The 282,378-nt window shown below is 44.1% G+C and overlaps 3 protein-coding genes across 6 annotated transcripts; 1 reads left to right on the top strand and 2 right to left on the bottom strand.

The window, feature by feature from the left end:
- Positions 1–51,612: 51,612 nt before the first annotated feature.
- On the bottom strand, positions 51,613–70,487 carry CD276 (CD276 molecule). 3 transcript variants are annotated; one of them, XM_069956358.1, is made up of 8 exons: positions 70,425–70,487; positions 61,294–61,355; positions 56,260–56,607; positions 55,874–56,170; positions 54,465–54,605; positions 53,482–53,523; positions 53,317–53,349; positions 51,613–52,287 (listed from the first exon to the last, which is right to left on the bottom strand). In XM_069956358.1, the coding sequence occupies exons 1-8, from the start codon at positions 70,457–70,459 to the stop codon at positions 52,262–52,264; spliced, it is 984 nt and encodes a 327-aa protein (XP_069812459.1). In that variant the 5' UTR covers positions 70,460–70,487; the 3' UTR covers positions 51,613–52,261. The 3 variants fall into 3 exon arrangements, with proteins under 3 accessions (XP_069812459.1, XP_069812460.1, XP_069812461.1); XM_069956359.1 differs by having other exon boundaries at positions 53,482–53,520; XM_069956360.1 differs by lacking the exon at positions 70,425–70,487 and adding an exon at positions 64,641–65,004.
- A 25,361-nt stretch (positions 70,488–95,848) lies between these two features.
- On the top strand, positions 95,849–159,821 carry NPTN (neuroplastin). Its single transcript, XM_069981108.1, has 8 exons — positions 95,849–96,214; positions 129,449–129,629; positions 131,407–131,501; positions 133,367–133,500; positions 137,164–137,437; positions 150,524–150,545; positions 155,785–155,854; positions 158,485–159,821. The coding sequence occupies exons 1-7, from the start codon at positions 96,112–96,114 to the stop codon at positions 155,843–155,845; spliced, it is 870 nt and encodes a 289-aa protein (XP_069837209.1). The 5' UTR covers positions 95,849–96,111; the 3' UTR covers positions 155,846–155,854; positions 158,485–159,821.
- Positions 159,758–268,838, bottom strand: REC114 (REC114 meiotic recombination protein). 2 transcript variants are annotated; one of them, XM_069981119.1, is made up of 6 exons: positions 268,523–268,831; positions 259,457–259,546; positions 202,813–202,896; positions 165,792–165,899; positions 164,666–164,734; positions 159,763–160,018 (listed from the first exon to the last, which is right to left on the bottom strand). In XM_069981119.1, the coding sequence occupies exons 1-6, from the start codon at positions 268,661–268,663 to the stop codon at positions 159,854–159,856; spliced, it is 657 nt and encodes a 218-aa protein (XP_069837220.1). In that variant the 5' UTR covers positions 268,664–268,831; the 3' UTR covers positions 159,763–159,853. The 2 variants fall into 2 exon arrangements, with proteins under 2 accessions (XP_069837230.1, XP_069837220.1); XM_069981129.1 differs by lacking the exon at positions 164,666–164,734 and having other exon boundaries at positions 159,758–160,018; positions 268,523–268,838.
- Between the last annotated feature and the right edge of the window lie 13,540 nt (positions 268,839–282,378).

The following is a 282,378-nucleotide window of genomic DNA, read 5'->3' as shown; positions in this document are numbered from 1 at the left end:
ACACTGGTTTCAACATACAATGGTCGTCCTGGAACTAATTAATATCGTATGTTGAGGGACCACTGTATTGCTAAGGTAAATAGTGTATAATATATTTTCCAGAACACCGCAATTTTGCTCAGATACAATGCTGTTGGCCTTGTGCTAAAATGAATGAATTTACCCATCATTCTGCACTGAATACTCTATAATGACAAAGTGATAACAGAATGTTAGAAATCTTTTCTAATTTATTGAAAATTAAAAACTAAAATATTGCATTGATACAAGTATTCAGACTCTTTACTCCAGTGGTAAGGAACCTGTGTCCCTTGAGTTGCACCACTACAATTCCCATCATATATGGCTGACTTGACTGACCAGGGATAATGGGAATTGTAGTTTTTCATATTAAATACAAAGCCAGGAATGCATTTGAGAAGAGGAGAAATCTTTCCTTTATTTGTGTCCCCCTCCTGTGCTCCATTCCTGGCCTTGTATCTAATAATTGTAATCAGAAACCTGAACATGTGAATACATATTTGAAGCACCTTTGGCCGCAGTTACAGTCCTCAGTTTTCTTAGGTGTGATGCCACAAGCACATTAGGATTTGGGGAATAACTGCTATTCTTCTCTGCAGATTCTCTCAAGCTATGTCAGGTCTTGGAATATGGAATCAAAATAGAGAAGCAAGTTGTGTGTCACAGAAAGCTCTGCGCCAAAATCATTGTAATAAAAACTAATTTTTATTGTGACAGCAGAGTGAAAAAGTAAGCCAACATACTATACAAAAAAGCCATACAAGGTAATATAAAAAAACACTTAAAAACGGCACAAGCAGTAACACATGTTAATAGCTTGTATACCAGGCATCTACCACACTCGCTGGGTAAGAAAGTACCTACTTCCCATTTATACAGGCTCTCAATAACCTTTGTGTCCATACACATGTGTACTGGCAGAAAACCCGTAAGAGGTCATGAGAAAGTACAGTCAGCCTCACAAGCCCTCTGTATAAAAATAAATAAATACTGTGCACTGAACTGTGCACAGAACGTTGGAATAAGGCCTTACTGTAAGACTACTTGATAAATCTCCCCATAGACTACACCTTGTTTTAAATACTTGTCCAGAGACCTGACTTCCATCCTAAAGGGGGCATAATCCTTATAGGTATGCTCAAATAAACTCTGCGCAAACACTTCATTTTAGAGCCAAAATACTAGCATCTACAACCCAAAGTCTGCCATCACAGAACAACCACCACTTACATGACCTCCATTTCTGTGCAAGAGTGATTCTGCCCTCTGCTGGCATGTTATACACTCGCTGGGATCCCTAGCGGCACCGTGAGAAACTGACATGTCAGTTTTCTGCACCCGCTATTCATTGAATAGCGGACGCAGAAAACCCTGTCAGTGCACACTATGGAGCGAGTAGCTCCGGACGCATACTCCATAGTGTGCAGTAGGGAGTTCTGATGCGCCCGCATCAGAACTCAGTGGCGCAAAAGATCATCAGGCCGGTACTCCAGTACCAGCCGGGATGATCTTTTCTGGGACCGGCTGATCCGTGACCCTTTTCAGACCCCGGCCGGGTCACGGAACGGCTGGTCTCATACTACGTGTGACCATAGCCTTATATGTGTTAAAAAGTGGTTGGAAAAAACTAACTCAATGAGAGGCACTCGGGTAGGGCGCAGAAGACTGGCACTTAGGCTGTTTGCCCAAAATCAGATGGAGGGTACATAGTTTTGCATTATGTTGCAAGGTTCATGTTGCAAGGGAGCAGTCCTAAGAACACAATGATTACCTAAAGATTATGTCTGGTTTCTGACCAACAAATGATTGTGTACAAATGTTTTATACATAGCTATAAAATACACACAAGAGTTAAGCATCTTTCTACACACACTGATCCAAAGACACAATGGGGGACATTTACTAACAAGTCTAATTTGTGGGACTTTTCTAATAAGAGATTGGTGTGTATTTTGGTCCAATATTTTGTGACTAAATTATAAAAATGTAGCACTGCCTAAGTAAAAAGTCGCAGAAAATCCACAAAAATGCAAAAATTGTGCAAGCATATTCACCTGGTACTGACCAGACGTAAGCCTGCACCTGTTTGTGCGACTTTTTAAAAAGTCACAAAAAATAAATTGGGCGCTAATCCCAGATTAACTGAACGTTTGGGTGAATAGAGGTAGATTAAAAAAAAAAAGTCACATCTAAAAAATATTTGAATACTGGTTCATAAATAGACCTTAGACCAAAAATGGGTGAAAAATCCAAATATTACCTAAAAATAGGCGCAAAGTCCAATGTGTAATATAGTGCACATATTTTTTTTATATCTGTACATTGGTGTAAAGACTGCACTAACCAGTATGCAAATCACTTAAGTAGGCTCTGCAGAGACAAAGAGTTGACAATAAATGCTGGGAGATGTCAGCCCTGAAACCGGCCTCACTTCTACTGTAAATTTGCTCATCTCTAAAAGTGACCTTTTAATCTCATATCACTATCTTATAAAATTATTAGTCAGAGCAGAGGTGTAGCCAGGCTCTCCTGCACCCAGGGCAAAGATTCAATTTGCCCTCCCCCTAAATGAAGTTTAGATAAGCCATTGTTCAGATGAGCGATTCGCTCATCTCTACTGGCAGAACTAGAGTGATGTTCACAATATGGGATACATAGCGTCATATTTACTGTGTACCTGGAATGTTTTTATGAAGAATGATTATCAGGCAGCTCTGGGCTCAATTAGCATTTTTTAAAGTGCTTCCATTCTTCCCATTTAAAATTTGGTCCCCAAGTACCTTAACGGAGGCGCCGTTGTCTCCACTCCCTGCCTGTACCTGAGGAGGCGCCGTTCTCTCCGCTCCCTGCTGTCTGTACCTGGGAATTAAGAGGCGAAGCTTCCTGATCCATCTTCAGGGTGACACTCAGTGTAATGTGATTCTATGGTGCCATCTCCTAATGCTGATACGCTCAGCAGTAGAGTTGATTGAACCTCGGGAAATCCTAGGTTCGATTGAACTCGAACATTCACAAACCTGCCGCATTTGATTGCTGATGCCTTCCCGCTCCGTGGGGAAGGAGGAGAGTGCCCGCAGTTATTAAGGGGTTAAGTAAATAATAATGTACAACCAGACCCCTAAATAGACACTGGACACTCTCTTGTGTGTTTCCCCCAATCCGAGACTAGTCTCACCCTGTACCCCCCTGTCCTCCTCCCCACACCACAATGGGCACCCTTCACCCCACTCCGCAGACTGTGCACCCCTGATTGTCCTCCCCTTTCTACACGGTACCTGTATTTTCTTTCTTCCTTTCTCCATAGTGCAGTGTACATACAGGACCTGCGGTGACATCATACTCACATGTCAAGGTCCTTCATCATCTACACAGTAACTTTGCTGTACTGTCTTCTGGCTGCTGTTTAGCCCTGATTTGCGCAAAATCCTGGTAAAAACGCAGCAATTTTGCGCAAATTATAGCTAAACAGCAGCCAGGAGACAGAACAGTATGGAAAATACCTCTTTTGATGAAGTTAAAATCATCTCCTGTCTCCCCACAATGACAGAGAGCAGGACGCTTCCAGGCTGCCTCATACACTGTGATCCTTCTCTCTCTGCTCCCTGTGATGGCGCCCCCCCCCCCCTTCCCCTGGTCTCTGCGCCCTGAGCCAGAGAGATTTTTTAATTCTCTTCACGAATCGAATCATAACGAATTGTAATAAAGCAGCTAAACCATTGTAGCGGGACTGTTACAAAGTATAGGTTCACCCAACAGCTGGTGCTCTGACAGTGCCAAAATGTAGAAAATCTGATCTTCAGCCAGTCAATTTTTTTTCTCTCAGGACAGCAGTGGACGTTGGTGGTTGCATTCACCCAGGCTGCGCAAGTCAAAGACAGCCCAACAGCACTGGACTTGGCAGTGTTGGTCCGCCACAGGGACAGGGTGTGTTCTGGCATGATGAGAGGACAAAGTGGCGGAGGCAGAAGATGAGATGTCTGCTAAATACCACGAAGAAACCTAGAAGGCGAGGGTGGTGTGACCTCCATTTGTTGTTGCTGCCACTGCGCCTCTGCCCTGGAAACCCCTAAAATCTCAATGCTGCCTTCCAAATGCTGACTCTCCTCACATTCCTCAAAAATATCTTCAGAGTGCAGCGGCTGAGACCCAGTGGGGAGTGTTAGGCTTGCAAGATGGTCCTTCAAAGCCAAGTTGCGGGGGTAGACGGGCTAAGTAAATGCCCTGCCCTTGCCATGGAATGGTGGTGGTACTACTCTGCAGAAGGGTTGTCACTGCACAGTGAGGTCCGAGGGGAGGGGGAGGTACGACGCTCATCATTGCACAGTGAGGTGCCCTGATGCTCCCATAGGTTTTTAGGTTGGCGTCTGTGCCAGAATCCTGGACAAAAATATGACAGGATCTAAGGAATGCTGACCTATTATCAAGAACAGACACCCTTCAGGAAAAATCCTGAAGGGTGCTCGTGCCGAATGTGGCCCCTATGGGTCCAGAAATCCATCCATTTTTACTGATAAGAAATCTGTACAGATTTTTTGTATGTGTGAAGGAGGCCTAAAAGCTACAATACACACAAAACAGCTGGTTTAAGTCCAGATGACTCCAAGAAAATCCACATTTATCTCTTTCAAAAATAGAGGGGGGGGGGATCAACTGCCCTAAACCTAAAGTTTCCCTGGAAATAGAAAAAAGTAGATTAGCTGAGAAAATGGACTAGTCTCTGCCAATGTCTATACACATTGTTGTCAGGATGTGGTAAGAGAACTCTAGTATGTGTGGGCAGCTTCAGACACTAAGAAGTCTTAAAATAACAAGATCCAACATATTTGGAAAATTTAGCTAAGTTCCTTTTTGTTTTGTATCACAAACTGGGAAAGGTCTCCTGAATCTGGGTTGTACTGAAAAAAAATGTCATGTGGCTAATTCTATACATTGTGGTCACTCAGAGAGAGAGAATTCAAACAGCTGCTACTGAATAACTAAAGCCTATAGCATATACTCACTTATCTGTCACATAAGAACAATTTTGCAACGTATGTAGTCCAAGAGAAGATGTTTTACCTCTAGTGATGAGCAAGTACTAAAATGCTCGGGTGCTCGATACTCGAGTCGAATATTTCCCGATGCTGAGGTGCTCGTTTGGAGTAACGAACCCCATTAAAGTCAATAGGGGGCTCAAGCATTTTTGCAGGTGACCCAAGCTTGGTCCAAGGAAGGTTGTGTGAAAACCTGTCAACCTCAGAAAATGATGGAAACACCACGGAAGTGGACAGGAAACTGAAGACAGGATGTATAGATGCCTCTGAGGCTGCCTAATCGCACCATTATGCCAATTTCTGGGCAACAGCCTGGTGGTCAACCTCAAGACAATAGTGCTGACCCAGACCAAGATGGGCAAGGCACATGTGACCAAGGTCAAAGGCCTTGGAGAGTGTTCCCCTGCCAGTGCCTAACAAACTGACTGCTCCCCTCCTCCCCCCCTTAATAACTTGTCTTTTCAATTTACTAGACTGACCAGGACTGGGGCATGACACCCCCTAACTACTTTAGCAGTTGGGGTAATTTTACCAGCATCATGTCACTCACCACTTCTCCCCATCGCTTCTGTTCTGGCGACCAAATTTAACTTTTTTTTTTTATTATTTGAATTATAATTTGATTTTAAGTTTGAATTAAATTTGAGTTTGAATTCAAGTTAGTTTAAATTTTAAGTTTGAAGTTTTTTTTTATTTATTCAAGTTTGTATTCAGCAATAACATGGTATGAAATAAACAATACAATCATAAAATAAAAATAGCCGGATTATGGCTAGATTTAGCCTCACACCCTCATGCAGTTGTGCATGAGAGGCAAAATCATTGAAGGTAGGGACAAAGAAAACACATAACAGTCTTCTTAAGAGGCCCCGAAATTTTAATGAATACACTTTTAATCCTTTAACCCCTAGACGTCATGAAGGTCTGTCCCCAGACGACCCTGGATGTAACCCTACGTCCTGGGTGTTTCTCCGGCTATGAAACGCGCTCCGGAGCGGAGCTTGCTTCTTAGCAGGTGGGGGCCGGCTGCAGTGAGCAGCCGGGACCTCACCGGTAATGACACGCTGCAGTGATCGCGCTGCCGCGTGTCATTAACCCCTTAAACGCCGCGATCGCTGCGCGACCATGGCGATTAAGTGCAAGTGACAGGGGGAGTCCCCTGTCACTTACCGATCGGGACCCCCGCAGTGTGACTGCGGGGGTCCCGATCGTTGAAACGGACTGCCGGAGGTCTCTCACCTGCCTCCGTGCGGTCCGATCGGCGATCTGCTGCACTGAGCCTGCACAGGCAGGCTCAATGAGCAGATCGCCAATAACACTGATCAATGCTGTGCCTATGGCATAGCAATGGTCAGTGTAAAAATCCAAGTAGTGAATGTAGAAGTCCCCCAAAGGGACTTCAAATGTGTAAAAAAAAAAAAGTTCAAAACACTATTACACTACCCCAAAACCCCTCCCGCAATAAAAGCTGAAATCACCCCCCTTTCCCATAATATAAATAAAACATATAAAAATAAATAAATAAATAAACATATGATATACCATAGCGTGCGTAATTGTCCGATCTATTAAAATATAACAAGCGTCATTGCGAACGGCGTACACGAAAAGAGGGGAAAAAGTGCGCAGATTACCGATTTTATGTTACATTATATATTAAAAAAAATCAATAAAAAGTGATCAAAACGTCCGATCTTCACAAATATGGTATTAATAAAAACTAGAGATCTTGGCGGAAAAAATGACACCCCATACAGCCCCGTAGGTGAAAAAATAAAACCGTTATAAGTGTCACAATAGGCCCATTTTATTAATATTTAATTGCCAAAAAAAAGGATTTCATAAAAAAAAAATATATATAACAGGGGTACTCAACAACTTTTAGTGAAGGTCCACTTACCGGGGTCTATTGTCAGGTGAAGGTCCGAGCTGAACATCAGTAGGAAACGTGTTTTGTTACTTTGTCACAAACGTTCAACTATTTATATACAGAATTGCTGCTTATTAGCGGGAAAATTGGCATTTTGATATTAGGTACAAAGGGGGTGACTGCCCTGGTAGTATATAGCCCCCCTGTTGCTCCCCCAGTAGTGTATAGCCCCCCCCTGTGCGCTCTCCTTCAGTAGTATATAGCCCCCTGTTGCTCCCCCAGTAGTATATAGCCCCCCTGTGCGCTCTCCCCCTGTAGTATATAGCCCCCTGTGAGCTCCCCCCAGTAGTATATAGCCTCCCCGTGCGCTCTCCCCCTGTAGTATATAGCCCCTGTGAGGTCCCCCCTGTAGTATATAACCCCCTGTGCGCTCCCCCCAGTAGTATATAGCCCCCTCAGTAGTATATAGCCCCCTGTGAGGTCCCCCCTGTAGTATATAGCCCCCTGTGCGCTCCCCCCAGTAGTATATAGCCCCCTCAGTAGTATATAGCCCCCTGTGAGGTCCCCCCTGTAGTATATAGTCCACCTGTGCGCTCTCCCCTTGTAGATGCCCCCCAGACAGAAAAAAAAAATAACAAAAACAACTCACCTAGCACCTCGTTCCCTGCTGCGGCTGTCTTCTTCTCTTCCCGTCGGTCCGGCCCCCGGCTGATACGCGCTCTGTAGGGACGTCCCGGGGATTCCCCAGCAGAGCGCGCATCAGTGACCTCAGCGTACGCCACCGGCCTGCACTTCCGGGAAGGACAGGCCGGCAGCGTACACTGAGGTCTGTGGTGCGCGCTCTGCTGGAGAATCCCCGGGACATCCCCAGAGAGCGCGTATCAGCCGGGGGCCGGACCGACACTGCCCCCAGCCCCACAGGCGTACTGACATCTAAGTACAGTACGCCTATGGGGCGGGAGGCAGTGCGGTGGGGAGCGGGACGAACCGGATCCGGGGCGGTTAGGAGGTCTGACCAGGGGTCCGGACAGCTGGCCTCCGCGGTCCGGGTTCGGACCGCGGTCCGCCAGTTGAGGACCCCTGATATATAACATTAGAGAATCTGTGTAACCTGCATATGGTTGTGTTCGGGCTGACCTATAGAATAATTGTATCATGTCGCTGTTACCATATAGTGCATTACGTAGACACAGGAACCCTCCAAACGTTACCATATTGCATTATTTTTTACTATTTCACCTATTTATATCTTCATAAATAATATATTTGGAATTCCGTCATGTTATGGTAAAATGAATGACCCCATTACACAGTACAACTATTCCTGTAAAAAACAAGCACTTACATGGCCTGTAGATAGAAAACTGAGAGTGCTAGAGGTCTTAGAAGGGGAGGAGGGAAAAACGAAAACACTAAGATCAAAATTTGCGCGGTCCACTGGGTCATTTTGAGCCTGGTCCTCAAAGGGTTAAAGAGTATCTAAAAAAGGGCAAGTGGGTGGACTTTTTCCACCATTTTCACTGTCTGTTCCTTTTAGCTGTGGCGTGTATCTTGGACATACAATAGATGACCTGACAGCCCTGCAAAATAGCACTTGAATTGAAGTCGATTTGATTTGAAAATTGAAATTAAAGAATAAAAAACAGGCCATAAAGTGGCCTTTACCAAGCTGCTGACTACTGCCTTTAAACAGCTACAAAATGAAAGGACGGCAGAGGACACCTGCAAGTCATCCACCAATTAGATGGTTCGAAATGGACAACACAAGGATCCTAAATTAGGATCCACCATTTTCACTGTCTGTTCCTTTTAGCTGTGGTGTGTATCTTGGAGATACAATAGATGACCTGACAGCCCTGCAAAATAGCACTTGACTTGAAGTCGATTTAAATTTAAATTTGAAATTGAAGATTAAAAAAACAGCCCATAAAGTAGACTTTAGATGAGGCAGGCGTGGAACCTCCCAAAAATTATGCCTGACAGCATGGATGGCGGTGAGAACTCAGTGAACAAGGTAGATGACGCAGGCGTTCAACCTCCCAAAAATTAGGCCTGACACAGCATGGCGGTGAGAACTCCGTGAACAAGGTAGATGACGCAGGGGTTCAACCTCCCAAAAATTAGGCCTGATACAGCATTGCGGTGAGAACTCATTGAACAAGGTAGATAAGGCTGCCTTTCAGCTTCTGCACCAGGGCCTGTTGATATTGATATGGAAAAGTTCTGCATGTACCGAGGGTCCAGGAGGGTGAAGAGCCAGTAATCTGTGTTGTCAGCCATGTGAAGTCAACCATGTGTGCCAGGGTCCCAACACGCAAGAATTCCCTCTCCTTAAAGAGAACCAATCACCTAAAATTTACTATCCCTATTATCAAAGATTCTCTCTCCCTAAGTCTATCTATGAAGATACAGACTGCCCTTGCAGTCTGTATCTTATTCTTTACCTAATTTCTCTTCCTCTGTGCAGTAATGCTGGGTGCCGCCATCTTGATGACGTCACGCTGGAACGCACCGCTGGAACGCACGTGACGTCATCAAGATGGCGGCGGCCGGCGCGAGATAGGAAAGTAAAAAGTAAATATTTTAAAAACACAGCCAAAAAAGTAATCAATTATATTTACAAATATTAATAAAATAAGTAAATACATCTAATTAGGGAAAAAAAAATTTTTGATTTTCATCGATGATTGGTTCTCTTTAACCCTTTGAGGACCAGGCCCAAAATGACCCAGTGGACCGCGCAAATTTTGATCTTAGTGTTTCCGTTTTTCCCTCCTTCCCTTCTAAGAGCTCTAGCACTTTCAGTTTTTTATCTACAGGCCATGTAAGGGCTTATTTGTTACAGGAATAGTTGTACTTTATAATGGCGTCTTTCATTTTACCATAACATGTATGATGGAATTCCAAATATATTATTTATGAAGATATAAATTGGTGAAATCGCAAAAAAGAATGCAATATGGTAACGTTTGGGGGGTTCCTGTGTCTACGTTATGCACTATATGGTAACAGCGACATGACACTATTATTCTATAGGTCAGCCTGAACACAACCATATGCAGGTTACACAGATTCTCTAATGTTATATATGTATTTTTTTATGAAATCCTTTTTTTTGGCAATTAATTATAAATAAAATGGGACTATTGTGACGCTTATAACGGTTTTATTTTTTCACCTACGGGGCTGTATGGGGTGTCATTTTTTCCGCCATGATCTCTAGTTTTTATTAATACCATATTTGTGAAGATCGGACGTTTTGATCACTTTTTATTAATTTTTTTATATATATAATGTAACATAAAATCGGTAATGTGCGCACTTTTTCCCCTCTTTTCGTGTACGCCGTTTACCGTTCGCAATGACACTTGTTATATTTTAATAGATCGGACAATTACGCACGCTACGGTATATTATATGTTTATCTATTTATTTATTTTTATATGTTTTATTTATATAATGGGAAAGGGGGGTGATTTAGACTTTTATTGGGGGAGGGGTTTTGGGGTAGTGTAATAGTGTTTTTAACTTTTTTTTTTTTACACATTTGAAGTCCCTTTGGGGGACTTTTACATAGATTAGTTTGATTTCTACACTGATGAATGCTATGCCATAGGCATAGCATTGATCAGTGTTATCGGCGCTCTGCTCATTGAGCCTGCCTGTGCAGGCTTAGAGTAGCAGAGCGCCGATCGGACCGCATGGAGGCAGGTAAGAGACCTCCAGCAGTCCGTTTTACCGATCGGGACCCCCGCAGTCACACTGCGGGGGTCCCGATCGGTAAGTGACAGGGGACTCCCCCTGTCACTTACACCTAAACGCCGCGGTCGCGCCGCGATCGCGGCGTTTAAGGGGTTAATGACACGCGGCAGCGCGATCGCTGCAGCGTGTCATTGCCGGTGAGGTCCCGGCTGCTCACTGCAGCCGGCCCCCACCTCCTATGAAGCGCGCTCCGCTCCGGAGCGCGCTTCATAGCGGAAATAACACCCAGGGCGTACAGTTACGCCCTAGGTCGTCTGGGGACAGACTTCCATGGCGTAACTATACGCCCTGGGTCGTCTAAGGGTTAACAGGCTGACTCTCAATTTCCTCCTCCTCCACTAATTCCTCTTCTTCAGGCCATACATGCTCAACAGCTAAGGGTTGAGTATGGGTATCCTGGGTGGTGGATAAGTTACTGGACACATTATCCGCTATTCACGTCATCACCTGTTCACACTGCTGCGGTTTCAATAGCGGTGTACCCTGAGAACCCATAAGTTCTGAGAATAAGCTAGGGAGTGAATGTCTGCGGTGTGCCACTCCTCCTTAAGGGGTGCTGTGTCTCCCTGCACAGAACCACTGCCTCTGCCCACTGCATCATTTAGAACCCCACGCCCTCATCCTCCACCCTTACCCCTGGGGTTCACCATTTTATGGACACTGCACAGTGAAGACTGAGATAGCTGCACTACAAATCACAGCAAGCCAAGAAAATATATTACTCAGACTACTTTTGGAGGTAGTCGTATAGAGTCTGTGTGTAAGTGGTGCTTTATGGTGTATGCCATCTCTTACACAGGACAATGAGCAGTGAGGTTAGATATGGCTGCACTGAAAAAGGAAGCCACCCTGCAACCTGGCTGCAGATGACAAAAGATACTGGTCACACTAGTTTTTGGAGGTTGTCGCAGTGGCGTAGCTATAGGGGTTGCCGGGGTCGCCATGGCGACCGGGCCCCTACGCTAGGGGGGCCCGCACGGCCCCCCTTGCCACTTGTGACAGTGTCACTTTAAGCATCCCGAGAAGCTGCGGCCACGCAGCTTCTCGGGATGCACAGATCGCTTTGATGTTCCGCCTGCACAGTGAGCGGGCGAAACATTAAAGCGATCAGAATACAGGAGAAGGACCTGTCAGCGTCCTGCTCCTGCATTCCCTCCCATAGGCTGCCGGCACTTCATACCAGCAGCCTATGGGAGGCCGGGACGTGACCTCTCCAGCAGGCGTGATGATGTGACGTCATCACGTCTGCCGGAAGTCCCGTCCCTGCGGCTCGCAAGATGGAGCCCGAAGAGGAGGAGGAGAGCTGCTGCCTGCAGCTACACAGCGCCGATTAGGTGAGTAGGATGTTTGTTTTTTTAGGGGCCCCTCTGGGGGCGTTATTAGTATATGGGGGCACCTCTGGGGGCATTATTAGTTCTTGGGGGCACCTCTGGGGGCATTATTATTGTATGGGGGCACCTCTGGGGGCATTATTATTGTATGGGGGCACCTCTGGGGGCATTATTATTCTATGGGGGCACCTCTGGGGGCATTATTAGTATATGGGGGCACCTCTGAGGGCATTATTAGTTCTTGGGGGCACCTCTGGGGGCATTATTATTGTATGGGGGCACCTCTGGGGGCATTATTATTGTATGGGGGCACCTCTGGGGGCATTATTATTGTATGGGGGCACCTCTGGGGGCATTATTAGTTCTTGGGGGCACCTCTGGGGGCATCATTATTGTATGGGGGCACCTCTGGGGGCATTATTAGTATATGGGGGCACCTCTGGGGGCATTATTATTGTATGGGGGCACCTCTGGGGGCATTATTAGTATATGGGGGCACCTCTGGGGGCATTATTAGTTCATGGGGGCAACTCTGTGGGCGTTATTAGTTCATGGGGGCCACCTCTGGGGGCATTATTAGCTCATGGGGGCACCTCTGGGGGCATTATTAGCTCATGGGGGCACCTCTGGGGGCATTATTAGTTGATGAGGGCAACTCTGGGGGCATTATTAGCTCATGGGGGCACCTCTGGGGGGCATTATTAGTATATGGGGGCACCTCTGGGGGCATTATTAGTTCATGGGGGCACCTCTGGGGGCACTATTAGCTCATGGGGGCACCTCTGGGGGCATTATTAGTTCATGGGGGCACCTCTGGGGGCACTATTAGCTCATGGGGGCACCTCTGGGGGCGTTATTAGTTCATAGGGGGCAACACTGGGGGCATTATTAGTTCATGGGGGCACCTCTGGAGGCATTATTAGTTCATGGGGGCACCTCTGGGGGCATTATTAGCTCATGGGGGCACCTCTGGGGGCATTATTAGCTCATGGGGGCACCTCTGGGGGCATTATTAGCTCATGAGGGCACCTCTGGGGGCATTATTAGCTCATGAGGGCACCTCTGGGGCCATTATTTGTTCATGGGGGCACCTCTGGGGGCATAATTAGCTCATGAGGGCACCTCTGGGGGCATTATTATTGTATGGGGGCACCTCTGGGGGCATTATTAGCTCATGGGGGCACAGCAGGGAATCCTACATACAGGGGGCATCCCACATTCCTACTCACTTTACTGCACATTACACCAAACAGCACAGTTACTATGGGAGCCGACAGGAGGGAGGAAGGGAAGGAAGTTGCTAGAAATGTGCGGAGCCTAAATTGTTTGTCTCGCAGGTTCTAAGGTGATGAAACGTATCTGGAAGGAATCATCATGGAGGTCTGGGCCGGATGAAAAGGAAAAGGGAAAGTGACGCCTCAGATCAAAGAAGACATCACCGGTGAGTCACTGTATGACGGTTTTCTTATTTTGTAGAACATCATTTAGTAGGGGTGCCCCGAGGTGGAAAAGGTTGGGAAGCACTGCGCTAATCTGTCCCGCTGCGCCCGCTGGCACATGCTGTCATCTGATTGGGCCTCTTACCTAATCAGATGACAGCAAGTACCAGCGCCCCCTCCTCCAGACATCTGCCTTGGCGGCCCAAGCTATGTCCTATGGCCGTATCTTTACCGCGTTGAGCTCCAGCTTGTGCTGCATCTACATTATCTGTACTCAGAGATATCACTGTGTTATCTGTGGTGTTACATAGGACTGCAGGGGACATCTACTACATGATCTGTACTCAGAGATATCACTGTGTTATCTGTGGTGTTACATAGGACTGCAGGGGACATCTATTACATGATCTGTACTCAGAGATATCGCTGTGTTATCTGTGGTGTTACATAGGACTGCAGGTGACATCTACTACATTATCTGTACTCAGAGATATCACTGCGTTATCTGTGGTGTTACATAGGACTGCAGATGACTACTACATTATCTGTACTCAGAGGGATATCACTGTTATCTGTGGTGTTACATAGGACTGCAGGTGATATCAGGTGACTTCTCCAGGTTGCAGAAGTTCAAACTTCATCATGTCCTGCTGACAGTTTATAATGGGAGTTGTAGTTTTGCAGCATGTGGCTCTTCAGGTTGCAGCACTACAACCCCCATCGTTTCCAACTGGCAGTTCATGAGAGTTGTAGTTATTCAGCTGGAGAGTCAAAGATTGGAATACAATGATTAGGCAATGACACAGTACAGTCCATTAATTATAGGGGGCAGTAGTGCAGTACATGAGGTGGAGGCAGTGACAGTGCATTAGAACATGGTGGCACATTAGAGTAATTGGATATAACGTTAGATAGGACTTTGCCTGATCGGGGTGAGATGGGGGGGCCCCAAGCTAACATTTTGCACCAGGGCCCATCAGCCTTTAGCTACGCCCCTGGGTTGTCGTATAGTCTGTGTGTAAGTGGTGCTTTATGTTGTATGCCGCCCCTTACACAGGACAATGAGCAGTGAGGTTAGATATGGCTGCACTTAAAAAGGAAGCAACCCTGCAGACTGGCTGCAGATGACAAAAGATACTGGTCACACTATAAGCAGCTCAGTTTATATGTTATACATGTAATGGTTGTAATAGAGATGGAGATTATAAGATTTGATAGGTTGGTTACAATGGCATAATACAAGTGGCAACATATGGCTGCCATTCACTCATGACTGAGTTGTGAATAATATGCAATTCAACGCCAACCTAACGTTTTGAAGATGTAATATGTATTACATACATTAATTAGCCATAACAATAACCAATAATGTGTAACTACCCCCATGCTGGCAAAATAGCTTGGACCCGTACAAGCATAGACTTGACTAAACTTTTAAAGGTGTCCCATAGTATTTGGCATCAATACAATAGTTACAAAGTGCTGAAAGAAATCACTGCCATTATAGAAAATCATTGCCATAAAGTGATGATCTGTGACAATTATATCAAAAGGATAAATGTCAAAGTAAACTCCGAGCATCACATTGCCTCTGCTGGTTTGCCTTCCTTTGATAGTTCATCTTGATGCCATCTTGTCTTGGTAAGGCTCTTTCCACACCATGTAAGCGGTGTCCATTTGCTGTATGCCCTGGAAATCTCATGGTTCATACCGAAATATACAGTACCTATTGACCCCAATCACCAAACTGAAACCATAAAAGTGCCATTTTGGTCTCCATTTAGGGTGTTTCTGGCAGAGTTTCTGAATTTCCTAAAGAAACGTAGAGCTTTTCCACAAATATGGTATATATTTTCAGGATTGTAACCTGTAATAGTGTCTCAGTGTAACAGCGGTCGGGTAACCCAGCTGCTGTGCACTCACTCACCGCCATTACTCTGTTAGGCCTTCGCAGGGCTGCCGATAGGGCAGTACAAGTGGTACTGCCGTATGGGGCCCGGACCCTAAGAGACATGGGGGGGGGCCCGCCGGCCACCGGCCGCTACGCTAGGGGGGCCCGCACGGCCCCCCTTGCCACTTGTTTTTGAGCATCCCGAGAAGCTGCGGCCGCGCAGCTTCTCGGGATGCACTGATCGCTTCGATGTTCCGCCCGCACAGTGAGCGGGCGGAACATTACAGCGATCAGAATACAGGAGCAGGACCTGTCAGCGTCCTCCTCCTGTATTCCCTCCCATAGGCTGCCGACACTTCATATCAGCAGCCTATGGGAGGCCGGGCCGTGACCTCTCCGGCAGGCGTGATCATGTGACGTCATCACGCCTGCCGGAAGTCCCGTCCCCGCGGGTCGCAAGATGGAGCCCGAAGAGGAGGAAGAGCTGCTGCCTGCAGCCACACAGCGCGGATTAGGTGAGTAGGATGTTTGTTTTTTTAGGGGCACCTCTGGGGGCATTATAAGTGTATGGGGGCACCTCTGGGGGCATTATAAGTGTATGGGGGCACCTCTGGGGGCATTATTAGTGTATGGGGCACCTCTGGGGGCATTATTAGTATATGGGGGCACCTCTGGGGGCATTATTAGTATATGGGGGCCCCTCTGGGGCATTATTAGTGTATGGGGGCACCTCTGGGGGCATTATTAGCTCATGGGGGGCACCTCTGGGGGCATTAGTGTATGCGGGCACCTCTGGGGGCATTATTAGTATATGGGGGCACCTCTGGGGGCATTATTAGTATATGGGGGCACCTCTGGGGGCATTATTAGTATATGGGGGTACCTCTGGGGCATTATTAGTGTATGGGGGCACCTCTGGGGGCATTATTAGCTCATGGGGGGCACCTCTGGGGGCATTAGTGTATGCGGGCACCTCTGGGGGCATTATTAGTATATGGGGGCACCTCTGGGGGCATTATTAGTGTATGGGGGCACCTCTGGGGGCATTATTAGTGTATGGGGGCACCTCTGGGGGCATTATTAGTGTATGGGGGCATCTCTGGGGGCATTATTAGTATATGGGGGCACCTCTGGGGGCATTATTAGTTCATGGGGGCACCTCTGGGGGCATTATTAGTGTATGGGGGCACCTCTGGGGGCATTATTAGCTCATGGGGGCACCTCTGGGGGCATTATTAGCTCATGGGGGCACCTCTGGGGTCATTATTAGTATATGGGGGTACCTCTGGGGGCATTATTAGTGTATGGGGGCACCTCTGGGGGCATTATTAGTATATGGGGGCACCTCTGGGGGCATTATTAGTGTATGGGGGCACCTCTGGGGGCATTATTAGTGTATAGGGGCACCTCTGGGGGCATTATTAGTTCATGGGGCACCTCTGGGGGCATTATTAGTTCATAGGGCACCTCTGGGGGCATTATTAGTTCATGGGGGCACCTCTGGGGGCATTATTAGTATATGGGGGCACCTCTGGGGGCATTATTAGTATATGGGGGCACCTCTGGGGGCATTATTAGCTCATGGGGGCACCTCTGGGGGCATTATTAGTATATGGGGGCACCTCTGGGGGCATTATTAGTATATGTGGGCACCTTTGGGGGCATTATTAGCTCATGGGGCACCTCTGGGGGCATTATTAGTTCATGGGGGCACCTCTGGGGGCATTATTAGCTCATGGGGGTACCTCTGGGGGCATTATTAGTTCATGGGGGCCACCTCTAGGGGCATTATTAGTTCATGGGGGCACAGCAGGGAATCCTACATACAGGTGGCACAGCAGGGGATCCTACATACAGGGGGCATCCCACATTCCTACTCGCTTTACTGCACATAACACCACACAGCGCAGTTACTATGGGAGCCTACAGGAGGGAGAAAGGAAAGGAAGTTGCTAGAAATGTGCGGAGCCTAAATTGTTTGTCTCGCAGGTTCTGAAAAGATGAAACATATCTGGAAAAAATCATCATGGAGGTCTGGGCCGGATGGAGAGGAAAAGGGAAAGTGACGCCTCAGATCAAAGAAGACATCACCTGTGAGTCACTGTATGACACTTTTCTTATTTTGTAGAACATCATTTAGTAGGGGCGCCCCAAGGTGACAGCTACTACATTATCTGTACTCAGAGATATCACTGTGTTATCTGTGGTGTTACATAGGACTGCAGGTGATATCTACATTATCTGTACTCAGAGATATCACTGTGTTATCTGTGCTGTTACATAGGACTGCAGGTGACATCTACATTATCTGTACTCAGAGATATCACTGTGTTATCTGTTGTGTTACATAGGACTGCAGGTGACAGCTACTACATTATCTGTACTCAGAGATATCGCTGTGTTATCTGTGGTGTTACATAGGACTGCAGGTGACAGCTACTACATTATCTGTACTCAGAGATATCAGTGTTATCTGTGCTGTTACATAGGACTGCAGGTGAAATCTACTTCATTATCTGTACTCAGAGATACCACTGTGTTATGTGGTGTTACATAGGACTGCAGGTGATATCAGGTGATTTCTCCAGGTTGCAGAAGTTCAAACTTCATCGTGCCCTGCTGACAGTTTATTATGGGAGTTGTAGTTTTGCAGCATGTGGCTCTTCAGGTTGCAGCACTACAACCCCCATCGTTTCCAACTGGCAGTTTATGATGAGAGTTGTAGTTTTTCAGCTGGAGAGTCAAAGATTGGAATACAATGATTAGACAATGACACAGTACAGTCCATTATTTATAGAGGGCAGTAGTGCAGTACATGAGGTGGAGGCAGTGACAGTGCATTAGAACATGGTGGCACATTAGAGTAATTGGATATAACGTTAGATATAACTTTGCCTGATCAGGTGAGATGGGGGGCCCCAAGCTAACATTTTGCACCAGGGCCCATCAGCCTTTAGCTACGCCCCTGGGTACAGCTGTCAGGGGCCCAAGCTCAAACAAGGATCCAGGGGGGCCCGGCCATCCAGCCTCCCTGCATACAGGCTCCTGACAGCTGTACCGCACAGGCAGGAAGCAGTAGAGACACAGGGCCCTCTCCCCCGCCCCTCACTATCTCCTCTTCCTGCTTTCACTTGTGCTGGGATGTCGGAGAAGGAGGGGGAGGGGCGGGGAGCCGCTGTGTGAGGAGAGGGACTGCAGCACCTGGGACCTGGAGCTTCCCTGGTAAGAGTAAGTGTGTGTCTGTGTGTTTATATATACATGTGTGCTGGTGTCTGTGTGTTTATAAATACATGTGTGCTGGTGTCTGTATACATGTGTGCTGGTGTCTGTATGTGTGTATACATGTGTGCTGGTGTCTGTATGTGTGTATACATGTGTGCTGGTGTCTGTATATGTGTATACATGTGTGCTGGTGTCTGTATACTTGTGTGCCTGTGTCTGTATGTGTGTATACATGTGTGCTGGTGTCTGTATACATGTGTGCTGGTGTCTGTATGTCTGTATACATGTGTGCTGGTGTCTGTATGTTTGTATACATGTGTGCTGGTGTCTGTATGTTTGTATACATGTGTGCTGGTGTCTGTGTGTTTATAAATACATGTGTGCTGGTGTCTGTATACATGTGTGCTGGTGTCTGTATGTGTGTATACATGTGTGCTGGTGTCTGTATGTGTGTATACATGTGTGCTGGTGTCTGTATATGTGTATACATGTGTGCTGGTGTCTGTATACATGTGTGCTGGTGTCTGTATGTGTGTATACATGTGTGCTGGTGTCTGTATACATGTGTGCTGGTGTCTGTATGTCTGTATACATGTGTGCTGGTGTCTGTATGTTTGTATACATGTGTGCTGGTGTCTGTATGTTTGTATACATGTGTGCTGGTGTCTGTAAGTCTGTATACATGTGTGCTGGTGTCTGTATACATGTGTGCTGGTGTCTGTATACATGTGTGCTGATGTCTGTATACATGTGTGCTGATGTCTGTATACATGTGTGCTGATGTCTGTGTGTGAGATCAATTCTAGAGAACTGGCTCATATACCCCATTTTCCCCAGTGGCTTAAAATGTAACCTCTGTTATACAGAACCTAAATGTGAACAAGGTGCAATTCAAATAGACACTTACTTGTATAGCTGTCTCTTGTGCTCTGTATGCAGTGCATTATATTCACCCTTGCAACGTACAATTTATAGCGTGTCTACAAGCCCAGCGGGGCTCATTATGATGGAGACTAAAACTTATACAAGAGTGGGGTAGGGGTTCCCCTGTATTCAGAATGCTGTTGAGTGCTAGGCAATGCCCCGTCTGGGATTATGGAATTTCGAGGGTCTATGCAGAGCAGGATAAAGACACCTCTGCTGCACAAACAGGATCTCCTAGAAAGCGTTCTCACCGCCATGTATTCGCTATCACTGGCTTGGGTGAGCTAAACTAGTCTGCCTGGGGGGGGGGGGGTGATTTGTATATGCTCACTAACATGGAACAACCTCATTATATTAGCCTTATCAACATATTCTATGTTAGTGAGCATACCGGGGGGGAGGGGGGATATTGGTGAACATATACAAATCAAACAGCCCCCCAGACCCTCGAAATTCAATAACCCCAAACGGGGCATTGCCTAGTACTCAACAGCATTCTGAATACAGGGGAACCCCTACCCCACTCTTGTATAAGTTTTAGTCTCCATCATAATGAGCCCCGCTGGGCTTGTAGACACGCTATAAATTGTACGTTGCAGGGGTGAATATAATGCACTGCATACAGAGCACAAGAGACAGCTATACAAGTAAGTGTCTGTATGGTGACATTTAAATTGCACCTTGTTCACATTTAGTTTCTACAATTTTATAACTGTGTAACAGAGGTTACATTTTAAGCCACTGGGGAAAATGGGGTATATGAGCCAGTTCTCTAGAATTGATCTGAACCAAATTATACCTCCCAGCAAGGCGTGGGGCGACCACACTAATTTTTTTATTAATGTGGGGGGCCCAGACACTTTGGTTGTATGGGGCCCCGAAATTCCTAATGGCGGCCCTGGGTCTTCGGGCCTAGCGCATGGAGCAGCATGTGCCCTCTCTGCATGTAGTATAGATCTGGCCACTAGAGGAGGTATGCATGAATCCTTCTTAGGGTTAAAGGGGTAGTGCGGCGCTAAGACATAGGACTGCAGGTGACAGCTACTACATTATCTGTACTCAGAGATATCGCTGTGTTATCTGCAGGGGCGATCCTGGCCTCTCTGCTGCCCGAGGCGAACTATAGAATGACGCCCCCCCCCCCCCCCCGTCAATCCGCCCACATTATAATCCACTACTGCCCCCCCCCCCACACTGCTGTCCCCAATAAACATAACGTTTGGTCCCTTTCTGCACAGAGGATGTCAGGAGAGGAGGGGGCTGACTTTATAGGAGAGGTCCCAGCAGCACAGAGGATGTCAGGAGAGGAGGGGGCTAATCCTATAGGAGAGGTCCCAGCAGCACAGAGGATGTCAGGAGAGGAGGGGGCTAATCCTATAGGAGAGGTCCCAGCAGCACAGAGGATGTCAGGAGATGAGGGTGCTAATCCTATAGGAGAGGTCCCAGCAGCACAGAGGATGTCAGGAGAGGAGGGTGCTAATCCTATAGGAGAAGTCCCAGCAGCACAGAGGATGTCAGGAGAGGAGGGTGCTGATCTTTTAGGAGAGGTCACAGCAGCACAGAGGATGTCAGGAGAGGAGGGTGCTGATCTTTTAGGAGATGGTCTCCCTCTTCCCCCCTTATAGATGGTCCCCCTCTTCCCCCCTTATAGATGGTCCCCCTCTTCCACCTCTTATAGATGCCCCCCCTTATAGATGGTCCCCCTCTCCCCCCCCTTATAGATGGTCCCCCTCTTCCCTCTCTCCCCCCCCTTATAGATGGTCCCCCTCCCCCCTCCCCCTTATAGATGGTCCCCCTCTTCCCCCCCCTTATAGATGGTCCCCTCTCCCTTATAGATGGTCCCCCTCTCCCCCTCCCTTATAGATGGTCCCCTTCCCCCCCTATAGATGGTCCCCCTCTTCCCTCTCCCCCTCCCTTATAGATGGTCCCCCTCTCCCCCCCCCCTTATAGATGGTCCCCCTCTTCCCTCTCTCCCCCCCTTATAGATGGTCCCCCTCTCCCCCCCCCTTATAGATGGCCCCCCTCTTCCCCCCCTTATAGATGGTCCCCTCTCCCTTATAGATGGTCCCCCTCTCCCCCTCCCTTATAGATGGTCCCCTCTCCCTTATAGATGGTCCCCCTCCCCCCCCTTATACATGGTCCCCCTCTCCCCCCTCCCTTATAGATGCCCCCTTATAGATGGTCCCCCTCTTTCCCCCTCCCTTATAGATGGTCCCCCTCTTCCCCCCCCTTATAGATGGCCCCCCTCTCCCCCCCCTTATAGACAGTCCCCCTCCCTTATAGATGGTCCCCCTCTTTCCCCCCTCCCTTATAGATGGTCCCCCCCTTATAGATGGTCCCCCTCTTTCCCCCCTCCCTTATAGATGGTCCCCTTCCCCCCCCTATAGATGGTCCCCCTCTTCCCTCTCCCCCTCCCTTATAGATGGTCCCCCCTTATAGATCGTCCCCCTCTTCCCCCCCTACCTTATAGATCGTCCCCCTCTTTCCCCCCTCCCTTATAGATGGTCCCCTTCCCCCCCTACCTTATAGATGGTCCCCCTCCCCCCCCCTTATAGATGGTCCCCCTCTCCCCCCCCCCTTATAGATGGTCCCCCTCTCCCCCCCCTTATATATGGTCCCCCTCTTTCCCCCCCCCCTCTTATAGATGTTCCCCCTCTTCCATCTCCCCCCTCCCTTATAGATGCCCCCCTCCCCCCTGCACAGCAGATAAAACAAAAACAAAAAACAGCACACAACTCACTTGCCATCCGTTCCCCCGTCGAGCCTCTCTGGTCTGGTCCCGGCTGATGTGCGGCTGCCCGGGGTGTCCCGTCCTGTCCCCGGCAGCGCGCGCATCAGAGAGCTCCCCGTGTGCCTGTGGCTGTGACTTCCGGCGCACGGGGATCTCTCTGATGCGCGCGCTGCCGGAGACAGGATGGGACACCTCCGGCAGCCACACATCAGCCGGGGGACTAAGGCTGCATTCCCACGTTCCGTGATCCTGACGGATCATGGACGTGGAATGCATTTACCGGAGTCCCCCCGCGCCCGGACAGCATCTGTAATGAGATGCTGTGAGCGGGGGAGACTGTATTCATAAGCGCCGCGCTGTAGTAACAGCACCGCGCGGCTGATTCATTACAGCGCGGCGCTTATGAATACAGTCTCCCCCGCTCACAACATCTCATTACAGATGCTGTCCGGGCGCGGGGGGGCTCCGGTACATGGTACAATCAGTGGCGGATTATAATGTGGGCGGCCGCCCGAACCGCTCATATTATAATCTGCCACTGAATGCCGCCCCCATGAAGACAGCTGGTGGCGCCGCCTGAGGCAGACGACTCAGGTCGCCTCATGATTGCGGCGCCCCTGGTTATCTGTGGTGTTACATAGGACTGCAGGTGACAGCTACTACATTATCTGTACTCAGAGATATCAGTGTTATCTGTGCTGTTACATAGGACTGCAGGTGACATCTACATTATCTGTACTCAGAGATATCAGTGTTATCTGTGCTGTTACATAGGACTGCAGGTGAAATCTACTTCATTATCTGTACTCAGAGATACCACTGTGTTATGTGGTGTTACATAGGACTGCAGGTGATATCAGGTGATTTCTCCAGGTTGCAGAAGTTCAAACTTCATCGTGCCCTGCTGACAGTTTATTATGGGAGTTGTAGTTTTGCAGCATGTGGCTCTTCAGGTTGCAGCACTACAACCCCCATCGTTTCCAACTAGCAGTTTATGATGAGAGTTGTAGTTTTTCAGCTGGAGAGTCAAAGATTGGAATACAATGATTAGACAATGACACAGTACAGTCCATTAATTATAGGGGGCAGTAGTGCAGTACATGAGGTGGAGGCAGTGACAGTGCATTAGAACATGGTGGCACATTAGAGTAATTGGATATAACGTTAGATATAACTTTGCCTGATCGGGTAAAATGGGGGGCCCCAAGCTAACATTTTGCACCAGGGCCCATCAGCCTTTAGCTATGCCCCTGGGTACAGCTGTCAGGGGCCCAAGCTCAAACAAGGATCCAGGGGGGCCCGGCCATCCAGCCTCCCTGCATACAGGCTCCTGACAGCTGTACCGCACAGGCAGGAAGCAGTAGAGACACAGGGCCCTCTCCCCCGCCCCTCACTATCTCCTCTTCCTGCTTTCACTTGTGCTGGGATGTCGGAGAAGGAGGGGGAGGGGCGGGGAGCCGCTGTGTGAGGAGAGGGACTGCAGCACCTGGGACCTGGAGCTTCCCTAGTCAGAGTAAGTGTGTGTCTGTGTGTTTATATATACATGTGTGCTGGTGTCTGTGTGTTTATAAATACATGTGTGCTGGTGTCTGTATACATGTGTGCTGGTGTCTGTATGTGTGTATACATGTGTGCTGGTGTCTGTATGTGTGTATACATGTGTGCTGGTGTCTGTATATGTGTATACATGTGTGCTGGTGTCTGTATGTGTGTATACATGTGTGCTGGTGTCTGTATACATGTGTGCTGGTGTCTGTATACATGTGTGCTGGTGTCTGTATACATGTGTGCTGGTGTCTGTATGTTTGTATACATGTGTGCTGGTGTCTGTAAGTCTGTATACATGTGTGCTGATGTCTGTGTGTGAGATCAATTCTAGAGAACTGGCTCATATACCCCATTTTCCCCAGTGGCTTAAAATGTAACCTCTGTTATACAGTTATAAAATTGTAGAACCTAAATGTGAACAAGGTGCAATTCAAATAGACACTTACTTGTATAGCTGTCTCTTGTGCTCTGTATGCAGTGCATTATATTCACCCTTGCAACGTACAATTTATAGCGTGTCTACAAGCCCAGCGGGGCTCATTATGATGGAGACTAAAACTTATACAAGAGTGGGGTAGGGGTTCCCCTGTATTCAGAATGCTGTTGAGTGCTAGGCAATGCCCCGTCTGGGATTATGGAATTTCGAGGGTCTATGCAGAGCAGGATAAAGACACCTCTGCTGCACAAACAGGATCTCCTAGAAAGCGTTCTCACCGCCATGTATTCGCTATCACTGGCTTGGGTGAGCTAAACTAGTCTGCCTGGGGGGGGGGGTGATTTGTATATGCTCACTAACATGGAACAACCTCATTATATTAGCCTTATCAACATATTCTATGTTAGTGAGCATACCGGGGGGGGGATATTGGTGAACATATACAAATCAAACAGCCCCCCAGACCCTCGAAATTCAATAACCCCAAACGGGGCATTGCCTAGTACTCAACAGCATTCTGAATACAGGGGAACCCCTACCCCACTCTTGTATAAGTTTTAGTCTCCATCATAATGAGCCCCGCTGGGCTTGTAGACACGCTATAAATTGTACGTTGCAAGGGTGAGTATAACGCACTGCATACAGAGCACAAGAGACAGCTATACAAGTAAGTGTCTGTATGGTGACATTTAAATTGCACCTTGTTCACATTTAGTTTCTACAATTTTATAACTGTATAACAGAGGTTACATTTTAAGCCACTGGGGAAAATGGGGTATATGAGCCAGTTCTCTAGAAGTGATCTGAACCAAATTATACCTCCCAGCAAGGCGTGGGGCGAACACACTATTTTTTTTCATTAATGTGGGGGGCCCAGACACTTTGGTTGTATGGGGCCCCGAAATTCCTAATGGCGGCCCTGGGTCTTCGGGCCTAGCGCATGGAGCAGCATGTGTCCTCTCTGCATGTAGTATAGATCTGGCCACTAGAGGAGGTATGCATGAATCCTTCTTAGGGTTAAAGGGGTAGTGCGGCGCTAAGAAATTATTCACAAAATAACACACATTACGAAGTTATACAACTTTGTAATCTATGTTATGTATGTGAATGGCCCCCTTCCCCGTGTTCCCTGACCCCCGCCCGTGGACCCGGAAGTGTAGTGCATTATACATACCTGATACGTGTCGACCCACGTCCGCTGTCTTCTGACAGTGATATAATCTCACAGGGAAGGGGGCCATTCACATACATAACATACATTACAAAGTTGTATAACTTTGTAATGTGTGTTATTTTGTGAATAATTTCTTAGCGCAGCACTACCCCTTTAAGGCTCAGTGGCATAATTATTTTGTACCTGTGGCTTGGGTATTTAAGGAGGGTTCCTGCACATGTGCTCTGTCTGCGCATCAAGGCCCTATGGTCCTGCAAAGGTGTTTCTGTGTTTGCTTTGCAAAAGCTTCCTATATTACCTGTGCTGGTTCTTGTGTTCCTGCCATACCAACCTGGTTCCTGTGTTCCCGCTGTGGTGTCCTCATGTCCTTCTGATTCTGCTGTCTGATTGCTTCCGGTATACCTGCATATTCTTGTCCTGAGTGTGAACCTGACCCAACTTGTGATTGCACCTGTTACTATTCCTGCATCAAGTTACGTGTTTTGTGTAAAGTGCATTTGTTACTTTCATCTGGTGTGTCCTGTGTGCATTATTATCTCTACTGTCAGTTTGGTAACGCGGGTGGTTCCACCCTGGCCATCTGGCCTGCCCGCACCAGCTGTCACATGCTTTTTTATCTCAAGAGCTAACGACCTGGCATATCCTCCTGAAAGTCCACTATCAGGAGTATCTTAGGAAGAACAGAGGATATGTGTCAGGGAGTCCTGAGGTCCGGGAAGATGGAAGTCCCTTGTCTAGACCCACAACCCCTGTCCCTACCTGCTTGCCCCCCTAGGCTAACCCCTAGGGCAGCAACTGGGCGACAGTCCCTAACTTACCTAGAGATACGGGGAGGTAGACAGTACACACAGACAGGTATATACAAACAGGTCAGGCAGTCCGAGTCAGCAACAGGAGGTCACGTCAAAATCCGAATCAGCAAACAAGGGGTAAACAGAGTCCGGTCCTAGGTCAAACACGAGAGGTAACGCAGTACAGAGGATGAGGCAAAAGCGAAGTCCAAGTGTAAGTGTAAAAATATCTAGCAGAACAATAAGATATGCTGGTGTAGCTGGAGACCAAACATACACTGGCAACTACAAGGTGTAATTCACCAGCTTAAATGCTACCAGAGCTCCCGCCCCAACCCCTGATAGGAGCAAGGAGTCTGACAGCAGCATGAGACACCAATAGCAGCCAGGGAGCCCTCCCCTGTACTGGAGCAAGCCTCAGGAGAATGCAACACCTGAAGGCTTAACCCCACGAGCACCAGAGAGGAGTCAGGAGAAGCATGAAGCCGGGTGTCGGCTCCCTGGCAGCAGAGCAAGAAGTGTGAACAGGTCAGAGAGAAATCGGGCGTCGGCTGATTCTTCCAGCCAAGTTCACACACACAGACTGAACTCTAACAATATGCTTAGACAACGCCCTTAAGGCCCTATTCCACAGGTCGTTTAAAGGAGCAATATCGTTCGTATTCGGCCGATATCGGCCGCTACGAACGATATTCGTCCAGTGGAATAGAGTGCAACTATCAGCCGACATCGTTCATGTCGGCTGATCGTTGCAGTCGCTTGTTTTTCAACATGTTGAAAAACAAGCGACTGATATAGCAGCGATCTGCTGCCGTCGCTCCGTTGAATAGGAGCATCGGCAGCAGGCGCTGCTATATCCTATGGGCTGCCCGGACGATCAGCGATCCCCCGGGCAGCCCCCCCAGCAGCTCCCCGCCGCCCCTCCCGCACTCACCCGCTCGCTGACGCCGCGTTGAATAGCGGCAGCAGCGAGCGAGGAACGAGGAGCAAACGAGCGCTAATAGCGCTCGTTTGCTCCTCCAAACGACTCGTGGAATAGGGGCATTAGGGATAGACATAAGAGAAACAGATTGCTGAACTCAGGGAGACCAGCCAAACGACAACACTGCCGGCTGCTAGTGAAAGCGCTCAATGCAGTGAAGTCCTAGGTGCATTGCCCCCTGGGAAACATGACTCACTGGAGAGTCTCAAAACACAGGACTAGCCAGACATCCCTCCGGAAAGGACCCAGCCAAGGGGCAGCTCCTGTTAGGAGACCACAAAATCCACCATATTAAGTGGCCCTATAAGTCAATGTAATGACAAGGGACAAACCAAGGCTAGGCAACCATCCACATACAGCTGTTTCGGGGTCCTTCTCGGGGCTCGGGGTCCTTCCCGGAGGGATATCTGGCTTAGGGATAGACAGGCGCATGACACAGTGGGCTCAGGTCCACTGATCCTGACACTGAGCTTTATGGATAACTCACTATGACACATTAACAATAAAGTTATATATTTTTTTAGATGAAAATTAAGTTATTACCAATAAAGACCAGCATAACTATGGATGCCAAAATATTGTAAAAAGAGGATGAGCAAATGAAATGCTTACCTGTCTGGTCACAGCATTTTTTTTCCCTCAAAATTCAGCGCACAGGGATAACATAACAAACAATACCAACTCACCTCTTCCTGTGCCTCTGCAGTGCTCTTTTGCACCTCTGGGACCCCCGGTATATCTAGCATAGCTGACGTCGTGCTGATGGACTGGCTGCTCAGCCAGTCAGGGACTGGGGCAGGATGCCACTGCAGCCACTGATTGGCTGAGCGGGCAATACATGACTTGGGGGAAAATCCATTCCGGTGGAGCATCGCAGGCATGGGGAGAGGTGAGCAATCCTTGATTGTTACTTTGTGCCCTGCCCCCTCTCATTTTCTCACTACAGTTAGATTTCTATTTTAAATATAATATTGTCTGTTTCCTCATGTACCAGTTACTGCGATGAGTCATTACATTGTGAGATCACTACATACTTACCGTATACCAGATAAAATGAAGCTTTATGCAGAGGTTGTTAAGGACTGTTACTGTTAGCAAGGAATAAATTGGCATCAATTAGGTAATATATGGGTCATGTCGTGCAGTGTTCTGAGCTGATTAACTTAACTCTAATGGTTAAGTGTTCTTATACATCAAAGAATACAGACACTTATCTTGGTAAAAATGTCATGTTATATATATATATATACACATACATACTACACATTAAATTGAAACGTGTCTCCCTTTGTCAATTATCTACACAGTATAGGATGTAAAGAGGAAAACAAATAAAAAGAACATCAGAGGATTCCTACAGACACAAAAATAGTCAGAGCAACATTTTTACTGCATTTGGGCATTTTTTTATTCAGTGTATATTCGTGTATGCTTTTAATTATTTTGCATTTCATCCCCTGCACTTTTTCTTTAAATTACAAAACATAAGATTATTTCTTCAAATGACTTAAAGCGTAACTATAAAATATTTTGACCATTCAGTTTTAGTTAGCTTAAGGCATGATAAGAATTTTTGCAATATACATTAATAACCTTAAATGAACAGTTTTTTAAATACATGAAGCATAAAGTCCCCATTAAGCTGTGTTAGCCTGACTTATTTCTGCATTCCTGCTGGACACGCCCCCTCACTGCAGACCCGTACCTAGAGTACAGACTCTGACAGGAGGATCAGATAACAGCCCTGACACAGAGAGAAACATAAACAAAGCCTCCTCCCCCCTCCTAGCAGCACGTTCTCCCCCCTTCCCTCACAGAGGTCACTAAAGGTCCTATTCCACCAACAGATCTGACGACAGATTATCTGCCAAAGATTTGAAGCCAAACCCAGGAAAAGACTATAATGAGAGAACAGGTCATAAAGGAAAGACTGGATTTCTCCTCTTTTCAAATCCACTCCTGGGTTTGGCTTCAAATCTTTGGCAGATAATCTGTCATCAGATCTGTTGGTGGAATAGGGCCTTAAGCTGAGGGTGTTGTGTGTGAGGGGCAGCGCAGGGGAGGAGATGGATGAAGGGACAAGCAGGGCCGGCCTTTGGGGTGTGCGACCTGTGTTATTGCACAGGGCGCATCACTCCTGGCCAGCAAGGGGGCACTCTGGCAGAGAGCTGCACATCTAACTTAGACATAGGAATCTGTAAGTTACATGTGTTGTGTGTCTGTCGGAGCGCCCCTTCAGCTGGCCGCCTCCCCTCCTCCCATGGTGGTAGATTCCTATGTCTAAGCTAGATGTGCAGCCAGTAGGGAGGTGCTCCCGCCCACCAAGCTTACTGGGGACCAGGTAAATTACTGTTCTGAGTATGTCCCGGTAAGCTCCGCCCCCTGTATACAAGCCCCGCCCGCAGCACCGACCGCGAGTGGGACGCTGAGTGCAGAGTCTTCATTATCCTGCTGAGAAGCAGCAGGTTAGGAGAGGTAGATAAAAGGAGGGATAGGGCCTAAAGTGGGAATAGCATAGGGACATAGCGGCAGCCTGTGCTCAGCACTGATACTACTGCCATATGCTGCTGGCTAGAAGGAGTCTTTCCTGGGCTAGTAAAATTATATGGCATTTGTGATTGGCAATGATTTATTGTAGTCAGTATGATGGCGGTCACCCAGCTTTCCTTGCATCTTGTATAGTAGTCAGTATAATGGAGGTCACCCAGCTTTCCTAGCATCATGTATAGTAGCCAGTATAATGGAGGTCACCCAGCTTTCCTAGCATCATGTATAGTAGCCAGTATAATGGCGGTCACCCAGCTTTCCAGCATCTTGTATAGTAGTCAGTATATGGAGGTCACCCAGTTTTCCTAGCATCTTGTATAGTAGTCAGTATAATGGAGGTCACCCAGCTTTCCTAGCATCATGTATAGTAGTCAGTATAATGGAGGTCACCCAGCTTTCCAGCATCTTGTATAGTAGTCAGTATATGGAGGTCACCCAGTTTTCCTAGCATCTTGTATAGTAGTCAGTATAATGGAGGTCACCCAGCTTTCCTAGCATCTTGTATAGTAGTCAGTATAATGGAGGTCACCCAGCTTTCCTAGCATCTTGTATAGTAGTCAGTATATGGAGGTCACCCAGCTTTTCTAGCATCTTCTATAGTAGTCAGTATATGACGGTCACCCAGCTTTCCCAGCATCCTGTATAGTAGTCAGTATGATGGGGTTACCCAGCTTTCCCAGCATCTTGTATAGTAGTCAGTATAATGGCGGTCACCCAGCTTTCTCAGCATCTTGTATAGTAGTCAGTATAATGGAGGTCACCCAGCTTTCCTAGCATTTTGTACCTGCTTATATTCCCTATGAGTAACATAATCGGTTGGGGGCCCACTCAGACTCGCTTGCCCCTCCCCTAGGCTGAACCCCTAGCTACACCCCTGTGTACAATTGTCTGCAGGAGCGCCAATCAGGAAAGCCTTGGACGGCCGCGGAGGCAACTGTGCGCTGGTTAGTACCTTTATCGGGGGTCGGATGGTTTAGAGGACTTGGCTTTAGAGGTGGCCCTCATTGTAGTAGGATTTAATCTATCATATCTAAATCCTTCAGCCTCCCACTACATTTGTGGTTTGATTGTGGGGGTTGTCTGGAGGGGTGGGAGGCTGTGGGATTTAGCCTGTCACTATTATGGGGTACAACAGGGAGGGGGGGGGGGCGCCAAAAGAAACTTTCGCACAGGGAGCCATCTACCCTAAGGCCGGCCCTGGGGACAAGTACCCAGTGCTTCACCCAGGAGGGACATGCCACCATGACTCCAATGTACTGCATGAGGGAGAGTGGGTGAGTCACTGAGGGGAGGACTACAAGTCCCAGCACAACACAGCTGTAGTCCTTCCATAGTACATATAACATTCACTATCAGATGTCTGTAGCAGGTGCCGCCACCTCCATGGCTGACATTATCCTACAGTGTAATGAGAGCAGATGACTGTATCTAATCCCACTGTGTGTGATACCATCTGCTGGGGCTCTGTATCTTATCTTACATTGTGATACTGTATGTTGGGGCTGTATCTAACCCTGCTATGTGTGATACATCTGCTTAGGTGCTGCTCAGTGAATAGAGGGACCCAGCCAGGGAGATGAGGGATAGGCCATGCCCACTTTCTCTCAGCCAGAAGAAAAATTCATTTATTCCTCTGAGCCAACAACTGGGGATATTTCAGCAAGCGTACAAGCTATCAACACAGTTTAGAGCTCTTTTTAAAGGGTAACACATGGGCTTTTTATTTGAGGAATTTCATTTTTTGGCTACTGAAATTATAGTTACGCTTTAAGATTATCTACTAAACAAGAAGAAGAAAGGCAAAAGAAAAAGGGACAGGCGCCTCATGTGATACCCCATGATAGGGTATAGGTCAGGGATCAGTAGTAGGCTTACCTTGTAGCCCCTTCGGCTAGTAGCATATCACCCTGAACAGGGTAGAACTCCTGAGTTTGATCCCTGATTTTGTACTGCATTGTCCATTTGGGTCTGACTTGGCTTGTCGACTCTCCTTTGTTGTGTTTGTCTGTCTGTCGATTTTGATATTTAATAAAACGTGTGTTTTTGCCACATTTAACTGACTTCAATGGCAATTCATTGAAGTCAATGGAAAGACGGACATCTAATGTACACAATATATTGAATAACGGACGTTTTTACCGCAGACGTCAAAATAATGAACATGATCATTATTTTTTGACATCTTTTGCAAACAGCGGACGTTTTTTATTAGTTGTTCACACACCGTTTTTCTTTTGTCACCGTTCTTTCTCCGTTTTTAATATTAAATTAAATGGACTTTTCAATTAAGCCGCACCCAAAGGCCAATTAGGAACCCAAACTAAAATAATGTACAAACACCAGTCATTGCACTAAGGGGAGGCCAGGCTGCTAAATGACGTCCGTTATTTTAGACTCAAAATGACGGGCGTCATTCCAAACGGAGCTGAAAAGACGTTGTGTGAACATAGCCTATGGCATCTCTCAGACAGGCATGGAAGATATACTATAGAGGCTGCAGTTCCTCAGCCAGAGTCAACACAAACATAGAAAAAAAAACTAAATAGAATTTGTGGACATGGAATCAGCAAACCATCTTTACAAGGCAATATGTTAGCGACACAGTGCTGTTTAACCACTTCACAATCACCAATTCAATTGCTGCCAGGAATCACCATCCTCTGGCAGGATGTGATTCATATACAAGTCAGCTGGAGCTAATTCAGCAGAAATGGCTGGAAATGAATATGTAGTTTCCTGTCACTTGACCAGTAGAATAAAGTACTCTGGAGGTAGTCATAGATTTCCATTAACAGTGAGACATAATTTATATTTGTCACAAAATGCTGTCAGATAGAAAACACGGCAATAAAAATATGCTCACTCAGCACAAAAGGTTGCTAGTATAGATAAATACTGAAAGCATTTACATAGGTTCCCTAATAAGTAATCCAGTCCAGCATTATACAAACACAGCAAAGTCAAACACAAAGACAGTATATAGCATTCCTTATAAGTTAGCAATATAGACCCTGAAACCCTCCAGGGTAGTATGTGGTGGCTATCTGGTGTTATTATATCAGCTCAGCCAAAGATGGTATTGTAACTCCAGTGCTTGTCCAGTACACAGGTGTGATGTTGGTACCTGCTTTGTTTATGAGGCTGGCTGTGTTCCCCAAAGGTCGGTGACCTGCAGGGTTGTAGTGGGTTCCTTGGGCTTTTGTCACGGCAGTCCTGAGTGGCAACTAACCCACCTGGACTATCAGTACCGCCACCCACAGAAAGGAGAAAATAACGGTGTACGGTTAAGGAGTACGGTTTGTGTTTATGGGTATGACAGAGTCCCAGTGTTGTAAAAATAGAATAGCTTTACTGTAGAGTTCTTTAGTAGTACAATACACTTTCACAAATAGATAAAACTTTGACATAGACTTTAGTGCTGGAAATTGTTGTACTCAAGGAGGTGCTTAGAGGAGTAGAGTAGAAGAGAGGTAGTTGTAGAGGTGCTTGGAGAGTAGAGTAGGGGAGTTTGTTGGAGGAGCCCCAACGCAATGTACTCTGCCGGAACTTGAAGAGATATACTTTATAGTGAGAAGTTTACTTGTAGTTGTGTTTAGACTGTGTCTGACCACGTTGTGCCCTACAGTGTGGAGTTACCCGTCCTGTCAGGGTACTACAAGCCCCAGCCATGGTTATCTGAGCTAAATGTTCGGGGGTGTCCCAGTTACCTTCTTTACGGTTGCTTTGTCCTATCCAGGCTAGTTCCTCTTGTGTTCAGGATACTGCCCTGCTCTTTTTAGACGTGTTCTAGGCGTGGGTTAGGGTGTTCCTGGACTCCTCTCCATTTAAAATGCTTAGCACTGCATACTAGGTATAGCAATAGTATAGGTAAAGCTGGTTGTTTCTAGCTGCACACACTCGTGTCTAGACTAGAAACTCTGCTCACTTCCTTCCACACAGAGCTAACTAACTCATTATACAAGGGGTGAGTGTGAGTGTGAGTGAAGAGTAGGGATAGGCAGAAGTAAAAGCACCTCCTATTGGTTGGCACAGAACACATGGTATAACAATAAAATTAAGCCATTACCTTCCTCGGCCGTGCATGAAACAACAATACTCATAAATAACACTGACACCTAGTGGCGGAACTGTAGACTACTTCATCACCACTTAACCTGGAGTGAGAACTTTGCAACAGGTGCCTAAGTCACTTAATAGTGGGACACCACACGTGTTGTATATTACATCATCTGTATAAATCTCTAAGAAAAAAACCTATAGAAAAGTAGGGGCAAAGGAAGATATAGCATGGTCTCCCTTGCAGGCAGTAGGCGTCATATTAAGGATGTAAACAGCATATACCTATAACACAGCAGTGTGCATGTTCTTAAAAAACACACAACAATAATTCCTTACCTAACCTAAAGTATCAGATATTTTACAACTTTAAAGTTAATCCATACAAAGTTTTTGAGCATTCTTCTCGGTTCTATTGCTTGATATTGTGTCTCATAATTATTTAAAGGGGATCAGCCAGCTGCAATTTAGGTTCCAAACTGCTGACACTATTAGATAGGTCATGGGGACACATGGTACCTTTCATATCTCTGTCTGTGCTTCCACAACATAGAAGAATGCTTTTATTCTACAATACAAAGAGTCAAACAGGCTTTCCCGAGCTCCTGAATACAGCAAGCTGTAAAACCTCCTCATTCCTCCTCCCATACCTGAACCTGCTTGGGACTCAGCTTTCAGGTGTCATTTAAGCAGGTGAAATTCAAGGTTGCAGCTTTTTAGAAGCTTAGAAAAGCCTCTTTGATTCTTTCTAAGGTTACAAACCCACTTGGCGGGTCTGCAGCGAGTCTCCATGCTGCGTTTTTGCAGCGAGACTCGCTGCAGATCCCGGCCCTATGCTTTTAATGGCAGACAAACACGCAGCAGGGATGTACATCCCTGCTGCGAGTTTGTCTGCAGCCCACCCCATTAACCCCCCGGCCGCCGGAGCTGATACTTCACCTGATCCCGGCTCCGGCGGTTCCCGATGTCTTCAGCAAGCCGGAGCAGGGACCAGGTGAATATATGCTTCAGCCAGCTGCCCGCAGCCCCGGCCGCCCGATCGCCCCCCCCGCAGCCCCGGCCGCCCGATCGCCCCCCCCCCCGCAGCCCCGGCCGCCCGATCGCCCCCCCGCAGCCCCGGCCGCCCGATCGCCCCCCCCCGCAGCACCGATCGCACGCCCACCCGATCGAGCGGCCGGGGCTGCAGGGGGGCGTGTAAGCGATCGGTGCTGCGGGGGGGCGTGCAATCGGTGCTGCGGGGGGGCGTTCGGGCGGCCGGGGCTGCGGGGGGGCGATCGGGCGGCCGGGGCTGCGGGGGGGCGATCGGGCGGCCGGGGCTGCGGGGGGGCGTGCGATCGGTGCTGCGGGGGGGGCGATCGGACGGCCGGGGCTGCGGGGGGGCGATCGGGCGGCCGGGGCTGCGGGCGGCTGGCTGGAGCATATACCTCACCTGGTCCCCGCTCCGGCTTGCTGAAGACATCGGGAACCGCCGGAGCCGGGATCAGGTGAAGTATCAGCTCCGGCGGCCGGGGGGTTAATGGGGCGGGCTGCAGAAAACCTATGTACATCCCTATGTACCCATATCCCATATGTAATGTACATCCCTGCTGCGTGTTTGTCTGCCATTAAAAGTATAGGGCCGGGATCTGCAGCGAGTCTCGCTGCAAAAACGCAGCATGGAGACTCGCTGCAGACCCGCCAAGTGGGTTTGTACCCTAACAGTGTTTAGTTTGCAATCTGAACTTCAGGTGAAAGATTCCCTTTAGAGTGCAAACACACAGGACGTATATGCAGCGAGTTTCTCGCTGTGTAAACGCAGTGAAACTCGCTGCATATCCCGTCCCTGTGTAGTCAATAGCAGGCAAAATCGCAGCAGGGGTGAACATCCCTGCTGCGAGTTTGTCTGCAGTCTGCCCTTTTAACCCCCCGGCCGCCGGAGCGTATACTTTACCTGATCCCGGCTCCGGCGGTTCCCGGTGTCTTCAGCAAGCCGGAGCGGCCGGACCAGGTAAAGTATATGCTCCAGCCAGCCGCCGCCCGCAGCCTCCTTAACACATCCTGCAGCCCCGATCATCCCCTCGCCCCCCCGGCAGCCCTGATCGCCCGTGGGGACGATCGGGGCTGCAGGATGTGTTAAGGAGGCTGCGGGCGGCGGGACACCGGGAACCGCCGGAGCCGGGATCAGGCAAAGTATAAGCTCCGGCGGCCGGGGGTTTAAAAGGGCGGGCTGCAGACAAACTTGCAGCAAGGATGTTCATCCCTGCTGCGATTTTGCCTGCCATTGACTACACAGGGACGGGATATGCAGCGAGTTTCACTGCGTTTACGCAGCGAGAAACTCGCTGCATATACGTCCTGTGTGTATGCACCCTTAAGGTATAATTGTGTGTGTGTGCGCTCTAATAAGAATCAAACATTTTTTTAAATAAAAAATCCATATAATAATGTGATGTCTGATTCATAGCAATTTATTTTGCTCATAAACAACTTCTAAATCTAGTCCAGTAAAAAGAAGGAATGCTGCCCAAAGATATGTCAGTACCCTGTGGCGAGATAATGAGAGCTTTCACCTCAGCAGGGAAGGTATGTGCCATACAAGGAACATAAGATTAAAATAAAAACAAATACATCTACAGCACATATTCACGTAATAAAAAATGTTTTTTTACCAGATATGGAATATATGTGCAATAAAATAAAATCATATAGTAAGGCATATTGCCTTATCAGATATATAAATGCAAACATTCACAAAGAAACAAGAAAATGTAATTTTAGGAAAGAGCAGCCTGTTATTTATCTTGTTTAATAGTATTTATTTCCATATTGTCCTACAGCAGCAAAGAAAACTGTTGGGTAACCAAATATTTCATCCTGCTAGGCAGAACATCTAACTAGTTAGTTAGAGCACTACAACTGAATTAAATTAGTCATAAAGGTAAAATCCTAGAAAGAATGCCCAGAGACCTAACCAAACGTGAATCTGTTTTTCTGCTAAAAGAATGTGTTCCTCAGTTTTCTGAACTACTGCTGGCTTCAGGATTACTAGTGTTGAGCAAGTGCTCTTTTGAGCATCGTGCTCGATTGAGCATCAGGGCGCTTGATCCAACTCAGTGGTCAGGGTAAGGGTGGCCATACACCTTTAATAACCGACAGCCGCATATTTACAGCCTGCCACAGTAAACTACTTGATTTATTTGTTCTATTTTTCTTTTTTGTATACTTTGTCCCTTGGAGGGATGTTTTTATGCAATATACAAAAAATATAACAAAAAAATGCAATAGGTTTCTGCACATCAGATAAGAACTCTGGAGTTCTAGAAATATGCCTATGAAAAAGGGAAGTCTTAAAGAAATTTGAAAAAGATTGGGCCCGATGGTTTGATACTCCAGGCTTGGCACCTTAACCCCTTAACGGCCGCAGGCGTAAGTGTACGCCCCCAAAACCCGTGCCTTAACGCAAACGGGCGTACATTTACGCCCGCGGTTTCCCCGATCGCTGCGTGTACACACGCAGCGATCGGGGAAGATGGCCTGCTATAATGTATAGCAGGCCATCCCTGCTTGTCAGCACGGGGGGTGATTAACCCCTCCCGTGCTGACGATCGCCGCTATTGGCTGATCAATTCAGATCAGCATATGGCGGCGATCTGCAGCTTTCCGGGTCATCGGTGACCCGATGGCCCGGAAAGCAATGGCGGTCGGTGCTGTCCGAGGACGACACCGACCACCATTACTGTTAAAAGTAACGGTGGCCACGGTGCCACGTCCCGATCGCCGGGACCGGCCGGCCGATCACGGCGATATAAGTACCCCATGAAAGGGTTAAATACCTGCTGTGGACACCTCAGCTAGGTAGCTGAGGTGTCCAGAGCAGGTATTGACCCATACTCACCGGATCCAGCGTCCCGATCGCGTCTTCCGGGTTCTGAACGCGTCCTCGTCTTCGTCGGCGTCTTCGTCTTTTTCCGGCGGTCCCCATCGGTAATCATCGGCTCCAGCGTCGTCAAACTTCGGCTTTTTCCGGAATTGGCGTTCTACTGCTCCCTAGCGGCTGATAAGTGTATATAATACACATATCAGTAGCTATAGGGTTGAAGAAAGATTTTTTTTAAAAATTTTTTTTTTTTTTTTTCTATTTTCCGCACCCTATCGCCGCTGAGTGCTGATCAGCATCGCACGTAAGTGCGCCGTTGATCAGCAACTCCTCCTTTTTGGCGTAGTGTTTTTTTCCTATATCCTACAGCCACGGTCTGCTTATAAGTGCCGCACATAAGTGCGGCATTTATCGGCAACTCCTTTCTTGGCGTAGTTTTTTTTTTTATACTTAATGTTAAAAAAACATGTAAAAAACACCATTACACTACACGGAATAAAGTTTTACACTACACCAATACATACCCCATATACCAATCCGCGTATAAAGATGGCCCCCAGGGTGTTTTCGGTGTCGGACGCATACGCTATTATTGCCTCCGACACCGAAACAGCCAGTGAGGATGAATGGGGGGTCCTTCGTTCCTCCATTCATCCTCATCCTCATCATCCAATGACGTATCTGGGGGTAGCGTAGCGTACGCTGCCCCCCAGACACATCTTTTCCGCCAGTACCGTCCCAATAAGAGATGACGGTATGGCGTGAAATTCTACAAACTCTGTGAGAGTACCTCAGGGTACACTTACAGATTTAGGGTACGTGCACACTGCGGAATGGAGAAGGATAACCCTTTGTGCATTCCGCAGCTGGCACCCACCGGCGGACTGATGCGGGCGCGTGTCTCCACCCGTGTCATAGACTCCATGTTATGCTTGGGCGGATTCCATCGTCCGTCCAAAGAATGAACACGTTGGACGGAGAGCGGAATCCGCCCGTGCATAGAATGGAGTCTATGACACGGACGGAGACGCGCCCGCATCAGTCTGCCGGTGGGTGCCAGCTGCGGAATGCACAAAGGGTTATCCTTCGCCATTCCGCAGTGTGCACGTGCACTTAGAGTGTATGAAGGAAGGGACACCCAAATCCAGCCCCCAGATGCCCCCCCCCCCATCCTCGGAGTTAGCGGGGAGATCGTTCGGGAAATGATCTTCCCACTGCTGGATAAAGGTTACCACCTGTACGGGGATAACTTTTATACCAGCACCCCCTCTTCCGGTCCCTCGCTGCCCTGTAGCTTGCGGCACGATCCGAACATATCAGAAGTAGTAATAGCGCCCTAATATTTAGCAGCCATAGAGCGGACCCAGTGCTTCTGGATATGAAGGACCTCGTATAGCACCAGAAAAACATTTTCCAGGTGACGTCCCCCACACTGGAAAACAGGAGACCCCAGAAGAAGTGCAGAGTGTGGTGTAACAGGGGGATCAGGAAGGACACCATTTTCCAGTGTGACGCCTGTCCTGATCACCCCGGCCTCTGCATACTGGATCGCTTCAAGGCGTACCACACGTCATTGGAGTTCTACATTTTCTAAATTCTGTCCCTTATTCCTATTTCAGGGGTCACGTTGATCCAGGGATTATTCTGATCGCCATTATGGAGTCGGGAAGGAATTTTTTCCCTGTGATGAGGCTACTGTCGTCTGCCTTACGAGGGTTTTTTGCCTTCCTCTGGATCAACACAGGTTGAATTTGATGGACACCTGTCATTTTCAACCTTATAAACTAATAATTGGCCTAATACCCCCAAATAAATTAGAATTGTCCCTTTTTCCCCAGCTAAATAGGTATGGCCGCCATTCCCATTAGAGGATGCCATGATGCAATTACAAAGCCTCTGTGCGGCCAGGACAGTAGAAACCCCCGACAAGTGACCCCATTCTGGAAACTACACCCCATAAGGAATCTAACAAGGGGGGCAGCGGGGATATGGCCCCCTGGTGACGGCCACATTTGGGACGTGAAAATGAAAAAAATTGTATTTTTTATTTTCACGGCACATGTTCTACATATGTGCCTGTTACCAGTGGGGTCCATATGCTCACTGCACCCCTTGTTAGATTCCTTATGGGGTGAAGTTTCCAGAATGGGGTCACTTGTGGGGGGTTTCTACTGTCCTGGCAGCACAGGAGCTTTGTAATTGCGACATGGCCTCCATCCTCCATTCCAGCCTCTAAATGGCGCTCTGTCCCTTTGGTGGCTATTGGTGGTATTTTCGTACTCAGGGGAAATTACCCTACACGCTTTGCGTTTATTTTCTTTTTTAACCCCTTGTGGAAATGGAAAAAAATCAAGGCTAGACCAACATTTGGTGTAATTTGTTTAAAATTTTTACTCTAAATCATTAATCTTGTCTTGATTTTTTATTTTCACAAGGGGCTAAAAAATAAAAAAGACACAAAATTTGTAGAGCAATTTCCCCTGAGTACGGAAATACCCCACATGTGGACATAAAGCGCCATGCGGGTGCAGGGTAAGCCTCCAAAGGGAAGGAGCGCCATTTGGTTTTTTGAGGCTGGATTTGGCTGGAATGAATTTCGAGGGGCCATGTTGCATTTAAAAGGCCCCTGTGTTGCCAAGACAGTTGAAACCCCCCACAAGTGACCCCATTATGGAAACTACACCCCTCAAGGAATGTAACAAGGGGTGTAGTGAGCATATGGACCCCACTGGTGACGGGCACAAATATGGAACAATGTGGCGTGAAATTGTGCTTGCTCACTGTGCTTGCTGACAAGTGGTTGAAAATAAGTGGAGTTTAAAAAAGGAGTTGTTGGTGATTCTGTGGGTTTGGAGTGACTGATATATTGTTGTTTTTGGGCAATTGTGTGGTGTGCATTGCTGCAGTGCATAGATAGCTAGTGCCATAGTTGCTTAGTTAAACAGGTCCAAACAGTTTTTTTTTTCTCTGGTCTGCTCTGCACCTGGGGGTGGGGTTAATTGATCTCAGGTGCTTAAATCAAGGCTCAGCACTCACTGTGTGTGCTTGCTCACTGTGCTTGCTGACAAGTGGTTGAAAATAAGTGGAGTTTAAAAAAGGAGTTGAAAGAAGGAGTTACAAGTTCTGGTAAGTGCTAAATCTCTTTCTTTTTCACTGTTTTTGTTGCACTGAGGATGATGGCTAGCGAGATGGAAGGATTCATTCAGTGCGCAGTCTGCCGCATGTACGCACAACTGGAGCAGGTGTTCCAGGGTGAGTACCGCTGTGACAGATGTGAGCATGTTGCCCATCTAGAAGCTCGAGTTAGAGATCTGGAGAAGCATATTGCAACACTGAGGGAACTTGGCCACCTTGAGAGGGAACTTCGGCTCACTGAGCAGGAAGTTAGTGGGTTAGAGATGGAGGGTGAGGATATAGATCAGGAGGCCCAAGTAAGTAGCTGGGTTAATGTAGTTAGAGGGACCAGTAAGGGATCCAAGAAAAGGAAGGCCACTTCTCCTACTATATGCCCAAGCAAAATTGCCAAGTTAGGTGATGATGCAAGGGCATCCGTGTCAGAAATGGCAGCTCTAGTGGAACCTGTTCTCCCTAACAGCCGGGGGAACAGTCCAACTAGTAGTGGGCGGGATGGTATTGTAGGTAGGCCTAGACAGCTAGTGGTTGTAGGGGATTCTATAATCAGGAAGACGGATAGAATAATTTGTCGCCAAGACCGCCTCAACCGAATGGTTTGCTGTCTCCCTGGTGCCAGGGTTCGGCATGTGGTGGAAAGGGTGGATAAATTACTTGGGGGGGCTGGGGATGACCCAGCTGTCGTGGTCCATGTGGGAACCAATGACAGGATACAAGGTAGGTGGAGGTCTATTAAAAATAATTTTAGAGAACTAGGTGCTAAGTTGAAGGGGAGGACCTCCAAGGTGGTATTCTCTGGAATACTGCCTGTGCCATGCGCATCGCAGGAAAGACAGCGGGAGCTTAGGGAGTTAAATGCATGGCTCAAGTCATGGTGTAGAGGAGAAGGGTTTGGGTTTTTAGAGCACTGGGCTGACTTTTCATTGGGGTACAATCTGTTTTCCGCAGATAATTTGCACCTTAATGGAAGGGGGTCCGCTGTGCTGGGGGAGAGAATCCTAGAAGGGGTGGAGGGTTTTTTAAACTAGGGATGTGGAGGGAGGACAATGTAGTATGTAATGTAGTGGCGGATAGGTTAGAGAGGGGACAGAACATTGAGGAGGGAGGAGAAGGGTCCTGTGGGGGGAGGATAAGACCAGTGCATAGGGAGATCCATATGTTGCGGATGAACAGTGAGGATGATTGTAGCCACAGCACAGTAATAAATCCCATTTCTTATAATGAATCGGTTAAACTCAATGGTAATATAAAGTGTATGCTTACTAATGCCAGAAGCCTAGCCAGCAAGATGGGGGAGCTAGAGGCCTTGGTTCTGGAGGAGTCCATTGATGTGGTTGGTGTGACTGAGACATGGCTGGACTCCTCACATGACTGGGCTGTCAATATTCAGGGATTTACGTTGTTCAGAAGGGACCGGGTGGGCAGAAGGGGAGGAGGAGTATGTCTGTATGTCAGAAATGATATTAAAGTGAGTGTAAAAGATGCAATAGTGGGAGATGACTGTGATGATGTGGAAGCATTATGGGTAGAACTACAGAAGGAGGTAAAGAGTGAAAAAATTATTCTTGGTGTAATCTATAGACCCCCCAACATTACTGAGGAGGTAGATGGCCAGTTGAATAGACAAATAGAGCGGGCTGCCCGGGAGGGAACAGTAGTGATAATGGGGGACCTCAACTACCCAGATATAGATTGGGGTCACGGTTCAGCTAAATCCACAAAGGGGAGGGAATTTCTTAACCTCCTGCAGGATAATTTTCTGGGCCAGTTTGTGGAGGAGCCAACTAGAAGTGATGCCTTGTTGGATCTGGTTATTTCTAACAACGCTGAGCTGGTTGGGGATGTCACTGTCCATGAACACCTGGGGAATAGTGACCACAATATAGTGACTTTTAGCTTAAAGTGTAGAAAAGAAAAACATGTTGGGAGGGCAAAAACTCTTAATTTTAAAAGGGCCAATTTTCCTGGGTTAAGGGCAGAACTTCAGGGCATAGACTGGGAGCGGCTGCTGTCACATACGGATACAGCTAATAAATGGGAAATCTTCAAATCCACATTAAATAACTGTACTGCCAAATATATTCCTATGGGTAACAAATATAAACGGTTAAAATCCAATCCCACATGGCTCACAACCGAGGTTAGAAGGGCTATAAATGAGAAAAAAGGGGCATTCAAAAAATATAAATCAGAGGGGTCAGCTGTAGCATTTAAACATTACAAAGAAGTCAACAAAACCTGTAAAAATGTAATAAAAGCAGCAAAAATTCACAATGAAAGGCAGGTAGCTATAGAAAGCAAAAGAAACCCCAAAAAATTCTTCAAATATATTAATGCAAAAAAACCAAGGTCAGAGCATGTAGGACCCCTAAATAATGGTGAAGGGGAATTAATAACTGGGGATCAGGAGAAAGCTGAGTTACTTAATAAATTCTTCAGTTCTGTATATACAAAAGAGGATGGAGCTGTGGTGGGTGGGGCCAGTACTGAGGTGGGTGGGGCCAGTGCTGCTAACACATGTAATGTACTGAACTGGTTTACTATAGATATGGTCCAAGATAAATTAAACAAACTCAATGTAACCAAAGCTCCAGGGCCTGATGGATTGCACCCCAGAGTTCTTAGGGAACTCAGTTCTGTAATTTCACTACCCTTGTATGAAATATTCCGTGATTCTTTGCTTACTGGTATTGTGCCGAGGGACTGGCGTAAGGCAAATGTAATGCCGATCTTCAAAAAGGGCTCTCGAACTTCCCCAGGTAACTATAGACCCGTAAGCTTAACGTCCATTGTGGGGAAACTATTTGAGGGGCTTATAAGGGACTACATCCAGGAATATGTAGTGGCTAATAGTATTATAAGTGATAACCAGCATGGCTTTACTAAGGACAGAAGCTGTCAAACCAACCTGATATGTTTCTATGAAGAGGTAAGTAGAAGCCTGGATGGCAGCGCGGCTGTGGATATCGTGTACCTGGATTTTGCAAAAGCGTTTGACACAGTTCCTCATGGACGTCTGATGGGTAAGTTAAAGTCTATCGGTTTGGAAAATTTAATGTGTAACTGGATTGAAAACTGGCTTAATAATCGTACCCAGAGAGTGGTGGTCAATGATTCCTACTCCGAATGGTCCCCGGTAATAAGTGGTGTACCCCAAGGGTCAGTACTGGGCCCTCTTCTGTTTAACTTGTTTATTAATGATATTGAGAATGGAATTAACAGCAATGTTTCTATCTTTGCAGATGACACCAAGCTTTGTAGTACAGTACAGTCTATGGAGGATGTGCAGATGTTACAGGATGACTTAGACACACTGAGTGTTTGGGCGTCCACTTGGCAAATGAGGTTCAATGTGGATAAATGTAAAGTTATGCACCTGGGTACTAATAACCCACATGCATCATATGTCCTGGGGGGAGTTACTCTGGGAGAGTCGCTGATGGAGAAGGATCTGGGTGTACTTGTAGATAATAGACTACAGAACAGCACACAATGTCAGTCAGCTGCTTCTAAGGCCAGCAGGATATTGTCATGCATTAAAACAGGCATGGACTCACGGGACAGGGATATAATATTACCGCTTTATAAAGCTTTGGTGCGGCCTCATCTGGAGTATGCCGTCCAGTTTTGGAATCCGATTCATAAAAAAGATGTTCTAGAGCTGGAGAGGGTACAAAGACGGGCAACTAAACTAATAAGGGGAATGGAGCATCTTAGTTATGAGGAGAGATTAAAAGAATTACATTTGTTTAGTCTGGAGAAGAGACGTTTAAGGGGAGATATGATTAATTTATTTAAATACATAAATGGCCCCTACAAGAGATATGGGGAAAAGATGTTCCAGGTAAAACCCCCTCAAAGGACAAGAGGGCACTGCCTCCGCCTGGAGAAAAAAAGGTTCAACCTCCGGAGGCGACAAGTCTTCTTTACCATGAGAACTGTGAATCTGTGGAACAGTCTATCACAGGATCTGGTCACAGCAAAAACAGTAGAGGGCTTCAAAACAGGGCTAGACAAGTTCTTAGACCAAAATAATATAAATGCATATGTATAGAACCTATCACCCCTCCCCCTTCCCTGTATCCATCCCCTCCTTGGTTGAACTTGATGGACATGTGTCTTTTTTCAACCGTATTAACTATGTAACTATGTAACTATGTAACTATGTAAAATTGAAATATTAAATTTTTTACACTATAATGTTGGTCTAGCCTTGAATTTATCATTTTCACAAGGGGTTAAAAGAGAAAAAAACACACAAAATGTTTAGAGCAATTTCCCCCGAGTCCGTAAATACCCCACATGTGGACATAAAGCGCCATGTGGGTGCAGGGCAAGCCTCTCAAGGAAAGGAGCGCCATTTGGATTTTGGAGGTTGGATTTGGCTAGAATGGATGATGAACACCATGTCGCATTTACAGAGCCCTTGTGCTGCCAGGACAGTGGAAATCCAACACAAGTGACCCCATTCTGGAAACTACACACCTTAAGGAATCTAACAAGGGGTGCAATGAGGATATGGACCCCTTGATGACGGGCACATTTGTGCCGTGAAAGTGAAAAAATGAAAATTTTCACTTTCACGTCACATTGTTCCACATTGGTGCCCGTCACCAGTGGGGTCCATATGCTCACTACACCCCTTGTTAGATTCCTTGAGGGGTGTAGTTTCCAGAATGGGGTCACTTGTGGGGGGTTTCCAGTGTTTTGGCAGCACGAGGGCTCTGTAAATGCGACGTGGCCCTTGAAATCCATTCCAGTGAAATCCAGCTTCCAAAAGCCAATTGGCGCTCCTTCCCTTTGGAGGCTCGTCCTGCGCCCGCTTGGCACTTTATGTCCACATGTGGGGTATTTCCGTACTCGGGAGAAACTGCGCTACATGTTTTCTGTTTTTTTTTTTTCCTTTTATCCCTTTGTGAAAATGAAAAATTGAAGTCTAGAACAACGTTTTAGTGTAAAAAATACTTTTGTCTTTTTTCACGCCATATTGTTGGGAAAATCTGTGAAGCACCTGTGGGGTCCAGATGCTCACCGCACCCCTAGTTACATTCCTTGAGGGGTGTAGTTTTCTGAATGGTGTCCCTTTAGTGGTGTTTTTTAGGTTTTGGCACCCCAGAGCCTCTGCCAAGCTGAAGTGATACAGTCAGAAATGACCAAATATAACGGAGCCATTGAAATGCACTAGGGGCTCCATTATATCTGAGGCTTGTGGTTGCGTCAAATAGCGCAATAGGGTCACATATGGGGTATTTCTATAAACTGCAGAAACGGGGCAATAAATATTGGGGTGCATTTCTCTTGTAATAAGTTTATAATTATGAAAAATATTGGATTACAATAAAATCTCTGCACAGAAAATTTAAATTTTCAAATTTCTTACACACTTAGCTTTTATTTCTGTGACTCCCCTAAAGGGTTAAAAAACTTTCTAGATCTGCTTTTGCAGAGTTTGGGGGGTGCAGTTTCTGAAATGGGGTGCTTTGTGGAGCTTTCTAACATACAGGCCCCTCAAATACACTTGGGGGCTAGGTTCACACTATGTATATTTGAGGCTGTATTTGTGAGGCTGTATAGCAACCAAAACCAGGAGTGGATTGAAAACACAGAAAGGATCTGTTCACATAATGTTGTAATTGAGTGGATGGCCGTCATTTAATGGCAAATATTTGCTGTTATTTTAAAACAACGGCTGTGGTATTGAAATAATGGCCGTTATTTACTGTTATATGGCGGCCATCCTCTCAATTTCAACATTGTGTGAACAGATCCTTTCTGTGTTTTCAATCCACTCCTGGTTTTGGTTGCTATGAGGACCTGACATGAGGACCAAATACTGCCTGAAATATACATAGTGTGAACCCAGCTAAACCTGAACAGGTCCCTAAAAATATCTGATTTTGAAATTTTACTGAAAATTTGGAAATTTGCTGCTAATGTTTTACGCTTACTATTGTCTAAAAAAAATGAAATATAGTTTAATAAATGCCGCCAACATAAAGTAGACATGTTGCTAATGCTATTTAATATATAATTTATGTGGCATAACCATTTTCTGTATAAGCAGAAAAGATTTAAAGTTGGAAAAATGCATTTTTTTACAATTTTTAACGTTATTTTGGTTTTTTTCATAAAGATTGGTTATAAGTATCGACTCCAATTTACAAGAAATGTGAAGTACAATATGTCACGAGAAAACAAACTCAGAATCAGCCGGATAGGTAAAAGCATCCCGAAGTTATTAAAGGAGAAGTCCGGCCAAAATTAATTTTTGATATGTTGTTACTTATGAAAAGTTATACAAATTTCTAATGTACATTAATTATGGGAAATGCACATATACTGCTATTTCCCTTAATTTAGTAGATCAGGAAGTGTTAGAAATATCTCTGAAGAAGTGACGTCACGACCCAGGGTGTAATTCCTATGGAGTGTCCAGCAGGGGGCGCTCTCTATATAGAAGTCTATGGGACTTTATTGTTTCTATGGGTTTCTATGTAATGTAATGTAATGTAATGTAGTGTACAGTGCTTTATTGAATGAATACATCTATGGAATACTTTGGGGAGCAAGTGTCCTTGCTCCCCAAAGTATTGCATAAATGTATTCATTCAATACACAGTAAGCCCGCCGATCCGCCGCATTTCCGCCGAATTTCCGCCGCATTCCCGCCGATCCGCCACATTCCCGCCGATCCGGACCATATACATTGAACTACAGCTCCCATCATCTGCTTCTAGTATGAACAGGTGATGGGAGCTGTAGTTGGGTAATGGATATCACATGCCGCCGGGCGCAGGGGGGAGCCGCTCAGTACACAGGAGCGCTCCCCCCTCCTCCTCCTCCTTCCGTGATAACTTCCGCCTATACCAATGCTGACTCCCTGCCTGGCCGCCGCTCTCCGCTCTCCCCCCCATACATACCGGCTCCCGATGCATCCTGGTGTCCGCGCTGATGCCGGGAGCCGGTATATGTGAGCGGAGAGCGGCGGCCAGGCAGGGAGTCAGCATTGGTATAGGCGGAAGTTATCACGGAAGGAGGAGGAGGGGGGAGCGCTCCTGTGTACTGAGCGGCTCCCCCCGGCGGCATGTCATATCCATTACCCAGCTACAGCTCCCATCACCTGTTCATACTAGAAGCAGATGATGGGAGCTGTAGTTCAATGTATATGGTCCGGATCGGCGGGAATGCGGCGGATCAGCGTGTGGCGAATCGGCGGGAATGCGGCGGAAATTCGGCGGAAATGCGGCGGATCGGCGGGCTTACTGTGTATTGAATGAATACATTTATGCAATACTTTGGGGAGCAAGGACACTTGCTCCCCAAAGTATTCCATAGGTGTATTCATTCAATAAAGCACTGTACACTACATTACATTACATTACATTACATAGAAACCCATAGAAACAATAAAGTCCCATAGACTTCTATATAGAGAGCGCCCCCTGCTGGACACTCCATAGGAATTACACCCTGGGTCGTGACGTCACTTCTTCAGAGATATTTCTAACACTTCCTGATCTACTAAATTAAGGGAAATAGCTCTATATGTGCATTTCCCATAATTAATGTACATTAGAAATTTGTATAACTTTTCATAAGTAACAACATATCAAAAATTAATTTTGGCCGGACTTCTCCTTTAATGAATAAAGTGACACAGGTCATATTCATAAAATTTGCTCCGGTCCTTAAGGCCATTTTAGGCCCGGTCCTTAAGGGGTTAAAGGGAAAACTTGTTTTTTATTAAAAGTACATTTAAAGTTATATAGATGTGTCTATACAATGTATTACCGTATCTGTGCGGTTCTGCCACACTGGTAGCTGACCGACATCCAGGAAGTGAAGAAAAATGGCCTCTGTGTCAATCCACATTGCCTCCTGCTCCCTCTGCTCTCTCCCCTTAGGAGCCAAATATTCCATGCTTCTGTCTCACAGAGTTTGCTGAGCACAGGCTGATGATGCAGACAGGTGGAAGGCCGTGATCTCACAGGAGGCTTGGCTGGATCCCCCAATCCACTGAGTAATTCACAATCTCTGATAAGCCAGAAGCAGGTGTGTCCCTGCCTGTCTCCTGCTGCGCATGCAGGATGCAATCTCCTCCTCTTCTCCCAGGTTGGCTATGCTCTTGGATAATTTAAAAGGAATCTGTTGATAAGTTTATGCTGCCTTAAATGAGGGCAGCATAAACTAGTGATAGAAATGCTGAACAGATCGCTGTATTACTTACATCATTTTGTTTAGCCATTCTCCTAATATGCAGGACAATAGGATCCCCCACCATCCAGATGCATATTGACAGTTCACTGCCTATACACTGCATGGACAGATAACTGCCTATCAACAGCTGGTGGGCAGAGTTTTCTGCTTCTCGTGAATATCCATGACTACTGGGCTCATGCATTTAGTGAAAAAAACTACTTATTGTCCATGTTATTCAGGAGAATATCTCCAAATCAGCTGCGCAAGATAATGTTAATGATACTTCATTCTGTTCAGTTTCTCTGTCACTAATTTATGCTACCCTTAGATAGGACAGCATAAACCTACCCACAGAGTCTATTTAATCACTGCCTAGCTAAGGTGAGTTCACAAAACTTTAGCGCTTTTGATCACAGAAGGTATTCAAGTCTCCTCATATGATCCGTGTACCCTCTATGTGTTTGTCGTTATCACTATCGGGGACATTTATCATTGTTAAGGCACAGATGGATGGCTGTCATTTAATGCAGGGTACAACACGGAGAGAAAGGAGCTGCTGCACCGCACACCTATGGCTGACACTAATGCCTCTCAGCTACATTTAAAAACCAATGCCAGGATGTTGGTATATAATTTGATCAAACCATATTGCCTCATGTACCGCAAAGCGAGCGCAAGCAGGGAAGGGAGGCCATAGAATGGCCCTGCAACCCCAATGTCACAGGACCAAACCCCAAGTGCCCCCCCCCAAACCCAGCAGGCGCTGCCAACGAAGAAAGCTACCACCAAGCAACACAAGTGTGAACATGGTCTTACTACTCACCATTGCTCCTGCAGGTAGAATGGGAAGAATAGGAGGTACTTGCAATGTGTGCACAGGTGCTTCCTGCTGATTGGGTTCACATGGGTCTTACCTGGAGGAGTGCTAGCACTCAGAAAAGAGAGAAATGTAAAATACGACACTGAGAGAAAGGCGCTGCTGCACCTCACATCTATGGCGGACACTAATGCCTCTCGGCTACATTTAAAAACCAACGTCAGGATGTTGGTATATAATTTGATCAAACCATATTGATCACCACCAAGCAACACAAGTGTGAACATAGTCATTCTATGGCCTCCCTTCCCTGTTTGTGCTCGCTTTGCGGGGTTAGCGGTCGCTGACTGACAGTGTTGAGTTAGTGTAGGGACCTGCACGTAGTACATGAGGCAATATGGTTTGATCAGATTATATACCAACATCCTGGCGTTGGTTTTTAAATGTAGCATTAGGCATTAGTGTCAGCAATAGGAGTGAGGTGCAGCACTCCTTTGTCTTTTTGCCCGTATTTAACGCAGTGTGACACCGCTTCTCTATGGTAGAGCACATGCTCCTCCACTTGAAAAAATGACACTTCACCCCATAGAGCGGCGGCAGCGGAGGAGTGCGCGCTCTCCCATAGAGAAGCTATGGCACACTGAGACAGGTGGGATTCCACCGGGGAAATCTGTCTCATTTACTCAGTGTGAACATACCCTTAGGCACCAAGAACATTTTAAAAGATATGAACGACAAGGACTCCTACTGTCATAGATGGTACCAGCGGTTTGTGTGGGGGGAGGGGGAGTAGGTTGGTGGATGCAGTATCGCTTTAACTGCCCTTCATGGGCCCACTCTATAATTTGATTAAGGGACATTTTCCAAGCCCAACAGTTTTTAGTTACACATGACTTTGCCACCACTGATCTCAATACAAGTTGCATGTGTCTGCGACCTACTTGTCACTTTGTGCGATGTAGCTATTTTAGGTGATGAAGGCCATGCTTGGCCGAAACGTGTTCTTACTGTACCTGATACCTAATGCACCAAAACAAATTAGCAGAACTATTTGGTGAGTGCCGGTTCTTCTCTACACAAATTTGTTTGGTCACGTCTTGAATGCAATTTTCCAAAGTCGTTGTACAGCCCTAGCTTAAGATGTACCCGTCTTGATGGCCCAGATAAGTGGCGATTTCCTCTCTTCTTCCAGAAGTTCGGGATCTCCATAGTTATGAACATGCAATGAGACAGTAACATGCGCCAACCACATTGGATCAGAAAGGTGGTCACGCACATTACTATCTTATTGCGTGTTTGTATCTATGGAGGCCCAAGACTGCTGGATGAAGAAAGGAAATCGCCACTGATCTGGCAGTGGCTTGGGGTGACAAGTTCACTTTAAGGGTACAAACCCACTTGACGTATTTGCTGCGTGAATCAGTCTTAAAAATAAGCAGGCAAAACGCAGGTTGGCTTTATACAATTGTTCTGCATTAAAATACGCAATTGCGTATTTTTGAAACGTGAAGCTACATGCGTTTTTCGCACAGGTTGTTAACAACTGATGCTTTGCTAACAACAAGCTTCACGCTTCAAAAATACGCAATTGCGTATTTTAACGCAGAACAATCGTATAAAGCCAACCTGCGTTTTGCCTGCTTATTTTTAAGACTGATTCACGCAGCAAATACGTCAAGTGGGTTTGTACCCTAAAGGTGTTAATAGAAGTCACAGAAGCAACTGTTATCAAACATTTATCGTTTGGTTATAACATACAAGTTGCATTCCAAAATTCTACCCGAGTATGTAGAAATATATAATAATCAGGGTTTCCTCCTTTGCAATTTTTAGAATAATAAACACATTGGTCATGATAGGAAAGCAGTTTATTAAAAACATCTTACAAAATCATAGCAAATCCCTCAATGTTGTGGTTCCCAGGCTAAATAATTTATCAAACCTCACTGCCACAGAAATGTCCAATATATTAGGCACTGTATTGCTTCTTTTCCAAAGCCTCTAAGGGGTAATATATTATAGGCTTCTGTGTGATTTATTACACCCCCTTACAGATTTCTGGACCAGCAGAACTAGGAAAATGTAATACCTCAGATACAGAAGGAACAATCAATGGCAGTTTCTAGTCATTTACCATTAGGAGGGTTATGTATTCACACCAATTAATAAAATGGTAAATTTTTGTGAAAAACAATAAGGGGACTTATAAATGTGCAGTCTTTCATCGTACACAAGTAAAAACAATGCCATAAATTACTTTACTGTCCAAAAGTAATCACCATATCAATCCAGCATTTAATGCAGACCAGAAAACAGTATCCTACGGCCTTCCATACATACTACTAATATGGAGTACTGCTCTTACACACTGGGCCAAATAAAATTTAGCACAGGAAGGCAAACCCAGTAACGCTGATAATTCCATGAAAGGGAAAGGTCCCTTTTTCTTCCAGCATAGGGTGCAGTGTATCGTTCTCATTGTTCATTACATGGATCATCTCACTCTAAAGTTGAGGCGTCATCACCTAAAAGGAGAAAATGCATTTCAGCAAGTAAAGGAGTCAACATATGAAAAACAGCATTGTCATACCCTATATTGCTTTTAATTATGTTATTGCCCAACAAAAGTCATACAACTTTTCAATATACACTAATTATGGAAAATGCACATATAGTTCTTTTTTCTCCCATTTACTAAAACATGCAGTCTTTATTTCCTAGTAAAAATGGTGACGTCACGACCCGCTGTCTAACATACAGCGGTGCAGGCTGGGCTGTGCTGCGGCAGGAATGGGAGTGTTTATGTAGTCACCAGCATCAGCAGCGAGCCCCTGAGGAAAAGCGACATGTGGAGCCAGGTGACAAGCACTACACTGCCGAAGTGGATAGAGAGCAGGACACGGAGCAGCCAAGTGTCCTCCGCGTCCTGCTCTCTATCCACTCCAGCAGTGTAGTGCTTGTCACCCGACTCCACATGGCGCTTCTCCTCAGGGGCTCGCTGCTGATGCCGGTGACTGCGTTCTTCGGGGAGCTGAAGGGGCAGAGGAACCCGGTCTCCACTCACTTGTGTCCTGCACGATGTGCCAGGCTCAGCGTGGCCCCTTATATCCCCTTACCGGATGATGACAGCTCACATCATCCCAGGGGTCTTTCTCCCATCCCTGCTTCACGATCCCGTACCTGCCACAGCACAGCCCAGCTTGCAACTCTGTTAGACAGCAATTATATATGTACACATTCAGTGCCACTCTACAAGGTAACATTTTCTCAATTTAATAATTATTACAGTGAATAGTAGTAACTTTGAGAAAAGTAATTCCTCCTACACACATCTGTGTGCTTTTGAGGCAAAACCACAAACCGCAAAATGCACAGCTCGCCCATGGAGTGTCATCACACACCATGCCACAAAAGTAGTGTAAGTGCCTGCAGCTCTAGACAATATAATGGCTTATTGCGATCTGGACTGTGGAATTCATGGCCATGCGCATAACTGTATGCAGGGGTCTTACACTTTGACAAAAAACCAAATCTTATATATAGGATTTTCTTACCTTCTGCCGAGCTGGCCTTTAAAGGCTGCATGGCTGTAAAACAGAAGACGTAGGTTTTTCATTTTTAGTGTAATAGCTACTACACACCAAGTCATTTGGAGTAAAGAAAAGGGAAAAAAAGCAAAACGCAGGACAGGTTTTCTATATTTATCTGTATAACCATACCTGTTTTTAACTCTCCATTTTCCTCATGCTCTTCATTTCCTGCTTTCAAGGAAAAGAAGAAAAGGTTTATTTCAAGGACATGAGTCAAATTTTATGTGCTTTATGATTGCACCATGTAATTTCACGTAACCCATTCTGTCATGAAACAACAAAGAACACTTGGCAGATGTTCACAGTTAGAAGTTTCAATGAGTTCTCTAGCACAAGCTGAGAGCACCTCCAAACAGGCTGACAGGCTGCAGAAAGTGCATGCAGAACTGTGATCAGCACTTGTTTCCTGTGCCCTCAAAAAGCACAATCAACTGTGCAGCTAGGTTGCACAAACAAGTGCTGGATACTCAGAGGGATGTGTGGCCGACAAAGATGCACGGAATTTGATGTTCAAAAAATCCAAACAGCTAACAAGCGAAGGTTTACCCATTCATTGGCTGACTGCTGGCCCCTTTTACACAGGCCAGTTGTTGGCAGTGATTGTTTCAAGAAATGCTCAACCAGTGTACAAGGGCCTTAAGAGTCACACTATTGTCTTGGCCACAGCACATATATGTGAAAAGTTGTACCACATGGTCCCTCTCGGCCTGTCAAGGAGTGTCATAATTAAGATCTGAAAATTGCCTTCCAAAGTGTTCCAAAGAGGGTGCCATTCAGCATATGCAACTGGACTCACTGTACTGACTTCCAATGAGCATATTACAATGTCTTTTATTAAAGGGTCTGTCTCATTAAATATTCCTTTTATTATCAGTGAAAGAAATATAAATTGAACAAGTTTATCAAAACTGTGGCAAGGAAAAAGTGGAGCTATTGTCTACAGCACCTAATCAGATTTCAGATCTCAGATTTCAGAACGCTTTTGAAAATTAAAGATGCTATTTAACTTGTTGCTGTTGGAAACTCCATTTTCCTTTGCAACATTAAAAAAAAAAAAAAAATCTTCCTCTGTAAATAGCTGTAGTGTCAACCAGAAAGACTCATACAATTACCTGCTTCTTCTTGCTCCTCCTCACAGGTCTGTTTTAGTTGTTTTCTGCACACACATGCCATTGCAACTAGAAGACCAAGGAGGCAAGCGCATAGTCCAACCGTCACCCACACAGCCACCAAAGGGAAAGACAGATGTTGACCTTTACAAGAGAAAAGCATGAGTTAAATTATGTTATTCGATATTATATTCATTCAGAGAAAGAAACTTAGATAATAATGATAATGTATCAAGTTGTCTCAAACTGCATAAAATAAGTTTAAGCACCAGGATTGGAACTGTTACGTTTAGCTATAATCTTTTATCTGGACAATTAGTATTCTTGTCAAAAAACAAACAAACCCCATCCTGATATCTCCACAGCTGTAGTGCTGTGGCTGCATCGGGACAAGTAAAACCCAGGGTCTGGTTAAAAAAATGTCTCACTCCACCTTATAACACTAGGCTATCTTGTTGTCTATTTTAAGTGTTTGGACCCCCCACTTATGTCTAGATATGGCCAAAAGACATGGTTGGCTAAATGTTCTCTCCCCATCAGCCTGCAAATTATCTCACTGCACACTAACTCTAATAAGGGCCTGTTAGATCGGCGCTCGTTTACTGGGCTTAATATATGGCCCGATAATCGTTTAGCAAAGGCTGCATGGACATTGTTAGTGATGTCTGCGCAGCCCTTGCCCAAACAGTTAATTCTTTAACTGTCCACGCTCCTGGTCTTTTCCGGCGCTCTGTATGTGTCCTGGTACCATGCGCTGCAGCTTTAGAGTGGCCTGTCTGAGCTGACAGCTAAAGCTCTGGACTGCCGCATGCAGTGCCGGGACGCATACAGAGTGCTGGAGAACACCGGGAGCGTGGATATGTAAAGTATTAATAGTTTGCGCAATCGTCAGCCGTGCATCGATATAACACGTAGCAATGCACGGTCAGCGGCCGATGATTTTTAGGTCTGAGCCTAAAGAATCGATCAGCCGATGATCGTTTCATCAGCTGATCGTTGTCTCCATAAGGGCCCTAAAACAGACTGATAAATTTTTGACATGTCTCTGCAACACGTCAATATTTTTATAATGACAGACACTCCAGGTCTCCACATAAAAAGCAAAACTCTTCTGATGCATCCTTTTTTATTAGAGATTAGTGAATATACAGTAATAACGAAGACAATCGCTTCATTAGCTTGGCAATCGGCTTATCAGCCAGCTGCCTTTTAACTCAGTGCCACTCCTCCCCAGGTGCCTGGAAAAACTGCATCTTCTCCCAGTTTCCCAGGACTGGTTTCATCTTTTCCTGGCACCCTGAGCTGACGTCATAAATTGGCAGAGTTAAAAGGCAGCCGGCTGATAAAGAGATTGCTTCATTAGCTCAGCAGTCGGCTTATCAATACATTTATCATATTTTTCCTACACTGACCTGTGACACTGAGAGATGCGTGAGTCACCACCTGCAGCAGAGGATTATACACTAGGCAAGTGTAAGTGTCATTGGTCTCCAGGGTTACATGGATAGAGCTCTGCACATGGAACAAGCCATCTTCATTGGCTACTTGTGATGTTGTAACATTTTCAGTTAGGTTTTTCCCATTTCCATCCTGCCACAGTATTTCTGCTTGAGGGTATCCACGGTAAGTATGGCAGGTTACTGTTACCTGGTCACCAGGTTTAAGGCCTTCACTGGACTCCAGATGTAAAGTAGGCTTAGTGTAGAAGGCTGTAGTGAAGTAAAATATATGAATTATTTTAGCATCACCAGAAGAGTGTCACTAAGAGCGTTACAGCCTACATATAATGAATTCCTACCTGCAACCTGAAGACTTAGAGCAGCTGAACTGGAGTTCCCAACATTAACAAAACACGTGTAGATACCTTCATCAGATAAACTAATATTGTGCAATAAAAGGGACATGTTCCCCTGCAGAAGCTGCCCAAGAAAAAGTTGCGTCCGGTTAACAAATTTTGGGTCTTGTTTCTCTAGTTGTTCTCGTCCTTGGGTGAAGGCATGTACTTGCTGGAGTTTTGTGATCTCCCAAAACACACTGAGATCCTGCAAAGAAAATCCATCTGGAGGAGAAAAGCTACAAGGAAGTATGACATCTTCAGCCAGGATTCCAGTGATAGGGACATCAGGGACAAGGACTTCAATCGATCCTTTAAAACAAAATAAATGGCATGAAAAGCAGAAGTGGAGGAGTGGTTCCATATTATTGCTATGAGCAATCAGTGTCTCCATAATATTAACAAACAGTGTCCTTAGAAGAGACCCCCTATTAAAGTGCCAGCCACAATACCCCATAACAGTGCCTTCATAATAATATCATAATGCAGGCCACAGGACATTAAGAAAGGCTTAGCCACAATGGCCTCATATAGTATCAGCCATATAGCACCATGAAGTGGCGCCAAGCGCCACTAGCAAGGATTTTGACCGACAGAGGAAATCTAACTGATTGCTTCTGCCTTTACAAAAGAGGAGCCCGTGGAGCCTCATTGAAGAATCTCAAAACACAGGACTAGCCAGATATCCCTCTGGGAAGGACCCCGAAACAGCTGTATGTGGATGGTTGCCGCAGTGTTGTCATTTGGCTGGTCTCCCTGAGTTCAGCATTCTGTTTCTCTTATGGCTCTACTAGGCATTGCTCCCACCTAGCCAGAATCCTGCTCCACACTGATGAGGGGCAACACCCCGAAACAGCTGTATGTGGATGGTTGCCTAGCCTTGGTTTGTCCTTTGTCATTACATTGACTTATAGGGCCACTTAATATGGTGCATTTGGTGGTTTCCTAACAGGAGCTGCCCCATGGCTGGGTCCTTCCTGGAGGGATATCTGGCTAGTCCTGTGTTTTGAGACTCTTTCAATGAGGCTCCACGGGCTCTTCTTTTGCATATTCATGTTTCCCAGGGGCAATGCACCTAGGACTTCACTGCACTGCTTTCACTAGCAGTCGGCAGTGTTGTCGTTTGGCTGGTCTCCCTAAGTTCAGCAATCTGTTTCTCTTCTGCCTTTACAGTAAATTCTAGACAAGGTAAAATAGTGCTGCATCTGGTAGTCTCCTGCTGAATGTATGAGACTGTTTAAGATTCGCAGCGGACTTCAAGCTGCAAGTTTAGCAGCAAAATCCACTGTTATACTCGTTACTATTATGGCTTATACGTGTGAATCTACCCAAAGGCCTCGTTCACACTATGTATTTTTTGATTAAACAACGGCCAATGTTTAATATCAGCGGCCAATCACATTAACCCCTATGGAATCCCGGCAGTGTATACACACTCTATACACTACAGCCAGGATTCCATGCGGTCGCACAGAAAACTGCCATGTCTATTTTGTGCGGCCACTATTCAGTGAACAGCAGCTGCACAAAATAGACTGTGCACACAATGTAAAGTACAGCCCCCTGGCCGTACTTTACATTGTGTGTTATGGCTAATTGGAGAGCAGGCACACTCAAATGTGTCCGAATTGCAATTAAGTTAAAGTGATGTTCACTGAAGTATTGGCCGGGTTGAACATCCATGTCACAAAATGGCCGCTGATTTGAAATGTCTGAACATGGCCTCAAGCAGGGGTGCACAGTGGGCCAAAATTAAAAACTTGGACAAAGTCGTGGGCCAATCTTGATATCTAATGAAAAGTGCATGTGGCTTTTCTGGCACTGCCTATCCTAAAGTAATTGTCCCCACATGGTAGTTACCCGTTATATCCCTCAAGCAGTAGGTAATCCCATAATTGTACCCCATGTAGTAGCCCCCCCCCCCAAATAGTGCCCCACATACTAGCCAGGCCTACTATTAGAGCCCCACATAGTAGCCAGCCCCCCACCTTATAGTGTCCCATATAGTAGCCCGCCCACCTAATAGTGCCCAATATAGTAGTCTCAGGGGCGTAGCTAATGTCTCCTGGGCCCTGGTGCGAGAGGCCAACTTGGGCCCCCCCCCCCCTCCTTTCACGACCAAGTGATGTTATTGTTGTGTGTGTATATATATATATATATATATATATATATATATATATATATATATATATATACACAGTGGTGCCTTGGATTATGAGCATAATTCGTTCCAGGACCGTGCTTGTAATCCAAATCCACTCTTAAACCAAAGCAAATTTTCCTATAAGAAATCATGTAAATGCAGACAATTGGTTCCACACCCCAAATATATTTATTATTCTGTACTGTACAGTAATGGAGAGGATGGGAAACACAAGGGCTGACCGAGACTGCAGGGAGCATGAAGGAATGAGCAGGGCAGATGTGGGCACATACATGCAGCACTCTCTGTCCGGGGAGAGAGGGGTTACAGCTATGGAGAGATTACCCCCCCCCCACAGTCCTGTCCCCTGATGTAAGCCCCAGCCTGAAGGGGATCTGCTATGATTTGGAAGGTGTTTAGAGTACAGTGCTGTAGACCCCGCTATGCAGGCCATGCCCCTTCTCCACTCGCGCTCCCACCCAATACAGGAAGTTCTTAAACCAAAGCAATGCTCTTAAACCAAGTCACAATTTTGAAAAACTGTGAGCTCTTAAACCAAAACGCTCTTAAACGAATTTACTCTTAAACCAAGGTACCACTATATATATATATATATATATATATATATATATATATATATATATATATACACACACACACACACCAAGACAGATATTACCTATTACCGCCATACTGTTACCGACCAAATCCTGTATACTGAGACCTATATTACCAGTAATACCAGTATATAGGGAGGAAACATTACCGCCACACCACAACCACTACCATCACCACCATATTGTTACTGACCAAATCCAGTATACTAAATCACCTCATCCAGTCATATAGAGGTGGCCCCAGCTCTACACAGGCTCTATACACCATATACATTACAGTGCAGTTATATCAGGTGACTCACAGGAGACGTCTTTTCTGATCGGAGTTCTTTCCTTTTCATCATCTTCTCCATCCGTCCTAGGCCGTTATGAGAACTTCTCCGAGCCACGAATCCACAGAATCTGCCAGACAGACATATTAGGCTCCACACTCTGACACCATCTCCATCTCTCTACACACTGCACATCTGTACTGTCCCCTTTACACCCTCATTTAGTGGGTAGCCCTGACTCTATGTGACCTCCTAATAATATATGCCCCCCTCTGTGTATTCCCTCTCCCCCTATGTTGCCCCCCCCAAATAGCTGGCCCCCTCTACCCCCTCCCTTATAGATGGCCCCCTCTACCCCCTCCCTTATAGATGGCCCCCTCTACCCCCTCCCTTATAGATGGCCCCCTCTCTCCTCACCCTCCCTTATGGATGGTCCCCTCTCCCCCCACCCTCCCTTATAGATGGCCCCCTCTCCCCCCACCCTCCCTTATAGATGGCCCCCTCTCCCCCCACCCTCCCTTATAGATGGCCCCCTCTCCCCCCACCCTCCCTTATAGATGCCCCCCTCCTTCCCCCCCACCCTCATAGATGCCCCCCTCCTTCCCCCCCCACCCTCATAGATGCCCCCCTCCTTTCCCCCCACCCTCATAGATGCCCCCCTCCTTTCCCCCCACCCTCATAGATGGCCCCCTCTTTCCCCCCACCCTCATAGATGCCCCCCTCCTTTCCCCCCACCCTCATAGATGGCCCCCTCTTTCCCCCCACCCTCATAGATGGCCCCCTCTTTCCCCCCACCCTCATAGATGCCCCCCTCCTTTCCCCCCACCCTCATAGATGGCCCTTCTCTTTCCCCCCACCCTCATAGATGCCCCCCTCCTTTCCCCCCACCCTCATAGATGGCCCTTCTCTTTCCCCCCACCCTCATAGATGCCCCCCTCCTTTCCCCCCACCCGTACAGGCTGATAAAAAAACAAAACTTAACTCACCTGACATCGCGCTCCCACGTTGATCCTCACTCCTTCGATCTGTCCCCGGCTGCTGCGCGGCTGCCGCGTCTTATCCCCGGCAGCGCGCGCATCCCAGAACTCCCTGCGCGCCGAAAACCGGAAGTCAGGGCCCAAGGCGCGCAGGGAGTTCTGGGATGCGCGCGCTGCCGGGGGTAAGACGCGACACCCCCGGCAGCCGCGCAGCAGCCGTGGGAAAGACGGAGCCAGACTCTTGTGACCGCAAGCAAAACAATGCTTGCGGTCACAAGAGTGACTGATCGGGGGGCCCCGCGGGCCCCCCTTGTGGCGGGCCCGGTCGCGGCGGCGACCCCCGCGACCACGGTGGCTACGCCACTGAGTAGTCTTATATAGTAGCCCCCCTTCCATAGTAGCCAACCCCCAAGTGTCTTATTTAGTAGCCAGCCTCTCCCATAGTCTCCTATATAGTAGCCAGACATCTCTTATAGTCTCTCATATAGTAGCCAACCCTCCCAATAGTCTCTTATGTAGAAGCCAGTGCCTAAATAGTCTCTTATATAGTAGCCAGCCCTCCCCATTAGTTTTATGATGTGGCCAGCACTCCCCAATGATACTAATATAGAATCCAATACCTAAAATAGTCTCTTATATAGTAGCCTGTGGCCTACGAGATTATAATATGGTCTGAGCGACCATCCGGACCACCCATGTTATAATCTGCTGCAACGTCAGGAGGGCCAGATTTAACACAGCAATGGAAAAGCCTGGTGGGCAAAAAATAATGGCACACGGGCCAGAGTTCGACATGACTGGCCTAAAGGAAGGTTTTAAACCTGTAACTTTCCCCATTTTTGCAAGACAAAAGCATGAGTTAAATACTGTTAATCAATATTTTATTCAATTAGAGAAAGAAAAATTCTGAACTTTAAATATCCCACTGCAGATAAATTTACCAAGTTGTCTCCTCTCATAAATACACATTAGAATCTTAGCAAACTTACTGCATAAAGGTAGAAGAAAAAGCAGCAAACAGAGGACATCCATGTCTGAGGGCCAACAGGAACTAGAAAGAAACAATGGAAACAAGTAACACTTAAAGTGATGACAAATCAGGAAGTTGCCGGGTCACAGAGAGTGGGATGGAACACCCAGACTGAAAACCCCAGACAGACGTCCTAACATTTAAAATATACTACACTTACCATCAGAAACAAGCTCTAATGGATTATGCTGCCATCTGGTTGACTGCTTGGCAGAATTAAAGCGAATGTACCACTTTGTGTTTTTTTTGGATAAAATAGACCATTGACGGCATGGGATGCCGGTGCCACAGTCCTTTTCTTGAACCGCCACCTGGTTGCCACTAACGGTCCTGGCATGAATGGCCCCCAGTGCGACGATCTCCCCTCTTTGACCCAGCTCTATTGATTCTAATGGAGCTGTGTAACAGAGGGGAGGGCAGATTGTCACACTGGGGGCCAGCCGGCTGGCCTGCCTCCAGCGCTTTATGCCAGGGCGGTGCTTGGTAATAGACCAGTACCATGTGCGGGAATCGGGTAGCAGTTCAAGAAAAGGAAAGCTGGACCAGCATCCCGTGTACAAAAAAAAGGTGTATAAACAGATCACTGGGGTCAAATTAGCCGACAACCCTTCTATGCTACTGTTGTCTATCATTACGGAACTTTACAACAATGTAAAAAGAGCATAACACGCTTTTACTTGTGGCCAGAACGGTGATGCCAAGAAAGTGGAAGTTGGAGACTTCACCCTTGGTTACTGAGTGGTTTTTGGAAATACAGTTCCTTCACAGAATGGAGGAATTAAGGAATGAACACGTAAAAATTCTACTTCTGTTGCCGTGAAGTGGTCAGTATGGACTGCGTTTATGGACACTCGCTCTTATTCTGCCTAATTTTTTCTCTCTTCTCGTCTTTGGGACTGTGCTTGCTTTTCTCTTTTACCCTTCTCTCTTTTTGTTCTCTTTATCATTATCCTTAGATTGCTTCCTCTGGTTTAATGCAGTTTTTTTCTAGTTGGGTCTTAATGTTGGCAGCTTATAATATGAGGAATGATGTCAGTTAAATGTTTAGTGTCAGTATTTCTGCTCCGATTTTACTCCATTATATTATTTTAGCAAGATGTATACTTACTGTTGTAACTTATTTGTTTTGAGTATTTTTACTGCTGATGACCCCCACCCTTCTTTTCCTTCTGAAGCTGGCGTAGGTTTCCTGGCGCGCGCACGGGATTTATGTAGAGGCAGTTCCCCCCCATATTAATCTCCGTACTGTCGGAGCTGCGGGGACATTTTTAAGTCCGGCGCAGAAAACGCCGGACTTAATAAATGTCCCCCTAGGTCTTCACATGACAAATTCCTTTTAAGGGTGTCTTCACACAGGACGTATCGCAGCAGAAATCTCGCTGCGAGTTTTGCAGCGAGATCCGCTACGATGCAAGGTCCTGGCAGGTCCCAGTGCATACATACTTAATCAGTTTAATCGGCTCCGCTGTATACATTATCTGTCTTCAATCCTTGCTGCACGGGGTCCCGGCTTCCTGCTCTCCCACCCAGCCAATCAGTGGCTGCAGTTGGGCAACACACTGATTGGCTGGGTGGGAGAGCAGGAAGCCGGGACCCTCTGCAGCAAGAATTGAAGACAGGTAATGTATACAGCAGAGCCGATTAAGGGGTTAATGGGCCGGTGATTTACATACTCACAGGGACCTGCCAGGGCCTTACATCATAGCGGATCTTGCTGCAAAACTCGCTGTGAGATTTCTGCTGTGATACGTCCTGTGTAAAGCCACCCTAAAGGGAATATATCTCAAATTTATCTAAATCACTCATCTCACATTTGTTTTGCAAATGCCATTTGTCCCTTCAGCTTTGAATGGAAAGACAGGATTTGACAACTGCTCTGTCCTCGTCATCCGATTGGATAAACACAACCACAAAAGAAAATGCACAAGAGAATTCTGGTGTCCCCAGGCTCTGTTCACACCCTGTCTTCTCCATATCAACAGCGAATAGTGGAATTATGTCAAATACCTGTTGTATTGTGCCTGTTATATACAATGCGTGAACATAGCCTTATGGTGTTACGTACAATGCGTGAACATAGCCTTATAGTGTTACATACAATGCGTGAACATAGCCTTATAGTGTTACGTACAATGCGTGAACATAGCCTTATAGTGTTACATACAATGCGTGAACATAGCCTTATAGTGTTACGTACAATGCGTGAACATAGCCTTATAGTGTTACATACAATGCGTGAACATAGCCTTATAGTGTTACGTACAATGCGTGAACATAGCCTTATAGTGTTACATACAATGCATGAACATAGCCTTATAGTGTTACGTACAATGCGTGAACAAAGCCTTATAGTGTTGAGCGGACCTGTCAATCTGTTTGTGAGAAACATTCTCCAAACCTGAAAGCTTGCGGTTTGATTCCTTGCGGTTTTTGAAGCTGGATGCAGCCCTAGTTTGACAGGTCTGCTCAACACTAAAAAAAAGTTTAGAAAATGCAAAAAAAAAAAAAAAACTCTAAATAAGGTACAACATATGTTGTTAAATTATTTTTATTATCCAGTGAAAAAAAAAAAAAATCAACTCAACTGGTGTCAAAAAAATGCCGGAGATCTATAATTTACTTCTATTAAAACACCTCAGGTCTTCCAGTACCCACCAGGTACTGTATGTCCTGCAGGAAGTGGTGTATTTTTTCCAGTCTAACACAGTGCTATCTGCTGCCACCTGTGTCCATGTCAGGAACTGTCCAGAGCAGCAGCAAATCACCATAGAAAACCTCTCCTGCTCTCCAGACTGGAAAGAATACACCACTTCATGCAGGACATACAGAAGCTGATAAGTACTGGAAGTACTGAGATTTTTTTTAATAGATGGAAATTGCAAATCTCTGGCACCAGATGACTTGGAGTACCGATATGAGGAATATGGTGCTCAGACATAGCAGGCACCTGGCACAATCCCTCTATACGCTGCAGATATTGCACGTTGTTATATTGATTCCTGTGTGTCTCCAGGGAAGAATAAGAGTATTACACATCACTGCTCTATGTAGCTATCGGAGCCGGCACAGATCCATGGGAGGAGGACGGTATGTTTGGATAGGGGAAGGGGGGGCTGTAGAAGTTCCTGTCTTTACTAGTAAGACTATATTCAGGCGTTTTCCTACAGGACCATGGACGCTCAAAAACCGCATCAGAAAGAATACACGTGTGACTAGGAAATCTTGAGCTGTGCTGAATGCATCCCGTGCAGTACCGCACCCCTCCGGAGACCCCGGCCGCACACATCGCCCCCACACGGCACCTACCTGGCACACTGCTCTCTGTGGGCTCTGGCGCGGCGGGCACTGCCCCTCACACTGGCGGCGCTGCTCACAGGAAGCCGCCGCTCATAGTCGCCCACTTTGTGGGTCCATGTTTAATCCGTTTCCCCTTCCCAGTGAGATCATGCAGTGTGGCGGGAGGATGGGAGACAGATAAGCGAACTCATTGGTTGTAGCTCTCTGACAAAGACCTCTTGGTAGAGGAGGCCTGCACGGAGGCTGCCGGAGGGGCGCCCATTTCCTGTCACTCCCAGCCGCCCTCCTATAGCTGCAAGCGGCTGCTGGGTGCTTGGCCGGGCGTACTGCCAGCCGGGTAACCTCAGGAACAATGGACAGCACCGGGACGGGCTCACCAGGTGGCGTATTCCTGTAATACGCATTGTACTGAGGCTGCTGTTGCCTAGTAACCCTATATGGGAGGCATTCACACAGTGCGTCTCCTGCTCTATAGGGAAAGGGTGCGGTGTGATTATCCCTGGTACCAAATCACAACTGTGCTTTGTAGACCTAAGGCCCTATTATGGTACATTTACACAGGCAGATTTATCTGACAGATTTTTGAAGCCAAAACCAGGAACAGACTATAAACAGAGAACATAAGGTCATAAAGGAAAGACTGAGATTTCTCCTCTTTTCAAATCCACTCCTGGCTTTGGCTTCCTAAATCTGCCTGTGTAAACGCACCATTACACGGAACGATTATCAGCCATATTCGGCCGACAATCTTCCTGTGTGATAGAACACAACGATCAGCCAACATGAACTATGTCGGCTGATTGTTGTAGTCGTTTGTCCTTCAACATGTTGAAAGACAAACGACTCATATAGCGGGGAGTGACCGCTGGTTTGCTCCTCACAGTCGCCCCGTGTAATTGGGGCTTTACTAACCTGTAGGTGTAGACACACTCGTGAATACACCAGTTTAGCCTGTTAGGCTAGGTTCACACTGCGTTTTCAGCATCCGTTTAACGGATCCGTTTTTTTTAACGTCCAGAAAAATAGGGTCAGCAACGTTTTTTGGTCCGTTTTGGTCCGCCAAAAAAAACGGATCCGTTTTTTTTTATAATGGAAGTCAATGGAAAAACGGATGCACACAAATGAATCCGTTTTTTGCAATCCGTTTTTCATGCGTTTTTTGCAAAAAACGGATGCGTTAAACGGATGCTGAAAACGCAGTGTGAACCTAGCCTTACTAGTGTGTTCCATGATCTTAGTGTATAAATGGAGTATTGCTATAGTATGCGGTCACTGTGACAAAAGAGAAAGGAGTTGGTAAATGTCCCAAAAGCTGTCATATTCCATGTGTCCATATGGTGCTCTGTGTACCAGCCAAGTTCTCTTGCATACATGCGCCATGCTGTTGCGTACAATACATCAATGCATATGGCCTGTGAGATTTTCTTTGCCCAAAATAACTCTTAATATATACAGTAATCCAGCGTTCTGTGAGAAAATAGGGGTACATCTCTAGAGGATTTGATCCTGGGAGGGTGGGGATATGTAAATGCAACAAGCCTACATTACTTAGTAAGGCTGGGTTCACATTAATATTTTGGTCAGAGGATAAAAGCTGTACACCAAAAGGAAAACCAAATACTGGCCCAGATTTATCAGTCTGAATAACATCCGGACACATTTTGGTCTAAGACAGGAACCAACCACAACCCACACTACTGAATCCCGGCCGCAGATTCCACAGCTCGACCCCACTCGTGGATGCTGGCGGACGCACGCATCTCTGCTGGTCCCATAGCCTTCATTCTATACTTTGCCAGATTCCGCCGTCCGCCCGAAGAATGAGTGAGTTCATTCCTCAGGCGGACGTCGGAATCTGGCGAGCTGTGGAGTCCGCGGCGGGTGATGCATCGGGATTCCGTAGTGTGCACATATCCTTAGTGAGGCTACTTGAGAGTGCTCGATGCTTGAGTGCGTACCCTGTGGTGCTCACTTGTATAAAAAAGCTTGTTGAAAGACTGCTGAAATGGCTCAGACGGGACATCGCTAATGCCACTGGTTAGCTAAGCAGAGACTCCTGCACTTTCCGCTCAGCCAATCAGCAGCTGCAGCAGAGTCCAGCCTCAGCTCCTGATTGGCTCATTGCAGAAGAAGATGAAGGGTGCCTTCACACTTTACGGATCCACAGCAGCATTCACCCTGCGAATTCGCAGCGAAATCCACTATGGATCCAGTGCCTTTCAACCCTATGAGAACACATACTCGCAGCGGGATTGACATCCCCCTGTGAGTATGTGAGTTAACCCCCCCACCGCTGAGAGCATACATTACCTGCTGTGCGTCACGGCTGCATGTGAGGCTCCCGGCTCTGGTCCCACTCACTACATTGATGTCAGTGGTTTTAATGTTATCAATGTTGTATAAGTAGAACGTACATACACTCACACACACATACACAGCTTAGTCACCCCTTCCCACAGTCAGCTGAATGACTCATTTTTGAGTGACTTGTCTGGATACACTGTTTCAGTGGAATAATGTTAACTAGAGATGAGCGAACCTCGAGCATGCTCAAGTCCATCCGAACCCGAGTGTTCGGTATTTGATTAGCGGGGGCTGCTGAACTTGGATAAAGCTCTAAGGTTGTCTGGAAAACATGGATACAGCCAATGACTATATCCATGATTTCCACATAGCCTTAGGGCTTTATCCAACTTCAGCAGCCAGAGCTAATCAAATGCCGAACGTTCGGGTTCAGATGGACTCCAGCATGCTCCAGGTTCGCTCATCTCTAATGTTAACGTATTTTTAAAGACAAACAATGTGAGATAGAGATGTTTATAATCTTCATAAAGTATAGGATAATTGCAACCAGCTACAACATTGTGCAGAGAGAAACCCCACTGTACAACAGCAATGTATTTCATCCTTCTTATTTAAAGTTCACAATCCTGAGTGTATCTGCTGCTAATTTTCATTGGGAAGGAAGAGACATCTGTGAGTCACTGGATGAATTTGCTTACATTTCAGCAACAAGCAGAAACAAATCTACTCCTTTACTAACCTCAGGTGAAAGGTGAGCAGGTGAAATATCTTATATTTGTATATATATCGTATATTCTTAGAATGCTAAAATATAGTTTGTGCATTCATTTACTACAGCCCTTAAACGAAATGTGTCATCAGAAAATAACCTATTGTTTAAAGGGCTTATCCAGCGCTACAAAAACATGGCCACTTTTCCCTCTACTGTTGTCTCCAGTTCAGGTGTGATTTGCAATTAAGCTCTATTTACTTCAATGGAACTGAGTTTGAAAACCCCACCCAATCTGGAGACAACAGTAGGGGGGAAGTGGCCATGTTTTTGTAGTGCTGGATAACCCCTTTAACCCAGTGCTTCTCAAACTGTGAGGCCGGCCTCGTCACTGAGGTGCCCCCTAGTTGTTGGTGAGGCCCAGCTGATGAGCCAGTTTTCACAAAAGTAACCATGATCTGCACAGTCCTTTCGCTGTTTGCAAAAATCGCCATTTTAGCAACATTATTCATTTATTTTGTACTTGCTTTATTAGAATATAGAGTTTGGGAGACGGGTGAAAGGTAGTCCTAGCATTAAATGGACTTTCATCACAGATGGTGAGGCGTAGGCACCCTCTTGGTCAGTCTGGTGAGGCCCAGGCATTGCCTTGGTCTGTTGGGTGAGGCTCCAGTAGAAAAAGTTTTTTAAAAAAGCACTGGTTTAACCCCTTCACATCAGTAATACGTATATATAAGTTCCTGCTGCTGATGCCCCGTGCAGTAGAAACATATATACATGGTCATGACTGTGAGAGGGTTTTGATGTATGTGGGACCGCTGCACTGTGAGTGGCCCCGCACATATCTGTGTCCCCGGAGCCCAGCATAATGAGGACGCAAATCATAGCAATCCCAGCGTTTAAGGAAGTCAGTGACAGGATAAGCACCTGTCACTGACTGATCTGGACCCCCATGGTCCCGATTAATTGTACTGAGAGGCAGTGGTAAGACACTTACCTCTGTCCTGTTGGATCGGCGATCTGTAGATGTACAGATCGCCAATATTACTAATGAATGGTATGCTATAGCATAAATCAGTATATGTAATCTAATGATTGCATGTTCAAGAGTAAAATAAAAGTGTGTAAAAAAAAAAAAAGTGCATTAAAAAAAAACTTATAATCCCCCCCCATAAAAGTGTAAAATACCTCCTTCCTAAATAAATAAACATATTATATATTGTATCGTGCGGAATTGTCAGATCTATTAAAATATACGTGTTCCCGATTCCTGATTTTTAAAAATTATATATCAAACATTTTTTTTTTATAAAAAGTAATAAAAATTTTTTACTTTACACCAATATGCTACTAATAAAAAAACAAGAGATCATGGCACAAAAAATGACACCCCAACCATCCCTGTAGGTGGAAAAATAAAAGTGCTATGGCTGTTAGAAGGAAGGGAGGAACATTGCATTAATTTGACCAGGACATCCGGGCACCAAGGGGTCAAATAATGTTTTTATAGTAACATAATTTTAAAGAATTCTTGGTAATTTTTTAAAAATTCTTATTTACCACTATCTATATTATAAAATAATCCTAAAAACTTGCAGTTTTCTGTTCTGACTACTGGGGTTAAAACTAAGCTGAGACTCTCTGTTCTGTATGTGGTGAAAGGAGGAAGCTGCTATAAAGTTATTTGTACAGCATTGCAGCGACATGTAACACCAACAGATAGAAGAGACAACAGCTCTCTGTGGAATGACCTCTTCAAAAGTCACAGAGTAAAGGGGACAGACACTGTTTATTGTCGTCTATGTCTATGCTGTAAAGCACTAAATGCTGTTAAAAAGTTTAGTTTAGGAAATGATGGCAGCCCCAATAACAATGCACAAAAGTAAAATAAATTATAGTCAGAAAATAGAAACAGATTAGAATAAAACAACAACTTTTACTATCTGGCTCAATTCAATAAAAAAAAAAATCTGGATAATACATTTCCTTTGACCCCTTAAAGGGGTACTCTGGGCAAAATTTATTTTTAATATGTAATGTTCACGAGCGTTCACCCTGCCGGGAGACAGCGGCAGGTGAGCGCTATTAAAAGGGACCGGGCGGCGGCATGGGGAGGTTTAGGAGCGCTCACCCTGCCGGGAGACAGCGGTGGGTGAGCGCTATTACAGGGGACCGGGCAGCTCAGAGCATGGGCGGGTAGATGGGGAGGTGCAGGAGCGCTCACCCCGCCAGGAACGAGCGGCGGGTGAGCACTCCTGCACAGAAGGGGGCGGCGGGGATAGCTAGTTAGGGGGAGGAGCCTCCACAGCGGGGTGCCATCCGGCACAGAGAGGAAGGCACTGACACATCTGCATACATGCGCCCCCTGCTGGACCCGGCACTTGAGACGTGACGTCACCTTTTTTTAGAGGAAGTGAGCCTGCCTGATCTACTAAATTGAGCGAAAATAGCACCATATGTGCATTTCCCATAATTAGTATATATTAGGGATTTGTATAACTTTTCTTATGTAATAACATATTAAAAATAAATTTTGCCCGGAGTACCCCTTTAAGGATCAGGGCAGTTTTCGTTTTTTCCTTCTCCTTTTAAAACTGGCATAGCGCTTGCATTTTTTTCACAGGCGGACCCACATTAGCCATTTTTTGCAACACAAATTGTACTCTGCAATGGCAGACTTTTTTCATAAAATATTCTGTAAAACATACCGTGTTTCCCAGAAAATAAGACACCCCACCTACTCTACCCTCTAACCTAAAGTAAGGCGCCCCAGGACTCACCTAATCCCACGGAGCGGGCATACAGCGGGAATCATTACCGAGGGTTCGGGTTCGTACAGGTTCGGACCATCCCTAATTATGGGGTGAAACTGATGTTATCTAAGTCAGCAAGATTACAAAAATACCGAAGTTATATAACTCTTATTTTATTACTTTTCAAAGATTAAAACATTTAAAAAAAAATGTGTTTAAAATTCCTCTATTCTGACCATTATAACGTTTTTATTTTTTGGGCTACAGGGCTATTTGAGGGTTTATTTTTTGCACTGCAACCTGTAGTTTTTATCGGTACCACAGTTACATCATGGGGAGCTGATTTGCCCACTGGACCACCAATGACAAGTATTTGTAATGTTTAAATATCGCTGTCAGAATTGACTGCAGCATTTAAACTGTTAAAGTGATTATCAATGGAGCGGCCGGGTCAGATAATGCTGTGGGGTTGGGCAGTGCTCCTAACAGTGCTTTTGGATGAAGATTAGGTGGACTAACAGCGCGGCATAGGTGCTGAGGAGGAAGGTAAGACAAGTACCTTCCTCCCCAGTGTCCCGGGCGCTATCAGCAGGTTAGATTTGTCTAACCTGCAGATAGTTCCTCTTTTAAGTCTTTTAACCCTTTTAAGATTATAATCAAAATATAATCGATATATTTAGCAGGATACTGCAATACCCTGGACATAGCATATTTTTGCCCGAGTCTCCTGGTTGCTCAAATATAAAGTGTGTCATGTAGTGCCATAAGCAGGATTGGACTGTCATACTGATCCTCTACTGTGGCAGGAATCTGAAATTATTAGTTTCCTGCCATTAAAAAAAACTCATCGGCCCAATGCTTACATCTACGCTGCCTCTGTATTTGGGTGTTTGCTAGGGAACACCACAATGTTAGTAACAACATCACAGGGATTCCCTGTGCAGAATTCGCTTGGAGACTTTCAGAAAAGATGTGATCAGCATCTTTTCTCCATGCCTGCCTACAATAAGATTGTATTATCAGTGATCTGTATATGGGAATACATAGACAATGTGTTCCCCACTAGCCTGTGCCTCTATAGTAAAGAAAAAAAGAAAGTAAAATTTAGAATATTAAAATAAAAAAGACCCCATTTGCCAAAGAAGGTGCACAGCACAACCATGTTTTGCATGGGCGCAGGGTGCTCAAGAATTAACAAATTCCTATCATGCAAAACAAACATTTATCATTACTCATGGCCACCAATTGTAGTTTGTTCTTCTCCAGGCATATCTACTTTTACTGAAAATTATCTGTACCTGGCAGTACAGATAATTAAATGACAGTAAATGACAGGCACTTATTTCCTTTTCACATATTTGTTCAACATATTCCACTAAAATTATTTAAATAACGGAACAAGAAAGGCCAAAGCTTTTAAATGTGCATTCTTGGTCATGAACTAGTTAAAGAAGCATTCCACAATTATTTTTTATCCCTTCCACTGCATTCTCTCGCATATACTCACCAATGATGATCGGTGTCCCGCAGCGCAGCTTCAAATCCCGCTCACAGCTGTTCTAACCCCTCTTCTGTCTCCAGGGCTATCGAAGGCTGGAAGTCAGGGTCTCCAATGCATCGCTATGAGAGTGCTCGCATAGAGATGCATTGTGGATCCTGACTTTTAGTCTCCTTAGCTGCAGAGCTGAAGAGGTCACATGGGCGCCCACAGCGGCACCGGACCGGAGTGCAGCCACGCTGCAGAATACCGATCATCATTGGTGAGTATATGCGCCAGCGTGCAGCCGGCGGAGGGATAAAAAAAAAAAAAAAAATTGGAATGCTTCTTTAAATAATGATCAGGGATAAAGTATTTGTAATAGGAAACTGGAAGGAAAGGGGGGCATCATTAGAAATTGGAGAGAAAAATCAAAAGCAATGTCAGAAAATGTCAATGTCTTGGAGTCCACCTTGACAATATCTAGGGATCAACCCTTGTCTACACCCTACCAAGCATCTTCCAAATATTTATACCAGTATATGATTTCGGGTGCGTTCACACCTACAGGATCCGCAGCAGATTTGATGGTGCAGATTTGATGCTGTGTTCAGTTATTTAAATGAAATCTGCTGCGGATCCGGTAAGTGTGAATGTACCTTTCAAAAGTATTTTATTGAGTGTTAAAACCTACAGATAAGAATGCAGAAAATCAGAATTAACAGAGACTGTCATCTTTAATTTTATCTCCCTTTATGTTAACGATAGGCTTCCTCACAACAAATGTGAATTGTGCATGCACATTTGTTCTGAGGACGGGAGAGCTTTTCCCCAAACATGTTAACCCTGTGTTTTTTGCAGTAAACTGCTGTTCTTATCAATTATACTTCGATGATTTGGATGTTGTCAGGGGCAGTGCTGGGACTTCTATACCTCCTGGTTTTACTTTCATTTATTATACTGGTTGCCATAGTTAAATTTACTATGTCACGTCTTTAGGGGCCCTGAATTGAACCCAGCCCACTGTCCCTGTCTACTTGAACAATCTGCACTAAATGGCAGATTATGTACAAGGCCAGTTAGGGGAGAAACCAAGGTAGTTAGCCTGAATCAAAACCTGTCAAACACGGATAAGCCAAAAATCGGAATACCAGGGATAGACATGCCAAAAATCAAAAACCAGGAGAGCAAGGACAAAGACAGAATCAGATATCATACTGTGCAATCCTTCTACAGGGTCTTGACACAACACCGGTCCTCTGTGGTACCCCACAAGTAACAGTAACCTAATCAGATTTAAATGTGAAGTCCAGTAACAGCAATCTTTTTTTTTTTTTACAAAAGGCACAGCATGGGGGAACATAACAAATTATACTAACCTCTCCAACGCTGGAGAGCTCCAGTTCTGCTCCGGGACCCCCCGCTGAGTTCCAGGATATCCAGCAGAGTTGACCTCACAACGCAGCTAATGGCCTGGCCGCTCAGCCCGTCAGTGACTGGGGCAGGACGTTGCTGCTGTCATTGATTGGCTAAGCATACAATCTATCAGTCCGGATGGGCATTTTCCTTCGAGTGGTGATGTCATCACAGCTTGGGGGAAAATGCCTTCCGGTGGGGGTGCCGGTTAGGAGAGGTGAGCAATCCTTGAATATTATTTTGTCCCCTGCTGGCTCTCAGAATTTCACTATGGCCTTCTTTAATGTTAATACCCACCATCTCTTTCCCACTTACGTACAGTTTCTTCCAGCCCACACAGTCTTATTTTATGATGACAGTGACTCACAGTTGACGTCTTCTTTGATCAGAGACATTCACATCCCTTTTTCTTTTCCATCTGGCCCGCGCGATGACTCTCCTCTGCAGAATCTGCCAGATAAACATTTTAGGTTCCTTGTACAAAGTAACCTTGTATTAAGGCCCCTCTGAACCAAGAAATAGTAAATAAGCCCCTCAGTGCAACTCTATAGGCTCCCTCTGTGCTTCCATATAGTAGTCAGACCAAATCTGTGCTCCTATATAGTAGTTAGGTCCCTCTGTGTCCCCATATGGTTGTTAGGTACACTCTGTATCCATATAGTGGTTAGGCCTCTTTGTGCAGGTAGGCCCCCAGTTGATAATATCTTTCATGTAGCAACTCCCCTCTCCTGGTAATTAGTCCTCCCAGTAGGTAGTATCCCCTTGATAATTACCACCCCAGTAAGGCTTATCCCATATGTAATCCCCCCAACAGGTACCCCCCCCCCCCACGTAGTCCCAGTGGGAGTTGGCTTTCTCATAAATATTGACCTGACCCCAATGTACGTAATACCTGTAGGTAGCCCTCTTCTCATTTAGACATAATATTCACCAAGACGATGATCCCACTGTAGGTAAACCTCCCATGTAGGTAATCCCCCAGTAAGCAACCCCCCCCCTTTCCACCGTGTACAGTGATTGCCAAAAGTTTTGAGAATGATACAAATATTAATTTTTACAAAGTCTACTGCTTCCGTCTTTAAAATGGCAATTTGCATATACTCCAGAATGTTATAAAGTGTGATAAGCTTAACAGCAATTACTTGCAGAGTCCATATTTGCCTAGAAAATTAACTTTATCCCCCAAAACACATTCCAACATCATTGCAGCCCTGCCTTAGAAGGACCAGGTAACATCGTTTCAGTGATTGCTCCATTAACACAGGTGTGGGTGTTGATTAGGACAGGGCTGGAGATCAATCTGTCATGATTAAGTAAGAATGACACCACTGGACACTTTAAAAGGAGGCTGGTGCTTGGCATCATTGTTTCTCTTCTGTTAACCATGGTTATCTCTAAAGAAACACATGTGATCATCATTGCACTGCACAAAAATGGCCTAACAGGGAAGAGTATCGCAGCTAGAAAGAGTGCACCTCGTCAACAATCTATCGGATCATCAAGAACTTCAAGGAGAGAGGTTCCATTGTTGCCAAAAAGGCTCCAGGGCGCCCAAGAAAGACCAGCAAGTGCCAGAACTGTCTCTTAAAAGCGTTTCAGCTGTGGGATCGCGCTACCAGCAGTGCAGAGCTTGCTCAGGAATGGCAGCAAGCAGGTGTGAGTGCATCTGCACGCACTGTGAGGCGGAGACTCTTGGAGCAAGGCCTGGTCTCAAGGAGGGCAGCAAAGAAGCCACTTCTCTCCAGAAAAAACATCAGGGACAGACTGATATTCTGCAAAAGGTACAGGGAGTGGACTGCTGAGGACTGGGGTAAAGTCATTTTCTCTGATGAATCCCCTTTCCGATTGTTTGGGACATCTGGAAAACAGCTTATTGGGAGAAGACAAGGTGAGTGCTACCACCAGTCTTGTCTCATGCCAACTGTAAAGCATCCTAAAACCATTCATGTGTGGGGTTGCTTCTCAGCAAGGTGATAACTAAATGGCTCAGGGAACAAAACAGAGATTTTGGGTCCATGGCCTGGAAACTCCCCAGATCTTAATCCCATTGAGAACTTGTGGTCAATCATCGAGAGACGGGTGGACAAACAAAAACCAACAAATTCTGACAAAATGCAAGCATTGATTGTGCAAGAATGTACTGCTATCAGTCAGGATTTGGTCCAGAAGTTGATTGAGAGCATGCCAGGGAGAATTGCAGAGGTCCTGAAGAAGGGTCAACACTGCAAATATCGACTTGCTGCATTAACTCATTCTGTCAATATAAGCTTTTGTTACTCATAATATGATTGCAATTATATTTCTGTATGTGATAAAAACATCTGACAAACACACATAAAAACCAGAGGGCAGCAGATCATGTGAAAATATGTGTCATTCTCAAAACTTTGGCCATGACTGTAAGCATCCTCCTGGGAAATTTTAAAAAGAAAAAAAAAAAGCCATGCTTACCTGATTAAATCACTTTACTGTAGTATAGCATTTTGCAGTTGCTTGATCTTGTTGCATTTTCACCTTAGTTTAGTGCTGCTTAGGGGGCATTCACACAGCGGCCGATGATTTTGGTGTCGGACCTGATCGACTGATTGTTGTCTCTATTACACAGAGATAATCAGTCGAATCGGCCTTATTCGGGCAATTATCACTACACGTAATAGGGCCCTTAGAAAACGACTGTGTACTGAGCGAACTGAGTTAAACTGATGCTCATCTTACCACTTGTCTCTTAACAATTTTCCATTCGATCTTGGGGGCCTATGCAAGTTGCTTTTGTTTTGTTTTAGCTAAGCCCTGTAATCCAACATGGCAAAAGTTTTTTTTTTTTGTAAATCTGTATTTATTAAAGCCCGGGACAATCCCAAGAAGCATAGTACAATCTCAACATAATATATGTAGAATACAATAAAGCTTATACAAGCGTAAATTTGTAAAGTGCTGTGGAATCTTTTGGCGCTTTATAAATAAAAATTATTATTATTAGTGTCCATTGCTTACTGGGTAACAGAATGTAGCAAGGTTATATGTACTATAGTAAGCCGTTACACAATATTCTGATATCAAAAGCAATAAAATAGAAAAGACTTTCCACAAACTTAAATAAGCAGCAAAAGAAATCCCCAAACAAAAACTTTAGCTGTTAGGTAATAACACCAAACCAAAAGGTGGTACTGTGTGGCCAAAACCCATTAATTAGATGAGAACCTTAACAAAGAAAGAGAGCGAACCTTAGATTGTGGAGGCAGGGAGGCCTCCACAGACACAAGAGAGCTGGTGCAAGGAAAAAAGAGAGCAAGAACTTGGAAAGAGGGGGCGATGCTCCCTGCCAGGATGCAACCGTTCAAAATTAACCATGTCAGGCAAGATCCCCTGGAAAAACAAGCTGAACTTGTTAGCAAGAAGAAGAGGACCACTTTTAAAGAGGATCCAGGCCAGCCATGTTCAGTCAACTTTAGACATCCTCTCATGTTCCTCTGCCGTCAGAGACTCCAAATGGTATAGAAAATCCATTTCAGCTACCCATTCACTTATGAAGGGGGTATGGTCGACTTCCAATGTCTCGGAATCACAGCACGGACAGCCATCAAAAAGAGACAAACCCTTTCTGATGTCAGAGGGAGGGCCAGGTAACAGCACCAAACTGGAAGTCGGAGAGATCGTCAGTCAGTAACCTGGGTAAAAAATAGCACTCCAGAACCGGGCATTCCCACTATATGTGGATCATCAAACCCACTCCCCTCTTACATCGCAAGCCGTTTGGAGCCGTTTCAGCCCTACTCAGTGGCGGCCGCTACACAAGATGGCGCCAGATACGCAGCAACAATTACTACGGGCTCTCTATCCCCTGCATCCATATCTTCTGAGGGCCGAACCTTTGCCTCCACGTTCGCACCGAGAACAGTATTCTACCCCACGACTTGGACACATATCTTTCTCCCCTCCGGCTCATTCACGAGTCGGGGGAGACGAGGACACGAGCACCGTGAACTTTTTGCGCAGACGGCCCGACCCAAGGACCGGACTGCTTCTGATATCACTCTGGGGCTTCATCTCTACACTTCTCCCCTCCCAGATCCTCGGTGTCATGTGTTGAGATTCAGACATAACTTCCATCAACACCCGCTTCTATCACTGGGGACTCCATGTCTCCTCCAGACTCCAGCGCTACATCGGATGTTAATCACACTGCTGCGGAGGTCTCTATGACTGCAGCTACCTCATATGATGGGGACTCCCCCCTCACCTTGGGTTCTCTGGAACGCATTCTGGGGACTTTCAAGGGCTCTATACTAGATCACCTTGCTCAGGTGGCCGCAGCTTTTAAAACGATCACTACTGGCGGTGGACTCACAGGCGACTACACTCTCTGCTACTTGCTCCTCCCTGACCTCCTCCTGCAAAAATTTGGAAGTTACTGCACAGCGACAGTCTTACCCTCTGATGTGCATGGAGGACAGAGCCAGGCAACATAACGTTAAGATACGAGGGATTCCGGAAGAAATTTCAACACCTGATCTACCTGGATATATTCAATGATACTTCAAAGCTTTTCTCCCTGATTATTCCACGAGAGAATTGGAGATTGACTGGGTGCGCAGGTTACCTAAGCATAAAAGTATCCCACAGGACAAACCTAGAGACATCATAGTGCGTCTCCATCATCTCCACACTTAACTTGCCTTAGTAGCCACCCTTAGAACAAAGGTGTTAGTGCCTGAAAGATATCACTTGATCTCGATTTATCTGGATTTGTCGCCTACCACCATGAATTGGAAAAGATTGCTTGCTTCGTTGACATCTCCTCTACGCGATAAGAAATTTGTGTACTGTTGGAAAACCCCAGCTGATCTCGCGATCTTCAGTGGATCAACTCCATGGAGGGTCCGGTCCGTGGAGGAGGGCATGACTTTACTCCATATCTGGAACTTGGTGCCTCAATGATTATCTATTTATGTTCGACTGTTCCTATTGTTTTGATATGCCCAGCTCTGTTAGCTATTTTATCTATATTGTAGATAGGTTGCTCACGTCGGTTAACTGATTGTTTATATGACTTATCCTTTCCTCGTCTGATCCATACGTCGGCATCAGCTGATTTGTGTGTGCTCACCCACTTTTCGCTACCAGTTGGTTAGCGGCTGAGGTCTATGTAGTTCATGGCTGTTTGTGATGTCTGTCTGTCTTGTTATTGTCCTTGCTTTGTTGTAATTAGTATTTGTCTTTACATAGTCACACTCTACAGCCCTCAACCCTCCCTATCAGTCTAACTTTGCCCGAGTCCCAGCCCTACTCAATGCGACTGTTTCTTTGACGTTGACTACCTCCCTCGTTTCAACTGACATATCTATACTATTGATTAACCCTTGATACTCCCGCGACTTATTTATGACAGCATTACGGTGCTCCCCGACACCTTATGTTTGACATGTACGCTGCTCTCTCGCAACCAGGTCACGACTATGTTATGATGCTCCTCGACAATCTAGGCACGCTACGCATGCTGTTCTACGTGACTTCTATGGTGTTTGTGCGTTTGTTGAGTTACCGCTGGCAGATTTCACTGCTAGCTGACACACAGATTTGTACTTATTATATCGATGCCTGCGCTACTTTATATGTTTGTTTGTTCTTTTCGTACTTTCACATTACCTGCCTATGTTCCTGCAAACGTTCATGTTGTAAAATATAAAAACCCTGTCAATAAAAATTTTATTGAAACATTAACCCCTTAGGGACCAAGCTAATTGGGCGTTAATGACCAGGCTAATTTTTCAAAATCTGACCTGTCTCACTTTATGCGCTTATAGCTCAGTGATGCTTTAACGTATGCTAGCGATTCTGAGATAGTTTTTTCGTAACATTATGTTAGTGGCAAAATTTGGTCACTGTCTTGTGTTTTTTTTGTGAAAAACATCAAAATATCATGAAAAATTTGCACTTTATGAACTTTGAAATTCTTTGCTTCTAAAAGAAAGTCACATGACAAAAATGAGTTAGTAAGTCACATTATGAATAGGTCCTCTTTATTCTGGCTTAATTTCGTAAACACATTTCACTTTTTTAGGGTGTTACGGGGCTTAGAAATGTATCAGCAAATTATGAAATTTTCATGAAATTTCCAAAACTGATTTTTTTAGGCACCAGTTCTTTTTAAGTTGATTTAGGAGGCTTGTATATTGTAAACCCCCATAAGTGACCCCATTTTGGAAACTAGACACCTTAAAGAATTAATCTAGGGGTATATATATATATAATGAGCATTTTAACCTTACAGGGGCTGGAGGAAAGTATTCACAATTAGGCCGGAAAAAAAATGGAAAATAGAAATTTTCCAATAATATATTTAAGATTAAAGTATCTCATTTTCATAAGCAACATGAGAGAAAATGCACCCCAAATTTTGTAACGCAGGTTCTCCTGAGTACAATGGTACCCCATATGTGGGCGTAAACCACTGTATGGTCACACAGCGGGGCTCAGAAGGGAAGGAGCGACAATTAGCATTTCCAGTTCAGATTTTGCTGAAGAATTTTCTGAGCGGCAGGTGCGTTTGCAGCTCCCCTGTAGTGTCAGCAGAACAGAACCCCCACAAAAGTCACCCCATTTTGGAAAGTACACCCCTCAAAGAATACATCTTGGGGTGTGGTGACCATTTTGACCCCATAGGTATTAGAGGAAAGTATTCAAAAGAAGACAGTAAAAATGAAAAAATAGAATTTTTCCAATAATATGTTTGTTTAGTTTGAAATTTCTCAATTTCACGAGGAACAGAGGAGAAAACTCACCCCAATATATGTAACGCAGGTTCTCCTGAGTAGAACGGTACCCCATACGTGGGCATAAACCACTGTATGGGCACACAACGGGGCTCAGAATGGAAGGAGCGCCAACTAGCATTTTCAGTGCATGATTTTTCTGAAGAGGTTTCTGAGCGCCAGGTGCGTTTGCAGAGCCCCTGTAGTGTCAGCAGAATAACCCCTCCCCCCAAAAGTCACCCCATTTAGGAAAGTACACCCCTCAAAGAATTCATCATGGGGTGTTGCGACCATTTTGACCCCATGGGTATTGGAGGAAAGTATTCAAAACGAAACCGTAAAAATGAAAAAATTGAATTTTTCCAATAACATGTTTGTTTAGTTTGAAATTTCTCAATTTCACGAGGAACAGGGGAGAAAACTCACCCCAATATATGTAACGCAGGTTCTCCTGAGTAGAACGGTACCCCATATGTGGGCATAAACCACTATATGGGCGCACAGCAGGGCTCAGAAGGGAAGGAGTGTCATTTTAGTTACAGGCAATATGTGGGTGTTTACTGGCTATCTGGGGTGGTAATGGACAATCTCGGGGTGTTTACTGGCTATCAGGTTGCGAAAGGGAATCTGGTGTGGTTATGGGCAATCTGGGGTGGTTACGAGCAGTCTGTGCCAATCTGGGTAGGTTACGGGCAATCTGGGGGTGTTTACTGGCTATCTGGGGTGGTTACGGGCAATCTGGGGGTGTTTACTGGCTATCTGGGAGTGTTCACTGGCTATCGGGGGTGGTGACTAGCAATCTGGTGGTGTTCACTGGCTATCTGGGGTAGTGACGGGCAATCTGGTGGTGTTCACTGGTGATCTGGGGTGGCGACTGGCAATCGGGTGGCGACGGGCTGTCTGCGATGGTTACAGGCAATCTGTGGTGGTTACAGACTGTCTGCGATGGTTACGGGCAATCTGTGGTGGTTACAGACTGTCTGCGATGGTTACGGGCTGTCTGGGGGGGTTACGGGCAATCTTGGTGGTTACAGGCAATCTGGGGAGGTGACGGGTAATCTGGGGTGGTTACAGGTAATCGGGGGCGGCTTTTGACTTTGGTGACAGGGGTAAAAAAGTGCTGGCACCATTTGGAACAAGCGATCAGCGGTATATAGTATGTACCGCTGATCGCTTGTACTGGGACCACACCGGGTGGTCCCCGATCATTGCGCCATGCTCTCTGCCACCTCCGGTGGTGGAGAGAATGGAGCTTTGATCATTTTTATGAATCCATCACTGTGAACAGAGTCTGTTCACAGTGATGGCGGCGGCCATCTAGGATCAGATGGCCGCCCATGGAGGGGAGGGTCAGTGACCAGGTCACTAGGGTTAATTCTGGGGACAGGGGGGGGGGACATGTTTTCATCTCCTCTCACTGTGGATTCACTGTGAGAAGAGATGAAAGCATTCAGTTGCGCTGGCAATGCCTGTTACCGGTGGCCGCCGTTATACTGGTAATAACGGCGATCGGGTCTGGCCGGGACTGGCCCCACATTCTACCCCAACCCCTCAGCTACCTCCAATAGCTGAGAGGAGGGGGCTGCGGGCATTACCGGCGCCGCTGCACTATTCTGCGCCATCGCCATGAAGAGCTGATGGCAGCAGAATAGAGCCCATTAGTGATCACCGTAAAAATCCGTATCGGCGGTCACTAATAACATAATACATGTATTCTCTGGGTCGCTACGGTGACAGCGATACCACATTTGTGTAGGTTTTTTTTTAACTATTACCACTTTGGTGCAATATCTTCCTAGCAAAAACCCACAAAAACTGTTGCCACATTGCAAGATCCATAGCGTTCTTATCTTTTGCGCGACAGAGCTGGTTTTGTGCTTATTTTTTGCATTACATTACTGTACAGTAGTGTAAAATACTTAGATCACTGATACAATACACTGCCGTACCTGATGTACTGCAGTGCATTGTATCATGCCTCATGCTGACAAGCAATAGCCACGGCCACCCCTGTCAGCGTGAGGCATCTCCATGGTGACCCCGGGGACCTTCATTAGGACCCCGGATCACCATGGAGACCACCAGGACGGCGCCACGGGACATCGCGACCGCGTAAGTGACCCGCGGCGCCGACCGGCACACTGGCACCCGTTAGATGCCGCTGTCATGGTTTGACAGCGGCATTTAACGGGTTAAACTGCTCGGAGTGGAGAATCCTCCGCTCCGCGCAGTTACAGGAGGGTGTCAGCGGTCACACTGACCGCTGATCACCCGGCTGCCGCCGCCGGGCGGTAGTTTACTTCGATGCGCCCGCCGTTAAAAGGCGTACGCATCGGAATAAAGCCCATTAGTGGCCGCCGTGAATATGCGTGCGGCGGTCACTAAGGGGTTAAGTCCCACTCGGTTGCGAGTATTGGAACATAAATAGGGAAACAGGGTGGCCTCTTTTTGTGAATGTGTAACTCAAGGTGCGAGTATTGCGATCATGAAAAGGGCTTGGCAAGGCAAACATCCATCCACAGACCGACATTTCGGGGTATTTGCCCCTCGTCAGTGTGGAGCAGGATTCTGGCTAGTTGGGGCAATGACAACCTGCCAGAATTTATCAGGGCGGTTTCTGTAGTATGAACCCAGCCTCACACAAAAAGTGAGGTGGCGCCTTAAAATCAATAGATTCCTGTAAAAATTCCTGAGTAAAATCTTTACTTTTTGCAGATGACCCTAAACTGGGTAAAGTAATTACCACAGAAAAGGATAATATTATATTACAAAGGGATGTGGAGAAGCTGGAGGCTTGGGCAGATAAATGGCAAATGAAATTTAATGTAGATAAATGTAAGGTTATGCATTTGGGCACTAGAAATAATAAGTACAGTTATGTGCTAAATAATAAAACACTGGGTAAAACTGCTTCCAAAAAAGACGTGGGGGTATTGGTAGACAGTAAACTCAACTTTGGTATCAGTGCCAGGCAGCAGCTGCCAAGGCTGATAAAATAATGGGCTGCATCAAAAGAGGTATAGATGCTAAAGATGAGAACATAAATTTTGCCTCTTTATAAATCACTGGTCAGACCACACATGGAATACTGTGTACAGTTTTGGGCACCAGTATATAAGAATGACAAGGCAGAACAGGAGTGGGTGCAGAGGAGCGACAAAGGTCATTAAAGTGACTGTACCACCAGGCCCAGGCTGAAGCACTGGAGGCGGGCCGACCCACCCTTAGTGGGAGGAAACCCTAGCCCCTCTATGATAGGGTTCCATTGATTCTAATGGAGTCAACTCATGGAGGGGCTGGAGTTTCTTCCCACTAAAGGGTTGGTCGGCCCACCTCCAGTGCTTCAGCCTGGGCCTGGTGGTATAGCCACTTTAAAGGGAACCAATCGGGCTGATATGGATTCCTGGAGCACTGTATAAAGCTCCTGCAGCAGACACTGCACGGTTGCTGCAGAAGCTTTATATCGGAGAAGTCCGGCGAAAATTTTTATTAAAGTATTGTATTGCTGTCACAAAAGCGCTGGACGTAGGTAGGGAACAGGACAAGACAGTGAGCCCTAACCACTAGAACCCACCTTCTGCCCCTACCTACTTGCCTCAACGGCCCTAAAAGGCCGTGGACAACCACGGTGTCAGTCCCTGTCCTACACCAGGTGATACACAAAACAAGACAGACAAAACAAACAATAATGAAGAGTCTACGGTCCGGGTCAGCAACGGCGGTCAGTGAGGTACAAAAACGTAAGGCAGAAGAAGAGTCAGAGACAGGCAATGAGGTCAGGGCAGGCAGCAGACAAAGCAGGTTGGGAGATTAAGCAATAGGTCAGACAACAGAAGTAACAGAACCAGGAGAGATGAAGCGCTTAGCTGAGTAACACTCAATAGCCAACAGGGAAATTAAGAGCCTGCTGCTTTTTATCTGGAATCAGGGACTGGGTCCAGCACTTTATTGGATCAGCTCTGATCCCAGCATCCAGCTCAGCTGGACAGGTCTTTAGAAGGAGTAACCCCCGCACTGCCAGAGTGTAACAGGCAATGCGGGTGTGGCTGGGAAACTAAGACAGCATTCAGACAGAACTGCAAACAAAAAACAACCAGAGGCTCAGCGCTTCCTTGGTCGCCCAGCACGGATCAAGGAGGGCAAAGTCACATTCCTGACAGTACCCCTCCTCTTATGAGGGGCCTCAGGACCCTTATTTAAAGGACCTGGTTTAGAGGGGTTATGGTCATGAAACTTCCGGATGAGACATGGGGCATGTATATCCTTACTGGCAACCCACGTATTTTCTTGAGGACCATATCCCTTCCACTGGACAAGATATTGGACGGAATTTTGAATTTGACGAGAGTCCAATATCCTGTCCACTTCAAACTCCAGCTCCCCCTGGATGACCAGAGGAGCAGGGAGGACTGAAGGAAGCACAGGATTAACATATTTTTTGAGAAGAGACTTATGAAATACATTGTGAATTCTCATAGACCCAGGTAATCGTAATCTGAATGAAACAGGATTAATGATCTCTGTGATAACGTACGGACCAATGTACTTGGGTGCTAGTTTACCAGAGGGAACCTTCAATTTCAAGTTCTTAGTTGAGAGCCATACCTTTTCTCCTATGCTGTAATCTGGGCCAGATATGCGTCTTTTGTTCGCCTGTTTCTTAGCTGTCTCTTGGGCTTTGACCAAGTTCTGAAGAGCTTGGGCCCAAACTGTGCACAGTTTAGAATAGATACCTTCGGCCGAAGGGTTTATGGGCTCTGACGCATGTACAGAAGAATATCTGGGATTAAAGCCATAATTACAATAAAATGGCGACATCTTGAGTGACTGATTTTCACGATTATTTAGAGCAAATTCCGCTAAGGATAGAAATTCTCTCCATTTATCTTGGGTCCCTGCAACAAAACACCTCAAAAATTGCTCCAGAGATTGGTTCACCCTTTCTGTCTGGCCATTAGATTGTGGGTGAAAAGCCGACGAAAAGGATAATGAGATGCCAAGCCGACCACAAAATTCCCTCCAAAATCTGGAAACAAATTGTACCCCCCTGTCAGAAACTACATTTTCTGGAACACCATGCAAACGTAAGATATGGTTAATGAAAAATGTAGCCAAGGTACGAGCATTAGGGAGCTTACGCAGGGGAATAAGGTGACACATCTTAGAAAATCTGTCAACAACCACCCAAATGACTGTTTTACCCTTAGAGGGTGGCAAATCGGTAATAAAATCCATAGAAATATGAGTCCAAGGTCTGGTAGGCATCGGAAGGGGATGTAGTAGACCTTCAGGTAGTCTACGTACAACCTTGGATCTGGCACAAGTTTCACAGGCGTCGACAAATGATTTGACATCTCTTGCCCATGAAGGCCACCAATAATGCCGTGAGAGTAAGTACTTAGTACCTGCAATTCCCGGGTGACCAGCCAACACAGAATTATGAATCTCCTCCAAAACCTTAAGATGAAGGTTTGGAGGAACAAACAGTTTGGACTCAGGAGTGTCCCGAGGAGCCAGAGACTGAGATTCCGCAACCCGAGCAGCCAGATCGGGCTGCAAAGTGGCCACCACCACCCCGGGTGACAGGATGGTCTCTGGTTGCTCCCTGGGAACTGTGTTGATGTCAAAGCTGCGCGATAAGGCGTAAGCTTTAACATTTTTAGACCCAGGTCGAAAAGTAATTTCAAAATTAAATTGTGTAAAGAACAAAGCCCATCTGGCCTGACGAGGAGTGAGACGTTTGGCTTTATCCAGATATATAAGATTCTTATGATCTGTTAACACCTTAATTCTATGTTTAGCCCCTTCCAGAAAATGTCTCCATTCATCAAAGGCTAATTTAATGGCTAGAAGTTCCCTGTTACCTATGTCATAGTTGCGTTCGGCCTTGGAGAACTTCCTAGAAAAGTAGGCTATGGGTCTGAGGTTGGTGAGGGTCTCTGAACCTTGTGAAAGAACTGCTCCTACCCCAACCTCAGATGCGTCAACTTCAATGACAAAGGGTTGTTCAAAGTCAGGTTGAGTTAACACAGGAGCTTCCGCAAAACACCTCTTAAGCTTGTCAAATGTCAGGATAGCCTCAGGACTCCAATTAACCAGGTCTGCCCCCTTTTTGGTTAGATCAGTTAAAGGTTTAGCAATGACAGAAAAACCCTTGATGAACTTTCTATAGTAATTGGCGAATCCCAGGAACCTTTGTAAGGCCTTAAGGCTACTGGGTCGCTCTCAATTTTCAATGGCTGTCACTTTAACCCCTTAGGGACCAAGCCTGTTTGGGCCTTAATGACCAGGCTCATTTTTCAAAATCTGACCTGTCTCACTTTATGCGCTTATAGCTCAGTGATGCTTTAACGTATGCTAGCGATTCTGAGATTGTTTTTTCGTAACATATGGTACTTTGTTAGTGGCAAAATTTGGTCACTGTCTTGTGTGTTTTTTGTAAAAAACATCAAAATATAATGAAAAATGTGAAAATTTTGCACTTTACGAACTTTGAAATTCTTTGCTTCTAAAAAAAAGGCACATGACAAAAATTAGTTAGCAAGTCACATTATAAATATGTCCTTTATTCTGGCTTCATTTCGTAAACATATTTCACTTTTTAGGGTGTTACAGGGCTTAGAAATGTATCAGCAAATTATCAAATTTTCATGAAATTTCCAAAACTGATTTTTTTAGGGACCAGTTTTTTTAAGTTGATTTAGGAGGCTTGTATGCTGGAAACCCCCATAAGTGACCCCATTTTGGAAACTAGACACCTTAAAGAATTAATCTAGGGGTATAATGAGCATTTTAACCCTACAGTGGCTGGAGGAAAGTATTCACAATTAGGCCGGAAAAAAATAGAAAATAGAAATTTTCCAATAATATATTTGTTAAGATTAAAGTATCTCATTTTCATAATAAACATGAGAGAAAATGCACCCCAAATTTTGTAACGCAGGTTCTTCTGAGTACAATGGTACCCCATATGTGGGCATAAACCACTGTATGGGCACACAGCGGGGCTCAGAAGGGAAGGAGTGCCTATTAGCATTTCCAGTTCAGATTTTGCTGAAGAAGTTTCTGAGCGCCAGGTGCGTTTGCAGAGCCCCTGTAGTGTCAGCAGAATAGAACCCCCCCCCCCCCCAAAAGTCACCCCATTTTGGAAAGTACACCCCTCAAAGAATACATCTTGGGGTGTGGTGACCATTTTGACCCCACAGGTATTAGAGGAAAGTATTCAAAAGAAGACAGTAAAAATGAAAAAAATAGAATTTTTTCAATAATATGTTTGTTTAGTTTAAATTTTTCAATTTCACGAGGAACAGGGGAGAAAACTCACCCGAACATATGTAACGCAGGTTCTCCTGAGTAGAACGGTACCCCATATGTGGGCATAAACCACTGTGTGGGCACACAGTGGGGCTCAGAAGGGAAGGAGCGACAATTAGCATTTTCAGTGCATGATTTTTCTGAAGAAGTTTCTGAGCGCCAGGTGCGTTTGCAGAGCCCCTGTAGTGTCAGCAGAATAGAACCCCCCCCCCCAAAGTCACCCCATTTTGGAAAGTGCACCCCTCAAAGAATTCATCTTGGGGTTTGGTGACCATTTTGACCCCACAGGTATTAGAGGAAAGTATTCAAAACTAGACTGTAAAAATGAAAAAAATAGAATTTTTCCAATAACATGTTTGTTTGGTTTGAAATTTCTCAATTTCACTAGGAACAGGGGAGAAAAAGCACCACAAAATTTGTAACGGAGGTTCTCCTGAGTACAATGGTACCCCATATGTGGGCATAAACCACTGTATGGGCACACAGCAGGGCTCAGAATAGAAGAAGTGTCATTTTAGTTACAGGCAATATGTAGATGTTTACTGGTTATCTGGGGTGGTGACGGGCAATCTGGGGTGGTGACGGGCAATCTGGGGTGGTGACGGGCAATCTGGGGTAGTTACAGGCAGTCTGCGGCAATCTGGGGTGGTGACGGGCAATCTGAGGTGACAACAGGCAATCTGGTGGGGTTATGGGCAATCTGGGGTGGTTACGAGCAGTCTGTGGCAATCTAGGGTGGTTACGGTCAATCTGGGGTGGTCACGGGCAATCTGGGGTGGTTACGGACAATCTGGGGGTGTTTATTGGCTGTATGGGGTGTTTACTGGCTTTATGGGGTGGTTATGTGCAATCTTGGGGTGTTCACGGGCAATCTGGGGGTGTTCACGGGCAATCTGGGGTGGTGACGGGCAATCTGGGGTGGTGACGGGCAATCTGGGGTGGTGACGGGCAATCTGGGGTGGTTATGGGCTGTCTGGGGTGGATACGGGCAATCTGGGGGTGTTCACTGGCAATCTGGGGTGGTTGCGAGCAATCTGGGGTGGTTGCGAGCAATCTGGGGTGGTTGCGAGCAATCTGGGGTGGTTGCGAGCAATCTGGGGAAATGACGGGCAATCTGGGGTGGTGACGGGCAATCTAGGGTGGTTACAAGTAGTCCAGGGTGGTTACGGTTAATCCAGGGCACTTGACTTTGGTGACAGGCGTAAAAAAGTGCCGGCACCATTTGGAACAAGCGATCAGTGGTATATAGTATATACCGCTGATCACTTGTACTGGGACCACACCGGGTGGTCACCGATCATTGCCCCATGCTCTCCGTCACCTCCGGTGGTGGAGAGAATGAAGCTTTGATCATTTTTAGGAATCCATCACTGTGAACAGAGTCTGTTTACAGAGATGGCGGCGGCCATCTTGGATCAGATGGCCGTCCTGGGAGGGGAGGGTCAGTGACCAGGTCACTAGGGTTAATTCTGGGGACAGGGGGGGACATGTTCTCATCTCCTCTCACTGTGGATTCACGGTGAGAAGAGATGAAAGCGTTCAGCTGCGCTGGCAATGTCTGTTACCAGTGGCCGCCGTTATACTGGTAATAACGGCGATCGCCGGTGAGGGGACTGGCCGGGACTGACCCCACACTCTGCCCCAACCCCTCAGCTACCTCCGGTAGCTGAGAGGAGGGGGCTGCATGCATTACCGGCGCCGCTGCACTATTCTGCACCATCACCATAAAGAGCTGATGGCAGCAGAATAGAGCCTATTAGTGATCGCCGTAAAAATCCGTATCGGCGGTCACTAATAACATAATACATGTATTCTCTGGGTCACTACTGTTACGGCGATACCACATTTGTGTAGGTTTTTTTAACTTATCACTTTGGCGCAATAGAAACTATCTTCCTAGCAAAAACCAGATCCATAGTGTTCTCATCTTTTGCGCGACAGAGCTGGTTTTTGGCTTATTTTTTGCGGGAAGATCTGTAGTTTCTATTGATACCAAGTTTTATATGTATATGACTTTTTGATCTCTTATGACGTATTTTCTAAAGTGGATTGATAAAATACAGCTATTCTGGTACTGTTTTTTTTTTTTTTTTTTTTTTTTTTTTTACAGCGTGTGTCGTGCGATATAATTATTGATATAGTTTTATAGATTGGGTCTTTACGGACGTGGCGATACTAAATATGTATATGATTTGTGTTTTTGATCACTTATGTCACATTTTATTGGGTATGGGGAATGTAATGCATCTTTATTATTGGGGGGGTCTGTGTTGTGTTTGGTGCACACTTTTTTCACTTTTACACTAGTGTACATTACTGTACACTAGTGTAAAATTCTTTGATCACTGATACAATATATTGCAGTACCTGATGTACTGCAATATATTGTATCATGCCTCATGCTGACAGGCAATAGCCACAGCCACCCCTGTCAGCATCAGGCATCTCCATGGTGACCCCGGGGACCTTCATTAGGACCCCGGGATCACCATGGAGACATTGGGACCCCGGACGGCGCCCCGGGATATTGCGATCACGTAAGTGGACCTGCGGCGCCGTCTCGGATCCACCGGGACCCGTTAGATGCCGCTGTCATGCTTTGACAGCAGCATTTAACGGGTTAAACTGCCCGGAGCGGAGAATCCTCCGGCAGTTACAGGAGGGTGTCAGCGGTCACACTGACGGCTGATCACCTGTCCTGCAGCCGCCGGCGGGCGTTAATTTATTCCGATGCGCCCGCCGTTAAAAGGCGTACGCATCGGAATAAAGCCCAATAGTGGCTGCCGTGAATATGCGTGCGGCGGTCACTAAGGGGTTAAGGGGATCCATACAAAATGAGTTGGAGGTGATCTTATACCCTAAGAATGAGACCTCCTGTATCCCATACTGGCATTTGGACAGCTTGGCGCAGAGGTGATTTTGCCTTAGCAAATCTAACACAGTACGAACATGCTGAACATGAGAGCACCAATCAGGAGAAAATATCATCTAGATATACCACCAAACAACCCAGATGTTCACGGAACAAGTCATTAACAAAATGTTGGAAGACTGCCAGAGCATTACATAATGCAAAGGGCATAACGAGGTATTTGAAATGTCCCTCAGGAGTATTAAAGGCAGTCTTCCACTCGTCTCCCTCCTTTACTCTTTTTAGGTTGTATGCTCCCCGCAAATCAATCTTAGAGAACCATTTGGCTCCCACAATTTGGTTAAACAAGTCTGAAATGAGAGGCAGAGGGTGTTGATTTTTCACAGTGATTTTATTCAATTCTCGATAATCAATACAGGGGCGTAGACCACCGTCTTTTTTACCCACAAAAAAGAATCCTGCCCCCATGGGAGAAGAGGAGGGACGGATGTGACCTTTACGCAAGCTATCCTTGATATAATCTCGCATAGCCTCTCTTTCCGGACAGGACAAATTAAATATTCTACCCTTAGGGTACTTAGGCCCTGGAATCAAGTCAATAGTACAATCATAGGGACGATGGGGAGGTAATCCATCCACCGATCTCTCATCAAACACATCAGCATAATCAAGCAGAAACTCCGGAATCTCCCCATCATCAGAAGAACATTCAGCAAGCGACAAAGAGATACATTGAGGAGCGCACTCTGGTCCCCATCGAACCAGTTCCCTATTGGGCCAGTCAAACACGGGGTTATGTTGGTCCAACCAGGGAAACCCCAGAATAACATCAGCAGACAAACTTTCCATAAGCAAAAAGTCAGGTTTTTCAAAATGAACTGATCCCACCTTTACCTCAAGACTGGGGTTAATGTATCATATATTACCCTGAGCAAAAAGGGGCAGAGTCCACTCCAGTCACATTCAACGGACATTTAAGCTGAAGCGGACATGCCCCCAGACCAGACCAGAAAGCAGTATTAATAAAGTTAGCAGAAGCCCCAGAGTCAACCTGGGCATATCCGGAGATAAATTTATCTCCCAAAGTCAAAGAAATAGGCAACAATAACTTCTTATTCTTGTCGAAGGTTACCTGTGCACCTGAATGACCCCCTTGGCAATCATTCAGGCGCTGAAGTTTTCCAGCGGTGAACCAGGTCTAGCGGTACATTGTCGTACTTGATGCCCCGCCTTGTCACAGTAGAGACATAGATGGTTCTGGAGGCGATATGCACGTCTGGCCTTGGCGTCAGTTGACCCGATCTGCATAGGTTCGTCTTGCAGAGGGGACACAGGAGAGGAAGAAGGTTTAGGAGGTAGGGTCAAAGGACATGAACCAGAAGGGAATTTAGACGTCTCTCTCTCTTTTCGTCTGTCCCGCATACGCCTATCTACCCGTATGGCTAGGGTCATAGTTTCCTCCAGAGTCTCAGGATAGGCTACTAACAAGTCCTTCAGTTGGTCAGACAAGCCCGCATGAAACTGGAAACACAGAGGTGGGTCATTCCAAGCAGAGGGTACACACCACTGCCTAAAGTCAGCACAGTATTCTTCTACTGGTCTCTTACCCTGTCTGAGTGTAGTCAATTGGCGCTCTGCCTCTGCTGCTCGGTCTGGGTCATCATACAGAAGGCCCAAGGCTGAAAAAAATCTGTCAACGGTAGGGCTGGGCGGTATACCGTCAAAATACCGATACCGTCACTGGCGTCGGTTAACCGACCTCAACTCTGCCAGGACGGTATCTGCGGTATTTCACCCCCTCACCCGGCGGCCGCATGCTCTGCATCCCTCAGATCTCTCTCCCTGATCCTCCGATTCACCTCCCAATACCAGCCAGGGCACACATATGCAAGGTATGGAAGATCCTGCTGCGGGGGGGCTGAAGATGAAGAGACTGACAGGCTGCGCACAGGCGTGCTGTGTGCTCAGCGCTGCTGCTGCCGTCGGCGGCTCATTTCTCCTAGCTTCTTTGGAAGCTGCACCGTGTGCCCTGCCCCCCCCTCTCCCGTACATGAAGTGGCTGCAGGAGGTAAGCTATAGGTCGGCATATCCTCGCTCCCATGGGCACCGCACTCTCTCCCGCACAGGAATCCTCGTCGCCCGTTATCTTTTGCTGGAAGCAGCCATGCGTGACGCTCAGCCCGGGACACAGATACATGTGCTACATCACTGAGTGACAGGGGCCGAGGATTCCTGTCGGGGGTGCGGGGGTGGGTGAAGAGAGAGAGAGAGAGCGGTGCTCGGGGGAGCACGGAGGTGCCGACCCATACCTGACCCCAACTGTGTGTGTGTGTGGGGGGGGGGGGGGGGAGATGGGGGGGACAGAACAGCATGTGACAGTGACTGGGGGTAGAGAGATGGATAGATAGGAGGTAGATAAAGAGATAGATAGGAGATAAATAGATAGGAGTCCTATCTCTCTCTCTCTCTCCTCTCTATCTATCTATCTCCTATCTCTCTCTCTCTCTCCTCTCTATCTATCTATCTCCTATCTCTCTCTCTCTCTCCTCTCTATCTATCTATCTCCTCTCTATCTATCTATCTCCTCTCTATCTATCTATCTATCTATCTCCTCTCTATCTATCTATCTATCTATCTATCTCCTCTCTATCTATCTATCTATCTATCTATCTCCTCTCTATCTATCTATCTCCTCTCTATCTATCTATCTCCTCTCTATCTATCTCCTCTCTATCTATCTCCTCTCTATCTATCTCCTCTCTATCTATCTCCTCTCTCTCTCTCTCTCACAACAACACACTAAACGAACTGTGGGTGCCAGCAGACGAATCCCAGACCTTGAACCAAGTCAGCTTGTAAAAAAATACTCTGCAGCACTCTGATGGTAATACAAACGTGAAAATGTGAATTTATTCCATATAACAATGTGCAGCAAACTTCACAAGTAATATATGACATTTTGGTGTCTCCTATGCCATTTTCAAGTGCCACTTGAAAATGGCGTAGGAGATGCCAAAACATTGTATTACTTTTGAAGTTTGTTGCACATTGTTATATGGAATAAATTCACGTTTGTATTACCTTTGGAAAATAGGGTTTTCAAAAGGGGTGTGGCTTTTAAAAGGGGCGTGTCATAATTATCGTTCAATTTATCGTCACCGCGACGACATGTACGATAAACCGCGATATTCATTTAGGCCATTATCGCCCAGCCCTAGTCAACGGTCATTAAATCAGAGGAGTCAGAAGGTAGTGAGAATGCCCATTCTTGGGGTGGGCCCTGCAGGAGGGACATAATAATGCCCACCCTCTTGGTCTCATCTCCGGAGGAGCGGGGACGTAGCCGAAAAAATAATCTGCACCCCTCCCGAAAGGTCCGGAAATTTTTCCTGTCCCCCTTAAATTTCTCGGGGAGCTGCACAGGAGGTTCAGGAGCCTGTGGGGGGGTCAGAGACATCTGCCTGGGCAAGGACTCTTGTTCCTGCACATGCTCAGCAAGGGTCTGAACCAACGTATTCAGACCCTGAATCTGGGTCATCAGGGTGTTCATAGGGTCCATGATGCAGGTGACCCAAAAATCTTCTTTTGGGCTGGCTATTCTGTCACAAAAGCACCGCACGTAGGTAGGGAACAGGACAAGACAGTGAGCCCTAACCACTAAAACCCACCTTCTGCCCCTAAACGGCCGTGGACAACCACAGTGTCAGTCCCTGTCTTACACCAGGTGATACACAAAACAAGACAGACGAAACAAACACAATAATGAAGAGACAGGCAAGGAGGTCAGGGCAGGCAGCAGACAAAGCAGGTTGGGAGATCAAGCAATAGGTCAGACAACAGAAGTCACAGAACCAGGAGAGCTGAAGCGCTTAGCTGAGTAACTCAATAGCCAGCAGGGAAATGAAGAGCCTGCTGCTTTTTATCTGGAATCAGGGACTGGGTCCAGCACTTGATTGGATCAGCCCTGATCCCAGCACCCAGCTCAGCTGGACAGGTCTTTAGAAGGAGTAACCCCCGCACTGCCAGAGTGTAACAGGCAATGCGGGTGTGGCTGGGAAACTAAGACAGCATTCAGACAGAACTGCAAACAAAAAACAGCCAGAGGCTCAACGCTTCCTTGGTCGCCCAGCACGGATCGAGGAGTGCAAAGTCACATTCCTGACAATTGCCCTCTAAAAGTTATACAAATCACCAATATACACCTATTAAGGGAAACACCTATAAAGTGCTCTCCCTGCACTTACTACTGCATCAAGTTTTCACTTCCTGGATAAAATGATGATGTCACGACCCGACTCCCAGAGCTGTGCGGGCTGTGGCTGCTGGAGAGGATGATGGTAGAGGGATGCTCAGTGTCCCTCCAGTGCCCTGTCTCTCAGCCATCATCCTCAGCCTGCACAGCTCTGGGAGTCGGGTCGTGACATCACCATTTTATCCACGAAGTGAAGCCTTGATGCAGTAGTAAGTGCAGGAAAAAAAAGCACTTTGGGGGAGATTTATCAAACTGGTGTAAAGTAGAATTGGCTCAGTTGCCCCTAGCCACCAATCAGATTCCACTTTTCATTCCTCACAGATTCTTTGAAAAATGAAAGGTGGAATCTGATTGGTTGCTAGGGGCAACTAAGACAATTCTATTTTACACCAGTATGATAAATCTCCCCCTTTATGTGCCTTTCCTGTAATATATGTATATTGGTGATTTGTACAACTTTTGGGGGGCAATACAATACTTTGATAAATTTTTTCTCCGGACTTCTCCTTTAATAACAGCGTGTGACAGGGAGAGGCGTGGAGGTAGTGATTTGGGTGGCTCCACACCCGTCTCTGGCCACCGCTCTCTGCCTGTCAGTGTTCTCGGAGGGGATGATTGACAGGCAGAGGTCCGTTACTGGCCTCTCTGCCGGTGTATCATCCCGCGGAGTGCGTTGACTAGTGACGGGCGGGGAGCCGCCCAGATGACTACCTCTCCCTGACCTCTGCTTGTCACGCGCCTGGGTTATTTAACTTGTTTTTCTCCATTATAGGCCCCGCCTGGTGCACGCACACAAGATGATCATTATGATGTAATCGTGTGGTGCGTGGGTCTGTCAGCCTCTTATCGCAGGGATGTGTGAAGCTCAGCACAGCCTCTAGTAAGTGCGGGGCCAAAAGACAGCTCCCTGCGGTGCAGTCTGTGGCTCCGTTCTTACAAGAGAGAATGACACTGACAGACAGAGGAGCAAATTTCTCTTTTGTCAGTGTTATACAGTCAGGTCAGAGCCCAGAGGGGCCCCCTATGAGCCATGGGCCCCCAGGCAGTAGACTACCCTGCCCAATGGAAGAGACTTATGGCAAAACTCAGACAAATTTGGTCAGCTCCTCTATAACACCAGTCACACTGGGCGGGAGCACCTTGCTATGGCTGAAAATGCAGACACACAGGAGCTCACAGCCAATGGCAAAACTGCTGAAGAAAATGTCCCTTAAATAAATGCGGCTCTTGGCATGTCATTTACCATCCCACCACGGTAGGGTGGCCTCATGCCAACACGCGTCTATTACACGCCATAAACCGCAGAAGTGTTAGCCGTGAGCACCGTGCATACATGGCGTATTGCTGCCACTAGGGAGGATAGCAGGGCTACACATGACGCCACACGGCACCGTTACCAGCCCCCAGCAGCTGACGGCTGCCAGGCAGCGGGGCGGTATCGGGCGGTTCTCTTCCGGCGGCGGCCTGACGCATCGGGCTCCTCCTTTGGCTGCCCACATTCCAGCGGCGACTCTCGCGAGACTCAGGTGCTCGCTGCGGGAAGAGACCGAGGGGAAGCTGCGGATACCGGACCTCAGGCCCGAGAGATTGGACACCGAGCCCATCGGCTGTGTCTCCCTCTCAGTGCGCACATGGACCGCTGCGACCTTCGCCCTCTGCCTGCAGCCCTCATCTTAGGGCTAATGCTAGTTACCTGCGGCCTTCTCCCGGGACCGGCTGACGGCGCTCAGAACGGTAAGACGAGAATGCGGCGCCCATCGGGAAGGTCGAGGCTGAGGGGAAGCAGAAGGGGCTGGGAGCTTCTAGAAGGCGCAGCTGGTCGCTAATGCTCGTGTTGCCATGCAGCACAGACTCCATCCTGGTGTCCCGAGCATCCAGCACATAGCTTGTAGCAGCAGCAGCAGCAGCAGCGCAGACTGGGTATTAATAGCGCTGTGCACAGGAGGCTCTGCAGGCAGGCAGGCAGCAGCGGCAGCTCTAGGATATCTCAGTGTATCTCTTCTCTCCACCAGATGACATTACTAGATGCATGCATGATGTCACTGTGGCTTTCCTGTGCCTCGTCTTGATCTGTCTATCTTGCATACTGGCCAATCTGTATCATGTCTTCATTGTAACCTGTTTTATGTAATGCCCAAGTGTAAGACATGCCTACTGTGTAACCTATGCCAACCAGGGTGTGTGAGCATTACACAGCACTACATGGACAGCTGTCTGCCAAAGGGTGTGTGTCTATTGATCTCTCTCCATGCATGGGTGAGATGAGGGTCACAGCCAGGAGCTATACAGTGGTCTCAGCCATGCTAATCCAAGAGGAGTGATACATTGCAATCCAATATGTCCCCTTGGTGAAGTGGATTGGAGCGTTCTGGCAATGACAGGGTGTAGCTGTGCATTTAGCTCTCCTCTCAGTAAAGTGATCCTTCAGCTCTGCTCCCATGGGTGCTGTGAAGATCACGAGAAGTAAAGATCAAATATTAATGTGTTTACAAACCTGATGCGGTAGGAATTATTTATTAAGCCCACCTTCAGACCATCAATAAACAGGTCACTGGTTTTTCTTTTTTTTTTCCATCAGGTCTCACAGAGGCTATTTGTAGGCCGTAAATAAATAATTAATCAAAAGAAATGATACCGGGATCCATCATTAATATAGGTAGCTAGGTGGGATCCAGTGTACAGGTGTTTTAGGGCCTGTTTGGAAAAGGACATCCATTCTGATAGCAGTTTCTCAGACACTAATGATGGTGGAAGAATATTTATCCCCAAATCATAACGTATGACATCTAGCTGTAAAGTTTTTTTTTTTTTAATTATCTTCTTTACATGTAATAGTTTAAAAAAATGCTGAAAAATCCTTGAGTAAGTGTCGCTTTGCAGAAATCAACAGTACAAGCAATTTTAATAAACTATAATAGGTTCTATTAACCAAAAGTTTCCTTCTGTACTCAAAAAAAGCTGTTTTCCAGCCTCCCCCCCCCCCCATTTCTTAGCTGTTGCATTTTCTGTGTCTATTAACTGTTTATTATGTTAACTAACGGGGCAGCAATATGTAAAAACATTTTAAACACTTGATAACCCCTTTAAAGGGAAACTCCAGGTAGAGTTAAAAAAAAATGAAACTCCTGCAGAAGCATATAGCATTACTTACCTGTCTATCCCAGTTTTGAAACTACGAAAAATCCATTTGTTTGGGGGGGTTTGTTCTGTATTGTTTCTGTCCTTCCTGGTTGAGCAGTTCCCAGAATGCAGTGCTTTCCCTAAGCTGATCATCACAGCCCCCCACCCATCACAATCAGTAAAATTAGTGCTGCACCTGCTCCTGGCTATTCAGAGATGGTGGATCACTCAGGGGATTGGGGGATCCACCCAAGCCTCCTGTGACATCACACCCTGCCCCCCTGTCTGCATCATCAGCCGGTCCTCAGCAAACACACACAATGTGAGACAGAGGCATGGAAGATTTGTCTCCTAAGGGGGAGAGCAGTGGGAGCAGGAGACAATGTGGATTGGCACAGGGGCCACTGTTTTTCACTTCCTTGATTTCTATCAGCGACCAGTGTGGCAGAACCGCACAGATACGATAATACATTCTATAGACACATCTATATAACTTTTAATGTGCTTTTAATAGAAAACACTTTTTTTCTTATCCGGAGTTACCCTTTAAACATCTGACCTCTATTACGATTATATCACGCCCCCTTTATAAGCCACACCCATTTGGGCATGTCAAAGTTCAGAATTTTTGTTTGCAAAATTTTCGTTGAATTGCACTAACGCTGGGATGCTTATCTCTCTATGATAGGGCTGGGTAATAAAATCTTGATTTTTATGCAAAATATATCCCTACCTGTACCAATTCCCTAGCGTGAACTTAATTTTGATAACAATAGTGAATTTCAAGTGATGGGCGTGATTATACAGTCAGAGGGTGTGAATGCTTTACATTAAAGGGAATCTGTCAGCTACAATCAATGTTCCAAACTGCTGACACCTTTTAGTAAGGTAGACACATGGTATCTTTAATATATCTAACTGTGCTTCCAGAACATAGAAAAATGCTTTTACTTTATAGTATGAAGAGTCAAAGAGGTGTTCCCAGAGCTCCTGGAGTGCAGCAAGCTGTAACATCTCCTCCATCCCATGCCCGATGCTGCTGGGGACTCAGTTTTCAGGTGTCAATCAAGCAGGGAGGGAGGAGAGAGGAGGTATTTCAGCTTGCAGCTATTCAGGAGTGCAGGAAAGCCTCATTGACTCTTTGTACCATAGAATAAAAGCATTTTTCTGCAATCTGGAGGCACAGATGGATATATGTAAGGTACCAAGTGTTTCCCTCACCTAACAGCTATATAACAGTGTCAGCTGTTTGGAACCTGAATTAGAACTGACGGATTACCCTTAAGGGGCTTAATATATGCACCTTGACAGTATAATCACACCATTATCTGATATTCATGCCCTTTATGAAAATTAAAGGAATTGGCCAGTTTATAGTAAAATTATTCAGTGTACAGTATTAGTAAGTGTAGTCACTGCACTTACTGGCAGCAGCTCCTGTGTACCTCAAAGAGCTAAAATCCAACTCCCCTCCTCCAGGCTGTGCTGTCCTGCTCTGTGGTGATTCTGTCCATGAGATGGCTGATATGGAAGAGCATGTGACCAGGCCCGGCCCCCCCAGTGTCCACCACGGAGCCTGTATATGCGTATAGAGGACAGAGAGGTTTGGGCATGATCACATGCTGCTCCATGTCAGCCATCTTATGGACAGAATTACCATAGAGCAGGACAGCACAGCCTGGAGGAGGGGAGTCTGATTTTAGCTCTATAAGGTACACAGGGAGCGGCTGTCAGTAAGTGCTGTGAGTACAGTTACTAATACTGTACACTGAATAATTTTACTATAAAGTGGCCAACCCCTTTGGGTTTACTCCTATCCAACTAAGTGAAATGTACAAGCCCACACATTTTGGGAATAGAAAGATGTATAAAAGAGGTTATCCAGCGCTACAAAAACATGGCCACTTTCTTCCAGAGACAGCACCACTCTTGTCTCCAGTTTAGGTGGGGTTTTGTAACTGGGTTCCATTTGGCTTAATAGAGTTCAATTGCAAACCACACCTGAACTGGACACGAGTCGTGTTGTCTCAGGGGAAAAAAAAGTGGCCATGTTTCTGTAGCACTGGATAACCCCTTTAAGAAATGGTAAAAAGCTGTTAAATGACAGTAAAATCTCATTTTGTGGGGGTCGATACCAGTCCTCTTTAGGGTGCTAACACACACACCGTATTTGCAGCAGATCCGCAGCAGATTAGTTGGTGCAGATTTGATGCTGTGTTCACTTATTTAGATCAAATCAGCTGCGGATCTGAAGCAGAAAATCCGCTGTGATACAGTGTGTGTGAAGCTACCCTATAATGTAACATTCAAGGTGTCCAATCTCTTCCAGTAGCTGTCAGATGACCGTTCATGTGTTGTTAATGGGGAGAATGGAGGTAAGCCACTGCCAGACAGCTCTGGTAGCAGCTTATTTTCTTATAAGCAAAAGGGTCAGGCAGTTGAAATCTGACATGCCTCGCTTTACCTCCACCGACGACATGGTTTGGGCGAGTCAGGAGGCTTCCATACACATTAGAGCAGTGGTGCACAATCTGCAGCCCTCCAGCTGTTGCAAATCCTCCCACTGCCTGCCAAAATATCAGTAGTAGCATTGTAGTTTTGCAACAACTGCAGGTTTTGCACCACTGTGTAAGAGGGCTATCTGATTCAGCCGAATTTTCACCAAGGTGCAGTTGGGGGGCCTTCAGTGACAGCTTATTGTTATGCTGCATTTACACGGAACGATTATCGTGCGAATTCGCACGATAACGATAGAATTCGAACGATAATCATACGTGTAAACGCAGCGAACGATCAAACAACGAGCGAGAAATCGTCCATTTCGATCTTTCAACGACTTCTCAAATCGTTGATTGTTCGCAAATAATTCGCAGATTGTTCCATGTGAACAGTCGTTCGCCGATTTAACCAATGTGTGAGATAGGCTTAAGCGATCACAAAAAAACTTTCCGTACGATATATCGTACTGTCTAAACGCTGATCGTTATGATCGTTAAGTTACTCCGACATTGTTAATCGTACGAATTATCGTTTGGTGTAAACGTAGCATTAGATCAAACCATTACTTCCTGATCAGTAGTGGAGGGTGGGTGCGGCTTTGCAGGAAACATGTTTCGGCTTGTGTGCTGCTTCTTGAGCCAGAAATTGTGGCGTAACGTTTTTGGCGGTAACACCTTTAGTAGTTGGTTTCCACTGGTCTGAAGATATGGAGTTATCAAACAGCCTGAGCCACTGTGATACATTTGGTGCATTTTTTGACTGTCTAATCTAGCTGTTTAGACGGTATTAGTAAATCTGGACCATTGTGTTTATTTAGATTAAACACCCAATTATAAACACATTTTTGCCTAGACCCAAACCAGGCACATTTCTTGTCTCTGACAGATGGTAACCAATGACAGCTCAGCCTTTGTTTCTGATAATGAGTGGTGATTGGTTGCGATTTAAGACAAAAATGAGTATGATTTTTGAACGAGACTGATGGATTAATCGGGGCTTTTGTGTTGATACCCATTTTAAAAACTCCACTGAAGAGTTATGACTTTTTGCATGATGCCACCTGGTATTCAAGTTTACAGCAAGGTGCACTGTCACTGACACACATGCTCAGGCAGTGTTCTCTACAAAGTGATCCTTTGTTCACTGCATAGCAGTCATGAGAAGTAGCTTTTTGTTTGTTGGGGTGTATTTACAGAGATTTATCTGACAAATTTTTCAAGCCAAAGGCCCAGTTCACACGGAGTAAAATCGCCGGAACTCTCATGCAGTCTATCTATAGGATTGACTTGTCAATTCTTTGAGTGGAGAGAAGCGCGAGCCCTCCCATAGACAGACTGTATGACACTGAGGCAGGCAAAATTCCACTACTTTTACTCCGTGTGCACTGGCCCAAAGCCAGGAATGGATTTGAAAACTCATTCTTTTCTTTATGACCTGTTCTCTGTTTATAGTCTGTTCCTGGCTTTGGCTTCAAAATTCCCAGTCTCCCCCCACTGGCCATGCAATGTTGCCAAAAATCCTAGCAACATCATGCTGCTATTGAGGAGAAATGGGGTTGTTTTTTCACACCACGTTCTGAACACATAAGTGGAAACACAGCTTTAAAGCGTAACTGTCGTGTTTTTTTTTATTGCAGAAATCAGTAGTATAAGCGATTTTAAGAAACTCTGTAATGAAACATCAGCCAAAAAAGCCTCCTTCTGTACTCAGAAGCAATCTCCCAGCCTCCCCCCCTGACTTCTTATCTGTGCATTATCAGGCAAACACGTCTTCATTACAGAGAAGCCAGTGAAGACGGGCTCTGCTCTCTACATTCTATCCTTTATGGAGGGGGGAGGGGCCGAGGGAGATGAGGGAGCAGGAAGAGGTGACATGAGGGTCAGCTGTTTGTAGACTCTCTGGGCACCTAAAACGCTAAATTCAGGTGTCAGAAAGGTCAGTGCTTATCTATGAACTTACTGAGAGAAGATTGCAGGGTGTTGTGCTGTGCAGAAATCCTCCGTGCTCAGTCACTCCTAACAGCCCCTCCCCTCTCCATAGCCACATAATGGACACAGAAATCCTGCTTCATCTGATGTGAGGGGGGAGGCTGGGAGATTGCTTTTTCAGTCCAGAAGGAAACTCTTTCAGTACATAAAACCTATTACAGAGTTTCTTAAAATCGCTTGTACTGTTGATATTTAATGTTTTCAGAAAAATGACCATGAAATGACAGTTACGCTTTAACGACCGCGGGCGTATATTTACGCCCTGCGGTCGGTAAGGACGTTCAGAGCGGGGCCGCGTGGCGACCCGGCTCTGAACCGCGGCGGTCCCGGGTGCCGCTTGTAGCCCGGGACCGCCGGTATTAGCGGGCACGGTCCGATCGCCGTGCCCGCTAATACAGTAATCGGATGCAGCTGTCAAAGTTGACAGCTGCATCCGATTACTGGACGCAGCATCATCCCTGGTGTCTAGTGGGGAGATCGCTCCTCCGGGATGTTATCCCGGAAGAGCGATCTCCGTAACTGAAGCCGGCCGGGGACCGCTCCAAGATGGCGCTGTCCCCGACTCGGCACTCGTTTACTTCCGGCTGCAGCAGCCGAAAACAAACGAGTGCCTATCTCATGGATCTCTGCAGCATATCTATGCTGCAGAGATCTCTATGAGAGATCAAAGCACTTATACTAGAAGTCCCCCAAGGGGGCTTCTAGTACAAGTGTAAAAGTAAAAAAAAAAGTGTTGCTATTAATAAAAAGCCCCCTCCCCTAATAAAAGTCTGAATCACCCCCCTTTTCCCAGGTTATTAATAAAAGTAAATAAATAAACATGTTTGATATCGCCGCGTGCGTAATCGCCCAAACTATTAATTAATCACATTCCTGATCTCGCACGGTAAACTGCGTAAGCGCAAAAAAATCCCAAAGTGCAAAATTGCGCATTTTTGGTCGCATCAAATCCAGAAAAATGTTAATAAAAAACGATCAAAAAGTTGTATATGCGCAATCAAGGTACCAATAGAAAGAACATGTCATGGCGCAAAAAATGACACCTGACACAGCCCCATAGACCAAAGGATAAAAGCGCTATAAGCCTGGGAATGGAGCGATTTTAAGGAACGTATATTTGTAAACAATGGTTTTAATTTTTTACAGGCCATCAGATACAAGAAAAGTTATACATGTTATATATCGTTTTAATCGTAACGACTTGTGGAACATATATAACAAGTCAGTTTTACCCCAGGGCGAACGGTGTAAAAACACACATCCACTAAAAACACAAAATGTGTTGTTTTTTTTCAATTTCACCACACATTGAATTTTTTCCTGCTTTTGCAGTGTACTTTATGCAAAAATTCAGCCTGTCATTGCAAAGTACAATTAGTGGCGCAAAAAATAAGGGCTTATGTGGGTTTCTAGGTGAAAAAATGCAACTGCTATGGCCTTTTATGCACAAGGAGAAAAAAAACAAAATCGCAAAAATAAAAATTGCCCCGGTCCTTAAAGGGTTAAGGTATGATCACACACTGAGCAAATTCGTCCTTTGACACTGAGGAGAGCTCCACTGCGGAATCCCGCCTGCCTCAGTGTGAAACGTCGTCTCTCGCGCTCATCTCTCGCGCGCCTCTGCTCAAAGAATTGACATGTCAATTCTTTGAGCGGAAGAGAGCGGCGGCATGGGAATCCTCCCATAGAGACAACGTTTGACACTGAGGCAAGTGGAGAGTTCCGCCATGGAATTCCGACAAATTTGCTCAGTGTGAACATATCCATTGCGTTTTAAAGATTCGTTGAAAGACTGGAAACGACCACATTGTCGGCTACAAAAGCAAAAAGGAAACTGATTCTGTCCGTAGCCTTCCCACCAGCAGCAAAACCTAGGGGTACACATAGAAGCAAAATGATTAAAAAGGATATCATATGTGCTAGAATGATTGCAAATGACTTTAAAACAGCTATTAACAGACTTCTAGGACTTCTCATATGAAAGCGGTTCATCTGTTAACCCCTTTAATGTTCGGCACATTCACAAAGAAGCTGCTGGGAGGTGAAATGTGATGGAAGACTGACTGCTGCTTCAATGCAAATGATACATTCAAGGTTGATGGTAGTAGAAGGGAGTCTCATTAAATGAACACGGGATATAAATAGCAGCATAATTAATCTTTCCCTCTGCTTTCTTCATGTCTTGGTGAATTTTCAGATTAGAATCATTATCTGCAACAAGAGTATTGGAATACACTGTAGATTTTTCTTTTCTTTTTAATTTAGGTCACAGTATGGTATTAGTATTTAGCAACTAAAATAGCAGAATAAGACTATGCTGGCAATATTTTGTTGAATCTTAAAGGGAATGCATCACCTAAATATTTAATTCTTAGTACGTTGTTATAGGGATACCCATAATGTCTGAGCTGGCTTTGATAAAATTAAGTGAAGTTGTACAGCATGAACATAGGCATACTGGATTGGAGCTCTGTGGGAGAGGTTTCTAGGCATGCATACAGAAAGTGGGGAGAGTGAGCTCTGTTGTGATTGGCCTGTTCTTATCTACATCTTGGTGTCAGCTTTCACTGTAATCCTGTTTGCCATGATGGCGCAGTGGCCAGAATGAAAACTGCAATATTTACAAGATGACAAATTGACTGCAGGTAGGGGTAGGACGAATACAATAAAGAAGCTCTACTTACTTGTCCTCGTGCCCCCGCAAAGATGCCTTGCTGCTAATGGCTGGGCCCGCTGGGCTCCTGGATCTCCTGCAATGTCAAGACCTGGGCTAAGAAATGACCGCTCAGCCAGTCAGTGACTAGGGTGGGACACTGCTGCAGTCACTGACTGGCTGAGCAGGAAAGACTGGAGCCCATCAGCTGTCATAGAGCATGTGATGCATCACTGCATGGGCAAGTGGACAAGTAAATAGAGCTTCTTTATTATGTTCCCTTTCCCCTTACCTGCAGCAGTTCGTCCAGAGTATTCTATATATTAAGAATGTTACACTATGTTGATAGTAAGATTGAAACAATAGATGATTTTCTGATGAAACATTGCCTTTAGAGGGGTTAGCTGGTCTTTCACTTTATCAGGACAACACTGCAGTTCTTTGCGCCACTGCTACTAATAGTACGATGAATCAGACCCCTGACAACCTAGGCTATAGGTTTTAAAGGTAATCTGTCAGGACCGTAACAGGTATAGAGCAGCAGACACAGGCAGGTAGGTGGTAATGAGATAAAACAAGTGATGCTTTTGTCTTTGCTAAAGGCCATTTGCAAAGTTATAAAATTGTGTTTTTCCTCAGAAGCTGAAGTGCCACAGCTATCTGCTTGTATCATTTTCCTTGGAATCTGAAGTGCCACACCTGTCTGCCTCTCAACCTGGTAGAATCCTGACAGATTCCCTTTAGAAGACTAGACAACACCTTTAAGAGTTTAGTGGATGGTCCTACTCAGACATTGAAAGCTTTCCTAGTATGAGTGCCATACAGAAAGCTGCCAGCCTCTGGTTAGGACCGCCCACTGGACTATAGGATCAGAACAAACAGATCTGCATGTAAACACACACCTAAGGCTTATTCTGTTCTTCTGCTTTTTGATATGCTATTGGCAGAATGGACACCATGTTGAATGTTACACGTTGCTGGAACTTTTGGTATACTACACCCATTTGTTCTGCCTAAGGCCTTTTGGTACATTGTGGGTGTACATGTTATATGATCCATAATACACCTATAAAGATTCCATTTTATAGGTGTATCAATGCCCCCCTCAAATATTCATAAGTAAAGACTTCTTCTATTACATGCCATATTACAAAGATCATCTTGTCATGAAGCTTTGCTTCTAGGGACAACTACACACCACTATATATACATAGGCTGCTAAAATGCAGCATTGTGTATGAGGCATTATTGGCCATGTGGAATACACTTATCCATTCTGTTATACTGATATACATTTTAATGCGATTGACTCAAGGTTGCAGGTTTTTACTTCAAGGTCCAGCTTGCATATGTAGAGCAACATTTAGAATAATGTTGTGCTCTCCTTCTATTGAGCACATTTCATCCTTAATCATCACTGATGCTTCCGTTTCAAGGTCTTCCCTCCCAAGGTCATAGTGGTTGCTGTGATTTAAGATCTTAGACCTGGGAGGGATGTCTCTGTGCAGATGTGAAATCTATTCCATTATGGAAACCAGCATCCTGCTGCAGTCCTCTGGGTATTATCAGGTGGACCACATCTACCAGTAATCCAATGAAATTTATCTGATTCAAATCTGCTGCTAATAGACTTATGTTGCTGGTATGGAAACATTGTACATTTTTCTTTTTTCTCAGTTTATAGGTTTTGCGTACATTTCTCACAAGAATCTCATTACATGGTGGGGGCTGTTTTCACCGTGCACTGACAGAATGCACATGTTTATAATGTGTGTTTCTACATTACAACCTAGTTTATACTCCTATTTCTGTTCTGCAGTATTTGTCCTGGTACTTATATACTGTGAACAGCCCCCCCCTAAAATGACATGAAATGTTTCCTGCCTTCTAATAGGCATTTTTCTGTAGGTGGACTCTAGAGGGATGAAGTATTCATTTTGTTTTCCTCAGAGAGTTTCATCTTTCGGAAAACTCGGAAGCTCTAGCACATGGGTGGGGAACCTTTCTATCTGCCAAGGCCCATTTGGATATTTATATCAATATTCGCGAGCCATTAAAAACTGTAAAGTTAAAATTTAGCTCTCTATATTTGGTTAAAGGACAACTCTGGCGATACCATTAAAAAAAAAAACCCAAAACACACACACTTTATACTCGCCATCCTTTCGGCGATGATCATTCCTTAAATCTCCCACCGGCCGCATCCCTGTCAATTCCACGGCGTCTTTGGATCTCCCTCACTTCCGGATAGCTTATTAACATTATTAGTGTGTTGGCTGGAGCTTCTTCTTTTTGTGATGTAAGCTGGCGATGATGATGATGATGATGATGATACTCCCAACTGCTTTTCCAGTTTTGCATCAGCCTATCTGGATGTCAATGGTTAAACCTCACATCAGTAAGTTGTTCTGAACTTCGCTGCATATTTCAAGTGGGAAATTTTTCATTCCTCACATAACGTTTATAGAACTTTTACAGAGTGCACACTGCATAGTGCTGACACAACGCCTGCACATGGTGTAGATCTGTCCCTTCTCTTACAGATGTATCGCTGGTGCATTTCAGCCACATAGCATTATTTTTACATTTTGTTATGATGCTAGCTATTGAGACATACAGTGGATGACAGGCTCCAGCTTACTGGCATCAGTGACTCATCCATTTGGCATCTGTTTTTGTGAAGGGTGATAAATGGCCAGGAGGAGCCTGCCTAGAAGTTGCCAGGCAATGCATCAGTGAAAAAAGATGGCACACATTTCAAATGGATCCATTGACTTCTATATGACCGTATAAGTGCAGGGACTACTTTTTTGTGGAACTGATTAGCGACCAAAAATTGATTTCTTTTCAAAACGGATGTATAGACTAAACCTATTGACTTTATACACTATAGTTCCAATGGACACAGTAATATATAATGGCCTCTTTCTATTGGGGGTTAATTTGCCTACATATTTACTGTCCACAATACAAAATTATTTTAAGCTTACTAACAGCAATTATACACAAGAAACAAAGCTTACACTCACAAAATCTCAAATTTTATTACCATGAATAAAATCATAAAATGTGTGTCAGGATATCTAGTAAAAAGACTACTACAGCCACAATACATACTTGACCCAGGTATGCATATCCAAATGGCTTCCAATATTCGGATAACACAACAAAGAACAACACTAACAAAGCATCCTAAATCTATAAATATATCAGCCGTTATGCTTACCCATGTCAGTAGCGTGGCACCCTCACCCCCTACATGTGTTTCACATGTGTTTACTTCCTCAGGGGGCATCTAAATTTTATTCATGGTAATAACATTAGCGATTTTGTGAGTCTGAACCTATTGACTTTAATTGGTTATTTTTCTGTCTGTAAATCTGGATCCTGATTAACGGACAGAAAAACTGTCAATGAGACCTTACAGTTCTCAAGCTTGGCTTAAAGGGAACCAATCTGCCCAATTGGGCTGATATAGTTCCCTGGAGAGCTGTATAATGCTCCTGCAGCAGCCGTAGCACGTACCGGCTGCGGCTGCTGCAGAAGCTTTATACCGGAGAAAAACAAATTTAATAACCTGGGCGCATGACAGGCAGAGGCAGGGAGGTAGTCATCTGGGCAGCTCTCCGCTCGTCACTAGTCACCGCTCTCTGCCGGTCAGCATGCTCAAAGGGGATGATTGACAGATTCAAAGGTCCGTTACTGGCCTCTCTGCCTGTCAATCGTGCCACCAAGTGCGCTGACAGGCAAAGAGCAGGGACTAGTGACGGACGAGGGCCACCCAGATGACTACCGTGACGTGACGCAAAAAAAATGGACATGTAATGCGGACCGTTTTTTTTGCGGTAATGAATTGTGAACGTAGTGCTCCGTGATGCACTGAGCACTATGGATGCACATTTGCGGTGCGGGCCCGCAGTTGCGGACTGCACTACGGGTGTGTGAATATGGCCTAAGTGTCCACAGGCAAACTCTTTGTAATGTGATAGGGCAGCCATGTGCTACACCCTTCTGTCTATGGCCAGTATTTTTTTTGTGCTAAGCTTGCCATACACAATAAGGTGCCTGCTCATCTTCACTATCTGTCAGCTGAGTGATTGGCTGAACCCACCGACCATCTTATGTACATATGGACATCCCAAATTTCCCCAAACAGATGATCTGGGGAGAGGTTTGGCCTAGTTAAATTTCAATTGCTGCTTTTGTTCTTGGGAATATAAGCAGCTTTAAAGGAGTCTGTCAGCAGAAACCTCCCACCTCCATTCAGAACACACAAATGCTCGGCTGGAGGACTCGTGAGCTTTAGCTGTCTGACAAACTTTCAGCACCCACTGTATGTGTATGGCTACTATTACACATAACTGCTGGGTCAGACCGGGTTTCACACAAGTGTAAAGTGGCCACATTTGTGCATCCGTATTATGACTGGCCTGACTGCGGGGCTGAACACTCAACCTGATAATAGTCAGATTTGAGTCATTAGGTACACAGTCAGGCTGGGTTTTTCAATACCGTGTTTTTTCTAAAATAAGACCTACCCCTCAAATAAGACCTAGCTTTATTTTTCAGGCTTTTTGGAGTAGGTTTAAAGTATAAGCCCTACTTTAAATATAAGCCCTAGTTAAAGTCAGCTGACCAGATCTCTGACATTGGGTGCCTGAGCATCAACCACTCAGTGCCAGACTTGTTATGCTCCGCCCTCACCTGCTCAACACAAACTGCTGGGGAGACAGGAGTGTTATGCTGGCTTTACACGGAACGATTATCGTTTGAATTTTCGCTATAACAATCGCATTTGAGCCATAATTGTTCCGTGTAAACACAGCAAACGATCAAGTGATGAGCGAAAAATCGTTCATTTTGATTTTTGAACATGTTCTCAAATCGTCATTCGCTAAATATTCGCAGATCGTTTGTGTAGACAGTCTTTCAAAGATTCACCCTATGTGAAAGATGGGCTTAAGCGATCTTAAAAACGATCGCAATAATGATTTTTCTTACGAATTTTCTAACAATTTTTCTTAGTCTAAATGCTGATCGTTATAAAAACCAAATCGTTGCTTCAAAATCGTTAATCGTTCGATTGGGCGAATTATTGTTCCGTGTAAACCCAGCATTAGGAAGACCAATACAGAAATAAGTGGTAAGAAGATGCACAGTAGGGGAGGGACATTGAATATGGGGGGATAGAGGGTACATGGGAAAAGGGGTATATACAGTATGGGGGAACAACTACAAAGGAAGGAGGGAGGTACACTGTATGGGGCCGTAGTATAGGGGAACTAGCAGTATAGGAGCCTAACAGTGGGGCGTACAGTATAGAAGCTAACCACGGTATAGAGGGGCCACAGTGTAGGGGCATACTGTTTTTCTCCAAAAAATAAGCCCTTTTTTAAAAGAATCAAATAATAAATGATGGTCAACGTACTTATTATTAGTTTAGGAAGACCTGATCTAGACCATTTCTAAAATATCGTTTTTAGCCAGTCAGAAAGTTGTTTTTGGTGGTGGGGGATTGACAACATTATGACATGAGAGTAGCATTTCGTATTTGGGCTATGACATTTGTTAAAACTAATTTCTCTTGTAATTGGTTTAACTTAAATAGCTTTGATATTTTTAGAAAATTCCAGAGATGAACAGCTGTGTACACATGAGACAAAAAGGACAGATTCCTCAACGTCACTTTTATTTTTTACAGCCATCCAGCCAACATTAGAACTTTCAGCACTGTGTGTTCATTGTGATGCTTATGAACATTGCATCAGCGAATGTTAATTATACTGATATATTGATTAATTGATATGTTTTAAAGGACACCTGTCACCCCCTGTGCCGGGGTGACAGGCTCCCGACCCCCTGTTAGATCCCCCTATACTTACGTGATCCCGCCGGGTCCCGCTTCCTGAGCCGGTCGGGTCACGGAGATTTCAGCGCCCGAAGCCCGGCGCGCGCGCTGACAGCAGAGTCAGATGCCCATAGAGAATGAATGGGGAGTCCGATGCTCCGTCATTCTCTATGGGCATCGGACTCATCTCTCAGCGCGCACGCCGGGCTTCGGGCACTGAAATCTCCGTGACCCGACCGCATCAGGAAGCGGGATCACGTAAGTATAGGGAGATCTAACAGGGGGTCGGGAGCCTGTCACCCCGGCACGGGGGGTGACAGGTCCTCTTTAAGTGTTTTATAGCTATATTAGGTTGATAAAGATATAAAACATTTTGTTACTAAATAAAATCAATACATCTATCGCTTGAGAATTTTTTTAGAATATGTTAAGATTTGTACTTTTGTGCTACATCGACGTAGGGCTGTGCGTTTATGGCCTAACATGTAACCTTGATTACGATCATTATACCAGCCCTTTTTCAAAGCCATACCCTCCTCCTATAGATACACAACATATACAGTACCTTCCTCCAATATATCTACTTATACAATCCCCTCCTCCTATATATGCACATCCAGGGGCGGACACAGACTGCAAAGGGCCCCTGTGCAAAAAAATGTGTTTGGGCCCCCATAACCTATTTATTTCTCCACCTTTCTGCCTTAAAGTGACACTGTCACCCTCTTTTTGCATTCTGACATCTCTACGCAGGTGTAAAGGGTAAATTTAGCGGTTTTCATACCTTATTTTATATCAAACGTTATCAACTGTAGATTGTGTTAAGTGGGCAGGGCCTCGCAGCATTAGCGCCACTTAGCCCCACCCACAACGCCACAGTTGGCCCCGCCCCCTTGTCGCCATTGGAACAGGCTGGCCGAAAGGTCTAGACCCCACCCCCTTTACGTCGGCCAAACAATGGGCGTCAAGGGAGCAGGGCCAACGTTGCCGTTGTGGGCGGGGCTAAGTGGCGCTAATGCTGCGAGGCCACGCCCACTTAATACAATCTGCAGTTGGTAAAAGGACACTTTACTTGAACAAACACCATGACGTATAATATGAAATAAGGTATGAAAAATGCTAAATTTACCCTGTGTAGAGATGTCAGAATGCACAAAGGGGGTGACAGTGTCACTTTAAAGGTGCACATATATGTACGCCCAGGTATCTGTTAAATGTGTCCTGGTTTCTCGGGAGGGCCCTACAGCGCAGCACAGATGCCAGTGCCCACTAAAGGACTGTTCTGTAGTCTGTGCAGTCCCCAGTGTGAGACTGGGGTACCTGTGGCCCACCAATAGAACTGATTATGGGGGCGCCCAAATAAAGAACCCGTCAGAAGCGACATGCTGACCTGTCTCATCCTGTACTCATGTATCTGTGACCACAATTCCTGGACTAACAAGAACTACAACTCTCAGAATGCCTTACACTTATGAAGCTCTCAAAGAATGCTGGGAGTTGTAGTTTCCAAGAGGACAACCCCTGAGTTGTCTGCTCATTTTTACTTCAAATCCCAGCATATCCTGAGGACTTTAGACTGCAGTAAATGCTGGAAGTTGTAGTGTTTACAGCTGTTGTACTTGGAGGGTCCTGGGTGCATTGTACACTTGATGCTTTGTGGGGGATCAGATTATATAGTTAATAGTGTGAAGGTGGCCCCAGAATAAATGGGCCCTTAATCACTGTTGGGGCACAGGTGGGAGACATGCACTGTATGTGGCTGCTTAGGGAAGGAATGAAAGAGAAAAACAATCATGCTGTAGGGGGGAGGGGGCACAGTTATTGGCAAAAAAGGCATAAACTTACAATTAAACATCAGCATCAGAGGGTGGGGGGCTCTGTGCTTTCTCTTCCACGGTCCACCCTCTATCTTACAACTTCCAGCAGCCTGACAGACACACTGACAATTATCACTCACTGTCAGAGCTGCTGCTGTTGCTCCTCTTCAGTCCTGTCCCTGGCAGCCATAACCCTGCAGGATCCCTAAACCCCCTGCTATCACATGCTCTCTTTCCTCTCCTGCTCACACAAGGTATGCTGGACAGTGGAGTAAAATAAAGGGTGACAACAGCAGCAGTGTGCAGGAGGAGAGAGGAGAACCAGCCCCGGCCAGCCGGGCACAGCATCCAGTCACGAAGTGGGCCCCCCAGGAGCAAGGGGCCCACCCTTCCCAGGTGCTGATACTGCCTGGGCGGGCCCACTAAAGACATGTGCCATCTTAAGCTGACACTTGCTGAGGTGGGCCCCTCTATAGGCCTGGGCCCCTGTGCAGCTGAACAGGCTGCTTAAGTCATATGTCTGCCTCTGTACACATCCTATACAGTCCCCTCTTCCTATATATTATACACATCCTATGCAGTCCCCACCTCCTATATATACACATCCTATGCAGTCCCCACCTCCTATATATACACATCCTATGCAGTCCCCTCCTCCTATATATACACATCATATGCAGTATCATCGGCTACACATCTCCCCATATGTAATATGTGATCATGGAATAATAGGAGTAAAGCTGGGCTCACACTGTGTAAAAAAAAAAAAAAAAAGGGGGATCATGACGCATTTTTTGAAGTGTACACAAAAACGTGGTTGACCACGTGTACACTAAAAAAAAAAGATGTTTTTTATAATGAAAATCAGGGGAAAAACGGATGCACCCAAATCTTTTTTTTTTTTTTTTTTTTCATCTTTTTTTTTATCCGCATCTAGTTGATCTGCACTTGCTTTGGGCTGTAATATGTCTTATACCCGCCCTTGGGGTCCAATTACACAGAGATTATCTGCCAAAGATTTGAAGCCAAAGCCAGGAATGGGTTTGAAAGAGGAAAAATCTCAGGCTTTCCTTTATGACCTGATCTCTGTTTATAGTCTTTCTGGCTTTGGCTTCAAATCTTTGGCAGATAATCTGTCAGATAATCTTTCTGTGTAAGGGTGCCTTTACACAGAGAGATTTATCTGACAGATTTCTAAAGCCAAAGCCAGGAATGGATTTGAAAAGAGGAGAAATCTCAGTCTTTCCTTTATGACCTGTTCCTTGTTTATAATCCATTCCTGGCTTTGGCTTAAAAAATCTGCCAGATAAATCTCTCTGTGTAAAGGCACCCTAAAAAGACAGTTAGCAAATCTTCATTCAGAGTGCTGCTCTCACTTCCTCCTGCAGTTCTATCTCTTCAGATGGATTCTCTGTATTAAAGGGGTTATCCAGCGCTACAAAAACATGGCCACTTTTCCCCCCTCTCTTGTGTCCAGAATGGGTGAGGGTTTCAAACTCAGTTCCATTGACGTAAATACAAACCACACCTGAACTGGAGACAACAGTAGGGGGAAAAGTGGCCATGTTTTTGTAGCGCTGGATAACCCCTTTAACTGATTACAGGCTGCCTTTGTTGAAGACTCATTGACCAGACTGCTTTTACAGCAGAGCAGTGGTTGGTAACCTAGACAATGAGCTGTCAACAATGGGAGGGAAAGAGTAGCATATGAGGAGAAGGAAGCAAGTTTGCTACATGAATGTATTTGTAAAAGTGTTTAGCTAAACAAGCCCTACAAGTTAAGTTAGTTAACATGGGAGTATGTCTTTAACAAGCAGTAAGAAAAATGAGATTTTCAAGGAACTGCATAATACAAAAGGCTCTCACAGGTGAGCTAGGGACCTGGTGTGGTGCTGCTTTAGTGTGAGCAGCAGCGCACCCAGTAAATTGCCAGAAGCCGGTACAATGAGGGACAGACAGCAGCAGACGTGCGCCATTAACCCCCTAATCGCCACGATCTGTAGCAATCAAAGCACTTTAAGGGTGTCAGTGACAGGACTGCCACTGCACGATTGTTTGCCTCAAAATCAACCAATTTCAATTAGCATTTTTCTTTTTAGATTATACCCCCCCCAATACCGAGGGTACCACATTACAATGCTATCAGTATTAGGCCGAATTTTCAATAACATTCTATTATAATACACAAATTCTCTCTCACTCATATTATTTTGGCCTGCTTTAGACAGATTAATCATCTAACTGAATAAGGAAAAATAAGTAAACTGAGGTGAAAAAAAATTTTAATTTCCACTTTCAGGTCACCAGATGTCGAGACCCTAAAATCAAGGTTTCATAGTAACTATACATAACAAAATTATCATACATTTGTGCCTCTGATGACTCACATTACAATATTGTGCATACTATCAAGAGTGTGAAGTGAACCTCATCCATAGCTTATATATCTGCTACCCACAAGGTTGGCTGATAGGTACACTGTGGAGGAAGAGCATACAGATTTTGCAGTGCATCTATTGTAGGTGAAAATCCGTTACAGAATAAGGAATTTACTTTTTGTTTTAATGGAGTTTATTTAACTGTTAAACACTGAGGCCCGATATTAAAGGGGGTTTCAGAGTTATTTTGACATTCCTTCTGTAAACTTGTCTTGACATAAAATTAATATGTCTCATTTGGCTTCTATTAGCAATTTTGGCTCTTTCTCTCATTTTTTTACATTAGTCACATGGTGCGGTGATGTCACCGACCCAGCTGGCCACTAGCTAACTATGTGCTTAGCAAGCTTTCACAGCCTTCCAAACAGTTCTGGCCCTCCCTGAACATGGGAAGTTACAGTGACACCCCGTTCCAGTTTGGGCCAAACGGTTTGTTGGGAGGAGGACAGCTGTCAATGCAGGTCATCAGATTCACAGTGGGTCTCACGCGTTTTGTGTTGCACACGGAAACACTGTTGTGGAATGCCTGTAACGGAGTCCCTCACTCCCGCCCGGGCAACAACTGTGATAAGATGTTGGGAGCGGGGCAACTGTATGAACATGTGCCACACTGTAATCAAGCAGCGCTGTCATAACAGCACGGCACGTGTGTGTGTGTGTGTGGGGGGATCTCCGTTACAGGCCGTGCAGAACACGGAATGTGTGAATGCGACCTCAGTCTGAAATGTGCGACCGTATAATACTTGCCTAAAGACCTATACATTTGTACTGCATGTGGCATCGAAAAAAACGAAAATTTGCTTGAAGGGGGTTAATGTGATTACGGCTTATATTTTATCAGCTTTTTTTTTTTTGGCATACAGTGTTGAGGCATTGAGGGCTCGATGTAGTATTTACCGAGAGGTGAAAAAAATAACAAATGTTGTGTTGGATTTTCAGATTAACCTTAGTAAGCACATATTATAAAAACACCCCCAGCCCCCTTTACTTATCTCAAGGGCAGGCAAGGTGGCTGCTTTACTGTTTAGCTGGCCCTGATTCAAGGTCTGGAAAGTGAAACACAGGGTATTATCCGTAGTCCAGCTGGCTGCCAGAAATCCACAATCTTTTATTAACTTTTTGTGCGCTTAGAAAGAGCACGGCTTTGACTCTGAGCCCTCGTAACGAGAATAAAGTCATTTAAGCCGTCTGACCTGGACTTATATTTAGCTCTATGTTGTACTATTAGGTTTTTTTTTTTAATATATGTGGTATTAATGGAAACTTACAATGTATAGGTTGGTAGAGATCTATTACTTTTTATCCTTCAATTTTGCAAATTGTGGCAAAAAACAGAATCACAGAATAGAATACCAAATAAACAGCCTCCATACCTAAAGTCTTAAAGGGGGAACTCCAATGTAAAAATATATATATATATTTATTATATCAACTGGTGTCAGAAAGTTATAAGGATTTGTAAATTACTTCTATTTAAAAGTCTTCTGCGGATATGTTCCGTAGGAAGTGGCGTATTCTTTCCAGTTTGACATGTGCTCTCTGCTGTCACCTCTGTCCATGACAGGAATGGTCCAGAGCAGAAGAGGTTTTCTATGGGGATTTGCTCCTGCTTTGGACAGTTCCTGTCAGGGACAGAGGTGGCAGCAGAGAGCAGCGTGTCAAACTGGAAAGAATACACCACTTCCTGCAGGACATACAGCAGCTGATAACTACTGTAAGGCTTGAGATTCTTCCATAGAAGTCATTTACAAATCTGTATAACTTTCTGACACCAGTTGATTATAAAACAACTAAGGCAGTAAATTACAAAAATGCTAATATATGTGGCTATGGGTAATCTATGAATTTGGGTACATGATAATGGGCATTGATCATTTGAATTCAGGTGTTTCAGCCCTATTGCCACATGTGTATAACATCCAGCACCTACTAATGCAGTCCACCTTTACAAACATTTGTGAAAGAATGAAGAGTTAGAACTTGCTGAATTTAGAATGCTACTGTAATAGGGTGCCACCCTATTGAATAAAAGGTGCCATTACATAGTACACTTGTGCCTAAAAAAAATAAGCCCTTACATGGCCAGATGAAGAAATAAGAGTTATGCCTCTTAGAAGGCAAGGGTTAAAAAACAAAAATGTAGCATGATTGGGCCCCACTGCACAGAAATTCGCCTGCATTGCATACTTCTGTATGTGCATTGTGTAAGTTTCTGGTGTGCATTTCACCCTTTAAGAAACATAGAAGATTGTCGGCAGAAAAAGACCACTAGGTCCATCGAGTCTGCCCTTTTTAGTATTACCATTCTTATCTTAGGATAGATATATGTTTATCCCAGGCAGGTTTACATTCTGTTGTTGTAGATATACCTACCACATCTGCTGGAAGTTTGTTCCAAGCTTCTACTACTCTTTCAGTAAAGTAATGATTTCTCTCGTTGCTTCTGATCTTTCTTCAACTAAACTCACTGTGTCCTATTTTTCTTGAGTTCAGTTTTATTTTTCTAAAAACACTCCCCTCCTGAACCTTATTTAGTCCTTTAACAAATTTTAAGGTTTCAATCATGCCTCCCCCCCCCCCATTTCTCTTATTACCTCTAGACTATACAAATTCAAATCCTTAAGTCTTCCTGATATGGTTTATGTATGACACCCTCCACCATTTATGTAGCCTGTCTTTGGACCCGTTCTATTTTATCAATGTCCTTTTGTAGGTGTGGTCTCACTAGAGCCCTATGAAATAAAAATTCTGCTGCGGGTACGTAACCACATAGACCTTCACTATACTTGGATCAAGGATACCAGCAAACTCGCAGCGTGAAATCCGCAGTGGATCCGGTACGTGTGAAGGCACACTAAGAGTGTGTTCACACATACTGGATTCGCAGCAGATTTCTGGGGCTCCCATAGGTCCTTCTCAGCCAATCAGTGGCTGCTGCAGGGCAGTGCACTGAATGGCTGTGCAAGAGCCACAGAAGCAAGCTGGACCACGGACGGGTAAAGTATTCACCGGGCAGCAGTGAGTTAAGAGGGCGGCATTTACATACTTGCAGCGGAATGAGAAATCCACTAAAAGTATGTAAGCCTAATCAAAATGACAGTACCGGGAATCAGAGCTGATTTTGCTGCAGAACCCGCAGCTTGAAATCTGCAATTCCGGTATGTGTAAACCTAAGGGTGCCTTCACACCTACCGGATCCACAGTGGATTTCATGCTGCGGATTCGCAGTGAAATCCACTGCGTATCCAGTGCCGTTCATCCCTATAAGAGCACATACTTGCAGCGGGATTGACATCCCGCTGTGAGTATGTGCGTTAACCTCCCGCAGCCAAGAGCATACATTACCTGCTCGGCGCCGTGGCTGCATGTGAGGCTCCCGGCTCCAGTGCTGCCATGCACTGATTGGCTGAGCGGGACCAGAGCCAGGAGCCTCATATGCAGCCGCGGCGCTGAGCAGGTAATGTATGCTCTCAGCGGTGGGGGGTTAACTCACATACTCACAGCGGGATGTCAATACTGCTGCCAGTATGCGCTCTCATAGGGATGAATGGCACTGGATCTGCAGTGGATTTCGCTGAGAATCCGCAGCGGATTTCACAGTAGGTGTGAAGGCACCCTTAGACTAACTTCTAGGTGTAATACCTCTATAATATGGTTCGTAATGGAACATTCCACAATAATGCTGTCTCAACCCAAAGAAACCATAAAAAAATAACCGTGCTTAAAAATAATAAAATGTTTGGAGGGACAATACAGCCACATAGATTATTGTTGGTGTATGGTTATAAATCTTTAGCAGAGGTTTGCGTAATACAGCTCAGTGTATGAAGGCCTTAGGCATAGCTATTGAAGAAGCAGTTAATAGTATGTACAATAAAGAGAAGTGCAACTTGAGCATGCTTTATTCTCTGTATCCATGTTTCCCAGGCAGCCTTAGAGCTGCATCCAACTTCTTCAGTGTTCAAATGCCGAAGGATTGGGCTGAAGTTGCACTCATCTCCAACATACAACTTTCTGGATCTCATAATGCATAACTATGTTCACACTATGGTGGGACTTTATAAAAGTCTACACCTGGTGCAGATCGGACAAAAGCCCCATCTTCGCTACACTCATCAAGTGGGCAGGGATTGCCACAGAGGGGACGAGGTGGGGTGGCCAAACTTTGCGCTGAATTCACAACAATTTACACTGGTTAGCATAGCATATAGAGTTCTGAGGCTGCCACACTGGCTTGGAATTGTCAAGAAGTGTGAGAATGCACTGGCAGAAGTTTACTTAAAGGAGAAGTCCATCAAAAATGTTTATAAAGTATTATATTGCCCCCAAAATTTATACAAATCCCTAATATACACTTATTACGGGAAATACTTATAAAGTGCTTTTTTCCCTGCACTTACTGCTGCATCAAGGCTTCACTTTATGGATAACATGGTGATGTCACGACCCGACTCCCAGAGCTGTGCAGGATGTGGCTGCTGGAGAGGATGATGGCAGAGGGATGCTCAGTGTCCCTCCAGTGCCCTGTGTCCCTCAGTGTCCCCCTGCCATCATCCTCTCCAGCAGCCACAGCCCGCACAGCTCTGGGAGTCGGGTTGTGACATCACCATTTTATCCAGTAAGTGAAGCCTTGATGCAGTAGTAAGTGCAGGGAAAAAGCACTGTATGTGCATTTCCTGTAATAAGTGTATATTGGTGATTTGTATAAATTTTGGGGGGCAGTATAATACTTCAATAAACATTTTCGCCAGACTTCTCCTTTAAGGGTGCGTTTACACAGAGAGATTTATCTAACAGATCTTTGAAGCCAAAGCCAGGAACAGACTATACACAGGGAACATAAAGTCAAGGAAAGACTGAGATTTCTCCTCTTTTCAAATTTGGAGGCTTTGGCCTCCAAAATCTGTCAGATAAATGTGTCTGTGTAAACGCACCATTATGCTACGTTTACACGGGACGATAATTGGCCCGATCGCAGGATTAACAATGTCGGACTAAGGTTTTTTGTTTTTTTTTAAATAACGATCAGCCTTTAGACGGTACGATATATCGTACGGAAAAATCGTTTTTAGATCACCCGTCTGCAGGCCGCTCATCCGCAGCCCAGCCCCCTGCACCGGCTCGATCGTCACCCCCGCCGGCCTGATCGCAACCCCCGTCGCCGCTCCGATCGCCACCCCTATGCCGAGCAGGTAAGGTATGCTCGTGGCTGGAGCGGCGGCGGGGTGGTGATCGGAGCGGTGGCGGGGGTGGCGATCGGAGCAGGGGTGGCGATCGAGCCGGCACAGGGGTCTGCGGATGAGCGGGGGCTGGGCTGCGGATGAGCAGGGGGCTGGGCTGTGGGCGGACGGACTTTCGCGACGACTACACGGAACGATCTGCGCATTTTTTACGAACGACTATTTAAGAACAAGTTAAAAGATCAAAATGAACAATTTCTCGCTCGTCGTTCGATGCGTTTACACGTACGATTATCATTCGAATTCGATCGTTACTGTGCAAATTTGCATGATAATCGTTCCTTGTAAACCCAACATTAGCCTGAAATATTCAACACCAATCTTAGTAAATTCCTTTCCATGTCCTAATGCCAACATACTAATCACATTGTTGTGCTGTATTAAAAGTAAGCATATTAAAAATTAGGCCACTTTAAGCAATACTAAAGACAGTTGCTACGGCAACCTGGGGTTTTGACAAGCTAGTCATCCTTACATCAGCCCACAGAAATGTGCTAAAAATATAGTTTTACATGAAGTAAACAGATACTGTGTGCGTTGGAGGGCAGGTCATTAATATGGATGTTTTTTGCCTGCTTTTGCATAAGAAGCAGGTTTGAAAGGTTTTTTTTTTCGTTTTTTTTTTCTCTCCTTTTCGCCTATTCATAAAGAAATAAAACGTAACTGAATGAACTTGAGTCTGGAAGGTTTTATTTCTTGAGCTTAACTGGCATTTCTGGATTTGTATTGGCAGTGTAAGAATTGGCACACCCACCTCTTAATTTACATTTTCATAATTGCACTTGGCACATTTAATTGTGAAATATTTCTTGTGCGTCTCAGTGTTGTGCAGTTTTAATGTAATTGTTGTGTGCGTGTGTGTGTGTCAGGGTTGTTCCTTGCTAAATAAGTGTTGTGCGTGATCATGCTCACTGTGCCAGCCCTTCATTACCAGATTACAGCTCAGCAATCAAAGCATCAGTAAGATTGTGCGTGAATGCGCAGCTAATCTCAGGAAGGTGGAAGGGGAGGCAGCTGCAGAGGATGCTGCAATGCAGGGCAGGGTGTAGGTTCAGGAATGGGAAGTCTCCTAGAAAGGAGGGGGGGAAGGGGGGTTACAGCCCAGGATGCTGGACAAGGGAGATTATGCTAGAATTCAACTGCTGTCAAGTGCTGATGATTTTCTGGTTTTGTTACTAAACTGAAAAAGGAAATGGTGTGACAGCCTGATGGGTGTATGTGCCTGTTAGTGCAAGTGTCTTGCCTCATACAATGACTGAATTTAGCACTTACAAAAATGATTTTAGGTCAAGAGATTTTCTAGTTATGGTTAGATTTCCTTGGCATTTCTTTTCTGAAGTTATGCACCTTTTAATGTATTGTCTGGAGCAGTATTTTTTGCTTGCCAATGGCATGATGGAATCGTAAGCATTTTATTAATTGACCACCTTATTGCATTATATATATATATATATATATATATATATATATATATATATATATAAACCTACAGTTCTTCTCGGATATGAAAATTGTACTTCTAAATTGAACTGTGCATTTTTTTTCTGATAAGACAGTACAGCTGTGAACACTAGCTACAAATTCTAGTTACCACTTTAGGAAACTGGGCATTTTCAAGGTGGTAATGATGAACATAAAATGTAACACATGGTACACTAGCTAATTTTATGTTCTTACATATATACATACCTACATATATGGCCTATATATTCTTTTACCTCTTTTTTTCCCCCTCCTTAAACTGCCAATCATGCTAACAGCAATTCTATATAATCTTTTGTTTATCTGCATTCTTATTTGCTTTTTTTCATCTTTTCTTTCTTTTTTCTTTCTACGCCTTATCCTTTTCTTCCCACTGGCCCATTGCTGCCTCTCTTCTAAACCCCTCTAACAATAGCTGGGTTTGTCAAGTCGCCAATGTCAGAAACTAAACTAACAGGGGATGCCTTTGAACTGTACTGTGATGTGGCTGGGATCCCCACACCAGAGATCCAATGGTGGTATGCTGAAGTCAACCGGGTTGAGTCTTTCAAACAGCTGTGGGATGGTGCAAGGAAGCGCCGGGTCACCATTAACACAGCCACAGGCACAAATTGTGTGAGTGTGCTGAGAATAACTCGTCTGACACTGGAAGATTCTGGCACATATGAGTGCCGGGCAAGCAACGACCCCCGAAGAAATGACCTGAGACAAAACCCAGCCATAACATGGATCCGAGCCCAGGCCACCGTAAGCGTCCTACAGAGTGAGTCCACCCTCCTCCCGTATCGTAGTGGATTTGTAGTAGCTAGATGAGCTCTAGTGAAACTGTGTGTGCCCCACTTTCCTCATAAACCTACCACCTGAGATCCTTGATAAACCATCTTGTTGTCTCGTCTTTTTTGATCCTTCGATTCTTCCACCATGCGTAGTCTTTAGACGCTTCTTTTAAATGCTGCTTTCTTATCCTAGGAATCGCAGAAGGGACTCTTTATGCAGTAATATGCTCCCATTATTTGTTTTTTTTTTTCCGATTCCATTCTTGGTATTTTTTGTGTGCTGTCTTTACTTCTGTGTTTAATGACTTTTAGATCTAACAATTCTTTTTCTTTTATTCTGCATAACAGCTCCTCAGATATTCCAGTAACAAACAATCATTTTTCATGTTTAGTGTTTTGTGGATTTTTTTAACCAGTCTTTATAGAGTTTACACTGCTATGTTCTATTACTTTTACTTTTTATGTACTCCATTTTTTAGTTTGGTCTACTCTACTGCATTGGTGGCATTGGCTCTAAACAACTTGTCCCTAATTTTAGTCATCCAAGTACGTTTAGTTTGTTTTTGTTATCTTGTAATATATGTAATCCTATTTCTCTACATAACATTTGCCCAGCATTATAGTTTTGTTCCAATTGTGTTGTTACCGCTTCGCATTTTTGGAGATCAAACTGTACATGTAAGGTATTTTTATATACCACTTTGGCAGAGTTAGGTGCAGTATAGTCTATTAATTCTAAGGCCCTATTAAACGAAATGATTATCCGCTGTACTTGGCCAATTACTGGCCGTTCAGGCCGATAATCGTTTTGCGTAATAGGATAAGTTAAAAGACCAAGAACAAGTTGAACCAGCCCGAGCATGACAGCTACAATTTGCTGCTCTTTGCAATAGGAGCGGCAGCAGCAGACCACTGCTGACTTCAGTAGGCCACCCGGACGATCTAAGGATCATCTAGGGCAGCCCTGACATGTCGGCACTTGCTTCCCTGCTCAATATTGTGCCGTGTAATAGTAATATATTGCCTATACTGTTCTGATGGACAGTTACTGTTTACATTAGATTTGCAACTGATCTTTCATAGTACTGTGTTTGTACATTTTTGTTTTTACAGGCCATATCATCCTGCCTGTAAATTCAGTGAAGGCAATCTAAATCCCCACCCCCCTTGCTATATTGTAATGCGACAGATTGTATTCTCTCATCTCAAGCTTTGCAGAAAGGTGAAAGCTAACTCTGAATGGAATACACTGCAGGAACAAGTGGCCAGAATATTAAGCAGCTTGTTTTATGTTTTGGCAGCTCATTCTGCTAATGGATCCTGCACCAGTGTATATCAGACTGACAGTCACTCCTTCTGTGGTTAAAGCAGATACTTTGGATTGTGCCTGCAGTTGTTCAGTAATATAGTTGTGACTTTGTATAGCCATACCAAGATTATTCCCTTGTAGGGCAGATTTTGCCTGTCCTGCTATTGACTCATGTTTGGCGAAGAACCAAGATATACATATACAAGCCAACACAATGGTTATTTTGGATCTATGTTACCTTGGTTGTTTACCTTTCAGGTTGGGGGAAAACAGTTGTTAACAATTGAGCAGTTCAGAATATGTAAGTATGTTTGCAGAGGAAGATATTGTTTTCCAGCCAAGGGCTTAACGGGCACCAGTCATCCCAATTTTGCTCAATAAAATAAACTTACCGCATAATAACGCTTGCTATAAGGTCTCCTTACATATATCTAAAGCATTTCACATGCTGTGATTCTGCTGGGAAACATACTCTAATTATTCCCTGCATCGGGAGGTGTTTGAATCCCAACTAGTCAGGTCTGCCAGGAAATCTTCTGTAAACACGCCTCTCTGGGCTCTCTAATGCAGAGTCACAGAGGAAGGTATGGGACGGCCCCTTGATGACGCTGCAGGCATGATTACAGAAGATTTCCAACCAGCCGTGACTGGTTGGGATTCAAACGCTGCCCGATTTCGGACAGAATCAAAGCATTTACACATTAGATATATGTAAGCAAAATTGGGATGATTGCTTCCCTTTTAAGGCTGTGTTGACACATACCGGTTTATTATTGCTATTTTTCTATGAATTACGCAATTTGCTGTAAAATAGTGCTAATTAATGATAAGTGTGAACATAGCCTAAAAATAAGATCATGAAATCCTGGTTCTGGATTTTACTAACAAGTTTTGTTATACAGAGGGGTCTGTATGACTAGATAGATGAATAAAGGGGAACTCTGGCCAAACCTAAAAATGCGGTGCAGGAACGGGGTTGGGGGAGATTATAATAAAGAAACTATACTTACTCATCCCTGTACCCTCGCAGTGCAGCATCACCAGCTCTCTGACAGCTAGTGATGATGCGCTGCAGAAGCACGGGGACAGGTAAGTATAGATTCTTTGTGTGTCGCTATTACTAGTGACAGAAATGCCAAGTAGAACAGTATATTGCAGGCAACTGCCATTCGGTCGCTGGTAGACAGAGGGAACTGGTGCTCAAGAATATCAAGGTTTTTAAATCAGGTGAAGAACTACTGGACAAAGGAATGGCTAGTTCCTATATATGGCTATGTATATGTATGTCAGCCATTGGCCACAATTTATTACAAAGCGTAGTGTGCAGTATACAATTTTTGCAATGTCTCAAACTTTCTTATGCAGACATAAAGGTATGGTAGTGCATATCACCACAATGAATGATACAACCATGTGTCTCCTTGACCTGACAGCTATGTAACAATTTCAGCTGACAGATTGCCTTGAAATAGCACCATAGCAAAAAATATCATGTAGGTATTGCTTTTCATTTTTCCCCACTGACTCTAAACTAACATCTGGCTGCATTGTCTTAAACTTAAAAAAAAAAAAAAAAAAAAAGGTTTTCAGAAAGCCCAGCCTTAAAGGGAATCATTCAACACTTGTACCCAACCCATGGTGCTGACAGTGTGCATTGTGACAGTTCATTAGGTAGCATGTTATTTAAAGTGTCAGTGGAGGCAATGCTGCACAATGTCCTGTGCGTTTGGCAGGCGATGCAGTTATTGTCCTAGAAAACTTTTTTTAAAGGACAAGTGCCATGAAAAAACTTTTTCTCAGTTATTGAAGCACATTACAAAGTTATACAACTGTGTAATATGCTTCAATCACCTATCTGCCTCCCTTCCCTGTCTTTTCCCCCCTCAACTTCCCACTAGGAAGTGTAGGAAACTCAGATACCTAATTATTGTCATCACCAAGCTCTTCTCTCAGCTTCTTCTTGTGACGATGAGTCATCAGCAGGAGGGCTGCTCTAGCTCCTGTTACACCACCCTCCCCCTCCACTGCCTTGTCAGGTGACTCAGCTTGCTCAGCTCCGATTGGCTGAAGAACTGCAAGCCATCTGAGTCATGTCACTTGCTTATCTTCTCTCCGACTGACTCCCAGCACATAGGCAGCTCCCCCCTCCCCTCATACTCTCTCCTGCTGCCGAGTGGACTCAGTGGGTGAAGGAGTCATGTCACTAGGGAAGAAGAAGCTGAGAGAAGAGTCTGGTGACGACAGTAATTAGGTCTGAGTGAGTTTCTTACACTTCCTGCTGGGGGGTGGAGGGGGGAAAAGACAGGAAAGGGAGACAGACAGGTGATTGAAGCATATTACAGAGTTATATAACTTTGTAATGTGCTTCAATTACTGGGAAAAAGTTTTTCATGGCACTTGTCCTTTTAAGCTTGCAACCCTGTGTCAAATTGGCATGGCCTAGAATGTCTGTGTCCTAGGCTTGCACCGCCTCCCCGGCCTCTTCACCATTAGGAATGCCCCAGGCAGGATTTCTCCTATTCATCACTGCACATGGGCTTTAACGATCCAACACATGTGCAGTGTTCAGACAAGTGCTGATTAGGAAAAATCCTTCCAGGGGCGTTCCTAATGATGAGGGCAGAGAGGCGGTGAAAACCCAATTTGACACAGGGCTGCAAGGTTAAAAGTTTTTTTTTTAGAACAATAACTGCATCACCTGCTGAACGAACTCCATGACAGATGTTGGATTAAAAGCAGCTATCCGAAGGTACAAGCGATTTGCTGGAGGCAGATTGTGGATACAGAGTTGCTTTAATAAAGAGTCAAAGAGAGAGCACTTGTGTTGCACTCTGGCACACCTCACCACTACTTTTTCCTTCCTCTTCTGTATGAATATTCTGTGCTGCTTGGCCTCCTGCGCACTCGCACCATCTTCCTGCGTGCATGTGCAGCTGATGTCAGCGATGACAGCCAATGCAAGAGCCGGGACGGGGAAATGGTGTGATTGTCAAGGAAGCCGGGAAGATGCTGCCAGTTTTCAGGACAGAATATTCATATAGAGGGAGAGGAAGGAGTGGTGAGGTGTGCCATAGCGAATGATACACCATGATGACTCTGCCTCCTCATTACAGTTGAAGAAATTATATTGTGCAGCATGGCCTCCGATGACACATTAGGCAATGGTAACATGCTAATTAGTGAACCACCAATTAATGCACTCTGTCAGCACCTCAGGTAGGGTTCTGACAAATTTCCTTTAAGGGTATAAACCCACACACCGTATAAGCAGCGTATTTACTGCTGCGATACGCAGCAAATACGCAGCAAACACGCAGCAAACACGCAGCAAAAACGCAGCAGATTAGATCTAAATAACTGAACACAGCATCAAATCTGCACCACCAAATCTGCTTCAAATCTGCTGCGTTTTTGCTGCGTATCTGCTGTGTATACGGTGTGTGGGTTTGTACCCTAAGGATCTAAATCTGTATAGTCTAGAGCAAAGAATGGAAAGGGGGACATAACCTTTAAATATGTTAAAAGCCTAAATAAGGTTCAAGTGTTTTTAATAAAAAACTGAACAAAAGGACACAATCTTAGGGCCCTATTCCACAGTAACGACAATCGGCTGGATCGGCCCCATTTGGCCTGATTCGGCCGATTATCGTTCGGTGAAATAGAGAGAACGATCAGCCGATGATCGTGTCATCGGCTGATGGTTCATTTAGGGCCAGACCTAAAATCGTTCCCCCACCGCGCATCGCTAAGGTTGAATAGCGGTGCGCGGCGGGCAACCGACGATTTGACAAGCAGCAGCATCATACATTACCTGTCCAGGCTTCTTCTCCGCGCTGTCTTCATCCCCAGGTCCCACGCGCTCTATCTTCAGAATGGCTGAGCGCTCCGTCAGCTGACCGGCCAATCACAGGCCGGGACCGCCGCGGCCTGTGATTGGCTGAGTGTGGCCTGTCAGCTGACCGGCCATTCTGAAAATAGAGCGCGCGGGACTCGGGGATGAAGACAGCGCAGAGAAGAAGCCTGGACAGGTAATGTATGATGCTGCAAGGACATCGGTAACGATGGCCTTGCAGCCCTCGCTCAACGATCATCCGGCCGTGGAATAGGCCCAGTAAACGAGCGGCTATCTAGCAGATCTATCGTTGATCGGGCCCTCCTCGGCCCGTGGAATAGGACCCTTAGTTTAGCTGGAGGAAAGATCAAAAGCAACATGGGAAAATATTACTTTACTGAAAGAGTAGTAGATACTTGGAACAAACTTTCAGCAGATGTGGTTTGTAAATCTACAGTAAATGAATGTAAACATGCCTGGGATAAACATATATCCATCCTAAGGGCCAGTTAACACAGAGTAAAATCGTCAGAGCTCAATTGCGTAATCCCACCTGCTGTCTGAATGGGACGGCTCGCATGTCGCAAGAATTGAGCTCTCCACCAGTTTTACTCTGTGAACTGAATAAGAACGGAAATAACATAGGGGTCATTTTACACACACAGAGATCTGGCAGATTTTTGCAGCCAAAGCCGGGAGTGGATTTGATGACCTGTTCTCTGTTTATAGTCTGTTCCTGGCTTTGGCTGCAAAAATCTGCCAGATATGTCAGATAATTTGTGTGTGTAAAGGGACCCTAAGGGCAGACTAGATGGACCAGGTGGTCCTTTTCTGCCAACAATCTTCAGTGTTGCTATTTTAATAGAAATGAGCATAGTTTTGTGAAAAATACTTATTTTCATTCATTTCAGTATCAGGCTCATCTCTACTTTCTTGATCAGTATCAAAATTGTGTGCTGGCTGTGGTTTTTCCATGACATGCTGTCACTTCCCAGAATTCTTGAGCTCAGCCCTAAATCTAATCCACCGTGTTACTGCACATGCTCACCTTCATATTGTGTTTCATGAGCGCCACTGAAGTCAATGCATTTGCAGTAAGAGCAAGAGTGCACAGCAATGATCAGGAAAAGATTACATTCTGTGACTCTGCAATACAGAATAAAATCTGCACGGCCTGAGTGGGCATAGATTTCAGCTACAGTGTAAGTTATAGTAAATGTGCTGGGCTACTGATAGCCATGTTTCTTCTCCCTAAGCCCCCACCCCCACCCAATGCAGCCAAAAAGACACTATTGTTTTAATATACCTGTAAAATACAAGTGTGGTGTTTTTAATTTGATCTTAGTTCTTGCATTGCATCTATGTTGCGCTGTAGTATTAAGATGCATGGCAAACTAGACTGTTCTGCTAGTTGGTCCATCTGCCTTGTCATTCTGGTGCTTTCACCGGGAGTGACAACAAATCTTTTAGATACCAAAACCCTGTGATGAGACCATGTCAATGAAAGTGATCATTGATATGTCAGGTGATGCTGTGCCTTGTTTGACGAATGCTCAGGTAAGCCTATATACACTCCCCCAGTTCCTGTGTGTATAGGTATTATCTGTAGGCTGGTTAGATGTTAAATCTCAAGTTCTGTTTTGTTACTGCTTTTAATACTTTAGTTGTGTATTATTGATGCATATCGATTAAGGTAGCGAATACAGCTCCTGCTGCTCCGATAAAACATGTTGTTTGTACCATAATGTAGTTCAACCTTTGTGTTTTCATCATTTGTCTTGGTGTCCTGAAGTTTTGTGACATTCCCCTCTCCCAGTAACTGAATTTATTTTTTTTAAGTTGTATTGATGTAATAATAAATGTGTGCCATTTTATTATTACATTAGCTGCAAAGAGAATTAACAATGTTGATTTATATTTGTGAAATAAAAGAGTAAAAAAAAAAATTGACACTTTGTTTTTTCAGAGCCAAAAATCAATGCCAGCGAAGAAGTAACTATTAAGAAAGACATTGGCCCCATTGTGTTGCAGTGCAACCTTACCCAGAACGGCCTAGGCACAGTTCAAAGCACCTACTGGACCAAGAATGGTGTGGAGATTTCTAGCACTGTGACACAGCCTTCAAGCAGTACTACTATGGAACACAAGTAAGCCATTAATGACCATCTCAAGTATATCTTTTTGGGCATGTTCACATGAAAAACTATACTAAAATATATAAAAATACATAAACTATATAAATTGGGTGGTGTTGTACTGACCTAAATAATCAAGATAACATGTTACTTTCAGTACACGTGAACAGCATATAACCGAATCCACAAAAAGAGAACCGCGGCACTGGCATCCCTGCACCAATCCATTCATGTAAAAAAAAACAAAGCTAGTGGTACATTCACTTTAATAGGTCACATGATTGAGCCTTGTAAAGGTGTTAGTTGGACCATGTATAAGGGCCCTTAGTCCAGGCTCTGTGCATAACATTATCTATGCCCTACGCCTACTTTCTGTGTTCCCTCTTGGTGTCTCTCCTGCTAGAAATTAAATCCCTCTATCAGGCAGTCGACAGTAGTTTACAGGGTAGTCAGAGACTTGGTGGCCAAGACTTTTGGGCTTTTTTTTTTCGGGTAAGGAGTAATTTATGTAAATTAAGTGACTTACAATTGTGTAAGAAATCCCGTAAGAAATCTCATAGGCTATCAAACAGGGGGGAATAGTTTGAAACAGCAGTGACCATTTAAAGGAAGTCCACCAAGAAAAACTGTAGAGATGAGCAAACTGGGTTCGGATCGATTCGAACGTTCGGCATTTGATTAGTGGTGGCTGCTGAACTTGAATAAATCTGGAAAACATGGATACAGCCAATGACTATATTCATGTTTTCCGCATAGCCTTAGGGCTTTATCCAAGTTCAGCAGCCACCGCTAATCAAATGCCGAAAGTTCGGGTTCGGATCGACTAGGTTCGCTCATCTCTAAAAAAAAAAAAAAAAAAAAAAAAGTGACTCACAAGAGTTTGGTGCACATAAAGAATTCTATCATATGGTCAGTGTACATATGTGGAAGAACAGCCTGTTTGGTGGAACAAATTCTTAATGTGCATCAAGCTTTGGTGAGTGCTGCAGTTTTTCTTGCTCGACTTCTATTTTATGGACACTCGTTATGTATGTTGAGCGCCACAATGGGTTTGAACAGATCACCAGACATAGTTAACACTGCATATTTGTGGCTGCGTTGACAGTTTGGTAGTGCCAAGGCTTGAATTATTGCTACATGTAGTGACCATTTAATCACAGCCCAAGCCTGGACACACACATTTCATATTTTTAGACAACTGATTTCGGGTTTTCATGGTACAGAGACATGATGCTTTTATGCTTTTAAAATAAAATTATTGCAGTCTTATCTGGTCGTGCATCCCTTTATAAAGGAAAACTATAAGCAGGTTAGACCACTTTAACTTGCTGATATGAATCTCTTGTGAATGGGGCACTGAGGATGAAGGTAGGTTTCTTATCTTCATCACCAGTGCTGTTTCCGTGTAGTTTGTAGTTATGTACACAGGCTAATATGGCAGTTGAGCACACCGGAGGTGGAACTAAGCTGGCAGGTGCACTGGGGGAGGTAATCCCACCCCCAGTGCTCCAAACCACGGTATTAGTCTGTGGCCATAACTACACGGAAATGGCGCAGAGGACAAAGGTAAGAAACTTGCCTTCATCCTCAGCCCCCGTGCACAAAAGAGACATATCAGGAGGTTAAATTAGTCATAATGTGCTGATAGTTTCCCTTTACAGTTTAAGAAATGTGGCCCTTCATTTGCTTTCTAAGAGGCCACATGGCTAATTATGCATTGAGAATGCTATTCAAAAAGCATATTCCTGGTCCTTTAAATGTAATTGTATTTCCCATGTTCTGATTACAGGCTCCTAAAACCAAAGGCTGATGATTCTGGAGAATATCAGTGTGTATTTACCTTCACTGGTTCTCCACCTGTTAATGCCACTATTGAAGTGAAAGGTTAGTATCTGTTGTAACCTGATGTGTGTGAATATGGGATTTACATATTGTTATCAAAGACAGATAATAGTATCTTAAAGGGGTATACCCATCTAGGACACTTATGGCATGTGGGTCTACGTCTGGGACCAACACCTATCTTCAGACAAGGCTTTCCAGGCTATTTGTAACTGTCAAAGGTAGGCAAGCTAAAACAACCAAATCTTGCAATTTGCACAACTTGTATAACTCCTAATGACTTTAATAGGAGTTGTGCAAACTGCTGGCTACACTGTGTGCACAACTCACATTATCCCCTTCCCTCCACGGGGGCGGGCGGGTTGGGAGAGTTTCAGAGAGGGGCTTAGGGGCGGGGGATAGATCCGCTGTACTGAACTGTCCGGAGCTCAGCGTCGGCATTCTATGTATGTGGTTTGCAACAGACCATTATAATAGAGCACCGATCTTATGAATCAGTGCTCTATTATATACACAGCATTGATCTCAATGGGAGATCAGTGCTGTGTATATAGAAGTCCCCCAGTGGGCTTCTAATTACTGTTAGTGTAAAAAAAAAAAAAAAAAAGTTTTTCATAATATAAAATCCCCTCCCCTAATAAGCTTGAATCGCCCCCCAATTTTCCCATTTTGTAAATAAAAATAAATAAACATCTTTGGTATCGTTGCGTGCATAATCGCCCAAACTATTAAATTATAACATTCTTGATCTTGCACGGTAAACGGCGTAACTGCAAAAAAATTCCAAAGTGCAAAATTTCGCTTTTTTTGGTTGCATCAAATCCAGAGAAATTGTGATAACAAGTGATCAAAAGGTCGTATATACGCAAGTAAGATACCAATAGAAAGTACACATCATGGCACAAAAAATGACACCTCACTTAGACCCATAGACCAAAGAATAAAAGCGTTATAAGCATGGGAATAGAGCAATATTAAGGAACATTTAGTATTTTTGAAAGGTTTTAATTTTTTAAAAGCTGTCAAATCAAATAAAAGTCACACAAGTTGCATATCGTTGTAATTGTATCGACTTGAGGAACATAGATAACATGTCAGTTTTAGCAGCATGGCGTAAACACAACCCCCCCCTCCAAATAAAGAATATTGCGTTATATTTTCAATTTTACCGCCCATATAAATTGTTTCTGGTTTCGCAGCATATTTTATGCAAAAATTGTCTGCCATTGCAAAGTACAATTAGTGGGGCAAAAAATAAGGGCTCATTGGGTCTGTAGGTGAGAAAATGCAAGTGCTGTGGCCTTTTAAACACGAGGAGGAAAAAACGAACACAAAAATTGGCCCTGGAGGGAAGGGGTTTAAGTCAATAGGTGTTACGCAAATTGCATGAGACACCAAATTCAGCTGTTTTTGGCTTCTTGACCACCCCTGGCACTTGCAAACAGGCCGATCTAAAGATTGCTGCAGGTCCCAAAGGGCTGAACCCTTATGGTGTATCCTGTGGATATGACATACCATAAGTGTTCCAGATGGTTAAATAACTTTAACATTGGCCAGTTCGATGATAAAGTAATTAATATGGATCTTAAAAGAGTACCTGTAAGACCCTCATGCTGCTGCATCTTAATATGAGAAACAAACCTTATAACTTCTATCAGTGCTCACTGAGCAAGCTGTTTAATATGTCTTTTCCTGTCCACACAGACTGGTTCATAGCTATTACCTGTATGCAGACTCATATAGGAATAGCTGTCAGTTTGTTTGGGCAAGGAAAAACTGTAGTTACAGTCTGAACAGGGATAGACAGTTCAATGGTCACAAAGTGTTACATGCTGCAACAACTGCATGGCCATCCATCTGACAGAACATAAATGGCTTTTCATTACCTATTTGATTTTATTACTCAGCTACTCCAGAAATCACTGGACACAAAAAGAGTGAAAACAAGAATGAAGGACAAGAGGCAATTCTGTATTGTAAATGTGTAGGATATCCTCACCCGGAGTGGACTTGGTATAAACTGGTTGATGATGTGCTAATTGTAAGTAGACTCTACATTTTTTTATCCTATTGCTTCTGTTTTATTCAGAAGTCTTAAGGCCCTATTCCACTGAACGCTTATCGTCCGTATTCGTCCGATATCGGACGCTATGGCCGATAATCGTCCCGTGGAATAGAGTGCAACGATCAGCCGACATCGTTTATGTCGGCTAATTGTTGCAGTCGCTTGTTTTTCAACATGTTGAAAAACAAGCGACTGATACAGCAACGATCTGCTGCCGTCGCTCCGTTGAATAGGAGCATCGGCAGCAGACGCTGCTGTATCCTTTGGCCAGCCCGGACGATCAGCGATCACTCGGGCAGACACCCCTCCCCGCCGCCCCTCCCGCACTCCCCAGCTCGCTGGATCCGCATTCAATAGCGGCGGCAGCGAGCGGGGAACGAGGAGCAAACGAGCGCTGAGAGCGCTCGTTTGCTCCTCTAGACGGCCCGTGGAATAGGGCCTTTAGGTTCTGTTCACACGGAGCAAAACTGGCGGAATTCCACGGCGGAATTCTGCCAGCCTCCTTGTCATATTGACAGTGTATAGGAGGCTTGTGCGTCGCAGCTCTCCGCGGTGAAGAATGGACATGTCTATTCTTCAGCGCAGAGAGAGGAGGCCTGCAAGCCTCCCATAGGCTGTTATTATGACTGGCTGAATTCTGCCAGTTTTGCTCCGTGTGAACGAAGCCTTAAACCCATAGATGAAAAATATTATTTTTATCAGTTGAAGACAAGAACACTGCAATATTATGATTTTCTGCTTAATTCCTGTTGCTTTACTTTATATCAGACATTATCTCCTTCAAGAACACAACTTAGTTTGGACCTTAAAGCTGACCTTTAGCAGTGTACATTAGGGCTTCTTATCCTAAATCAGGAGATGTAAGTATTTCAATCCATTGCTCCGGTGCTAAGATACAAGCATTAGAAGTTTAATGCAGATTAGGATATAAAGCCCATGGGGTCTTCCAATGGGCTGCAAAAGATCAGCAATGTTTGGCCTGTTAATCTAAACTGTGTTTACTTATGGGCATAGTAGTGGTAGGAGAGAAGGCTTTGAACATTGCTGGGCTTTTGTATCCCAGGGGAATGCCCAGTAGGCTTTATCTGCTAATTTGCATAATTTCTAAAGCTTGTATCTTAGTGTTAGAGCGAATTGAAATAAGAGTTTTATTTCATGATTCAGGGTAGGAATCCCTAACGTACAGTGCTTTTATTTTAGACAGGTACGCTTGAAAGGGAATGTGTCACCGGAAAGTGTGTGTGTGTGTGTATATATATAATATGTGTGAATGTGTGTGTGTGTATATAGATAGGTGATCGCTTACAGAGCCTATTAAACAGCTTGATAATTGTTAAGCAAGGTCTGTGTATATGTGTGTATATGTGTGTGTGTATATATATAATTTTATATCGTTAGCGATGTCCATGCTTATACTCAGTCCCTCAGCCGCTATTGTAATTTCAGAGCTGGTCTCTGAAGTGACAGGCCACTCAGCCAATCACTGGCCGCATCGCTATTATACAGAGAAATGTCCACCTAGTGGCCAATGATTTTAAGGCTGGAATAAACAACAAGATCAGCCTATCTTTTTAAATTGGCTGATCATTGTCTTTATTACATGGACTGATAATCTGCTGAATTGGTAGATTATTGCTCTTTGTAGTAGGACCCTAACTGTGTAAGCTTGTTGGAAAATGTAAAAATAGCAGAAACCAAATGTATACAGAAAATACATACCAGCGCCCCCTAGTGGACACCCAGTGTATTAACTCCTGATGAAGTGAGCGAAACGTACGTCAGGCTGTTTGTGCTAGAGAGGGGTAAGATGTCAGAGTGGTAATTGGTGTTCACCCTAGGACTCTGTTTTTGTGTTTGGCAGGTTTGTTCCTCCTTTTTATTTATTTTTTTTGCCTCTGAGTTTCATCTTTGCAGGGCATTGGAGTGGTAGTTCTTTAATTTTTTCCCACCATATATATTACAGTTGCCTTACCTGCTGGCCCAGGACATATAGGAGGTTACTAATTACAAATTATAGTCTTGTGCCATACACGGGGTGTCCACTAGGGGGCGCTAGTACCATTAGCACTCTTTTATACTTTAACTTTGGATCTAATTGTCCATATACTTTCCCATATGTACATATATACCTCACTGACATCTGCCCCCTTCTCCAGTTGTACACTACTGTGCATTTTGTTTATTCCATGTTTGTACTATGAATTAAATTATTGATTTAATAAAAAAAAAATTATATGTATTTTCTTTATACATTTGGTTTCTGCAATTTTTTTCTTTGGTTTAATAGTTCTTTGTGAATTGCAAATTTATGATTTTGTGGCAGACCTTTTTTTTGGGGGGGGGAAACATAGAAGACCGCCAGCAGAAAAAGACCACTTGGTCCATCTAGTCTGTCTTTTTCGTATTTCCTTCCATATCTTAGGATAGATATGTTTTTCCTGTTTGTCCATTTACTAGTTAGTCTACAGCGGAAACACCTTTTATTAAATTACTTATTTATATTATGTGAGATTCCATCTTTAGGGTACAAACCCACACACCGTATACGCAGCTTATTTACTGCTGCGATACGCAGCAAATACGCAACAAATACGCAGCAGATTAGATCTAAATAACTGGACACAGCATCAAATCTGCACCATCAAATCTGCTGCGTTTTTGCTGCGTATCTGCTTTGTATACGGTGTGTGGGTTTGTACCCTTAGGGTAGCTTCACATGTACCGGATCCACAGCTTATTTCATACTTTGAGTTTGCAGCGAATCTGCTGCGGATCCATATAGTGTGAAGGTCTATGGGGGTTATATATCCACAACGGAATTTTCATTCCACTGCAGATATGTAAGCCGGCCCCTTTAACAGCCCCGGCCTGAAGCATACATTACCTGCTCGGCGCCGCGGCTGCAGTGCTGCCGTGTACTGACTGGCTGATGGGAGCGAGGGCAGCCGGGAGCCTCACACAGCCGTGGTGCCGAGCAGGTAATGTATGCTCCTGGCTGGGGGCTGCGTGAGGCGGGGGGTTAAAGGGGCCGGGTCACATACAGGCAGCGGAATAAAAATTCATGCTGCGAGTTTGCAGCAAAATCCGCTGCGGATCCGGTACGTGTGAAGCTACCCTTAGGGTATGTCCACACTATGAGATCGCGGCAAATCAGCTGCGAATTCCGCAGCTCGCCCCCGCTCGCATCTACGGTGGTCTCATAGGCTTCATTCTATGGTTTGGCAAATTCTGCCGTCCACCTGAAGAATGAGCAGGTTCATTCTGCCAAACCATAGAATGAAGCCTATGGGACCAGCGGAGATGCGCGCGGCTGCGAGCAGGGGTGACCTGCGGAATCCGCAGCAGGTGATCCACTGGGATTCTATAGTGCGGGCGTACCCTTATAGAAAGTGAAAACTCCACGTTCCATTACCACTGAACCTTGGTAATCTTCTGCATGTCTTAGGAATAAAAGTGCTGGTGCATTCTTTCATGTGAATCTTAGCATAGTCAGCCTTACTGGTTACTAGACGCTAGGTACGAGTTCATTTGGAACCTGCCATCTCTTGTGTTTTTCTTGAGCATATTATTGGTCATTACTGGTCTGGTAATACCTCTCTTTTGTTAATGTGTGTAAATGCTGCTTTTATCACTTTGCAGGAACCAAATAATGAAAGTGGACGTATGTTTATCACCAACAAAGATAACTATACAGAGTTAAGAATCATTAACCTGGACATCAACAAAGACCCTGGAGTTTATCAGTGTAATGCTACCAATTCTGTTGGCTCTGTAAGCAGTAACATCATCTTACGTGTGCGCAGTCACTTGGCTCCAGTGTGGCCCTTCCTTGGCATTGTGGCAGAGATAGTCATCTTAGCTGTCATTATTGTGGTGTATGAAAAGCGCAAAAGACCAGACGAAGTGCCAGACGGTAAGAATGGGATGAGGGACATATGTGCAATATTTTCTATGTGTGAGAACCTGATTTGACTCAATTAGGTTCATAAACCTGCGCTTATACCTTACAAACTAAACTGAGATATGTTTGTGTATATGAAGAAATATTTTCTTTGACGCTATCTTTTTATTTTAAGCTGGTACATTGCTAAGGAATGTCCTTGTATTGGCAATAATGTTCAACTAAAGAGAGGATGGGTCATAGATTTTAAGTTGTATGTAACTTTTTATTGATATTGTCCTGTATCTCCTGCATGTTATCTTTTGCAGGTTTTGGTTTAAAAAGGCACACCAAAAGCCTGCAACAGTATACAGTATTATGCAGGTGGATGGGTTTTACAACATTCCATTCACATGCTGCAGAAAAAGAAAAAAAACAGTGCATGGTGGATGTGCATAATCATGTTTTGCAGAAGGTGAAATCCAGAGACAAATCAATCACTTTTACCACTGGTTTGCTTGCCATTTCCATAGCAAAATCCTACCTGCTAGCCTTAAAGGTTCCCTCACATGTTGATGCATCTTTTTTTTTTTTTTTTCATTTAGTGTCTGAAAGTGTTTAGTAAAACGCATTGGAGCATTACAATTAAAGTGCACCTGTTGTTATAACTTTCGAAATCTAAACCCACAGTAGATGTGACATAAAGCATGTTTGCAATTTACATTTTTTTTTTAGTTATCCTAGAAAACACAGCACTTCCTGTGTTTAGACACATGAAATCCAGTGTTTCCCAGGTCATTTGAGTACTCGAGTAGAAGGCAGTCATTGATTGATGGACACATTGAGCCATGACTCTCTGTACTGGCCGGGACTTCTGTGTTTAGTTTTTTCTTTTTTCCAACAAGCACAAGACTAAAAAGCTGCATTCAGGAGACTGGACCTGGATTTCAGATAAGTATAGCTTTGTTTAGAACTAAAGAGAACTAAAGAGATAATGAATGTAAATTGCAAACTTGCTTTGAATGACATCTGCTGATTTAGTATTTGAAAGTTATAATGACAGTGACACTTTAAAGTGGTACTCCACACTGGAGCCTTTTTTGCTGTATGCTCAGGGATGGTTTGTTAAAAGATAATAGAGGACATTTCACTCCCTGTCTTCTTCAGCGCTGCCGGTATCTTACCTTACCGTTCTAAATACTGGCAGCACTGGGCGAGCCTGGGAGGTAGGTGTTAGATAGATATGTGTATATATTTAAAACAAACCATTCTCTAGCATATAGCAAAAAAGGCTCCCACTTGGATTATCCATTTAAGAAAGATACTTGCAAATGTGGTTATACTTTTTCTTTTGCATAAAAACTGTGGACAAAATATGTATACCACATGACTGAAAAATATTGTTTTTATCCAAAAAAATAAGCCCTACACCAAAAATAGGCCCTACCCTTATCTGGCAGGGTTATTGAAGTAGGTTTAAAATATAAGCCGTACTCCAAAAATAAGCCATAGTTACAGTTGGCAGCTCCAGCGATAGGCATGTCATGCCTGCCACAGCAGGGCAAAATCGGCTTAAAGTGACACTGTCACCCCCTTTTTGCAGTCTGACTTCTCTACACAGCGGTAAAAAGTAAATTTAGCACATAAGCCCCACCCCCTCGACACCCATTGGTATGGGCCAAGCTAGAATGGTGGGGCTAAGTGGCGCTGTTCCCGTGAAGCCCACTTAGCACAATCTGCTGTTGATAAGAGATGACTTTTTACCCGAACAAGCACCATGACGTATGATATATAATAAGGTATGAAAACTGCTAAATTTAACCATTACACCTGTGTGCAGAAAGGGGGTGACTGTGTCACTTTAACTGCTTCAGAGCCTGCCTTTCACGTCCACAGATTCAGGCCAGATCTACAAACCTGCCAAGAAATTCAATCATCTCTACTTGGTATACTGCACCTTTTTAGCCACAGACCATATGAGTTCAAAAAGAAAAAACTACCATATTTTCCGGTGTATAAGACAACTTTTTAACCCCAAAAAACTTCTTAGAAGTCAGAGGTCGTCTTATACACTGGGTATGGTCGCCCCATATGGTGGGGGAGTTTAAAAATGGCCCCATACCCACTGTATGGGCCGACCACTACAAAAACAAACAGTTAACTCACCTGGGGCCAGTTCCCGATTCTTCCGAAGCTCTCCCAGCAGCCGAGCGTATCCGAGCTTCTCCGATGAGACGCTCGGCTGCTCAGGAGAGCTTCGGGGATCCCCGTTGCAGTCAGTGTACGGCACACTGCCTGCGGCGGGAACGGGACAGGAGGCCGGGAACGGGTCCCAGGTGAGTTAACTGTTTGTTTTTTAAATTTAGCTGCAGTTAGGCAGGGGTTAACATTTTCCGGCGTATAAGGCCCAATCTTCTTGAAAGTCAGGGGTCGTCTGGTTTGTGCCCTGACATTATGCTGCAGCAGGAATCATCCCAGGTAGTGGCAAGGTATTGGTAGGGCACCACTGTGAAGAGGCTCCAATGCCTATTCCCAGGAAGGCCTGGACCCCCTCCAAACCCGGCAATATGCCAACAGTTGCTATGACTACAAAATGCTTATTCAATATTAATTAAATTATACCATAATATATGTAGTATGATGTTGGGGGCAATCTGAATACCAGATATAAAGGATTGCTTTACCAGAAATACACGATGTACAGAATTTTCTCATAGAAATGGTTTATTAAAGAATACTTTTTTTTTTTAATAACAATGTCACCCACACATTTCTCCCCCTCTCCTGGTTTATCTGGTAAGTGTGAGCTATATGTGCATTTAAGTAACACATTTCTACAGGGATAGCGCAAGTTTCATGTGGTCTAAGGTTTGTATAAAATATCTCAGCCGTGGTGCCATCTTGCTGTGGGCATGAGACGCACTGCTGGTGACTGCATGCTAATGATATCTTGTAGGTAAGGAATTGGCAGTTCTGCAGTTAAAGACATGTGCACAGTTTTTGAATGGTACAATAGAGTCATCACTGCTGGATAGTTCCTGTGCTGTTGTTTCTACTGTGACAGTATTTCAGCAGTGCATTTCATACACTCCAGCATGATCTACAGGAAAAGTTTATTTCTTGGCTCAGCTTTGCTTTCCTTTCTGAAGTTTACATATTATGCATCTTGTATAGTTACTTACACTTTACTAGTTTTTAAATTTAAGCCCAGCTTCTAACTACTCAATACGTTGGATGCAGTGAGCTATGCTGCTCAAATGTGCCTATTTATACAAAGAGCAAACTAGGCCACTGCTAGATAGAAGTGTTCAAGGCCAGCAAAATCTATATTCCCTGACTATATAAAAAAATAAATCCTAAGTCACAATTAGATCATTTCCAGTATATCCTTTTGTACAGTTCTGTACAGACTCACTGGGATGGGGGCTTGTTACATTAATGTTGCTTCTTCTATAATTCCTCTTGGGTCAATATTAGATATAGATAGATATTTTTAACCAAACCATTGAATGTCAAGGTAAATATAGAGTACTTTGATTCTTTATCTGCCTTTTGCTTTTTTTCATCCCTCTTGCATAGCTAGCTCCACTAAAACAAAGATGTTCCTTAATGGAGTCATGATTTTCTTTATGTTAACCAGAGGCCTGAACTCTTCAGCTTTAATATCTATATACAGAAAATGTGTGTGCATGGGTGTGAGTGTGTTGGGCATTATCCTTCAAGTGGACGTCTCCATCATGATGCACCACAGTTCTTGCTGACGTTTTATGAAGGTTTCCTTTATAGTGAGGATTCAGTGCATCCTGCTGGTCAGAGTGAGCACTGCCTGTGTTTAAACCTGTCCTTCCTTTCACCATTGCTTCCTATCCACTTCACATTTTGCTTGCCTCTTTTCTCAGCAGCACAGATCGAATCGGCCACTTTGTTTTTTTTTATTTTTTTTTATTTTTAATGACGTTTTATTTATTTTTTATCCAATTTTCTTTACTTTGTTGGTCGGGAGGGGGAAATCCAGGGAGGCAGCTTCTCTAATTATACTTGTCGGTTACTGTGACTTTTTTTTTTCCCCCCTTCAATTGCATCAAACCTTAAATATTATGGTGGTAAGTGCGAGTTCTGCATGCTTTTCCAGTTTGTCTAATCTCGCTTCCGTTGTTGGGATTGCTCAAGCCCATGATGTTAACACTTGGAGTTTTCCCTCATCCACTCTCACGACTAATTTTCAGTTTGTTTTGGTTTCTTGTTTGTTTTCCCCTTGCTTTGGTTTGAAGAAAAACTATTTTTTGTAATGTTACTTATCCCCATCCCCTTCCTAACCCATATTCTTATACAGGGTAAATTGTGACATGACCCTTTCTCCTCCTGGCATGGGTTTTGGTCAAGAACTGCTGTCAAAACTATAGTTGCACAAAACAAATTTTGCTTAATCTACCTTGGCATGTCAAAGCAAGGATTCTTAGCTATGGTCCTGAGTTGCTGATTAATTTCAGATATATCTACATAGGGTTGGAGCTCTATTTTTTTAAAGTCTTCTAATTTACTCTACTCCATCTGCAATCTCTTTTTGGCAACCTACAGACAGTGGAGATATGTGAATGGGGGTAATACATGACTACAGGCTTTGTAATCTGTAGCATGTAGATAGATAAATTGCATAGGTATACGTTTCTTTTCTAAAGTTTGAATGGCCATTAATTCCAGCAGAAGACAATTTAGAGCCCTGTATTAGGAATAAAAACAAGCTCTGGCTAATATGAAGATGTATTCTGAAATCTATCAGCATAGAGTTTGGTTCAGAGTGACTGAGAGGTGGCGATAAACAGCATATATATGCTGCCAGCTGCATTTCCATAAGTGTTTCGGGGAGATTACAATTACCTTTCATTTTTAGCTATACTACCTTGGGAAACTTCTTGAAAATTATATCTTACGGTTACACCACACTATATATTTGGCCCATTCTAGCACACATACAGTACATCTTTATTCACATGCCCCACCACTACAACCTTCATCTTTCCCTGTAAGTCAAGGTGGGACATGGTCTATGAAAATCATTGATTATATCACAAGGTTTAGATTACTTTTTAATGCAGCTTATTAGTAAAAACTTTAAGTTAGCATTTTTATATTAAATTTTTGAAAAAATATTGTGACATTCATAAATATTCATAATTAACTGTGCCCACATTTTTACAGCAGGTTTCTTTAAAGATAAACTGTTCCAAACAGCTGACAACTGTTCGATACCTTATAGGTCAAGAAGGCACACAGTACCATATATGCAGCTGTGCTTCCAGGATGTTATCGGATGTTTTTATTTTCTTGTACCATGAGTGAAAGAGGCTTTTCAAAGCTCATGAAATGCTTTAAGCTTCTACAGGGTTATTCAGGTTCAGAAAATGGCTGATTTCTTCTAGAAACAGCACCACTCTTGTCTACAGTTTGGGTGGGGTTTTGCAACTTCATTGTTCCATTGAACAAATTTTAAAAAGTTCCATTGAAGTGAGTAATGGTGCGTTTACACAGACAGATTTATCTAAAAGATTTCTGAAGCCAAACCAGGAACAAACTACTAACAGAGAAGAGGTCATAAAGGAAAGACTGATATTTCTCTTTTTTAAATCCATTCCTGGCTTTGGCTTCTGTCAGCTAAATCTGTCTGTGTAAACACACCATAAGCCTAATTGCAAAACCCCACCCAACCTGGAAATGAGAGAGAGAAAATGGCCATGTTTTTCTAATCCTGGAGAACCCCTTTAATGCTTCCTCTCTCCCCCCTCCCTGCTTGATTGACACCTGGAGGCTGAGTGCCAAGCAGGCTCAGGTATGGGAGGCAAGAGTAAGGAGCTTGCTGCACTTCATGAACTCAGGAAAGCCACCTTGACTCTTTCTACTACAAAGTATGTTTATATATTTTGGAAGCACAGAGGGATATATTAAAAAAAGGTATCTTTCCTGGCGCTAACAGCAGTTTGGGATGTGAATTGCAGCTGACCGTTTCCCTTTAAGGACATGTGCAGTCACATGCTCCCATTATCAGCTTACAAAACAACACTCACCCTTTTAATCTGCTAAGTTTTGTGGCACCTTGTCCAAGAAATTGTAGTACTTTATTAAAAACTATCGACACCTTATTATGGTGTAAAAACTTTCTCCATAGTTCCATCATTTATTAAAAAAAACGTCTGTTCTAATCCTTCTCTGATGTCCTGTAATCTGTGAAGTATGGCAGAGAGGTTATTTTCTGACAGACTTCTTATCAGCCTTTATTCCATCTCCTGAAAAAACTTCTTAATTGATTCATGACCCGATCGAAGTTGACCTTTTGGATCTAGTTGTAAGTAAGCTCAGAAGCCTGTCAGAAAATAGCCTCTCTGACATACTTCACAGATTACAGGACATTAGAGGCTGTAATACAGAAAGTAAACTTTATTTAAACAAAACTATACAAAAAATGGTGTTTATAATAAGCACAAAGCAGTAATAAAAAGTACTAAAATGTGTCTTAACTTTTAAAAGAATAGCAATATAAGGAATATAAATCTTACAATGTTTCAATTAACAATGCTGCATATCAAACTATTTAGTAACCATCTTACAGTGCTTACTAAGGGGGCCTTATGCCTGCCCATCATGACAGACAGCCCAACTTGTGCTTTAACAGCTGTATGGGGGACCTGGATGGGGGAACATGTGATCCTTGCCTTTTAACCCCTTAGACGCCCTAGGGAAGGGGTTTCAGAAGCAAAAGGCTTTTTGTCATCCACTGGTACCCTGCGATTGTGGTGAACCACTGGGTTACCATGCCAACCAAATGGGTATGCCTCCAGAATGACCTAAGACAGGGATGTCAAACTCAGGCCCTCCAGCTGTTTGAGAACAAGAAAGCTAACGCTTTGGCTGTGCAGGCATGATGGGAATTGTAGTTTTGTAACAGCTGGAGGGCCTGAGTTTGTCACGTGTGACCTAAGAGATACTGTGTACACCAGAGTATCATTTCAGCCCCTCCTAGTGAGACTAAAATAAAATGTTAAAAAGAGAAAAAAAATACACCAAAAAGAAAAATCATATTCTTGCATAAAAATGTTTTATTCAAATGTGTTTAAAGCAACTCTGTACCCACAATCTGACCCCCCAAACCACTTGTACCTTCGGATAGCTGCTTTTAATCCAAGATTTGTCCTGGGGTCCGTTGGCAGGGGATACAGTTATTGTCATAAAACAACTTTTAATCCGGCAGCGCTGTGTCTAACGACCGAGGCTTACATTTGTATATGCATTAGGCTGGCACACCTTCTCTGTCCTTCCTCCCCACCCTCCTCCTCATTAGGAATGCTCCAGGCAGATTGCTTCCTATTCCTCACCTGTGTGTATAATGAACATGGGCTGGATCATTAATACACCTGTGCAAAGCTCAAACAGCAGTAAATGTTCCTGGATCATTCCTAATGATGAGGAGGGTGAGGAGGAAGGACGGAGAGGTGGTGCTAGCCTAATGCATATACAAATGTAAGCCCCGGCCGTTAGACACAGCGCTGCTGGATTAAAAGTTGTTTTTATGACAATAACTGCATCCCCTGCCGAACAGACCCCAGGACAGATCTTGGATTAAAAGCAGCTATCTGAAGCGGTTTGGGGGGGACAGATTGTGGGTACAGAGTTGCTTTAAAAATGTGGCAAAGCGGGCCTGATAAAGACTTCCAGGTCTGCCATTTTTGTACGCCTATTTTACTGAAAGAGTAAGAAAAGCTTGGAAGAAGCTTTCAATTGTTTATTGGGAAATGAACAGTAAATTATTTTAAATAAATATTAATATGGATAAATATTATTGTGGAAATGTGGTATTAAAAAAAAAAAAAGCCCGATAAATGACACTATTTTCATTGTGTGCTTAATGACATTTTAAAAAACTTTTTGCAGTTTGTTTTTATTCACACAAAAAAAAAAAAAATTAAAAACATGTTCTACAAAATGAAGACACTAAAAATACAACTCGTTATGCAATGATGTGCATAGTTTAGGCACAAAATAGGCTGGTTACCAAGGGAATACCTTAAAACACCTCCTAAATTCAAGTAGGTTAAAGTGTTTACACTGATATGGATAGTAATCTGGGATACATCGATTGGGGAAGTTGTATAAAAATAAATGCTTTGAAAAACTAAACTGGAGAAGAGACAGGCTTCTGTAGGCAACTGCCCTATTTTTCCTTTATCATAGTTTTTAGTGATAGTCCTATGATAAGGATAAAGCTGGAGCATAAGTTGCAAGTGTTCTAATGAGGAGGGGGGGGGGGGGGGGGGGGGGGAGATGAGCTCATTTTGAAATCCCTGTAACTTCACACATTAAATACTTGACTTCAGAGTGATACTGTCGGTGAACAGTGTCATCCAGACGGGGCTTCATGGACATTGAGCCCCCTCTCCCTACCTAGCCAAAATCTACTCTTGATCCACCCCAAATCCTTCTAGTGATGCAGTGTTGAGAGTCACTCCTACAACAGCAGTAGGGCTACAGTAGGAGTGGCCCTTAACGTGACTGGGGAGGGCTTTGAGACTTTAGTGCCGACCTACCTGGGGAGAGAGGGGGTCCAACAGCTGTGAAGACCCGCCTAGTTGACAGTGTCCGCCAGCGATTTTAAAGGCGAAAGAAGACAGACATAAATTATAAACATACAGATCCATTGTGCTGTATCTAAGCTTGTGCATGGTTCAAAAAACCACACATAGAGTGGGGGGGGGGGGGGGTCGGCAATACCACTGCCAACTTAAACTCATATTTTCCATATACTGTAAATTAAGGGGTCTATGTATATAGAACATTTCTGGTAGGGGTATGTAAATTAGGACTCGTGTATATCTATGAATGTTACATTTGGTGAATATATCTAATTACACAGATCAGCCATAGCATTAAAATCACCTAATATCTTAATCCCCCTTATGTCCTCAAAACGGCTCTGGCCTGTTAAGACATTAGCTGCCTGAGTTGTGTTTTTTACTCTTTTAATTGCAAGTCATGCGATTCTTTTACTGTGGTACTCAGTAGCATTTCTATTACAAAAAACTTGCATACACACCCATAGCGTTTCTTCTATGGACTTCTCATCTAACAGCAGCATTTATTAGAATAAAAATAATAATAACAATAATAATAATATTTGGTGAATATAGTGGGGTTTTTTTTCTTTTAAATTGTGTTTCCAGCCTATCTATCTATCTTCTCATTCTAATCTTGAATATTTTTTTGCAATGTGGTAGGTCACATTATCCTGATGAAAGAGGCTACTGCCATTAGGGAACAGAATTACCATGAAGGGTTGTAGTGAAGAGCTTCACACCAATGTTTAGCCTTGTTTACATCTTGTTATACCAATATGTTGCTGTTATACCTTGGAAACCTGCAAACAATAAATAAATAAAAATATCCAATGCTACAAAAACATGGTCACTTTCTTGCAGAAACAGCACCACTTTTGTCTCCAGTTTGGGTGGGGTTTTGTAACTCAGTTCCATTGAAGTGATGGAGCTCAATTGCAAACCACACCTGAACTGGAGACAAAAGTGGCCATGTTTTTGTAGTGTTGTATAACCCCTTTACTAGCCCCAATGTAGTGAACTAGTGACTACACTAGTGAGACTCAAGAGCTCAGTAGACCATGTTTTGTCCGACAAAATAAATGTATGTGTGGAAAATGGCCTGAGCAGAGTCACTAGTTGACTATAATAGGGCATTAAAGTAAGCTGAGTTGTTGCCAATACGCTGCTCTGTAACAAGATGTGAATCTGGCCAATGCAAGGTCCACATGAATTCCAGGAATTCATCTTGCTTTCTTCAAGTAGTGCATTGCATCTCCAAGCAAACTAAGCAATAAATACGTACCAGGCCTTCTACATTATGTAAATAAAAAGCAATTCATTAGACCAAGCCACCTTCCACCATGATTCAATTCTGATCCTCCTGTTGCCATTGTAGCTACCTTCTGTGGTTCAGCATTAGCACTTAGCAAGTTGCATTGTGTGTTCTCACACCTTTCTATCATAACCAGTATTAAATCTGTCAGGTCCAGAGCTGCAGATAGCTGTGGCACTTCCGCTTCCAAGGAAAAATGCTATTCTATTACTTTGCAAATGGCCATCAGCAAAGACAAAGTTATCATTTGTTTTAATCAGTTATATTCGCTTTAAGTGTTGCACATGAAGAGAAAGGCATTGATGCTGCGGTCCTTTTTTTTTGAACAGTGGCCAAGTTCCTGCACAAGGCGCTGGTCTATCACCGAGCACCGGCCAGGGCTGACAGACTGGAGGCGGGCTGGCCCGCCCCCAGTGGGGGGAAACCCCCCTCCCTTCTGTGACCCAGCTCCATTAGAATCAATGGAGCCGTGTCATAGAGGGACAGGGGTTCCCGCCCACTGGGTGCAGGCCAGCCGCCTCCAGTCTGTCAGCCCTGGCCGGTGCTCGGTAATAGACCAGTGCCTCGTGCGGGACTGGGCAACGGTTCACTGGCTTCTCTACGCTGGCGCCGTTTTATTTATGTGCAACACTTAAAGCGAATGTACCTGATGGGGATTAAGGGTCTTTTTACACACAGATATTAGACAGATTTTTAAAGCCAAAGTCAGGAACAAACTATAAACAGAGATCCAGTCATAAAGGAAAGGCAGATTTCTCCTTTTTCAAATCAGTTCTTGGCTTTGGCTTCAAAAATGTCAGATAATCTGTCCGATATCTGTTTGTAAAAGGACCCTAACTTTTCCTGCTCTCCTGTGAGATCAGACCAAATAGGCCAACCACCACTTTCCATGTGCATCATTGAGCTCTGAACAACAACGACCTCGCTAGTTGTTCTTTCTAGGGCCACAAGACTTGGTGTTCGGAGATGCTCTAAGGCAGCCTAACCCTTAAAGCGAATGTACCATTAGGTAATTTTTTTATTTTATTTTTCAGTAGCGGATTAACACTGGTGTGGGTATCCCAGTGGCACAGTCCCTTTTTATTGGGGGGGGGGGGAACGCCGCCCGCGATACTCTTGCTTGGTGCCTTTCTTTGGCCATGGCACAGCTCCATGCACTGGGGACAGTACATTCAACCCCATTTTGACATTATCCCCTCCTTGACACTGCTCTATTAATTCTAATAGTTACATCACAGAGGGAGGGGGATATGGTCCCACTGGGGGGCTGGTGCATGGCCAAAAACGGTGCTGAGCGTGGGAACCAGGCGGCGTTTCAGAAAAAAAAGACCACGCTGGCGCAGATCTGCTACTGTGGGGGAAAAAAGCAATGTACCTAACGGTACATTCGCTTTTAAACACTGCAATTTTGGTTTAAAATAATTCCGCACAGGTATAATTTTTTTTTTTCAAACTTGCCAGGGTAGGGGTGGGTGGGACAAAAAAAATTATGTGCAATCACCTCCCCGTCTCCCAACGTTGGTTTCTACAACAGGGAGTGGTTAGGGACCAGAGCGGCAGTCTGCTGGCACCACCACTAAGCCAGGGAGGTAAAGGCACGTTATTTTTTTCACTCACCCCCTCCGCTGCAAGTTAAATGATCCCTGCCTCGACTTCTCCTTTAACCCTTGTCGAAGGCTTTTAGATTCTTACCATTGCCAGTTTTTCCTGCTTCCAACTTGTTGCCTAATATATGGCTTTTAACAGCTGCCCTTGTCACAAATAGTTATTTACTTCACCTGTTAGTGGTTTTAATGGTATGGCTGATTGGTATCTTTATAATATAGTAACTAAGACACTGCTGGCCTAGAAGCACTAGATGTCGCTAGACAATAATTTTAAAAATACAGTAAAACTTGTGAAGGTGATGCCAAGAATAGTTTAAACATATTCTGGTGGATTACACGGTACTATTCATAAACTATTATGGTGTATACAGTATGCTTTGATTCTAACCCTTTACAGTTTCTTTAACATTAAATAGAATTGTTTACCTGCTAGTGAATGGACTGGTGTTACATTTGTGTGTGTGTATGTATGTGTGTGCGTGCGTTTTGTGCCTTTTTGTTTAGGAAATTGGTTGATGTGTCTCAGGCCCTCTGTGTAAATGTAGTTTTTTTTTGTGCGTTAATACAGCACGCTGTAGTCCTACCCAGTCTGACTTTTCTGTCCCATTTCAAAATGCATTTTGCCAGTTTACCAGATGTCTGTAGACAAAGGCTTGTTGACTGTTCGTGCACAGTTTTTTTTATTTATTTATTTATTTTGCTTTGAATTTTTTTCTCCCCCCCTTGAAAATTTTTTATTCTTTTTGGCTACCTGTTGACTTTGTTCATGTGTTGGCAGCAGGTAGAAAGGAAGTAATATAGGTCATATGATCGTATTACTCCCTGTTTGTGCTCATACAGGTACCAACACTTGTTTTAGAGATTGTACCTTCTCTCCATCTTTTTGCTTCATGTGCACTAGTCTCCTTGTGGAATCCTGCTGTTATTTTTTCTTAAAGACTTCAGTGAAAATTCTTTCTTTTTAGTATCTGCGATGTCTACCATTTACACTCACTTGAAAATCTGTTCTTAAATAAAAATATTTAAAATATTTTGGCAATTGCAGAAAAATGTGTGATGCAGGTGTAAAGGCCTAAAAAGTAGCTGAAGTCTGACGGGGAGTATAATTTTTAATTATTTTATAATAGTGAAAGGAAGAAAGCTAGCTTTTAAAAGCAGTTTGGTATCCAATATGTTAGATTTCGTTATGCAAATTAACAGTAGGATAGGGGAGGACATGCTCAGATCAGAAACACCCATCACCCCACAGTAAGAAAACAACCAGCAGGATTTTACAACTGAAATGTTGGGTTCGTCTTCTCATTAAAATTACTCAGTGAACCACTGGAACTAGGGGACAAGATGGTTTCAATAAATCATAACAATCTGTCCACTACAGTTGCAGTCCTTCATGGCCTATCAGACTTAAGCTTCATTGTAAAGAACATAATCATTTACAATAACAAGATACTTTAAGATGCAAGTGACTGTGAAGCGTCCACAGAGAGTGAACATCAGTCACTCCACTAACAGTTGTATAAATAGGACTCTGCTCTTCACTAATCTAATTTTAATTTTTTTCTTCCCCTTCTAACAATGTCTTGGATGTTCTCTGCAGATGATGAACCAGCTGGACCTATGTAAGTAAACAATCTGTATACTTAAACCCCCACCAGCTTGTAAAGATTTAAAAGCTAAGCTGTGATTGGTTGCTATCTTACTAAAAGACAGCTTGATAAAGTTGTCCTGCATCCTTTTCTAAATATCTCTAATATAATTTGAACCTTTTAAAGATTCATTCTCATAATGCTCTCTGCGGATCAACAAGAATCCCAGTGGTCTGACTTGCTGAGCTGCAAGTTATCCCATATCCTGTGGATAAGGGATAATTTGCTGACATCAGAAAAGAAGAGAGTATGGCCACTGTCACGTAAAGGAAATCTGTTGGCTCCCGGGCCCTACTTAAGGTGCTGTCAGTGTGCTGTAGCTGGCAGTCCCCTAGTGAGCATGGTGTCTTTTGATAATTTGTTTGTGCAGTGGATTATGTATAATCTCAGGTCTCCTACTGTAATGAAGTGTCAAAGAGGGCTCTTGCACATCTCACCACTCCTTCCTCCTCCCTCTTCTTCATGAATAATCAATCCTGCCTGGCCTCCTGCTCACTCAGTTGAGCGAGCAGGAGGCCGGGCAGCATAGATTATTCATTAAGAGGGAGGAGAAAGGAGTGGTGAGGGGTGCCAGAGTGTGGCACAAACAACTCCTCTTTTACACTTCATTACAGTAGGATTTTGTATAATCCACAGCACAGACAAATTACCAAAAGGTACCAAGCTCACAAGGGGACTGCCAGCTACAGCACACGTAATTAACCCCTAGACGACAAAGGACGTACCGGTACGCCCTGGAAGTCTCTGCCCAGACGACCCTGGGCGTACCGGTACGTCCTTTGCTATGAAGCACGCTCCGGAGCGGAACGTGCTTCATAGGAGGTGAGGGCCGGCTACAGCGAGCAGCCGGCACCTCACCGTTAATGACAGGCTGCAGCATGTCATTAACCCCGTAAGTGACAGGGGCAGTCCCCTGTCACTTACCGATCGGGAGCCTCGCAGTGGGTCTCTCACCTGCCTCCGTGCGGTCCGATCAGCGATCTGCTCACTAAGCCTGCACAGGCAGGCTCAATGAGCAGACCGCCTATCACACTGATCAGTGCTATGTCTATGGCATAGCAATGATCAGTGTGCATAATGTAATAAATAAATGTAAAAGTCCCCCAAAGGGACTTAAAGGGGTAGTGCGGCGGTAAAGAATTATTCACAGACTAACACACATTACAAAGTTATACAACTTTGTAATGTATGTTATGTCTGTGAATGGCCCCCTTCCCCGTGTCCCACCACCCTCACCCGTGTACCCACTATACTCACCTGTCACGTGCCGACACCAGTCTCCGATCTTCAGCGAGTGACGTCGTCTTTGGGCGGCCGGCGAACAGTTTCGACTGTCCCGAATGCTGGCCGCCCCCTGCAGCGTCATCCGATGCTCAGCCGCGACTGGCTGAGCATAACTGTGCTCAGCCAATCGCGGCTGAGCACAGTTGTGACGCGGCGGAGGGGGGACGGGCGGCAGCGACTCGGATCAGGTAATATATAATGCACCAACACTTCCGGGTACACGGGTGGGGGTGGTGGGACACGGGGAAGGGGGCTATTCACAGACATAACATACATTCCAAAGTTGTATAACTTTGTAATGTGTGTTATTCTGTGAATCATTTCTAAAAGCACCGCACTACCCCTTTAACCCTTTGAGGACCAGGCCCAAAATGACCCAGTGGACCGCGCAAATTTTGATCTTAGTGCTTTCGTTTTTCCCTCCTCCCCTTCTAAGAGCTTTAGCACTCTCAGTTTTATATCTACAAGCCATGTAAGTGCTTGTTTTTTACAGGAATAGTTGTACTTTGTAATGGCGTCATTCATTTTACCATAACATGTATGATGGAATTCCAAATATATTATTTATGAAGATATAAATTGGTGAAATCGTAAGAAAGAATGCAATATGGTAACGTTTGGGGGGTTCCTGTGTCTACGTAATGCACTATATAGTAACAGCGACATGACACTATTATTCTATAGGTCAGTCCGAACACAACCATATGCAGGTTACACAGATTCTCTAATGTTATATAAGTATTTTTTTTATGAAATCCTTTTTTTTGGCAATTAAATATTAATAAAATGGGCCTATTGTGACGCTTATAGCGCTTTTATTTTTTCACCTACGGGGCTGTATGGGGTGTAATTTTTTCCGCCATGATCTCTAGTTTTTATTAATACCATATTTGTGAAGATCGGACGTTTTGATCACTTTTTATTGATTTTTTTTTAATATATAATGTAACATAAAATCGGTAATCTGCGCACTTTTTTCCCTCTTTTCGTGTACGCCGTTTACCGGTCGCAATGACGCTTGTTATATTTTAATAGATCGGACAATTACGCACGCTACGGTATATTATATGTTTATCTATTTATTCATTTTTATATGTTTTATTTATATAATGGGAAAGGGGGGTGATTTAGACTTTTATTGGGGGAGGGGTTTTGGGGTAGTGTGTTAGTGTTTTGAACTTTTTTTTTTTACACTTTTGAAGTCCCTTTGGGGGACTTCTACATACAGTATTTTGATTTCTACACTGATGAATGCTATGCCATAGGCATAGCATTGATCAGTGTTATCGGCGATCTGCTCATTGAGCCTGCCTGTGCAGGCTCAGTGTAGCAGATCGCCGATCGGACCGCACGGAGGCAGGTAAGAGACCTCCGGCAGTCCGTTTCAACGATCGGGACCCCCGCAGTCACACTGCGGGGGTCCCGATCGGTAAGTGACAGGGTACTCCCCCTGTCACTTACACTTAAACGCCGCGGTCGCGCCGCGATCGCAGCGTTTAAGGGGTTAATGACACGCGGCAGCGCGATCGCTGCAGCATGTCATTGCCGGTGAGATCCCGGGTGCTGATTGCAGCCGGCCCCCACCTGCTATGAAGCGCGCTTCGCTCCGGAGCGCGCTTCATAGCGGGAAAAACACCCAGGACGTAAGGTTACGTCATGGGTCGTCTGGGGACAGACTTCCATGACGTAACCCTACGTCCAGGGTCGTCTAGGGGTTAAAATGTGTAAATAAAAAAAAAAGTAAAATAAGTAAAAAATTTTATAAGACTACCCCAAAGCCCCTCCCCAAATAAAAGCTTAAATCACCCCCCTTTCCCATTATATAAATAAAACATATAAAAATAAATAAATAATAAAGCGTCATCACGAACGGCGTAGACGAAAAGAGGGGAAAAAGTGTGCGGATTACAGATTTTATTTTATTTTTTGTTACATTATATATTAAAAAAAATTATAAATAAAAAGTGATTAAAACGTCCGATCTTCACAAATATAGTATTAATACCAACTAGAGATCATGGTGGAAAAAATGACACCCCATACAGCCCCGTATTTATTTAAAAATATATATATAACATTAGAGAATCTTTGTAAACCTGCATGTGGTTGTGTTCGGGCTGACCTATAGAATAATGGTATCATGGCGCTTTTACCATATAGTGCATTATGTAGACACAGGAACCCCCCCAAAAGTTACCATATTGCATTCTGCCAATTTATATCTTCATAAATAATAATTTATGGTAAATGGTAAAATAAAAGACTCCATTACACAGTACAACTATTCCTGTAAAAAAACAAGCCCTTACATGGCCTTGTAGATAGAAAACTGAAAGTGCTAGAGCTCTTAGAAGGGGAGGAGGAAAAAACAAAAACACAAAAATGAAAATTTGCACGTCCACTGGGTAATTTTTGGGCCTGGTCCGTTGGTGCAGGTTGATCAATAGACTCCAGAAATGAATTTGCTTATTATGCCATCTCTATTTCTTAAATATATATTGCACTTCAAGACTCTTTTGAATATTCAAAATATTCATCACAGTAATATATGTTATGAATTAGTATACACAATCACTGGACGTTTCAGCCAGATGACCTTTGTCAACCGGGTATACTATAGGTCACTGAAGAAATGGAATAAGTGCCTAGTGAGACTAGGTGGCTAAGACATGCTGTGAGCTGGTGTGGGTGGCTCCAGCTCACTGGGCGCTTATTCCATTTCTTCAATCACCTATAGCAGCCATGTCAAACTCTGGCTCGTGGTGCCATTTATTTTTGGCCCGCCATGCTTTTCCATTGCTGTGTTAAATTTGGCCCACCTAACTTTGCAGCAGATTATAATATGGGTGGTCTGTAGAGCTGCTTGGACCACCCATATTATAATCTTGTAGGCCTCAGGCAGTTTTTAGCCTGTGGCCTAGAAGTATCTCAGTAGTGCCCCGACGCTGGCAATGTGGTGAAGTCATCACGCACATCCTCCGACGGGCGCCTCCTGCAGCCTTTGGAGCTGCAGGAAGGGTGAGTCCAAGCTAAGGGGCAGTCATCAACTTTTTAGAGACTATTCTTGAGGACTGGCTTCTTCATATGAGATTGTTGGGGAGGGATTGCTACTATATAAGACTATTGGAGAGGGCTGACTGCTATAAAAAAAAACTATTGGGGTGAGCTGGCTACTATATAATAGACTATTTTAGGGACTGGCTTCTATATAAAACACAATTTGGGACGGCTGTCTTCTACATAAGAGACTATGGGGGAGGGCTGGCTACTATATAAGACATAGGGAGGGCTGGCTTCTACATAAGACACCATTGGGAGGACTGGCTACTATAGAAGACACTATTAGGGGCTGGTTACTATATGGGACACTATCGGGAGGGCTGGCTACTATGTAGGTCTCTAATAGTAGGCCTGGCTAGTATGTGGGGAACTATTTGTGGGGGGCTACTACATGGGGCACAATTATGGGATTACCTACTGCTTGAAGGATATAAATGGGTAACTTTCATGTGGGGAAAATTACTTTAGGATAGGCAGTGCCAGGAACGCCGGACGCTGCTCTGACAGTTTCACAATTGCTGCATGCGATCTTCATTAAATATCATGGTTGGCATGGTTGTCAAGTGCGGTTGTTATACACATTCCTGTTGAACTACAGCACACAGCACCTTACGTAGGGCCGGGAGCTGACAGATACCCTTAATGAAAAAAAACAACGTCCTAGAGACACATGAAAGGTTCTGATTTGTCAGGGTCACAATCCCCCCCCTAAGTAACACCTAAAGCTAAGGTAGTTTATTATAGCTGTAACGTATGTGTGTGTAAATAAGTCACAAAGATCTGTTGTTCCATAGAAATTAAAATGTGTACCTACATATTTCAGAGTCTTGTAGATGTGTTTGATGGTCATTTTTCTTTACTCTTTAAGGAAGAGTAATGCTACAAACAACCACAAAGATAAGAACTTGAGGCAAAGGAATACAAGCTAAATAAACCTGGTAAGGAACAGAAGATTTTATGATGAAATGTAATCGTGTAATCACTACAAAGACTGTTTAACACTAGCTATCCAACAACTATTTCATTATTAAAAGATCAGTCCTATCTAGAGCAGGTACACTGGTTCAAGAAGCTAAAAGGAAAAACTAAAATGACCTAAGCTATGCTTTTATTGGTGGGATACACATCTGGTCCTTCATGTCACAAAAAAGGCCACAATAAACATCTGATTTTGGTCATTATAGATGAAGAAAATCACTAGTGTATTGTTAGCTTTAGAACTGTACAGATATATAAAATAAAATAAAAAAACTAAAAACCGCTGCGGAATCTGTTGGCGAAATACAAATAATAATTATATGGTTCCACTGCAGGGAACTTTTCGATCACAAATTAATGTTTATTGTGGAGCCTTTTTAAATCTATTCATTTCCACTTTTACTGTGAACTTTAATATTAGTTTCCTAAAAATGTTCAGCATGCATTTTGAAAGGAAGAAAACTGACACCCACTTTAATCTGTGTGTCTAGGGCAAGTTCCCATGGGGCCAAAAAAATGCTGCAGGTTTTTCACACCTAAATGCTCAGCAACAAATCCATACCAAAATAATCTAAATTTGTTACTGCGGATTGTGATATTTTACTTAACATATTAATATCTGTGTTTTTACAGCAAAATACTTCAAAACTATGGATTTAGACTAGGGCTACACTTACTGTGACTTTGAAGTTTGTATAGCTCTAGCCTTACTATGGATTTTGAATGCCCCATTGAAGTCGATGGAAACATTTAACAATATATCCCCTGCATAAACAGATTTACAGATTGTTTACACAGAATGAGGAAGGGATTTCTACAATTCCCATATACTTTGCTTTTAGCATGTAAATCTGCTGCAGAAAATCCTCCAGAGTATCAGCACATGCAAACATACTTTAGGTGTAATGGTGCGTTTACACAGAAAGATTATCTGACATTATCTGCCAAAGATTTGAAGCCAAAAGCCAGGAGTGGATTTGAAAAGAGAAATCTCAGGCTTTCCTTTATGACCTGATCTCTGTTTATAGTCTGTTCCTGGTTTTGGCTTCAAATCTTTGGCAGATAATCTGTCAGATAATCTTTCTGTGTAAACGCACCATAAGCAATACTTGTCAGTAGGAGAAGTGCTTTTAATCACACACAATATTTTGTAAGTATGTCTTTCCTTTTGAAAAAGGTGAAGACACAATAAATAACCATGGCTTTTGTGCACGATCATATTTGACTGGAAATTAAATAAATCTGTCAACTGTTATTCAGGTTCCAAATTGCTGATACATTTAAAGGCGAAGTCTGACCATTAGCATAATCTTTGAGCTGGCAGCAAGAACCTAACAATCTACCTTCATAGCTTAACACTCCCCATGCCGACGAGGCGCTGTCTGATAGGCTCCAGAACCCCTGTCAGAAGGCATTTTCCCCCCAAGTTGTGATGATGTCATGACTCGGGGAAAATGCCTGTCCCGGCTGATGGACTGCCAGCTCAGCCAATTGGTGACTGCAGTGACTGAGTGAGCGGGTTTTCAATCAAACAGCTTGACGTCTACTCTGCAAGGGCGAGGCAGTGCTGGAGAGGCACAGGGAAAGGGGAGTCTGGATAGTTTGTTCCCCCTGCTGTTTTAAATTTTTTTCTCATGGTCAGACTTCTCCTTTAAATAGCTATTAGGTCAAGGATAATGAGACAAAAAACAGCACTCAAATTAAATTAATGCGGCTAAAAAAAAATGAAAGGAATCTGCAGCACTCCAGAGAATTGCCAGGAAGGTGAAAATTTTATCACCTTCCTTGCAATTCTCTTGAGTGCTGTAGATTTTTTTCTTTTTTATTAGGTCAAGTAGAGAGATTTTACCTTTCATGTATCTGTATGTACTTTCGGAAAGCATAAAAAGTCATTTTATTCTATAGTGCAAATTGTCAAAGGCATTCCATAGCCCCTGAAGTGCTGCATGCTGAAATGCCTCTTTGCTCTCCCTCCCAGTTCTGTCACTGCTGTCACTGCTTAACAGTCAGCACTCTTCTATCGGATTTATAATAAAGCAGGGGCGACAGAAGGGGAAGCAAAAACACATTTCAGCCCTGACACTTTGAAAAATGCTTTACTATCCTGTGCAGTGTTCTGGAAGCACAGACTGACACATGAAAGGTACCAAGGAGGGAGATATATCAACATGCGCCCTAGGCATATGCCACAGAAAAGGGTCAAATTTGCCTTATTTCCGTTGTGTACACTGGCTGTATGCCCTGTTTGCCTGATGGATGGGTAAGGGCGTGGCAAGATGGGTAGGGGGCGTGACCTCCTCCAGAGCCTGATTTATCATGATTTACGCCCACTCATAGGCTTAAATCATAATACTAATCTACTTCTGCTTCAGAGCCGGTGTACATTTGAATTGCAATGCCTACAAGTACGCCAGTCTTGATAAGTTACTCCTATGTGTCTCCTTGCTCTAAAAGCCATCTAGAAGTGTCAGGAGTTTGTAACCTGGATTGCAGTTGACTTATTCACGTCAGGTTGTTCACTTCACTGAGAAAGCTATGTTCACTATTTGTCTAATGCCTTTCTTTTTTGTTTGTTTTTTTGCTTTTTTAGAGCTTTGTGGTTTGAACAGACAACAAATTATCCTTCTAAAGAGCTGACTTGCAATGAAGTCGATCTTCAGGCAATCTTCAGACTTCTTCGATATTCCTTCTTTGTGTGTTCATTTTTTTTCATTTTTTTTTTTTTTCATGTGACTGAGGGTACAAAACTATTTTTTTAAAGCATGCCTTATATAGCCTCCATGGAGACTAAAAACTGATTGGGTATTAAGGAGCTTCGAAAATAGAGTGCATATGCAGCTTTGTGTGCTGTGGCTTTTTTTTTTAATCACTTAAGATAATATATATATATAAATATAGAAAATGTAAGCCTTCCAAAGGGATGCAGGTTTATTTTATATCTTTTTTTTCCCTTCTCCCCCATTTTTTGTATATTTGGCATGTATTTTAAATTATCTGTTTAATTGAAAAGGATGCATTTATTGTAATGGAAATATCATTTTAATTTTTTTAAGTATTGGATGGCTTGTGAATGTTGTAGCTACCACAAGAGTCAGATGAAGAATTTTTATGACCCTGAACGTTTGGCCAGAAATTGTACAAGAAGAAAAAACCTTTAAATGGGAACAAGCACAAGGTGTTGCTTAAAGTGCATAATTTGTAAGATATAATGTGGAGTCCTGGGAGCTAATGTTTGCCACAACAATTTTTGACCTTTTTTGACATACAATATATGCCTGTGTTCACTGTTTTTTTTTGTTTTTTTTTAGTACTGGAATATGTTTTTCTTCACCAAATGTCCAGTACTTTGTACTGAAGGAGAATTATAAGGGGTGTTCTCCTAGGGTTTTGCAGTGTAATTACCAAATATTGTTATGGCATTTTCTCTGGGAAGTAAATGTGATAAGCAACCATTCACAGATGCCCTTTAGGTCTAGTGTAACTGAGGACAAACTGATTGGATTTGTTAGTGCAAAAACCTTAAATGCCCAGCTACAGTTATATATACATATTAGGTGGGATGCTTTGAAAGTGAACAATGGTTCGATCATGTATATTCTTAAATCCTTTTGCACTGTTATGTCAAAATGTACATTCATGCCGGCAGACTTTTTATAAGTTATATATATATTTTTTTTTGGATGGGGGGGTTTGTGTTTAATTTAATGGTTATTTTAAGAGATTTTACATTTTGTTCTTTAAAGCATGGTTCTATTCTATGCAACTAGATGTAAATGTGTCAGTATATCAAAAAATGTAATATCTTTTACTGGGTGGAGGGGTGGGTGGATGTTCTAGTTGCATGAGCCCATGGATTGTGCAATTGAAGTGTAATACTGTGTGTTGCAAATACACTTGTTGATAAAATATAAACAAACTAAACAGAAATGTACTCTGGTGTAATGCTTTTTTTAAATCATTTAGTTGTTTATAAATTTGTACAACTCTTTCTCCACTGCCTCAACAAACCCTGGAAAGTGCTGGTCCAAGAGACAGAATTTCAGAAAAGTACAAAGTTCCACATTTGAGGGAGGGCATGGACAGATCATGTCTACATCACTTCCTTGTGTGCCTACCACTATACCCTGAAAATACAAAGAAAGTGAATTACTTTTATACAGTATTTATATGCAAGTCATTTGTAAACTGCAAGTGAAGAATGTAAAAAAAAATAACTGCACAGTTAAGATAAGAAACATTTCTACATGCACATCCACTAACATTACCTTAGTGGTATATTTACCAGACTACTTATGTACTGTCCCTAAATGCACCAGAGGATGATAGATTTGCTTTAGGGTGCTTTCACACACACCGGATCCGCAGCGGATTTTACAGTGTGGATTTAATGCTGTGTTTATTCATTTAGTCAAATCTGCTGCGGATCCGCTGCAGAAAATCCGCTGCGGATCCGGTAGGTGTGAAGGCACCCTTAAGATATAAACACTAGCTGTAATTGTTTGCCATGGGGAAAAACAGTGTGTGATTCAGGCAGCTTGATAAAACTTGGCCTTACAGTTAATCAATTATGTACCCCCAATGTATTTGCACTGAAAAGAACCATAACTGTACTAAAATGAGGCCCCACCTTAAGAACCCAAGGCATACTTATGTCATGGAATCCCTATTGGGGTACAGAGAGACGTCACACCTTGACCCCACTCTGTACCGCACCATCGTAACAGCACATTAACAATTTAAATGCTGCTGTCAAAACTGACAGTGGCATTTAAATTCTGGAAAACACGATTCTTGATTTTAATGGTCTATATGATCTTTAAAATGGAGCACCAGATAAATGGATTAATGCAGTATATAAGTGAATCTCAAATAAATTAGAATATCATTATAAAGGTATTTTTTCAGTAATTCAATTCAAGTAAAACCCCTATATAATGGAGTAATTACAAACTTTTTCTAGTGTTTATTTCTGTATATGTTGATGATTAAGGCTTACTGTCAAGGAAAACCCAAAATTCATAATCTCAAATTTGAATATTATATAGACCAACAGTTAAAAAAAAAAAATAACAGATGTTGGCCAAATGAAAAGCATGTACAGTAAATGTACTCAATAATTGGTCTGGGCTTCTTTTGCATGAATAACTTAATCAATGCGGCATGGCATGGAGGCGATCAGCCTGTGGCACTACAAAGGTGTTATTGAAGTGCGGGTTGCTTTGATAGCTGCCTTCAGCTCATCTGCATTGTTGGATCTGGGTCTTTCCTGTTCCTCTTGACAATACCCCATTAATTCTCTGTGGGGTTAAGGTCTGGCGAGTTTGCTGGCCAATCAAGCACAGTAATGCTGTGGTTAGTAAACCAGGTATTGATACTTCTGGCAGTGTAGACAGTTGCAAAGTCCTGCTGGAAAATGAAAATTCCATCTCCAAAAAGCTTGTCAGCAGAGGGAAGCATGAGGTGCTCCAATATTTCTAAGTAGATGGCTGCGCTAGCTTTGATTTTTGAAAAACACACTGGACCTAACCCAGCAGATGACATGGCTCCCCAAACTATGACTGATTGCGGAAATGTCACACTAGACCTCAAACAGATTGGATTGTGCCTCTCCACTCTTCCTTCAGACTCTGGGACCTTGATTTCCAAAGGAAATGCAAAATTTACTTTTTTTACACCTTTGACCACTGAGCAACAGTCCAGTTCTGTTGCTCCTTGTCCCAGCTAAGATGCTTCTAGCAATGTCTATTAGTCATGAGTGACAGAAGGAAAGCAACACTTGTAGCCTAATTTCTCGATACATCGGTAAGTGGTGGCTCTTGAAGCACTGATGCCAGCAGCAGTCCACTCCTTGTGAATCTTCCCCAGATTTTTGATTTTTTCTTAACAATCCTATCAAGGCTGTGGTTTTCACAGTTGTTTTTCTGCCACACATTTTCCTTCTACTCAACTTTCCATTATTTTTGTTTTGATCCAGCACTCTGTGAACTGACAGCTTCTTTATCAATGACCTTTTGGGGCTTACCCTCCTTGTGGACTGTGCCTTCTGGACATCTGTAAAGTTAGCGTCTTCCCTATGATTGTATCAGTTACTGAACCAGACTAGTGTATCAACACTATGCTGGCAGTGGGGAAAATATTTGAATCTCTGCAGCACTGTAGGGACATAGCCGTGCAGCTTTGTCATTACAGTGCCGTGGAGATTCAAACAGTTTCCCCGCTGCCAGCATGATGTTGATACATCATGCCAGGCAGGGAAACCATCCAGGACAGGCATTCACTGTACATAGGTCTGCAAGATTTGTGGACGTTTAAATGCAGCCTAAAGGTCCTATTACACGGAGCTGTTTTTAAGGATTAACAACTAACGAGAAACTATCGCAAACGAGATTGTTTATCGTTAACCTGAAATCGTTCACCATATTACACAAAATGATAGTCGTTAGATACGATCGTTATTACGATCGTTACTATGATCGATTATTCCGTCTGATCCTAGCAAAACAATGGGCAATGTTCTATTACACTGAACGATTAGTGGAAAAAATGCGGAACTTGAGTGAACGAACGTGGAATTACAGCGAACGATTAGCAATAATTTTAGGTTCAGATCTAAATCAACGATGAACGACATACGAACGATTTTTCGATCGTTGCCTTCAATTACACAGAACGATTATCATTTAAATTCGAACAATATAACGATTTTTGCACGATAATAGCCCAGTGTAATAGGGCCCTTAGTCTGGTTCAGTAAGTGATACAATCATAGAGAAGACTGCTAACTTTACAGATGTCCAGAAGGCAGTCATAGACCCACTCCACAAGGCAGCGCATATCTGTACAGTGCCCCTGCTCCTAGCATCTTATCAAAGATGCTGCACCGGGCAGGTGAAGTCCATTACATGCATTCCACGTCCGTGTTTCGTACAGAAAACGGTCTTTTTGTACAGAACACAACCTTTTTGAATGCTTAGGAAGCCTTTGCAGGTGTTTTGAGTTAATTATTCTAATTTCTTGACATAACAAATCTTGTGTTTTCCTTGGCTGTAAGCCATAATTGTTACATTACCAGAAACAAACTAGAAAATGTTTACTCTGTTTGTAATGTAGGTGTTTCACTTTTTTAACTGAATTACTTAAAAGAAACTAACTTTTTGATATTCTAATTTATTGAGATGCACTTGCATTTACTGCAAGAAGGCTGACATGATTGTTTTTTAATCAGCACCTGGCCCTACCTGAGGTGCTGGCAGTCCCCTAGTGAGCATGTTGGTTTTTGGTAATTTGTCCATGCAGTGGATTATGCACAATCTTAGGTCTTCCACTGTAATGGAGTGTCACAGAGGAGTTGTGGCTCAGTGTTTGTGTCACACTCTAGCACACCTCACCCCTCCTTTCTCCTCCCTCCTCTTCATGAATAATCAATACTGCCAGGCCTCCCGCTCGCTCAGTTGTCAGTCAGTGTGTCTGATTTCAGCTAAGTCCTCTGTAGGCAGTTTATGTCTGAAAAAACACTCAGATGTAGTTGAATCCTGAGCCCAAAGTGTTGGAGCTGTGATGTAGGGGTAAATTATCTATCTAGTGAACATCAGTAGGTCTTCCTTTTGTTCTAATCCCCTGAAGGAAATGAAATATAGTTATATATTTTTTCTTATTTTTTTTTCTCATTGTATCTTTTTTAACAGTGCAAAGAATTCCCAGTCAGATCCAAATTTGTTTTAAAATTATTTTTTAATAATACAATGATACGAAAAAAAAAAAAAAAACCCTCATTGTATTAAAAAAAATTAAACTAACTTAGACCTTATTGGGAATTCTTTTCACTGTTAAAAATGATACAATAAAGAAATAGACCTATATTTAATTGTCTTCAGGGGATTTGAACCATTAAAAAACCTGCTGGTGTTCTCTAGACAGGTGAGTTACCCCTAGAGAAGAGCGAATTGCTCATCCAAAAAAAATCGATTCGTTTGATCAATGTTCTGCTCATCAAACCGGTGGCCTTTCAGTGCTGATCTGTTCCCTGCCACTCCTCCCAGGATGCTGGAAAAAGCTGGATCCAATCCTAGAAAACATCTTCCCAGTTTCCCAGGATTGTATTCAGCTTTTCCCTGGCACCCAGGGTAAAGCGGCAGGGAGCAGAGCAGCGCTGAAAAGTTGGCAGTTTGATGATTGGAGCGCAGATCAAACAAAGCACTTTGCTTCGTTTAGATAAGCGATTCACTCATGTCTACCCTAGACCATGGCTCCAAAACAGGTTAGGTGATTCAGCTATATCTGACTGCAGATCAGTTCTCTGTTGGGAGATACTGACAGCTGAGTGAGCAGAAGGCTGGGCAGCATTGATTAATTCATGAAGAAGGGGAGGGGGTGAGCTGTGCTAGAGTGCTGCACAAACACTGAGCCACAACTTCTTTTTGACACTTCATTAAAGTAGGAAACGTGAGATTGTGAATAATCCACTCCACTGACACAATACTAAAATATAACATGCTCACTAGGGGACTGCCAGCTACAGCACTTGGTCAGCACCAGTGCTAGAGCCCTGGTGCTGACATATTCCGTTAAAACCTTTTTTAATATGGGGACGGTACTGGGATCACCAAACACAACATTGATATTTAGTCAAACCATGCATTTTTATCATAACTGAAATTTTATGCAGAAAAGGAGTTGACTGTAGACTGTGAGTGCAACTTTTATGGTTGGCCCTTAAACCTAGGACAAGAACTTCAAGCCTTGGGTATGGTATTACAAAATATAAATTGTACCTGTGCCACCTGTGTCACAGTAATCCTCTGCTCTGGTAGGCTTTGTGATACCTCTTCAACTGATTCATTCTGGAACAATTGTGTATCAAATTTTAACATCCATTTAAAGGGAATCTGTCAGCACCCAGGCCCTACCACTGGTGCTTGACAGGGTGCAGCAGCTGGCAGTCTTTTGGTAATTGGTCTGTGAAGTAGATTATGCACAATCTCTGGTCTCCTACTGTAATGAAGAGTTAAGAAGGAGTTGTGGGTCAGCGTTTATGCCTCACTCTAGCACACCTCACCGCTCTTTCCTCTCTCTTTAATGAATAACCAATACTGCCCGGCCTCCTGCTCAATCACGCTGTCAGTCAGTATCTGCCAACAGGGGACCGATCTGCAATCAGATATAGTTTAAATCTCCTAGCCTGTGTTGGAGCTGTGGTCTAGGGGTAAATCACCTGTCTAGAGACCAGCAACAGTTTTTTTTTTCTCTTTGGTTTGATACCCCTGATGGAAATGAAACAGTTATTTTTCTCATTATTGTATCATTTTATTTGTATCAAAAGCAAAAAAATCCCAATGAGGTTCAAATTAGTGTATATACTACATATATACTATTAGTTTATTTTTTATTTTTTTATCATTGTAGTAAAAAAAAAAAAAATCTACAACTAATTTGGACCTGACTGGGAATTCTTTACACTTTTAAAAATGATACAATAATGACAAAAAAGAAATAACTATATTTAATTTCTATCAGGGAAATCGAGCCAAAGAAAAAAACTGATTAAATGTCTAATTGCAGATTTATCCTCTGTTGGCAGATACTGACTGACAGCATGAAAGAGCAGGAGGCTGGGCAGCATTGATTATTTATGAAGAAGAGGGAGGAGGAAGCAATGGGGTGGCTCAGTGTTTGTGCCTCACTCTGGCTCAACTCCTCATTGACTGTTCATTACAGTAGTAGACCCCCAGATTGTGCATAATCCACTCCACAGACAAATAACCAAAAGGAAACATGCTCACTAGGTGACTGCCAACTACAACACACTGTCAGCACCTCCGGTAGGGCCCGGGTGCTGACAAATCCCCTTTAAACATTGTGTGACTTTACTCATTGTGTGAATTTTACAGGGTAGCAGACCTGACTGTAAAAGAAATGTTGAAGCCTTTGAAAGCAGCAGTCGCAGTTTTTCTGTGCTTTATCCTTGGTGTCGCCATCAAACTGAACCTTGAACACACGGAACTCACCCTATATGAAAAGCCATAAACAGAAAATCAAATATACTGTACTTGCTTTCAGTCCCTTAAATTGTATATGTCTGTGTATGAGTGTATATATATATAATATACACACACACACACACACGTCCAAAAGTAGGTGGACAGAAAATTTATTTAGATTTATACATACAATTATATTTACTCACACAAGCATAACATTGACAGTTAAATTTTATTCTGAACAATAATACAATCTGCACAGCGTTGAAGTCTGCCTTTTACTCTTCTACAACATTTTTGCACTATGTCTCTATGGGTATTAATTTCTTAAAATGCATCTCCTATGTAATTTTTTAAATCACTGACATTTTTTGGGTTTCAACTATAAACTTTGTCCCTGAGTACTCCCCACAAGAAAAAAATCCACAAGTGGGCCTTCACTGTAGACCCCGCTATGCAGACCATGCCCCTCCCCCACTCGAGCTCCCATCCAGTACAGGGAGCCCTTAAACCAAAGCAATGTTTTAAAACCAAGTCACAATTTTGAAAAACTGTGAGCTCTTAAACCAAGGTACCACTGTACATAAATTTACATAAACATATTTGTTATTGCCGCATGCAAAATAATCTTAACTAGAATTAGATTATCACATTCCTGATTTCCCATGGTAAATACCACCAGCGCAAAAAACGTGGGCCTTTTTGGGCAATCCATTTATTAGGAAATGTTTCATCAAGATACTCGCGGCCCACTCTTGAATAATGTGGAGGGGCTTCATCTTGTTGGAAATAAAGGTTAATTAGGCTGTTGCTGTAACTTAAAACACCAAAACTTGAAATACCACCTCAAACATTGACACCAGGCTAATTTAGTTGTTGCTCTAATGTTAAATGCATGTTCTCATTAAACCAGAAATTACAATTATGTCTGTTAATATGACCAGATAATTTGAAAAAAAGCTTCATCACTCCACATAATTTTCTCTAAAATTACTGAATTTTCTCCAATTTTGTTAAGCATAATCTCACTAAATTGCAGCTGCCTGTCTGGATCATCCACCAATAAACCATGAATTAGCCATAGATGATAAGCTTTCCACCCAATATATTTTAGAATTCGCATGATAGAAGCTCTTGAAATTTCCAACTCCAAAGAGGCTCTTCTGGTGGACTTTTTTTGGACAATTGTTTCAGCAACAAGCTGCACCAAACTATCACAAACAGACAAAACACAACTCGGGTGTAAGAAGGGCAGACAGCTGGGACTGCTGAATGCAATATAAAGTGATTTCAGCACATCATATATGTGTGCTAACAATAAAACAACATAACAAAATTCCATAAAACAGACCTATAAAGTGCAACCCCTACGGTTCATGCTATGGCACGTATGTGCAAAGTAAACGTTATTCAAGATGCAACAATACCATGTATGTAAAAAAAAAAAAAAAGTGCTTAAAGCGTAACTATAAAATATTTTGACCTTTCAGTTTTAGTTAGCTTAGGTCATGATAAGACTTTTTGCAATATACATTAATAACCTAAAATAAACAGTTTTTTAAATACATAAGGCTGATTATCCCCTTATAGCCCTCTCTGGCTCTGACTTATTTCTGCATTCCTGCTGGACACGCCCCCTCCCTGCAGATCCGTCCTGAGTGTACAGACTCTGACAGGAGGATCAGATAACAGCCCTGACACAGAGAGAAACATAAACAAACCCTCCTCCCCCCCTCCCCTCCTAGCAGCATGTTCTCCCCCCTCCCCTCACAGAGGTGACTAAGCAGAGCTGAGGGTGTTGTGTGTGAGGAGCAGCGCAGGGGAAGAGCTGGATGGAGGGACAAGTACTCAGTGCTTCACCCAGAGGGGACATCCCAGCCATGACTCCAATGTACTGCATGAGGGAGAGTGGGTGAGTCACTGAGGGGAGGACTACAAGTCCCAGCACAACACAGCTGTAGACCTTCCATAGTACATATAACATTCCCTATCAGATGTCTGCAGCAGGTGCCCCCACCTCCATGGCTGACATTATCCTACAGTGTAATGAGAGCAGATGACTGTATCTAATCCCACAGTCTGTGATACCATCTGCTGGGGCTCTGTATCTAATCTTACATTGTGATACTGTATGCTGGGGCTCTATCTGATCCTGCTATGTGTGATACATCTGCTAAGGTGCTGCTCAGTGAATGGAGGGATGCAGCCAGGGAGATGAGGGATAGGCCACGCCCACTTTGTCTCAGCCACGAGAAAAATTCATTTATTCCTCTGAGCCAAACAACTGGGGATATCTCAGCGAGTGTACACACTATCAACGCAGTTTAGGGCTCTTTTTAAAGGGTAACACATGGGCTTTTTATTTGAGGAATTTCATTTTTTGGCTACTGAAATTATAGTTGCGCTTTAATGTCCTAGCTTGTCAAGTTTCTTTGATTTGCCATTATGGGTTATCTGTAAAGAAAACAGATTTATCTGTGAAACTGGCTTAGTTGCCCCTAGCAACCAGATTCCCCCTTTCATTTTGCAAAGAGTCTGTGAGGAATGAAAAGTGGCATCTGATTGGTTGCTAGGGGCAACAGAGCTGGTTTCACTTTACACCATGTCTGATAAATCTCCTCCTTCATAACCCTATTACACATACTGTCTATCTACTTTTGGACCATCCTGTGTGTGTGTGTATATATAATTGAAGAAAGCATTAATCAATGTAGTACATGGGTACTGCATTGATCTCTATGAGCAATCATGGTATTACTCATAGAAGTCCCCTAGGTAGACTACAAATTAGTGTAAATAAAAAAAAAACCTTCCCAGATTAAAAGTTTAAAGTACCCTCCTTTTTCCATTTTCTTAAAAAAAAAAACATATACAGTGGTGCCTTGGATTACGAGCATAATTCGTTCCGGGACTGTGCTTGTAATCCAAATCCACTCTTAAACCAAAGCAAATTTTCCCCTAAGAAATCATAGAAATGCAGACAATTGGTTCCACATCCCAAAATAATGATTTATTATTTTGAACAACATGTAAAACAAAGAAACAAACATTCAGAAACAGCAGAATATGTGATATTATAAGTTACTATACAGTAATGGAGAGGATGGGAAACACAAGGGCTTACAGAGACTGCAGGGAGCATGAAGCAATGAGCAGGACATATGTGGGCACATACATGCAGCGCTCTCTGTCCTGGGAGAGAGGGGTTACATCTATGAAGAGATTACCTCCACAGTCCTGTCCCCTGATGTAAGCCCCAGCCTGAAGTAGATCTGCTATGATTTGGAAGGCGAGGGACACTTCCTTGGTCAGAGTACAGGCCTGTAGACCCCGCTATGCAGACCATGCCCCTCCCCCACTCGAGCTCCCATCCAGTACAGGGAGCCCTTAAACCAAAGCAATGTTTTAAAACCAAGTCACAATTTTGAAAAACTGTGAGCTCTTAAACCAAGGTACCACTGTACATAAATTTACATAAACATATTTGTTATTGCCGCATGCAAAATAATCTTAACTAGAATTAGATTATCACATTCCTGATTTCCCATGGTAAATACCACCAGCGCAAAAAACCACCAAAGGGCAAAACTGCATTTTTGGTCACATTACTTCCAGATGAATTTGAGTAAAAAGTGATCGGAATGCCATATATACGCAAGCAAGCTACTGATAAAAAGTACAGATTATGGTGCAAAATTTGATGCCTCAAATAACTACACTGACCAAAAAATAAAAGCATTATAAGGATCATAATAAAGCAATTTTAAACATTTTTTTTTTTTTTTTTTTTTTTTAAGGTTTTCATTTTTTTAAAAGCAGTCAGTTAAATAAAAGTTCTATACGTTACCTATTGTTGTAATCAATATGACAAACACAGATAACATGTCACTTTTTTCTACATACCATGTGACGTAAGGACCAGGTCCTTCTGTAATTAATGTAATTCTTGGCTGCTTCCTGACCTTTTTCAGAATCATCCTCTCCCCACAAGAAGAGATCGTGCATGGAGCCCCAGACTGAAGAAGATTGTCATAAGGGTGCATTTACACAGAAAGATTTATCAGACAGATTTTTGAAGCCAAAGCCAGGAACAGACTATAAACAGAGAACAGGTCATAAAGGAAAGATTGAGATTTCTCCGCTTCCAAAATCTGTCAGATAAATCTCTCTGTGTAAATGCACCCTTATGTGTTTCTTCCATTGCTCCAACAGTTGTTGCCTTCTGCTTGCTTATTGTCCTATAGCCCATTCCAGCCTTGTGCATGCCTACAATTTTGGTCCTGGTATTCTTAGACAGCTCTTTGGTCTCAACCATAGTGGAGAGGTTAGAATGTGATTGACTGTGTGGATAGGTGTTTTTTTTTATACAGGTAAAGAGTTCAAACAGGTGCAAATAATACAGGTAGAGTGTAGAGCAGTGCTTCTCAATTCCAGTCCTCAGGCCTCACCAACAGGTCATGTTTTGAGGATTTCCCATACAAAGATCACCTGTGATAATACCTAATGCATTGAGTATAATTATATCACCTGTGAAATACTAAGGAGTTACTCAAAACATGACCTATTGGTGAGGCCTGGGGACTGGAATTGAGAAGCACTGGTGTAGAGTAGGAGGACTTCCTAAAGGAAAACAGGTCTGTGAGAGCCAGAATTCTTGCTAGTTGGTAGGCGATCAAATGTTTATTTAGGGGACAAACACACTTGCCGGATCCGCAGCGAGTCCTCTCGCTGCGTATTTGCTGCGAGACTCGCTGCGGATCCCGGCCCTATTCTTTCAATGTTAGACAAAATCGCAGCAGGGATGTACATCCCTGCTGCGAGTTTGTCCCCAGCCCGCCCCGTTAACCCCCCCCGGCTGCCGGAGCATATAGTTTACCTGATCCGCTTCGGCGGTTCCCGGAGTCTTCAGCAAGCCGGAGCCGGGATCAGGTACAGTATATGCTCGCTCCAGTGCCCGCCCGCAGCCCCGGCCGTCTGATCACTGCTGCGATTTTGTCTAACATTGAAAGAATAGGGTTGGGATCTGCAGCGAGTCTCGCTGCAAATACGCAGCGAGTGGACTCGCTGCGGATCCGGCAAGTGTGTTTGTCCCCTTAATGCAATAAAATGCTAATTATTTATTTAAAAAGCATACAATGTGATTTTCTGTACTTTTTTTTATTTTAGATTCTGTGTCTCACAGTAGAAGTGTACCTAAAATAAAAATTACAGACCTCTCCATTCTTTGTAGGTGGGAAAACTTGCAAAATTGTCTGTGTCAAATACTTATTTTCCCCACTTTATGGTATATAGTTCATATTTTAGATGCAAAGTAGCAGCCAATGACACAGGTGGCATGAAAAAAAAAAAAAAAAAAAAACAGCCATTCACTAGAGAAACTAAATTTAGTCAAATTTGCAAATTACTACACATAACTGGTCATTCCCATACTTCTTTATGTTCACTAATCAATTTGTGGGAAATAGTACATTTTTAACAAAGTTATCAATGTCATGGGTCTTCAAGATGCAATTTCCTCTCAAAATGTTTCAAAACTTTTAACCTAGGTGAAATAAATAAAATGAAACCATTCGTTGACACATTTTGGTTCTTTTTGTCATGAAGTAAATTCATATGCTTTTGATGTTTTATTAAAGTTTGTTGCCTTTTAAACACTGTTTATTTAGTGCTGTAAATGGATAGAAGGGAATGCTATCTCCGGGCTGGTTCAAACATTTAAGCAGTTTTTAAAGTGTACTCTTCAGAAGCGTCATTCGCTACCCAGGCATTTTTTTACCCTGCTTAGTGTCAGAACCACTTCTATTTATCAAGCTAAACTACTATTAAATGATAAAGGCTTTTAAGCAGTGATAAATACCGTGTCGATGATAATATAATGCATCAAAAACATAAGGATGTGCCCTAGGCTATAGATAAGATATATTTGTTCCTGTGTTGTATCCATGGAATGGTAAAAGCCAGTTATCAAGGGATAGTTTCAGATTGCTAAATGACATACACACTTAATACAGATAATGTGGAAACACGTTGCCTATTGCGCCAAGGTAGGTATTGTCTTGTAAATAACTAAAACTGTTTATGTACAACTTCTTGCTACTGAGGTCTATTCTCATTAGTGCATATACCTACAACTGAATTTCCTGCTGAAATAACTATAAAACACCAAACTATCACAAACAGACAAAACACAACTCGGGTGGAAGAAGGGCAGACAGCTGGGACTGCTGAATGCAATATAAAGGGATTTCAGCACATCTTATATGTGTGCTAACAATAAAACAACATAACAAAATTCCATAAAACAGACCTATAATGTGCAAGCCCTACGGTTCATGCCATGGCACGTATGTGCAAAGTAAACGTTATTCAAGATGCAACAATACCATGTATGTAAAAAAAAGTGCTTAATGTCCTAGCTTATCAGCCTCCACCTCAGACTCCTGCTTCTTGACTTCCTAAAGTACTATATCTTTCACATACTTTGTATTGTTGCATCTTGAATAATGTTAACTTTGCATATATGCTGCAACATGAACCATAGGGCTTGCACATTATAGGTCTGTTTTATGCAATTGTTTTATTGTTAGCACACATATATGATGCACTGAAATCACTTTACATTGCTTTCAGCAGTCCCAGCTGTCTGGCCGTCTTCCTACCAAGTTGTGTTGTTTTTACAGTGTCTGTGATAGTATGCCTAAATAAACTTGACATTTTGTTTAATTGTATTTTTTCGTCATTTCAGTTATAAATTTAGTTGTAGGCGTATATTCTATAGTCAGAATTCCAGATGGTACCCGGGCTGTCTCCTCCTTCCCCACGGAGCGGGAAGGCATCGGGAATAAAATGCGGAAGGTTCTACAAGGTTCGAGTTCGATAGAACCTAAGATTTTCCGATGTTCAATCATCTCTAGTAAACATGAGCAAATATTCAGTACAAACTAAGCGAATCGCTTAGGGCCCTATTACACCAGCAGATTTCTTACCAATTTATCTGACAGATTTTTTAAGCCAAAGCCAGGAATGGATTTGAAAAGGAGGAGAAATCTCAGTCCTTCTTTTATGACCTGTTCTCTTGTTTATAGTCTGTACTGGTTTTGGCTTCAAAAATCTGTCAGATAAATTGGTCTGATATCTGTTGGTGTAATGGTGCGTTTACACAGAGATTTATTCGACAGATTTTTTAAGCCAAAGCCAGGAATGGATTTGAAAAGAGGAGAAATGTCAGTCTTTCCTTTATGACCTGTTTCCTGTTGTAAAGTCTGTTCCTGGGAGATCTGTCAGATAAATCTCTCTGTGTAAAGGCACCATAATAGGGTCCTAGTTAGGTAGTCAATCTGCTCAACAGCCAGCTGCCTTGGAAGCCCCAGGGTGGAGCAGCATGGAGCAACACGGACTTCAAAGGCAGCTGGCTGAAAAGCAGATTGCCGAGCTAACGAAGCAATTTATTTGTACTTTAAATTCGCCAATCTCAGTTTTTAAGCTTCTGCCTCTCCAGGAGAAAAAAACAAAACAAGAGCTGGTTAGCCAAAGGCTATGTTCCCACTACATACAGATGAGTGCAAACAACGGCCGTTGTTGTAAAACCACATGCGTAATCAATGTAATTTAAAGGGGTACTCCAGCGTGGGGGCTATTTTGGGATCTGGCCAGGGAGGAGGTGGCCGAGAGAAAAGATGTCCACTCACCTCCCCGGATCCAGCGGTGGGTCCTGTATCGTGGCGCTCCGGTCCCTGGTTCCCAACCGCTTCCTGGTGTCTGATGCAGGCTCGAAAAGTCTCAAGCCCGCTCAGCCAATCAGTGACAGAGGCGGGATCTGAGCGGACTTGAAAAGGATCCCGCCTGTGTCACTGACTGGCTGAGCGGGCTTAAGACGTCACGTCTCGAGCTCACGTCAGACACCAGGAAGCGTCCGGAAACCAGAGCGCCGCGATACGGGACCCGCCGCTGGATCCGGGGAGGTGAGTGGACGTCTTCTCTCCTCCCCGGCCAGATCCCAAAATAGCCCCCACGCTGGAGTACCCCTTTAACATAGTTTTACAACAACGGCTGTGGTTTAGCGTTAAACAACAGCCGTTCACTAAAGAACAGCCATTGTTAGCAAGTAGTGGGAACATAACCATAAAGTGTAATTTAACATTGCAGCTTCAGTATCTGGAAATAATAGCTTCAATTGTTTCTATGTTACATAGCTGTAAAGGTCTTTCAGTGAGCAAACGGTTACAAGGCCAGATTTGACTGTATTCTTGATTATAGGTGTGGGTGATGTTCACATCTGCATCACTTTTGATCAGTACATACACTACTTTTAGGGCAATCACTCCCATTTTACATCTTCTAGGACACAGATTTGAAATAAGAGAACCTATCCACATTTCCATTTTCAACCTAGCTGGAATCCACTGCAATTCTTTGAAGAACAAAACCTTCATTGAAAATCAGCTGGGATTGTTCAATAATGAGGGATGTTATGTGTGAATAGTAGATCCTAGGCACAAAGTCTTGTCTGCTCAGAGCATGAGCATGTATTCTCTACCCCTATTTTTAAGTGACAGTGTGATGCTTATTTACCCTGTACTCACGGTACAAAGTATAAAAAGGAAATTGCTAATTAAAGTGTATAGGAAGGTATAGGAATATTTCTACTCTTTTAATGCACTGTTCTCATAATCAAGTTGTTTCTGATTATTCCACATAGTTAAAGTGACACTGTCACCCCCGTTGTGCATTCTGACATGTGTAAAGGGTAAATTTAGCGGTTTTCATACCTTATTTCATATCATACGTCATGGTGTTTGTTCAAGTAAAGAGTGTCCTTTCATCAACTGCAGATTGTATTAAGTGGGCGTGGCCCCTCGGCATAGCGCCACTTAGCCTCGCCCACAACGGCACAGTTTGCCCCGCCCCCTTGACACCCATTGGTTGGCTGACGTAAAGGGGGTGGGGTCTAGACCTTTCGGCCAGCCTGTTCCAATGGCCGACTAGGGGGCGGGGCCAACTTAACACAATCTGCAGTTGATAAAAGATGACTTTTTACTTGAACAAGCACCATGACGTATGATATAAAATAAGGTATGAAAACCGCTTAAATTACCCTTTACACCTGTGTAGAGATGTCAGAATGCAAAAAGGAGGTGACAGTGTCACTTTAACAGCTGTTAAAATCTATAGCTGTAAATTACAATTCTAAACAATTTTCAGGCAGGCAAAGGGCTGCATCCATCTTCACCAGGCAGTGGGATTCAAATGCTGAGCATTCGGGTTTGCGCAAACACAAACTTATTGCAAGTTCGCTCATCCCTATTCTGGACAGAAGAAAAAGTGACCCTTAATGTCTTGCAACGTTGCATTCAGTTAGTCTTTATCTAGTTCATATTTGACTTTTTCTACCAGAGCAGATAGTGAAGACTTGCATTTAAAAAGGAAGTAAACATATGAACCTTCTGATTAGGGCTGGGTGATTGTGAAAAAAAAATTAAACAGAATATGGCCTTGGTTAATCGTGAAATGTCAGAGCAGAAAGGTAGTGGATACCAGCAGGTATGGATAAAAAGGGGTGGGAGGTGGCTGACCAATCAGGCCACTGAGCAACGGCCTGAAGTTATCCAGTCTGCGGGTTGACGCACAAGTAGAAGCACACCTAGGTGAGCGCAACAGATATTCCTGTGTTTTGCTTAGTGTCATGAAAGCGTGTGAAACAAGAAAAATGTGCGCAGTTATATGTCCTGTTATGGCTAGCAATGGGGGGAGATAGGATTGCAGAGGTTAATTGCCCTAAGCTATTATTACCTCACTACCCCACTACCTCACTATTTAATTGCCATGGGGTTAAAACTAAGGCCTTATGCACACGTTCAGTATTTTTTCTGGTCCTGAAACAACCCGTGAGAAATTGCGGATTGGACATCCGTATTCCATCCGTATTCCATCCGTTGCTGGACCAGACTTCAACTGAGCAGTGAATGAATGGCAGACCCCCTCTGCGGCATCAGACCCCCTCTGCGGCTGCATCAGACCCCCTCCTGCGGCTGCATCAGACCCCCTCCTGCGGCTGCATCAGACCCCCTCCTGCGGCTGCATCAGACCCCCTCCTGCGGCGGCATCAGACCCCCTCTGCGGCATCAGACCCCCTCCTGCGGCATCATCAGACCTCCTCTGCGGCGGCATCAGACCCCCTCCTGCATCATCAGACCCCCTCCGGCGGCATCAGACCCCCTCCGGCGGCATCATCAGACCCCTCCTGCGGTAAGGATGCGATCTCCTATGCGATCCTCCTGTGCCGTTCTGCCTTCAGCGCTCTTAATTGATTCATTGATACTTTCCTAACCACATAGTAAACACCAATTTATTGAGCTAATTGGTAATGATGATTGGCAGCTGGGCTACAAAGGTACAAGTACCAATTACCTCAATAAATTGGGGTGTTGATTGTAAACACCCCAATTTATTGAGGTAATTGGTACTTGTACCTTTGTAGCCCAGCTGCCAATCATCATTACCAATTAGCTCAATAAATTGGTGTTTACTATGTGGTTAGGAAAGTATCAATAAATCAATTAAGAGCACTGAAGGCAGAACGGCACAGGAGGATCGCATAGGAGATCGCATCCTTACCGCAGGAGGGGGTCTGATGCAGCCGCAGGAGGGGGTCTGATGCAGCCGCAGGTTCAGACTGAGGAATTCTCGCGGAAAATGTCCGCGGAATTCCGTCAGCTGTCCGCCCGGAGATCCGGAGAACTATAGATCCCAGCACTTCTATATACTGCTGTGCACAATAGGAGCATGAGTTATCCATATTTTTCTACGGAAATACGGATGCCAAACATGTTGCAATCCGCAAACAATCCGTAGACAATTGATGTCAATGAGAGCATCCGTGAAAAAATCTGGGTCCGCACCCGGTCCGCACTAGGACATGTCCTTTTTTTTTACGGATTGATTTTCATCCATTTCTGCTACTGATCGTGTGAATAGCCCAATAGACTTCAATGTGCACTAACTCGGATACGGAAATACGGATCCGTAAATTACGGAACGTGTGAATAAGGCCTAATAACCCATGCATACCTGCTCACAATACCCCCAGTGCACTACTGCTTTACTCTCCAGGTCCCTGCTCTTTGATAGCCTGCTTAGCCAATCACTAGCTGCAACGGGAGACTCAAGCAGGAGCGCTCCGGGATGATCATGGGCTGTTTATTATTTTTGATTCCACAACAGTTAAATAGTTAAAGGGGTTATCCAGCGCTACAAAAACATGGCCACTTTTCCCCCTACTGTTGTCTCCAGTTCAGGTGCAGTTTGGAATTAAGCTCCATTTACTTAAATGGAACGGAGTTTCAAAACCCCACCCAAACTGGAGACAACAGTAGGGGGAAAGTGGCCATGTTTTTGTAGCGCTGGATAACCCCTTTAAGGCCAATAGGGGCTAGGGTTCTGTGATACACTGTAACAAACCCACAGCTGTTTGAGTAGGACTGGGGCTCTGTAATACACTGTAACAACCAATATATACAATAGTAGTGAAGGAAAAAAGTGATTTGCTCACCATGTAGCCGCCAACTTCGGGTTATGAAACCCACTGTGCTCCAATTGTAAGGAGCAATATACTCACAGAGTCGATATGACTTAAATCTTTTTTATTTTCTTCTTTTAAAGTGAATGCAGCAAAAAGTTAACATGCTCACAGCTGATGTTACTCTCAGACTCGTACGCCCAAATACGTCCTCCTCGCGGACGTTTCGGAGGATACAGACTCCTCCTTCCTCATGCGCGAGGACGTAAGGGAGAGGGCGTCCTCGCGCATGAGAAAGGAGGAGTCTGTATCCTCCGAAACGTCCGCGAGGAGGACGTATTTGGGCGTACGAGTCTGAGAGTAACATCAGCTGTGAGCATGTTAACTTTTTGCTGCATTCACTTTAAAAGAAGAAAATAAAAAAGATTTAAGTCATATCGACTCTGTGAGTATATTGCTCCTTACAATTGGAGCACAGTGGGTTTCATAACCCGAAGTTGGCGGCTACATGGTGAGCAAATCACTTTTTTCCTTCACTACTATTGTATATATTGGATGTTTTGTCCGGACTGGTGGAGTTCGGAAGTGTGGAGGGTGCTCATGAGCATTATAGTGCGTGTTACTTTTTGCTAAACAACATACACTGTAACAACCCCTCAGCTGTATAAGTGGGGTTAGGGCACTGTGATCAACAGTTTGGTGTAAGGAGGGACTGGCTGTCATACATGGGCGGTGGGCACACCCTGGACTCTCAATAGCCTCATGCGGTCATTCACCACATGGTCAACGTTAATTCCCAGGTTGAAATTCAAGTGGTGACAACTTTGGGAATATTGTGCATCTCTGTTCTGGCCAGATGTGAATGACATATTGTCAATTTTAGTAGCAGCAAAGCTGCAAAGTGACACTGTCCCTCTGTAATCCCAAAAACAATTTATAGAGGGTCAGCTCTTCATTGACATAGTGTTCTGTTTTACCATTGGCACCATGATCATCAGAGATATAGGCAATGATGGGGAGGTTATTGTATTCTGCTGTTGTATTGATTAAGCAGAATCAGGCCCTGAACTGATAATGACCCTCAGGATGACAAAGAAGGGGGGGGGGGAATAAAAAGTAGCATAAACTGTCAGCGTCGGGTATGGCAAAAAGCAATCTGACAAGACACAGACAGTGAGCCCTAAGCTGACCCCGCCCACGGTCCCTGCCTACTTGCCCTATACTCAATAGGGTGAAACACAGATCAGCGACAAACAAACACAATAAATCCAAGGTCAACAATCCGAGTCGGTAACGGCGGGCAGCAAAAGTACAAAATTGGCAGACAAGTCGGGTAAACGTGAACAGTCTACAAGGGCCCTATTCCACCGGTACGATTATTGTTCGCATAATCGTTAACGATTAACGATCTCAAACAATTGCTATTGCAAAATACCTGAAACCGTTCACTTATTTCCATGAAACGATAATCGTTACTTATGATTGTATTTGCGATCGTTTTTTCTTCACTATTGCGTTCGTATCTACTGCGAATGACCGAACGACGTGTTATTCAATGCGAACGATTTGCGAATCAAGCTAGCAGAGTAACTCTTGCATTGCCAGAGGCTAAGAGACAAAGCAGGTGGGGCTGAACAAATAAAAACAGAACCTTGTTCAGACCAGGTTTAGTGCCTTCTGCGCCGCACAACCCGAACTGAGGAGCGCAAAGCCACATTCCTGACAAACTTTACAAGGACTGTTCATCTGTTCTGTGGTCCACCGTAGTCTTAACCCCCTTAGTCACCTGCCTATATAAATCCTAGCTAAGGCGCAATTACCCCCAAAAAAAATAACAGAAACAAAATGGGGAGATTTATCAACAAGGGGGTTTCTGTGTGTGGTCTTGTTCTGCTATGGCAAGAATAGACTGGTGTATTGGAAAGTGTAATTTACTATCAGGGATAAGCCTAATCTATTTTTTGTGGTGTTGATTTGTTTGTATCAGAATTGTCTCTAAATAGTCTCATTAGCCCAGATTTATCAGGCTGACTGAAGCTCAGGTTTAAAAGGGTATTCCACCCAAGAGCTAAAAAAAAATTAAACCATGGTCTTACTCACTAAGTCTCCCTGAGCATTTTAAGCCATATCCCGTCTTTCTAGCTGCCGCTATTCCTGAGCTACAAGTTTTTCTAAAAGCTGGTCTATATCTAAGATGGCGCTGGCCTGGAAACTACATTTCCCAGCATGCATTGCCCCTCAGAGCTAACTGCCAATTATCTACCTCATCTTGTAGTATGTGCCCATCGATGACTCAATCTGCTTCTGCTTTAGGGCAGCTTTACACGTACTGGATCTGCAGCGGATTTCACACTGCGAATTTGCAGCGAAATCCGCCACGGATCCTGCAGTGTGAAGCTGAATGGGTCCCATACATGCAGCGGATCCACTGCCTGCATGGGACCCGGCCCCTTTAACCCCCCCCCCCCGCTGCTGGCCGCTCACAGCCCTGAGCATACATTACCTGCTCCTGTCCCGCTCAGCCAATCAGTGCTGCCGTGCATTGATTGGCTGAGAAGGACCGATGGGAGCCAGAAGCCTGACATGCAGCCACGTCGCCGAGCAGGTAATGTATGCTCGGGGCTGCGGGGGGTTAACTCCCATACTCACAGCGGGATGTCAATCCCGCTGCGAGTATGTGCTTTATAGGAATGAATGGGACTGGATCCGCAGCGGATCTCGCTGTGGATCCAGTAGGTGTGAAGGCAACCATACACTGTAAACAAAATATCTATCAATCTGTTATCCACAGGGGAGGGGATGCCTTGGGTCAGGTCCCTTAAACGTATCCTCTCAATAGCACACCTCAAAGTTAATAAGGCTCCACTGTAGTGCAGTTTAACAAATTTATTCAGGTATATTCTCAATACCGTTAACTCCAACACAAAGAAACATCTGTGGTGACCGTGATGAAATGCCTCCTAGCACCCACACAGTCTGGCTGATTTTCAGCTTACAGGTACCAGTCCTATAATCCATCTGATTTCCACTGGGCTGAATTCTCTCCCTTTGTGGCAAATCCAGCTCCTGTGCTGTGATCTCTGGCTGTTGTTTTCACATCTGGCTTTCTTTCTCACTATTTCTACCTCATACACAGGACCTTGCTTCCTTTTACCTCACAGAACATTGACTGGACTCCCCTCCTGATTCTTATATGCCCCTTATCTCCCTGGATGCACAACACAGTTCTCACTGTTAACTCCCTCACTGCTGGACAACTAGCAATGTTGTGTGCTGGCACTTCTGGCATTCTCTAACTGCCAGAGGTAATTAATTAACCCTTGACAGTCAAGCTTACCCTTGGCCGCATATCCATCTACATAGATAGATTAGGAAGAGGCTGCTGTTCTGATGTTTCCCTGTCCCTTGGCGAGGTGCGCACTGATTGATGTGATGTCAGTGGTGGGCGGGGTTAGAGACAAGGTGTTACAGCTTGCCTTGCAACAGAACAGACTGAATTCATGTGACTTTGGTTTAAAAGGGAGGGGAAGGACAGAGGAGCTAAGACTGTGTGGACCAGGAAGTGAGGATTTTCTGCAGTTTCAGGGTGTGAGTCAGGATGTGTTGCAGACAAAGGGGGAGATTTATCAAAGGGTGTAAAATATAGACTAGTGCAAACTGCCCACAGCAACCAATCACAGCTCAGCTTTCCTTTCACCAAAACTGGAAGCCGAGCTGTAATTGGTTGCTGTGGTCAGTTTGCACCAGTCTAAATTTTCCACCCTTTGATAAATCTTCCCCAAACAGTCCAATTCATGTGATAGAAACCTATTACAAACAAACATAGATTATGGATGGGGATTGAACAGGGTTAATTTTTTTAAGAGTACCCCTTTAATAACTTCATGAGCTTTGGTATAAAGAAACCTTAGCTGTGATTGGTTGCTGTGAGAAATACCACACAATGTGAGTTTCAGGCTACTTGATAAATCCAGACTAATATTGGGCAAATTGAGAAAAAGGTGCACGTCATTGTAGTTAAAGGCTAGACAACCTTGCCAGTCATACTCACCAAGTCCCTTTGAGTAGTTTAAGCTGCTGTTCTCGTTTTTTAACTTTTTTCTAAGTGGTTGTATACAGCTAACATGGCGCCAGATGGTAAACTACATTTTCCATCATGCAGTCCAGCCCCATCATCAGACCATACCTGTCCCCCCCAGTAAACAAAGGTGTCTGACACATGTCAGAAGTGGCATCAACACTGACTCCCCCGGCAAGCAAACCCCTGCGGACGGTCTGCGGGGGAGGCTGTGTAGATGCTTCTGCTGATATGTATTTGTCCGGGGGCGGCTGGCCATTGGAAGGATGTGTAGATGCTGCTGCTCACACTGCCGCTGTGGCAGGCTATGTAGATGCTGGTGTGTATATGCTAGAGGCTATGTAGATGGAGGGGGGTGGGAAATTTGAGCTGTTGTGGGGAGGCTGCATTGAGATTCTGCAGACGTATCTGTTCAGAAAGGGGGGGGTGCTGCAGGAGAGCAGATAGTTCTGTCATGTTCCTGAACAGCATCCTTGCAGTGGTCACATGATCACTGTGACATTTCCTGTAGGCCGGTGTAGCTGTCATTGCTTAGCTAACCCTGCCCATGGGGAGGAGAAGAAAAGGAGTTTAACAGAGTGGACCTGCACAGTAGCTGATTTCTTCAGTTGAGTGGGAGAATCGGCGGGGCAAGCTGAGGAACGGTGTAAGAACAAAAATAAAAGCATATTACAGAATGCAGTATGCGTAAATAATGAAAGTTTTGAGGGGAATACACCTTTAACTCCCCCTCTCCTCAGGTACTCCGTGTATTGTAGTGAGCTCCTCCCCTCCCACAAAAATGTCCCTAGTCCATACCAAATAAAAAATAAACATCCCACTCACCTTTAGGGTACAAACCCACTCGCCGGATCCGCAGTGAGTTCCTTGCTGCGTTTTTGCAGCGAGACTCACCTGCGGATCCCGGTCCTATACTTTCAATGACAGACAAACACGCAGAAGGGATGTACATCCCTGCTGCGAGTTTGTCTGTAACCCGCCGATCAGGTGAAGTATATGCTCCAGCCAGCCGCCCGCCCGCAGCCCCGGCCGCCCGAGAGGGATATCTGGCTATTCCCGTGTTTTGAGACTCGCACCTGAGGCTCCATGGACCCCTTCTTTGCATATAAATTCTCGATTTTTAAAAAATTGTCTTGATTTAAATCTTGATTTATTTATTTATTAGTGTAATATTAGTGGCAGTATTGGCAGTAGTAGTATCAGGAGTGAGGGTAGTAGTGGGAACAGTATGGGCAGTAGTAGTATCAGGAGTAGGGGTAGTAGTGGGAGCAGTATGGGCAGTAGTAGTATCAGGAGTGAGGGTAGTAGTGGGAACAGTATGGGCAGTAGTAGTATCAGGAGTAGGGGTAGTAGTGGGAACAGTATGGGCAGTAGTAGTATCAGGAGTAGGGGTAGTAGTGGGAGCAGTATGGGCAGTAGTAGTATCAGGAGTGAGGGTAGTAGTGGGAACAGTATGGGCAGTAGTAGTATCAGGAGTAGGGGTAGTAGTGGGAGCAGTATGGGCAGTAGTAGTATCAGGAGTGAGGGTAGTAGTGGGAACAGTATGGGCAGTAGTAGTATCAGGAGTAGGGGTAGTAGTGGGAACAGTATGGGCAGCAGTAGTATCAGGAGTAGGGGTAGTAGTGGGAACAGTATGGGCAGTAGTAGTATCAGGAGTGAGGGTAGTAGTGGGAACAGTATGGGCAGTAGTAGTATCAGGAGTAGGGGTAGTAGTGGGAACAGTATGGGCAGCAGTAGTATCAGGAGTAGGGGTAGTAGTGGGAACAGTATGGGCAGTAGTAGTATCAGGAGTAGGGGTAGTAGTGGGAACAGTATGGGCAGTAGTAGTATCAGGAGTAGGGGTAGTAGTGGGAGGAGTATGGGCAGTAGTAGTATCAGGAGTGGGTGACACATACACACAGGTAAAGGGTGGCAGCAGAGACAACTTCTTCACAGTGCTTACAATACCCCTCACCCTATTATACTGTAAGGGGCACAAGTCCATGAACGCTCCTGTTAAGCCAACATGTACGGTCGGGCTCGTGTTCTCCTGTTCTCTCAGAAGTAGCAGCCAATATATGAGGCAGTCACTACCAGCTGTGCAAGCAGCTTAGTGCATGTACTGGGCACAGAGTGGGCACTCACCATGTGCTGATACCTCAGCCAAGACCTGGTCCGTCAACTTAATCACTCCGGGCTGCTCATTGCCCGGCTGCTGCTCCTGGTGCTGTTCTCATGGGTGCGGGCTGGCATCTAATGGGTGGGTGGATGCAGTGAGTCATTGGTGGGTGGGTTTATGGGGGCGGGCAGCAGCGATCTCCTCCGTGCGTGCAGGTAGCGATTTCATATTGGGGTGGGCGGCAGAAGCGATGTCATGGGTGTGGGTGGGGAATGCTCTAACCTGCAGGAGGATCAGCTTGCCCAGAGTGCCACTGCTTCCCCTGCAGGTCAGTGCGGACTTTTTGTTTGAAAATCGAAATTCCACTTTTTAAAGAAATTGAAATGGATTTTCAAAATCTAGGCGGATTAACCAAATTAATTAGATTAATCGTCCAGTCCTATGTTTTATATATATATGTATTGTACATACTGTATACTCCTAAATAAGACATAGGATGCAACCTCTGTTTTAATTGTAAACACAATAATCCCAAAAGCAGAAAAAAACACATGTAGGTGCATCCATGAATAGTCCAAAATATACAAATTTTCTTTTACATCAATCCACATAATACAAAAACAAAAAACGAACAAAAAAAAAACATTAAAAATACTTAAAAACACCCATGGAGGGTGAACCATTCACAGAAGAAAGCATGATGTGCTATACTCCATACCGGGTAGCTATCCCTATGATTTGGTACTTCAGGGCCCACAATAATCTTAAATAAATTCCATTCCATTTTTTGGGTAAAGTGCATATGATATAAAACCTATAATCTAAATATATGAACAAGTCACTATTATGTGACTTTGCATATTGCTGTTTCCTTTGTTTCCCTTGATTTCTTCATTCTTGCTATTGGAATTCTGTATTTTGCACTACTTGGTTTCATTTAGCACTAGCACTTTATTGTGGTAGTAGTGACTTGTTCATATTTTTAGATCAGCGTTTCCCAACCGGGGTGCCGCGGCACACTGGGGTGCCAGGAGAACCGGCCAGGGGTGCCGCGGGATCCCGGTGGGAAATGTGCACTGTCTCTTTAAGCATCCCTAGAAGCTGCGGCTGCGCAGCTTCTAAGGATGCACAGATGACTTTGATGTTCCGCCCGCACTGTGAGCGGGCGGAACATTGAAGTGAGCATAATGTAGGAGCAGGACCTGTCAGCGTCCTGCTCCTACATTCACTCCCATAGGCCCACCGGCACTTCATACCTGCAGCCTATGGGACCCCAGGACGTGACCTCTCCGGCAGGCGTGATGATGTGACGTCATCATGCCTGTCGGAGGTCCCGTCCCCGCGGCTCGCAAGAAGGAGCCCGAAGAGTTAGGAGAGCTGCTCCCTGCAGCCACACAGTGCGGATTAGGTGAGTAGGATGTTTTTTTTTTGTTTTTTTTTAGGAGCACATCTGGGGGCATTATTATTGTATGGGGGCACATCTGGGGGCATTATTATTGTATGGGGGCACATCTGAGGGCTTTTTTATTGCATGGGGCACATTTGGGGGCATTATTATTGTATGGGGGCATTATTATTGCATGGGGGCACATTTGGGGGCATTATTATTGTATTGGGGCACATCTGGGGGCATTATTATTGTATGGGGAATCATCTGGGGGCATTATTATTGTATGGGGGTACACAGCAAAGGGCATTATTAGTATTTGGGAACAGCAGGGGATTCTACATACAGGGGGCAACCTACATTCCTACTTGCTTTACTGCACATAACACCAAACAGCGCAGTTACTATGGGAGCCTATAGGAGGGAGAAAGGAAATAAAGTTGCTAGAAATGTGCGGAGCCTAAGATGTTTGTCTCGCAGGTTCTGAAGAGATGAAACGTAGCTGGAAGAAATCATCATGGTGGTCTGGGCCAGATGGAGAGGAAAAGGGAAAGTGACGCCTTAGATCGAAGAAGACATCACCTGTGAGTCACTGTATGACGGTTTTCTTATTTTGTAGAACATTATTTAGTAGGGGTGCCCCAAGGTGGAAAAGGTTGGGAAGCACTGATTTAGATTATAGGTTTTACAGCATATGCACTTTACCCAAAAAATAAAAAATAGGGAATAATGTGAACATTTATATTCTTTGGAATTTATTAAGCATTATTGTGAACCCTGAAGTACCAAATCATAGGGATAGCTACCCGCTATAAAGTATAGCATATCATGCTTTCTTCTGTGTTAACGGTTCACCCTTCATGGTGTTGAAGTGTTTTTAATGTTTTTCTGTCTAGTTTTTTGTGTTTTTATTATGTGGATTGCTGTAAAAGAAAATTTGCATATTTTGGACTATTGATGGCTGCACCTACATGTGTTTTTTCTGCTTTTCGGATGAAAATATCACTGCCAGATCATGAACATGTTACTACCACATAGTGACTGCAAAATATACTGCATATTACAATCATACTTTTACCAAATAAAAACCACTATACACAATCCAATATTACCTCACATGGTGACCATATAGTGTTACCAGTTCCACACAGGAGCTCTCCATACATTATGAGTGATTACAGAACAATTACATTCAGTAACTCACAGGCGGCGTCTTCTCTTTTTGGAGTCATTAACTTCCTTTCCTTCTTCATCTAGCCCAGACTGACTTCTTTCAGTCACAACTTGTCTCAGAATCTACTTGACAAATATTTTAGGTTCCACACTTTTCCAGCACCATCCTTACCTATATACAAAACCTCCCTTTCATAGTGCCCTGTACAGAAATAAGACCTTAATTAATCCTTATGAAGGTCCTTCTGTGCCCTGTCATAATTGTTAGAACCTCCTGTGCTCCGTCTAAATCCCATGTAGTATTGGGACCCGCTGTACGACCTGTATAATTTTTGCCCTTTTTGTGGCCCCTCAGTGCCCCCATGTATAGTATTGGACCCCCTCTATATATTATTTGCCCCACTTTGTGCCTCCTTTATAGTATTAGGCCGCTCAATGCTCCCTCTGTAGTATTAGCCGCCTCTTTCCTTTTATAGTATTTCGCCCCATCTGTGTCACCAGTATACTATTGAGCCCACCTTGTGCCTCCTGTATACCAAAAAACACAACTCGCCTTTCTCTATCTTCTACATGCTGCAGATCCTGCAGCCTGGCTTGATAATGTCAGTCTATGCGCCAGGCTACGTGAATGAGTGACAATGGCGACGTCCTGCAAGGGGTGAACATCGCAAATAGAACACCATCCTGCTGTCTCCCCCTAGTGGTCTGGCGGCCATTTCTGCGATGTCACTGATCACACAGGGTCTGGCAGTATCTCTGAATGGGCAATGGTGCCAGCATCGTGATGCAGCAGAAGCAAGTACACAGATGTAGAGGACCACCAAAGGATCTTTTGGTCCTCCAGTGGCCCAGTCCAACAACTCTTTGCCTGTAACACCCCAGTCAGTAGTAGGCTACAAGTTGCTCTGGTTAGTTAGAAAGGACTCTGGACTGGCAAAGCCTCACTTACTGATCCCCAGTCCCATGACCACACGGCCACCGGGCAGTGTCTCGCCAGCAGTGGCCAGCACCACAGCCCCAGCAGTGAAGAGCAGGATGCCCGTTCTGTGCCCCACTATGCCACTGATTACCCTACGTGCCAATGTAGACATCGCTGCCGCCCCCACTGTGCTGGACACCAGCAGCTTCTGCCGCAGCGCAGACAGGTTCATGTCCCTCTTCTCGGCCCTGGACACCCCGTGTCATAGCCAAAGGGGAACCCTCCCAGGACAGAGTACACGAACAACAGGGTGACATTCTGCTGGCTGGAACAGCCTGCATGCCACCCGCTCTAGGTTCTCTCTGGCCGTGGAGGACAGACAGGAAGCTGCACTCACTTGGCTATTGATGCTGATGCTCGAGTCTGCTCAGTGCACTGATCAGCAAGTAAGAGGTTAAGGTATTTAACCCCTTACTTTTTGGGGTATGCTGGTGTGGGTGCAGTAGCAGAGCAATCTGTCCCCCAGGGGGTTAAGCCCCTGTGAGCCAGACTGTAACATTGCATCGGGGGTTTTAAAAAAGTCTGCTCAAAAGCAGAAGCTTTTTGCTTTTGGGCAGGAGATCCTGAAGAGCAGGGAATCCCGACTTTATGAGGGATTCCCTGACCCTGTACTGTACAGAGCAGTGCGCTATGCACCACTTCTTACTATACAGCACAAGATGGTAAGTAGTGATGGTATTGCATTACTACTTTGCCTCTTACACTTCGTGGAGGGGGCGCTCTGCTCCCAACCCGCAGAGCGAACTGGCTCCACATTAGGTGGGGTAATATACTACCTCTAGTGTAGAGTCAGCTTGCGACCCATGTACAACTATTTTAAATAGTCACACGATGAAAGTAGGCATGATCGGCCTATGCTGGGGAAAAGTCACAAAATTTTGCAACTTTTCCACTACAAAAAAGTGGCCTTTATTTTTGATAAATCTCCCCAAAAACGTCTACAGTTTAGCACAGGCAAATGGGTGTGTGGCGTATAAAAGGGATGTGGTATAATAATTGTTCAATAATTGTGATGTGGATTTAGGCTATAGTCGCCCAGTCCTACTTCTGACCCGAATTTGTATTTTAGCACCATTGGTAGATATGTATTTATTCATGTACATACAGACAATCATTTTGAATTTAATCAACATGGTTTGCAAGTACTCTGAATATGAGAATTATGGTCATATGGTCCAATAAAATGGCAAGCATCATAATGTCATCATAATTTCAAGGGCAGCATGGTGGCTCAGTGGTTAGCACTGTAGCCTTGCAGTGCTGGAGTCCTGGGTTCAAATACGACCAGGGACAACATCTGCAAAAAGTTTGTATGTTCTCTCCGTGTTTGCGTGGGTTTCCTCTGGGTACTCTGGTTTCCTCCCACACCCAAAAACATACAGATAGGTGAAGCACTGTGGAATCTGTGTGCGCTATACAAATAATAATAAAAAAAAAGAATGTGGCCATTTAGCCTGCACAAGTGTAATCACAGAAATTGTAAACTAAAGCTGTTGACCAAACCCTTTTATGAAATGGGGACAGAAACGTAAACTACTTGCCAAGCACTATTGGAACAGTTTATTTATTTTACAGTTGCGTAAGGATGGAACCAACATCACAGCATTATATAGCATCTTAAACCCTTTAACCCCTTAAGGTCAAAGCCTATTTTCGTTTTTGCGCTTTTGCTTATTCCATTTTAAGTTTAAAAGTCCATAGCGCTTGCATTTTTTCACCTAGAGACGTATATGAGCGCTTATTTTTTGCGAAACCAATTGTACTTTGCAATGACAGGCATTATTTTTCCATAACATATGCTGCGAAACCGGAAAAAAATCATTTGCGCTGTCAAATTGAAAAAAAAACGAATTTGTTTTGATTTCGGGGAGTCTTGCATTTACGCCGTCCGTCCTATGGTAAAACTGACTCGTTATGCATGTTCCTCAAGTCGTTACGATTACTATGATATATAACATGTATAACTAATATTGTATCGGATGGCCTGTAAAAAATTCAAACCATTCCCAGGCTTATAGCGCTTTTATCCTTTGGTCTATGGGGCTGTGTGAGGTGTCAGTTTTTGCGCCATGATGTGTTCTTTCTATCGGTACCTTGATTGCGCATATACGACTTTTTGATCGTTTTTTATTACATTTTTTCTGGATTTGATGCGACCAAAAATGCGCAATTTTGCACTTTGGAATTTTTTTGCGCTGACGCCGTTTACCGTGCGAGATCAGGAATGTGATTAATTAATAGTTCGGGCGATTACGCGCGCGGCGATAGCAAATATGTTTATTTATTTATATTTATAAAATGGGAAAAGGGGGGTGATTTGGACTTTTATTAGGGTAGGGGATTTTTTATTAATAAAAACACTTTTTTACTTTTTTTTTTTACTGTAACTAGAAGCCCCCCTGGGGGACTTGTATATAGACAGCACTGATCTCTCATAGAGATCAATGCTGTGTATATACACAGCAAAGATCGATTAGATCGGTCATAGATTACTATGGCCTGCTGCAGGCCATAGCAATTTATTGCCGAGCCGGGATCAGCGTCATTCCGACGCTGAGGCCCGGCACGGGCAGAAGAACGGATCTCCCCCCCGCGATCGCATCGCGGGGTGGAGATCCGTCCCACTAGACACCAGGGACGTGCGGCGCAGTGCCTCTAAGTGCAGCTGTCAACGGGACCCGCGCCGGCTAATAGAGGCACTGCCCGGCTGCACATGTCAGCCGGGATCAGCGACGTTCAGAGTGCGGTCCTGGCGGGACCCCGCTCTGAACACCCCGAGCAGCACCATGACGTATCAGATACGTCATGGGTCGCTAAGGGGTTAAGGACCAAGCAAATTTTTATTTTTGCAATTCTATTTATTCCTCTTTGCACTTTTTTTTTTATTTCTTTTCAAGATTAAAAAGAAAATTCATACATAAGAAAACATTCCCACTTGTAGCATTCCCACTGCTACAAAATTCCTCTGTTTATTTAAAAGGACACACTGCTAGCTTTTCTTTACAAACAGGCCCATATGAGGTTATTTTTTGCAACAACTTTGAACTGAAATTTTACTTTAAAAATGTGTTTAACCCCTTAAGGACAGAGCCTGAAATGGCCTTAATGACAGAGACAAATTTTATGAATATGACCTGTGTCACTTTAGTCATTAATAACTTCGGGATGCTTTTACCTATCCGGCTGATTCTGAGATTGTTTTCTCGTGACATATTGTACTTTACATTTCTGGTAAATTGGAGTCGATACTCATAACAAATCTTTATGAAAAAAAACCAAATAATGTGAAAAAATGTGAAAAAATGCATTTTTCCAACTTTGAAACTTCTTTGCGTATACAGAAAGTGGTTATACCACATAAATTATATATTAAATAGCATTAGCAACATGTCTACTTTATGTTGGCAGCATTTATTAAACTATCTTTCATTTTTTTTAGACGATAGGAAGCTTAAAACATTAGCAGCAAATTTCCAAATTTTCAGTAAAAATTTCAAAATCAGATATTTTTAGGGACCTGTTCAGATTTAAAGTGTATTTGAGGGGCCTGTATGTTAGAAAGCCCCACAAAGCACCCCATTTCAGAAACTGCACCCCCCAAACTCTGCAAAAGCACATCCAGAAAGTGTTTTAACCCTTTAGGGGAGTCACAGAAATAAAAGCTAAGTGTGTAAGGAATTTGAAAATTTTAATTTTCTGTGCAGAGATTTTATTGTAATCCAATATTTTTCATAATTATAAACCTATTACCAGAGAAATGCACCCCAATAATTATTGCCCCGTTTCTGCAGTTTATAGAAATACCCCATATGTGGCCCTATTGCGCTATTTGACGCAACCACAAGCCTCAGATATAAGGGAGCGCCTAGTGAATTTCAACGCCTCCGTTATATTTGGTCATTTTTGACTGTACCACTTCAGGTTGGCAGAGGCTCTGGGGTGTCAAAACCTAAAAAACACCCCTAAAGGGACACCATTTAGAAAACTACACCCCTCAAGGAATGTAACAAGGGGTGCGGTGAGCATTTGGACCCCACAGGTGCTTCACAGATTTTCCGAACAATATGGCGTGAAAAAAGAAAAATTTATTTTTTACACTAAAACGTTGTTCTAGCCTTCAATTTTTCATTTTCTTAAAGGGATAAGAGGCAAAAAAAAGACAAAAAATGTGTAGTGCAGTTTCTCCCGAGTACAGAAATACCCCACATGTGGCGATAGAGTGCCAAAGGGGCGCAGGACGAGCCTCCAAAGGGAAGGAGCGCCAATTGGCTTTTGGAAGCTGAATTTCACTGAAAAGGATTTCAAGGGCCATGTCGCATTTACAGAGCCCTCGTGCTGCCAAGACACTGGAAACCCCCCACAAGTGATTCCATTCTGGAAACTACACCCCTCAAGGAATCTAACAAGGGGGGCAGTGAGCATATGGACCCCACTGGTGACGGGCACAAATGTGGAACAATGTGACGTGAAAGGGAAAAATTTCATTTTTTCACTTTCATGGCACAAATGTGCCCGTCATCAAGGGGTCCATATCCTCACTGCACCCCTTGTTAGATTCCTTGAGGGGTGCAGTTTCCAGAATGGGGTCACTTGTGGGGGGTTTCCAGTGTTTTGGCAGCACGAGGGCTCTGTAAATGCGACATGGCGTTCATCATCCATTCTAGCCAAATCCAACCTCCAAAATCCAAATGGCGCTCCTTCCCTTCGGAGGCTTGCCCTGCGCCCACATGGCGCTTTATGTCCACATGTGGGGTATTTACGGACTCGGGGGAAATTGCTCTACACATATTGTGTGTTTTTTTCTCTTTTAACCCCTTGTAAAAATGATAAATTCAAGGCTAAACCAACATTATAGTGTAAAAAATGTAATATTTCATTTTCACGCCACATTGTTCCACATTTGTGCCCGTCACCAGTGGGGTCCATATGCTCACTACACCCCTTGTTACATTCCTTGAGGGGTGTAGTTTCCATAATGGGGTCACTTGTGGGGGGTTTCAACTGTCTTGGCAACACAGAGGCCTTTTGAATGCAACATGGCCCCTCAAAATCCATTCCATCCAAATCCAGCCTTCAAAAACGAAATGGTGCTCCTTCCCTTCGGAGGCTTACCCTGCACCCGCATGGCGCTTTATGTACACATGTGGGGTATTTACGGACTCGGGGGAAATTGCGCTACACATTTTGTTTTTTTTCTCCTCTTTTAACCCCTTGTGAAAATGATATATTCAAGGCTAAACCAACATTATAGTGTAAAAAATGTAATATTTCATTTTCACGCCACATTGTCCCACATTTGTGTCCGTCACCAGTGGGGTCCATATGCTCACTACACCCCTTGTTACATTCCTTGAGGGGTGCAGTTTCCATAATGGGGTCACTTGTGGGGGGTTTCAACTGTCTTGGCAACACAGGGGCCTTTTGAATGCAACATGGCCCCTCGAAATCCATTCCATCCAAATCCAGCCTTCAAAAACCAAATGGCGCTTCTTCCCTTCGGAGGCTTACCCTGCACCTGCATGGCCCTTTATGTCCACATGTGGGGTATTTCCGTACTCAGGGGAAATTGCTCTACACATTAAATGTTTTTTTTATCTTTTAACCCCTTGTGAAAATGAAAAAACATGACAAGATTAATGATTTAGAGTAAAAATTTTACAAAAATTACACTAAATGTTGGTCTAGCCTTGATTTTTTTCCATTTCCACAAGGGGTTAAAAAGAAAATGAACACAAAACGTGTAGGGTAGTGTCCCCTGAGTACGAAAATACCCCACATGTGGGCATAATGTGCCATATGGGCACAGGGCAAGTCACCAAAGGGACAGAGCGCCATTTAGAGGCTGGAATGGAGGATGGAGGCCATGTCGCAATTACAAAGCTCCTGTGCTGCCAGGACAGTAGAAACCCCCGACAAGTGACCCCATTCTGGAAACTACACCCCATAAGGAATCTAACAAGGGGTGCAGTGAGCATATGGACCCCACTGGTGACGGGCACTTACGTAGAACATGTGCCGAGAAAATAAAAAATACAATTTTTTTCATTTTCACGTCCCAAATGTGGCCGTCACCAGGGGGCCATATCCCCGCTGCCCCCCTTCTTAGATTCCTTTTGGGGTGTAGTTTCCAGAATGGGGTCACTTGTGGGGGGTTTCTACTGTCCTGGCCGCACAGAGGCTTTGTAATTGCATCATGGCATCCTCTAATGGGAATGGCGGCCATACCTACTTAGCTGGGGAAAAGGGACAATTCTAATTTATTTGGGGGTATTAGGCCAATTATTAGTTTATAAGGTTGAAAATGACAGGTGTCCATCAAATACAACCTGTGTTGATCCAGAGGAAGGCAAAAAACCCTCGTGAGGCAGACGACAGTAGCCTCATCACAGGGGAAAAATTCCTTCCCGATTCCATAATGGCAATCAGAATAATCCCTGGATCAACGTGACCCCTGAAATAGGAATAAGGGACAGAATTTAGATAATGTAGAACCCCAATGACGTGTGGTACGCCTTGGAGCGATCCAGTATGCAGAGGCCGGGGGGATCAGGACAGGTGTCACACTGGAAAATGGCGTCCTTCCTGATCCCCCTGTTACCCCACACTCTGCACTTCTTCTGGGGTCTCCTGTTTTCCAGTGTGGGGGACGTCACCTGGAAAATGTTGTCCTGGTGCGATACGGGGTCCTTCATATCCAGAAGCGCTGGGTCCGCTCTATGGCTGCTAAATATTAGGGCGCTATTACTGCTTCTGATATGTTCGGATCGTGCCGCAAGCTACAGTAGCTCGGGCAGCGAGGGACCGGAAGAGGGGGTGCTGGTATAAAAGTTATCCCCGTACAGGTGGTGACCTTTATCCAGCAGTGGGAAGATCAGTTCCCGGACGATCTTCCCACTTGTTCCGAGGATGGGGGGGGAGGGGGCATCTGGGGGCTGCATTCGGGTGTCCCTTCCTACATACACTCTAAGGGTACGTGCACACTGCGGAATCGCGACAGATAACCCTTCATGCATTCCACAGTTGGCACCTGCTGGCGGAGTGATGCAGGCGCACGTCTCCGTCCGTGTCATAGACTCGATTCTATGCACGGGCGGATTCCGCTCTCTGTCCAACGTGTTCATTCTTTGGATGGACGATGGAATCCGCCTGTGCATAGAATGGAGTCTATACAGCAGGAAAATATACAGCAGCACAGAAAAAAAGGAGATAAGTCTTAATGATGCATAAACTATGCGGTGGGTGCACGCCTCAGCTTACCGGACCAGGTAAGAGGCAATATCCAAGAAACAATGGCAGGAGACAGCACCTCAAAAAAAGATGAGGAGTTTATTCACACCAATGCTGGTGTGAATAAACTCCTCATCTTTTTTTGAGGTGCTGTCTCCTGCCATTGTTTCTTAGAATGGAGTCTATGACACGGGTGGAGACACGCGCCTCCATCAGTCCGCCGGTGGGTGCCAGCTGCGGAATGCACGAAGGGTTATCCTTCGCCATTCCGCAGTGTGCACGTACCCGAAATTTGTAAGTGTACCCTGAGGTACTGTCACAGAGTGTGTAGAATTTCACTCCATACCGTCATCTCTTATTGGGACGGTACTGGCTGAAAAGACGTGTCTGGGGGGCATAGTACGCTACGCTACCCCCAGACACGTCAACGGATGATGAGGATGATGAGGATGAATGGAGGAAAGAAGGATCCCCCCATTCATCCTCACTGGCTGTTTCGGTGTCGGAGGTAATAATAACGTATCCCTCTGACGCCGAAATCACCCTGGGGGCCATTTGTATACGGGGATTGGTATATGGGGTATGTAGTGGTGTAGTGTCAAACTTTATTCAATGTAGTGTGGTGTAATGTAGTGTTTTTTACGTGTTTTTTTACAGTAAGTATAAAAAAAAAACCTACGCCAACAAAGGAGTTGCTGATAAATGCCGCACTTATGTGTGGCACTTATCAGCAGACCGTGGCAGTAGGATATAGAAAAAAACCACCCTACGCCAAAAAGGAGGAGTTGCTGATTAGCAGCGCACTTTCGTGCGATGCTGATCAACACTCAGCGGCGATAGGGTGCGGAAAATAGAAAAAAAAAAATTTGAAAAAAAAAAATAAAAAATTTCTACATTCTGAACATCCCTGTAGCTGCTGATAAGTGTATTACACATATCAGCCGCTAGAGGGCAGCAGAGCGCAAAATACGGAAAGAGCCGACGCTGGAGCCGAAAATAGCCGAGAGAAGCCGAACGTGACGTCACGGAAGAAGCCGAAGACCCGAACGAAGACGAGGATGCCGCGAACCCGGAAGACGCCGATCAGGAGCCCGGGACAGGTGAGTAATGTACAAATACCTGCTCTGGACCCCTCGGCTACCTAGCTGAGGGGTCCAGGGCAGGTATTTACTATTTTGTGGGACTCTGATCGCCGTGCCACCGGCCCGATCGCCGTGAACGGCCGGCCGGCCATTCACGGCGATCGGGCCGGTGGCACGGCGATCACCATTACTTTTTACAGTAATGGCGGTCGGTGCCGTCCTCGGACAGCACCGACCGCCATTTTTTTCCGGGTCATCGGGTCGCCGATGACCCGGAAAGGTTCCGATCGCCGCTATAGGCTGATCTGAATTGATCAGCCTATAGCGGCGATCGTAAGCACGGGGGGTGTTAACCACCCCCCGTGCCGAGAAGCTAAGATGGCCTGCTATGATTTATAGCAGGCCATCTTCCCCAACCGCTGTGTGTGAACACGCAGCGATCGGGGAAACATCGGGCGTAAATTTACGCCCTGATGCGCCAAGTACCAGGGCGCGAGGGCGTAAGTTTACGCCCGATGTCGTTAAGGGGTTAAAGAGTCACTGTCGTATTATTTTTTTTTTTGCAGAAATCAATAGTCCAGGCGATTTTAAGAAACTTTGTAATTGGGTTTATTAGCCAAATCTGCCATTATCTGCATGTAAAAAGCCTTTTCCCAGGTCCCCCCCTCCTTCCTCTTTTTCATCCACTCTGAAAAATCTGAAAATTGTGACTTGTTGCAGGAGTCGTACCCTGTCTGCTCTAGGGAGAGGGGAGGGGGGAGGAGGAAGGAGGGAGTTAGCCGGCAGCAGAAAGCAGATAACAGAGGATTACAGGCAGGGAGCTGGGTGACAGCTGTAATCCGAGCTCAGACAGGTCACTGGTGACTGTCACAGGAGATATCCCATGAGGGATTTGTAGATTAACTCTTTGTTGTCCTGTTTTGGTCTTTTCTTTAGCTCTCTCCATAGGAGAACAATGAAGACAGGGGGGAGAGCTTCAAACTGCTTTTTCATGATAAAAATGCATTTTTCGGATAATAAACCCAATTACAAAGTTTCTTAAAATCGCCTGGACTATTGATTTCTGCAAAAAAAAAATTCACGACAGTGACACTTTAAAGTTACTCTATTCTGATCCTTATAGTAATTTTATTTTTTGGTCTATGGGGCTATCTCTGGGTTCGTTCTTTGTGCCATGATCTGTACTTTTTATCGGTACCTCACTTGCGTATATTTGACTTTTTGATCACTTTTTATTCAATTTTTTTCTGGATGAGATATGACCAAAAATCTGAACTTTTACACTTTGGTAGGTTTTTATATATATACCCTTTACCAACAAGATCGGGAATGTGATAATTTAATAGTTCAGGCGATTACGAATGTGGTAATAGCAAATATGTTGTTTATATGAAGCCATTTAATGCCTTTTAAATGCCACAGAATCTAATAGGTTAAATAGCCGGAAGAGACAAGTGGTCTGTGCTAGTTATAATCCACAGTCCCTGGCTGCTAATAGCAGCTAGGAGCAACACAGTACGTTGTGACCCCTCTCTGTACCCCTTTAGGGATGCCATGATGTAAATATATGTCATGGCACCTTAAAAGGTTACTAGATCGAGTGTCCTAAAGACAGTTGCACTCTCATCAGCTAAAGCAAAAAAAAAGAGGGCATGACTAAAAATTATATGAGGTTGTATATGGTTGAGTTGTGTTTCTTAGGACCTCATGTCACATGGTAGTACTATCATCAGTAACAATATTCTAGAAAGAATAGGGCTCTGTCCCCACTACTGTTAGAGCCTCCACTGGAAATTCAATCACACACTGTATGACTGAAAGAAAAAGTGGGCAGGTTATGTTTTTCTCCCCACCAAATGATGAACACCACAAGAGGACCCTAAGTCAATGGTGTCTGGATGGACCCAGCATTGCCGTCATAGTTTCCAATCTAATAGAAGCCATGAGGGTAGTGTGAACAAAACATTAATGAAAAAAAAGACACTGGAAGCTACAGGCTTTATTTTAATGGGCTTTGCTTAACAAATGGAACTAGGGTAGCAAAAGGTTTTATGTCCTCTGTGGAGTTCAAATACACTGGCATCTTTGGTCTATTTCATCATTTTGTAAAATAAATTGTTTTGTTATGTCTACTTCATTGCTGATTGTAGATTTTAAAGGGGTTGGCCACTTTATAGTAAAATAAATAGTTCCTCTATGAGGTACACAGGGAGCTGCTGTCAGTAAGTGCTGTGACTAATACTGTACACTGAACTATTTTACTATAAAGCGGCCAACCCCTTTAAATGGAACTAATCAGTACGATTGTGCTGATGAGGTTCCCTGCAGCGCTTAATAGATGTGTAAAAGGAGCCTCCCTACCATGCCTTGAGTTGCTCCTTCAGTACCTTCTTGCCGGCAAAACGTCTTTTACTACCATGCGCGAGACAGAGAGGGAGCTGGGATCTAGTGTTCTGGGCTGTGACTAGTCACGGCTTTCTGTCCTGTCAGCTCGCTCTGCGGGGTGACTGACAGGCAAGCTGGCTCTAACGGGTCTCCTTGCCTTTCAATCACCCCGCAGAGCATCCTGACAGGACAGAGCCGTAACTAGTCACAGCCCAGATGACTAGTTTCCAGCTCTCTCTACGCCTCACGTGTGGTAGTAAAAGTTGTTTTGCTGACATAAAAAGGTACCAAAGAAGCAACTTGGGGCATCGTAGGGAGGCTCCTTACCACATCTATTAAGCGCTGCAGGAAACCTAATCAGCTGATTGGTTGCCTTTAGAAAGCAATAAAACTGGAATAAAATTAAACGAAAAAAAAATAGGTAGTACGGCTTTTCCAGCAACCTTTTCAAGCTCTAAACTATGTACAATGATACATACATCACACACATAGTATTTCAGAGTTAGAGCTAAGCACCATGTCACCCTCTAGGGGGAGTAGTAAGCCTATCAAAACTTCAAAGAGACGACGCTGCAAGTCAGCAGTACTGTGGAACAAGTGGATGAAAGAAAAGCCTGAGAGTGACTGTGAAATAGGGCAAATAGTAAGTATGGGACCACTATACTGTACATGTGAATCAGTGCAGTACCTACAAAGTTAGTTGGCAGATGAATGGGCCAGAAGTATCAAGTCTGAGGGTGTGCCTTATCGGTAGGTTACTAAAAGAGGTTGGATCTGAGAGTCAGGCTCTTCTGATAGTGAGTGAAATGTCTAGTTGGGAATTCCACTGTGTTGACCCTTGCATTTGCCTGAATGAGGGGCGCACCCCAGCTCAATGGCGCATACTGATCAAGTCCTGATACTGAGTAATAAGTGGCATCACTAAAGGCTGATACGGGATTCAGAAAAGCTTCTAACACACTCCCGAGGAAGTCATCCTCCTTTATCAGGGATGCTGACCACTTGTTTTCATTTCCTTAAATAGATGGCCAGTACTGCAGTATTATTGTGTTACTGTGCTATAAAAACAAATAGTTTTTCTGGTTCCCTGGGTTGCATAGTGTTTAAATTAAACATACATTTTCTTTCTATTCTTGACATTTTCTGTATATAATCTCCACCACTCCAGTCTAATTTAACCCTCTCTATACCACCAAATGTTGAATGATTAATGTGACCTTTAGGCTTCTCATTAAAATGTCATGATAACGGATCACCGTCATACTTTCTCTTTATGTTGTATAAATGTTCATTGATTCTCTTGCATAGTGGTCTTTTTGTGTGTCCTATATATAATTTATTACATGGGCATTTAATATAGTAAATTACCCTTTTAGTTCAATATGTTATTTGTCCTCTGACTTTTTAGCAAAATGTTCTATCCAAACCTTTCACCTCTTTTACGCATTTCCACGCTCTGTAGGCATTCCCATAGAAAACTCCTCCTTCTCTGGAGAGTTCCTGTCTCGGCCAGAGATGTCAGCAGATTAACATAGTAACATAGTAAATAAGGTTGAAAGAAGACAAGAGCCCACCAGATTGAAAATAAAACACTTCCTGCAGGACATACAGTAGCTAATAAGTACGGGACGACTTGAGATTTTTTAATAGAAGTTAATTACAAATCTATATAACTTTCTGACAAAAGTTAATTTGAAAGAAAAAGATTTTCGCTGGCCAACCCCTTTAACCCCTTCAAGACAGAGCCCTTTGATGTCCGGGTCAAATTAATGCAATGTTCCTCCCTGCCTTCTCAGAGCCATAGAGCTTTTATTTTTTCACCTACAGGGCTGGTTGGGGTGTAATTTTTTTGAGCCATGATCTCAAGTTTTTAGTAATATCATACTGGTGTAACAGAAAAATTTTGATCCCTTTTTATAATTTTTTTTTCTGATATATAATTTTAAAAAATCAGCAATCCTGGTGTTTTTTTATTTTATGCGTTTACGCCATAGCATAGCATAGGTTAGGGTTATCAGCGATCTATGTATAGAGCCTGCCTGAGAGCAGACTCTATACATAGATTGCCGAACAGACAGAACGGAGGTACGTGAATTATCCCTGCCCATCGGCACAAGCGATCGGGATCGCTCAGTGCCAGAAGCTTGTTCTGTCACTGACTACATTAAACTGAGTTCCCTTAAGGGGTTAATGGCAAGCAGCTGCGAGATCGCAGCTGCTTGTCATTACCTCCGGCCCCAGACACACTGATGTGTGTGGGACTGCTTTAACTGCAGCGGTCCCGCACACAACCAGAGCCCCTTCAGTCAAGAACGTATATATACATTCCTACGGTAGGTGCAGTAGGAACATACATATACGGATTGCTGACGTGAAGGGGTTAAGTGGTAAAGCAGGGAGCTACCACCACAGTACATAGCATAGAAGGAACACTGGTATATATAGATCAGTACAAATTTACTATTTTTCCTTATTTCTGAGGAATTACAGAGTATAATTACAGAACATAAAGGAGAGACTGATCTGTCCTATGTTAGGATAAAGAAAAAATAAACACAAACTAACTTAAAACTGCATGTCTGATTTCAGTCCAAATATAGCACCTAGAAAATATTTATTTTGTGCAAGCTCATGTGTTTGGCTTAAAAAAAAAACTGCATTTGTTAATCTAGACCAAAGATGGGGAACCTTTGGCCCTCCAGCTGTTGCAAAAATATAATTCCCATATCTCCCTTTGGCTGTCCAGGCATGATAGGAATTGTAGTTCTGCAACAGCTGGAGGACCAAAGGTTCCCAATTCCTGATCTAGACAAACAATGTTAGAAATATTTGTATCGGGATTTTACCTGGCTGCGTTCCAGTGGTAGAATCTAGGGGGGCAGTGTCAGCCCATTCTGCTAATGCCACAGGAAAGCGGCGTTTCAGCCAGCCGGTCAACCAATCAGCCTTGCAGAAGTACCGGACAAGTCACCAGCAGTCCAGCACTACCTGCAGAGTTGTGGAAGCATTTGCTGACAGCACACACCAGTGATTGTTCATACTGTATTCCTAGCATTTCTTAGTTTTCTCCTACTGTGACTCCTTAGTATACCTGACCCCAGCTTGTACTCCTGACCTTGGCTTTTGTCTCTTGCTTCTTGTACTGTGCTCCTATCTGTGTCTGACCTTGGCTTGATTAATGGTTCTGTCCTGTGGGCTGTATTAGACGGCCGGATCACTACAGTAACTAGCATCGATCTGCTAGATTGGCGCTTGTTTACTGGGCATATTACAGTGCTCAGTTGCAGAAAGGGCTAATGGCTGATGTCTGCGTAAAGAAAATAATAAAGTTCATACATTACCTCTCCACGTTCCCCAGTGTTTTCTTTGCTTCTCCAGGAAGCTGATGGTGCGACTCTAGAGCCAGTCTCTGAAGTGAAAGGCAATTCAGCCAATCACTGACTGCAGCGGTCCAGGTCAGTGATTGGCTGAGCAGCTTGTCACTTCAGGGACCTCTCTGAAATTGCACCAGGGACTGTGGGGAGAAGTGAAGAGAACACCAGGGAGTGGGCAGAGGTAATGTAAGAACGTTATTATTTTCTTTAAACAGTCATCAGCCGTTGGCCACGAATTGCTGTTCCACGTAGCCATGCGCGTCTGGCGGACGATGATTTTAGGTCAGAACCAAATGACACAGTCAGCCAACGACTGTCATTGGCTGATCTTTGTCTTTATTACACAGAGCGATAATCTACCGAATAGGCTTGCACGTGATGTTTCTCTTGTTTTGTGGCTGTACCTAGTTGTTCCTGACGTGGACTAATAACAATCCTCCCTGACTGGTCCTGCACTTAACAGCATAGGGACTGTCGCCTAGGGCAGAACGTTCAAGTAGGCAGGGACAATGGGCTGGGTTTAGTTAGGACTTACTGTTCCTCTATAGATGTGACAATTTGTTAGAAAATATTAACTATTGTAACTATTCAAAATATCGGAATAGACTATAGTCAGTCTTACCCTCCACTCTCTCACTGCAGCTTACCCCTCTACATAGAGAACCTGCAGCTGTTCTAAATGTTTCTGTAAATGGGCAAGGCGGGAGATAACTGATGGCTGAATGATCTTCCGGCTGTCAATTATTTAAGGTGATCTGAAGGGACATTTATGCTAGGTATTCATACACGTTACGTAATATACAAATTTTTTCACTTATTTTTACAAACACTTACTGATACAGAGGAAGGGGGGGAAGCTCCCTGCTATATGAGGCTGTGTTGATGTCTTACAACTTAGAAGAAAGCCTATGAACTTCTTAGACATGACAAACAACATGTTTTTTATAGTAGCTAAACCCTTAACTGAAATTTCATATACAGTGATACCTTGGTTTAAGAGTAACTTGGATTAAGAGCATTTTGCAAGAAGAGCACACAGTTTTTCAAAATTGTAACTTAGTTTAAGAGCATTGTTTTGGTTTAAGAGCTCCCTGTACTGGGTGGAAGGGGTATGGTCTGCACAGGGTGGTCTACAGCACTGTACTCTGACCCAGGAAGTCTCCCTCACCTTCCAAATCATAGCGGATCCACTTCAGGCTGGGGCTTACATGAGGGGACAGGACTATGGGGGTAATTCTAGCCTGTTGTACTACACTACTGCATTATGGGGATCTGCAGCTCCATCCTGTATCTACAAACTGCTGCTGTTTTTCCATTCTTATGCACTTACTATACATTATACTCCACATGCTGATTGCTATGCTGTACAGTAATGTATAATATGACATATTCTGCTGTTTCTAAATGTTTGTTACATTTGTTCTACATGTTATTCAGAGTAAAAAAATATTATTTTGGGGGTGTGGAACCAATTGTCTACATTTACAAGATTTCTTATGGGAAAATTTGCTTTGGTTTAAGAATGGATTTGGATTACAAACTCAGTCCCGGAGCGAATTATGATCGTAATCCAAGGCACCACTGTACATTTTTTTTTTTTTAAACATTTATATCTATATATCAGTTCTAAACAAACTGCTTACCTTTATTTTTGAACTGAAGAGCAGCCAATCTAAATTCTTTCCAATCTTCAACCAAGACTTTGCAGAGATTAGAGAGAATCCTACCTGATACCAGTAAATATTACAGTGTTAAAATTAGTCCTTTTTTAAAGTTCAAAAATTTGTTTATTTACATTTTTAAAGTTCAAAACTTTGTTTATTTAATACCCAGTATGAGAATATTTTTAATAACAATGCTACAAATTACTCCCACTCCTACAAAGCACCAGTAGCTGCCTGCTGTCTCACATTGTGTCCTCCCTATATCAAATATTCAATCTTGCTAAAACTAAGCTTCTTGTATTTCCATACATTGACTAACCTATTTATAAAAATGGCCAGAGATAATAAAGCACTTTAGCCTTCTCTCTAAAGCTTTCTTCATAGATTGTAAGATCTTGCAAGAAGGGTCCTCATTCATGTTTGACTTCATGGTTAAATGAATGTTTCTGTAATGTCTGATTTTGTCTATACTATATATGTCCCGTCAGAATTGTAAAGTGTTGCAGAATATGTTTGCACGATATAAATAAAATAATTATTATAAAAGGGTAAGAATAAACTCAGTTGAGAATTAACCATGTACAGTACATGCATACAGCCCCCGTGCATAGTAAGAGGAGGGAAGTGTACTGTTGCTGCGGATTTTAATACTGCATTTTAAAACGCTGAAAATGCTTCAGTATAGTATGTTTTATATTTCACTATAGACTTTAAACATTTGTCCACAAAAAAAAAATTGTGTTAAAGATGCCACAAAAAATATCTGCAAAATGAATGAAGCAAGCCTTAGGGTATAAACCCACACACCGTATACGCAGCGTATTTACTGCTGCGATACGCAGCAGATTAGATCTAAATAAGTGAACACAGCATCAAGTCTTCACCATCAAATCTGCTGCGTATCTGCTGCATATACGGTGTGTGTGTTTGTACCCTAAGGGTACAAACCCACTTGACGTATTTGCTGCGTGAATCAGTCTTAAAAATAAGCAGGCAAAACGCAGGTTGGCTTTATACAATTGTTCTGCGTTAAAATACGCAATTGCGTATTTTTGAAGCGTGAAGCTACATGCGTTTTTCGCACAGGTTGCTAACAACTGATGCTTTGCTAACAACAAGCTTCACGCTTCAAAAATACGCAATTGCGTATTTTAACACAGAACAATTGTATAAAGCCAACCTGCATTTTGCCTGCTTATTTTTAAGACTGATTCACGCAGCAAATACGTCAAGTGGGTTTGTACCCTAAGGGTACAAACAACCACACCTTATACGCAGCAGATACGCAGCAGATCTGATCCAGGTGCAGATTTGATGCTGTGTTCAGTTATTTAGATCTAATCTGCTGCGTATCTGCTGCGTATTTGCTGCGTATCGCAGCAGTAAATACGCTGCAAATACGGTGTGTGTGTTTGTACCCTAAGACTGATTCTCGCAGAAAATATGTCAAGTGGGTTTGTACCCTAAGGGTATATTCAGACATAGCAGTTATGCCACCACTGGTACGAATACTACAGGAACACACAATAATTAGATGGGTTCTTTGCTATCACTAATGGTTTGTAAATGTCCATAATGAAGTGCAGATGACATACACAAGGCACAGGATGTAAGATAGCATTCGTTGGCATGTGACAGAATTTATCCCACTACATGATTAAGGTTGTGACGTACTGCTATTCTGCTAGAGGTGTTGATACATTACAGAATCCCCCACTGCCATCACACCAAGTGATTAATAGGCATATCATTTTAAAAGTAGTCTTGTCCATGCTTGTCTCTTTTGTCTTAATTCAGCAGCTGAGAATACCATTGGGAGTGAAAGTGTCATGTTTGGTGGGAAACTGACAGGGTAACCATCCGCAGTTTTAGAGTGCTTATTAACACGTCTCCAGAAGCTACACTTGGCATTTTCATTAACTGTAGACAGACATGTATGGTCAAAAGTTGTCCGATCAAACATGTCTTCTTTTTTAGTTTACACTAAATGTTACTTTTTACAATAGTGGTATTAATTTATTACTTTAACTTATTTTATAATTACATCAAATAAACATATAGGAAAAATGCCAAATGCAGTATTTACTTTCTAGCTGTGTGAGTGTTGGAAACAGAACCTATGTAAAGCAGTGTATAGGTTGCCCACTGGCTGTCAGCAGGGTGTGAGAACCAATAAATGGGCACTTCCAAAGAAATACATGTATAGGCACTACTACTACTTTTTCTGGATCATTTCCAGGTAAAAACATTAGCCTTTATTCCTCCTTGATTTAAAAGTCCATAAAGGTTTGATAGCAATAGCAAGATTACTAGGGGGACAAGGGAAGAAAAATAACCTAAAGTCTACATACTAAAGAAAATAAATTGCACACATCTACTGACACTGTTACACAACTATCTCATTTCTTTATCCCAGCAGATTGGAACTTCTCACGGCGAAGCTGCATAGCTCACCAGAATTAACAGCCATGTTTGCCATATTTGTATCTTTCTGTTGTTTTAAATGCAACAAATTTCAAAAACATAGACATGGCGGTCAGTCTTGGATGTGTAGTTAATGGGGGAAGTGTGTTCTTTCTACCGTGAAAAAATGCAACAGAGTTTCTCTGCCAAATGTCTGTATTTTTAATGAAGCCATTGGAATCTGACCCCTCTGCTCCTTCAAACACTTTACCTAAATGTAAATTATTATGCCAGAGTATAACCTCAAGGACCTCTGCTATAGCAAAGGGGATAATGTCATCCTGCTCCCTGGACCAGGGAGGAAGCATACAGAGTGCAGGAGGAGACCGGGAACGTGGATGAGTAATGTAAGAACTGTTTGTTGAATCGTGAGCCACCAACCATGCATCGCTATAGCATGTAGCAATGCATAATCGGGACCTGATGAATTTATGTCTGGGCCTAAAGTAACGGCCGATGGAGCAATAGTCGTTCAATTATCACTCTGTGTAATAGGGCCTTTAGTAGGATAAGAGAAATTGGATTAATTTTCTATTTACTGCCATGGGGACCATATGGAAAGTAAGGTTATCCACCAAGAACATCAGGTTAAGACAGCTGTGTGGCAAGTTGGTTGATCAGTCCATTTAATATTTTAAGGCAAATTAACCTGGTCTCTTTTGTGTTCGCCTTCAAGGACTTTTCATTTTTTTTTTTGTTCAAGTTTGGTTTCCTTTGAGCAAAACACCCACCTGTTCTTGTTGTAATGGACACCGCCCCTATACTCACAGCTGCAGCTGTTCTCTTCTCTGCCACCGTTTGGGTTCTGTGGGCATGTTGGCCGATGCATCCTCTGCAGGTCGGCGCAGTGCCTAGCTGTTGTAGCGGCATGTCCTGCTGTACTAGGTCCTAGACACCGGAGAAGGCATACATGCACCTCCTCCAGATTAAAAGGCGCGGTGCTTCAATTATTCCCACCTTTTTCTGTGAGTGGTTACTCTTAAGGAGGCTTCCAGGGCATTTCCCTTAACTGAGCGTTAAGGTCCATTGGTCCTACGAGGGTGTTTCTGTGTTAGCTCTGCTAAAGCGTTCCTGGGCCTCCTACACCTGTATTTACCCGGCCTGGTGTAACCTTACTCTCCATCCTTACTAACAACCCTTGCTATCTGGTCTACCTGGATCAGCTCTCTCATGTCCCGTTTGTCTCAAGAGGTAGCGACCTGGTGCATCCTCCAGGAAAGTCTATTTCCACCATCTGGAGTATCTTTTAAAGAACGGATTATACATTTAGACAATGCCCTTAGGAAAAGACGGGCACATGACACAGTGGGCTTACCTCTACTGATCCCTTCACTTTAGAGGTACCTTCAGTATTGTTACTGTTCAAATAAAAAAAAAAATCTTTCAAATCGACTGGTGCCAGAAATTTCCAGAGATTTGTAATTTACTTCTATTGAAAAATCTCAAGTCTTCCAGCACTGCATGTTCTGCAGGGAGTGGTGTATTCTTTCCAGTCTGACACAGTGCTATCTGCTGACACCTCTGTCCGTGATAGGAACTGTCCAGAGCAGTGGCAAATCATCATAGAAAACCTCTCCTGCTCTCCAGACTTGAAAGAATACCACTTCCTGCAGGACATACAGCAGCTGATTAGTACCGGAAGATGAGAATTTTAATAGTAAATTACAAATCTCTACCATGTTCTGACACCAGTTCATTTAAAATGATTTTTTCTTTTTTTGCTGAACTACCCCACCCCTTCACGACGCAGAACGTAACTGTACATCCTGGGTCGGGTAGGGGAGTTCAGAGAGGGGCCACAAGGCGATACCGGCGATAGTGGGTGAATAGGGGCCACGCGACGAAAATTGCATTCAATTGTTTTCAATTTCATAATTTTTCTCCGGTTTTGCTGCATATTTTAGGGAAAAATTAACACAGGGACGAAAAAATTAATTTGCCCTGTACTGAAGGGGTAAATGCAAAAAAAAATAAATATATATATATATATAGCACATTAAATGTGTATTACTATTTCAACGTCATTGTATTAGTTGGTAATGACCATATTTATCAAAACTCTCATGGCAACAAAAATTCAGTTCCTACTGAAAATTTATAAGAAAAATATTAGCTGACCATCTGGCATAGGACATAGGATAGGACTTAGTCTGATTGACGAGCTTCATTACACCAATCACAAACAAAAGATGCCTTGTGGTACTGGACACAACAAATCAGATTCCTGGCTCACACAAGCACCCAACACTGCTTACTCTTGATGAAGCTTTTAACAATTTATGGTAGCTTTGGTTGGGAGCAGCACTCAACAAAATTGTTTTCCATCATCAGTTTGGGACTCAGTTCCTCTAATCCAAAGGCTAGGATCCATACTGCAGGCTTCTTGTCTTCTATATTTTAACGTTATAAAGGTAAATGCCAAGGATGCCTACTGTCCCCACTGCTCACTGACCTGGCAACTTGAGACACTAAAAAAGGTCATCAGTGGATTCCACTTTATTCAATAAAATTTAATTTGGCAGAGAAGAACTTCTAAGAATCACTTGGCTCTTGTTAGTGTCAGTACCATGATAAAGCAAATCTACCTAAGCCTAGGTATACAAGGAGATTTTGGCCATAACAGGAGTTGCGGAGCCAAAAGTTGGTATGTTGCACTGCTGTGATTGCGCTGCTTATCAGTTTACGTGTAGGTCAGAGGCTAATGTTGTGTTATGACCAAACAGTGGCCAGAACCATACTCAAAAAATCCATCTCAGATGCTGTATAGTTCTCCACAGTGCCAAGGCTCTGAGCATTTATGTAGAGGCACAATGCCTCCACATATATCCTGTGCGAACGGGAGTCGTCCATGCACACAAAGTGAAACCTAGGCCAGCTCAGAGCTGGTGTAAGTTTCCTTAACATATTTCCACTGGGCCCCCAAAGTGGCCCTCTCCGCATGCTGCTGCACCCCCTCTACATCCCTTTGCTGCCCCTCTGGTGCAAGAGGAACAAAGAGCCCACTTGGGAATAAAGTATTCACAAAATAAGCATCTTCGAATAGATTTATGCCCAAGTGTGCCCTCGAGAACCAGCCTGTGCGCCATATAATAAATGTTGCCCTTAGGCAACACAAACATTTTTACAATGTTTTTTTCAATCCGTTTTTTTCAAATGGTGCGTTGCCCCACCGCAGCCACTGATTGGCTGAGCGGGACGTCCAAACGCCGGGAACACCCGAAGCAAGCCGGAGCGTGGAAGAGGTACAGTATGCTCCGGCGGGGGGTTAACGGGGCTGTCACTTACATACTCGCAGCGGAGCAAGAGGTAGCCTGATTGCCATTAGGTACCAAGATGAGACCATATGCTGGTGCGGTTGGCCCTGAGTTCCTCCTAATGCAGGACAATGCTAGACCTCATGTGGCTGGAGTTCCTGCACGATGAAGAAATTGACACTCTGGACTGGCTTACCAGTTCTCCAGACCTGAATCCAATATCTGGGACATCATGTCCCGCTCCATCCACCAACATCACATTGCACATCCACCAACATCACACTACAGACTGTCCAGGAGTTGGCGGATGCTTTAGTCCAGTTCTGGGAGAAGATCCTTCAGGAGACCATCCGCCACCTCATCAGGAACTTGCCCAGGCACAGTAGGGAGGTCATACAGGCACGTGGAGGCCACACACAATACTGAGCCTCATTTTGACTTGCTTTAAGGACATTACATCAAATTTACATCAGCCTGTAGTGTTTTTTGTTGTTGTTTTTTTCTTTCATTTTAATTTTGTGTATGACTTTCATTGATGATTTTTTTTGTGATTTTGTTGTCAGCACATTCAACTTGGTACAGAACAAAGTATTCAATGAGAATATTTCATTCATTCAGATCTAGGATGTGTTATTTCAGTGTTCCTTTTATTTTTTTTTATTTATTATGTTAATAGGAAACATGCTTTATTTCACATCCCCTGTTGATTTAGATTTTAAAAGTTATAATGACAGTACCCATTTAAAAGGTGGTTTCAATAGGTGTTATATAATATTACAAACTTTGCAATATACAGTGATACCTTGGTTTAAGAGTAACTTGGATTAAGAGCATTTTGCAAGAAGAGCTCACAGTTTTTCAAAATTGTAACTTGGTTTAAGAGCATTGTTTTGGTTTAAGAGCTCCCTGTACTGGGTGGAAGGGGTATGGTCTGCACAGGGTGGTCTACAGCACTGTACTCTGACCCAGGAAGTCTCCCTCACCTTCCAAATCATAGCGGATCCACTTCAGGCTGGGGCTTACATGAGGGGACAGGACTATGGGGGTAATTCTAGCCTGTTGTACTACACTACTGCATTATGGGGATCTGCAGCTCCATCCTGTATCTACAAACTGCTGCTGTTTTTCCATTCTTATGCACTTACTATACATTATACTCTACATGCTGATTGCTATGCTGTACAGTAATGTATAATATGACATATTCTGCTGTTTCTAAATGTTTGTTACATTTGTTCTACATGTTATTCAGAGTAAAAAACTATTATTTTGGGGGTGTGGAACCAATTGTCTACATTTACAAGATTTCTTATGGGAAAATTTGCTTTGGTTTAAGAATGGATTTGGATTACAAGCTCAATCCCGGAACGAATTATGATCGTAATCCAAGGCACCACTGTATAGCTCTTTAGCAAGCACCTAGTAGTAGTAGTGAATAATACATTATAAATTAAATTTTTTTGTATAATTTTGTATAATTGTATAGTGTCTTGTATAATTTTGTTTTAGCCTATTTAGAGATAAATAAAAAATATATATTATATAATATTTCTATTATGACACTGGGACTAAAGAATAAAAAGTAAAAACATATTTTTACCGACAATAAAAAGCAGAACATAACTCTCCTGCCATCCGCCTTGATAAAAATGCTGGTCACGTAAACCTATATTTCTAAAGCAACATTGCCATGGCAAAGCTTGATCTTTTACAACTAGGGGGAGACAAAGGAGTTGCCTGCTGCTATTTTTTTATCTTTCTCAGAGAACAAAAATCAGTAGAATGCATCTTTGGAGTGACATGGCATAGTTTGTTGAATAAGTGTGTAGGCAGCATGGGGTAGTGAATAACATGGGTTCCCGCCTGAAGGGTTACTGTAGCAACCATGTGACTTGTAACTATTATCACTATAAATAGAAGGTATGTGGTTTGGTCATTGATTGTCTATATACAAATTTATCCTAACTTTGAAATCCTTCACAAAAGAAAATCAAATGTACAGATTTTTATTTTTAGAAAACTTGTCAAATCATATGTATTCATCAACATTTTTCATCAATGAAAGCTGGTGTACTATGAAACCCTCAATGGCAAAACATGCTGACAGATATTAGGAAGTGAGGACTCTGACGTCTGGCATTTAGCTGAAAAAAGTTTGGATGTACAATATACAGCCAATAAGACTCTTTATCATCTCTGGCATAAGCTCTAGAACCAAGTTGTCAGCGCACCTAGAAATTTGCCATTGAAGCTAAAAAGGAAGTGTCATCAGACACAACCTCCCTCAAAATGCAGCACATGGGACAATGAGTTGTTTACAATTCAATTTCAGGGAAATTCTATTAAAGGGGTTATCCAGCAAAAATCTTTCAAATCAACTGGTGTCAGAAAGTTATAGATTTGTAATTTACTTCTATTAAAGGGGTAGTGCAGCGTTTAACTTTTATTCACTAAATAACACACATTACATAGTTATTCAACTTTGTAATGTGTGTTAAGTGTATAGCCCCCTTCCCCGTGTTCCTCCCACCCCGGAAGTGTGGTGCATTATACTTACGTATTCGCTGTTGACCCCGGCCGCCATCTTGGGTCGACGCCATCATCTTTGGGAGGCCGGACGCTCCAGCCGTCCCTCATGCCGGCCCCGTCATCAGCTGCTCAGCCGCAGTTAGCTCAGCCGGCCTCCCGAAGATGATGTAGTCGACCCAAGATGGCGGCCGGGGTCGACAGCGCATACGTAAGTATAATGCACCACACTTCCGGGGTGGGGGGAACACGGGGAAGGGGGCCATTCACTTAAATAACACACATTACAAAGTTGTATAACTTTGAAATGTGTGTTATTTAGAGAATAAAAGTTAAACGCCGCACTACCCCTTTAAAAAAATCCCAAGTCTTCTCATACTTATCAACTGCAAAATGTTATGCAGGAAATGTTTTATTTTCAGTCTGACAGTGCTCTCTGCTGAAATCTCTGGCCGAGACAGGAACTCTGTCTTGGTTTTCTAAGAATCCCCATAAAAAACCTCTCAACAGTTCCTTTCTCGGCCAGAGATGTCAGCAGAGAGCACTGTGTCAGACTGAAAATAAAACATTTCCTGCACTACATTTTGCAGTTTATATGAAATGTTTGAGCAGTTTGTATGAGAAGACTTTTTAATTTTTTAAATGGAAGTACATTACAAATCTATATAACTTTCTGACAACAGTTGATTTGAAAGAAAAAGATTTTCGCTAGACAACCCCTTTAAACAGTGCCATGAATAGCAAACTGTGTAATACAAGGACAGCTCAAGTCTGCTGCAAAGGAACACGCTTTTACTATGGAATTTTTGCGGATAAATTCAGCGGAATTCCGTCACCTGTACACGCTCATGGCCGCGGGCTCCATAGACACCATTCTATGGGTCGGCTGATTCCGCATTCCGCCAAAAGAATTGACGTGACCATGTTTACTAGGTTTTCTAATGTTTTACTATTTTTATTAGCAGTAAAACTTTTTTTTGCAAATAGGTATATTTAAAATGGCCCTATTGTAACTCCTATAACGCTTTTATTTTTTCACCTACAGGGTCGTATGGGGTGTAATTTTTTGCATCATGATCTCTAGTTTTTATTAGTAACATTTTTTTCTAGATCAAACGTATTGATCGCTTTTTATTAATTTTTTTGCCATTAAAAAAAAAAGCAATCTGTATTTTTTTACCGCTTTTTGTTCACACCGTTCACCATGCGGGAATAGTATTGTTTTATTTTATTAGATCGGACTATTGCGCACGCTACGGTATATAATGTACGGTATTATGTGTTTTATGTATGAAATGGGAAGGGGGGTGATTTTCACTTTTATTTAGGGAGGGGCTTTGGGGCATTTTGTAAAACATTTATTTATTTTTTTACACTTTTATAGTTCCCTTAGGGAACTATCACTGACATACATTGGATCAGTAACACTGATCACTGCTATGCCATAGCATAGCAGGGATCAGTGTTACCTGCAATCTTCTGATAGAGCCTGCCTGCCTAATGACGCCAGGGCACACATTTACGCCCTTGGACTTTAAGGGATTAAAGGGAACCTGTCATCTGGACCAGTGAGGCGCCCCCTAGTTGTTGGTGAGGCCCAGCTTCAAGTTTTCACAAAGTAACTATGATCTGCATAGTCCTTTTGCTGTTTGCAAAAATTGCCATTTTAGCAACATTAATTTATTTTGTACTTGCATTATTAGTATATAGAACTTGGGAGATGGGTGAAAGGTAGCCCTAGCATTATTTTCAAATTTTTAAATGGACTTTCACCACAGATAGTGAGGCCCAGAAACCCTCTTGGTCAGTGTGGTGAGGCCCAGGCATTGCTTTGGTCTGTTGGGTGAGGCTCCAGTAGAAAAAGTTTGAGAAGCACTGATCTAGACTATGCTATCTAATCTATCACCATTATGTTATAGAGCAGGAAGAGCTGAGCAGATGGATATATATCTTTGTGGGAAAAAATTCAGTTTTACTTGTAACATGTTGATTGAAATCCCTGCTCATTCTGTGATAAGGAGTCCAGTGAGCGGTGTCACTTAGTAGACTGGACTTCTCAGCATGAAAACATTCAAATAATAAATTACACATTATGCTGAATATTTTCATATATATATACATACAGTATATATATATATATATATATATATATATATATATATATATAAAAGCCAATAGCTTAGGTGGCATTTTACCTTTAGGGTATAAACCAACACACCGTATACGCAGCAGATACGCAACAAATACGCAGATTTGTTGGTACAGATTTGATGCTGTGTTCAGTTATTTAGATCTAATCTGCTGCGAGTTTGCTGCGAGTTTACTGCGTATCAGTAAATACGCTGCATATACGGTGTGTGGGTTTATACCCTTAAGGCTCCTTCACACACACACACACACACTATTTTTTCAATGTTTCTATTTTCACACAATTTGTTTGTTTTTTTTTATTTGTTTTTCCATAGCACTTTTATGGCTAAGGGGAGAAATATCAGAAAAACATGCTATTTCAAGAGCATGCTGTGTTTTGGAAAGAAAAAAATGCCACAAGCCAAAACACTGTGTAGGAGGGGTATTACTTTAATCCCTTCCCCTGGATGCATTTTATACTTTTCGCTACCGGAGCGATTCAGACATTTTACACATCTGAAAGTCAGAACAATTTTCCCACTTTTGGCATGTAAAGATAAAACCAAAATTACAAAATAAAAAAATTATACTTACCCCCTGTGCCATATGTTTTCTAAAATAAGATGTTTTGCATATTAACAAGATGCCACTCTTCACACACAGGCACCTTCATGCAATTTTGTTTCATAGTGGCTGTCCACTGATGCCAAGGACAGTTCTTACTGCCAGGCCAATACAAATACCTAGAGCTTTTTTTAATCTCTGCCTTTATGGGCATCTTTTAGATTAGGTTACTGTGGCTCTGCCTTATGAGGATGTCATTAAAAAGATACCCACCAAAAAATTTTGGACCAAATGAAGTACTGGTGATTGATAAACTACTGTGCTATGGTGCTATTCAAAAACTGCAATCTTTTTTTAGCTACAACACAAATATCTCTTTGAATTATCAGTGAATCTCACATTATGCTGAGAGAATGTAAAAGAGTCAGAGATGTGCACCATGTGATCTAGTATGTGCAGATTGAATACATAAGCAGAGTATTCCCAAGGTGTCTTAGCCGGTAATAGAAACAGACTCGGAGGTCAAACTGCATCACTCAAGAAACAGGCAGCCATATTCACATCTGCTGCATAAAGGGATGCTAAATCACGGAAACAATTGAAATAAATTAAAACATAGCAGCAAAAATAAAAGATAATGGAATAATGTAATACAGTCAGAATTACTTTATTTGCTAAACAGATTATGTTGTATCTATATCCAGTTGTATGGCAATTGAAACATATCTTGCTCTGGTTGTTGAAGTGGTTCTGTTTTGCACTGCACTGAACACGTTTAACCCCTTCAGGACCAGGCTACAAATGGCCTTAAAGGGAAACTATCAACAGGTTCATGCAAACAAACCTGTCAATATCCCCCTTAAGCTTTTTCCCTGATGTTTTCATCCCTGGTCTTCTTTTTTCTGTCTGTCCCGCCATTTTGGCGCAGCACACATGCAAATGAGGTCCTAAGGAGCATTGCCCCACAGAGCACCCCCCTCCCGCCACCTCCTATGCATGTTTATATATTCATAATTATACCGGTCTCTGACGCGCATATGCAGGAAGACAGGGAGATGCGTCAGAAACTGGTATAATTATGCATATATGAACATACATAAGAAGGGCCGAGGGTGGTGCTGTGTGGGGCCATTGCTCCTAAGGACTTTATTTGCGTATGTGCTGCACATCCAAATGCTCTGAAACCGTGGGATGGACAGAAAAAAGAAGACTAGGACTGTAAACATCAGGCAAAGAGCTTAAGGGGGATGTTGGCAGGTTCGTTTGCACAAACCTGCTGATGGTTCCCCATTAATGAACAGGGTCCTTTTATCAAATCTGACCTGTCTAACTTTATGCGGTTATAGCTCTGGGATGCTTTAACTTATCCTAGCGATTCTGAGAAGACATACTGTACTTAAAGTTAGGCTATGTTCACACTGCATTTTTTTTATCCGTTTTTTGCAAAAATAGGATGAAAAAAACTGATGCATTTGTGTGCATCCGTTTTGATCCATTTTTCCATTGACTTCTATTGTAAAAAAAAAAATAGATTAAAACGGATCCGTTTTTTTTGATGGACACAAAAACATAACTGACACTACTTTTGTGTCCATTAAAAAAAACAGATCCGTTTTTATCCTTTTTTTTTACAATGGAAGTCAATATAAAAACGGATCAAAACGGATGCACACAAATGCATCCATTTTTTTCATCTATTTTTTGCAAAAAAAAAGGGATAAAAAAAAAAAAAAGGATTGCAAAAACGCAGTGTGAACCCAGCCTTAGTGGATAACTTTTTAACAATATCTGTGCAATTTTCTTGTGAAAAGTGTTTCATTAATGGCAAAATTAGCATTTTTTTTTTTTTGAGGTCACTGTGCAGGTTAAAGTATGTGATCTCAGTTTTGAAACTAAAACCAGCTGTGGCTTTACTTCTTGTTTTTGTTTTTTTTTTAAATCAATTTCCTTTTTTAAATCCATTTAACATGAAAAGTGGGTTAAAAAAAAGAGTAGAAGTAGCATCTGTTCTTTATTTAATATATTATTCATTATGATTTACACCTGGATATAGCTTCAAAACTGAACTAAAAACTGCAGCCAAACTGCACTATGTAAGAGCATCCTTAAACTTGGAGATTTTTACGGCAGATTTTTCAACTTAAAGAATGGATTGATCCCAACCCTTGTCAGAGCCATCACAAAGTATTAAAGAGAATGTACCATCAGGTACATTCGCTTTAACATGATTCACAGATAGATAGGTGCCGACGCCAGGAAGCCAGTGCCGCGGTCCATTTTTTTAACCGGGGCCCGGTTCCCATGTATGATGCTGTTCTATCCACGGGTACCGGGACTCCAGTGCTTCAGCCCTGGCCTGGGCTACGGTTCAAAAAAGGACTGCGGCACCGGCTTCCCTCACCGGCACCGATCTATCCGTGGGTCATGTTAAAGCAAATGTAGTACATTGGTACATTGATGGTACATTCGCTTTAAATACCCTTCAACTCTAAATGGTTTAATAAGATCGATTATCAGTTTAGATTCTCTATGCGACCATGAGGTTGTACAGGTGGCTGGTTGGAATGCAAAAAGCTTGAGAGATGGGTCCACCATCTGTACTCCACTGCTCAACAATGTGTGCTTGCAAGCCAACTGGCCTCAAACTTAACCACAGCACAGAGAGGCTAAAACAAATGCTGAGCTGCACCCTATATAGACCCAAACGGCCAGCAAAGTCATAAAATATAATCTTGAGACAGTCCAAATGTTTTTGGAATATTCTGATGAACATAATAAACTGTTATAGGACAAAAGATGGCTACATCTGGCCGTCAGTTATCTCTCTTGCCCTGCGCCTGTCCTTCCTACACACAGGAACATTTAGCACAGCTAATAAATCGCTCGGGTTCTCTACAGAGAGGGGAGGTGTAAGCCTCAGCCAGACAGCAGCTTATGTGGGGCAGGGGGAGGTACAGGAGCGCTCACTGCTCCGGCCGGGGAAAGCGCTGAGGCCCCGGGGGGAGACTCGTTCAGAGGACGAGAGGTGCAGGAGGGGTGAGCGTCAGATAAGGAGCGCTCACCCCGCTGCCTGTAACCGGGCAGCAGGTGTAATAGGATGGGGAGGGAGATAGGCAGAGGGAGGGAGGGAGAAGGCGTTGATTCTAATTCTAATCTACTTCTACATGCGCCCCCTGCTGGACCCTACACTTGAGACGTGACGTCACTATTATTTGAAGGACGTGAGTCTGCCAGATCTACTAAATTGAGGGAAATAGCACTATATGTGCATTTCCCAAAATCAGTGTATATTAGGGATTTGTATAACTTTCCTTACGTAAAAACATATCTAAAAATACATTTTGCCCGGAGTACCCCTTTAAGAGGCTGTCAAAAAACCTCACTCAAGAAAAGAGAGCTAGACACTTTATGTGCTCAGCTGGAAGAGAACTAAGAAGTGTTATATGTTAATATCTGACTGTCTATCCATCTCTAGTGTCTCTAGATACTGGCAGCCCCACAGTCACACTGGGGGGCCAGCAGGCCCGCCTCCAGTGCTTCATGCAAAATCAGTGCTTGGGAATAAACCGGCAAAGTGCACAGGAAAACAGCCCGCAGTTCAAAAACAAGGACTGCGGCACTGGCATCCCCACACCAGCGCCAATATATACATGTTAAGAACTACAAAGCAATGTACTAGTGTACCACAAAGTGATCTACTAGTGTACTAGTACTATTGTTTATAATTTCCAAAACACGCCTGCCGGTATACACTCCGTCCGGGATTGCAAACAGCCGCAACAAAAACTGACATGGGCTCATACTTTGCAGGACATATATAAAAATAATATACTAAAATTTTCCTCCCATTACACTCACAGAGAGGCTTGATTTCCACCTTCTATGCTCACCTCATAACTCTAAAGACCTCTAATAATCTCTTTCCAGCAGAGGCCTATTGTATCAGACACATCTTTCTCATACCATATCCACTATAGCTGCCCCTGCGATTTCTACAAATGGGTGGATGTACATTGGTGTTACAGTCCTAAAACAGATTTCTGGCACCTCATAAGGAAATGACCATTCTTGTATACCTATTGGCAGGATGTAGACAGTCTGCAGAAATAGGGGTCACCCAAATAAGTCTTTTAAGGTGTGGGGTGAATAGTGCGCATCCCTTCTGTCTCCCAGAAAGAAAACACCACATTGAGGACAGAGGTTACTGCTGCACTACTTATGTCTTATATCTTCAAATTACACTGCTGCTCATTTACAATTCATCCAGCAGCCAGGAAGAGACCAGAACAGATTCCCCCCCCCCCCCCCCCCCACACACACACACAATGGACTCTTGCAGCTCATAAACAAACTACCAAATATTGATCAACAATTTTTCCCCGACCACCCTTATGTTATAGGCCCAGTGTCCTATTAGAATGTTGCTCATAATATACCGTATATTGATGAGCAAAACTTATAAAGTCCATATCAAAACTCAATTCTACACTTTTTAACGATTATTTCAAAGCTGGAGTTGGAGTAGGCACATTTTTTCCGACTCCAGACAAAACTAGTTCTGACTCCGACTCCACGACTCCACAGCCCTACCTCACATTTTGTGTGATTGCTGAGCACAGGATGATGATGCAGACAGGGGGCAGGGCGTGATGTTACAGGAGGCTTGGCTGGATCCCCCAATCCACTGAGTGATTCACCATCTCTGACCAGCCAGAAGCAGGTGCTGCAACTTCACCGACTGTACAAAAGTCTGCAGTGAAATTAGTGTCATGTTCGCACATGTTCGAGTGCCAATGTAGTACTGCAGCATCTTCACAAAAATCATTTAGTAACGCAATTAAATTACGCTAACGGCAGAGAGGATCAGAGCCGGCACTTCAAATCCCACCTAGACAAAAAACGAGGCATACACAGTATATCCCATGTAAGATAATATCGGATAAAGTCCTTATTTTGGGCTCAACATCAAAGATAAAAGATGTTTGATCATAATATGTGCGTGGAGATGAAAAGAAAAAAAAATGAAATTCAAGAAGTTCTTTACTTTATTCCAATATCGGCTTTACAGGTAGAGAATACAGCGTGCTGTGTAGTGTTACAGGTAGAGAATACAGCGGGCTGTGTGGTGTTACAGGTAGAGAATACAGTGTGGTGTTACAGGTAGAGAATACAGCGTGCTGTGTGGTGTTACAGGTAGAGAATACAGTGTGCTGTGTGGTGTTACAGGTAGAGAATACAGTGTGCTGTGTGGTGTTACAGGTAGAGAATACAGTGTGCTGTGTGGTGGTACAGGTGGAGAATACAGCGTGCTGTGTGGACGGGACTGCAATGAAATGATAAAGTACTGCAAATAATTCAGTAACACAATGAAACTGCAATGTGTGAACACAGCCTAGATGTTCTGCAACAGATTTGGGCGGTGAATGGGCAGGGTGGGGGACTGTGATTAACAGCTGAGGGAAAGCATTGCACTCTGGAACCTGTAGTAGTGAGCAACTGCTCAACCACAAAGTACAGCCACACAATACAGAAAAAAGACCACCAAAGCAAATGGATGTTTGGTAAACTGGGTTAGATAGGTAAGCAATGCTATATGCTTCTGCAGCAAGTTTCCTTTTTTTTACCTCTACCTGGAGTTCCCCTTTAACTCTTTTGTAAACTCAATATAATGCTAGAAAAAACTCTAATAAAAAAAATGCCCCTAAATACACGAAATGCTCATTTCTGAGGTCTGTAAGTCTTGCAGCGCACTAGAGAAACATATGAAATATTTCCAACAATTGTAGAACCAAAGTGATAAATATTGAGTTGGCCGAATCGCTTAAAGATGTCAATAAAAGACTATGGGTAAGATTTATCAAACAGGTGTAAAGTAGAATTGTCTTAGTTGCCCCTAGCAAACCAATCAGACTCCACCTTTAATTTTTCACAGAGCCTCCGAAAAATGAAAGGTGGAATCTGATTGGTTGCTAGGGGCAACTTATGCTGGGTTTACACGTAGCGATAATTGGGCCGATCGTGCGATTAACGATTTTGAAAGAACAATGTTTTTTCCATAACGATTGTATGGAAAAATCATTTTGCAATCATTTTGCGATCACTTAAAATGGCATATCAGCAGGTTCTGCCGAGAGAACCTGCTGATATGCCGCAAGAGCCCTTTTACCTGAGAAGTTGATAGCCGTTAGAACCGCTCCTCTGTGCTGCTGCAATCTTCATAAAATCGCTAATTGCCCCTATGCAAATTAGGGGCTGAAGAGCATTTGGGGCATGGCCTGGGTCCGGGAGCATCGCTGTGTGCCGCCCAGTCCGCCCCTTCCTGTGCCACCTTCCCCCCGCCCCCTCCAAGTCCATTTCACCCAGCATAGCCTCCTTCCATCCCGCCCAGTCTGCCCCATCTGTCCCGTACCCCTGCCCCCTCCCCTCCAGTGTAGCTCACACAGGCAGCATTTCCCCATGCTGCTCAGCCCACCCCCTCCCATACCGTATGATAGCTGGTCAGGATCCCAGCACAGTAGGCTGCTATCTGCTACATTTTGCAGATAGCAGCAGTGTGATTGGCACTGTGAGCCTGTATTAAGCTGGATGGTAAAGCTCAGCCCAGGCTCCCAGTGCCAATCGCGTTCTTGCTATATGCAAACTATAGCAGTGAGCAGCATACTTTCCTGGGCTCCTGAATGGCATTCAAGCACCAGAAGAGTGTCCCCTGCACTGTCCCGGGCTGCGAGCAGGCTGTCAGCTAAGCGGCATGGGAGGGGGCGGGCCGAGCTGGTGGGACAGTGTGATTACCAATTTCCCCCTCACTTTGACAGCACCATGAGAAATAGAGAGATTGTAACACTTTACACCCAAAAGATAGGGCAGACAGATTGTTTAGGTCCAATCTATAATTGTGAAAGGTAAGTGGAGAGGATCAGTGGCCATACCCTTTCGATAACTTATGGGCGAACAAACTCTCGTGTCCTCCCCATAAACAGGAATGTTACAAGTGATCCTGTGTTTTCTATAGGGAGGGGAGGATTAAAGCGACTCTGTACCCACAATCTGCCCCCCACAAACCACTTGTACCTTCGGATAGCTGCTTTTAATCCATGATCTGTCCTGGGGTCTGTTCAGCAGATGATGCAGTTATTGTCCTAAAAAACAACTTTTAAACTTGCAGCCCTTTGTCAAATTGGTGTGGCCTAGAGTGTTTGTGCATTAGACTTGCACTGCCTCTCCGCCCCTCCTCCCTTCCCTCTTCACCATTAGAAATGCCCCTGGCAGGATTTTTTCTATTCATCACCTATGTGAACACTCTATATGAGCTGGATAGTTCAGGCACCTGTGCAGTGTTCTGACAAGTGATGAACAGAAAAAAACCTGCACAGGAGCATTCTTAATGATGAGGAGGGCGGGGAGGAGGGACGGAGGGGCATCGCAATCCTAAGGCATGGGTACTCTAGGCCACGCCAATTTGACACAGGGCGGCAAGTTTAAAAGTAGTTTTTTTAGGACAATACCTGCATCACCTGTCGACAGATCTTGGATTAAAAGCAGCTATAAGAAGGTACCAGCGGTTAGGCGGGGGCAGATTGTGGGTACAGAGTCGCTTTAAGCTGCAGCCAGAGAGCTTTCCCAGAACATAGGGATAGGCAGTGATTGTCTGTGCTGAGCCAGCTGCCACTTGATTGATACCTCAGGCCAGCAGACTCTGGGAAAGGAAATTGCAGTGTTAGGGCCCATTCACACTGAGTAAAACTGAGGAACCCCTGCTGCGGACACGTCAATTCTTTGGTCGGAGAGCGGAGGTGTGAAACACATTACATTGAGACATTGAGGCAGGCGGGAATCCAAGCGAAGTCCACGGCTAGGGTTCTGCTAGGAATTTCCGCCTGTTTTACTCAGTGTGAACATACCCTTAAAGAGCAGCCATGAACATGAAAAGGATGCAAGGCCCTCTTGTCCAACCTCACAGATGCTTTTCTGGAAGAATGGGCAAAAATTCCACAGACACACACCAAAATCTTCCAAGAAAAGTGCAAACTGCAAAGGGGAGGCCAAATCCATACTAATGCCAATGGATTTAGAAAGGGATGTACTAAAGCTCCTGTAATTTTAGGCTATGTTCACACAACGTAAGTTCTATATTAACCTCTTAAGGACATATGACGTACCGGTACGTCATATGTCCTCATTAGCACTTCAAAGCGGGGGCCGCCGCTTGAAGCGCCGCGGTCCCAGGTGCCGCGTGTAGCTCGGGACCGCCGCTATTAGCGATCGCGATCGCCGTGCCCGTTAATTAGCTAATCGGAGGCAGCTGTCAAAGTTGACAGCTGCCTCCGATTACCGGAGGCAACCTTTCCCTGGTGTCTAGTGGGGAAATCGCTCCTCCGGGACGTTGTCCCGGAGGAGCGATCTCCATTACTGATGTCGGCTGGGGACTCGTCCAAGATGGCGCCGTCCCCGGCTCGGCACTCGTTTACTTCCGGCTGCAGCAGCCGGAAGTAAACGAGTGCCTATCTCATGGATCTCTGCAGCATATCTATGCTGCAGAGATCTCAATGAGAGATCAAAGTATATATACTAGAAGTCCCCCACGGGGGCTTCTAGTATATGTGTAAAAAAAAAAAAAAAAAAAAAAGTGTTGTTTATAGTAAAAAAAGCCCCCTCCCCCAATAAAAGTCTGAATCACCCCCCTTTTCCCAGGTTTTAAATAAAAGTAAACAAATAAATAAATAAATAAACAAACATGTTTGGTATCGCGGCGTGCGTAATCGCCCGAACTATTAATTAATCACATTCCTGATCTCGCACGGTAAACGGCGTCAGCGCAAAAAAATCCCAAAGTGCAAAATTGCGCATTTTGGGTCGCATTAAATCCAGAAAAAATGTAATAAAAAGCGATCAAAAAGTCGTATATGCGCAATCAAGGTACCGATAGAAAGAACACATCATGGCGCAAAAAATGACACCTGACACAGCCCCATAGACCAAAGGATAAAAGCGCTATAAGCCTGGGAATGGAGCGATTTTAAGGAACGTATATTTGTTAACAATGGTTTGAATTTTTTATAGGCCATCAGATACAATATAAGTTATACATGTTATATATCGTTTTAATCGTAACGACTTGAGGAACATGCATAACAAGTCAGTTTTACCCCAGGGCGAATGGCGTAAAAACAAAGTTCCCCCAAATAAAAGAAATTTATGTTTTTGTTAACGTTTTTGTTTTTTTCAATTTCACCACACTTTGAATTTTTTTCTGGTTTCGTAGTGTACTTAATGCAAAAATTCAGTCTGCCATTGCAAAGTACAATTAGTGACGCAAAAAATAAGGGCTCATATGGGTTTCTAGGTGGAAAAATGCAAGTGCTATGGCCTTTTAAACACAAGGAGGAAAAACCGAAAACGCAAAAACGAAAATGGGCCCTGTCCTTAAGGGGTTAATCACAGCGGTTGTTGCTGATTTGCAACAACGGCCGTGAATAATACAAAACTTACATTGTACTGCAACAAATTATACACTCCGATTGGGATCTCTAGCAGCTGCAGCAAATACTGACATGTCAGTTTTGTGCGGCTGCTATTCATTATATAGCGGCCGCACAACCCTGACAGGTCACACAATGGAGAGTACAGCTCAGGCCGCACTTTCCATTGTGTTCAATGATGAATTTAGATGTGGATGCACACAGATGCGCCCGCATCCCAATTTAACAGAAATAAAGATCATCTGGCTAGATGATCTTCATTGACACCAGCCGTTCTGTGACACGGCCGGGACACAGAACGGCCGGTGTCTTACATAGTGTGAACCCGGCCTTAAAGGACAACTCCGGCCAAAAGTATTTTTTGATATGTTATTACTTATGGAAAGTTAGACAATTTCCTAATGTACATTAATTATGGGAAATGCACATATACTGCTAATTCCCTTAATTTAGTAGATCATGAATACTTTAATTTCTCTATAAAAAAAAAAACGTGACGTCACAAACCGGGGTGTAATTCCTATGGAGTGGCCAGCAGGGGGCGCAGTATATGTAAAAGCCTATGGACTGTATTGAAGTCTATGGGAAATGTAATGTAACGTGAAAACTACACTTTATTGGTAGACTAGGTGTGTGGGATAATGAACTATGTGTATGGGATAATTTGGGGAGCAAGGACACCAAGCAGGGAGAGAGGTGCCGGTACATCTAACTACCTCCTCCCTGCTCAGTGCTGTGGGACAGTTACACACTACTACTCCTTCCATTATCTGCTCATAGTAAGAGCAGATAATGGGAGTACTAGAACTAGGAAGATCCCCAGCCGACATCGTCCGCACCGACCCTGCACTCTCCGCACACTATTTCCCGGATCTGGCCCCCAGCCTCCCCCATCGCTGCTGCCCGCCGCCCCCGCTGGTAATTTCCTGGTCCCCAGCCGCCGCCACCGCACACACTATCTCCCGCATCTGGCCTCCAGCCTCCCCCAGCGCCGCATAGCTGCTGGCCGCCGCCGCCGGTAACAACCAGGCCCCCATCACCAGCCCGCAGCCTCCCCCACCGTCGCACGTCCTACTCACTTCCCTGCCGGTTCCGGACTCACAGCTCCCTGCCGATCCCGCGTCCCGGATGTCACCCCCAGCAGCTCTCATCATCTGGGACGTGGGGTCGGCAGTGAGCTGTGAGTCCGGTACCGGCAGTGAAGTGAGTAGGATGTGCGGTGGTGGAGGAGACTGCGGGCTGGGGGAGGCTGGGGGCCAGATGCGGGAGATAGTGTGTGTGGCGGCGGCTGGGGACCAGGCGGGGGCGGCGGGCAGCCGCTATGAGGCGATGGGGGAGGCTGGGGGCCAGATCCATGAGATAGTGTGCGGCGGTGCGGAATGTGCGGGCGATGTCGGCTGGGGATCTTCCTAGTACTACTCCCATTATCTGCTCATACTATGAGCAAATAATGGGAGGAGTATTAGTGTGTATCTGTCCCACAGATGTACCGGCACCTCTCTCCCTCCCTGCTCGGTGCCTTTCATTTGAAGAGCAAGTGTCCTTGCTCCCCAAATTATCCCATACACATAGTTCATTATCCCGCACACCTAGTCTACCGCCCCCGCCGGTAACAACCTGGCCCCCATCACCAGGCCGCAGCCTCCCCCACCGCCGCACGTCCTACTCACTTCCCTGCTCACAGCTCACTGCCGACCCCGCGTCCCGGATGTCACCCCCAGCAGCTCTCATCATCCGGGACGCAGGGTCGGCAGTGAGCTGTGAGTCTGGTACCGGCAGGGAAGTGAGTAGGACGTGCGGCGGTGGGGGAGCCTGCGGGCTGGTGATGGGGGCCAGGTTGTTACCGGCGGCGGTTTTCACATTACATTACATTTCCCATAGACTTCAATACAGTCCATAGTCTTTTACATATACTGTGCCCCCTGCTGGCCACTCCATAGGAATTACACCCCGGTTCGTGACGTCACGTTTTTTTTTAGAGAAATTGAAGTCTCCATGATCTACTAAATTAAGGGAAATAGCAGTATATGTGCATTTATCATAATTAATGTACAATAGGAAATTGTCTAACTTTCCATAAGTAATAACATATTAAAAAATACTTTTGGCCGGACTTCTCCTTTAATGTGTAGGTGTCCTAATCTTCTGTTTGATAGTAGTGTCAAACATTATGCTGTGTGTAGTGTCAAGAAGAAACTATACACAGTTTTTTGTTTTTCTTACACTGCACATGACATACACACAGCAATCTAGGACCCTCTGAGGCAGCCAGTGGTTGGGGACTGTTTCACCCTCCAGCACTCTCTATCTGTGCCAGCCCTGCATTCATCGGTGCAGTCATTTTGCCACAATCTTGCCTGATACATTTGATCCAAGTGTCAAAGAGGTGTAGCGGTGAAGCGTTTTTGCCGCACTTCGGCATGCCCCACCACTACTTCCTACTCCATGTTTTTGTGCACATTGATTTCAGGCCGGTCTCCTGTTTCCTGCTGACATCATCTTTAGGCGCACATGCGCCTTTGCTGACAAGGGCCATGCGCGCCGACTTGCCAGTTCACGTCAGTGCCATGGATCTATCAGATCATGAGCACGCAAACCCAACAGATCCAGGGCACAGGTGCGAACTGGCAAGTCGTCGCGCAATCAATCCCGTCCCGAAATCAATAAGCACGACAAACAGCACTGATCATGTGTTCCCAATTCCTCTATCTCAGAGTCTCTCCTATCTTACAGCAAAAATTTGTGCTCATTTTTTCCACATGTTGCTGCCAGATTGCTATTAAACTATTAAATAGCCCCTTTAATTTTAGGGTATTTGTAATTTAAGATCATTATACTGTGATGTGGGAGTTTATGTCTGTGATTTTTGGTTAAGCCGTCCAGAGAAAAATTAAAAAAGTTGGCAACCCTGGTGACCAGAAACAACCTGCACATTGCCACATGGCTCTCCTATTGTTGGCTGTAAGACTATAATGTATGTAGACCACTGCTAGCGCTAAAGCCCCCTATTACACGCTGCCGGCGCTATTACACACGTCAGCAGCGAGGGGATAAGTGCAGGGGGGGGGGCTGCCCAGGTGATCACTAGATCGTCTGGACAGACCATAGCAGATAGCAGCGGTCTGCTGCAGCCGCCGCTCCTATTACACGGAGCGATGACACCATATTGCTGCTATATTAGTCGTTTGTTTTTCAACATGTTGAAAGACAACGACAGACAACGATCAGCCGACTTCATTCATGTTGGCTGATTGTTGTCTATTACACCAGACGTTTATCGTCCGTAACAGCCTATATTGGCCGATAATCGTTTTGTGTAGGGCCTCAACACATAGAGCAGAGAGTCCTTTGATAGATTTATTTCTGAATAGCCGCTAAACTGTATAACAAGATTAATTAGAAAGTTGCTTTGCACAAAAATAACGATAAAAAAAAAATCATTGCTGGGTGTCTATAGCCTTGAAATACAATTCTAAATAATACCAGTTGTACTTGGTGGCTTTTATTGTTATTAGAATGTCATAGAATATGTAATGTTATGTGAGATGTGTATTGTGAAAACTACGTACATGCTTTTGTACATCTACTTGAAAAAAAAAAAAAGGCACTTTAAAATTAATCTGCTTTTTTCGTCTAAGCAGATGGTCTGTTGCACAACTGAAGCATTTTCAAATGCATTCTGTAATGTGATTTTTTTTTAATACTGAACCCATTTTAAAGTATGTCTACCAAGCAGAAAATAAGGCTTAAATCTACAAATGCACTGCCACTAATTCATAGAAAGGAATTAAAATGAGGGACATAATGGGATACTAGTGTCCCAGATAAAACTGTGCCAGAGCGCATTCTAGAACTGTAACTTCCCATCCTTATACATCAATCTAGTGAAAGCAGTTGCAAATTGAAAAAGAAAGCGGATGCAATCAGCAGACAGTAGCAGTGACACAATGTAAAGAACTTCCTATGAGATCTCATGGTTACACTGTACATACTGTATATAACAACATATAAAAATGAAGATGAAAAGTCTGAAGAAGCGCACAAGCGCGAACCAGCTGTTACCGTTAAGATTCACTTGTTACCGATATGATAAGATTCACTTGTATCACAATAGGAAAAAGTGAGCACCAACCAGTGATCGTATACATTGTATGTGTCGAATTGGCTGCAAAGGAATTAATGGCGTATTAACCCCTCCAATAGTAGTGCCGGTAGTCTCTATCTACTACACACAACATATAAAGATGATTTCTAGAAAAAACATTTTAGTCAAATAATAGAATTAAAGGGAACCTATCACCCCCGTGCCGGGGCAGAGGCTGGCCGACCTCCCGCTAGAGACCCTTATACTTACGCCGTGCACGAAGTCCCGCTCCTGGAGGCGTTCCTGCCGCCGAGATATCACCGTCTGAAGCCCGGCGCCCGCGCATCAGAAATGAGTCTGATGCTCATAGAGATTGACAGAGTGTTATCCCCACTCCCTGTCTGTGCTGTCATTATTAATCTTGTCGGACTTCTCCTTTAGGGTATAAACCCACACACCGTATATGCAGCGTATTTACTCGCAAACTCGCAGCAGATTAGATCTAAATAGCTGAACACAGCATCAAATCTGTACCAACAAATCTGCTGCGTATTTGTTGCATATCTGCTGCGTATACGGTTTGTGGGTTTATACCCTTGCTGGGTTCACACTAGGTATATTTCAGTCAGTATTGTGGTCCTCATATTGCAACCAAAACCAGGAGTGGATTAAAAACACAGAAAGGATCTGTTCACACAATGTTGAAATTGAGTGGATGGCCGCCATTTAATGGCAAATATTTGCTGTTATTTTAAAACAACGGCTGTTATATTGAAATAATGGCAGTTATTTACTGTTATATGGCGGCCATCCACTCAATTTCATCATTGTGTGAACAGAGCCTTTCTGTGTTTTTAATCCACTCCTGGTTTTGGTTGCAATATAAGGACCACAATACTGACTGAAATATACCTAGTGTGAACCCAGCCTCGGGCTATGTTCACACTATGTATGAGACCGGCCGTTCCGTGACTGAGACCGGGTCACGGAACGGCCGGTCTCAGCCCGGATCATCACAGCCAGTACTTAAGTACCGGCCGGATGATCTTTCCTCCGTGGAGCTCTGATGCGGGCGCATCAGCGCGCGCCAGCATAAGAGCTTCCCATAGCACAGAGTGAAGCAAGCGGCCGGAGCCGCTCGCTTCACTGTGTGAACTGACAGGTCCTTCTGCAGGTGGCCGTAGATTTTCGTAGTGTGAACATAGCCTTAAGGTGCATTACAAGTGTAGTGCCAATATTCAAAAAGGGGGTCAAAACATTTCTTTGGAAATTTTTAATGGAACAGTATGCTTTTGTACTAGAAATTGTAAATATTGCTTATTATCTGATGAGATTAAAGATAATTTTAATAAAGGGAGGCCAAAACATGACCTTGGGACCATTGTTTGTGATGGTTTTTTTATACTGCATTGACTCAAAGAGCATAAATCTATAACTCCATATCAACATGCCTTTATGAAAGACTGGTTCAGTTAACTACTTGAATCACCTTTTCCCTTGCATTCTATCAGCAGCACAGAAGTGGGGATTTATTTGCCCTGAAGATCGAAAGGATGAACAGAACTAGGGATGAGCGAACCGAAACCATAACGAACCAGATTAGTTACGAACTTAGCAAAAAGTCCTATCACTGTTCGAGAAAAAAAAAAATTGCCATCAGCTGTCCCATCACTGCACAGTTGTGTTGAAAAATGTTGGCGACTCATTGGGATTCTTGGTGTCCAAGACCGTGCACCCTAGTGCTGATGTCTGGTCCTTTAATTATGGGCAAGGGCAGTACATGTCTGTTACTGTAGTTGCAAAAAAGTTTTTTCTTTCTTTATATGGAAATAATAGCAAATCTCCAACATTAATCAAAAGATAGATACAATCAAAAAAGTGAACGTCACCACAGTGTGTGAACAGACGCCAGATGGTCTTCGCACTGAGCTCCAGTGCACGGCAGATCTCTGTCCAGTCGAGGCTCTCACCCTCTAGGGAACGATGACGTGAGACGTACGCTACGTTTCGAGGGAGGACCCTCTTTCTCAAGCGCTTGAGAAAGAGGGTCCTCCCTCGAAACGTAGCGTACGTCTCACGTCATCGTTCCCTAGAGGGTGAGAGCCTCGACTGGACAGAGATCTGCCGTGCACTGGAGCTCAGTGCGAAGACCATCTGGCGTCTGTTCACACACTGTGGTGACGTTCACTTTTTTGATTGTATCTATCTTTTGATTAATGTTGGAGATTTGCTATTATTTCCATATAAAGAAAGAAAAAACTTTTTTGCAACTACAGTTGTGTTTGGTCCTATTGTTTCATTATATATTGGATGTTATACCAAGTTGGCGGCTTGGTCTGAATAAGGACTCTGTCACACAGTGTGCATAGCACCTAATGCGATTTGTATATGTCTCATGTCTGTTACTGCCCATTGGGTCAACATTCCCCCAGAAGACAAGAAGACACAAGAAATGACGCATGCCGCGTCATCAGCTGCTCAACCGCGATTGGCTGAGCATAATTGTGCTCAGCCAATCGCAGCTGATGACGCGACAGAGGTCGGCCGGCACGAGGGACGGTCGGAGCGGTTCGGTCGGCCGCCCGAAGATTACATAATTGTTGGAAGATGGCGGACAGGGGTCGGCACGCGTCAGGTGAGTATAGAGCACTACACTTCCAGGGATGGCGTGGGTGGGGGGAAACACGGGGAAGGGGGCCATTCACTAACATAACATACAATACAAAGTTGTATAGCTTTGTAATGAGTGTTATTTAGTGAATAATTGTTTAGCGCCGCACTACCCCTTTAAAAACAATTAAAACACAAGCAAGCCACTGGCCCAGATCAGGCCATGTGGAACCCAACCCACTGAACAATATCTTTATGTAATGACCATGATCACAGAAAATAGATTAAATAAATAAATAAATATTCCCTATAAGTTAGGTAAATAATCAAGACAAGTATATATGTAAACCATGTGATGTAAAACACTTCCTGAAGAATAGACACGTAATACCAATGCAAGAATCTAAGTGCAAGTGCAAAAAAAAGGTGCAGAGCAAATACAGATAGAAGTATTCTAGTATAATACAACCGACATGGCCATCACTCAGTAGGTTAGGACAGATATCCATCTGTCATCTGCAAGTTATGCATCATCATCAGTTTTTTTTTCTGAGCATGCGCAGAAGTAAGAAACTAGGAAGGAATATAAATTGATAACCAAAATGCAAACCAAACATTATCAAAAATGTTAATTGTGCAATCAGTTTGCTTATCAGTTTCTGCTTAGCCATTCATTTAACCCCTTAAGGAAAGAGCCTGAAATGGCCTTAAGGACAGAGACAAATTTTATGAATATGACCAGTGTCACTTTATTCATTAGTAACTTCAGCATGCTTTTACCTAGTCGGCTGATTCTGAGATTGTTTTCTCGTGACATATTGTACTTCACATTTCTGGTAAATTGGAGTTGATACTTATAACGAATCTTTATGAAAAAATCCAAAATAACGTGAAAAATTGAAAAAAAATGCATTTTTCCAACTTTGAAACTTTTCTGCTTATACAGAAAATGGTTATGCCACATAAATTATATATTAAATAGCATTAGCAACATGTCTACTTTATGTTGGCATTTAATAAACTACCTTTCATTTTTTTAGACAATAGAAAGCTTAAAACATTAGCAGCAATTTTCCAAATTTTCAGTAAAATTTCAAAATCAAATATTTTTAGGGACCTGTTCAGGTTTAGGCTAGGTTCACACTATGTAACTGTGCGGCTGTATTTTTTATGCGGCTGTAAATGTGCGGATGAAACTACGGCCGTGGGAAAAAATAGACATGCGGCAGAAAACATACGGTCATTTACTTGGAAATCTGGTTCAACTAAAAATAACAAATAAAATCTTAAGAAAGTGATGCAAACACCTCTGGATGCATCTGGGAAAGCAGGGAAACAGTTTACAGGAATCGCTATTACCGGGGTTTGCGATCCTCTGCAGTATGCCGATGCCTCTCATGGTTAATATATTGAATTAATAAAACACATTTTCATTGTAATAAAGTCCCTTTCATTGTTCAATAATTAAATTTAAACGATTCCATCATTTTGCAATTAAATATACTGTTAAAATAAATATATATATATAAATAAATGTATATTTATATATATATTTATTTTTTGACAATATATTTAATTGCACAATGATGGATTTGTTAGAATTAAATTATTGAACAACGAAACTGATTTTATTTCAACGAAAATGTGTTTTATTAATTAAATATTAATTAGTACAGGAAGCTCCAGTAAGCCGTTAATTCATATTGCCGGCAAAAGAGCTTTCTGTACTAATCATCACTTTACTTTAATTAAAACACCAAATGTTTCTTCTAATTATGTTATCACAATAGCATTATTAGAAGAAACATTTAGAATTATATGTGCGCTCAGCTGATTGGCTGTTCGGCTGAGCGCACATATAATGAGCCGGTCCGCAGTACAGTCACTTCATTGTGCTGCGGACCAGCGAAGAGGACACATCGGGGTGAGTATAGAGCTCTCCTCCCCCCCCCCCCCCCCAGCACTGCACCCCTCCCAGCAAGGAAGGGGGGTCACTTAACCCCTTCCTTGCTGGGATGGGTGCAGTCTGACATCAGTCTGGCCCCCAAGGGGTTAAGGGGGATGCAATACATCCTCCCTTAACCCCTTGGGGGCCAGACTGTAAGCAGCGATCTGTAAAGATGCTGCATACTGTAAGGAGCACAACACCGCTCACAATGATGGGTGTTGTGCTCCTGTTTGTGTGTTTTTTGTGTGTTTCTCCCTTTTTGTTTTTCAGATATCGGTATCCTGGGGATTACGTCGGATTCCGTGGACTACGTCGATGACCAGCGGTTGTTTGTTGTTTTTTTTTAATAAAATGGTCAATGAGGGGTGTGGGGGTGTTTTTATTTGAATAAAAAATTTTTTTAACTTGTGTCTTGTCTTTATTTCTTTACTTTATAGACTTAGTAGTGGAAGCCGTCTAATAGACGGAATCCATTACTAAGTTGGGGCCTAGTGTTAGCCGGTATAAAATGGCTAACACTAACCCCCCATTATTACCCCAGTACCCAATGCCACCAGGGGTACTGGGAAGAGCCGGGTGCCAGTGGTCCCGGAGCGTCAAAATTGGCGCTCCTGGAACGGGCGGCAGCAGGCTGGTAAGATTTAGGCTGGGGAGGGCCTAAACCAATGGCTCTTCCCACCCTGGTGTTACCAGGCTGCTGTCGTTTGGTTTTTAACCCGGCTGGTTATAAAAATAGGGGGGACCCTTTCATTGGTTTAGGCCCTCCCCAGCCTAAATCGCCCGGTCCAGGAGCGCCAATTTTGACGCTCCGGGACCACTGGCACCCGGCTCTTCCCAGTACCCCTGGTGGCATTGGGTACTGGGGTAATAATAGGGGGTTAGTGTTAGCCATTTTATACCGGCTAACACTAGGCCCCAACTTAGTAATGGATTCCGTCTATTAGACGGCTTCCACTACTAAGTCTATAAAGTAAAGAAATAAAGACAAGACACAAGTTAAAAAATTTTTTTATTCAAATAAAAACACCCCCACACCCCTCATTGACCATTTTATTAAAAAAAAACAACAAACAACCGCTGGTCATCGACGTAGTCCACGGAATCCGACGTAATCCCCAGGATACCGATATCTGAAAAACAAAAAGGGAGAAACACACAAAAAACACACAAACAGGAGCACAACACCCATCATTGTGAGCGGTGTTGTGCACCTTACAGTATGCAGCATCTTTACAGATCGCTGCTTACAGTCTGGCCCCCAAGGGGTTAAGGGAGGATGTATTGCATCCCCCTTAACCCCTTGGGGGCCAGACTGATGTCAGACTGCACCCATCCCAGCAAGGAAGGGGTTAAGTGACCCCCCTTCCTTGCTGGGAGGGGTGCAGTGCTGGGGAGGGGGTGGGGAGAGCTCTATACTCACCCCGATGTGTCCTCTTCGCTGGTCCGCAGCACAATGAAGTCACTGTGCTGCGGACCCGCTAATTATATGTGCGCTCAGCCGATCAGCCAATCAGCTGAGCGCACATATAATTCTAAATGTTTCTTCTAATAATGCTATTGTGATTACTTTAATTAAAACATCAAATGTTTCTTCTAATTATGTTAAGTGATGATTAGTACAGAAAGCTCTTTTGCCGGCAATATGAATTAACGGCTTACTGGAGCTTCCTGTACTAATTAATATTTAATTAATAAAACACATTTTCGTTGAAATAAAATCAGTTTCGTTGTTGAATAATTTAATTCTAACGAATCCATCATTGTGCAATTAAATATACTGTCAAAAAATAAATATATATATAAATATACATTTATTTATATATATATATTTATTTTAACAGTATATTTAATTGCAAAATGATGGATTCGTTAGAATTAAATTATTGAACAACGAAAGGGACTTTATTACAAAGAAAATGTGTTTTATTAATTTAATATATTAACTATTAGAGGCATCGGCATTCGGCATCATTGCCGGCTATTTTTGAAGTACTCCGTACGGACCGCCTGTCAATCCACGGCCGCATGTCCAGCCGCAAACAATGGTCTTGTTCATTTTTTACGGGTCTGTTTACGATCGGGCCGTAGATTCATACATAGTGTGCACTGTGCAGCCGTATATCGTATACTTTCCAGCGTACGCATGAACCACCAAAAATACCGCCGCACAATTACAGCCGCAAATACAGCCGCACAGTTACATAGTGTGAACCTAGCCTAAGTTAAAGTGTATTTGAGGGGACTGTATGTTATAAAGCCCCACAAAGCACCCCATTTCAAAAACTGCACCCCCACACTCTGTAAAAGCACATCCAGAAAGTTTTTTTTAACCCTTTAGGGGAGTCACAGAAATAAAAGCTAAGTGTGTAAGAAATTTGAAAATCTTAATTTTCTGTGCAGAGATTTTATTGTAATCCAATATTTTTCATAATTATAAACCTATTACCAGAGAAATGCACCCCAATATTGATTGCCCCGTTTCTGCAGTTTATAGAAATACCCCATATGTGGCCCTAATGCGCTATTTGACGCAACCACAAGCCTCAGATATAAAGGAGTGCCTAGTGAATTTCAAAGCCTCCGTTATACTTGGTCATTTTTGACTGTACCACTTCAGGTTGGCAGAGGCTCTGGGGTAGGGCTGGGCGATATTGGCCTAAATCAATATCGCGGTTTATCGCATATGTAGCTGCGGTAACGATAATTGGACGATAACTATGACACGCCCCTTTGTAAGCCACACCCCTTTTACAAACCACACCCACTCTGGCGTGCCAAACTGGGGATAGTTTGTTTCAATAAAGTTTAAAAAAGTACAGTAACTCAATGAGCAGCAACCCAAGCTAGGTACACACTACAGGACATGTATATACAGGTATACAGCATACAGCTGTGTGCACACTACAGGACGTGTATATACAGGTATAAAGCTATGTACTATAGGTACCCAGAGTATATATGATGGGTATATAGTATATACAGGTGACAATACAGGGACGTACATTATAGGGGGCTGTAGATGGCACTGCACTGACACGCTGTGAAGATATCTGTCTCTATCTATCTATCTATCTATCTATTGAAGTAAATTCAACTGCACTCCGGGATGCAATGAAATCCAAAATGTGATTTATTCCATTGTTCAAATCATGTTACAGCACAGCAATCAAAGAGGCAACGTTTCTGTGGCCTCACGCCACCATTTTCAAGAAACGTTGCCTCTTTGATTGCTGTGCTGTAACATGATTTGAACACTGGAATAAATCACATTTTGGATTTCATTGCATCCCGGAGTGCCGTTGAATTTACTTCAATATATTAGGAGTTCGTGGTTGGAACTACAACTGGCACCCACCCCACTTATTTTTGTGCTGCTGACATACTTGTATATATCTATCTATCATCTTTCTATCTATCTATCATCTATTTATCAATCTATTTATCTATCTCTCTATCTATCTCTCTATCTATCTATCTCCTCTACTATACGGGGAGGCGGGGCAGGGGTGTATGGGTTTACGGGGAGGCGGGCAGGGGTTTATGGGTATACAGGGGTGCGGGCAGGGGTATATGGGGAGGCGGGCAGGGGTGTATGGGTATATGGGGGTGCAGACAGGGATGTATGGGTATACGGGGAGGCGGGCAGGGGTGTATGGGTTTACGGGGAGGCGGGCAGGGGTGTATGGGTTTACGGGGAGGCGGGCAGCGGTGTATGGGTATACGGGGGTGCGGGCAGGGGTATATGGGGAGGCGGGCAGGGGTGTATTGGTATATGGGGGTGCGGACAGGGGTGTATGGGTATACGGGGAGGCGGGCAGGGGTGTATGGGTATACGGGGAGGCGGGCAGGGGTGTATGGGTATACAGGGGTGCGGGCAGGGGTGTATGGGTATATGGGGAGGCGGGCAGGGGTGTATGGGTATACGGGGAGGCGGGCAGGGGTGTATGGGTATACAAGGGGGCGGGCAGGGGTGTATGGGTATATGGGCAGGGGTGTATGGGTATACGGGGGTGTGGGCAGGGGTGTATGGGTACACAGGGGGGCGGGCAGGGGTCTATGAGTATACAGGGAGCTGCATGCTGGGACCTGTAGTTTCCTCAGTCACAGTACAGGGCTGTAACATAAGAGGAATGGATGGGCTGCAGCAGCCAATTATTGCTCCTATGTTACAATCCTGCACTGTTACTGAGGGGACTACAGGACAGCCGCCCCCACGCGCTGCTCCTCCACCTGCAGCTATGACCGGCCTCCCTGCACACACAGGACATTAACATGTGCAGCCGTGTGTGCAGGGACGCCGGACGGGCCTCGGACGGGGGAAGGGCTGTGCACTCAGGAATATTCTCCCCTGGACCCTGCTGCTCCTCCACTTCCCGCGCGCACACCGGCGTCCCTGCACACACCGCTTGCCGGCCGGCGAGCGCTGCACGTTAATGTCCTGTGTGTGCAGGGACGCCGGACGGGACAAATACTGCGGGACGGGCCTCAGACGGGACAGGGGGAGGGCGGGCGCTCAGACTGGACGGGTGCGGGGGGAGGGCTGTGCATTCGGGCATTCTCACCTGGGCCCTGCTGCTCCTCCACCTCCCGCTCTGATTCCGGCGTACCTGCACATAACGTGCATAACATAACATAACGCCGGGCCGCGAGTTTGCGTGCAGGAGCTCTCTGGGAAATACAAAATTACCGCAGATACCGTCCTGGCTAAGTTGAGGTCGGTTAACCGACGCCAGTGACGGTATCGGTATTTTTGCGGTATACCGCCCAGCCCTACTCTGGGGTGCCAAAACATAAGAAACACCCCTAAAGGGCTCACCATGAAAACTACACCCCTCAAGGAATGTAACATGTGGACCCCACAGGTGCTTCACAGATTTTCAGAATGTGGTGTAAAAAAGGAAAAATTCAAATTTTTACACTAAAATGTTATTCTAGCCTTCATTTTCTCATTTTTACAAGGGGATAAAAGAAAAAAAAACACTAAACATGTAGCGCAGTTTCTCCCGAGTATGGAAATACCCCACATGTGGACATTAAGTACCAAGCGGGCGCAGGACGAGCCTCCAAAGGGAAGGAGCGCCAATTGGCTTTTGGAAGCTGGATTTCACTGGAATGGATTTCAAGGGCCATGTCGCATTTACAGTGACCCCATTCTGAAAACTACACCCCTCAAGGAATCTAACAAGGGTTACAGTGAGCATATGGACCCCACTGGTGACGGGCACAAATGTGGAACAATGTGACGTCAAAGGGAAAATTTTCATTTTTTCACTTTCACGGTACAAATGTGTCCGTCATCAAGGGGTCCATATCCTCACTGCACCCCTTGTTAGGTTCCTTGAGGGGTGTAGTTTCCAGAATGGGGTCACTTGTGGGGGGTTTACAGTGTTTTGGCAGCACGACGGCTCTGTAAATGCAACATGGCATTCATCATCCATTCTGGCCAAATCCAGCCTCCAAAATCCAAATGGCGCTCCTTCCCTTCGGAGGCTTGCCCTGTGCCCACATGGCGCTTTATGTCCACATGTAGGGTATTTACAGACTCGGGGGAAATAGCTTTACAAATTTTGTCTGTTTTTTTCTCATTTAACCCCTTGTAAAAATGAAAAATTTAAGGCTAAACCAACATTATAGTGTAAAAAATGTAATATTTCATTTTCACACCACATTGTTCCACATTTGTGCCCGTCACCAGTGGGGTCCATATGCTCACTACACCCCTTGTTACATTCCCTGAGGGGTGTAATTTCCATAATGGGGTCTCTTGTGGGGGGGTTCAACTGTCTTGGCAACACAGGGGCTTTTTAAATGCAACATGGCCCTCGAAATCTATTCCAGCTAAATCCAGCTTCCAAAAGCCAAATGGTGCTCCTTCCCTTTGGAGGCTTACCCTGCACCCGCATGGCGCTTTATGACCACATGTGGGGTATTTCCGTACTCAGGGGAAATTGTTTTACACATTTTTTTTTTTTTTTTTTTTATCTTTTAACCCCTTGTGAAAATGAAAAAATCAAGACAAGATCAATGATTTAGTGTAAAAATTTAACATTTTTTACACTAAATGTTGATTTTTTCCATTTCCACAAGGGGTTAAAAAAGAAAATGAACACAAAACGTGTAGGGTAATTTCCCCTGAGTATGAAAATACCCCACATGTGGACATAATGTGCCATATGGGCACAGGGAAAGCCACCAAAGGGACAGAGCGCCATTTAGAGGCTGGAATGGAGGATGGAGGCCATGTCGCAATTACAAAGCTCCTGTGCTGCCAGGACAGTAGAAACCCCCGACAAGTGACCCCATTCTGGAAACTACACCCCTCAAGCAATCTAACAAGGGGCACGTTGAGTATATGGACCCCACTGGTGACGGGCACATATGTAGAACATGTGCCGTGAAAATAAAAAATACAATTTTTTTAATTTTCACGGCACAAATGTGGCCGTCACCAGGGGGCCATATCCCCGCTGTCCCCCTCGTTAGATTCCTTATGGGGTGTAGTTCCCAGAATGGGGTCACTTGTGGGGGGTTTCTACTGTCCTGGCCGCACAGAGGCTTTGTAATTGCATCATGGCATCCTCTAATGGGAATGGCGGCCATACCTATTTAGCTGGGGAAAAGGGACAATTCTAATTTATTTAGGGGTATTAGGCCAATTATTAGTTTATAAGGTTGAAAATGACAGGTGTCCATCAAATTCAACCTGTGTTGATCCAGAGGAAGGCAAAAAACCCTCGTAAGGCAGACGACAGTAGCCTTACCACAGGGAAAAAATTCCTTCCTGACTCCATAATGGCAATCAGAATAATCCCTGGATCAACGTGACCCCTGAAATAGGAATAAGGGAAGGAATTTAGAAAATGTAATGACGTGTGGTACGCCTTGAAGCGATCCTGTATGCAGTGGCCGGGGCGATCAGGACAGGTGTCACACTGGAAAATGGTGTCCTTCCTGATCCCCCTGTTACCCCACACTCTGCACTTCTTCTGGGGTCTCCTGTTTTCCAGTGTGGGGGACGTCACCTGGAAAATGTTGTCCTGGTGCGATACGGGGTCCTTCATATCCAGAAGCGCTTGGTCCGCTCTATGGCTGCTAAATATTAGGGCTCTATTACTGCTTCTCCGTGCCGACGAGCAGAGATGGCCTGCTATACATTATAGCAGGCCATCTTCCCCGATCGCTGTGTGTGTACACAGAGCGATCGGGGAAACCGCGGGCGTAAATGTACGGTCGTTAAGGGGTTAATATGGCCAGATCCATTTATGAATGAGACAAATACAGGTGTGAACCAACATATGCTTAAACAGTATCTGAAATCCATTAGCATTTTCTTGAGTAGGGCTAAAAAAGTGGAAAGGGCGCCATAGGGTGATAACTTAAACAACAGATTGTAGGTCGAACAAGCTGATAATAAAACTGCTCACCTGATGGTGTTGTGCTAAGAACACAACACCTGTATGCACTATCAGTGAAGAGAGAGGTAGTAGCTGAGACGGGCCTCAGACGGGACAGGGGGAGGGCGGGCGCTCAGACTGGACGGGTGCGGGGGGAGGGCTGTGCATTCGGGCATTCTCACCTGGGCCCTGCTGCTCCTCCACCTCCCGCTCTGATTCCGGCGTACCTGCACATAACGTGCATAACATAACATAACGCCGGGCCGCGAGTTTGCGTGCAGGAGCTCTCTGGGAAATACAAAATTACCGCAGATACCGTCCTGGCTAAGTTGAGGTCGGTTAACCGACGCCAGTGACGGTATCGGTATTTTTGCGGTATACCGCCCAGCCCTACTCTGGGGTGCCAAAACATAAGAAACACCCCTAAAGGGCTCACCATGAAAACTACACCCCTCAAGGAATGTAACATGTGGACCCCACAGGTGCTTCACAGATTTTCAGAATGTGGTGTAAAAAAGGAAAAATTCAAATTTTTACACTAAAATGTTATTCTAGCCTTCATTTTCTCATTTTTACAAGGGGATAAAAGAAAAAAAAACACTAAACATGTAGCGCAGTTTCTCCCGAGTATGGAAATACCCCACATGTGGACATTAAGTACCAAGCGGGCGCAGGACGAGCCTCCAAAGGGAAGGAGCGCCAATTGGCTTTTGGAAGCTGGATTTCACTGGAATGGATTTCAAGGGCCATGTCGCATTTACAGTGACCCCATTCTGAAAACTACACCCCTCAAGGAATCTAACAAGGGTTACAGTGAGCATATGGACCCCACTGGTGACGGGCACAAATGTGGAACAATGTGACGTCAAAGGGAAAATTTTCATTTTTTCACTTTCACGGTACAAATGTGTCCGTCATCAAGGGGTCCATATCCTCACTGCACCCCTTGTTAGGTTCCTTGAGGGGTGTAGTTTCCAGAATGGGGTCACTTGTGGGGGGTTTACAGTGTTTTGGCAGCACGACGGCTCTGTAAATGCAACATGGCATTCATCATCCATTCTGGCCAAATCCAGCCTCCAAAATCCAAATGGCGCTCCTTCCCTTCGGAGGCTTGCCCTGTGCCCACATGGCGCTTTATGTCCACATGTAGGGTATTTACAGACTCGGGGGAAATAGCTTTACAAATTTTGTCTGTTTTTTTCTCATTTAACCCCTTGTAAAAATGAAAAATTTAAGGCTAAACCAACATTATAGTGTAAAAAATGTAATATTTCATTTTCACACCACATTGTTCCACATTTGTGCCCGTCACCAGTGGGGTCCATATGCTCACTACACCCCTTGTTACATTCCCTGAGGGGTGTAATTTCCATAATGGGGTCTCTTGTGGGGGGGTTCAACTGTCTTGGCAACACAGGGGCTTTTTAAATGCAACATGGCCCTCGAAATCTATTCCAGCTAAATCCAGCTTCCAAAAGCCAAATGGTGCTCCTTCCCTTTGGAGGCTTACCCTGCACCCGCATGGCGCTTTATGACCACATGTGGGGTATTTCCGTACTCAGGGGAAATTGTTTTACACATTTTTTTTTTTTTTTTTTTATCTTTTAACCCCTTGTGAAAATGAAAAAATCAAGACAAGATCAATGATTTAGTGTAAAAATTTAACATTTTTTACACTAAATGTTGATTTTTTCCATTTCCACAAGGGGTTAAAAAAGAAAATGAACACAAAACGTGTAGGGTAATTTCCCCTGAGTATGAAAATACCCCACATGTGGACATAATGTGCCATATGGGCACAGGGAAAGCCACCAAAGGGACAGAGCGCCATTTAGAGGCTGGAATGGAGGATGGAGGCCATGTCGCAATTACAAAGCTCCTGTGCTGCCAGGACAGTAGAAACCCCCGACAAGTGACCCCATTCTGGAAACTACACCCCTCAAGCAATCTAACAAGGGGCACGTTGAGTATATGGACCCCACTGGTGACGGGCACATATGTAGAACATGTGCCGTGAAAATAAAAAATACAATTTTTTTAATTTTCACGGCACAAATGTGGCCGTCACCAGGGGGCCATATCCCCGCTGTCCCCCTCGTTAGATTCCTTATGGGGTGTAGTTCCCAGAATGGGGTCACTTGTGGGGGGTTTCTACTGTCCTGGCCGCACAGAGGCTTTGTAATTGCATCATGGCATCCTCTAATGGGAATGGCGGCCATACCTATTTAGCTGGGGAAAAGGGACAATTCTAATTTATTTAGGGGTATTAGGCCAATTATTAGTTTATAAGGTTGAAAATGACAGGTGTCCATCAAATTCAACCTGTGTTGATCCAGAGGAAGGCAAAAAACCCTCGTAAGGCAGACGACAGTAGCCTTACCACAGGGAAAAAATTCCTTCCTGACTCCATAATGGCAATCAGAATAATCCCTGGATCAACGTGACCCCTGAAATAGGAATAAGGGAAGGAATTTAGAAAATGTAATGACGTGTGGTACGCCTTGAAGCGATCCTGTATGCAGTGGCCGGGGCGATCAGGACAGGTGTCACACTGGAAAATGGTGTCCTTCCTGATCCCCCTGTTACCCCACACTCTGCACTTCTTCTGGGGTCTCCTGTTTTCCAGTGTGGGGGACGTCACCTGGAAAATGTTGTCCTGGTGCGATACGGGGTCCTTCATATCCAGAAGCGCTTGGTCCGCTCTATGGCTGCTAAATATTAGGGCTCTATTACTGCTTCTCCGTGCCGACGAGCAGAGATGGCCTGCTATACATTATAGCAGGCCATCTTCCCCGATCGCTGTGTGTGTACACAGAGCGATCGGGGAAACCGCGGGCGTAAATGTACGGTCGTTAAGGGGTTAATATGGCCAGATCCATTTATGAATGAGACAAATACAGGTGTGAACCAACATATGCTTAAACAGTATCTGAAATCCATTAGCATTTTCTTGAGTAGGGCTAAAAAAGTGGAAAGGGCGCCATAGGGTGATAACTTAAACAACAGATTGTAGGTCGAACAAGCTGATAATAAAACTGCTCACCTGATGGTGTTGTGCTAAGAACACAACACCTGTATGCACTATCAGTGAAGAGAGAGGTAGTAGCCGTAGCAGCCAGGCTCCAAGGGTAGATGCCGAGATCCCAAGCCAGGAGATCAGGGAATGGAGAATGGTAGATGAAGTGTCGGATCCTCGGGGTAGGCGGGGACCACAGGAGCCAGAATGACGGCGCTTCACGGCTTCAGGTTTAATGAAGTAAAACGATGAATTTTAATGGTCTCATAAACAACGCGTTTCGAGGCATAAATTGCCCCTTTGTCAAGTAGGAAAGACTATTAGCATTTTCTCAACACATTGGGGGGATTTATCAAGCTACAAAGTGTCATTTTCTGGCGTAAAATGGCATAACGCGAATATTTTTCCACAAACCTTTGTTTTGCAAATAAATTTTCGCATCAGGCCCGTTTACGCCCTACGCCCTCCAAGTCCACTGAATTTATCATTTTTCTATCGGAAAAATCATAAGGAAACCTACGTCAGCTGGCATATGTTTCTTACTGTGCCCACAAGATTTATGTAGAGGCAGTGTGCCTCTACATAAATGTGTGAATAGTCTGCGCTGCGGGGACATTTATAGGCCAAAAAATGCGGGACTTAATAAATGTGCCCCATTGGGTTCACATCAGCGTTTTTTCTCATTCATGAACAGATCCTTCTAAAGTAAATGAACGGATAAGCTCAAACTGATGAGCAAACTGATATAAACGGAATGCAAAATAATCAGTTTTTTTATGGATTGTTTGAATTTTGGATTTAAAAAAAATTCTTTTGTACATCAGTTTGCTTCAGTCGGCATTTTGTTTGCATATCAGTTTATATTTCCTCCTGGTTTCTCACTTCTTCTGCGCATGCTCAGTCAAAATTATGATGGATAAGGCTGGGTTCATGCTACGTTTTTTTTCATACATTTTTGCAAAAAAAAACATGAAAAACTGATGCATTTTCCATTGGCTTAGGGCTTACATTACAAAAATAAAGGGATTAAAACATTCTTTTTTTTAACCCCTTAGTGACCGCCGATACGGCTTTTTACGGCGGTCACTAAGGGGCCTTATTCTGCTGCCATCAGCTTTTTGCGGGGACGGGAAGGCCCCCACCCCATCCCCCCAGCTACCGGAGGTAGCTGAGGGGTTGGGGCAGTGTGTGGAATCCGTCCCGGCCACCCCCTTACCGACGATTGCCGCTATTAACGTTACAGCGGCGGCCGTCGGTAACGGGCATTGCCGCTGCCACCGCTGCCTTTCATCTCCCCCGCCGTGAATCCACGAGATGAAATAAGTGTCCCCTCAGACACCAGGTCAGCCCCCCCTAGTAGGGAAGTCACTAACCCCCCTCCCCCGGCGGCCATCATTTCCAAGATGGCCACCGCCATTGCTGTGAACAGACTGTCTATTCACAGAGATGGAAAAGTGAAAATAAATCAAAGTCCCATGCTCTCTGCCATCGGAGGTAGCGGAGAGCATGAGGCAGTGATCGGGGACCCCCCTGTGGGGTCCCGGTACAAGCGATCAGCGATATAAACTATATACCGCTGATCGCTTGTACCATGTGCTCCCGGCACTTTTTATCCCGTCACCATAAATGATTGGTGACAAGGGATAAAAAGTGTTAGTCTCCGTCCCCCCAAAGTAGCCCCCCACCCCCCAAGTCACCCCCCGTCCCCCCCCCCTACCCCTTATACTCACCTGATCCAGGGATGTCCTTCCTCCTCGACGTCCAGGCTGCTTCTGAATTGCGCATGCGCTCCAGAAGCAGCCAATTCTGAAAATTTAAAGTGACAGAGACCAATTTGGTCTCTGTCATTGAACTATGATTACTGTGATAGACAATATCACAGTAATCATAGTAATATAGAGAAAATGAATGTGTAAAGTACAAAAAGTGACAAACATACAAAAAAAATAAAACACACACTTTTTATTATAGTAATAATTGCAGTTTACTCCCAAATTACCCCTAACCCCCCCAGATTACCCGTAACCACCGCACGTTGCCCATAACAACCGCACGTTGCCCATAACAACCGCACGTTGCCCATAACCACCGCACGTTGTGCGTAACCACCGCATGTTGCCCGTAACCACCGAACGTTGCCCGTAACCACCGCACATTGCCCATAACCACCCCAAATTACCAGTGACCCCCTCCATATTGCCCGTAACCACCCCAAATTACATGTACCCACCCCAGATTACCTATAAGCACTTAAGTTTATCAGTAACAATCCCAGATTGTCTGTAACCCTTCCAGGTTGCACATAACCCCCCCAGGTTGCCCGTAATCACGCCAGATTACATGTAACCCCCCAGATTGCACGTAACCACCGCACGTTGCCTCTGACCACGCCACATTGCCTCTGACCACGCCACCTCGCCTCTGACCACGCCACGTCGCCTCTGACCACCGCACGTCGCCTGACCACGCCACGTCGCCTCTGACCACGCTACGTTGCCTCTGACCACCGCACGTTGCCTCTGACCACCCCAAATTGCCAATGACCCCCTCCAGATTGCAGTAACATTGCCAGATTACAGGTACCCACCCCAGATTACCTATAAGCACTTCAGTTTATCCGTAACCACCCCACATTGCTCGTAACCACCCCACGTTGCACATAACAACCCCAGATTGTCTATAAGCACTGCAGGTTGCCCGTAACCACCCCACGTTGCCCGTAACCACCCCAGATTGTCTGTAAGCACTGCAGGTTGCCCGTAAGCACCCCACATTGCCCATAACCACCCCAGATTGTCTGTAAGCACTGCAGGTTGCCCATAACCACCCCATGTTGCCCGTAACCACCCCACGTTGTCTGTAACCACAGCAGGTTGACCGTGACCACCGCACGTCGCCTCTGACCACCACACGTCGCCTCTGACCACCACACGTTGCCTCTGACCCCCTCCAGATTGCGGTAACCATGCCAGATTACAGGTACCCACCCGAGATTACCTATAAGCACTTCAGTTTATCCGTAACCACCCCACATTGCCCGTAACCACCCCAGATTGTCTGTAAGCACTGCAGGTTGCCCATAACCACCCCATGTTGCCTGTAACCACCCCAGGTTGCCATAACCACAGCAGGTTGCCCGTGACCACCCCATATTGTCCGTAACCACCCCAGATTGTCTGTAAGCACTGCAGGTTGCCCGTAACCACCCCACGTTGCCCGTAACCACCCCAGATTGTCTGTAAGCACTGCAGGTTGCCCGTAACCACCCCACGTTGCCCGTAACCACTCCACGTTGCCTGTAACCACCCCAGGTTGCCGTAACCACAGCAGGTTGCCCCTGACCACCCCATGTTGTCCGTAACCACCCCAGATTACCTGTAACCACCTCAGGTTGCCCATAACCACCCCAGACTGTCCGTAACCACCCCAGATTACCTGTAATCTAATTTTTTTTATTTTATTTTAGTAACTGCGCTATTCTAATAACTATTACTAGCTGCGGTTTTGCTCCAGTAAATTGGCGCTCCTTCCCTTCTGAGCCCTGCTGTGTGCCCATACAGTGGTTTATGCCCACAAATGAGGTACCGTTTTACTCAGGAGAACCTGCGTTACAGATTTTGGGGTACGTTTTCTCTCCTGTTCCTCGTCAAATTGAGAAATTTCAAACTAAACCAACATATTATTGGAAAAATTCGAGTTTTTCATTTTTACTGGCCAATTTTGAATACTTTCCTCTAATACCTGTGGGGTCAAAATGGTCACCACACCCCAAGATGAATTCTTTGAGGGGTGCACTTTCCAAAATGGGGTGACTTTTGGAGGGAATCTATTCTGCTGACAATACAGGGGTACTGCAAACACACCTGGTGCTCAGAAACTTTTTCAGAAAAATCAGCACTGAAAATGCTAATTGGCACTCCTTCTCTTCTGAGCCCGGCTGTGTGCCCATACAGTGGTTTATGCCCACATATGGGGTACCGTTCTACTCAGGAGAACCTGCGTTACAGATTTTGGGGTGAATTTTCTCTCCTGTTCCTCGTGAAATTGAGAAATTTCAAACTAAAGGAACATATTATTGAAAACATTCAAGTTTTTCATTTTTACTGTCTACTTTTGAATACTTTCCTCTAATACCTGTGGGGTCAAAATGCTCACCACACCCCAAAATGAATTCTCTGAGGGGTGTACTTTTCAAAATGGTGTGACTTATTGGGAGATTTTAGTCTGCTGGCACTACAGGGGCACTGCAAACGCACCTGGCGCTCAGAAACTTCTTCAGCAAAATCTGCATTGAAAAAGCTAATTGGCGCTCCTTTCCTTCTGAGCCCGGCTGTGTGCCCATACAGTGGTTTATGCCCACATATGAGGTACCTTTTCACTCAGGAGAACCTGCGTTACAAATTTTTGGGTACTTTTTTTCTCTTGTTCCTCATAAAATTGAGAAATTTCAAACTAAAAGAACATAATATTGGAAAAATTTGAGTTTTTCATTTTTACTGTCTAATTTTGAATACTTTCCTCTAATACCTGTGGGGTCAAAATGCTCACCACACCCCAAAATGAATTCTTTGAGGGGTGCACTTTCCAAAATGGGGTGACTTATGGCGAGATTTTACTCTGCGGGCACTACAGGGGCACTGCAAACGCACCTGGCGCTCGAAAACTTCTTCAGCAAAATCTGCATTGAAAAAGCTAATTGGCGTTCCATCCCTTCTGAGCCCTCCTGTGTGCCCATACAGTGGTTTATACCCACATATGGGGTACCATTGTACTCAGGAGAACCTGCGTTACAAATTTTGGGGTACTTTTATTCTCTTGTTCCTCGTGAAATTGAGAAATTTCAAACTAAACAAACATATTATTGGAAGAATTCAAGTTTTTCATTTTTACTGTCTTCTTATGAATACTTTCCTGTAATACCTGTGGGGTCAAAATGGTCACCGCACACCAAGATGAATTCTTTGAGGGGTGTACTTTCCAAAATGGGGTGACTTATGGGGGGGTTTCTCTCTGCTGACACTACAGGGGCACTGCAAACGCACCTGGCGCTCAGAAACTTCTTCAGCAAAATCTGCATTGGAAAAGCTAATTGGCGCTCCCTTCCTTCTGAGCCCGGCTGTGTGCCCATACAGTGGTTTACGCCCACATATGGGGTACCGTTGTACTCAAGAGAACCTGAGTTACAAATGTTGGGGTGCTTTTTCTCTCATGTTCCTTTAGAAAATGAGAAACTTTAATCTAAACGTATATATTATTGGAAAATTTTAATTTTCCATTTTTTTACTGCCTAATTGTGAATACTTTCCTCTAGCCCCTGTAGGGTCAAAATGCTCACTATACCCCTAGATTAATTCTTTAAAGAGAACCAATCACCTAAATATAACTGTCCCTATTATGACAGTACATCTCTCCCTAAGTCTATTCATGAAGATACAGACTGCCTTTGCAGTCTGTATCTTTATACTTTACCTGATCCTCTGTTCCCTGGCTGTTCCGGTGAGCGCCGCCATCTTGATGACGTCACTTGCGTTCCAGCTGTGCGTTCCAGCGTGACGTCATCAAGATGGCGGCGCCGCCGGAACAGCCAGGGAACAGAGGATCTGGTAAAGTATAAAGATACAGACTGCAAAGGCAGTCTGTATCTTCATAGATAGACTTCATGAGGATACAGACTGCATTTGCAGTCTGTAGCTTTATACTTTACCTATCCTCTGCTTCAGTGCCGCAAGGCCGGGCACCGCCATCTTGATTACGGGCCTTGCGTTCCACCGCTGGAACGCAAGTGACGTAATCAAGATGGCGCCGCCGGCCCTGCTGCACCGAAGAAGAGGATTAGGTAAAGTATAAAGATACAGACTGCAGAGGCAGTCTGTATCTTCATAAATAGATTAGAGAAGAGGGATTTTAGATAATACACAGCGATCTTGCGCTGTATAGCGCGAGATCACTGTGTGTTAACAGAGCGGCAGGCAAAGGATCATGGGAACCTTTCCTGCCACTCTGCATGATGGGAGTTTCCTGTCTCGCGCCGACTCTTTTGAAAAGAGCCGGCTCGAGACAGGAAAGTAAAAAGGGAATAATTCAAAAACGTGACAATAAAAATAATTAATTATATTTGCAAATGTCAATTAAATTATGATTTGCATCTAATTAAGGAATAAAAAATTTTTTACTTTCGTCCATGATTGGTTCTCTTTAAGGTGTGTAGTTTCCAAAATGGGGTCACTTAAGGGGGTTTTCAGGATACCAGACTTCTAAATCCATTTAAAAAAAGAACTGGTCCCTAAAAAAATCAGTTTTGGAAACTTTCACGAAAATGTAAAAATTTGCTGATAAATTTCTAAGCCCCGTAACACCCTAAAAAAGTAAAATATGTTTACCAATCTATGCCAGAATAGAAGATTGTCGGCAGAAAAAGACCGCTGGGTCCATCTAGTCCGCCCTTTTAGTATTTTCTTTCTTATTATCTTAGGATAGATATATGTCTATCACAGGCGTGTTTAAATTCTGTTATTGTAGATTTACCGACCACCTCTGCTGGAAGTTTGTTCCAGGTATCTACTACTCTTTCAGTAAAATAATATTTTCTTACATTGCTTCTGATCTTTCCCCCAACTAACCTCTCACTGTGTCCTCTTGTTCTTGAGCTCAGTTTTTTTACTAAAAACACTCCCCTCTTGAACCTTATTTAGTCCCTTAACATACTTAAAGGTTTCAATCATGTCCCCCCTTTCCCGTCTTTCCTCCAGACTATACAGATTCAAATCTTTAAGTCTTTCCTGATATGGTTTATGCCTCACACTCTCCACCATTTTTGTAGCCCGTCTTTGGACCCGTTCTATTTTTTCAATGTCCTTTTTTAGGTGAGGTCTCCAGAACTGGACACAGTATTCCAGATGTGGCCTCACCAGAGCTCTATACAGCGGGATCACAATCTCCCTCTTCCTACTGGTTATACCTCTAGCTATACACCCCAGCATACGATTTGCTTTCCCCACCGCCTGGTTGCACTGGTGACTCATTTTAAGGCTGTCAGAAATCATTACCCCTAAATCCTTCTCTTCTGAAGTCTTTTGCAACACAGTACTGCCGATGTGATACTCGGATAGAGGATTCCTCCTCCCCAAGTGCATTATTTTACATTTGGAAACGTTGAACTTCAATTTCCACTGTTTGGACCACTTATCTAGCAAAGCTAAATCATTTTCCATATTACTGACACCTCCAGGAATATCCACCCTATTGCACACTTTTGTGTCGTCAGCAAACAGACAAACTTTACCTACCAACCCTTCTCCTATGTCACTTACAAACATATTAAAAAGAATAGGACCCAGAACAGACCCTTGTGGCACACCACTTGTAACCAGTCTCTGCTCAGAATATACACCATTAACAACAACCCTCTGATATCTATCCTTCAGCCAACCACAAATCCACTGAACTAACCAGGGATTTAGTCCAATTTTCTCCAACTTCTCTATGAGCTCTTTATGGGGAACTGTATCAAAAGCTTTGCTAAAGTCCAGATAGGCGATATCCACAGCACCACCTTCATCCAGCACTTTTGTGGCATAATCGAAGAAATCAATGAGATTAGTCTGACATGATCGGCCCTCAGTAAAGCCATGCTGGTTTGGATCCATCAAATTGTTGATCCTTAGGTGATCCATTATCTTCTTTTTTAGAAGAGTTTCCATCATTTTCACTACTACAGATGTCAGACTCACTGGCCTGTAGTTACTGGGCTCTTCTCTATTCCCCTTCTTGTGGATTGGTATAACATTGGCTGTTCTCCAATCATCGGGGACATCTCCTGTTAGCAGGGATTGGTTATACAGATCTGTCAGGGGGGCAGCAATCACAGATCTGAGTTCTTTAAGAACCCTGGGATGGATCCCATCTGGACCCATCGCCTTATTCAGCTTTAAACGGGCAAGTTCAGCCTCTGAAAATACTGGAGCCGAACCCATATAACTGGAGGCAATAAAGAAGACATATTGGTAATGTGACTTAGTAACTAATTTATGTGCTACGACAATCTTTTTTTAGAAGCAGAGAATTTCAAAGTTCATAAAATGCTAATTTTTTTTTTATTTTTTATGATATTTTAATGTTTTTCACAAAGTAGTGACCAAATTTTGCCACTAACATAAAGTGCCATATGTGACGAAAAAACTATCTCAGAATCGCTAGCCTACGTTAAAGCATCACTGAGCTATAAGAGCATAAAGTGAGACAGGTCAGATTTTGAAAAATTAGCCTGGTCATTAAGGCCCAAACTAGCTGCAGCACAAAGGGGTTAAAGTACACAAAAATAACCTTAGCTTTTTTTTAATAATGGAAGTCAATGGAAAAACGGATCAAAACAGAGGCACACAAATGCATCTGTTTTTCCATCCATTTTTTGCAAAAACGGATGAAAAAAAAACAAAACGTAGTGTGCACCGAGCCTTTAGTTTAGATCTGTCATCATTGACTGTAATGTAAAAAAAAAAATTAAGTCCACTTTCCATTCGAGATGTGTTTTTTTGGACAGACAAAAAAAATGTTGCATAAACAAATTTAATGTCCGTCCAAAAATATGTAAGGGCTCGGCCACACTAGCGTTTTTCTTTGCTTGTAACGGATCCGTCCATATTAATTAAACAGATGAGCATAAACTGATGAGCAGACTGATTCAAACTGATTGCAAAATGTTCATCTTTTTTTAATGGTCCGTTTGTATTTTGGCTTAAAAAAACTGACTTTTGTACATCAGTTTGCATCCGTTTGCATCAGTCAGCATCCGTTTTTCTGTCCGTTTATTTTTCTTCTTTGGTTTCTTGCTGCTTCTGCGCATGCTCAGTGCAAAAACGGATGAAAAAAAACAGATGTGAACGGAAATACCTTCCGTTTTAGATCCGTCCTCATTGACCACAATGTAAAAAAAAACTGAAGTGCACTTTCCGTTCGTGATCCGTTTTTTTAAGCGGAAAGAAAAATACTGCAAAAACTATTTTTTTTTCCGTTTAAAAAAACGGATCTTGAACGGATTGCATGCAAAAAGAGCACAATTAGGGCAAACGGAGCACACTACCATATCATGGGAATCTATGGGGAAGTTAACGGATCCGCCAGTTTCCATTTTGCTTACTCCAAAACAGAAAAGGTAGACGGAATGGTGCCGGATGGTCAAACGCTTATGTGAACGTAGCCTAACATGCATATGAACATGAATATGATGAATTTGATGAAGACGAAAGACAAATAACATAAACGAAGCACAATAAAAACCCACTAAAATTTATGGACAGATCCGCTTGGTTAGGTTTCTCTGTCATCAAAATGGAAAGTAGAGCCAGAATTGTGCTAAAAGGCCTTAGTTTTATTTTCTTAAAGGAGAAGTCCGGCCAAAATTAATTTTTGATATGTTGTTACTTATGAAAAGTTATACAAATTTCTAATGTACATTAATTATGGGAAATGCACATATACTGCTATTTCCCTTAATTTAGTAGATCAGGAAGTGTTAGAATTCTCTCTGAAGAAGTGACGTCACGACCCAGGGTGTAATTCCTATGGAGTGTCCAGCAGGGGGCGCTCTCTATATAGAAGTCTATGGGACTTTATTGTTTCTATGGGTTTCTATGTAATGTAACGTTATGTACAGTGTGCTTTATTGAATGAATACATCTATGGAATACTTTGGGGAGCAAGGGTCCTTGCTCCCCAAAGTATTGCATAAATGTATTAATTCAATACATTCGGATATCACAGTAAGCCCGCCGCATTTCCGCCGATCCGCCGCATTTCCGCCGCACGCCGATCCGCCGCATTCCTGCCGATCCGGACCATATACATTGAACTACAGCTCCCATCATCTGCTTATAGTATGAACAGGTGATGGGAGCTGTAGCTGGGTAATGGATATGACATGCCGCCGGGCGCAGGGGGGAGCCGCTCAGTACACAGCAGCTCTCCCCCCTCCTCCTCCTCCTTCCGGGATAACTTCCGCCTATAGCACTGCTGAGTCCCTGCCTGGCCGCCGCTCTCCGCTCTCACATACCGGCTCCCGGCATCAGCGCGGACACCAGGATGCATCGGGAGCCGGTATGTATGGGGGGAGAGTGGAGAGCGGCGGCCAGGCAGGGACTCAGCATTGGTATAGGCGGAAGTTATCCCGGAAGGAGGAGGGGGGAGAGCTGCTGTGTACTGAGCGGCTCCCCCCTGCGCCCGGCGGCATGTCATATCCATTACCCAGCTACAGCTCCCATCACCTGTTCATACTATAAGCAGATGATGGGAGCTGTAGTTCAATGTATATGGTCCGGATCGGCGGGAATGCAGCGGATCGGCGTGCGGCGGATCGGCGGAAATGCGGCGGATCGGTGGGCTTACTGTGATATCCGAATGTATTGAATTAATACATTTATGCAATACTTTGGGGAGCAGGGACACTTGCTCCCCAAAGTATTCCATAGATGTATTCATTCAATAAAGCACACTGTACATAACATTGCATTACATTAGATAGAAACCCATAGAAACAATAAAGTCCCATAGACTTCTATATAGAGAGCGCCCCCTGCTGGACACTCCATAGGAATTACACCCTGGGTCGTGACGTCACTTCTTCAGAGAGAATTCTAACACTTCCTGATCTACTAAATTAAGGGAAATAGCAGTATATGTGCATTTCCCATAATTAATGTACATTAGAAATTTGTATAACTTTTCATAAGTAACAACATATCAAAAATTAATTTTGGCCGGACTTCTCCTTTAATAAGGAATACTGAATATCACATTGCAAAACATGATGGGAAGATAAACATACTCCTATCAACTGGCACTTCAGAAGGGGATGGTAACTTACTAACAGCAGAAACAACTCCTGTTGAAAGAAAAATATAATGAACAAAAAAAAAAAGCCACCAGGTAAACCATATCCTAAACATGGACTATGTGCAGCACAAAGCTTCAGAACTAAATGACAGGCATCGTCTAATTTGTGGCTGGATGCAGTATAAGAATTTACAAGGTGGCTAATTACAGTACAAAATAAATGTGTGAATGTGGTACCTGCTGATTTAATACAATATAATGGATAGAGAGGTTGAACATTAAGTAGCTTAATAAACTCTTTAGCGGATGAAAAACACAGCAAGTACAATTGCAATCAGTGCTTCCATCTCAGATGAAGAGAGGATTTGAAGGAAAAATGAATTTTTAAGCTCCTTTTATTACAATATGTGCATCCTAATCTTCCAGTATATCTGAACCTGCAGTTTTCTAATTCGCATGTCTACACTATTTGGTATAACATTAACGCCTGCTTCATACAAATGTGTAAAGTGACCAAAGTGGGCATAATCTACCTGTTAACCCCTTAAGGACGGGGCCCATTTTCGTTTTTGCATTTTCGGTTTTTCCTCCTTGTGTTTAAAAGGCCATAGCACTTGCATTTTTCCACCAAGAAACCCATATGAGCCCTTATTTTTTGCTTCACTAATTGTACTTTGCAATGACAGGCTGAACTTTTGCATAAAGTACACTACGAAACCAGAAAAAAATTCATAGTGTGGTGAAATTGAAAAAAAAACCGCATTTCTTTTATTTGGGGGAACTGTGTTTTTACGCCATTCGCCCTGGGGTAAAACTGACTTGTTATGCACGTTCCTCAAGTCGTTACGATTAAAACGATATATAACGTATAACTTATATTGTATCTGATGGCCTTTAAAAAATTCAAACCATTGTTAACAAATATACGTTCCTTAAAATCGCTCCATTCCCATACTTATAACGCTTTTATCCTTTGGTCTATGGGGCTGTGTCAGGTGTCATTTTTTTGCGCCATGATGTGATCTTTCTATCGGTACCTTGATTGCGCATATACAACTTTTTGATCGCTTTTTATTACATTTTTTCTGGATTTGATGCGACCAAAAATGCGCAATTTTGCACTTTGGGATTTTTTTGCGCTGACGCCGTTTACCGTCCGAGATCAGGAATGTGATTAATTAATAGTTCGGGCGATTACGCACGCGGCGATACCAAACATGTTTATTTATTTATTTATTTGTTTACTTTTATTTAAAACCTGGGAAAAGGGGGGTGATTCAGACTTTTATTGGGGGAGGGGGCTTTTTACTATAAACAACACTTTTTTTTTTTTTTTTTTACACATATACTAGAAGCCCCCCTGGGGGACTTCTAGTATAAGTGCTCTGATCTCTCATTGAGATCTCTGCAGCATAGATATGATCAATGAGATAGGCACTCGTTTACTTCCAGCTGCTGCAGCCGGAAGTAAACGAGTGCCGAGTCGGGGACGGCGCCATCTTGGATGAGTCCCCGGCCGGCAGCACACACGGAGATCGCTCCTCCGGGACAACGTCCCGGAGGAGCGATCTCCCCCACTAGACACCAGGGAAAGGTTGCCTCTGGTAATTGGAGGCAGTTGTCAACTTTGACAGCTGCCTCCGATTAGCTAATTAGCGGGCACGGCGATCAGACCGTGCCCGCTAATAGCGGTGGTCCCGGGCTACACGTGGCACCTGGGACCGCGGCGCTTCAAAGCGGGGCCGCTTTGAAGTGCTAATGAGGACATATGACGTACCGGTACGTCATATGTCCTTAAGAGGTTAAACAATCATTTCATAAGACCGCCTTCCCACATTACCAATTACAAATTTGTCCCAACCCATGCTCCAATATACTTGTCCTAAACCAATAAGCTTTGCATTCTACATTGCAAACCAAATACAACGGATATTTGATGGGGAAAGCGGTAAGGCTTTTGTGTTTGCAATAGAGCTGCTGGCAGTACTCTTTTTTTGGGAGGACCCAATTGTGACAGATTTTTAGGTATAAGTGAACAGAAGCTGGTCATATGCTCCCTCTCACATCCTTACTTGGTATGTAGAAATTTGGAACTTTTTGGCAGGGTAATGGGTCTCAAGGTTAACAAATTGAAGTTCATGGTTTTTAAAATCTAAATCAACAGTAGATGTGAATTTTTTTTAGTTATCATGCTTTTAGACAAAGTTACACTTACTGTCCGGTCACCTGAAGGCAGCTTTTTAGTCTTGTGGTGGTTGAAAAAAAAGAGACTAAACACGAAGTCTGGCCAGAACAGAGTGTCACATCTCAATGTTTACGTCAATTCCATGACTGCCTTCTCTGTGAGCGCACAGATGACCTGGGAAACGCTGGACTTCCTGTCAGCGGCCGTGGCAGGGTCCCATCTTGGCTGCTGAATGGCTAACATGTTACGACCCGGGTCCCTGCTCAGACCAGGAAGAAGAAAGTGGTCTGGGAACCAGAGCAGAGGACAGTGGACTCCAGCAGTGGAGCACCGAGGTAGGTGCATGTTGTTATGTTCAGCCACCTCCTCCCCGGCCCTTTTGAAAAAAAACAAAGGCCAAGCCTGGATTTCTCCTTTAAAGGGGTATTCCCCCCAAGAGCTAAACAATGTAATGCTCCCAAACCTAGCTAGTCTTACTCTCCGAGCCCTCCTGAGTACTTTGAGCTGTCTCCCATCTTTCTAGCTGCTGCCGTTACTGAGTTACACCGGGTGAGCTCCGGTCCGGCTGTACTATGGGGGGAATGGGGGGGCCGTGGGCGGCCACTGGGACACACCGGGGGCTGCGGGCTCTACTGAGGGGGGGGATGGGGGGTGGTATGCTGCACTCACAGGAGCTCCGGGTGGGGGGATACAGGGTGCGGGGCAGGTGAGCTCCAGGGGGGAAGCAAAGGGGAGGGAATGGGGTTACACAGTGGGGAGGGGGGAATGGGGTTACACTCTGCTCTCAGATAGGGAGACAGCTATCAGCTTCAGCTGTCAGCGTCTCACTGTCCTCCCTCACTTCAGTGAGCCGGGTTAGAAGCGCTAACCCAGCCTATTGAAGAGACGGAGGACACGTGATGCCGACACAGAGGGTGGGGGCCAGGAGCAGGGAGTGGAGACGGGTTGGACTGGGATTTGTTGATTTTATGCGTTTGGTGGGGGTGAATTTACCTAGATAACAGCAAAACTGTGCAAAATCCATAATAAATTGATATTGGAAAGATGGAAAGCTATGAATGGGCAATGTATTAATGCAAAAATAATTTTGGGGGGAATACCCCTTTAAGGTAAATTGCAAACTTGCTTTATAACACATCTACTGTTGCTACTAAAGCTTAATTGTGACTTTTATTGGTACAACACCAGTACCAGTACCATACTTGAGAGTTCTTCTAACGGGATAATTTTCAGACCAAATACAGTACCTACCTTTATTGCAGAGCTTGGAACATGATCTTTAGCCCTGGTCCAATTGCAATTGGGAGGATACATGGAATTATAATGACCTTGCTCCCAAAGACCCTATACTTTTTCTGTATACTCCCCACATATAAAAAGGAGTGCTCCAGAAGCTCTAAATTATCCTTTTTTATGCTGCGTTTACACAAAACGATAATTCGCCCGATCGTATGATTAACAATGTCAGAGTAACGATTTTTTTTCATAACGATCAGTGTTTAGACGGTACGATATATCGAACGGAAAATTTGTTTTGCGATCGCTTAAGCCTATTTCACACATTGGTTAAATCGGCGAACAACTGTTCACACGGAACGATCTGCGAGTTTTTTGCGAACGATCAACCACGATTTGAGAATATGTTCAAAGATCAAAATGAACGATTTCTCGTCGTTTGATCGTTCGCTGCGTTTACACTTACGATTATCGTTCGAACTTGATCATTATCATGCAAATTCGCACGATAATCTTTTTGTGTAAACGCAGCATTATTTAGCAAAATATCAGTCCCTGTAGGCCAGAAAACACTGTGGGCCACATGTATCATCCTGCGCACGGATGATTTTCGGCGGAAAGTGACGATTTGCGTATTATTTTATACGCAAATGGCCGATTTGCAAATAAAATATTCGCAAATCGGCACTTTCCGCCGAGTACGCCAGGGGGGCGGAAAGGGGGCGTGTAGTGGGCGGACTTACCATCCGTTCCGCCCAGATATACGCCGAAAACCTACTCCAGTCCTCAGCTGGCGTAGGCTTTCGGCGGTGCGCACCGGCGCTGCGGGGGCATTTTTAAGTCCGGCGTAAAAAACGCCGGACTTAATAAATGCCCCCCTAAGTGTGCTCCTTGTGTTTGTAATGGACTGGGAGTGCCCTTTAATCAAAGAGCATGTGTATTTTAAACTATGTATCACTTCACTAAATAAAATGTATAAATCCTTGTAGTGCCATTTGTTTTTGTTGTTTTTTTCTTTAATCACTGCCCAGTTCCCATTTTAAAAAGTTTAAAAAACCTTTATGGTTTTTTTACATTAACCATTCAAAGTGGTGACAAAGAAGTTTTAGCATTCTTACTACTGTTTTTGAGGCCCTAAGTGTCCCATATATGGTGCACAGCTATTAAATCTAATTTTAGAAGGGTGGACAAGAGCTAGGCTGTTTGGCAGTAGTATTTGCACAAGGACTTCCTTGTCCCATGGCCTCCTCCCTCAACGAATTTCTCATTATTTACACCCACTCGCAGGCGTAAATAATGATACAAATCTACACCTCCTTCCGAGCACGTGCAGATTTGTTGCACCAGGCGCAGGGCTGGAAGGCTGTACTGAGAGGCGTGCGCCTCTTAGTAAATACGGATGGGGAAAAGGGCGTGAGGCTTTATTTAAGACATAATTCTTGATAAATGTCGCCCAAAGTGACCAAGAGCCTTTGAAAACTGAAGGGCATTAACTCCTAGACGACCCTGGGCGTACAGGTACGTCCAGGGACGCCTACGGGTGCCCAGGGGGGCTTCTAGTATAAGTGTGAAAGAAAACAAAAATGTTGTTAATAAAAAGCCCCCACCCCCAATAAAAGTTCGAATCACCCCTTTTCCCATGTTATAAATAAAAATAAATAAATAAACATGTTTTGCATCGTCGCGTGCGTAATTGCCTGAACTATTACTTTATCACATTCCTGATCTCGCACGGTAAACGGCACAAGAGCAAAAAAATCCCAAAGTGCAAAATTGCGCATTTTTGCTCGCATCAAATCCAGAAAAATTGTAATAAAATGCGATCAAAAAGTTGCATATTCGCAATCAAGGTACCGATAGAAAGAACACATCATGGCACAAAAAATGACACCTGACACAGCCCCATAGACCAAAGGATAAAAGCGCCATAAGCCTGGGAATGGAGCGATTTTAAGGAACATACAGTATATTTGTTAACAATGGTTTGAATTTTTTACAAGCCATCACATAATATAAAAGTTATACATGTTACACATCATTGTAATTGTAACGACTTGAGGAACATATATATGAAGTCAGTTTTACCCCAAGGCGAACTGCGTTTTTTTTTTTTTCAATTTCACCACACATTAAATTTTTTTCTGGTTTTGCAGCATATTTTATGAAAAAATTCAGCCTGTCATTGCAAAGTACAATTAGTGGCGCAAAAAATAAGGGCTCCTGTGGGTTTCTAGGTGAAAAAATTTAAGTGCTATGGCCTTTTAAGCACAAGGAGGAAAAAACTTAAAGGGTTAAGTAATTTTTTAAAAACTTTTAGATTAACCCCTTGCTGCACCAAGACATTACTGAACGCGCTGCAACCCCACTCTGAACTGCCGCAATCCCAGGTGCTATATGCGCCGATCACCATGCCCGCTAATTAAGTATTTAGATGCAGCTGTCAAAGTTTACAGCTGCATCTAAATACTTGCAGTCCCTCATACCTGGTGGTCTAGTGGTAGTGGTTTTAAAAGCCATCAAATAAAATAAAAGTTTTACAAGTTACATATCAATGTAATCATAACAACTTGAGGAACATGGAGAACCAATCAGTTTTACCCCAGGGCGAACGGCGTAAAAATAAATAAATAAAAAATTGAAAAAATTGCGTAGTCTTTTTTTTTTCACCACACAAATATTTTTTTCTGGTTTCACAGCATATTTTAGGCAAGAATTATGTCTGCCATTGCAAGGTAAAATTAGTAGCGCAAAAAATAAGGGCTCATCTGGGTCTCTAGGTGGAAAATGCATGCGCTATGGCCTTATATACACAAGGAGGAAAAAAACGAAAGCTCAAAAATGAAAACTGGCTGTGTCCCCTAAGGGTTAATAAAATATCAGCGCTAGAATGAGAGACAATGCTTTCCTTACCAGAAGTATACGTCCTTGAGAGATGAAAAAATGACCAGTAGAAAATATATTTAAGGTAATAAGACCAGATTCTTCATTTGACTCATATACCTAAAACAATAAAATAAACATTTTAAAAACTTTTTTCTTTTACACTTTTTTTTTTACAGTTGAATCTGCAATTAGATTGCACAAACTGATCAATGATATGCATTAGCATAGCATTGATCAGTACTATCGGTGATCTCTTCTCATAGATCCACATAAAGTGCTTTTTCCCTGCACTTACTACTGCATCAAGGCTTCACTTCCTGGATAACATGGTGATGTCACAACCCGACTCCCAGAGCTGTGCGGGCTGTGGCTGCTGGAGAGGATGATGGGAGAGGGATGCTCAGTGTCCCTCCAGTGCCCCGTGTCCCTCAGTGTCCCTCTGCCATCATCCTCTCCAGCAGCCACAGCCCCCACAGCTCTGGGAGTCGGGTTGTGACATCACCATGTGATCCAGTGAAGCCTTGATGCAGTAGTAAGTGCAGGGAAAAAAAGCATTTTATAAGCATTTCCCATAATAAGTGTATATTGGTGATTTGTATAACTTTTGGGGGGCAATACAATACTTCAAATTTTCACCGGACTTCTCCTTGTAAAAGAGTTTCCTTCTGTACTCAATAAGTTGTTTTGCAGCCTCCCTCACTTCTTATCTGCACATTATCAGACATCAGTCGTCTTCATTACAGAGAAGCAAAGTGACAGGTTTGCTGAGTCCCATTATAACCTATGGAGGGGCCAAGAGGGATAAGTGAGCAGGAAGAGGACAGAGGCGGCCTGTGCAGTTTGGAGACTGTGTGTCTGGCAGGGCTGTGGAGTCGGAGTCAGAGCTAGTTTTGGCTGGTGTCGAATTTGGAGTCGGAAAAAAAGGACCGACTCCAGCTTTAAAAAAAATCTTTAAAAAATTTTGAATTGAGTTTTGACCATCGATATATTTTAGGAGCAACATTCTAATAGGACAGTGGCCCTATTAGATAAGGGTGGTCAGGGAAAAGTTGTTGGTCACTATTTGGCAGTTTGTTTCTAAACTGGAAGAGTCCATTGTGTGGGGGGAGATCTGTGCTGTTCACTTCCTGGATGCTGGATGAGTAGCAGTGTAATATGAAGATATCCTGTGTAATATAGAGGAGGAGGAGAAGACATAAGTAGTGAAGCAGTAACCTCTGTCCTCAATGTGGTGTTTTTCTTCAGTGTTCTATGGCTGCAGCTGTGTGTTTGTGCGTGCGTGTGTGTGTGCGCGCACGCACTATAGCTGCAGCAGGCTGTGTGTGTGCTTGCTATGGCTGCAGCAGACTGTGTGTGTGTGTGTGCTATGGCTGCAGCAGGCTGTGTGTATGTGGCTGTGTGTGTGGGTGTGTGTGTATGTATGCTATGGCTGCAGAAAGCTATGTGTGCGCTTTGGTGTGCCCCCACAGTGACCCCTCTGTATCACTATGTGTGACCCCCTGTATATCACTATATTACAGGGATCTGGCATTATTAGCAGTGTTTCTTAGTGTATGGTGAATATTAGTTAGAAACAGGAAAAGACCACCTGCTCCATCTAGTCTACTTCTGAGTTGTTCAGAACATAGAGGCTGGAGACTGGCTGCATCCACTGCAAAACACAACAATCACTGACCTTAGGGAGAACAGCGAAAAAATCCAATGGAGTTAGTGATGCACGATGCACCGAAATATCGATACTAATATCGATATTCGGGGCAAAAAAACGGTTCAGTACCAGGATTTCCTGGTATCGATACTTTATGTTAAGATGTGCAATAGCGCAGCTTAACATAGAGTAAAGTGCAGAGAACACGGCCGGCGGCTATCTGAGCGCTGGCCGTGTTCTCTGTGTGCTCCCCACCCCCAGCGCGGCTCGCCAACTCCTTCTCCATGCTGCCTGGTCCCGGTGTCCTCTCTCTCCCCCGCGCGGCTCACCAACTCACCAGTTTCTGCTCCATCTGCATGCTGCCCGGTCAAGCAGGTCAGTGAGCCAGCGTGCCACAGCACATGTGTCACGGCCGGGGGTTAACCCCACACTACCCACTGGCCGACCCCTGCAACCTGCGGGGGCCGCCCAGGTACGGCATGACGCTGTCACTACGGAGAGGTATTCATACTGGGCTGCGCTCCGCTGTGACTCCCGGCCCCCGCACACAGGCCGCAGCCTCCTCACCACGGGACAATCTCCAAAGCAATCGGCTGCTGCGTACGGAGCGGCTCAGATGCTGCTGAGTGCTGACACTTCACAGCGGCATCTACACAGTTACACCGGCTATTTAACTGTGTAGATGCCGCTGTCATGTGTCAGCAGCATCCGAGCCGCTCCGTACGCAGCAGCCGATGGCTTTGGAGATTGTCCCGTAGTGAGGAGGCTGCGGCCTGTGTGCGGGGGCCGGGAGTCACAGCGGGGAGGGAGGGGAAGTGACGCCGGGACCGGGCAGCATGGAGCAGGAGGTGAAGGTTCTGCTCCACTACAACTATTACTATCCCCAATGTACTATACTAGTGCTGGGTCAGCACTAGTATAGTATGTTGAGGATAGTAGTTGTATAGCTGGGTCAGCACTAGTATAGTATGTTGGGGATAGTAGTTGTATGGCTAACATATAGCACTAGTATAGTATGTTGGGGGTAGTAGTTGTACAGATGTGTCAACCATACAACTACTATCCCCACTATACTATACTAATGTTATGTGTCAGCCATACAACTACAACCCCCAATATACTATACTTGTTTTATGTGTCCGCCATACTAGTACCCCAACATACTATACTGTGCATCTGCCTTACTACTACCCCCAACCTACTATACTGTGCATCTGCCATACTACTACTACCCCCAACATACTATACTGTGCATCTGCCTTACTACTACTACCCCCAACCTACTATACTGTGCATCTGCCATACTACTACTACCCCCAACCTACTATACTGTGCATCTGCCATACTACTACTACCCCCAACATACAATACTGTGCATCTGCCATACTACTACTACTACCCCCAACATACAATACTGTGCATCTGCCATACTACTACTACCAGTAACATACTATACTGTGATTCACCTATACTACTACTACCCCCAACATACTATACTGTGTGTCAGCAATACAACTACTACCCCCAACATACTATACTGTGTGACAGTCATACTACTACTACCACCCCAACATACTATACTGTGAGTCAGCCATACAACTACTACCCCCAACATACTGTACTGTGTCAGCCATACTACTACTACCCCCAACATACTATACTGTGTGTCAGCCATACAGCTACTACCCCCAACATACTATACTGTGTCAGCCATACTACTACTACCTCCAACATACTATACTGGGTCAGCCATACTACTACTACCCCCAACATACTATACTGTGTGTCAGCCATACAACTACTACCAAAACATACTATACTGTGCGTCAGCCATGCAACTACTACCCTCAACCTACTATACTGCGTGTCAGCCATACAACTACTACCCCCAACCTACTATACTGCGTGTCAGCCATACAACTACTACCCCCCACCTACTATACTGCGTGTCAGCCATACAACTACTACCCCCAGCTACTATACTGCGTGTCAGCCATACTACCTTCCCAATCTCGCACAGTATACAGTGTTCAAAGCTGCAAATCATTGCGCACTAAAAAAAGACTCTCAGACAGCTCTACAGGCTGAAAGTTTTTAAAAAAGTTATGGGAATCAGAAAACAGCAATTTTAAGCACATGTATGAAGAATATAGATAACATGTCAGCTATATTACATAGTGAACATTGGGGAGCGTTATAACTGCAGTTGGGGGGGGGGGATTTTATTGAGTCAATATGGTATCGAAATGGTATTGAGTATCGAAATAAAAAAGTTGGTATTGGTATCGAACTCAAAATTCTGGTATCGTGACATCCCTAAATGGAGTACTCATTTACGAGTCTCCACTGATTACCCCCTACAAAATTTGAATATGCAAAGAAGGGGTCCGTGGAGTCTCAGTTACGAGTCTCAAAACACGGGAATAGCCAGATATCCCTCTCTCCAGAGAAGGAAGCCCATTGCCAAGGGGTGCCTCCTAATGGGGAGAGGACCAAACCACCCTGATACGTAGTCCCTCAGGTCCTCACTCTGTTGTGAGCTTTGGGACCTAAATTGGGAAACACCAGGGTGGCCCCTGTAAGTCAAAGTCTAACTCTGTGGTGAGTATAACGACATAAGACAAGGGTTACCAAGGCTAGGCATCCATCCACAGACTGCAGTTTCGGGATATTTGCCCCTCGTCAGTGTGGAGTAGGATTCTGGCTACCGGGGGCAATGAAAAATAGACCAACAAAAGACAACAATCACTGAACTTAGGAAAAACAGCGAAAAAATCCAATGGAGTACTCATTTACGAATCTCCACTGATTACCCCCTACAAAATTTGAATATGCAAAGAAGGGGTCCGTGGAGTCTCAGTTACGAGTCTCAAAACACGGGAATAGCCAGATATCCCTCTCTCCAAGGGGTGCCTCCTAGTGGGGAGAGCACCAAACCACCCTATTTAGGTCCCAAAGCTCGCAACAGAGTGAGGACCTGAGGGACTATGTATCAGGGTGGTTTGGTGCTCTCCCCACTAGGAGGCACCCCTTGGCAACGGGCTTCCTTCTCTGGAGAGAGGGATATCTGGCTATTCCCGTGTTTTGAGACTCGTAACTGAGACTCCACAGACCCCTTCTTTGCATCCACTGCACACACAGAGGAGAATCTGCTTTATATCCTTCCTCATTCCCTCAGAAATCGCCCCAGGATCATGTAGGACATTAGGGAGAAGCTGCTGAGCCAGTGTGATAAATAACTCCCCTGGTATATGACTGGCCATTTATGAAGGAGCAGGAATCGGGAGTCGGTCCTGATAAAGTTCAGGAGTCGGTCCTGATAAAATTCAGGAGTCGGAGCTGCGGCTTACTGCTTATGTGGGATAAGATTGCAGGATGTTGTGTTGTGCTCAGTGGCGCAGTGGAAGCAGACCATGCAACCGCTACTTAATACTACACGTCCCAGCATTTCATGTCTGTAGTGTAGTGCTGGGACCTCCAGGACAGACACCACTCATCCTCCATAGTACTATATTTCCCAGCTATAATGCTATAATTGCTATAATGACAATCTATTATGATAATAACAACTATAATTATGTCAGATTTGCAAACAAGATCAGCATCTGTGGTACTACAAGTCCTAGTATGGCAGATCTATTCTGGGTGTTTCGTGACCTGCAATGCATAACGGCCACAGGCTGCTATTGAGAAATCGTTTACCATCCACCTCAGCTCCAGTGACACTACAACTCCCACCATGTCATGTCAGTGCTGGGATTTGCAGGACCACTGTTTGCTGTCAATAATAAGCACTGGAATCCTATGTAAGATTAGATTGGTGCAATGAGAACTGTGCAGCCTAATGTAGCTGCAGAGGATGGGTACAGTGTGACTTTTAGGGCAGCCACATATCGCTATAAATAATATGCAACTCTAGATACCCAGAGGTGTCTGCTTGTATGTGTGTGCCACCCCCAGGTGTTGCACAGATAAACTGGCAGCAATGGGTGGCGCAGGGGGCTGCGGTGCCTGATAACAGGAGAGTGCCAGTCACAGTGGTATAAGTTATACTGTGCCAATGATACTTTGATATGCACCATATAGCAGGAAGCCTGGTCATTCGTCGGAGTATGGCCCCCCTGTTCCGGGTCATGTGAGTATGGAGGAAGGGGAGGGGATACAGTTGCTTGCTATAGGGCCCCTGGTTGTGCTTTCTGCTATGCATGAGCTGTGGGACGCTGCAAAACAGATTTTTGAGTACAGAAGGAAACTCATTTGCTTAAAGTGCCACTGTCATAACTTTCAAAACCTAACTCAACAGTAGATGTGATATAAAGCAAGCTTGCAATGTACATTCATGATTTATTTTTTTTAGTCATCATGGAAAACACAGCACTACCTAGGTTCTGATGCTTTTTTCAGAATCTAAACACAGAAAGTCCCATGTTTCCCAGGCCATCTGAGCGCTCACAGAGAAGACAGTCATGTGATTGACGGACGCATTGAGCCGTGACTCTCTGCACAGGTCAGACTCCATGGGGGACATTTATCAAACTGGTGTAAAGTAGAATTGGCTCAGTTGCCCCTAGCAACCAATCAGATTTCACCTTTCTTTCCTCACAGTTTGGCCCCGTTCCCACTGAGCAAAGCTAGCGGAATTCCGCGACGGAATTGTCCGCAGCGGAATGCCGTTAGCCTCCCGCTCATAATGGGAGTCTATGGGAGGCGCGCGCTGCTGCTCTATACGCGCTGAAGAATGAACATGTTCATTCTTCAGCGCGGACAGGGCAGGAGCACGCGCCTCCCATAGAGTCCCATTATGAGCGGGAGGCTAACGGCATTCCGCGGCGGACAATTCCGTTGCGGAATTCCGCTACCTTTGCTCAGTGGGAACGGAGCCTTTCCTTGGAAAATGAAAGGTGGAAACTTATTGGCTGCTAGGGGCAACTGAGACAATTCTACTTTACACCAGTTTGATGAATCTCCCCGTTTAGTCTCTTTTTTTTCAACCAGCACAAGACTAAAAATCTGCCTTCAGGAGACAGGACCTGAATTTCTGGTGAGTATAGCTTTGTTTTAGTGCATGATAACAAAACAAAAAAAATGTATATTGCAAACTGTTGATTTACATTTTTAAAAGTTATAAGAGCAGTGACACTTTAATAAAACCTATTACAGAGTCCCTTAAATTCGCTTGAACTATTGATTCCTGTGAGAAAAAATTTAAATGACATTTATACTTTAAGGGTGGGTTCAAACATAATGGGATCGCAGCGGATTTCACAGTGCGAGTTTCCGGCAAAATCTGCTGCGATTCCCATACTGTCAGTTTGGATAGGATTACATCCTGACGTCCCATTTCGCCAATCAGTGGCTGCAGTCACGGAACAAGCTGAAGCGCGGATCATAAAGTATGCAACAGGCGGGTTAAGGAGGGTGGCGTTTACATACTCGAAGCAGGATGAAAATTCCGCTGCGAGTATGTAATCCTATTCAAACTAACAGTACGGTAATTGCAGTGGATATCGCTGCAAACTTGCAATGTGAAATCTGCTGCCATTCCGTTATGTGTGAACCCACCCTGAGGGTCTGTTCACACGCACAGACTCGTTGCGTAAAACTCGCACAGAACTCGCATCAAACTCGCACGAAAGTAGCTGGGTTTTTTGTGGTGTTGAACTCGCCTGTGAAAATCATGTGAAAATCAAAACTCGCATGTAAAAATCGCACCAAACACGAAGTGAGAATACACATACATTGACTTTATAGCAATCAGTATCACTGTGGATTTATGTGCAAGAAACTAGCAGCGATAAATACACTGTGAGGGTCTGTTCACACGTACAGACTCGCTGTGTATTTATTGCTGTGAGTTTCTCGCATATAAATTCACAGTGATACTGATTGCTATCAAGTCAATGGGGGACATGCATCATCCGGCGTACTGATGATTTTCGGCGTAAAGTGCTGATATGCGAATGATTTTATGTGCAAATGGCCGATTTGCGAATAAAATATCGGCACTTCACGACGAGTATGTCGGGGGTGTGTGGAGGGGGCGTTACGGGGGGCGCGGACTCAGAGTCCGCGCGATTTATCATTTTTTTAGCGCAAAGATACGCCGATAACCTACTCCACCTTTCAGGTGGCGTAGGTTTTCGGCTGTGCGCACCGATGCGCACGGGATTTATGTAGAGGCAGTCCGCCTCTACATAAATCTCCATAGCGCCGGAGATGCGGGGACATTTATAAGTCCGGCGTAAAAAACGCCGGACTTAATAAATGTCCCCCAATGTATGTGTATTCTCACTGCGCGTTTGGTGCGATTTTTACATGCGAGTTTAGATTTTCACAGGCAAGTTCAACACCACAAAAACGCAGCTACTTTCATGCGAGTTTTATGCGAGTTCTGTGCGAGTTTTACATAGCGAGTCTGTACGTGTGAACAGACCCAGAGTCTGTACGTGTGAACAGACCCTAAGGGTGCCTTCACACCTACCGTATCGCCGCATATTTATCGCACAAAACTCGCACAAAAGTAGCTGCGTTTTTTGTGGTGTTAAACTCCTGTAAACTCGCATGTAAAAATTGCACCAAACACGCATGAAAATCACACCAAACACGCAGCGAGAATACACATACATTGACTTTATAGCAATCAGTATCACTGTGGATTTATGTGCGAGAAACTCGCAGCGATACGGTACATGTGAAGGGTTTTCAGGGCAAAATGTACTGATGAGCTAGAGGATAGCTTGTCAGTAACTATACACCTAGCACCTGCACAGATACAGCTGTTTGGAGCCGGGCTACACAGTGAACAGTTTAGTCTCCATTCATTATGTAGCAGCAGCCATGTGTCACTGTAGCTCAGCTCCTGTTTACTTGAAGGGGACCTAAGCTTCAGTTACACATTGCCACCACACAAACTCCAGTCACTGCGTATTGCGGCACTGACCAGCTCGATCAGGGTTGGTGCTGGTTTCTGGCACTCTGCCGGACTATTCTGTGAACAGATCTGAGCACACGTCATCAGTGATACAGATGGGAAAACTTCTACATGTTAGAAAGGATGGCCAATGCCCCATATGTCTGTGGCCATGTCCCATATTGGCTGCCAGTAACCAGCAGCAGTAGCAGGGGCTCCCTGGCTGTGTGCAGTGCACAGGGGTCCTATACACACAGTTGTCTCTAGTAATGTTAGGGCTGGGTGGTCTCCATGTCTCGTGCACCTTTATCCCTACAGTTCCTGCATTAGCTCAGCGCCATATTTATTATGTGACAGGAATAGGCGGTACATTCATATCCTGAAGCACACTCTGCATTATGCACAGCTATGCCAATGCTAGTGAATGTGCCTCATTACAAGCTCCATATACCATAAGCATACACTGCATATAGTGCATTAGTATACAGGGAGATTCTAGCAGCTTCTCTACTATTCCTGTATCTGCTGCTCTTACCCGTTTTTGCGTTTGGTTCTTATCTTTCTCCCTTGGCCTCCCGACCCTCACATGCCTTCGGATGGCCCATTCCTCTCCTTGTTCTGCTACCTTCGAGAGCTCAGCAGGCTGTGAGTTACCGGCATCCGCCGCCTCAGCCATGACTACACCGCAAAGGCGGGAAACACCCTCGGGGTTGTGTGTAAGCAGAACGGTGCACGTACATTGAAAAGCATGTAGAGGAGCTCCCCCTGCTGGTTGATGTGTCACATTGGAATCTGTGTGTAAAGATGGTAGGGCCGCGGCAGAGCTCAGATAAACAGAGAGGAAACAGTAAAACCTGGGCAATAATCTTGTACCACAGTCTGTGCATAATATAATGCCCAGAAATACTCAGGTGTATAATTATTATAACAGGTCTGTGTGATAGTTAAATTGGCCAGTGAAAAAGCTCCAAAAGTATTACAGTGGCTCACACTGTTGGTAAATCTGAAGCATCTGTAGACTAATTTTTTGGCACAATTTTAAATCCCCTCTCCATTAAGGCTAGGTACACACTGTATGCGAGGCTCCGGAGCCTCAATCATAGTGCAGACCTCTGCACCAACAAGCACAAATGGAGTCTCATTATATGGGCCAATGGGCACCCAATGAATACTGTAAACGAGCGCCGATCTGCTAGATTGGCCATCATTTACTGGGCCTATTACATGGCCCAATAATCTTTTAGCAAGGGCTGCATGGACATGGTTACCGTTGTCCTTGCAGCCCTTGCCCAAACAGTATAGATTACCCATCCACACTCCAGTGCTCCTGAAGCGTGGATGGGTAATGTGTACTGTTTGTAAAATCGTCAGCCGCCGGCCATGCATCACTATCTATATCATAAAAATCAAAGTCTGTCCTTCTGTCTGTCCTTCTGTCTGTCTGTCTGTCTGTCCTCTATAGACTTCCAAACGCCTGTACCGTTTGACCCCAAATTTGGCACACAGATACATTGGGTGCCCGGGAAGGTTATTGCGAAGGTCCCGTCCCCGCCAGATGTACAGGAGGGGAGGGGGAGGGGAAAGAGAGGCGCCCCATAGAGATGAATGGGAAAATCTCCTCACTGCAAACACAGGTGATATAATTAGCTGCAGCAGACACGGCAGTTGGAGCCTTAGCAACCAATAGGATTACTGCTTTCATTTTCATAGGGAGCAATGGTTGCTAGGGAAGCTGCCTCACAACATCCACAGTAATAACTGGTAGACCCCCTACTCCATCTATACAGTACATGTATACAGGACCCCCTACTCCAGCTATACACTACATGTATATACAGGGCCCCCTACTCCATCTATACAGTACATGTATATACAGGACCCCCTACTCCATCTATACAGTACATGTATATACAGGACCCCCTACTCCATCTATACAGTATATGTATACAGGACCCCCTACTCCATCTATACAGTATATGTATACAGGACCCCCTACTCCATCTATACAGTACATGTATATACAGGACCCCCTACTCCATCTATACAGTACATGTATATACAGGAGCCCCTACTCCATCTATACAGTACATGTATATACAGGACCCCCTACTCCAACTATACAGTACATGTATATACAGGGCCCCCTACTCCATCTATACAGTACATGTATATACAGGGCCCCCTACTCCATCTATACAGTACATGTATATACAGGACCCCCTACTCCATCTATACAGTACATGTATATACAGGACCCCCTACTCCATCCATACAGTACATGTATATACAGGACCCCCTACTCCATCTATACAGTACATGTATATACAGGACCCCCTACTCCATCTATACAGTACATGTATATACAGGACCCCCTACTCCATCTATACAGTACATGTATATACAGGACCCCCTACTCCATCTATACAGTACATGTATATACAGGACCCCCTACTCCATCTATACAGTACATGTATATACAGGACCCCCTACGCCAACTATACAGTACATGTATATACAGGGCCCCCTACTCCATCTATACAGTATATGTATACAGGACCCCCTACTCCATGTATACAGTACATGTATATACAGAAACCCCTACTCCATCTATACAGTACATATATATACAGAACCCCCTACTCCATCTATACTGTACATGTATACAGGACCCCCTACTCCATCTATACAGTATATGTATATACAGGACCTCCTACACCATCAATACTGTACATATATACAGGACCCCCTACTCCATCTATACAGTACATGTATATACAGGGCACTACAGGACAGGTATACCAAACTGTGACTGGGTAACACCGCCACACCAGACCTGACCAATACCGCCATACTGTGACTGGATAACACTGCCATACCAGACCTGACCAATACCGCCACACTGTGACTGGGTAACACCTCCATACCAGACCTGACCAATACCGCCACACTGTGACTGGATAACACTACCATACCAGACCTGACCAATACCGCCACACTGTGACTGGATAACACTGCCATACCAGACCTGACCAATACAACCATATTGTGACTGGATAACACTGCCATACCAGACCTGACCAATACCGCCATACTGTGCTGGATAACACTGTCATAACACACCTTACCAATATTGCCACACTGTGACTGGGTAACACCTCCATACCAGACCTGACCAATACCGCCACACTGTGACTGGATAACACTGCCATACCAGACCTGACCAATACCGCCACACTGTGACTGGAGAACACTGCCATACTAGACCTGACCAATACCGCCACACTGTGACTGGATAATACTGCCATACCAGACCTGACCAATACCGCCATACTGTGACTGGGTAACACTGCCACACCAGACCTGACCAATACCGCCATACTGTGCTGGATAACACTGTCATACCACACCTGACCAATACCGCCAAACTGTGACTGGATAACACTGCCATACCACACCTGACCAATACCGCCATACTGTGACTGGAGAACACCGCCACACCAGACCTGACCAATACCACCGTACTGTGACTGGATAACACCGCCATACCAGACATGACCAATACTGACACACTTTACTGAATAACACTGCCATACCAGACCTGACCAATACCGCCATACTGTGACTGGATAACACAGCCACACCAGACCTGACCAATACCGCCATACTGTGACTGGATAACACCGCCATACCAGTCATGACCAATACCGACACACTGTGACTGAATAACACTGCCATACCAGACCTGACCAATACCACCATACTGTGACTGGAAAACACCACTATACCAGACCAATACCGCCATACCCCCCTCGAAAAGACACCAGATTTTCTGGCAAGTCTGAACAGGAGGGTACTGCCCCTCTGCAAGGTGCTACCCTACACACCAGACCATGGGTGCCTAATGGTAAATACGACCCTGCAGGTATACAGGACACTGACACTTTATACCCGGGCAGCGCCGGGTACATTTTCTAGTTACACATAATGATGCACAGTGGGCCCCCGATGATTTTAGGTTTAGGCTTAAAATAACGAACAGCCGAAGATCATTTAGTTGGCTGATCGTTGTCTCTATTACATGGAGCGATAATCTGCTGAATCGGGCCGATTATCACTTCATGTAATGCTGCGTTTACACAAAGCAATAATCGATTGTTTAACGATTTTGAAGCAGCGATTTGGTTTTTATAGCGATCAGTGTTTAGACGAATAAATCTTTAGAAAATTTGTAAGAAAATTTGTTATTGCGATCGTTTTTAAGATTGCATAAGCCCATCATTCACATAGGGTGAATCTTTGAAAGACTGTTTACATGAGGCGATCTGCGAATTCTTAGCGAATGACGATTTGAGAACATGTTGAAAGATCAAAATGAACGATTTCTCGCTCGTCGCTTGATCGTTTGCTGTGTTTACACGGAACGATTATCGCTCAAATGCGATCGTTATTGCGAAAATTCGAACGATAACCGTTCCATGTAAACGCAGAATCATAGGGTCCTATTATGGTCCGTTTACACAGAGCGATAATTCGCCCAATCGATTGTTTAACGATTCTGAAGCAACAATTTGATTTTTACAATGATCAGGGTTTAGACAAAGTGAAAAATAAAAAAAAATATATTTTTGTGATCGTTTTAAGATCGCTTAAGCCAATCTCACAAACAGGGTGATTCTGTGAAAGACTGTTTAGACAAAGCGAACTGTGAATTTTCAGCGAGCGACCAGCGCCCATTTGAGAACATGTTGAAAGACCACGATGAACGATTTCTCGCTCGTCGCTTGATCGTTTGCTGTATTTACACGAGCCGATTATCGCTTAAAGGCGATTATTGCAAAAATTCAAACGATAATCGCTCCATTTTAACGTACCATTAGACAGAGCGATTTTTAACGATTGTTGATAAATGATCACAAATGAGATTGTGTATCGTTAACCTGAAATCGTTCACTATATTACACAGAGCGATATTCGCTAGTTACTATCGTTAAATAGATTGTTACTACGATCGTTTACTCCATCTGATCCCAGCAAAAGAAGGAACGATTAGCAATTCCACTAAACGATTAGTGAACGAATGCGGAACTACAGCGAACAATTAACGAACGATTAACAATTATTTTAGGGTCAGATCTAAATCAACGACACAAAAAAGATTTTTCGATCGTTGCCTGCAAGTACACAGGAACGATTATCGTTTAAATTAGAACGATATAACGATTTTCCACACAATAATCATCTGCTGTAAGGAACCCTAAGGGACCCTATGAAATTTAACAGGGTTCATCAGAATTTTCGCTCATGTCCATTATTTAACAGGAGTGATGGAAAGCAGCGTTGCATGCTGCATTTTTTCGATTGACAGGTCAACTTTAAGCCATGCTTCTGTTTTGGTTAACTATGACAAACAAGCGTCAAAAGTCTAAGGGTAGGTTCACACATACCGGAATCGCAGCGGATTTCACCCTGCGAGTTTAGCAGAGAGATCCGTTGCGGTTCCCAGCACTTACATTCCACTGTGAGTATATAAAGCACCATCCCCCTTAACCCACGATGGCCCGGTGAATCCTTTACCCGTCTGCACTCCAGCCTGTTTCTGTGGCTCCTGACTCCCTGACGTCCCACTCACCCAATCAGTGCTTTGTCCAGCTGTAGTCACAGTACATTGATTGTGGAATATGTCAGGAGGTTTTATTCTTGGAGAAGCAATAAAGATTGAAGAATTGTTTACACACTTGTGGAATTGGAAACTTTAAAACTTGTTCTGTGCTTGGCCAGGGTGATTTATGGTGGAGCTGGGCTATGTATATGCCCTTATTATAAGCTGCAGGTTTTCTGCACACACGCCTTACTTACTCCTTCACACATTGCAAAATAAAAGAAAATATGTCTGTAATTAGGAGGTTAAAATACAGCCGTATTTTGAATATAATAATGCACTCCAATTGTGGTGTACCTCCGGAGGTATTATATAGGAGGGACGGCTGGTCACTTGCTAGATGTTGTAGTGTCACACTACTCTGGTGGTGTATGGCCGAGATACAGACGGACCTTATTATGTTGTCATGTGACGCCAGTGCCTGGTGGGAACACAGGTGTGATGGCTTGCCTGCTTTTAAGGTGTAAGGCCGGTTGTACCCTTTTCACCTGTGGTCAGTGTCCTGCCGGGCTAGTACCGGGTCACTTGGGATAGTGTCACAGATGATGTAGTCACGGATGGCCAGAGCGGTATAATGACCCTCCCGGATAGTAGGACCCGCCACCCACAGAAAGGAAAAGTGTCTCAAGGTTGTGGTGTATATGCTGTGTAGGTGGTGATGAATGATCACAGACTCTTGAGAGAACGTTGAGTTGGTTTACTACTTGTAAATGTGCAGCAGGTAATACAGAAGATCTTTGATATACACTTGACAAAGTTCCAATAAAAGACTTGAACATAGGACAACCAAATCTGTAGGATAAGTGCAGTGTAGGAGATAGTTGTGTCAATAGAGTTGTGCTGAGGTAGAGTAGCAGAGAGGAGGATGCAGTAAGAGTGTCAACCCATGTAGTAGTGTTCTCTGTTGGGATGTTGGAGTATACAATAGAATATTTGTAGAAGAAGAAGAACACCTCTGCCTGTGTATTGACCTTTACTCTAGTCACACCACCTTATGCCCACTAGTGTTGGCCGAACCATACTAATGGGTGACACAGGGGCGTTGTGATTGGGTGAACAGAGTGAGGTATATCAGCCACAACAGGCTTTAGGACCATGTAGAATCCCGGCTTGTGTAGGGCGCAGGTGTCCAAATAAGCCACAGATTATTTGGACACCTGCGCCCTACACAAGCCGGGATTCTACATGGTCCTAAAGCCTGTTGTGGCTGATATACCTCATCACTGTTTGTACGACTCCCTTGGACGTACCCCGGCAGGAGCTGCGGTGTTCTACCTACTATGCCTGACATAGAGTTGTGCCTATAATTCAGCACAACTCCACTAGGTGAGTGCAACACTCTCTTCTTGTGTGTTTGTTACTCTTATCATCTTTTATTGCACCAGGAGGCGCCCCCACCGCTCTTCTCTCCTTTTCACATGGGTGAACAGAGTGCAATAGAAGAAGAGAGAGAAGAGGTTATAGGAAACAAGAAAGCAGAAATCCTACTGGTCTACAGATTCTAGTACACACAAACACAATAACCCTTTGCGATCCTTCAGCTGTGCAGCTTCCATATACCAATACATAATCCAACGACATCTAGTGGTCAACCTTTAGTACTACTTTCACCATAATAAGACCACAAAAAGTACAGACTTTTGCGAAGGGTGTATGCAATAGTAGCACCCCATTGTGGGACCCCACACATTAAAGTCAATGGAAAATTAGCCAGTAGTACACACACCATATAAAATAATGGCCGTAATGCATTACAACCGTCTAAACAATGAAAATGCCTATAATGTACCACCTGGTATTTAGCTATTAGTTTACTGTTTGTGACCCTAGCCTTATACTTAAATAGCGTAACTTAAACAGGAACTATGAGCAGGTTAGACGAATCTAACCTGCTGGTAGCTCCCTATTTCACAGAATGTCTCTTAACTTCATCCCTGGCACCGTTTCCATGCAGCTAGTCTTTTACTTCTCGGTCCAGTAAGATTGTTAGGGCCACTGGGGCACCATTAGGAGCACTGTCCCACCCAAATAATGGTGATCCGCCCCCAGCCAGCCTGCCTCTTCTAATGATAATCATAATCTGGATCATAGTAATCCGGATCATCGTTATGGGGGTGGGGCAGTACTTCTAAAGGTTTTACTGGACCGAGGAGTAAACGACAAACTGCACAGGAACAGCACTGAAGTTGAAGATAAGAGACATACCTTCATCCTCAGTGCCTCCTTTGCAATAGAAGGTGCAATAGATTTTTTTCTAACCTGCTGATAGTTTGCCTTTAAGGGCGGGTTCACACTACGGAATTCTCGCGGATAATGTCCGCGGAATTCCGTCAGCTGTCCGCCCGCACATCTGGGCGCCTTTCCGCCGACCCCATAGACACCATTCTATTGGCCGGCGTATTTCGCTATACGCTGAAAGAAGTGTCATGTCACTTCTTTTAGCGGATCGCGGAATATGCCGGCCCATAGAATGGTGTCTATGGAGCCGGCGGAAAAGCGCATGCCCATGCGGGCGGACAGCTGACAGAATTCCGCAGACATTGTCCGCGAGAATTCCGTAGTGTGAACCCGCCCTAAGGCCCTATTACACTGAGCCAAATCAGGCAGATATCCCTCCATGTAATAGAGGCAGCAATCAGCCGACAAGCGAGCAAACATTCACTCATTGGCTGATCATTTTCTTTCAACATGTTTAAAAATCATCAGCTTTACACTTTGCGCCGTTTAATAGCTGATGTGTGGCTGATGGCTGATTCAAGGGGTATTCCCATGTTGGTATAAAGAAAATAATAAAGATGGTATGCTTACCTCTTCACACTCCCTTGGTGTCCTCCTGCCACATCTCTGGCTCCCCCACTGACTGCCAATGACACGCGCTTGCTTACCCCACGGGTCAGGCCGTTGAATACGACCTTTAGACTACACAGCATAAAAATTTATCGAACTAGATCAAGCTGTTTGATCAAATTAGCACACCTCTGACTGTTTATCCTTACTCCAGGTCAAGTGGGGCTTAAAAGTCGCATGCACATAATTGTGTTTTTTATCCACGAAACATGGTTTAGGGGCTGGTCACATTTCATGGGCTGAATATGTGAATTAAAACTCTTACGGAATTACAATGCAGTGAGCTCATGAACAGCCAGAGCACTACCATATGGAACTGATAAAGCTGTCATTATTTTAGTAAAGAAGTGCTCTGCCCATTTGAGGGCTCACTGCATTATAATTGAGTATAATCCCGTAATTCTCATATACCAGGATGGGTTCAGTCCATGAAATGTGGCCACACATGGAACACAGTCGTGTGAATGCAACCTCAGCCAGGGCTAGCCAGGGTTGCCTAAATTTTAGTGCAGATTTACTAAAGTGTAAAATATAAACCTACAGATAAGGTTTCATTTAAAGGCGTACTCCAGTATGAGAAAATTCTATTGAAAAGGAAACTATTACCCCAAGATATATAACTTTCTAAAATAGTGTAATTACCAATAGTCCCCACTTCAGTGGCTTTCCTGGCATTTCACCACTGACAGGAAATGGAAAAAAGAAGGACTACAAAACTTTTATTGACCCCCAGCTTCTCTCTAATGTATCTACATGATGCTACATAACTACATTTTATTATATGTGCACATTGATTTCATAAATTTAGTGTAAGGTGTTGTTTAGTGTAAGGCGTAGTACAAAAGTTTTTCATTTTTTATTTAACCCCTAGACGACCCTGGACCTACCTGTACACCCTGGCCGCCTGTCACCAGACGACCCTGGGCGTGCAGGTACATCCTGGGCATATATCCTGCTACAAAGCAGCCTGTCATTAACTTCTTAAACGCAACCGGACCGCCAGAGTTTTTTTACCTTCTCTGTGCGGTCCAATCAGTGCTCTTCTCATTGAGTCTGCCACAGGCAGGCTCAATGAGCAGAGCGTCTATAACACTGATCAATGCTATGCCTATGGCATAGCATTGAGCAGTGAATGCAATATAATGATTGCATGTAAAAGTCCCCCAAGGGGACTGAAAATGTGTAAAAAAAAAAATCTTTTTAAAAATACCCCAAAGCTCTCCCCCCAATAAAAATAAAAATCACCCCCTATCCCATTATACAAATAAAACATATAAAAATAATTAAACAAATAAACATTATATACACCATAGCTTGCATAATTGTCTGATCTATTAAAATATAACAATCCGATCTACACAAATATGGTATTAATAAAAACTAAAGATCATGGCGCAAAAAAGTACACCCCATACAACCCCGTAGGTGAAAAGCTAAAACCATTATAAGAGTCACAATAGGACCATTTTATTAATAATTAATTGCAAAAAAAAAGGATTTCATAAAAAAAAAAAAAAAGACATTAGAGAATCTGTGAATGGCTATATTCACACAACGTTCTTTTTAAGTAAAGAACGGACGCTGATTGCAATTGCCTCAGCGTCCGTTCTTTACTGCAGGGGCGGCATTGCATTGAAGTCAATGCAATGCCGCCCACTGTGTTCTCACAACTATATTCTAACGCCCGATCTTTAGAACGGGCGTTAGAATAATGTGCCTGTCAATTATTTCCGGACGCTGTTCACTGAACAGCGTCCGGAAATATCAGCTATTCACACAACGCAATGTGCAGCACGGCCGCACATTGCATTGGAGTGAATGGCTAATTGATTTGCGGGCACAGCCGCCGGTGCCCGCAAATCAATTGGGAAAAAAGAACGTGCCTGCAGCTGATACGGAGGTATCGGCTGCAGGAACGGGCTGAGTGCAGCCTGACACCGGCTGTTTAACAGCGTCTGTTGCTATGCAACGGACGCTGTTAAACGGCGTGTGAACATAGCATATGGTTGTGTTCGATAAGGGAGAGAAGAAAAAAAAAAGCAGTGCCTCGTGTGATACCGTACAAGACGGTTATATTACAGGGAAAGGTGCTGATGAGGTGCTCATCTTCAAGCCTCTTGGGCTTTGTGCATATCACCCAAAAGGGTACCAGGTCTTCAGGAGTAACCAGGATATGGTGCTTTAGTGGAAAGTCCAGGGCTGCAAGCCAACTAGGATAGTCTATACTGGATTCTCCCCGATAGGGACCCATGGGAATAAGCTAAAGTGCAAAAAGTTTGTTTGCGACTATTCCATAAAGGTTAGCACTGCCCAACAGCCTCCAATATTAGATACAGATAAAAAGTTTAAATGTTTATTGTAATGCAAATTGTACTGTAATGTAATTGCAGAATTAATGCAAATTGTGCATTTTTATAATAAACATTTTACCTTTTTATCTGCATCTAATGTTGGAGTCTGTTGGGCAGCGCTAACCTTTATGGAATAGTCGCACACAAACTTTATCTAGCTATGGTTGTGTTCGGGCTGACCTATAGAATAATGTCATCATATTGCTTTTACCGTATAGTGCATTACGTAGACACAGGAACCCCCTAAAACTTTCCATATTGCATTCTTTTTTCCAATTTCACCAATTGATATTTTCATAAATAATATTTTATGGAGCCGCCAGAAAGAGCCGAGTACAACTTCTTTCATTTCAATTTATCATCTATTTACATCTGTTTCAGGCATAAAAATAGCAACTTTGTGACACTTTTGAAAAAAACACAGCAGAAAAAAAGACTTGGCTAGGCAGACCTATTAGATTTTCTATGATTTACAACAGTGATCTGGTGGAAATCATAGTGGAAATCTATGTACATTTATCAAGAGCCATTGTCCCCTTAATATATCTGCTTGTACAGCTACAGGCCATGCGATGCAAAGGCAGATTTATTTAGGGGATGACGCTTCTTAATAAATTTGTCGAAGTGAATAGCAGCAGGGAATTTCCCTCTTTGTTCACTGATGGACACTTTCCATAGACTTCAATAACACATTATTTAATTTTAGGAACTAGCAATTTTTATACATATTTTTACAGCTTGTTTGTTTTGTTTTACAGTGTACGAAGGCTGTGTTCCCATATTTGCATTTGAGAACTGCAGCAAGGCTAGAAACACATTGCGTTCTTGCTGTCTGTTTAATGTATATGTTTAACATAACGTTTAATGTTAAAAAAAGAAAAAGGGATAGTAAAAACTGGCTTAAAAGGTCTTAATGACCATGCCAATTTTCATTTTTTTCCCTCCTCATCTTCTAAGAGACAGAGCTCTTATTTTTCCATCTACAGGCCATATAAGGGCTTGTTTTTTTAGGAACAGGTGTACTTTGGCGCCTTTCAATCTAGCATAGAATGAATTACAAAACCCCCTATGAGGTTAAATTGGGGGGGGGGGGGGGAATGCAGTTCCGTTATTTGGGGGGATCCTTGTTTCGGTAATGCACTTTATGGTAAAACTGACCTGATATCTTTATTCTATAGGTCAGTCTGATTATAGCGTGATATGCATGTTTATATAGCTTTTCTAATCTTTTACTATTTTTTAACAGTTGAACTGATTAAAATGGCCCTATTGTGCTCTTATAGCGCTTTTATTTATTTATTTGTATCTACGGGGCTGTATGGGCATGATTTTTTGTGCCATGAGCTTTAGTTAGTTTTTATTAGTATATTTATGTAGATGTATTTATCACTTTTTATAACTTTATATATATTGTAAATAAAAAATCCTGCCATTTTTTTAGCACTTTTTGTTTGCTCCGCTCACTGTGCGGGAACAAGATGAAAGCTGAACTGTGATTGGATACTATTTGTCAAATATGTGTTCAGTTTTTGGTCTCAGACAGATCAATAAATCTCAGCCACTGTATGAATACACCTATGTTCTGGTTTTTAGAACATAAAACCACTGCGGTGTACATTAAATAAAGCAATGTAAAAGTTACTTAATATAACTTAAATTGGAATCATTGTTCTGGGTTTAGGATAGCAGACCCCTGTGCTTTAAACAGAAAAATTAAGCCAGATACAATAAAAATCTAATGTGAAGAACCAGTTGATGAATTCACCTTTTTATTTTAACATGTTGTGTGGTGTGGTGGGGCGGGGAGGGGAGGGGGCCTAAAGAACCAGCTATGTCTGCTTTCAGATACCAAGTAGTGTAGCTAAATGGCAAAACTATTTAGTGGATCTCATTAGAGGTATAGTGAGATCGAATGAAGGTACTCCACTTTTTAAAGAAAGAAGACACCCCTTTCTCCTTATGTCTCTCTGTTTCCACCCTGTCAATGCCCAGGAAGTTTTTTAGGTGATTAACTTTGCTATGCCACGTATGTTAGGTTGCAGCCATTAATGTAATAAAATCCGCTTAACTGTCAAAAGGACCACATGCACTATTGAAGGGATGTTTTTCACCCGAGTGCATACCCCCCTCTCTGGGATCAATAAAATGATGTTTTGTAGTTCAATCCCCAGTGTGTTTTGATGTATGTTACTTTACTCTCCCAATACTGCTGTTATTTTGGGCTGGACCATTGCCTCATCATCTTGATGAGATGATACCGCCCATAAAAGATAAAGGCAGATGAGTCAATTTTGCAGGTCCCAAACTATTCTGTCAAAGAAAAAGAACCATACTGACCAATAAGGTTCATCAAAGGTTTAAGGTGGGTGCATGGATCTGACAAGAACAACAGTGCATCATCTGCAAAAAGTGTGAACTTTATTTCCGTAAAATCTCTACATAGGGCCCTAAGATTTCCTCCCTAGAACGCTATGTGTGCCTAGTGGAGTCATCTCCCTTTTTGTTCTCCTGCACTGATAAAACAGTGTTTTTGTCCCCCCCAATCAACTTCTGAGGTATTGCGTTAGTTTGTATCAGTGTTTTCACGGTATTAAAGAAGTATCTGTTTTCCCCGTTTGGACCATACAAGTTGTAAACACTGTATTGCTTCCACCCACCTGCCTTCATCATCATTCTGTGATGCAATTATAGACCATGTAGAATTTTGGTGGAGTAGTATGATGACAACAGTATGATGACAGATGACAAAAAAGGTGTGGGGATTAGGGAAAAGAGAGTCGAAACGGGAAAAAGAGGATGTATATAAAAGCCTGACTACGCTTAATATTAAACATAGAATTTTATAGTCTCAGTATTACTGTTCAGCACAGTAAGTAGCAATTTATTAGCACAGGTAATACCAAAAACTGCTGGCTTACATGGGCAATACAAAAGAAATAACCTAACAGTGAAGGATGGTGACTCGGAGCTCTGAACTTTACTTTTTTCTTCTAAGAGAGTCTGGCATGGAGACTTACCATCTCTATAAGAGTCAATCACCTGCCCAGGTGATACATTATCAAACAGGAATGGTGAATGAATAACAAAAACTCTCCACTGGGAGTGATGTTATCAGTGGTATGATACAGCTTAGCCAAAGGTGGTAATGTCGGGATGGCAGTGCTAGTCCAGAAAACAGGTGTGGTGTTAACACCTGCTTTATAGAGTGGCTGACTGTATCACCTGAAATGGTCGGTGACCTGCCGGGTTGTGATGGGCCCCTTGAGCTCTTGTCACGGTAGTCTTAAGTGGCAAATGACCCACCAGGAATATCGTTACCGCCACCCACAGACAAGAAAAATTACCCAAGGTGTATAGTGGGTTTGTGTAGGTGCTGGTGCTGATGAAAAGATGTCTGAGTCCTGATGGTAAAAAATAAAACAGCTTTACTGTGCAGTCTCTGAATAATATAGAAAACTTTGGCAGCTAATAGATAATCTTTGTACAGGTAATAGTGCTCAACTGGGTTTGTGCTGCAGAGATACTTGAAAGTGC

Source organism: Dendropsophus ebraccatus, chromosome 1, assembly GCF_027789765.1.
Source record: "Dendropsophus ebraccatus isolate aDenEbr1 chromosome 1, aDenEbr1.pat, whole genome shotgun sequence".
NCBI classification, from domain to species: Eukaryota; Metazoa; Chordata; class Amphibia; order Anura; family Hylidae; genus Dendropsophus; species Dendropsophus ebraccatus.
This window is presented reverse-complemented; position numbering and strand designations above follow the sequence as displayed.

Bases quoted from the DNA above. Each gene is read 5' to 3' on its own strand.
- CD276 (XM_069956358.1), bottom strand. From the start codon at position 70,459: ATGATTCCCGCTGTATGCCCGCTCCGTGGGATTAG. The intron at 61,356-70,424 runs GTGAGTCCTGGG...GTTTCTTTCTAG, and splicing joins TGCCCGCTCCGTGGGATTAG to TTCCTGTTGGCCCTCAGACA. The intron at 52,288-53,316 runs GTAAGAAAATCC...TTCTCCTTTTAG, and splicing joins AAAGGCCAGCTCGGCAGAAG to GTGATGACGCCTCAACTTTA.
- NPTN (XM_069981108.1), top strand. From the start codon at position 96,112: ATGGACCGCTGCGACCTTCGCCCTCTGCCTGCAGCCCTCATCTTAGGG. The intron at 96,215-129,448 runs GTAAGACGAGAA...TTGTTTTTTCAG, and splicing joins GGCTGACGGCGCTCAGAACG to AGCCAAAAATCAATGCCAGC. The intron at 150,546-155,784 runs GTAAGTAAACAA...TTACTCTTTAAG, and splicing joins GATGAACCAGCTGGACCTAT to GAAGAGTAATGCTACAAACA.
- REC114 (XM_069981119.1), bottom strand. From the start codon at position 268,663: ATGGCTGAGGCGGCGGATGCCGGTAACTCACAGCCTGCTGAGCTCTCG. The intron at 202,897-259,456 runs GTAAGGAAAGCA...TACTGGTATCAG, and splicing joins CTCAAGGACGTATACTTCTG to GTAGGATTCTCTCTAATCTC. The intron at 165,900-202,812 runs GTAAGCAGTTTG...CTTTTCATATAG, and splicing joins TCTTCAGTTCAAAAATAAAG to GGTGAGTTCCGTGTGTTCAA.